The sequence below is a fragment of the Lepeophtheirus salmonis genome, chromosome 5 (assembly GCF_016086655.4).
Source record: "Lepeophtheirus salmonis chromosome 5, UVic_Lsal_1.4, whole genome shotgun sequence".
Taxonomy (NCBI): Eukaryota; Metazoa; Arthropoda; class Copepoda; order Siphonostomatoida; family Caligidae; genus Lepeophtheirus; species Lepeophtheirus salmonis.
The window spans coordinates 8,475,527-8,705,917 of record NC_052135.2 but is presented as its reverse complement, the minus strand read 5'-3'; the positions used below and the strand labels follow the sequence as shown (position 1 = coordinate 8,705,917).

Below are 230,391 nucleotides of genomic sequence, written 5' to 3'. Positions count from 1 at the left end.
TGGGATCTCGAAGTTAAGTTACTTTTCTTCGGAAATTTGGTCAGTTTTACTTATGTTTTTATATCTTAAACTTATTTTATAATTTATATAGACTGAAAAAGAAAACTGAACTAGAGTAATTCATAATATTGATTAGAAGTTAACACATAATAATAAAAAAATGAGTAGTTTATGGTATATCACTTGTTTACAAAGTTTGACATAACATTAAAATAATTTGTTCATCTTTTTTTAGAATTTGAAATGTCGTCCTTCTCCTCTTGCTGCTACTGTTATCACAATGGCGTCGATAACCCCTTTTTAGGGGTTTAAAGCCCCCAAGTGTTTCTAAATCCCTCCTCCGCCTCCCCCTCATATATCTATTTATAAGTAAACCTATTTATATAAGTAATTATATCGCTGTGTTCATAATTTTTCGAGCTAATCCTTAAATTATGAAAGTTAGCATCACTCCTGATCATACAAATAACATGGGTATTGGGAACCCAACAAACATTATATCTAGGAGGCTAGATAATAAGGAGAAAAATTTACTACTTATGTCTTTGCTTTCGTCATCTTCATTTGTAACCACGACATCCATACAATATTGCTGTAAGTCAAAGCAGCAAATTGCGATAGTTTTGCAGCTACAACTGGAGATGGATAAGTAAAATAAAGCTTAATGAATTAATTAGATTCTTCGGTAAGTCTCTTGCTAGCAGAGATTGGCTGAAAATATTTTAAGCTCCTTGTATCTAGAATGGTTTTTATATCTTCATACCGCTTCTGCATGTTTTCTTGCAATTGATCTGCATCACTTTTATCAAAATAAGCGATATGATACCTGCTTCTAACATCTTGGCAAAAGTTAAATAAGCAAATTGGACCAAGTATTTGACCTTCTAATGGCTGCTACAGACTAGCTCATTTTTGGTAGAGTGATACTCCTGTTTATGAAGAACATTTTCCCGAAATTTCATATTTATATGAGTAGGGTAATTTCTTTTATTGTTGATCAAGTACTTGCTAATGTATTTCAGAGTTTAAAAAAAATCAAAATTGGGATTATAAGAAATTTAAATATTCTAATTTTGACTTCGTTTTTGGAAGTATCACACTTCAAAATAGTTGAGTACCCAATTTCAAGAGGTTAGTTCTTTTGCATAAAAAAATACACAAGAAAAAGAAGCGTAGGGGAAAAAGCCATTAAAGCGACTTTGAAAATTTTGGTCTGAGACGAGTATCTATATCTGAAAACGACTCAGAATTATGTACTGAAATTTGGCACACTTAATCTACTCGTGAATTTAAGCTTGTGTGGTCAAAATCATCCAAATCTAAGAGGTTGGGTGATAATTTTTATTTATTTTCATTGATTTGACATGGAATGACCCGGTAGTCACTTGGTACCAGTTCATTATTCCTCTCCTATTCGAATTTCTTTTTATATGCCCAGCCTTCTGCGAATAGTTCAAAACGGTTTTATGATCGTTGTTCAGTTCTTGGACTATTCTACGAGGTCTACCTCGATATTTTCCATAATTTTATCGACATTTTTTAGGACTAGCCTTCCACTACATTAGAACGAAATCGTTCGAACCACTGTTGTGCAACATGAACCGAAAGAGTATAGGCCCCGTATACGCGTTTTTCTCTTTCAGATAGTAAAAATGTAAAATATGGTAAATTTCTTCCTTTGATACCTTCATACTCAAGGTACGTTAATTCACGACTGAACCGGCCAAGCGCAAGACTGTAAAAAAAAAAAAAAAATTGTAGTATGACGATCAAGTTATGAAACTTCATCTCTAATAATTCAGTGTAGATATTCATCTTTTTAAATCAACCATTTGACGATTACATATACTACAACGTCGAAGTCAATTATACGTAGTATATCTTCATTAAACATTTTGCTAATAAATACTTTCGTAATACCCTCAAAAATCATAATAAAGCAGGCAGATGATAATCACATCAGTATTTTAAACAATGATACCATATGTATTTTTTCCCCCTTCTCCTTGCACGCGTTTTTCTCTACAATATTATCAACTTTAAAAATACCTTTACAGCACTTCATGTGACCAATAATGAGCAATATATAGTTAGTTAAAAAAGGGCGGGAAATACGAAATTATCTTTTCCCCAGCCTATTCTCATGTGTGTGTTTTTTTTTGGTTTGGCCTTGAACGATTTTTTCTATTTTTCTACAGAAGCTCTTTGGTAAAAATTAGTAATCCTCGTACAAATAAACAGACTGGCAAACTTTTCTTTATTAATATAAATATATATATAAGATAAATGTTTTAAAAATATACTATTTCAGTATTTTTATTTAGATAGTGTAGACAATAAATCCACTATTACTACTGTTGGTTTAAGTTTAGAAATTAGAAAAAGAAAAATGGTTGTTGCATGTGCTCTTTTTTTCTTCATTATTTAATAGGTCGCCGGTGTTAACTTCTCCCTCTAAAGTAAGCATTCTCGCTTATCGTTTGTGCAAATTGTTTAAAAAATACATGTTTTCTTGAACTCAATGTGCGTAGGTTTGCAGCTCGGTTGTTCCTAGAAAAGGAAATATACTTAATATATATTTGGAGTTAAAGGACAATTCCTAAGTCAGATAGAGTAATTGTAATACTATAATATTTATATTTTATACTTAATCAGTGTAACTCCATCTGATCAATTGTTTCCATCAAAAAGACAGACTTGTGAGAGACAAATCTATTTAAATAAAAAAAAATATTTGAAAATCAAATAATGATCCTCCATTGATTCTGGTTTAGTAATGATAAAAAGTAGACTGTATAAAAAAAGGGAGCAATTTTTATGTATTTGACAAGCCTTATTATTGAATAAATCTTATCTTGGATTTTTTATCTAATGTAATGACCAGGAAAATAAACTTTGTGTATCATAAAGAAGTACATAAGTAATAATAAATAAAATATTCATTCATTCGTCTAAGTGTCAGTACTCCATGTATTAAGCATTCCTTGGCTTCAAAAATTGAATAAGTATGTTTTTCTTTTTTTCTGATTGCATTTAAAAAAAATATTGGAACAAATACTGTAATTTGGATATTTTGCCAGATATTTAACGGTTTTCCGGTTTCGATCTGATAATTCAGTAGTATGAGAAACGTTGTTATAATTGATAGTCTTAATTTGAAGCCTTTTATGCTTAAAAAAAACAAAAAAAAAAAAAACTGATCAGAAATGCTGCTGTCCTAGGATTAATCCAACACTAAGTATCTGTAATAAATGTCCATTTTGAAAGTTTGTGTCTTTCAGAATAATTTACGTAAAAAAAGTTGACAACTGCCTCATATAATATGTACCAGTAAGCTTATTCCAGTATTATTGTTGTATACTGATGAGTAGGAAAGAGGTTATGTTTAAATTGTTCGAAATATGAAGTCTTAAGGGTCTCAAAATGTTCCTTTTAGTCTATAGATATCCTTATCTAACTTTGAATTTTTTCGAAAACTATTTAGAGATAGTTCAAAGTTTTGAAATTCTACACTTTTTGTAGAAAAAAAATGGTTTTTGTTTTGATATCATTCATAAAGAACACATTATAGCTTTGAGTGCAAAATGACAAATTTAGATATTCAAAATTTCAATCAACAATATTCCATAAATTTTTATGAGAAGTCCTTATTTGCATATCCAAAAAACAATAAGTGTAGTGATATTAATACGCAGCTTTCCACCTATTAGTCTGTTCTTTAGTATAATATCACAGCCATACAATTGAACTGAAACAGACCGAAATTTGCAAATACACATATTGTTTACTTAGATAAACAAAAAGTGGAAACTTGTATGACCTTGAACTTGCTGATCTTTTTTTGAAGAAAAATATCAATATAACTAAATTTATAAAATAAGTCAGAAATCTTAAAAAAATTTTTTTTTGCAAAATAGATTTAACAAAATTTTTTAAACATTAAAACGAAATCTTAGGACCATTTTATAAAAGGTCAAGTTTGGTTGGATCATGAGTTTAAAATCAAATCAAAATCATATCTATAAATTGATTCAAATAAATAATGGTACAACTGGTTTGAGCAAGCAAATAATTAATTAATTTGATAACTGTCCCAGCTGTTTTAAACTCCTAATTTCCTTCTTACTCTTAAAAGCTTTGATTCGAAATTCTGTACGTGTTTTTGCATAGTATTTGAGAATTTCTAGGGAGATATTTGACTCCAATGTTGAAAGTTAGAACTTCGGTTAGTCTCTCCAAAACTCGAGGGTCTTGTCAACTTTTTCCTTGTGCGTGTCACAAAATACATATTCAAACTTAGTGAAATCTTCAAAGAATATATCTGAGGGAGCAATTAAGCCAGCTCGGGAACGAGGAAGTATCCAAGGTGTTTGAGTTGACTATTTATTATTGATCTTGTAAGTGTAAATCCCTAGATGAGGATGGGTTATTTTGAACTTCCAAGCGAAAAAACGGGCAACATAAGCCATTCCTTAGTAGTTGTAATCTCATTTGTCAGAGGAAAAATGATATGAATTTTAATTTTGTGGCAATTCAAAGTTATCAGACGCTTTCTAACTGTCAATCCAGTCCAGGACATCTTGGTCAAAATCCTCCTCCAATTGATTTATGGCTGTAATAGTGTTACTTAGTCCTCTATTTCAAGATCGTCTGAAACTGGGAGGTGTAAGTTGATTCAATTGTTGGTTAGAATTTGATTGATATCATGGAGGAGCAAACCCTTTGATAATTTCTGAGGACACATAGACTGAATCAAAGAAGCTTGAATTATCACTTTTAAGATTTTCCATCTGTACTGACGGGTTTTGAATCAATCGATCATGATGTTGACCAAGGAGTAGAGTTCAGAATCGATGCAATACCTTTATAGAATCAGGATGGATATTGTCTCCTGAATATTAAGAAAAAGAAGTTAAATTGAGTTAAAATCGAAAAATTACTAAAGTATTTCAAATAATTATCAGGAAATCATTATACTAACTAACTTGACATTCCTCTCGATCTTGAAGAGAAGTTATCGAGGCAATCTGTATTCAACCTTGCTGGCAAAATGAACTTCATATTGGTATTGTTTATAAGGTAGTTTTAGAGGTCCTTTATCGAATGAATTGAAACAATTATTCTAAGTTACCAAGGCAGTTTGGCCTTTTTTTTTTGTTGCTCCACAGGTTCCTTTTGTTCATTAAAATTGCAATCATCCACTGTACTTAGAGGTAGAGGTAGATCATCAATTTGCATCGAGTTCATGGAATCCAACATCTCATCCAGGATTGCCAGTTGCTCTTCAAGGTACAAACCAAACCCTCCTCTAAGGGGATTTTTTTTAAAACAACAAGGATTCGTAAATGAATGACGTCAAATCCCCGATTAAACAAGAATTTTCAACTATTTAGCCTCTTCATTTTACATCCTTAAAATGAAATCTTTAGCAGTTGTCTCGGAGAATATATGACAAGCCAGCCTAACCCCTTGGGGAGATATCTCTTTGTACTCAATATGATGTTCAGTTAATTTCCAATAAACTTTCAATTCACCACTATCAAGTTTTATGAGCTTTTCAAAAGTTCTTTTCCGAACCTCATTTTTTTAAATTGGGCTTTTATTTAAATTTAATACAACAATACTAAGATCAAAATAATAATGAAATAAATCAAGAGGGATTGCGATAAAATTAATCATAAATAAATGTTATAGTTTAAAATTAACCCCCTAGATCAAAGTGGAACCCTTGAGTATTAAAAACCTATTTTTTTAACAGACAATATAGAAATATACTAATGTCTATCACTAAAATATAGGTACGTAAAATATGAAAATGATAAAATTAAAACCGACAAACAAACAACAACTCTATCTTTGATTTTCTTGTCCTCATCCTCAGGTATCTACTTATTACCATTGTGGGAAAAAGCTAACAATGTCTGCAGTGTAGTTCCTTTCTCTATCATTGAAACAGGGTATCCTTAAGGAAAAGGCTGCGCATTTTGCTGAGGATACAATGAATATTTTCTTCCCAGAGTGAAAGCTTATTGGACACCCAGAAGTGAGGTATATATGCTTTAGTACCAAAGTGTAGAAGCTTTCCAAAAGGTTCTTTAAGAGCCAAGCCAGGATGGAGATAGGTCAAACAGAAGGGAATTAGATAAATCTGTTTCCATCATAATGTATTGATAGATTTTACAATTGCAAATGGAAGAACGCTATTTTTTTTTCTGGATTACGGGAGAAATAAATTATAATTTTTTTGTATATTTTAGGTAGAACATGATCTAAATTAACTAGCCCTCCCAAGTTGTTTCCTTGGCCTTTGCAGAGCTTAAATATAAGTTCGGTGAAATAACTTATAGCCAACCATGTTCAGCTTCAATCGCCCAATTTTCCAATCTTGGCAAAGTGATAGCTAAATAATACACTGAAAGAATCAACTTTACGTTGTACATGTCGACAGACGTCTGCAAGTTCAATCTCCTCCATTCAGGTATCCTAAGGATTATAAGCATTTCTAAATAGTTTTTTTATTCGTTTTTCGTAAAAAACTCTCATTTCTTTAAATAAAAAAGCCCATTATATTCCAAGAAACATGATTCTATTCTTAAGAATAACATGAGCATCCTTGAATTTTTTTGGAATAAAAACTAGAAAAACTCCTTCTTGCCCAATAGTCATTTATTTCTTACCCCGACTGGGAAAGATTGCTTCGTTTAATTCATTTATTACTTTAGAAACAGTAATCAGCATCACCATTTTTTTTTGCAAATCACTAGACTGAGAAACTTCCTTAACAACAGAAGATTTATTCTATCTTTTTAACTAATTTAAAACACCCTTTTCTTATCTAAACTGGAAAAATAACTTCTAAAATTCCTGGATAGACACATCAATAGTTAAATCATCGGCAGATATGTCTAAAAGATGTTTGTTCTTTCCAAAATTGACTCCAAAAGCCCATATTTTTCCAGTGTAAAAAAATTGCATTTAAATAAACAGCTGACAAATTTCTTGATCACAAGTAATATTGAAATGAAGGGGTGCCATTTCGGACATCCATGTCTGCAGCTCCTTTTAATAAAAATTGGAGCCTTTTCAAGACCATCTAAGGATATTTATTTGGTTTCAGTGATTTCTCCGGTTCTATATTGGTTAAAAATTTTGAAAAAATTCATCAGTAATTGTTTGACATATTATAGGATTTCTCGATGATGAATGGAATCAAACGCTTTACTGATATCAATTGCAATAATAGTGCACCGAATGATTCTATTGAACATTGAATGTTGCGTGATATACCTGAAATCTTCCTGTTTTTCAAGAAGCCTTTATGATGTCCTCCTATCCTTTTGTTAAGAATCGGCTCTATTCGCCTAGCAATAAATGATTCTATATGGTTCGTTTAATATTGTTATCCCTCCAATCATTAATATCAAAATAATTGCCATCCTCATTTCTTCGGATTGGTAGTAAATTATTTTAACCATGAATTGAACACACTTAAATGTTCACAGACTGACTTTTGCAATTCCAATTTTCCGCATTTTCCAACATCATTTTTTCCACTCTTGAGGAGAAACCTTTTCATCCTTGTCCTCAATAAGAACAACAAAAGTTTCTCATTTAAAGTCCCCAGTCATACTTATGCTCTCTTAAACTTTAAGATTATAGTTACCACTTCTTGCAGTGATATGAGAATACTATTTCTTAGCAAGATCATCTGTGGGACGATCAGTAGCGTTTTTCTCCATAGTAAAGCTTTAAACCAAGTAGCGGAACGGAGACCCACATGATCAATAGGGGGAAAATATTTTGGTGCACAGACACTTTTTTTGTCCGCTAGAGGTACTCTTCAGTAAATATTCGTAGATGTATTTAAGGGCTATTATGGTATCCAATATATTATACTTTTTAGAAGATACTTATTTGAGGTCCAGAAGACGGACTTAGCTTTGCTAAGAAGATTTTTATAAGTTGAAGTTTTGTTAACCCACTAAGTTGTTTATTCGAGATCAAAGATGAGGATGTTTATTCTCGTAATTTTTTCATATATCATTTATGTACAAATATATATTTTGTAATTGAGTTGACTAGCAGAGTTGCATGAACTTTCCTTCTCTCTAAATTCTAAAAAGACTCTTGGCATGGTTAAAAAGCTCCCTTGAAGGACAAGTGGGGAAGCTGTCAAAATAGTCCATTCTCGGAAGACTCCGATACATTAATCTTATCATTGGGCATAATTTATAACTAATAGCTAGTAGCTATACTTGTTATTCTCTTGAAGGTAGCAATAATAACAAAATTCCTTCCTCTAGCAGACAAAAAAAGTAAACTTTGACCAAGACATTTATCAGCTATTGATGACGTTGGATCTCGATCCACTACTTGGTTTAATGCTTTACTCCATAAATGAGATCTCAAAGGAAGGTAGAGCAAATACACACTCTCAGCAGGATAAGCTGGAGGAAGAATACAAATGGGAGAATAAAAAATAGGATAATAAAAAAAAAAATGAAGTCTCTATGACAATTAGAATCCTCAAGAATAGATTCTGACGGGGGAAAAAAAGGTTAAGGATATCACTGATAATCCAAAACATTTAATAAAAACACACTTAGTACACTTATAATAACTTATTTTTAAACAAAAATGTAATTAAAATAACTATACACTCAGAAATTTAATTAAAATCAAGAGACAAGGAATGAGCGCTCCTTGACACTTGACATACCTCATCAAACCTCAGTGATTTCCCATTACAATTAGGAATGATATATCCCTTGTCAAGAAGGTCGTTTTGTGTTAGTCTAATCAAATGTGACACATCCAGAAATCCAAAAATTGGCCGTCTTGGATCATGTGGGTCAGAAAACTGACCAAGTTTGAGGAGCCCAAGCTGACTGTGGAAGGTCTTAATTCCGAGATCAAAAATGATGTCAAAGATCTGGATGCCACATACTTCAATTTCATTGATAATCTCGAATAGTCTCTTGAAGGAAACTTTAAATATACAGGCTGTTTCCAAGACTTAAAAAGACCTCGGACAATTGCAGCTTGAACTTTCTTGCAGTCACCATATATGGATTGATTTTTAGTTTCAGTTTCAAGGTGGTTCTTGATATCAACCTCGTCAAAAGAGAGAGAGCTGCAATGTAGCCTTCTTCATTTTTAAAATTAAGACATATTTCGTGAAAAATTCGTAAGCAATCTTTCTGAATTACAGGGACAACATTAAAACCTGCGGTCCACACATCAACAGTTTGGCAACTTGGCCACTGGACAGTTTGAGTTCTTCTCAAGTTCTCAAAAGTTTTACTGTTCATAGTCTTCCGAAATAAAATTTTGTAACATCCTCTCTATCATAATGAAAAGTTTCTTTTGTGGGGTTAGGATTCTTTTGTTTTGAGCTGGCGTTTGAGTCAGAATACATTGGAGGGAATCTTTTTTGTATATTTTAGGTTGCAAACGTTTATCCTTTTGCTTCAGATCTGAAGTCTCCACTTGTGAAAATTTTAGCTCTTCCTGCATTGTGCAAATTTTTCTTTCAGGGCTAGTGTTTCTTCTTTCTTGGAGATCATGTCACATTCAACACCAACAATGACATGAGAGACTTAAACTTGAGGAATTTCTACAACTTGAGGGATATTTCACTCGAATCTAGATGATCCACTGCCAATAAAGGTAGAATAGTTTGATGGATCTCCCTTTTCCAAGATCTTTCTGATCGCTCAGAAGGTATACTTTAGCTTGAAATGCTGGAGGTGTATAAATTTTGCAGATGGAACAGATCCTTGTTTATGTAACATTCATGATGTTAGTTCAAGTAAATCATTAGAGGAAATATTTTTATTAACAGCCTTAGCTGAAATAGTTGCTGTAGATGCTACATGCTTTTTGGATTGAACTTGTCTTTTCCAAGATACTTAGAGACAAGGTATGCCAGCTGGATATCTTGAATGAAGAAGGAATGGTTCATTCGGATTTTTAAGGTGTCAAGAACTTTTAATGGACTTAATACTAATGGCAATTTATTATGAAGTCCAGAAGCATATTAACGTGGAGTCTTTGCAATGAGACTCGTAAGATTTAGATATAACTTTGGTTATTCTCACGTTCACTATGAAGAGTCTTGAGGCAATAACAATCATCATTAATTTAAAGAATATTTTCTAAGATATACATTATCCTCTATGTATAACTCTAGAAGGATTTTGACTTCTCTGCTTATTAATATATCGCATCTGAAATAGGTTGGTATATCTTTGAATCGTAAATAGCTTCTGGGCCACTTCTCTATCCCTAAGTCCATCCCTCCAAAAAGCTCCTTTACTGTTAGCAAATAACAATTGCACTTAATATTCTACAGAGATAATAATAATGTATTTATACTTTTAAAAAAATATGTATTTATATCTTAATAAATTATATTAATGGATAAGAATAATAATAATTTTTACAAATATTGATAATTTTTTTCAATATTTTAAGGATATATAGCATATATTTTTCTTTCAATTTTTCAAAAATTACTGGAGCAATCATGATCACTTTCCTTAATTCACTCTATTTTCTAATTTATGAAATTGTTTGCATACTCTATAAATCAAAAATAGTGACAAAACAATCTCCCTAATCATTTCAAATATTCTAATATTCAAAAAAGTGTTCAAATAAAATTAAGTCAGCTAATTTAAAATTAACTCCAATACATGGATTCTAAAATAAATTACATTATGGGAAAAAATATATAGTGTGTATAAATAAATAGAGCAAGATCAAACTGAAAAGTATTCATTATCTGTAAGGGTGTGTGGCTCACTGTCGCTTGGGATAATATAAGTATGGATTACTTAAGGGTGCTAGTATCGCTTAAGATTACGTCAACTGTTGTGTGTCGCCGATGTATTCTTTAGCTATCAATAAATAATAAGTAATAACTTATAAGATTTATATTTATAGTAATAATAGTTACATTAATATTTCTTATTAATTAATAATATTTCATGTTTACAATTTGCAATATCGCAATATTTGTATGATAGTTATTATTATAATTTATATATATATACCATCTTCTTGTGTTGTCCCTGGGTGATCGAGAGAGGGATCATTTCGATTCCCTTTAAATAAAAAAGAGGATAATGGTTCACACTGGAGGCCATCACCATACTCTGTATTATGTGAAAAACACTTCAAGCCAGAAGATTTCCGAGTGCCAAGGCAAACTCTATCTTCCGTGGGTTGAAAAACATAGCGCCATTTGAAACGAGATGCAATCCCATCTCTTTTTCACAAGTCACAAGTAAGTAAAAATCTAGTTAAGGGAAATTTTTTCGTTGATTAACATTGAAAATGGGAGAAGTTTAAGGTCAATAAATCTTCCTATAGAAATTTAATTTATTTTCCCATACTTTATAAGGTATGGGTATTTTATGTCCAAAACAAAACAAAGTTGACTAATAAGTCCTTTACTAAGGAATAACTTCTTTCGACCTATGTTCTCGCTCCCAAAATTTGTTAATAATCCATCAGGTAAATGAATAATTTATTAAATATCCAGGGATATTGTATAGAAGGATACTAAAGTTGCATTTTAAATCAGCATCTGTGGTTTGTAAAAGAAAAATGGTAAAACTACGAATCTCCAAAAATGGAAATTTATATCCGGAAGCAATTTTATCTTAACGTCTTGAATAAAGACATTTCACCTTGATGATTGAGCCTTCTTCCACAAGTACATCGGGAGATGCAGACAAAAAGGGATATTCTGAATTAATGAAAAATATTTGTTAACAATTTTTTTTTGTTAATTGTGTAAACTTTTTAAAGCAGAAGACTCTTGCGCCTTCCCATGGGAAATAGTAGCAGATACAATTTTTTTTGGCTGATATATTGACTCTGCCAGTTTGGTAAAGTCTCGTCCGTGACATGTCTTACATATGTCACCAAATCTGGAGGCAGTGTATCTCCATTTCTGCTCTGCTTTCCATGCCGTAGACGATACATGTAATCGAGCATTATTCTCAATTCTTATGATATCCTGATCGTATACTTTGACACAGTCCTTCACCTAATAATGAGCCAAATAATCGTGAGCGAGGATGTCTGTTGTCAGACATGCAAACCCAAAGCTATATTTCCATGCAGTATTTAATTGAGAATTCAAGATGGTCATTTTTAACTCATCAACAAATTTAGGTCTGTTGCGGAAACGCTGAGGTTGAGGATCATCGTCATTGTTGACAACTGAAATTTAGTTTTAGTACAGTTACAGTGGTATATACTAACATTTTTCAAACAAAACTCGGCACAACTTTTCAGCCACTACAGGTTCGCCACCATATAATTTTTTTGGACGTTTAAAAGTCTGTAGAGGACTTTGATACATAAAGATTGCCATTAGAAACACAAATTCCTTTTATAAGGAGGCAGAAACCCCATATTTACAGGTCCCATGTGGACTGATTCCTCCCGCACATTCACAATATCTATTAACCACCTCTCCTGATTTTGCAATGACGAACTTTATATTAATTAATTTTTTTCATTTCAGCTTCAACTATACCAAAAAAATATTGTTTCATGTATGTCTTCTCTTGATTCCACGAAGCTCAAAGCCAAGACTAAACCTTTCATTGTTTTCTCTTTGTGCATGGACGCAATATCCAAATTGTGAATATCGTTCCCAACTTGCCGATGTATAACATAATACTCAATGTAAGCCTTTGTTATAAGAGGAATAGACATGAATTTTAAAAGAATCTTACCAGATTGCATTGGAACTATGTCTGGGATCTGAACAACCGGGCCTCTGAAGTCAGCGTTCCGTTGATACGAGATAAGACGATCTTTTGTCTCTTTTTTAATGTTCTTTTAATTGGTTAGATGGAGCTGCACTGAATAAGTATCAGTAAACATTATAGTATTCCATTTTTTCTCAAACGAACCTAGGAATCTTATGTAAAGTCCGTATGCATAAAGTATATTTATTACTCTAGGAATGACCGGGGGGTGCGAACCTACCCACATTGAGTGCAAGAGAATAATTTATCCGGAGCGTGTTGTCCATGAGCTACGTTGATTCCATTTTTGTCTCTTTGATTGACATCAATAGTTGATAATAAAAACATACGATGTAAATTTTCATTTGAGCCGGAAATGGTGTGACATTATGTTACATGTAAAATGAACATACGATTGAAATATAGACTGAACAACTTTATTTTGAAAAGTAGCAATTTATATAAGTTCTAGAAGACAATAAAAATTCCAATTAATTTATATGGAAAAGGATACTCGTTATTTTATAATCGATTATCAACAAATGGTTCACATGTGTTTTAAGAATATTATGAAGCCAATAATTTTAGTAATAATTTATCATTATTTGTTTAAGTCTAAACAACTTAGCTCAATGCACAATTTTTTTTCTTAAAAAACAATATGCAGAGGTTTGATACTCGGTCGTTCCTAGGAAGGAAATGCTGGAAGTGGTAATGTATATAAATAGACTTTAAAGACAATTTCTAGTTCAGATGGAGTAGTTGGAATTAAAAAATAATTAATTAGAGCACTAATATCTTGCAAATTACGTACACATCTATTTTAAATGTACATCCCTAATTATGCGTATAAACTATAAGGTTTAACCAGTAATGTGTTTGCTTATGGATGACGGAGAGTAACACTGAGAGGTAATTAGTGTAATCGTCTCTCCTCCAAAATATTCTTCAAATTCCGAGGGTGTCCACTTTAATTTTCGTGCTTTTTTAACGCACTGGTTAATAGTATTATTTTCCTCCATATTCATTACTCCATTCGTACTCTCAACTTGTACTGCCTTACATATGATTATATCATTCAGATAAGTTTTATATAACTTTATTTGTAAAACACGTATTGTAACAAAATCCAATAATAAGTTTTGTTTTGTAGTAATTTGTTATTTGGCTTTAAATTATTTATTATTTCTTGACAAAAAACATGGCCTATAATTCTTACATCCTCTTATTTTGGGAAGGGAAAAATATTTTTGTGTTATAAATTGAACAGCCAACATATTTTCCAAAATTAATTAGAAATTACCCTAAGACTGGTTATATATTACAATACGTTACTCCTTTAACTTTTTTAATGATAAATATTGGCACTTATCACTTTGTTCTGAAGGCTAATTATGACTTAATTACATCATAGGTACTTTAAATAAAAGCAAAACACGAAGAAAGCACAAAATGTACTAATGTACAACATACAAGATTGGTATAAAACTTTTTCGAATTATCATTTCTAAATATCAATAGGATTTATTTTATAAGAATAAAGTAAAGTTTTTGGAATTAAGGATCTATATATGATGATTCATGAACATTGTGCGTCAATATATTTTGATCAATTTACATATTTATAGTAAATTAACCAAATTTTTTGTAATAACATTCACACACACAGGGACGTGTAGTAAAATTAAAAAAAGAAGAAGATCCCTATGAGAACATCACAGCTGAGTCTCTCTCCCCCCCTTCTCATAAAATATCGAATGGTCCATTAAAAATCTGTATACTTTGATTTTTAAACTCACTTCAACAAGATATAATTTATCAATTAACAGTACAATTTCAACAAAATTATTACTCAAAATAGATGTATGTCTGAGCTTTTTTAATAATTAATATAGCCGTCCTTATAGGCAATAATGGCTTCCAGACGGCAGAAGAAGGCCTCTGGAGATGTAGTCCTATGTAATGGCGTTCTAGTGCTGGCTGACAGTGGCTTTGAGGGCCTCTTTGTTTAGATGAAGGCCACTGCAGGACTTCCCCTCCACATGCTCCCAAAATTGGAGTCGAAGGGTTGACATTAGGGTTGTAGGGGTCCAAAAGTGTGGAAAAGTAGTTTATAAGAACTCAAAAGACTATCTCAAAAACAGTCTAACAACAGTGGAGATGGATTTCTTTCATTGTTGGTGTCAAAAGTGGCCTCTCCCCCTCATAAGGCTCTTTTCACCCACTTTTTTATAGGTCTCTGGAGAATTTGGTGTGAAACCTCAAAAAACATTTCCTGGGCCCTCTTGGACTTGAGACAATTTGCCTGGACTGTTTTCTTTAACTCCTCCGGTTCCAATTTGGCCTTTTTTGATAGAGTTCTTCTTCTGTAAAAAGTTACCGATTTGCTGACGACGTAGACGGTGGTCCTGGAAACGCGCAACTGGTTAGAGTGTGCGAATGGAAATTAGTCAATCAGTTTCAAGGTTCATTTTTTCCACTTGTACGTAAGCTAGAAAGCTCAGTTATTTTTTTGTGACTAATTATTTATGCATTAATATATTGAAATATGAATTGATTTCAATCACTTAACCTTTATTAGTTGTTGAATTAAAAAGTGTTCATATTACAATGGACCGCCCGGTAGGTTAGGTCTAAGAAAATAAAAAAGGCAGTGCTTTAAAACATTAACACTTGTACGACCTTCCGTGACAGACTAATTGTTCTGTCGGACAGGTTAATACAGTGTATATGCTGTCCCAACGGACGGGTGGTTCCTATACATACAAACTAATTTTGTATTGACAGTTGACGATGTTATATTATCGTATAAACATTATTTTTTGTTTTATTGTACAAAATTACATATACAACCATTATTTCCTACTTATAACTCACGTGCATGCGAAAAGCAAAATGAGAAGAAACCAATTGCACACAAACTAAACGTGAACAAATGTGTTCTAAGAACATGAAGTTGGTGCAGATATTGTTATTTTATAATTTTATCAGTTTTGTAAAGGGATCTAGGAAAGGTGTTTTTTTTTTTGCAAAATTTACTTTGGTAAGTTTGCCAAGGGATTTCTCGCCCTCGGAAAATTCGCCTTAGAAAAAGCTCCCCGGGCAGAGGAATTACCTTAAATAAAGGAAAGCAATTTATTTTATCAATTGTAATTCTTAGAAATTTATAGTAAAATTGTATTTTTTAAAACTTATTTTACAAAATATTAAATAATCGGCATAGAAATTAATAGTAGAATAGCATTAGAGTCAGATTTTTTTGGAGTCGTCCCATCACTAGTATTTAAATGCAGTGTTGTGTGCTACAATTTGAACAAAGTTTGACATAATCCAGATCCAGTATGAGTGCATTGCGGTCGATTTTTTCCCTCCACTCACACAAGTGGTTAGATTACAAAAACAAAATAAATTTCCGTTTAGCTGGAGATGTAGAAACAGGATCATTTATCAAGTAGTGTTTGCTAATTTGAAATTTTCTAAATTCATTAATTATTTGAATGTTAATAACTTCACAATTAATTATGCAACAGTGCTAAAATTGGTACCAGTAGATTTCCCGTCAGTCATTTTTCAAAATTGTTACGATTGATCAATTGCAATCAACTCTGGGACGTATATGGAAGATTAAAATTTTTCTTTAGGATGAAAAATGGTTATTATTTTCTTCATAAATTCATATAAATACAAATATTGATATGTAAGAGTTGAAATGGGATAAAATATCATAAATAGCAACGGTTTCAAATGGTACCACTTAAGGCCTAATACATTAAAAAAATCATTAAGCGTCTATTCCTTGAAAAAGTGCAAAACAGAGAAATAAAGAAAAAAAATCTAGGCCAGGTAATGCAAACCTTTTCCCATTCAAAAGATTCGCTAATACTAAAACCATAATTTGACTGTAAAATCAATATTTCCACCTCTATGACCATTTATGCGAGATACATTTTTCATACAAAGTTAGACAATAGTTGAGATTCTAATGAGATGTAAATCATGGATTAAATAAAAAAAGGATATGAACAAGAGAAAGTGTTTGTCTGAGTCCTATACATTAGTCGTCATAACATTATCTTCTTCTTCTAAACTTACTATACATACTTACATACTCCGTTAGTTGTGATATGAATGTATGAGCTAAGATATTATTTTAAAGAGCTGTTTCACTTTTAAAATTGATTAAACTTTGGATTTAATGTTCGTAAGAATGCCAGATTTAAAACAGGTCATCTTGGTTGAAAGAATTGAGAGTATATTATGTTCACATAAGGTACTATCGAATCTATATGAGAGGTATTAATGGAAAAATGTAATTGAAAATATTGGCGCTGATTAGACTTATCTTTCAAATACAATATACCTTAAATGCTGAATTCTGTAAAAATTGTAATAGAGTTATCTTCTAGTGTTGTATCGGTCCTTATTTAGGAACTAATATCGTGGAAGATAACAAACTCTTTTTTTTGTCCTTAAGAAGGTAAAATCGTTCGCTCTTGACGTCTTTAAGGTTTTTTTCTCTTTTTTAATTATTCTTTTATTTGGTAGAATAAACTAAAGGATTCAAGTGGACAGCCAGAAGAAGGAATAACATGTTTTTTCCTTCTCTTTGCTGATTGGTTTAAAATTGTCAGCTGCCATAAGGTCTATTTTAAAAGTCTTGAAGGCAAATAATTTATGTACTGCATTATACGCTTAATTTAATTATTTATCGTAATTAGCTAATACTTATTAATTGCAGTATATTTTTCATACTGGTTTCGTGTAGTGCAGTGTATTGTAATATTAGATCAACTTCGAGTAAAAAGTATGGGCTTATCGCTCATGAAAATGTGTTTAATTTTCCATAAGACGTCAATCGAAGGAAGTTGTGGATCAATGCCATCAAACGTGCAAATTGGAATCCAGCCAAAGACTCAAGAGTAATAGAATCAAGTATTTTTTACTATGTGAGGGATGGGAAAATTAAATTAATTGGTTGTTTTATAAGGATGTCACTGGTCTTCATATTCTAATAATTAATACTTAAATTATTCACTTTAGGCTCAGTTTAAAGAATCCATGTTTCTGCGGAAGTCTTCAAAAGGACGGTAGCGTTTGGTACATAATACAATTCCTACTTTATTTGAATATTCTAAGATATAAAACAAACGAAAGCTCCCGTTTAACAGAAACAGAGACGCAGAGGAACTTCAAAGGAAGCAAAGAATTCTAATGTTAGAACTTTTGTATGCTAAAACTCACGGGTGCATTAAAAAAGAAAGGTTATCCTGATCACGAAGTTCAAAAGCCACTCTCATCTGAATTTTTATCCAAGAAGCCCTTGAGTTTGAAGTTTTAACATACGTACCATTCAAATAATCTTAGTGTAATTGCTAGAAGTCAGATTATGAAGGTAAAGGGATCTTTTATTATCAATATGATGATGGTGATCTAATCTAAATCTAATTGATTTCTTAGATGATTTAAAAGAAGGAAGAAATAAATCTGACGAAGCGGATAAAACATCTTTTCTTCAAGAACTAACTCCTCAGCTACAAGAAGATACTGATTTGTCTGATCAACAAACTGATATTTTATATTATTTTGTTGGTTATATTTTAAACCAAATTAAGACATATCAGCTTTTTGTTTGGACTACCTTAGTTTTGTTATTTTGGACACTAGTAATATTAGTATTCAAAACACCTTGATCTAAAAGGTTATACTGGCCAATCATTATGCCACTGAATCAAGGAAGTCTTCGAAAATATATTCATTACAGCCGAGAAGTCGCAACCTCATTACAACTCAAAAATTTAATAAATATAACCAAAATCCTGCATGATCTAATGGAAAAAGAAACAATACATATATCCCTACCCGATTTTCATGATATGTAGACAAAAGTTATTCGAAAATATTGGCAAGTTCTTATTAACATGGACGTAAAACTTTCTCGAAAGAGACGAACAGAGAAGGGAGGAATAATGTTCGGGATAGTAAAAGTGCAAGTATGCATGAAATTGTGCACATACATGTCTTGATTATTGACCACATTTAATTATAATTAATTATTTGAATGTATTATTTCCTAATAATATTGTTTAAATTTATAGATAAAATTCACTAAAGGAGTTAATTTTAAAAAGTAAATTCGGTTCTTTTTTAACTTTATATTTATTTAAAAAAAAAAAATAATAATAATTGAATTCTTTAATAAAGATAATAAAACAAAGTATTAACAAATATTTTATAAAAAATTACCATTTTTAATCATGAGAGAAAAAAACCCTATATATCCGTCGGTGCAATAGTTGTAGATGAAGAACTTATTTCTTTTCCAAATATTTGTGTTTTTGTTGTTGTATTTTTTTTGTCTGTCCACTCTTTCCCTCGAGTCCTTTAGAATAAACTATATAAATAAGTAAAAATACGAGTTCATTTTATATTTCATTATAAGGAAAATATGAATACTTTTGCCAGATATGCGCAATGTTTTAAAAAAATATATCTTATTTGGGTTAATGAACCATCGGCATTTTTAGGACAAATTCCAAAGACATACAGTGAAGGGCCGGCCCCAATGACTGACCGTATTAAGGATGGTTAGAAACGATCGTAAGACTGTTTTGGACCGAAAAAATAAGGACTGACCCAAAACTTTAGTCTATACATCATCAAAAATGTTCTATATAAAATACAATAATTCCCAGAGCAAATTAAGTAAAACTTAATATTTTAGCAAAAGTCAACTTTATTCATCAACATAATCTACATCAAGCCAGGTATTTTTTTTTTTAAATAATTTTTTTCATTCATTGTGACATGCCGACGCAAGAATTACAATAAATTGCGGCAAAATAGCTCCAAATCACGCTCCGAGTCCTTGACACCTTGGTGGTTTTTGATCGACTGTGAGCAAACACAGAACCCACTTTGAGAATACCTTTTTCATACACTATTTTTCACGCAAAATAGTAAAGACACTGTCAGTTGATATCTTTAGGATATCAACTATCTCGTGTATCTTCATTTTACAATCGAAAAAAAACCATTTAGTCGACTTTTTGCATGTTTTCGGGAAAAACTGCAGAATTTGAGCGACCAGAGCGTTCAGCATCATCAGTTTCTGCAAGGCCACAGTTAAAATCAGTAAACCAACGTTTCACAGTCGCTTTTTTATGGAGCAGAGTTCGGATAACACTTATCAAGCCAAACTTTTGCCTTTACGGTATTATTTCCCATCAAGAAGCAGTGATATATCAACGCACGAAATTAGTTTGAATCTGTTTTTTTACAAACACCAGATGTAGCGTCACTTCCAGCACTGGTTTTTAAAGTGTGGAGGTGTGCATATCTTTAATAGGGTATAAATAATTCGATAAGTGCTTTTAGAGATTGTTTCTCACGTGAAAAGCTATATTTGTGAAATTGTGAAGCTTCTCTGTTTAATTAAAAAATATATATAGTCTGAATCAGGACAAACCAGAATTTTACTCAAAACTACTTTCCCCACTTGTGGACAGCTGTGACTTGACCTTTGCTTGCGTTTTTAACTTGAATCTGAAGAATGAAGACTCCACAGCAAAGAGAAAAGGTAACCATAAGGCGTCAGCTGCACTAAGGGTATGACGTAGAAAAATAAGACTGGGCAGATTTTTCAAATAACAAGGAACATACATTCTCAACCAAAACAAAGAAAATTAAATCATGACATCAAGGCTGGACATTTGCCTCTTTAGGAGAAATGGAGGATGCAAAGCATCAAAGATTGATATACTTCCAAACTTCATCACTGATCATTAATCAATTCTGATTGAATTTGCAACTGCGAATGAAAGGGGACAGAATAAAAGATGAACGCTGAATAGCACAAATCAGAAAGACAATGTATGTAAAGAAAAACAACATGATGTAATTTCCAACACTAAGATTTGAATTATGGAGGAAATAGAGATGGGTATCCTGTATAAGTTGGCCCGCACGTCATACTTTCTCTTTCTATCTAGAAATTGGAGAAAGCGACAGAGGATAGTTGAAAATCAATTATCACAACCTTTCAATAATAAGGAAATAACTTTGGTACATCAAGCGTAGGGACACAAAGTGAAGGGAAGAATATTATTGGCTGAAGAAGGGAAGAGGGGAAGTGAAGCGGAAGGATCTCGACTTTTCAAAGTTGATCGGTTAATTAGCACTTCGAAGGGTCAATTTATAGAGGAAAAAAACATTGCAAACTACCTTGTTTAAATGATATCTCATTCAGGAGTCAGGTAAAAACAATGAGTGTTAAATTAAATATTATGTTTGTAGTCGTCATTGGATGTGGTAAAGTCGGTATTAAATCGCAGAAGCATTTATGTTTCCGCTCCTCAGGCTAGTATGAGCTACGAAAATAATCTCTTTATTCAATCTGAGAGATCGCTCACGTATCGAGTAGTGACGGGAACACTGGAGGTATCAGGATACCTATCAGATAACTCTAATTGGTATCTCTTCAAGAGAGACAGCTTCATACTTTCTGTGGGAGTGCCCAGTTTTAAAAACTGTTTGCTCTACTCTTGGACACCTTGTGAATGAACGCTTCGGAGACTCAGTAAGCAAAAATGATTTTTCACACTAGTTAGAAAATTTTCTAAAAAAAAAAATTCAAATATTAATTTTTTGGAAAACATTTCAAAAATCCACAGCTGTTTACAAAAAATATGATTTGACTCTCAAATATCGGGATTATGCCTATTAACTGCAAATTGAGAATAAAGCAACTTCGCCACCCTAAAATTGATGTTCTGAAAAACACAGTCAATGTGAAATGATGTCCAAAGCATATATCTAGACTCAAGGGCGACCGTATGCTTTTTTTTTTGGGAGGGCCCTTGGCTTTTGGAATTAAAAAAAAAAAAAAAATTTGAATAAAATTTCAAAAATCTATAGCTTTGACAAAAAATTTCAAATATTAAATAACATTTTTTTTAACAGTTGTATTGAAAAAATTGATGCGACTCTCCCCTAGAGCCTGGATATCAACACACAGGATTGTGCCTCTTGACTGCAAATTGAGAATAAAGCCTATGGACTTCGCCACTCCAAAATTAATGCCCTGAAAAACACACTCAATGTGGAATTATGTCGGAAGCATATATACGTACTAAGTGGTGTCTGCAAGATTATATATATACATTTTTTTTTGGGGAGGGCTTGCAATCAATGTATTCATAAGTAGAAATGATACAATAATGAGAAAGCTTCTATGTTGAACAACAGATACCTACAAAATATTTAGATTCGTTATTCAAATGATAAAAAATAGTCATTGGTCATCACATTTATTTCAAACATCACAATATATTTAAAAAAATCAACAAATATATTATATTTTTAGGTTGTTTAAAATTAAATTCCATTAGAGCTCTGGAGTTGAAGTTAGTGATTCTTTCAACATAAGAAATTTTCATCTCTAAAGAAAACTCATCCAAAAAAGTAATGATAGGAGGGATATCCAAGAGCAACGGAAGAATAGTGTAGTCCAGAGTTAAAAAAGTTATCCAGCATTGATCGCAGAGTATAAGGATTGTAGCTTTAGAGGTACTAAAATAAAGATAAAATGAAAATATAGGTAGGTAAGCAGAGGCGTCCACAGGTGATGAGCTGGCAGGCCAGTAGCCCCTCCACAAAATAAATGAACTTTTTCTACTTAATAGATTTTTTTGGCTCAGGATCAAAAAATTCTACTTGAAAATTTTTGTTTTGAGAGATTTATTTTCTTAAAAAAAGTTATTCGGGCAATTATGCAGCAGAACAAAAAACTTAATATTTTAAATTCTTTTCCCCAAATTAAATTTTTATAAACAGCCTTAGATTAAAAAATTTTTTTTGAAATTTTTCCCAAAAAATTAAATTTTGTATAAATAATTATGGATTTTTGTAACTTTTTTTTCAAAAAATGTAATTTTAAATACTTTTGATTGAGACATTAAAAAAAAAAAAGCCAATGACTAAGCCACCTCTCAAAAAATAACAAATATATATAAATCCTGCAGACGCTGTTGAGTTTATATATATGCATGTAATTTTAATATTATGTTCATTTTGGTTGCATCTCAATATCTTTATTAGATTCGTTAATTGTTAATGTATTAGTATTATTTATGGAATAAATAATGATATATCTTAATTAAGACTAAATCTCTTACAATTTAATATACATACTTTTTGTAAGTTTTAAAATGACCAGCTACATATTTGAAGCACAAAAAGTACATAATTGTCTTTAGACAGTTTCCTGATAATTTTGCCTCAGAACATTTCCTCTTAAAGCAATTTTGTATCAAGTATATTTCGCCTTAGTATATAAATAAATGAGATATATACATCATTATTGTCTATTTTATAATAATGATATTAATCCCTTTTCTCATATTATGCTTCTTCATTAATCCTTGAGTCTTTTCTAGTATGGATATTACATCATGTCTAATGGTAATTATTAACAAAGAAGGGATTAACACTTGTTCCATTTGAATCGTTGCCTTGTTTGTTTATTTTTGTTTTTATAATAATTTTATCACCTAATTTCTCTCTGATTCGAATCCATTACACAGTGAGATTTTGTTGATGTATGCAAATGAAATTTTGGGCCATGCTTACATCATTTTCAACAGAAAGCAACCATTTAATAAGTTTTATAGTAATACACATTACATATTCTGATTACAAAATTCAAAGGAACCATTAATTTTAATGGAAAATAAACAATAACGACGTATAAACCTCATGTATTTATATATTAAGGAAAAATATTTCAGGTAAAATAGTTTAATGCAAAATAACTTAGCGCTTCTTAGGCATAAGCTGAGATATCGTATCAAAATGGAAAAACTGATATGTTTGGCAAAATATCTAATATCAGCATTGTATCAGTACCGGAGAAAATTCTTAGAAATTTTATATGATGCAATAAGAAAAAGAAGGAAGGATTGGAATTAAATTATTGTTCAATTTTTGAAATAATTGAAACCTTAATACACAGAGTACTCAAACATAGATGAATGTATGCAAAAGAGTGTGGCACATACTTTCCCTTCGTAGTGTCAAATATATAAGATAAGATTTATTCATAACTAATGATTTGCTAATTTGTCCTGCATTTAAATCTCTCTCTCTCTTTTTTTCCACATATCATGTTTCTAACATTACATACTACACCGGGATCAAATGGATGAATATAAATTTTTATCTTATGAATCAGCTATTTCCATCAAATAAAGCATGAATGAACAAGGAATAAAACAAGATGAATGAGCAACATGTTCTTTAATAATCAAAGCTATGTACATAATGACCAGTTCGATTTCAGAGCCTAATATAAGTCTTGTAACTGAGAAGCTACAAATAAATATTTAGTTTTGATTTTTTGAATATTGTACCATGAGGATAGGAATCTGTTGGCAAGCCAAACAAACCAACTGTGACAAAACAAAACAAAAGAGAGAGAAAAAAATAAAAAAATACGATAAACAAAACATATTAATTCAGGGTACATTTATTAATTTGTAAAATATCTGATCGGATCGGAATATTAAATCGAAAAATAACTTTTTTTTGATCATATTGGGTCGGTATCGGATGAGAAAATATTTTGACATCAGCCCAGTTATAGGCCCTATCTTCAACAACTTTGATGTATTTTCTATAAAACAGAGTCCTATCACGGCATCATCTAACTATTGCAAAAAATTTACAGTACATTTTGTTATCATCTGTCGATTTTTCAACTTCTTTTACCCTAATTAATATTTTGAATTTTGATTGATTTAGTTCAAAATAGTTCTTACTAAGTTATGAACAATTTCTAAGAATTATTGTATATAATTGCATAGTTTGGTAGAGTTAAAATCAAATTCAATTTTAACCCAACTTTTCGGATGCAATATTATTTTTTAAGCACACTGAAAAAAAAAAAAAATCAAGCCTTTTCATGCTTAAAGCAATAGTTATATAACATTTTAAGTTTTAAAAGTTCAGTTTTCATGTCTGAAAAATGGTCACTGGTCATTAAAAAGGTCATTTTTTTCTAAATTTATATTTTGTGTGTGTACCAGGCTGTCCAATTTTTATGGTGACCTGTTAATTCGATTTTCTGTTGTATTTAAGCAAAAACGTAATTTCTAAAGTTTTAATCTTCAAAGGGTGTTTTTTTACTTCTATAACTATCTTGAAAATTACTTTTTTGAACGACATTCTCTATTTGTAAAGAGATTCAGAAGTTTTAATTTTAAAGTTATGTTACTGAATTTCAGAAGTTTTAATTTTAAAGTTATGTTGTTGTTTTTCAATAGCTTCATTTAAGTTCCTTTTCTCAAGTGATACATAAGAATATAATCTTAAAAGGAAGTAACTTTATCTTGATTTGAGAACAATAAATATTTGAGACATCCTAGATATTTCCAAGCCAGCCAGCCAGTCTTTGAATTAATTCAAACATTATTGTTTAAGTAATTGCTCTTCTCAAACTAACCGAATGGATTCCATCGACAGAGAACATGTGTCTTTGGATTTGAAGATTTGGATATGATCAGAAGATTGATCTTATCTTACGAAAAAAAAGTTCAGAAATGTATTAAATGATTTCTTAGACAAAGTAATGAGAACGTCAATAAATACAATTTCAAAGGGACATGATGGTGATCGCCATACGAAGTTGAAACTATAATGAAATGACAACTTTTGTTACGTATTTTTATCTTTCTTCTGGAAATTGAATGATGAATAAAAATCAACTGGAACCAATCAATCATTCTAAATTATACCCAAAGTGTTATATTTTATAAAATTTTTAATATTGAGCGATTTACTTCCAATGGTAAATATAACTTCTTTTAAAAGAAAAGTATGAACTAAATAAGTCAAAATTAATTGTATTGTACTATGAAATGTGGGTTTTGATCGTATTTTATATGTATATTGTACATCTTCACTCATAATTAATCTAGATGCAATTTGGAAAATAAATTTATATATAACTACATCAATCCAAAAATATCCGATATATACATTAGGAATATTAAAATACTCGGTATGGTATTTGCATGGAAGTTTGAAACCCTTCAGCAATATTGAATTATTTTTCTATCACATTATTTTTTTTTCTTCTCTACCTTCATAAACAGTTTCCTTCCCCTATTGTCTGTTGTCCAATTATGTGTACATTTGTTTTTGGCACTCCACTTAACATTAATTTCTATTACTTTAGCCACATACAAATAAAACTTAGGAATGAGCTCTGATTACTCATTTGATTCAATTTGGAGGTCAGTAAAGTGGGTTTGATTGTTTGAGTATACAAAGTATTTCATTGGCTACAATTTTTTTTTCTTCAAAATGAAAAATAAGGATTATATATTCTTATGTATCACTTGAAAAAATGAACTTTAATGAAACTTTTGAAATTCAGGAACATAACTTTTAAATTAAAATTTCTGAATCCCTTTACAAATAGAGAAAATCGTTAAAAAAGTCATTTTCAAGTAGCTATAGAAGTCAAGAAACGCCTTTTGAAGACTATAATTTTAGAAACGTAATTTTTTAATAACAGGAGATCAAATTAAACAGGTCACCCTCAAAATTAAACACCCTAGTACACACATTAAAATAAAAATATAGAATTTATTATGATCTCTGACCTTTTTATGACCTTAAATATGTAGTTTTTGAATTTAAAATGTTATAATCTTCTTATTACTTTGAAAAAAGATTAAAAAAAGGACGCATTTATGGGTCACAAATTAATTTTGGGGTAGGGCAGGTTTGGCCGGAAATTTTTATCATTTTTTTCCAGAGTGCTTAAAATATCATTTTGCATCCGAAAAGTTGTGCTAAAATTTAATTTGCTCATTTTCATGAATTAACACCCCCGGGTATCCTGTATAAGTTGGCCCACACGTCATACTTTCTCTTTCGGTCCCCAAATTGGAGACAGCGACAGAGGATAGTTGAAGTTCAACTCTAGCAACCTTTTAATAATAAGGAAATCAATTTGGTACGACAATCGTAGGATCACGAAGTGAATGGAAAGTTTAATTTAAATTACATTATTAATAGTATATATGTATATTTTTTAGTTATTGCTTATTTAATTTTATTGTAATATTACAGTACAAACTACTATGATTACATAATCCTACCTGTAAACTTATTCCAACAATTAGGATCGATAAAATCATCACAAAATCAAATGATAATTAATTAAGGACCATGATTATTTAAAAATAAATAATTCAATTATGCTTTGAATTAACTCCTATCCAAGTTCATCAATGTCCAAGAAGAAAAAAGCCAGTACAAATTTGCACACTACGACTCCCGTACAAAGTATTCCTCCACTCTCAGTCAAATTAGGAACTCCGAGATAACTCACCCTTCCCCCTCCTCCGAATACTCCATAAGAGCCAAATTCCCAACTTCTTGGACACACTATGAGACCTTCCATCTACTTTCGTGACCCTTCGAAGTGCTAATTAACCGAATAACTCGAAAAAGTTGAGATCCCTTTCGTATGACAATGTATTCTTCACTTCGCGCCTTCTCTTCCTCTTCTAATTCTATTCTTCCCTTCACTTCGTGTCCCTACGCTTGACGTACCAAAGTTATTTAATTATTATTGAAAGGTTGCGAGAATTGATTTTCCAATATCCTCTGTCGTTGTGACCAATTTGGTGATAGAAAGAGAAAGTATGACGGTGTGGGCCAACTTATACAGGATACCCTCATCCCCTATTGGGAGAATTGGGTAACTCCCGTTTGACTTTGGTCATATTTTTGGTTTTTTTATGCAGGAATTTTACAAGGTACATTAAAGGTATCAACATGGCAAGAGCAGAAAGTAAAAATTAATATAAAAAATACATTGTTTTTTTATAGAAAATAACTCTGTGATATAAATACGATATGGATGAAGACAAAATGATGCATTGTTTAGATATTCTTAGTTTAATTATGCATTGAAATATTTTTGTTTCTCTCACTTGTTTTATCAATTCACATTTTCTTAACCAAATAATATGGATATATGTATATGTCGATAATATCAATTTACGATTCATTAAATAGATTTTGCCATTGAATCAATAGAGATTTGTAAATGATAACATTAGTCCCTTTTTCTCTGACATAAAAAAAGGTACAGTCATAAAGTTTACATCACAAATATATGGTATAATGTAGGTTATTGTGAAAAAATAGATCTTGGATACAAACTGTTATTGAAGAGTAAAAATAGTTTTTTTGAGATCATTATTTCTGTAATAATGACGCCAGTTTTTCATTGCTTTTGTTGTGACTGATAATTTAAATTATTCATTACCTTGCTATCGATCAGTATAACTTTATTAAGATTCAGTGATGAGAAAGTTGAGATATTTTAAAGCTCACTCAAAGGGTAGTTTTGCTAATGCAACTTTCCTCGCATTGTTTCGCATTCAACATCATAAAAAGTCAAATGATTTATTTCTCAAAAGATATTACTTTAATTAATTCTTTAAATTTCTAATTTAAATTCGGTATTTTTTTACAGTTTCAATTTTAGAGAGATCCATTAGCAAGCAATTTCTGGAAAAAATATTGACTAGTGTAACGTTTGAGTTGACTAAAACAAAAGCTGACTTATGCTGCGTTAAAATTTGTTAATAATAAGGACTTAAATAAAGTTGAGTGAAGTCATCAACGACCAAACTTTATCAACTGATATGCAGGACTGAACTTAACTGGACCGAGACTAAACTTGACAGGACATCAGTCTTCAGTCCTAAATAAGGATCGACACAAAGTCTTAAACCAGCTCTGAGTAATTGAGCCAAAAACAAATAGTGTTGCAACTGTCAACGGTCTCCCCCTACAATGTATGCATTTATAGATGTAGTAAGGCAAAATATATGTATTTAAGAATATCCATTTCGGAAGTGCCTTTTTCTGAACTAATATTAATCTCTTACTAGAATTAATTTTCATGGAATGACAACAGGAGATTTTTTTAAATATGATTAAAAAAACAAAAAATGTAATCTAATAAATATTGACAAAAACATACACTACTGATATTTGTTCCTAATCCATTCTCAAGCAATGCTTAACTCAAGCTTTAATCAATTTTTCCTGTCTGTTTTTCATAAAAATTATGCAGAAGATATTAGCTGTCACGTATAATGGTAATAAAGTATTTGTGTATTTTTTGGATACCTTTATTCAGTGACTCGTCTTTTTTCTTTATCAGGATCTTTCTATTAGAATTTTTCAAGATAATTATAATTATAACACTCTTGCTATGATAATTACCATGGATCATGAAATTGGCTATACTTTATACTACATATACTATTCTCACTATATCAATCCAGTTAAGTAAGGCAATCCACAAAGTCTAATGATAGCCCCCTCCCGACCCCCCTCAAATACTCATACTATTGGCCCTTGTAACCTTAGTAGAGTCATTATGATTTTTTAAAATCTATTGTGTTATAAAATTCAAATAACATAGCAACATATATGCATAAAAAATTGTATGGTAAAAAATTTATTTTTTATTTTTGTCAAATAATTACCAAAATCGAAATTCGTTAAGTAATTTGCAAAAAACTTATTTGCACAAAATTTGAAAAAAATCGTCAACAGTATTTATTGAAATTGTATAAGAAAAAACAAAACGATCCACATTTTATTCGTATTTCCCAAAATAATTGAAAATACTCTCTTTGCAATATTACAGTCTAAATTTTATGTCCCAAATGCATCGTTTGGAGGCATTTCTTCTAAAAATGGAAAATTGCCGTATTATGAAAACAAAAAGAAAGAAAAGATACAAAAAAATTACTATTTCAATAGATTTCTTTATTTTTCAGTAATTAACTTTTTGGATTTTGAATAAATTTAGAAAACATATTTATTCGTATAGTTTTTTTTGAGACGCCAATCACTTTTTGGTATATAATTCAATCCTCTATCTTGTCTCTTTGAGCTCCAAAAAATGGTTCTTGTGCTTTAAATTTGACATAAGCCCTCCCAATATGACCTTCCCCCCAAAAATCAGTACCCCCGTCTTATCCTGAACTAGTTTGAAAGATGCACCGAAGCAAAATTTCAGCCTCCTAGGTCCAACTGTGTGCGCACGCATAAAGGACACACATACACAAACCCTATTATATATATGTATATACAGGTTAAGGACTATCTGGAATTGCTAGAGCTAAAGAGGGAGACAGAAATCACTTTGTTAATGGTCGAGTTAATAGAGAAAATTAAAAAACTATTCAGAAAATACTTCTATACACTAAAAATTATAATATGAACGTTTTGTTGTTTTCGAAAAAGTTCCTGATAATTATAATTCTCTTAGTATCTTGGAATTTTTTACACTATATCAATCCAGTTCAGTTAAGTAATCTACAAAGTCTCATCATAGTCTCTTATCATTCCCTATTGTAACTTAATTAGTATTATTATGAATATAAAATAACAGTAATGTGCTATAAACTTCAAATAATATATCAAAATATATGCACCTAAAAAAATTGACTAGATGAGAAGTCAAATTTTTATTTAATTCAAAAAATTCCCAAATTGATATTCGCAAGGAAAGTTGCATTTTTTTTCAATAATTTGCCAAAAATAGTATATAATATTTATTGGAATTGTAAAAGAAACACAAACCTAGCAATATTTTTTTCCTACTTGAAAAAACAAAAAGTTATCAAAAATAATAGTGTCGAAAAAATAACCCTCGATAACTGCAAAAATTATGTCCTAAAAAGTTCCAGAAATTGAAAATAATACTATTATTTCAAATAGTTCTAAAATTTTATGTCCAAAACGGATCGTTTCGTGGCATTTCGTTTTAAAAAATTATAATTTGATGTTTGATGAAAGAATGAAAAAAAAAAGAGGAAAAATATTGAAAAATTATTCAGAAAATGACAGATATTTCAGTTAAACGTCAATTTTTAAAAGGCAAATTTATATGCAAACCAATCTCCAGACAAATTTTTTTATTCAATCTACTAATCCCATATTCTAATGGAAGTTAACTTTTTTGCACCTGAAATAAACGAAATTGCAATTTTCACAGATTTTTTTTTACCGATAACTTTTTGGATTTTGAATAAATTTAGAAAAAGTAGTTATTAGTATAGTTGTTTTTGAAACGCCAATCTCTTTCTGAAAAATAACTCAAAAACCCTATTTAGTATCCTTGAGCTGCAAAAAAAGATTTTGTGTTTTAAATAATATGGCATAAGCTCCCCCACCCCCTTAAAAACACCCCCACCTCACCCCAAATAAATATTCCCGTCTTATCCAGTCCAATGCAAAATTTAGGACTCCTAAATTCAACGGTGTGGGAACATATAAAGGACATATAAACACAGACACACTTTCTCTTTTATATACATAAATACAAATTATAATTAAGATCAAGGCTGTTACTAAGGGTTTTTTTTAAAGGCGGAGGAGACTATCAAACGATAAAAATATTCTTTATAATAAAAACAAATCTCAAGTAATGCTTAAATAAAGCTTTAATTAATTTTAGTAGTCTGAATAATTTTCTTTTAAATGAAAATTATGGAGAAAATATTAGCAGTCACATAAAACAGTCTAAAAAAATAATGTATATATTAAAGATACCGTTATTCATGACTTCATCTTTCTCTGCTGTCAATTCAAATAACGATTTCGCCTCTTTCAAAGGCATACCCACTTCATCATCTTTCGATATATCATTTTTTTGACCATTTCTATAATCGAAGCCTTTTCTATTTCAGGTAGTTTATTGTCTTTTATCAACCGCTTAGTCGCAGACTTTTCTTTTTTCGCTGATAACTCGAAAAAGTAACTTGCAACTTTCATAAAGATATTCATTTCCTCATAATCTACATATTGATTGTCATTTTCCTCGGTTTTTACAAATAATGAATTATCTTCTTTCAATACAATATAATTCACCTCATCTTGATTCTCCGCTGTTTTTTCGAAAATGGCATTTGCCTCTTTAAATAGGATATCCATCTCCTCATCTTCTGCTAAATGATTGTCATGTTCTAACTCGTTATTCGTAGCCTCTTTTTTCTCTACTGTTTTTTCGAATAAGGAATTCGCTTCTTTAAATAAGCTATCCATCTCCTTATCTTCTGCAATATGATTGTCTTTTTCTAACTCTTTATTCGTATCCTCTTTTTGTCTGCTGTTTTTCGAATAAGTAATTTGCCACTTTAAAAAAAATATCCATCTCCTTATCTTCTGCTATATGATTGTCCTTTTCTAACTCCTTATCAATAGCCTCTTTTTTCTCTGCGGTTTTTTCAAATAAGGAATTCGCTTCTTTCAATAAGATATCCATCTCCTCACCTTCTGCTAAATGATTGTCTTTTTCTAACTCTTTATTCGTATCCTCTTTTTTGTCTGCTGTTTTTTCGAATAAGGAATTCGCTTCTTTCAATAAGATATCCATCTCCTCACCTTCTGCTAAATGATTGTCTTTTTCAAACTCTTTATTTGTATCCTCTTTTTTCTCTGCGGTTTTTTCGAATAAGGAATTCGCTTCTTTCAATAAGATATCCATCTCCTCACCTTCTGCTAAATGATTGTCTTTTTCTAACTCTTCATTAGTATCCTCTTTTTTGTCTGCTGTTTTTTCGAATAAGTAATTTGCTGCTTTAAAAAGGATATCCATCTCCTTATCTTCTGCTATATGATTGTCCTTTTCCAACTCCTTATCACTAGCCACTTTTTGTTCTGCTGTTTTTTCGAATAAAGAATTCGCTTCTTTCAATAAGATATCCATCTCATCACCTTCTGCTAAATGATTGTCTTTGTCTAACTCTTCATTAATATTCACTTTTTTGTCTGCTGTTTTTTCGAATAAGTAATTTGCCGCTTTAAAAGGATATCCATCTCCTTATCTTCTGCTAAATGATTGTCCTTTTCCAACTCCTTATCAATAACCTCTTTTTTCTCTGCGGTTTTTTCGAATAAGGAATTCGCTTCTTTCAATAAGATATCCATCTCCTCACCTTCTGCTAAATGATTGTCTTTTTCTAACTCTTTATTCGTATCCTCTTTTTTTTCTACTGTTTTTTCGAATAATAAGATATCCATCTCCTCACCTTCTGCTAAATGATTGTCTTTTTTTCAAACTCTTTAATTCGCTTCTTTCAATAAGATATCCATCTCCTCTTCTTCTGCTAAATGATTGTCTTTTTCTAACTCTTTATTCGTATCCTCTTTTTTGTCTGCTGTTTTTTCGAATAAGGAATTTGCTTCTTTCAATAAGATATCCATCTCCTTATCTTCTGCTAAATGATTGTCTTTTCCAAACTCTTTATCACGTAACCTCTTTTTGTTCTGCGGTTTTTTCGAATAAGGAATTTGCTTCTTTCAATAAGATATCCATCTCCTCACCTTCTGCTAAATGATTGTCTTTTTCTAACTCTTTATTTGTATCCTCTTTTTTGTCTCTGCTTTTTTTGAATAAGTAATTTGCCGCTTTAAAAAGGATATCCATCTCCTTATCTTCTGCTATATGATTGTCCTTTTCCAACTCCTTATCACTAACCTCTTTTTGTCTGCGGTTTTTTCGAATAAGGAATTCGCTTCTTTCAATAAGATATCCATCTCCTCACCTTCTGCTAAATGATTGTCTTTTTCTAACTCTTTATTTGTATCCTCTTTTTTCTCTGCTGTTTTTTTGAATAAGTAATTTGCCGCTTTAAAAAGGATATCCATCTCCTTATCTTCTGCTATATTGTCCTTTTCAAACTCCTTTCCAACTCTAACTTTTTTTCTGCGGTTTTTTCGAATAAGGAATTCGCTTCTTTCAATAAGATATCCATCTCCTCACCTTCTGCTAAATGATTGTCTTTTTCAAACTCTTTATTCAATAAATCCTCTTTTTCCATCTCCTTTTTTTTCGTAAGGTTTTTTTTCGAATAAGGAATTCGCTTCTTTCAATAAGATATCCATCTCCTCACCTTCTGCTAAATGATTGTCTTTTTCTAACTCTTTATTCGTATCCTCTTTTTTTCTCTTTAAAAGTTTTTTTCGAATAAGGAATTCGCTTCTTTCAATAAGATATCCATCTCCTCATCTTCTGCTAAATGATTGTCTTTTTCAAACTCTTTATTCGTATCCTCTTTTTTCTCTGCGGTTTTTTCGAATAAGGAATTCGCTTCTTTCAATAAGATATCCATCTCCTCACCTTCTGCTAAATGATTGTCTTTTTCTAACTCTTCATTAGTATCCTCTTTTTTGTCTGCTGTTTTTTCGAATAAGTAATTTGCCGCTTTAAAAAGGATATCCATCTCCTTATCTTCTGCTATATGATTGTCCTTTTCCAACTCCTTATCAATAGCCTTTTTTTCTCTGCGGTTTTTTCAATAAGGAATTTGCTTCTTTCAATAAGATATCCATCTCCTCACCTTCTGCTAAATGATTGTCTTTTTCTAACTCTTTATTCGTATCCTCTTTTTTTGTCTACTGTTTTTTCGAATAAGGAATTCGCTTCTTTCAATAAGATATCCATCTCCTCACCTTCTGCTAAATGATTGTCTTTTTCAAACTCTTTATTTGTATCCTCTTTTTGTCTGCTGTTTTTTTGAATAAGTAATTTGCCGCTTTAAAAAGGATATCCATCTCCTTATCTTCTGCTATATGATTGTCCTTTTCCAACTCCTTATCAATAACCTCTTTTTCTTCTGCGGTTTTTTTTGAATAAGGAATTCGCTTCTTTCAATAAGATATCCATCTCCTCACCTTCTGCTAAATGATTGTCTTTTTCTAACTCTTTATTCTATCCTCTTTTTTGTCTGCTGGTTTTTTCGAATAAGTAATTTGCTTCTTTCAATAAGATATCCATCTCCTCTTCTTCTGCTAAATGATTGTCTTTATCAAACTCTTTATTCGTATCCTCTTTTTCTCTGCGGTTTTTTCGAATAAGGAATTCGCTTCTTTCAATAAGATATCCATCTCCTCACCTTCTGCTAAATGATTGTCTTTTTCTAACTCTTTATTTGTATCCTCTTTTTTCTGCTGTTTTTTTGAATAAGTAATTTGCCGCTTTAAAAAGGATATCCATCTCCTTATCTTCTGCTATATGATTGTCCTTTTCCAACTCCTTATCACTAGCCACTTTTTGTTCTGCGGTTTTTTCGAATAAGGAATTCGCTTCTTTCAATAAGATATCCATCTCCTCACCTTCTGCTAAATGATTGTCTTTTTCTAACTCTTTATTCGTATCCTCTTTTTGTCTGCTGTTTTTTCGAATAAGTAATTTGCCGCTTTAAAAGGATATCCATCTCCTTATCTTCTGCTAATGATTGTCCTTTTCCAGCTCCTTATCAATAACCTCTTTTTTCTCTGCGGTTTTTTCGAATAAGGAATTCGCTTCTTTCAATAAGATATCCATCTCCTCACCTTCTGCTAAATGATTGTCTTTTTCTAACTCTTTATTCGTATCCTCTTTTTTGTCTGCTGTTTTTTCGAATAAGTAATTTGCCGCTTTAAAAAGGATATCCATCTCCTTATCTTCTGCTAAATGATTGTCCTTTTCCAACTCCTTATCAATATCCTCTTTTTCTCTGCGGTTTTTTTTCTCGAATAAGGAATTCGCTTCTTTCAATAAGATATCCATCTCCTCACTTTCTCCTAAATGATTGTCTTTTTCTAACTCTTTATTCGTATCCTCTTTTTTTTCTACTGTTTTTTCGAATAAGGAATTCGCTTCTTTCAATAAGATATCCATCTCCTTATCTTCTGCTATATGATTGTCCTTTTCCAACTCCTTATCAATAGCCACTTTTTTCTCTGCGGTTTTTTCGAATAAGGAATTCGCTTCTTTCAATAAGATATCCATCTCCTCACCTTCTGCTAAATGATTGTCTTTTTCTAACTCTTTATTAGTATCTTCTTTTTTGTCTGCTGTTTTTTCGAATAAGTAATTTGCCGCTTTAAAAAGGATATCCATCTCCTTATCTTCTGCTATATGATTGTCCTTTTCCAACTCCTTATCAATAACCTCTTTTTTTCTGCGGTTTTTTTCGAATAAGGAATTTGCTTCTTTCAATAAGATATCCATCTCCTCACCTTCTGCTAAATGATTGTCTTTTTCTAACTCTTTATTCGTATCCTCTTTTTCTACTGTTTTTTTCGAATAAGAATTCGCTTCTTTCAATAAGATATCCATCTCCTCACCTTCTGCTAAATGATTGTCTTTTTCTAACTCTTTATTTGTATCCTCTTTTTTCTCTTAATTTGCCGCTTTAAAAAGGATATCCATCTCCTTATCTTCTGCTATATGATTGTCCTTTTCAACTCCTTATCAGACTTTTTTCTGCGGTTTTCGAATAAGTAATTTGCTAAATGATTGTCTTTTCAAACTCTTTATTCGCTTTTCTTTCAATAAGATATCCATCTCCTCATCTTCTGCTAAATGATTGTCTTTTTCTAACTCTTTATTTGTATCCTCTTTTTTGTCTGCTCTTTTTTCGAATAAGTAATTTGCCGCTTTCAAAAGATATCCATCTCCTTATCTTCTGCTATATGATTGTCCTTTTCAAACTCCTTATCATTAGTATCCTTTTTTTCTGCGGTTTTTTCGAATAAGGAATTCGCTTCTTTCAATAAGATATCCATCTCCTCACCTTCTGCTAAATGATTTTTTCTAACTCTTTATTTGTATCCTCTTTTTTGTCTGCTGTTTTTTTGAATAAGTAATTTGCCGCTTTAAAAAGGATATCCATCTCCTTATCTTCTGCTATATGATTGTCCTTTTCCAACTCCTTATCAATAACCTCTTTTTTCTCTGCGGTTTTTTCGAATAAGGAATTCGCTTCTTTCAATAAGATATCCATCTCCTCACCTTCTGCTAAATGATTGTCTTTTTTCTAACTCTTTAATCTCTTTTTTTGTCTGCTGTTTTTTGAATAAGTAATTTGCCGCTTGAAAAAGGATATCCATCTCCTTATCTTCTGCTATATGATTGTCCTTTTCCAACTCCTTATCACTAGCCACTTTTTGTTCTGCGGTTTTTTTTTCGAATAAGGAATTCGCTTCTTTCAATAAGATATCCATCTCCTCACCTTCTGCTAAATGATTGTCTTTTTCTAACTCTTTATTCGTATCCTCTTTTTTGTCTGCTGTTTTTTCGAATAAGTATTTTGCCGCTTTAAAAAGGATATCCATCTCCTTATCTTCTGCTATATGATTGTCCTTTTCCAACTCCTTATCAATAACCTCTTTTTCTCTGCGGTTTTTTCTGAATAAGGAATTTGCTTCTTTCAATAAGATATCCATCTCCTCACCTTCTGCTAAATGATTGTCTTTATCAAACTCTTTATTCGTATCCTCTTTTTTCTCTGCGGTTTTTTCGAATAAGGAATTTGCTTCTTTCAATAAGATATCCATCTCCTCACCTTAAAATGATTGTCTTTTCTAACTCTTTATTAGTATCCTCTTTTTTGTCTGCTGTTTTTTCGAATAAGTAATTTGCCGCTCCATCTTATCTTCTGCTAATAAGATTGTTTTTCAATAAGATCCATTATCACCTTCTGCTAAATGAGTGTCTTTTTCTAACTCTTTTTCCTCTACTGTTTTTTCGAATAAGGAATTCGCTTCTTTCAATAAGATATCCATCTCCTCACCTTCTGCTAAATGATTGTCTTTCTAACTCTTTATTTGTATCCTCTTTTTTGTCTGCTGTTTTTTTGAATAAGTAATTTGCCGCTTTAAAAAGGATATCCATCTCCTTATCTTCTGCTATATGATTGTCCTTTTCCAACTCCTTATCAATAACCTCTTTTTTTCTCTGCGGTTTTTTCAAATAAGGAATTTGCTTCTTTCAATAAGATATCCATCTCCTCACCTTCTGCTAAATGATTGTCTTTATCAAACTCTTTATTCTATCCTCTTTTTTTCTCTGCGGTTTTTTTCGAATAAGGAATTCTTCTTTCAATAAGATATCCATCTCCTCACCTTCTGCTAAATGATTGTCTTTTTCTAACTCTTTATTAGTATCCTCTTTTTTGTCTGCTGTTTTTTCGAATAAGTAATTTGCCGCTTTAAAAAGGATATCCATCTCCTTATCTTCTGCTATATGATTGTCCTTTTCCAACTCCTTATCAATAACCACTTTTTGTTCTGCGGTTTTTTTCTTTATCCTCGTTAAGGAATTCGCTTCTTTCAATAAGATATCCATCTCCTCACCTTCTGCTAAATGATTGTCTTTTTCTAACTCTTTATTTGTATCCTCTTTTTTGTCTGCTGTTTTTTTGAATAAGTAATTTGCCGCTTTAAAAAGGATATCCATCTCCTTATCTTCTGCTATATGATTGTCCTTTTCCAACTCCTTATCACTAGCCACTTTTTGTTCTGCGGTTTTTTCGAATAAGGAATTCGCTTCTTTCAATAAGATATCCATCTCCTCACCTTCTGCTAAATGATTGTCTTTTTCTAACTCTTTATTAGTATCCTCTTTTTTGTCTGCTGTTTTTTCGAATAAGTAATTTGCCGCTTTAAAAAGGATATCCATCTCCTTATCTTCTGCTATATGATTGTCCTTTTCCAACTCCTTATCAATAACCTCTTTTTTCTCTGCGGTTTTTTCAAATAAGGAATTTGCTTCTTTCAATAAGATATCCATCTCCTCACCTTCTGCTAAATGATTGTCTTTTTCTAACTCTTTAAACTCTTTTTTGTATCCATCTTTTTCTTCTCTGCGGTTTTTTCGAATAAGGAATTCGCTTCTTTCAATAAGATATCCATCTCCTCACCTTCTGCTAAATGATTGTATCTTTTTTGTAACTCTTTATCTTCTGCTAGTATCCTCTTTTTTGTCTGCTGTTTTTTCAAATAAGGAATTTGCCGCTTTAAAAAGGATATCCATCTCCTTAACTTCTGCTATATGATTGTCCTTTTCCAGCTCCTTATCAATAACCTCTTTTTTCTCTGCGGTTTTTTCGAATAAGGAATTTGCTTTTTCAATAAGATATCCATCTCCTCACCTTCTCCTAAATGATTGTCTTTTTCTAACTCTTTATTGGTATCCTCTTTTTGTCTGCTGTTTTTTCGAATAAGTAATTTGTTGCTTTAAAAAGGATATCCATCTCCTTATCTTCTGTTATATGATTGTCCTTTTCCAACTCCTTATCACTAGCCACTTTTTTCTCTGCGGTTTTTTCGAATAAGGAATTTACCTCTTTAGTTAAGGTATTCATCTCCTCATCTTCTACGATATGATTTTCTTTTTCTAATGCTTCATTCCTTGTCTCTTTTTCCTCTGCTGTTTTTTCGAAAAAGTAATTTGCCTCTTTAAGAAGGTTATCCAGGTCCTTATCTTCTGGTATATGATTGTCCTTTTCCAACTCCTTATTAATAGCCTCTTTTTTCTCTGATGTTTTTTCGAAAAAGTAATTTGCCTCTTTAAGAAGGTTTTTCAAGTCCTTATTTTCTGCTATATGATTGTCCTCTTCTAACTCCTTGTTAATTGTCTTTTTTTTGTCTGCTGTTTTTTTGAATATGGAATTAGTTTCTTTAAATAGGATATCCATTGTGTCATTTTCAGCTATATGATTTTCTTTTACCAACTGGATTATTTCAGAATTTATAGTTTCATGGATTGTTTGTCCCTCTCCTGAGCCTGACTGATTTAGATGTTCATCCCCATTTATAACTTCTACGCCCCATCCATTTTCCTCTAAAAGTGAGAAACGTACACATTAAAAATAGAAATATGCATTTTAATAATATGATGAATAAGAACATTTTTGTTTAGGGTTGGAATAATTTTTTTTTTTAGAAAATAGGAATTTAGCTATCTTTCTTTTTAGAAAGGAAGAAAAAAACAACAACAAAATTGACATCAATATATAAGTTCTCTGTTAATTTCAAATTGCAACATAAAAAATCTCATTTTCAACAACATAAATATACTTTTTCTCATATATGATTCGTCACCGGAATATTTACCCTGGTATGTTTTGCCCTGATAATTTTTGGCTTCATATATGTTTTATAGCATAAATGTATCGATGTGCTAAATTTTTCGGCCTTAAAATGGGCCTTTTTTTTACCTGAAGTCTTATGTAATTCATTTTTTTTTTACATAGAACAACTTAAAATGATTGCATTTTAATTTTATATGGATGTATAGCACTAATATTATGTGAATGTTGTTTTTTATTATGATGAATTCGAACATATTTTTACAGGTGGACTATAGCTTAAAGAAAAGGGGAATAAAGAGAATCAATAAATAAATTTGAATAAACTAATGTAGTGGATGATAAAGACTTTATATTTGACAGAAGTAAGCTGGCCGAGTTTTTATGATGTAACAAATACATTGGCAACGATGGCCTGTAATTGTACTTTACTCCAAGATTACAAGGAATCTAACAGAAAATGTAAGATTTGCTTCTTGTAGAGTGGGCTTAAGAAATTTTAATGAATACAACTCACTAATTTAAAGTGTTCAGATCAATTTATACAGAAGTCATTTAAATATAGTTAGGAGTTTAAAATCATATGTATCTACGAGCTAATTCAAATAAATTATGATACAATCAGTTTGTGTTAGAAATACTTATCGGATTTTGTAAAGTCATTTTACAAACAAGTGTATTATGTTTTTGTTCATGTTTGTGATTGGAGTTCTTGATTAATTTGGTGATGTTCCTAATTGTTTGGAACTTCTAATTTCCTTTTTGCTCTTCAATTCAATGTTCAGACCTTTGATTCGAATTTCTGTACCCGTTTTTGCATAACATTCGACAAGTTCTAAAAAGGGACATTTTATTCTCAACTTAATATTTAGAACTTTGGTTAGTCTCTTCAAAACTAGAAAGTTTTTGCCATTGTGTTCAAAACTAAAGCTTTTTGTATATCTGCTCTATCATTATAAAAACGGTTATTTTGTGGGCTAAGGATTCTTTTGACTTGAGCTGTAGCCTGGGTGAGTTTAAGAAAATATCGGAGGGAATCTTTTTTGTTGTAGTTTTAATACTTTGAACGTTTAACCTCTTTCTTCAGATTTTAAGTCATTTCTTTTGACAATTTTGCGATTTTTTTCCATAAATGTCTTGACTGAAATTGTTACTGCAGATAATAGGAATTTTTGGATTCAACTTGTCTTTTGTCGTGCAGGCCTTCACACAATTTTAAAGCAATACAGTACGCTTTGAATAATTGTGATAGGATGTAACAGCTGGTGATGGACAAGAGGCCACGGAATACGTAGCACCACTATGACGTCGTTTCTTTGACCTTTGTCGCGGTTCTGGTTGTTGTTGAAATTCAACTTCCTGGAAAAAATAACACAAACAATTTACAGTGGAAAGTAATGTTTCAATTCTTATGAATAAATCCTTCTTCCCATTTGTCTAATCAATAATATTTGAAAGGCCTTTTTTTTTGTTAATTAACCCTATGGAATTTGTCCATATTTATCTGAAAATGGAGTTTTACACGAGAAGGAAATCGTAAGAGCAGATGACGGCACGGATGAGGACCTCGATGCAGACAAGACTCTAGAAGCAGGAGAGAGAGTAAAGGAGGTCACAGAAGGGATACAGAAGACACTGCAGCTTCGAGTGCTGATGAATATAATTATGGCCAAATTTGGATTATGACTTTACTCAATTATAAATTATCAACTCACGTTGTTATATTATTGTTTTCATTTCTGAGTGACGAGTATATTTGTGACGTCTCTCACTTCAGCAAATCAGAATGCAGGATCTAAGCAACGCACCTTCCCCTTCCACCACCAAAGAATTTCAAAGTCAGTGCTGATACTTCAACTTATAGGAATTTTGTTACTCTTACTCCGTGTAAAAAGGTGCAACATTCATGTGTGATATTTTATATTTTAAATATATTAAAGTTGAATTAAATGTGTTCATTTTAGACTTATGAATGCAAAAAGTCATTGTCAATGACTTTCAATGGAGGAACACCCATTCTAAACCTTAAATAATATATGACAATATTTTTTTTAGCATACTATATATTATATATGAGGGGAAAGTTTGCAGGGGGGAAAATTCCTGGGGTGAAACGTCCTAGAACAGTTATCAATAATAAAAAAATGATCATTAGTTAATAAATTACTATTGGATGTATGATATAAACAAATTTTTTTAATCACTTGGGTGAATTTATAAACAATTTATCACCCTATGTTGTGTAAGTAAAAGTTTTATTGAATTTGTATTTGTATTTTTTATTATTTATTTAATATTTTGACTTATTTTTCTATTTAAGTCAACTTTAATATGCTCTATATAGCCTTCCTTCAGAAGTACATCATTTGATAAAAAAGAAATTGGGTTGAGTGGGATTTTGCGAAGTTTACATGATTTTTTTTTTGTTAAAACTTAAGTGAAATTAATTGGAGATGAGATATATAAGGAAATATTTGGGTAACAATAATACGTCTGATCAAAGATGTGTTTGGTGGAACGCCACCAAATAATCATGATTGAAGCATTTTTCACCCAGGAACTACTTCTTTCGAGATTACAAGACAGGTAATAGCAACCATGGTAACAATGTCAAAAGAAAAATGGGAGCATAGGAAGCTCTAGCAAGAAGCCTAAATTGGACCCCAATTATGTGGAGGTAGCTGTCACTGCCGGCCCACTGAAGAGTATACGTAGTATGGACCCATGCAAATAGCGTCAATGTTTCAAAAATAACAATGTCTGGAACCATAGAAGAACAGATGGGAGGTCATACAGCTGGATGGTGAACCTCCTAATACTCCAAAGGAAGCCCATAATTTCTTGAAGGACAACCTTCCTTTTTGGGATCATCAAACAGATGACTCCCCTACAACCCGGATTCTAACCTTCTGGTTTAGGACTTCTGGCTAAAAAAAAAGTTTGTAGACTTCGCCACCCCAAAATTAATGCCCTAAAAAACAATGTTAATGATAAATTATGTCGAAATAGCATTTTGCCGACACATGATATTTAATATCGTTATGATATATATACGATTAAATATTATTTAAAATGATAGTTTGAAAAATAGGTATTGTTCGTTGGCTATATATGTCATATAGGTCAATTATTTGCAAACTAATATATTATTTAAATCAATGGCATTTAAATAATATATTAAATATAAAAATAAAAAACGAAAAAGACTCACGGATAAACGAAAAAGCAATATATCAGATAAGTGTAATGATTTCCACTTGGTTGTGATCCATGATGTTTCATAAGAAGAGGCGGTTGACTGTGGTACTACAAGCCACTAAGGCACTTTAAGGTCGGGTATTAGGAGATCACGAGTAAATAAGAGACGTAGGTGAGAAAAGCTGTAAATGTGGAGCAATTTGGAATCATACAAGAACGATAAAAATGATGGCATTGGTCTCTTTTATTTCTTGTCAGAAGAATTAGAAACAGGCTGCATTACTTAGTTACTGGAGTAACTCGAATCCTTGGACTTGTATATCTCAGACTATAAATATATACCTCCAAGGGATCTAAAACCAAGTTATGAGAAACATAACAAGGTTCCTTCAATAGATTTTTAAGTCTATTTTTCTTGTAAGTAATATTTCACAACTGTTGTGTCTCAACAAATAAATTATAAAGGATGTCAGAGAAAAGGGATTTGATTTTAAGGATGTACGATAAAATGATTGGCTCTAAGGGTTTAAACTAGTTTGATTAATGTAAATAAAATAAATTTCTTTAATGAAATATAAATATAGTTAACAGCTTTAACTATGTAAATGTAATAAGTAACGTATTATTTATTTTGTAAAGAGTTGAATAATAAAAAAATATATGTATAAAAAGGTGACATTTGAGAGGTTGTTTGATTTTTAAAATGATTAGTATAATATTGAAATGTTCAAAAGCAATGGACATCATTGAAGAAACACTCTTAACCCTCCATTAATTTTCCTCAGATCACAACTACTATCATGGGGTATTTAGTAGTGTGAAATTTGCTCTACCTACGCAGACATTTTTATCTGTACTATTTAAGTGGAATCGAATGCATCTGTAAAAACTTTTTTATATGTTTATGATCTATTACAAATTAACATATAAAAGTTTGAGTGAAATTAAAAAAAGAAATGTTTCATTTTTTTTTAGTTCAAAATATTGACCTTGTGACATTAGGTTTGAAATCTCATTTTATAGCCCTATACAATAAAATACAAAAAAAAAAAAAAATATATACAAAAATTTATCTTTGAAATGGGTTGAAAGTAAGTCAATATCTTCAAAGAAATTCAAAATAAAGTAATTTAAAAATGGGGTAGGTGGTGTCGAGGAAAAAACTTTAGAATTCTCTAAATCCCGAACCGGAGGAAAAAAAGCCCTAAAATGTGAGCTTTTTGAGTTTTGAACTAATGTTAAAATATGTGCCAAATAGGCCAAAAATCAAAGATGGTACTGTTTTCGAGTGATTGATTTGGCTATGGAGGATCCTATAGTCAAAATATAATACGTAGAAGATATAACACGTATATTTAAGTCTGTGGGGTGGATAAACACCCCGGGGAAGCAACAAAGGGTTAATGATTGATCTAAGATCCATGTATTTATTAGTCGAAATGATATGATAATGAAAAAGCTTCTTTGTTGAAGAACAGATACCTACATAATATTTAAATTCATCATTCAAATGATGAAAAATAGTCATTGCATTTATTTCGAATATCACAATGTATGTATTTATAAAATCACCAAATATATTATTATACATTTTTTCTAAACATAAATAAATTTGGAATTAAATTGATGTACGTGATTCTCTCCACATAACAAATCATCATCTCTACGGAAAACCAATTTAAAAAAGTAATGATAGGAGGGATATCCAAGAAAAGTGGAGGAATAGTGTAGTCCAGAGTTGAAAAAGTAATCCAGGTCTGCTTGCAGAGGATGATAATTCTAGCTTTAGAGGTACTAAAAGAAATGTAAGATGAAAATATAGGTAGGTAAGTTTGTATACATGCATGTACAATATTTTGTACCTTTTCGATGCATCTCAATCTCTTTATAAAATTTCATTAATTGTTAATTTATTATACTGATCTACAAAAATAAAAAATCTACCATCAAATTTAAGAACAATTTTTGACTAATTAAATGGCACTGAATTCAAACCTGATATTTTACCTATTTATCTATCACATCACGTTTTTGAGCAATACATATACCTATACTGGTTGGTCCATTGAAAGCTGGATACTTACTTATTCAATAATTAATGAAGGTTGATTGATTGAAATTAATTCAAATTTCAATATATTAAGGCATAAACAATTACTTACAAAACAATTTAAATCAGAACTCTCTGGCTTACGAACAAGTCTAGAAAATAACACTTGAACTTAATCGACGAATTTACTTCCATTCGCACACTCCAAGCAGTTAAGCGTCTCCATCCTATCTACATCGCCAGCTAGTCCAAAACTTTGGGGAAGAAGAAAAGTCCTGAGTTAAAGAAAATATCACAGGCCAATCCCCTCAAGTCCATGAAGTCTCATGCAAGAGATCACAGAATTTCACAATAGAATGTCCAGAGAGCTATCAAAAAAGTAGGTGGAAAGAGCCTTGTGATGGTGGAGAGACCACTTTTGATACCAGCAATGAAAGAAACCAATCTCCTCCGTTGCAAGACTCTTTTAATGAGTCTTTTGAGTTCTTTAGAACTCTTTTTTGGCACTTTAGGCCCACCTACTTCCCCTATGCCAACCCTTTCGGCTACACCTTTTTAGGTGCATGCCAAGGGAATGTCTGCAATCCAAACACCAAGTCTCGCAAAGCTATTTTTAGCCAGCGCTGGGACGCAGATGACTACAACTGCAGCGGGTGCCAGGCCTTCCGCCGTCTGAAAGCCATTATTACTGTTAAGGGGGCTACATTAATGATTAAGAGAGCCCAGACTTACATATATTTATAGTATTACTTTATGTTGTTGGAATTCTATTGTTAATTAATGAACTATATCTTGTTGAAGACTAAAATTCAAAGTGTTCAGATTTTAATGGAGCACTTGGTATTCCATTTGCATGAATTTCAAGGAATTTTTTTCTTCTTTTGAGTAGTATAGCTTAAGGACTGGATGATATATTTTTTCTTGTAGGTTATTCTCCCAAAAAAACGAAAAAATAACTCTCATATAATTATCAGCTCTCTGAGAAAGATTGTGACAAACCAAATATTTCTACTCAGTCATCTTTGAATTATTAGATATCTCTATTTACCAAAGGAGTCTGCTAAAATGCTGTCTTCCAAGACTGTAAGATAATCGGATCCTCAGCCGGGTATAAGTGTCTCATTTTATCGTAACACTACAGTGTAGCAGAACGGTGTAATTACTTTCATTAAGATGGGCAGGATGTCTATTTTATTCAGTCGGAAGGGCACCTTCTTTAAATGAGATTATTAAGCTTGCAATTAGATGAGTCCATTTTTCTAGGTAATGAATAAATGTTTCTCGCTTATGTTTGTTTTAGTATTTATCATGAAATTTCTTAGAAAATATATTTGTAAGAAATCTTATAAAATAGGAGGTATTTCATATTATTGATTATTTATTCTAAGAGAAAAACACCCCACTTGATAACATTCTTGCGGTTCAATAGACGGTGCACCATCCATGTAAGATCATCGTCGATGCTTCATCACTTTCTTGGAAAGCCGTAGCAGTGCTTTGTGTATGAGGGCAGAGGAGATTTCATCTTCTTAAGTAAAGCACTAGAACTTTTTCTTGTATCTACCATGAATCATTATAGTATAATTATAGGATGAATGTAATTGGTATCAATGGAGAGGAACTTCTATGTCATCAAATCCAATAATTTTTGTAATGGAAAATAACTATAAACATACATAAATAGAAATTCACAGAACAAACTCTTTTGGTTCTTTAAACCTACGTGGAAACATATTCAAGCAATTATGATCGATTGAGTAGATAGTCTTTTATTCCTATTCCATTAATACATCTTCATTTCGTAGCTGTTTTATTACTGTTACAAGGTTACAATAATTAATTTTAGTATATCCGCTGACATTGTCTCCCATTTGGAGATAAAAAGAGAAAGTATGATGTGCGCCAAATTTTTATGGTACAATGTACCCGAGAATGAATGACTAATTCCGAAGTTCAAGATATTGGTTACAAAAAAAAAGTGCAATGAAATATGGTGAAAATATATTTTGTTGCTCCTTCAGCATCATTTTTGGACGAGATGCCCTTCATTGAAATTATATTGCCTTTTTTCAATCAAATGAACAAGCTTAGAATTACCAAATGAGAGAATCTACGTGTTCTTTTTAGTAAGTTTAAACATGATATGAAGGAATACCAATACTATTATCTCTAAACTAATTCCATTATTTTTATTCTGGAGGGAAAATTTTAACGTGCTTATGAAGGGGGAGTTCTACAAGTTTATATTGCAACCAAGAGGGCGCCCACCTGAAACAGTTTGGGAAACCCTTCCTTATTGTAATTCCTCCCTTGTACATAAAACTGGCTTAGTGAAAGAGTTCGTCAAAGCTCACAGTAGAGAATGCTCCAGCTATATATTTTTTACTTTTTCTTGTCTTAGTTTAGAAAAGAAAAATGCAGGGATATTTGAGGGACCTGAAATAAGATCACTAATATGAGATCCAACTTTTATTACATCAATGAATACGACAGAAGAAATAGCTCAGAATGCATTTGGTAATGTGGTGAAGAACTTTCTGAGGAACAAGAAAGCAGACAACCATGAAGAGAGGTATCAAGGGCCGTGGGATGGCTGATTATTGCTCGAGCTTGATGAAAGCCAATCTAGAAGCTGGTCTTCTGAGATCAGAGAAGAAAAAAAATCACTTATCTGGTATTTATGAATTTTTAAATTTTCTATATTGATTCTGCCACCATATTTGATTGTAATTCCTTGATTAAGAATATACAAAACATAGTAATAAAAATCACGTGTTTTTATGTTGTTCTTCAATTTTTTATAGGCTGATGAGTAATTTTCATCAAAAGTTAAAAAATACTCTATCTCAAAATCTTGATGTGATAGACCTAAAGGGAATTCATATTTGTAATTAATAGTCCAAATTTAGTTAAGTTTATTCTTAAACCTTTTGCCAGAAATATTTTGTTCATCAGTGTTATCTATAGAATAAAAACAGCAACATATTAATTAAAAATAAATATCTTACAGATTAATTTAGTTTTGTAAGTTGTTAAGTGAATATTTACATAATTGAAGCCATAAAAATTATACAATGTCCCTATCTCTAAAATATAAACAACTCCTTTGTATTTTTTTCTATTTATCTTGTTTTGAATGTTGATTGTTTCAACTCTAAATAGTTGTAATTAAGCTTTTAATGATTCACTACTGTTAAATAAAGAAAACTCCTTTCACGGCGTTACCTCACTAATACACAAAAAACAAAACAAAAAACTGTGTATTTTGTTCTCACCTGTCGATCTTACAACTTTTTTACCCTTATCAGTGTTGATAATGCTGATTGGTTGAGGGTTAAAATATAAAAACTATAAAAAATTTACAAGAATGATTGTATAATAATTATATAGTTTGGGAGAAGTGGCTAATTACAAACTGTCTTTGAGTTTTTTTATTGTTTTTTGAAGGAAAGGTTGTAAGATACAATAAAAATAACAACGTGCCAAGAGCAAGTACTTCAACAATTGATAAAAATACATAGGAATTGTTGTTTTGAAGAGACTTTCTTTTTTTATGTTCCTTTTATTGGTCAGATGAAGTTGTACTGATTAAGGATAATTAAACGTTACAGTATTACAATGAATTCATCTGGCCTAGAAATTGTATTTGAATTCTTTATATATGTTTACTTTTCTAGGAGCGACTCTCAATCGAACCTATCTAAAAAAACCTTTACGATTTAAATACAATACGGATGAAGATAAAAGGATACCTAATTTAGATTTTCTTCGTTTACTCATGCATTGAATTATTTGTTTTCTCTCTCATTTGCTTCATCAATTGAAATTTTCTTATACAGATAATATGCATATATATCTCGATAACATCAATTTACGACTCATTAAATAAATTTGCTTATGTAATCAATAAAGATTAGTAGAGGGAACCGAAATTCTAACATTCCCTTCTTCTCTAACATCAAAAAATTGTCAGACATAAAAAGTTTTATCACTATTATATAATTTTATGCAAATGATTGTGAAATAAAAATCAATGTGTTTTTGAAAATCAATATTTTTCTAAAAATATCAGTTTTTCATTGTTTTTCTTATGACTAATACAGTTTAAATTATTGGATACTTTGCTATCAATAGATATATATAACTTTATTATAATTTAAAGCTTCATCTGTGATAAGAAAGTTGCTATGCTCAGATCAAAGGTCACAGTTGCAACACGTGCTGCAATTTTTTCAGATTCAATAATATAAAAAGTTAAGTTATTTATTTATAAAAAAATATTACTTAGTCTAATTTTTTAAATTTCCAACTTAAATCAAACATTTTTTAATAAAGCCTGGTACAGGGACAGTTGCATTATTGGACAAGCTGCATTGGAATGTAATTTGTGGGAAAAATATTGACTAATATAACCTTTAAATTGACTAAAACAATAGAAGACAAATGCGGTATGCTACTTTCGTCGATTCTTAATTGATGTTAATTGATAAAACTGATTTAAAAAAGAATAGATAAAGTTGAGTGACGTCATCAAGGAACGAACTTTATCAATTTTTGGACTCATATACAGCATTGAACTTAACTAATAGTTTGTCAACGGTCTACCCTACAATGTAAGGCACAATATATGAATATTTTTAAGAAAATCAATTTTGGAAGTGCCTTTTTCTGAATTAAAGATGAATCCCTGACTAGAATTAATTTTCATGCAATGACAACAACAGAGTTTTTTTAAATATGATTAAAAAACAAAATAACAAAAATGTAATCTAATAAATATTGACAAAAACATACAATTACTGATATTTGTACCTATTCCATTCTCAAGCAATGCTTAACGCAAGGTTTAATCAATTTTTGTTAGTCTGTTTTTAATTAAAAAGAATGAAGAATATATTAGTTGTCAATTAAAATGGTAAAGTAAATGTATATTTTTTTACATACCTTTATTCGTCGGCTCTTTTTTCATCGCTGTTTCTTCCAAAAGGGAATTCTCCTCTTTCAATAGGACAATCATTTCTTCATCTTCCGCTATATCAGTGTCCTTTACTAACTCCTTATTCGTAGTTTCTTGTTTCTTTTCTGTTTGTTCGAAAAGGGAATTCTCCTCTCTTAATAGAATTTCTTTATTTCCCACAATTTGGTTGTCTTGTACAGTCACCTTATCTGTAGCGTCTTCTTTCTTGTCTGATGGTTCCAAAGTGGAATTCTCTTCTTTCAATAGGATATCTATGTGCTCATCTTCCAATATATAATTGTCTTTTACCAACTCCCTATTCGTAGTCTCTTGTTCCTCCGCTGTTTGTTCGGATAAGGAATTCGTCTCATTGAATACTTTATGCATTTCATCCTCCATCTCATTGAGTTTTACCGACTCGATTATTTCTGAATCAAACCCCTCAGGGAGAATTAGTACCTCTTTTGAGCCTGAGCCCGACACTTCTTGGTCTTCATCCCCACTCATATCCTCCACACCCGATCCGTTTTCTCCTAAAAAGAGCAAACTTGCATGTTAAAAATAGAGATTATACAGATTATGATGATTAAAGACAGGGCAGGGCGTAACTATGATTTTTCTTAAAGGAGAAGGGGACGATTAAAACTTTGACAATTTTAGGATTTAAAAATAAAAAGGGACAAATAAAAAAATATACTTAAATTCTAATGGTGACAAAAAACCAAATTTTTGCCTGCAGAGATAATATAAGAAGAGACATGTCTTGGGAAAATAAGATGGCTGGCGACCCGACATGCCTGTTATTCCCCCACTTAAAATTTTTGGGACTGGGAAAGGATTTTTTAACCTTTTAATTGCATTTTCTCTGGATCGGATGATCGCGAATCATGTAAAAGTACATATTTGAAATTAACATAAATTTTGCAAAACGAATCTGAATTGTAACAATTATTGATTATTTTCATATTCAATAGAATGCTCAAGCTTTTAAAAAGGTTAAAGATATTCAGAAATTTCAAATCGAAAATTCTCGAAAAACATATTTTTAACGAAAAATAACGAAATAAAAGATGGGTTATCAGCTATTCCAGTCCTACTATAATAAATAAAATAATGTTGGCTTGTGTAATTATGTTTAAATTTTTGGTTTGAGGTCAGTCAAGGTGCTCCAAATCCTGCACCGTCCGGATTATGAGAGTCTGTCAATATCACAATATTGAATTTAAAAATGTTGAGTGTCTACTTTGGTTTTTCATTTCCTGAGAAACTGTGGGTAATAAGAGGTGTTATTTTGATATTCAAAGAAAAATGTAATTTTTTGAGACAAATGATCGGATGTTTATTTCAATGTAAAGAGAAATATTTGCCGTTAATAATGGAAAACAATCCTCAAACAAATGGCTGCCACAGCTACACTTACAGCACCGTATCCTTTTTATGAAATTTTTCATCGCCAAATTGCAAAGTGACTTTTGTACATCCTCAATAGCTTCACGAATTATATCTGTGATGTCTTGAATCGACGCTGGGCTGTTGGTGTTAGACCTTACCTTTCACGCGGCCCCAAAGCAGGAAGTTGCAAGTTGTTAAATCATAAGATATCGGTGGCCAATGGCAATGACCTCTTCGAGAGATAACACGGTCTGGAACCTTTTTTCGTAAAAGAACTATGATTTCGTAACTTGTGTGGCTCGTAGCGCCATTTTTTTTGAAAGTTAAAGTTGTCCATATCACTAATTTCATCAAACCAAGTTTGGGTTAAAAACTGTTTTTAACCAAGTAACATATAATTTCATAAAAAGGATACGGATACATAGCTGTGGCGGCCATTTGGATGATACTTGAAGAATATATTAACACCCCATTTTGCTTTTTTGAAAGATAAACAAAAAAATTATTGATAACTCTGACCTTATCATTAAAAGGTTGGGGTAATTTTATTTCAATTTTCCACTCCCGCCGTCTCCGATTTCAAGATAGAAAGAGAAAGTATGATGTTCGAACAAACTTAGAATAATCCACAAAAGTTCTTTCATTTCTTAAAACATTCTTTATACGATTCTCTCTTTCATTTACTAATATTTCACTATTAGTCAAATATAAAAAATAGCCCTTAGTAAGTCGTACCGAAAAAAAAGGAAACAAACGTACATTCCGCGTTGAGAGAACTATATATTCTAAGACGTTGTTTTAGTTCTCCTCAAGAATCAGTTCCGAAAAATAAATTATAAAAAAATCACGAATGACGATAAAGCAATAGTTGCAGCAAAAAATGCGATGAAACAGTGTTAATAAGGAATTTAAAGTCCTAAAAGTGATACTCGTATGTACATATAGTCCAATTTTTGAGATGCATAATATTATGCAGGAGACAAATCCATACTTTTCATAAACTTTTCTTCGTAGATATTGGATAAAAATGAAAAGAAATAAATAAATGTATAAACACGTACTAAAGTCTTCGAATAACAATTTACTAAAATAATTTAAACAACATTTATCTCCTTTTTTAAAAGTTTTTAGCCCTCCTTATTTTCAAATATAATATATTTTATAAAATTATTTTTTTTTAGAGAAACAAAATAGTTTAATCTAACTATCTAACTTAAAGGTAACTTATGCAATTAAATATTGTTAAGAACATGATACTTCCTAAATAAAATTTTATACCACGTAATTTTTTCTAAAGTTATATTTTTTCAAAGGATTGGCTAAGCAAAACAATTTTTTTCACAGAGATAAAATGTTTTATACATATGTATAAGTATTTAATATTAACTACACAACCAATATATTTTTTATCGTACTTCAAAAAGTCCCCAAAAGTATTGATTGTATAAATACCCATAATATAAGATATGAGTATTTTTTTTTGCTAAGGATCTTTTTAATTCATGTGTGGTATTAGTTATTGTTCTCAAAAGTTATCAAGATCAAAAAATTAATCTTCCATATTAATACAACAAAGTTTGTCTGCCTTTAAAAGATTCATTTTTGAGTGTGTGCATAATATTTTGAAACTTTAAAAGCTTCATTATCAAATCCAGATATAATACAAAAACAACTATAGTCAACGTTTAATGCATAAAATACTTCTTATAGGAGAGCCATGAAGTAAAATCTTCCCTTTTTTGATATCAACTTTATGTGGATTCTTGAGAATGAAGAATTCGTATGAGGATTTTCCCTTTTTATATTTAGAAATATTAAAATAACGCCAACGCTTTTTTGTATGTTTATTTTTAAATTCATTTCACATTGCTTTTCAATCAATACAGATACATATTATGAGTTTCCTCGAAAAACGCTTACGCGGAAATAAAATCTAGAAATCCTCAATGATCAGTAAAAAACAGGATTTAATCAAATCCTAGTTGTCTGTAAATGTAAGATTTCAAAATTACTTATATATAAGTATCTAAAAATATATACTTAATCATATACAATAACTTAAAGCAGCAATGCCGGGTCTCCTATTTATAATACTATCTGCTTAAATAAATATACTTAATGACATGTTCATGATAAATATGCATGGTGTGTGCAATGTGCATTAGTGGTGGTGGACCTTATAATCCGTATTTTCTCTCCTAGGACTAACAAAATTAATTAGAACTGAACTGAGAGGACTGCAGGCTTAATAGTTTTTAAAACATATCAATCAAACACTAATATACATTTTGTATCTAAGTATGCATGTATAGAATGTCCCATTATTTAATAACAAAGTGGTTAAAAGAAACAAATAACGTACTAGCAGCGTTTGATAAGTACAAAACATTTTTATCTACTTGAAGATAAAAGTAAAATCAACTATGCATACAAAAAAGACAGTTGAAGGTCGGCGATTATTTTATTGCGTTTCAAATCTTTTAAACTAGAAAAAGTATTTAGATAATGGGACATGTTTTCTTGATGACCAACTTGACATGATTATATAAAATCAATTCTTTTCATCTAAAAAAACAAACAATTAAAAACGCAAATTGTACCAAAAATACAACAATAACAGGGAATTGAAGTAAAAGTCGAAAAAGGAACAACACAATCACTATGTTAAGGAGTAGCAATGTATTTAATATTTTTGCAAAGGCTTTTGTGAGCTTAATACCATTTTTTACTCTTGTTTTGAATATTTTAGGTAAAAGTGTATAATGTACATATTGAGATTATCTTATATCTTATAAATAAAGCAAATTTTTTCACTATGAGTGTAGGAAAAAGTCTCTAGGGTCACTCTAAATAGTGCTCCCTGATGTATATTCTAAACATATTTTTATCTAAGAAATAACAATGTAGTCGTAGTAATTAAATTTACAGGGTGAGGACTAAAAACATAGACCACTCTTTGAGGATGTCTAGCCTCTGTTCTAAAAGTTTGAAATTTTTTTACTTGGTCCCATTCAAAAGAACAGGTAAAAAGCTAGAAATTTGATTTTTGTTTTGCTTTTGTGCGAACAAAAATGTCTGAGCAACAACCTAAACGGCAGAGGTTGTGCGATCTCCTCTGTGCACAAGTCCATCTCCAGCAAAGAAGATTTTCACTACTTAGACGCTGTTCTCAACAGGAGGAATGATTGCTTTTTGGCTAAATCAAGAGCTCAGGTTGAGGGAATCATCAGAACCAAACATCCAGCTAAGGTTATGATCCTCGGTGTTGTGGTGTCTGATGGCAGCAAGATTCGTTATTACTTGTTCAAGGTGAACGAGAAAGTCAACACAGAGGTCTACTACAAGGTCCTCAGGTTAAAAGTCTTGCTATGGTTGAAGAGCACGTTCATCAGGAACAATTATGTGTTTACCGAAGACGATGCCTTAGTACACACATCCAAGAAGATGAAGCATTTCTGCAGAGGAGAACATGTCTGCCTTCTTGCCAGCAGACTTCTGGACTTCGTCCTCAGCCGACGTGAGCCTCTGGACTTTCTTGTTTGATGCATCTTGGAAAGCAAAACGAACAAGACTCCTCAACCGAATGTCGATGCCCTGAAGGTCATGATCACAGAGGAGTAGAAAAACTTTTACTAGGACTTCATCAAGGCCAGCTGTGCTTCTGTTCGTCCCCGTATTGAACCCATCATTCAGAATGGAGGGGAATATATTGAATAAAAAGTGTAGAAAATTGTTGAATTACCAACTTTTGGTTCAAAAGTTTGCCATAAAAATGGCACAAAATAGAAATTGTAGAAGTGAAAGCTGCTTTTAAAATTTAATACCTGGTGCTTTCTTTATTTTTTGTGTTTCTTTTTAAATAAATTTTCAAGTTAAGAGTTATAAGAGGGCTAATAATTCTATACCAAAGATGCAAAATTAAATTGACAACAAATTTAATTGCGAAGTTATAGATGATTAGGTGCTTAAATAATTATGTATTTCAAAGGTGTTAAAAAAAAATTTCTGGAATAAATATGTTTCACATGACTTGATTTGGACAAATCTCAACAATTTAGAATTTTTACATTACATTCAATTTGTTCAAACCAATTTTAATTTTCTAACATTCGTCGAGTTATTTGCGTTCAAAGAATTTTGCAAATTTGGAACTATCATTTTTTTTTGTATATTAGAAATGGAAGAAATTAACTAATTCCATATATTATGTCAAACCATTTTTTGGAGATATTTTTATTTGATGGTATAAGTAAGCTCCTCACTACTCCAACATAAGATAGCGACTGACTGTGTTTTCAAGAAAAACTTTAGAATATCGATTTTGGAATAAAACTACAAGCACCCTACAAAAAGAAGTTATTTTGCCGCACCCTGTATTTCGACTCATGTTTTTTTCATTCTGTATAAAAATCCTTTGCCAAACATTGCCTACATTTGACGAATAAAATCTCTGATCAAAACATTATTTTTGGTAATTTATTTGTAACTGACTTGTAGAAAAATGTCAAAGGTTATATCTGTAGCAATTCCAGGTTGAACACTTACTGGGCGGAATTTTTTTAAAATCAAAAACTGTTTTATTTTATTTCAAAAATATTGTGTTCGTGGAAGAGATTTTAATTGCAGCACATTACTTCATATAGAATCTCTGATGTTGATGCTATAAACAGGGAGTAATATAGTACAAAGTGAATTAGGTTTTTCCATTTGATTTTTAAGCATAAAATACACATCTGCCTACATGAGGTTAAGTGATTGACCCTTGGTTCACTCCAGGTATTAGTAAACTTATTGAACATACCTTCTTCATCTCCAGACGCATCCTCTTTTTCAAATGTGTAAACGTAATCCAATTGAACCTTTTGACCCACTTCAGGTAACTCAAGAGAGCACCAAATATTCATATCTTCTTCTGAATCAATTTCTATTTGATAAAATATTTCCACATCAAATGCACCCTGGACCTTTTCATTTGGAAAGACATTGCTGCTCGTACCTCCAGTCAATGAGCCCGAATTGTTCCTATTGGAGAAGGGATTCATTCTTTTTACTTTTGAAAACTAAACTCTTAAATTACTTACCTTGATGCCCACTCCAGGGATATGATAGGTTTGGGGAAAACACGTAAGAATTGACATTCCACGTCCAAGTAATAGGAGTCAATTTCATCTATAGAAGCATTGAGATATTGTCTTTCAGGAAGTCCTAGAATTATACAAACAATAGGTACAATTATGCAAATTTTGTAAATTTGAATTAAACGTCTGCTTCAATATTGACAATTATTAGGGTTAATTAATCACCCATTACTGGTAATTCAAATCAATAAAGTTATTCTCTAAGCACTTAAACTCTATGGAATATTAACAGAAATTAAAGAGAATATTAGTAAAGATGTAGTAAAAAGAAATAGTTTATTTTTAATGATTTTTCCCCCATTAGTGTTTATCTCCTTAGCAATCAAAACAGTGCTATCATGACTGTCAACCTCGACGATTTCCATTATTTTATCCACATTTCCGACAATTGGCCTTCCATAGCGTGCTGCATCTTTGACATAAAAATTAATGAAGCGGAATTAACGAAACCCTGATTGACTGTTACAGTATCAAAACCATAAACAATATTCACATTTTCAGTCGTTTTCTCCTTGTTCAAAGAAATACTGTAAATTATGGCGTATTTTCTTTTTGCTGCTGCCCCTCTTTGACGTACACTAACGATCACAAAACTGTCCCAATAGTTTTTTCTAGTACGAAGTCTAATCTTTGTAACACAACCTACTGTACACTAATTGTATTTACATATACAACGCGAGATATACATTACTAAAACCATCTATTGGAAAAATTACTTCTTTTTACTACACCTATTATCTATTAACAAAAGCTAAATCTACATCATCTACCTTGATCATTAATAGAGATGAGAAAATAGTCGACGATTCTTCTCAAAAAACCTTAAGGGTTTGTTTTTTGTGGTAATATTTTCAAATTGAAATTTGAAATTGATACATACTGTGACTATCTATAATAATAAAGCAAAGTTTGCTATTCATTTCTGTATGAATTTATGAATATATAAAAACAAGTCACCCAGTGTACTGTATATTGTGCTCCATTATGTATATCATAAACAATTTTTGATCTAAGTAACAATCATATAGTCGTAGTAATAAAATATTACAGACGTGTGCATAATAACAAGAGCACCGTCTCTGTTTGTTTTGTAATTGGTTTATTATGTTTATCATAACTCATTTGCATTTTCAGTATAGGTTAAGATTTGAATTAAATAATTAGTGCGGTATGTTAAGATGAATTTTGTTTGTTTTTATGAATGAGCGCTCATAATACCAAAGTACTCATGACCCACCCCAACATATTGATTTTTTTTCACAAACTTTTATTATTATTATTCTTTTTTTCTTGAGGTGAGAACGCGTAACATAAATTGATATCAGCAAAGTTGAAAATCCAGTGTTGAATAAGCATGTAAAATAAAAAAAAACTCAAAATTATCATTGTAACCCTAACAATTTGAAGAATGTTTTAAAGGTGAGAAAGAATAATGAACCTTCATTAGATCAGGTACAATCAGCTGTGACAAGAGAGGAAGAAATAAAAAAAGATACAAACAATGACATTTGCTTGTATTACTTCAATGTCAATCTCCAATTATACTTTGAGTCCAACAAGGACTTACACGTATATCTCCACAACAAATCCAGAGGGTTACGCTCTGTCTTTTATGAGCACACCTCAATGTTTAATCAGGTTTTGAATATAATTGAATCTATTCCGGAATTGAATAATAATGACAACTGCTACGGAAAAGAAAATTCATTTTTCAGATTACCAATTCCAAAAAAAATACACCGGATTATCATCACTGAGTATACCTATAGGGTGGTCTTTATTTAGACTCCCATTAAATTTAAAATATTTAAATTATTGTATTGTCCGTAGAGATTTCGTAATAAAAATAAGAAATATTGCGATGACAGGATTGGCCCTTGTCTCTGGCGCCGAAAAAATAGGGGTTATTCCCCCCTTTGTAGCATTTTTTTTCTCAAATTTCGCATTTTGAGCAGGACATACTGTAAAAGGGTTAATACTGTCCTTAATAATATTTTGTACGGCCTAAGGGCAAGGAATAAGCAAGGTTAATAGGAATACAAGGTTATATCATAACGCATCTACAACTAATGTTTGACTTCCACCACGCTTTTAATATTGACGTCATAGTAGATGAGTGGTTGGGTGTTTTGTCAAAATCTGTCTTTCCTAACCAGCAGTCGGTAAGATATATTCAATTGAAAATTCTAGCAATAGTCACTTCATAGACTATGAGTGGTTGTGTCTTTTGTCAAAATCTGCCTGTCTTGCCCAGTAGTCGGTACAATACATCAAATTGAAAATTCCAGCTAGCCCGATTTACATGATGGTCTAACCTTGCATTTCTAATAACCTTGGGAAAAAGAAATAAATTTTAAGAGTTTTAAACATTATAAAGCTGTACTCGAGTGTTTTAATATAATTATAATAGTACTTTTTATATGATTTTCATTATGGCAGAAGGATAATTGTTCCTTTATTATTATGATCCTTTAACTGTTCAGAAGGAGTTCCACATATTAAGTATAAGTAAACATTATAGCATTACAATTACTTCATCTGACCTACAAATTGTCTTTGTAGTCCAAATACATAAAGTATATTTACTTCTCTAAATCAATTTTTTTGGGGGAAATCATGTCGCAACCCCCACTTTGAGTAACACTGATGTAGATTATGGTCGAGGGGAGAGGAGTCATGAATGATATATTAGTCAATTGGTTGACAATAGTACACCTGGAAAACTATATTAGTAATAAATATTCTACTACAAACCAAAATTCTTGATTAAGTTAATTTTTTTGATAAAACTTAGAACCACAGTGTGTTTTTACATCATATCTTCAAAATTAAAAGTTGGTAGATGCGTATTGGGTTTAATATACACTTGTCATCAATACTATTCATACCCTTCTTTTTTTTTTTTTTTGGTGGTTTTTATATTTTTGTGATGAAACTAATGCAATTAGAGGAATCTGGACATACCATCACGACAATTACCCTTAACATACCGCTAAAGTAGTCAATAAATGGTTCAAGGACAATAATGTCAACATTCTGAAATAGCCAAGTCAAAGTCCTGACCTAAATCCAATCAATAACTTGTGGCTAAACTTGAAGACCATAGCTTGAGGTCATTACCAGGGCAAAGTGGGAAAACATTTCATAGGAGATATCCAGGAAGTTGATGGACATAGGGCACGTACCAGAATTTTCAACAAGGACTATTGACTCTTAAACTATGAGTATATTCTATTTTTGGCAATTAAAACTATTAAATAGTATGGGGATAGAATATGAATAATTTTGAACATAGAGCATTTTTTAGTTATCCTTCAATAAAATAGCCATGCATTTAAGAGATTCTTGAATTTGAGTAATGTTGTCATTTTATACAAAAAAGGCAAAGGGTAGCGCATCTTAGATCTCCTTAGATGCTGAACTTGAGTTGGTGAGGATTATGAACATTGTGAAGTGATCCAGGAGCCTGAATTTCAAGGTGACCAAGATGAATAATGATAGTGAAGACCTTTTCATGAAAGCAGGAAGTGGAGGGCGAAATTTATTGAGGGATCTGGAGTTACTGTCCAGCTTGGAGAAGAAGATGAAGGAGGATCCCAGAAAATCGATGAATCGCCTCGCCAACGACTTATCCGTGGCTGCTAAGACTATCAGGAGGGCTGTGATGGGCGATTTGGGATTGTCTTCATACGTGAGGATCCCACACCACCTTCGGACAGAGTTCACGATGGCTGATAGGCTCGAGAGTTCACAATCTTGTGTTCAACCCTGTAAGTATAATTGGACTTTCTTTCAATTAATGTATGTTGAAGTAAGTGATAATTGGACTTTATCCCTAAGTTATGCAATAACTTTATTACTGTTACATCATTTGTTAAATAATTATATTCAAGGATATATGTATATCTCATTTAGCATCTCACGTATTTTGTATATAACAACTCTGTCTACATTTTATTCTACATACATACATGATAAAATTAAAACCAAAAAAATGGAAATAAAAGTCATTTCAGATATAGCTTCCTTTTTGTTCATCTAATTATAATCAAATGTTTGCGCACATAAATAATATTACTATCCAAATAGAAAGTTACTTGACATCCTTATAAAGTTTATATGTTCTTATCAAACAAAAACACTCTTACTTTTCTCAATTAGTTGGGCTTTACAACTCTGTTTTTATTTTTTAATACATTTAGCAAATATAAAAAAAAAATGTCAGAAACAAACAATATTATTTGTAGTTTTATTTTTATAATATATTATATATAATGATAAAAAATGAAAGCAGTTATGGAAAAAGGGATATTTATTACCTAGAAGACATTTTTCGACATGTTTCTGTATCTTGCAATATCTTAATATTTATAGTTAGTAGGGTTGTCAAAAAGTATTGATATTATAAGATATTGTAGTACATATCAATACATGTAGTTATTGATGCTAATTGAGAATATCAATACAGATTATAACTGGCTATTATTGAAAATAAGTGACGACATAGACATTTTTATGTGACGTCATTATTTATGAGCCAGCTAACTCTGATGACGCTTATTACAAGAATAAATGAAAATAAACTCCGATTGCATTTATCAAGGAAATTCTAAATGTATATCATTTACGTTAATGAAATACTAAGTGTGTTTACTGTTTACAAATCGTAGGTCTAAGGGATCCATAGTTCCAAAATGGGGGAATTATTCATTTCACATATGATCTACTCTTTGTATTTTATATTCATGATAACATTCCCCTTGATGGAAACTCTATGGACACTCCATCATTGACTGGAATTAAAGATCCAAATGAGATACTCAAACTTGACCAGTTGTAATCAGGGAAGAAGCAATATTTATGAAATAACCCAAGAAGAATTGAATGTAACAAAGGATCATCAAATAACCTATTTCCATTTGAATATTAATTTTTGAAAGTTCTATGGGCTAATTTTGTAAATTGATCAAATTTTTCAACTCATTTAAGAACAGGAGGGAGTTTTTTTATTGATGTCTTGATACATATACATGAAACTTAATTAATTATTTGTAAATATTCATTTTTAAGCACTAAAGAGAAAATATGTAAATCCCTTCATATAGCATGTATGATAGTTCCCCTTTCATGTGTACAAGTAACGTTATATCCGTGATGAAGACTGAAAGGATTAAGAACGAATAATCTTTTTCATGTAATAAGAGTTCTCCAATATGAGACAAACTATTCATCTCTAGAAATTTTAATACATCTCCAGGAATGCAGACGAACAGGAAAGGGGAAAAGTTACTCATCCCATTATTACCAATATATCTACTTCGTAATATTATATATTTAGTATAAATTATATCACATCAATGTTACAGTTGACCATTCGTACTACTTTTTATCAAAGTAGATATTTTCCTGTTATACATGGGGTTATCATTTTTCATTAGCTCAGTGCATGGTTACACAGAATCGGTAAAATAAAATATTGCATCGCAAAGAATAGTATAAGGGATCAGAAGCATGATAAATCGGACTCTATAAAAACCTTAGAAGTGTCTCATACTTTGAAAGATTCTGGTGCAAAATGTGGAGAATGAGTTTTTCACTTTTTTTATTTTCTATTTTATTCTCAATGAAGAAATTATTTAGTTTTTCATCATTTTTAATCAATTTTTATATATATCTTACTTAATAATATAATAATTTAGTTTCTTCTGTTCAAATTTATTAGCTTTAATATATAATATAATTTATCATTATTATGGTTGCTTTTAATATTTTTAGAATCTAATACATCGAGTATTATTAGGTTTTTATTGATACTTTGTGTGTACAAATGTATTATCTATACAAAGTCTATCAATGGATGACTATAATGGATATATTTTTTATCCACATCCGTTTTCCATGAGCTCGGTAAATGATTACTCGGAATTGGTAAAATGCAAACCCGTCTCGGACAGAATAGTATAAGGATTGGACTTAGAGTAATGAGAAATCGGACTCAATTAAAACCTTATAACTGTCTCACATCTTGAAACATTTTACACCTTTTGCAGTAGAGTTGACATTATTTATTTATTGTCTTTTTTAAATATAGCCGAATGAATCTGATGGATTAAAAAATAATATAACAGAGAACTTATAAATATGGAATTTAATGTTATAATTTATTTATTATTTGTCTATTCAATATTCCTGTGGAGATACTAGATCTTTATTAGTTCTAATGTTATAATATGGCGACAAACAATTTAGTTATTTAGATGATGATTCATAACACATTAAGTTCTAGAATTGGGCATATCTATAAATAAATATTAAATATTTGTGAAACAATGCTTGTGAATGAAACGCAAAATTGAAATGGATCTCATGGAAAATGTGTTCTATGAACGGAATGGAATTTTTTAGAAAGCTGAATGTTGAACGCTGATAAAATTTTAGCGTTTCCTTCCAATAAAATTTCCGATATCAAAGTTATTTTTCATTTTATTTTTCAAATATGATTTGAAGGGCGGATAAAGCAAAGACGAACGCTTGGAATACCTATTTTGTGGAAGTGACACTGGGGAGAGGGGAGGAGGAATGATGAGGTGGCTCTTTCTGAAGGCTCTTATCGAACATGAAAGTTCCTAGCACTCTACATTAACTTGAACATATGAACTTGATCAGCTAAATCATTTTGAATTATGGAGCCGAGGCTCATCATTTGGCATTGAATGATAGCAAATTGGTCACTAAAAATAATAAATTCTGCTCTTGTGTGTTGCGAGGACCACAGTATCGTTTCCCACTAATTATTGTTTATTCAAATAAACTTCCGTGAAAACTATCAAACTTTTCATCAGGATGAGATGCAATCTGCTCACTGGTCGTAAAATCAAATATCCCTATTCATCTCTTGCGACTGGCTGCTCAGAAAATATGTTTCAAGTATCTGTCTTGTGAGTGACAGCTTGACCTAGGGTAAATTCTCTGTATATATATACATGGACCGTCTTTTCTCTATCGTCAAAGAAGAAAACAAGGAGGTAACTGATATCAAAGTTTTCTCCGATGGCTCAGCTGCACAGCTCAAGAATAAGTATCTGCTGCCTAATCTTTTTTGGTTTAAAACCCATTATGATCTAAAAAACTGAGTAGAACTATTTTGGGTTGAAGCGTTTTGTGAGGAGGTGTTTCTTGAGCATAATAGTAGTTGTTTCCAATGCAAAAAAAGAAAGACAACTCAAATTAGTTAAATGTATAATTGTGATGAATATTACAGAACCTTGATAAAAAATTATTGACGATAATAATTTTTCAAGCTTTTATCAAACAATATAATTGAAATAGTCCTGATGCTTCAAATTTTATGTCAGATATGAACAACAAGATGTATGTATATCTTCTACAATGTCTCACTCCATATTACCAGCCATCCTAATCTTGTAAAATTTATGGAACATTATACTGGCAAAGCCATTCCTTTTCACTTCACATCACAAAGTAAATATGGAGTCCATAAATAAAAAAAGTGTTGTCAAAGGTTAAGAAAGAACATGTAGGAAATGATAGTCTTCCTATCTTGTACGGAACTATGATCAATGACTGCAGTATTGATAAGTCCTCTGCATGGCCATTATTAGGTTTCCTTTATTTAATGAATTTGGGAGATGTTAAGAAGGTTGACAATAAGTCTTAACAATATTTTTGGCTCAGATTTCTGTGGCAAGAGACTAAAGGTTTCTTTATCGATGGCACAGCTTATTTTATAAAAATTTCCAAATTATGTTGAATGTCAATAGATTCTTTCATGTTCTGAACAGAATAGCAACGCTATCTCCGATTTACTTAAGAAATACCAAGTAAAGTAAAATGTTTATTTCTTAATTCAGTTGATCAAAAACGATTGATTACTAAGCCGAGCACTTCAACTCAGTCTCAATGGTAAGGAAAAGAACAGTGAAAAATAAATCAAGATCAATAACGTTATCCATTCATGGAATATAATACCTTTGTTATAGTGACATTCTACACACAACTTTAATATGTACTCATGAATGAGACTGCTACAATTTTCGTCGAGGTTATCATCAACAATATAACCTATGTACATAGTACAATCAATATAAGAAACCAAATATTAACATACATTTTTAATATTATACTCGTATCTACTCAAATTTATAATAGTCATTAATTATTTTTCATCTTCATTATAGATCCACTTCATTTTCCATCAATAATTATTAATTACTCATTTTTAATAGTAAATGCTAAATATCATTAAAAAAAGAGTCAGGCTCCAATATTCAGAGCTTTATTGAGTCCATCTTCTCAGTGTTTTGATCAAGTTTGCGTCCTATTAAAAACAAGAAAACTAAAAAAGATATAGTTCCATAAATCTTTGTACTCGAAACACCCCTTAATCTTGCGAAAGGTGAAATACGAATTGGAATTCTGATGTAAGATACAGTAAATAGTTGGAATTATTAAATGTACAAATGTACACTTTTCACTCCTCGAATCAACTCAACAATTTGTCAAATATCTGCTTAAGATTGTTTTTAGAGGAAAAGCTTACTTTATATCCTTATCAAAGTCATAAAAACCGTTAAAGTTTTCCGTATATTGTGAGGTCAAATAAAATTAAGATTGTTGATGCAATTTATATATCAAGTTACTATACTTTGTTTCTTAGCTTGTCTCCAAATCATGCCAAAGATCAAAGATTTATTTATAGAAGGCTTTCCCACAGTAAAAACGAGGTTGTGGGATTTCCATCTCCGTCCTTCATTCTCTTTGTTATATCCCAGTATAATATTATCATTCAGGGAGTTGTATTATTTTTCCGCAAGGGGCGCCACTCTCTGTCGCTTTGTTTAAAAATGAATATATATGTAAACAGTGCGCATGTATAATTAAATATCTTAAAAATTTCAAACATACTCCACGTACATACTTGATTGTCTATTGAGCAACAGAACCCATCATGAATCATTTCAGATTTTGTCTAATTTCGTAGACCTCCTACCTTCTCTAGACGTCATATGGATATGCCAGCCAGGAATAATCTATAGATTGATTTGTACTCCTTTTTTACCTTTCTTTTGTTTTGACCAAGTAAAGACTATTTTTTCTATTTTAACATCAATTTGGGAGACTTGATCGGAAAATGATATTTATACATTAATATACGCGATGACATATTTTAATTCAATTTAAAATTATATAACATGAATAGATTGAATAAATATTATTCCTCTATATTATATACTAAATAGGTAAATTAATTAGTGTTCTTTTGCGGATTAATATTTTTTTAATTAATTATATTCATTAATGATCAGTAACGAATATAATTAATAGTTATTGTACAAACGTTAGAGTGTGAGGTAAATAAATTCCTATTAATTTCCTTCCCAGTAAATCTAGTAAATTCATTTCCAGATGGGACATTTAATTCCCACTATAAAGAGGGATATTAAGTGACATAATCTTCAAATTAGCCTAAATCGACTTTGATAATGGCCTTAATATGCCACTGGAAGCTTTGACAGGTAATAATGATAAAGATGCCGTGGTACAATAAAGATAACAACGTGGGGGTATAAAAACACATAGATTGTGAGCTAATGGGAATAAATTATCAATTTATCTTCTTTGTTTTTCATATTCCTCTCTTTTATAAGTGTTCAAATTTTAAATTTTAACTATGGATCCGGTATATCAATATATTGAATATCGTTATTTGCCAAATATCCTAAATTGTCCTCCAGCGAATAGTCTTAAAACTGGAAATTGCCCTTATTTTGACAAACTACAGATGATAAATAAAAAATAAAAATAATGCATATTCTATCTATACAGGGCTCGAAAATGAAACCTAGGCCCTCTTTCGGTCGTCTTGGAACCGAATGTTGTCGCCCTATCACTTTTTTAAAAAATCCTGTGTAATGTACAGAAAAAACAAATTCATTCAATCTAATTTCGTTACAATTGAAGAACTATACTCGGAGCTGCCGTAGATTCAGTTATCAAAGAAGGCACGGAGATATGCCGTATTTATTTGTACCCCAATATCTACCTGCAAGGGGTGGAGTAGACTATGACCCCCTAGATCACCCAGGCGGCCAAGAGCCACCTCTGGGTGGGGCAGCAGGACTCTTCAAACCCGCCATGCGTCCAAAAGTATTTTTCCTGGTTTGAGGAGAACTGCTACGACCTCGTGACTAAGCACTGTTGGCGCCCAGTGGCCCGATATTAATCCAATGGACTGTGACTACATTGAGGCACACACTAATAGACGTCCCCACACAAATAAAGGCAAGTCTTGTGGCTGCCATCAAAGAGCACTTCTCATCCATCCCCAGAGACCTTCTCATTTAGGCTTTCTCCCACTTTAAAGGCTATATAAAGGCTGAGGGCAATCATATCGATTAAGCCAGAAGACACATGACCTACAATGACTATGTTTTTTATTTGATATAAAAATATTCAAAATGCCGGATTTTATGTTGTTTTCTTGTAAATAAGTAAAAGGGTGGAGATTTCATCTTTGAGCCCTATAGAGTATTCCCTCACCTATTTATGATCCCTAACGCCGTTTCAAATGTGCAAAAATGATAAATTTGTTGTATTGGTTATCTAATAACTCCAATTCGCCTTGTAAAAAAAAAAAAATTGAACATACGAGTACGACAAATATGTAATTACCAATTATTTTTTTTTTGAGGGGAGGAGGGATTTTTGTGTGTAACTTTGTGTAAAACTTCTCTGGTGTTGTACTTCTTCCTAACTATAAATAGATATATCCCAGTAGTATATGAGTATCTCTAGGTTAGTCTTATGCATTCGAGTATGAAATTAACTGTGTTAAAAAAAACCATTATATTTAAATAAGTAAAAAAACGTGATTGTTTTAGGTAATTAGGTTTAGAAAGATACTCAGATACAATGTCTATATAATATGTATCTTTATATGATTGGTTATTTGTATTAACAATATACATTCAATTTTTTGTGAGGTTAAATACTTTTAGACTTAAGTTTTATAAATAAAACAAATAACACAAGTTTGATTACTACATACCAGTGATTCGTAACTGTTTCACCCCTGTATAACCTCTAAGCATTTAGCATAAGCTAATTTATCCGAAATGTTGATTTTTTTAATGAGCATAAATGTTTTAGAAAATACATTTGTTGGGAATGTTTGGTGACCTTTTTTAGGAAATATATTTTTTTATAACCTTGATAACATTACAGAACCCTAAACGATGCACTCCAGAGCCCTGGTCAAGAATAACTGCAATAAGTATTAGGCATGCTAAGGAATACTCTATACGTGGAACAAACACTCCTTTTTCCTACTTTTTTGACCAACTAGAGGCTTTCACTTCATAGCTATTCTATTAACAGAAAAAATGTTACCCGGTATTTTCGCCTTAAACTATGTTGCTTCAAGGGTATTTTGTCTTAGTATATAAATTAATGAGGTTTATAAGTTGTTATTGATTATTTTTGGTTCTCATTGATATTAATTTTAAATTTTTAAATCAAAAAATTTAATATTGATTACTATGAAACCCATTAAATGGTTCTTTTCTTTTGGAAAAAGGATGGAAGGATGCTCTTGCCTGATATTATGCTTCTTTGTCAATCCATGAATTGTTTATAATATGAATAATCCATTATTTCTAATGAGTATTGATAACGGAGAAGTGATTAACTCTCCTTCCTTTCGAATCCTTGTTGTGTTTGTTTATCTAAATATTTTCAAATAATATTAACTTTATTACTATTTTGTCTCTGGTTTTAAATTCATTCCATTTTGATTGTTTGTATATATTTTGGGACATAAATTCAATGGGTTTTATAGTAATAAGAAATACCTAATTTAATTAAAAACCAAGCATCACCTTCTAATCAACTAAACAATCACGACGCAAAAACTTCATTTATTTATATTTTAAGGTGAAATATTTTATATGCAAAATGGCTTTGAGCCAAAATAGTTTAAAGCAAAAGTACCTAGCCCCATTTTTTCTCTCATTAGAATACCTATGAAATGAAAGAATAAATACAAAAATATCTTCAGGAATTAAGAAAAATTTATTTATTCATTAATATTCGAAGGATATTCACTAAATATATTAAACCAATAAACATTCATTAACCGATTTATTTATTAAATTTCTTCATTCATCACTAATAGGTTAAAAAGTTGCTCTTATTTTGAGCAACTATGGGAAAAAGGGGGGAGGTACAAACAAACAAGTTTTAAATCAATGAAACACTTTTTTCATTAATAATGTTTAGCAAAATAGTCATCAATTGCATGCCAAAAAGGGATCAACAAATAAATGGACTTCAACCTTACTCTCAATAAAAAACTAAAAGTTCCATTGTCTTGTTTTATTATATACATGACCATGAATGTATTAAAAGTTATTACATCGTTACACAATCTGATTTCCACATTGTAGATACAAATTAACTATTATAATGGAAAAAATAAGGTATTTTTCTCGAACTATCCTACTTTTCTTGTCGTAATTGATCCCCCCCCCAAAAAAAAAAGAATGTACAACTCCAAACATTTTAAAGGATTTTAGTAAATATTATTTTGATATAATTCCAATGTAAGTGTTGCTCATTGGCAACAAGTATTATTCAATCCAGATAGTAAGTATTTTTTTCCACTATAAAACTATTTGATGGAGTTTAACGTAGATTTATTGTACATTTGTACACTTTACGTAGTAAAAATATAAACTCTGAGTTCCCTAGATGGTGTATACCTAAATTGTTAAACAATTTATGACGTCAGTGAAGAAGTTTTTTTCCATGTATATAATATTCCTTGGAAATATCTATTTGTTACCTTACAAACCACAAGGTATTATATATTTTTTAATATGTACCTTCAACGACTCATCCTCATCATTTTTTAAAGTTGTAATTTCCAAATGTCAGACGACAAACCCACTCTCAATGTACATCTGTATCAATAAACATTCATATGATCTTCATAAATGCATTCTCTTACATCATTTTAGTAAAGCATTAAATTAAAAAATGTCTTGGAATGACATTTAAGATAATAATATGTAATTTTGTTGTATGAAAAGGAAGAAAGAAGATTATATTATATTCTTTTTTTAATTTTTTTTGCAATATTCATGTTTTTTCCATGCATCTGCCATAGCAATCCTATTTATAGGTAATTGTAGCTCATAACCTTTATTCCAAAAGAGAAAGAAAAATGTTTTTAAACTAACCGGGAATAACTATATAATGAGTTAATGTCGCCATTCTCCTCAACTGTTTCTTCATGTAGTATTATAAATATGTTTGCCACTTAACAATAAATAACTCGATTTATGTTGATCAAAATTTAAAACACTGATCATGACTCGCTTTTTGAAACTTATTTCAAATAATTTAACATGACTAACACAGCTGAATCTACGTATCATGAACTTTCAAAATGGTATTAGTATTACATTGGATTTTAATTTATATATTAGATAATATAAATAAATTACCTTTGTCTAGAATTGATTTCATTTCATAATCAGTCATTGATTTTTATACAAACAAAATTATCAATTCAATACATATTTATATTCATACAGGGTGTCCACGATAAATTGGAACTTTCTTAAAATTCAACCTGCTTGATAAAAATGGAATTTGGAGTGTATTTGTTAATATAAAAAAGTTAGACATGAAATTAAACAATAAATTTATTCAACATGTCCTCCCTCAGCAGCCACCATCTTCTCCATCCTGCCCCTAAAGGATTTGCATGCCCTGATGACTTCCGCGGAATCGACAGCATTCCACTCCATCGTAATGGATCTCTTTAGGGCCGCGATGCTCTTGTGCAGGCGCTGAGCCTTGTTGGAATATGAGCTCCCTCCCAGCAGCCGTATCCTTCATCCAGGGGATGACGAACTCCTCCATGACTTCGCAGTACCTTATCGCGTTAACCCTTTCCTTGGGATTGAAGAAGAAAGGAGGCATCACCTCACCGGTGCTGCAGATAACACCCAGGGTGATCACGGAGGCCGGGAACTTTGTGGTGAAGACCGCAGGGACCTCTTCTCTCTCCTTGGCAAGCCACCTGTCATTCTGGACGTTGTAGCTTCTGTCGACAGTCCAGTTCTTCTCGTCGGAGAAGAAAATGATTCTTCCACCATGGCTCTTCAGGTCATTGAGGAGACGCTTACCGTTGGTGAGCCTGGTGGCCTTCATGGATGCCGTGAGGATGTGTTGTTTGGCCATTCGGTATGACCTGTACCCGAGGTCCTCATTCACAGCCTTGGAGACCAGCTGCTTGCTCACTCCACGGTTCTTGGCCAACCTGGACAAGGAAGTCCCCGGGGAAGCCTTTATGGACTTCCGGAGGCCTTCAAGGAAGCGTGGAGTGCGGATTCGGTCACTTTTCATGTTGTGGGCCTTGTGGTAGACCTTCCACTCAACCTCCCAGGCATTGAAGACCCGGTACACCGTGGGCTTGGGGTAGTTAAGAAGCTTGTAGATAGCAGAGGGCTTGTGTCCCGCGCGAGCCAATTCGAGGATGGCGTCTCTCCTTGCTTGTTCCATGATGACTATTGTTTTGTTGTCAAAACAATTGTGGTGGAAGTTATAGTGTATTGTTCACGCAACTTTTTATATTAGTATGATTTAACCCCGAGTATCCACATGATGGATCTGGATGAAGTTTAAAGTAGTTCCAATTTATTGTGGACAACCTGTATAGCAAAGTTTATCTGTATTTATGAATATATGTTTGCAAACAAGGCATTTTTGATCTAAGAAATATCAATGTAGCTATATTCATGAAGGTTTGAAGGCGTTTTGCATGTAGCGTGTAGATAGAGTGCATTGTATATAATGCTCTATGAAGGATATCATATACCAATACAGTATTAATAAATAAAAAAAGGCAATACAATATACAGGGAGCACTGTATAAAATGAATTAAACCTCACAGGCGTTTAGTTCAATTCATATAAAAGAAAAAAAAATGGGTATATACTTGATTTAAAATTTATAAAAATATATGAATGTGACTTTAAATGAGTTAAAGCAACGAGATAAAGTACTATCTACCTCTTAAAATCATACTTAAAAAAAAAAAATCAAGCTGGTATTATTTTTTTTTATCTTGAGGATAAATTGATAAAGTATCTAGTGAATATCATGTTGCTCGCGAAAGACGGATAGTAACATCGAGGATTTGTTGGGAAGTTATCTTCTATATTATTACAACGGACATTGTTGGTTTGTCAACTCCTAATAACCAATAGCGAGTACTACCGCTAGTATAATAACAGGTAGCCCATTTAGTGGTTGCATTTTAAACTACCACTTTTTGACGTCTGACAGCTGTAGTAACATTCTCATGGTGTCTAATATTTTGTATAAGGTCTCCAGTTTACGAAATGGTTAAGTTTACGCTCAAAGAAAATTGGGAAATACTGAAGACTTACTTCCAAAATGGAGAGTCTTCAAACGAAACTGCAAGAAAATTACGTCGGTCGAAATAAATCGCCTTCCAGGCAGTTTGTGGATAAATTTGTGAAGTGTGTGCGCGAAACTGGTTCGTTTAATGGATAAAACCACGCGTTCCCGTGTTCGTCCAGTGCGCTCAATCGAAAACATTGCTGCTGTTGCCGAAAGTGAAAAAACGAGAAACCGAGCAAGGAGCTCCCGTTACGGTTAATGGTGAGCGCTATCAGGCCATGTTGGAAGATTTTTTGTTTCCCCAGATGGAAAAGGAAGACATCGACGACATTTGGTTCCAACAGGATGGCGCTACATGCCACACATCCACGTTGCAGTGGATCTTTTGCGCACTGTCTTCGATAATCGCATCATAAGCCGTAACGGCAACGTCAACTGGCCACCTCGTAGCTGCGATTTGACTCTTTTGGACTATTTTTTTGTGGGGAACCGTCAAGGATAAATGTTACGCCAACCATCCAGAGACGATTGCCGATTTGAAACATGAAATTGGAGTCGCCATTGCAGCTATTGAAGCTCAAACAATCGAAAATGTATTGAAAAATTGGGTCGACTATGCAGTATGGCTACTGTAAGGGCAGTCACAGCGGCCATATAAATGAAATGGTATTCCATCATTAACCAGTATGTTGAGGCTTTCAAATAAAAAAAAATTATTGAAAAATATCCATCTGTCTTTTTTTTATAGCGATATCAAAAAGAAAAAGTTTCGTGGGCCACTCTTTAATTGACCAAAAAAAAAAAAAAAAAAAAAAGCAGCTCCTTTAGGCTTAAAAAAAATATAAAAAAGAGGAGTCAACAACTGACAACAAACACACACATACAGTCTTCTACTTACCGTACACAATCATGGATGCAGATGATGAGTCCTCATCCACAAAGGTAGATACTTTACACGTATATTCCCCACTATGTCTCTCATCCGGATGGATAATCTTGATAGCTCTATGCTCATTATACTTATGTATTTCTTTTCCATCTAAATGTGAGGCTCCAGACACAAGAGACATAGCAAAAGGAACCCCTCCACGAGTTTGAGGCTTATAACCAGGTATCCACATGTAAATGGGCACTGGACGATCATTAAAGTACCATTTAATGTCCAATTGAGAATAGAGGCTTTCTTCTACCTCATAAATACAATCCAGTATCACCTCATCACTTTCGTCAACGCTGAAGGTGGAAGGAACTTTGAGTTCTGTTATTTTCACACCTAAAAAAACACAGCAGAATAAATAGTTATGAAAAGAGTAACATAAATTACATATAATAATGATCACTCTTCAAGGGCAAAAAAAAAGAAAGAAAGATGTACACCCTACACGTTATATTTAACCTTTAAGTAGTTGTTGACATAATGCATAATTTACGAGTAACATGATAAACAATGAAAAAAAAAATACCAAAATGCATTATGTTGTATGTTTTTTGCAATTAACCTATTACCTGACTTCATCATGACCTTAAGTAATGCTTTGAGGTGGAAATTTAAAATGAAGACAGGTATTTTTCCTTGTTTGATCTAAAATCACTTTAACTTATTCTCTCTGGATTTAATTAATACGACATCCTAAATAAAATTGTCTTGGTTTTAGTATTTATATATTCTTCAGTTAGAAACTGAGTGGCCCATTAAAATATGAATGCCTTGAATTTAAAATTCAACAGGGTATAATTTATTAATTAAGGATAAAATTTCGACGAAGCTACTACTGTAAATAGATGTGTTGATCTGATGTCTCTTAATCATTAATATAGCCGTCCTAAGAGGCAATGATGGCTTCCAGGGGGTGGTGGAAGGCCTGGCAACCGCTACGGAAGTATTCCTTTATAATGGCGTACCAGTGCTGGCTGAGGGGGGCATTGAGGGCCTCGGTGTATGGATAACAGACACTGCAGGCCTTCTCCTCAACATGCACTCAAAAGGTGTGATGAGGGAGTTTGCATAAGTGCCATAGGGGGCAAAAGTGTCAAACAAGAGTTCAAAAGAACCCATTCAAAACTCATGCAAAAGAGCCTTGCAACGGACGAGATTGGCTTCTTCCATTATTGGTGTCAAAAGTGGCCTTTCCCCCATCACAAGGCTCTTTTCACCCTCTTTTTTGATAGCTCGCCACATCAGTCTGGTGTGAATCGCTGAGATCTCTGACATGTGCCCACATGGACTTGAGGGTATTGGCCTGAGCTGTTTTCTTTAACACCTCCAGTTCCAGTGTGGCCTTTTTGAGAGAGCCCTTCTAACTCTGCAACGTTTCGGAATTGCTGACGGCGTAGACAGTGGTCCTGGAGACCCCCCCATTTCTTGGAGTTCGCGAATGGAAATTTGTCGATCACGTTCAAGTGTGATTTGACTTGTACGTAAGCAAGAGAGATCAGATTTGTCTTGTTTTGTAACTAATTCTTTATGATTAATATATCGAAATATGAATTCATTTTAATCACTCAACCAAAAATAATAGAGAGGTTTATTTTATTAAAGCGCATGGAACATGATAAATTATAAATATATAATGAAGAATATTCTTAGATGATCCTTTCACCTTGGAGAACTTGGCCATTTTGGCAAAAACAGTATGTATATGGGGTAAAGGGGCACCTTGAGCAATGTTCATCCCATCCAAAATTTTATACAACTCCTCGTCATTACAAATTGTCAATTGAAGATGACTAGGAATGATCCTGCTTTTCTTGTTATCACGTACAGCATTACTCGTCTATTGCAAGATCTCAGCGCCTATGTACTCTAATAAAGCCTCTATGTACACAGGGGCTCCTGAACCTAATCGTTCTATGTAATTGTCCTTACGAACCAACCGATGAATATATACTGCAAGGAATTGAAGAGCCGTTCTGGATGAACAAGACATGGACTTACCCTTAGCTTTACCACCTTTTCCACCGCTGCTGATTTTGTTAGACCTCCTTCTCAAACCCTAAAGACTTTAATCTTTATCTTTAGAGGATACAAGTTATTTTTATCATAAATCATTTACCTAGATATTATAACTGGTTCTAGAACTATTCGCCAAAAGAAGATTTGCTCCAGGAAATTTGGCCAAAAAAGGATATTTAGTTTATTGATAGATGCTATTCCAGATTTTAATTCAATCTCAAATGATATTTACATAGATAAAAAGTTAATGCTCATATGGTATATACGAGGGTGGTCTGAAAAGTTTCCTACATAACAGAGATACAAGAGATTTTTTCTAAATTTTTATCTTGTTTTTCATTACAGTCTACTTGTATACTTCTCCCATAGATTCTCCCATCTCTGTAACCCCTCCAAATATTACTTGGCGATTTTCTCTGCAGAATAATTATTCACGAAGTATTGCCTCTACATTTGATGAAAATCTTACCAGTTCATTGATTGGATTGCTTTTTTGTTTCGGGATCACAATGGTGTATCTAAATTTCATCTATAGTAATTAATTGGCGCCAAATCTTGAACTTATTGAACCTAAACTGCACCAAAGGAGTGATACTCGATTTTGTCGATTTCCGTCAAAACACTAACATTAACTCTCTCAAACGACTGTTATATAAGAACTGCGAATCCAAATTGCCTGAAACTTTGGGGTGAATAACTGTAAACAAGATGCCAGATACATGTGACTAATTTTTATTTACAAGTGCGTGCTGCTATCTTCACGTTGAGGTCAGAAACTTTTGAGTTTCAACACGACCTCAAAGAGAGTTGTATATTAATGGTGTATTTGTTATCTAATTGACTGGATATAAATTGCTTTAATCACGAATGGCTTTGTAAATTTTTCCTATTTTATCATTTTGAATTAAAAAAATTATTCAGGAATAATCAAATATGATTATTGAAGAAATATATAGGGAAAAGCATGTTTGGGAGATACCTCTTCTCCCAAGCTTCTATACATTAAAGGATTCCAAAAAAGGTACAAACGACACTCATGAGCATGGAATTGTAAGTTGGGAAATAGCATGTCACACTGTGGATAAACCACATTAAGTTATCAATTTTGCCAACGAATACCTTCAACGGATTCTTCTAAGAGATGACTATAACGAATTTTGGGAATTTCTTGGTAGTAATACAAACTGTGAAAAATTCCAATTTATTTTTGTACTTCATATGCTGGTATGTACATACAGGTCAACATGACATAGACATATTTGAGTCGATTATGTGATTATGTTCAAATTTTATGGGATACGTTTGGACAACCAAGAGTTTTAGCTATAGTTTGGAACTTATATTTGATTTAAGAGACTTATATTGTTTCCGCTATGGTCTTTTAAATACAATCTCTTAAGTTCACATTCTTTTATTGTAACGATCAATTTTAGCTACTTTAAGTGCCTCCACAAGGTTAACAAGAATATCTTTTTAATATAAATTGACTATAATTTGTCGAAGAATACAAATATAATTCACACATACTTTTGACAAAAAAAAATCATCTTTCTTTTGTATTGACGGACAATATATTCTAATGGAAAGCCTTCATTTATTTTAATTTGAGGAGGAAGGAAGCTTTAGTGAATTTGACGAAATACATTTGTCTTTTTATAGTTATTCAAACGAGTATATTATATTCAGTCAACTCCGGATATAATAAAAGTACTATGATAGTCAACGTTCCCTCACATAAAAATTGTTTACTTCATAAATTACTTCACATAGAAGAAACATAAAGTAAAAAAAAAAGTAAACCTTTTCTTCCTTGGCTGGAAACAACCATATAAGAATTCATGAAATGAAGAATTACGATGAGGATTTCACTTTTTTATACGTCCAAATCGTAAGCTGGTACAAACATTTTTGTTCTGTATGTTTACCTCAACCAACGAAGCACTTGTTTGTTTGTTAGTCAGCAGGATTACGGATAAAGTCACGGATCAATTTTTATCATCTTGCTACGAAGGTGATATAGAATATAGAACCGCAATATAGTCAGGCTCATTGGTCAAAATGTACAATATGCATAATTGACCTTAACTTTAGATCATATTGAGAGACATAACTTTTTAGGTAGAGGCTTTACACTCTGCCAATTAAAGTTCTATTTAAATTCATTTCACATTGCTTTTCAATAAAATCGGAAACAAATAATTAGTACCCCCGAAAAAAACCCGTTCACTTATAGATAAATATTACTTAATAATCCTGGATGATCTGTAAAAATAGGATCTAATCAAAACATTGGTTTCCTCAAAATTAGGATTTTCAAAATTACAAAAGTATCCAAAAACAATGATTTTTCTAATATACTTCGTGTATTAGAAAAATCCAAATATAGTCAACTTTTCATCTCAAAAATATCAGTTTACTTTCTCCGGATTTGATTATACATATATTATTATTGAGATGGTAAACAAAATTGACGGTACGGCACACATACATAGCTATGTATAAAAGTATATATTTAGAATTTGGCAGTTATTAATGCCCTTCTTTTACGCAATACTCGTAAATATGATTATTTAAAGGTATTTATGTTTAGTAATTAGATATCAGTATGTATGTATATTAGTCGTAGACCTATTAAAGAATTATGGCACACAAGTAATATATATGGCTTTCGATAAATGGTATACATTTTGATACTCTCAAAAGATTTATTTATTCTCTGGGAATGAAATATAGCATAAATTAAAAGAAAAAAAAATATTCATAGCCAAAAAAGTTGTATAAATTTTAGTTAGGAGTTTAAAAGGAACATTAATTCCTCTAAAAGTAGTTGGTTTTAATCGTTAAATATTGCTCCTTTTGTATAGCACAAGTGCTGAAGAGTCCCAGGCTTAACAAAGAACATACGTTTTTTTATGTTCAAAATTGATTTTTTTGTAGTTATTATCATTATTTTTTTTTCACTTTATGGAGCAGAGTGCCCAGAAAACTTTTCAAAACATTACTTAGCTTGAAAGGTATTTTTTCCATCAAGAAGCAGTGTAAAATTAAAATACAAAATTGTTTTTGATCCATTGTTTTGGAAATAATTAAAATAGCGTCACACTTCACACAATAACTCACAAACTTAAGAACAAATTCTCATGAAATTTTGACAGCTGTCTTTTGAAGGTTGTTACTTCACGAAAATGAGGTGAATAAATAAAAAAAAAGTGCCATCTACAGGGTGAGGACTCAAAAATTAGCCTCAGCTCTAAAAGTCTAACTATTTTGTACTAGCGCCTTTCGAAAAAGCTAGCAAAAAGCTACAATTTGATATTTTTTTGCTTTTGTGCGATCAAAAATGTCCGAGCAACAACCTAAACGGCAGAGGGTGTGCGATCTCCTCTGAGCAAAAGTCATTCTCCGACAAAGAAGATTTCCACAACTTAGACGGAGGAATGATCGCTTCTTGGCTAAATTAAGGGCACAGGTCGAGGGAACCTTCAGAACCAAACATTCAGCTTAGGTCAGGGTCCTCGGTGCCGTGGCGTCCGACGGTAGTAAGATACTTCCCTACTTCTTCCCGGTCAACGAGAAAGTCAACACGGACGTCTACTACAAGGTCATCAGGTACCATATCGTGCCATGGTTTACCCAAGACAGTGTCACGGTACACACGTCTAAGAAGGTACAGCATTTCTACAGGGAGAACATGGCTGCCTTATGGGCGGCAGACTTTTGTATTTCATTCTCACCAGACCTGAACACTCTGTACTTCACTGTTTGGTGCATCTTGGAGGCCAAGACAAACAAGACTTCTCCCCGGATGTTGAAGCCCTGAAGTCCAGGATCACAGAGGAGTGGAAAAACTTGTCAAACGCTTTCTATACAGCTGCAAAAGTTCATTCACAGCTGCATAGAAAGCGTTTGTGCTACCCGTTTGTGATTTGTAAACGAGGAATAGTGTCTTCTCTGACGGGGTTTTTGATAAAGAGTATTCCCTGTAGTTATATGGATCTCCATGGATTGTATTAAATACGTTAGATCCTGCAAGGACTGTAAAAAAATCTATAATATCACTCTTTATGAGTTTGTTAATTGTCTCGTCATATCCATCAAGCTAATGGTATTAATGAATGGGGAAGAAAAATTCGGCTAAGGTTTGGTTCTTTTTAGAATTTCAAAAAAGAATAATGGAACTTCTGCAGTAAGAAGGAACCCGGACTTTGCAATTCTTAATTGAAAAACACTCAAGGCTAACTACCTATCAACGATAAGATGAGCTGAGATATACCATTTTGTCAGCTTCCGCTCGTTTTGTCTCTTTTGCGATGGAAATTTACAAATCACGATGTCAGTCATAGAATTTTCCTGGAAAGAAAATCCGGTACCTCCCATCGACTTAACGCAATCAAATAAGTATTTTAAAAGGGTTGTTAGAAATTTTAATAAATAATAGGCGCAGTAAAAAGAAATCCATTATTTGTCCAATATATGGTTAATTTAAGTACTTAAAATAATCTCGCTATCCAGGGTTTTCGCTTCTGTTAATATCATCCATTGCAACTTGCTCTAATCTTTTTGAAGGGACTCGTAGTTCATTGATATAGATTGAATAAATGAGTAGCTCAATTCAGGTCTGGTGGATTAGATAAGACAATTTGTGGTATGTTTCAATAAGCTAAGTTATATTGTCTTATATACGCTCTAAAATCCCACTTATATTCCCACTATTTACAGATGTAATATTTTTCCAGGTATCATAATTATTAATTAATTCTTTTTATATGGCTTTTGCAGAGCCCTCTTCACATTTTAAGACTAAGATCGACTTTCGAATCATCCGACCAAGATTTGAAAGTCTATCAGCCATTGGAATATGAATGTCCGTTTTTAGCTTCTAAAAAGGAAGAAGTACTTTAGTTAATACGCCGTCATGGTACCTATTACAAATATTATAACAAAATGATTTTAAAATCTTCAGAAAATGATATTATTTATGACATCTGCAAGTAATTGTATCCCGAAATTTCCGGGGTTTCATTTGCTTAATCTAATAACTCTCATATACATATTAAGGAATAGATACAGTGTATAATACGAAGGTAAGGTGATAAGCTCTCGGACAGATAGCGGTGGGCTAAGACTTTAAGTTAAAAACGCCGAAAAAATTATTTGGATCCCTGTTGAATCGGTCCAAAGATTGCTATGGATATAGTTTGCGTATTTGCATTTAATCTGCAAATGTGGGACCCATCTTGCACAGAGCTTTCACATTTATAATTCTTCGTGTAAGATCTTTTGCGCCCTATCTTCCTATATCCCCACAGCCTCAGTTATCTCACTCGTCTATTGTAAAATACGATATTAGGCACTTTATCCATGGTTGCTTTTTTTGGGCGCCTTCACGTGGGTCATCTTCAAGGGATGTTTAACCATGTTTAAATTAAGCTTTAACAGTTGCCATCGAAGGAACAAAGTCCCTGCTAACTTTTTCAACTTTGGATGAATTTATTTAGGGGCTCTTCCATCCAAAACAAAGAATTTTATAACAGCACGACATTCATTTTATCCAGAAACACAAGGGAGGTTGACTAAAATGTTATTGTAAACACAGTTATTGAGCTAACCCGTCGAAACTAGTCATAGAAAGGTATATCCCAGCAGGAAACAAGATTTTTTACCAATTGCAGCAGCATGAACTTGTCTCCTTTCTCTAGCATATAAACCAAAATGGAATTATAAAAAAATAACATAAAAAGGAGAGAAGGCTTTCGAAAGGTTCATTTACTGCTTTCTAAAATCTACATAGTGTATCCAATATATACAAAGCAAATAGATCATATACAAGACATGTATGTAAATTATACGTTATATTCTCTTACATATGCATTTAAAATTGAATGCCATTCCAGTTTAGCCTTAATTCTAACTTCTCATGCAAAACAGTGTTCAAAAGAGTCTTGCGACGGAGGAGATGATGGGTTTATTTCATTACTGGTGTTAAAAATGGCCTTCCACCCTCACTAAGCCCTTTCCACCCACTTTTTGATAGCTCTCTGGACAGTCTGGGTATGAAGTACTGAGATCTCTTGCATGGGCTCTTATGGACTTGAAGGGATTGGCCGGAGCTGTTTTATTTAAAACATCCGGTTCCAGTTTAGCCTTTTGACAGGGCCCTTCTTCCTTTCCAACGTTTCAGACTTGCAGATGGCGTAGACGGTAGTCTTGGAGATGCCAATTACTTGGAGAGTACCGAATGGAATTTTTTTGCCCACATTCAAGCATAATTTTCTCAACTTGTACGTAAGCGTACGTACGTACTTCTCAACTCACTCAATCAAACTTTATAATTTACAAAGAAACATGAATAGACAATAATTTTTTTCGGCTCGTTCTATCACTACATTAATCAAACAGTAATATTGCCGAATGGTTATGATTAAAAATATGTGGTATTATTGGACAGAGTATCATTCTTAATTTAATATTTGCACTAGTTTATTAAAAAGCTCATATGTAAAAAAAGAATTTTTTACCATAACCATAATATGTATTTGTACATTTATGCAAAACTTCTCTTAAAGCGACACTTAAACACATAAGCTTTATTGACATATGACAGTAAATAACACCCAAAAAAATTATCAATACCAATATGTGAAGTAATTATTAGAATACAAGATCTATACTGTACATAAAAATTTAAAACATTTTTCAATTAATAAATAAATTGAAGTTCAATCATGGATACACATTCTATTAACCCTCTGTTAGTGAACTGGGATAGTATACACATCATAACACTTCCTCGGAATCTATATTTTATTGTCAATACCTTTCAGTTTGCTCCTGAAACATTAAATCTGACTATGTACAGTTATTTATAGTTTAAGATGTATTCTTATATTTATCAATTTATAACAGAGGTTTGGTGAATTTCATTAACTGATTTGCTTTAAAGTCGTTCCTTCGTTTTCCCTTTTGATTTCTTGTACTCTTCTTATTTTCAACGTCAGAAATTTGGCATACAACGATAGCTACATAATTGTTAGATTGTAGCTAATATTTATACAATAAACGCAACTTCATCAAAAACTGAAAGGATAACAAGTTTTGGAAAATGTGTTTACTGCAAGTTTTTTGTTAATTAATTGTCAATCCTCTATTGCTGAACTAGGATATTACACATCCCAAGATTTAAAAAAAGCTTCTTATTCCTTTGAATCTACATTTTATCGCCAATTCTTTTGAATAAACAGTATGCCCAAAAATTGATGGTGTTTTTTTTTTTTTTTAAATCATGAAATAACCTAAACAAGTGATTTTTTTTTTGAGAAAAACTTTATTTACTTCAGAATATGACGACCTTTAAGCTTAATACATTTTTTTATACGTTTTGGTATCTCTTCATACAGATTATTCAAAGTATCTGGGGAAATTTTTCCCCAGAACTTGTCAGTTTTTTTTAATTCATCCTCTGAAGTTGCTGGCGGATTTTTATTGAGTTCCCTCCAGACCACGGCTCACAAATTTTCAATCGGAGTGAGTTCCACATCTCCCTTATCTCTTTCCCATATCCAATCTGTTTGGAAATTTGGGATATAAAATAGCTCAAATGGGCTTTCATCACTGATGAGGATACATTTCCAGTCATCTCCAGTCCAGTGTTTCCGCTCACGACAGAATTGAAGCCAGACTCTCCTTTGGGTTTCTGAAAGTTTGGGGTGCAGATGAGGTCAGTTAGTTGTGGACAAATGACTTGGATATTGGATAGTCCTTTGAAGTCAATCTTGCTGCAAGTTTCCTTGTGGATTGCCTCTTTTTGGTCAAAGATTTTGAAATCCCCAGTTTGGGAACTTTGCTCATTTCTTTCTTCCTTGCTCGACCCTTCTGCTTTGCAAGGTTTTGTTCATCCTTCCTTTTCTTACACCAATTCATAATGGTCCTGAGAGGAATCTTTACCCTTTTGAGCAACGTCTCTCTGGCTTGATCCACCCTCTAACATGCCAACAGCCTTGGCCCTGGTCTCCAAAGAGTGCTCTCTCACCATTTCCGATGTTGAATTTCAACTAATATCCTGTGGTGTTTTCTGAGCCCTTTTATACTGATGTATGATGCAATCATCGAAAATTATTGCACCAGAAAAATTTAATATTGCTTGATGATTGTATCTGCCAAATTTCATTTTACTCCGAACAAAAATAATTTTTTTAAGTTATAAAACTTATATTTTTAATACAACCATCAACTTTTGGACATACTGTACTCCTGAAACATAAAATAAGATTATATGCAATTCTATATTTATCTTGATAATGCCTTGTTGAAGATTTATTAGTATATTTATCAATTTTTAATCGAGATTTAGTGAATTTAATTAAGTATTTTGCTTAAAAGTGATTATTTCATTTTTCCATTTGATTTCTTGGTTTCTTTCTATTTTCAATGTGAGGAATGAGCAATGGTAGCTGCAAAATTATGATTGGGTAGCTATATTGTTATAAAATACAGACAACTTAATCAAAAACTAAAGGGTATTAGTTTTATTCCAAAAATTTAGATAAAGTAATTAGTATTTTATTGATGTTTTTACCGAAACATAAATTTATTGTTTTTAAAAGACAAATAACAAGTTAAATCTTATTTATCGACGTGACGAATTTATTCTCTGGAAAATCCAAACTGGTTGGGAATGCTTCTTAAAGAACGAGCTGTGGTTCAAAGTGTTTCAATACGGGAAATTTAGAGCCAAGTTCCTATCAAATTACAGGGAGCCATTGGAATAATTAATAACTTTTAGAGAAGAACATCCACAATACTGAGGGAAAGGTCTTCAAAGATAATTAAACCAATGGGTTTGTAGGAACCTTTTATTAATAATCAACAACTTTGTGTCAGAGATATGAATTATGTTGGTGAGATTTTTGAATGAAAACCTTAATTCGACCTATCTCCAAGAAGGATATACTAAGAGAATTCATAAAATCATTTAAGTACGTAGATAGGAGATTGGACCGATGAATATTTTTTTTAAATTTCATAAGGAGAATGTGAAATCTACAGCTTCAGAAATTACAAGTAATTGAATCTACGAAAACAGAATATGTGAAATCAATTAACAACAAGTAGGAAAGGCTTATGTTAGGGGAACATTACATGTCATAATTTGTAAAAGACTGGACTTTTCCATGAATTGGTTCATTTACAGAATTATAATAAATACTTTGCTCTTTGGAAACACATACAGAAAAAAACCAGAGTAGAAACAATGTTTTTTTTTCTGAAAAATTAAAAAAAAAGAACCTCGAACATTTTTTCTCTAAACGTATAATTACATTTCAGAGATACTGAATTAGATTAAATATAAATCATTTTGGGTTATTATTTGGGATATTAATTATATCATTATAAAAAAAAAATCATGCATGCTTTATAAATTCAGAAGTATGCGGACTCCCTTACCAAAGGCCATTTTCGATTTTGTATAAAATATTTTTGAAATATAATAAAAATACAGTTGCATGATAAAAAAAATAATATATATATATATAGTGTGAGAAGTAAGTTATATATTGTCTAATTAGGAAAATTTAAAATAGAATAAAGTTGTAACTTGCTACAAAAAACAAAAAAGTTATATCTTATTGAAACCCAAAACTCATGCTGTTAATATTATTCAAAAACTAGTGGCAGTACACGTCATTGACCGGAAGTGTCGTCTTAAAGATAAATTTTGCTTCAATAATATAGAAGATAACAACCTAATTTTGCTTAGTGTATATTTCATGAGCACTCTCAAACCTAACTACTTCATGCTTATATCAATTCATATAACATTTTTTGTCCTCAAGAATAAAAAAAGAAAAATAAGAGTTGATAAAAAAAAAAAATATAATGGAATGACTGATGAGTACTAGGGTAAAGCAACTACCCAATATTATCAGAATCAGCCAGCCCTAATTTCAGTAATAAGTAACTTGGTAAGTAGTACGCAAATACAAAATATTCGAAAATTTGATCAACGTTTGCCTCTTGGACAATTGTAGTTTTGAAACGCGTATGAAGCAAAATTTTTTTTTATGAAATGTTTTAAAAACAAGAAAAAAAAATTTATATGATAAAACAAACATATTTTTGTTTTATAATTTTTTTTGTCGCTCAACTTTCTTTGATCGTAGCCAAAGACATCTTTTACTACAGGTCTTGAACGGTAAAACGAGCGTGTGTATTTTACAAGAACTTCTAGCTATTCATTTTCATTAAGACAATTTTGTTTGGATTAATTTAATATTAATTTTATTATCGTCAAATTCTCAATTAGTATCTTTATAATATGCTGATAATATTCGCTTAGAATCAAACAAACAATATCAATATTATCCTCACAAACTTTCTTAGAATGGTTTTTATAGATAAGTTTTTGTAAACAAATTTTAACAAATAAATAGAGAAGAGTCATTCGGAGAATTTAGGTACCATGTATTATACTTGTAGTATCGGTTACATCGAAACTCATAAATTAAATTACAGTCAATATGATTATTACTTAATAATATTTATTGTATCTATCCAGAGTTACACGTAATAAATTTATTAGTATAATAGCATGTGTTTGTTATGTTAGTATGGCACGAGGTTGTACCGCAGTTCTGTGCTGTACGTTTTTACTTTTTGACAGAAGCTTCTGTGCAGTATGTAAAAATATATATTCTCACAACCTACAAAATGATAAAATAGATCCCAGTTAACGAATACCCAGTGTTATGATGGAGTTACAATTCAAATAAATTTCCTTATGTTTTCAAGTTAGTTTCACGATACCTCGCACCTACAAAAGTACATTTGTGTCAAGCGAAATAATTTTTTCGACAGCTGATAAATAACAGAAAATAAATTATTAAAGAATAAAATATCGAATAACTTGAGAAATTAAATTAATTCTAGTTAAATAAAAAATATTTTACTATTATACACTCTATATTCGATACTATATGTACACACCTCCAATATTTCATTAATATGACTACATTGTTATTTCTTAGACCAAAACATTTCTGTTATATACATCTGGGAGCAATATATACAGTTCACTCTCTAACTGTTTTTCATACATTCCGACAAACAAGCTTTGCATTTATAAAAGTATATAAGATAATTTTTTTTTGTATCGATGTGTTATATTCATCAAAATACTTTTAGAAATGTAATTAATATTTATGAATGCAAAATGGATGGTATATTTACAAAATGATACAAAATTTCAATGACGTAATTATCATAATTGTTCAAATGCAATTAAATACGTGTACTAACCATGCTATAAAATGGATATTCACTAAGAAAGGGTTAATCTACTGCCTTCGTTATTTTGAATCTATTTTTTAACTACATAGGTTGTCCATTTTGTACTCGTAAATATCAATTTAAATACTAAAAATGCCTCAACGAATATAAGACATCGACGCATTTTTTTCTTCCTTCTTTCAAAATACTCGTTACTTGATGATAATTTTTGTAAATAAAATGAGTGCCCATAAGATTTTATTGGGGTTGAATGTATTATATAAAATATTACCAACACTATCATAATTTTGTAGTTACTTTTGTACAACTCAGTCGACACATTGAAAAAAATGAATCTAAGCAATCAAAAAGCAATAAAACTTTTATAGCTAAACAGTTAATTAAATTCACTAAGCCTCCATTCAAAATTGCTAAATATACGAATATATCTTAAATTATTATTAAGATAAAATAACAATTGAATATAACCTACTTAAATGTTTCATGAGCATACTGGTATTTGCGATAAAATGTCGATTCAAAAGAATTAGGAGCATTTTTGATATAAATCTTGGGGTATATAATATCCCACTTCACTAACAGATGGTTAAAAGTTTTTTTCCCCACAAGATTATCAATAGATGCATATATATTTGCCATGAAGATAGACCTTAACAATAATGTGCAACATAAATTCTCAAAAGCTATCTGAAAGGAATTATAATTGAAAAGTTTGAGGAGTACTGCTTCATAAAGAAAAAAATTAACAATCAAGAAAAAAATATGATATTAATTGTACAATCGATGCGTATATCTAAGCAAAACAAAATACACATATTACCAATAAATATTATATGATTAAAGTTGTATTAAGTATAAGAAAACAGAAAATTTATGCTTTCCTTTCTTTTCCTGGGCTTTAATTATATAACATATACCTATCTACATTTATATTTATTTATTAATTATTTTTTTTTGCATTCATATTTAATACTGCTATCATAAAATATAAATATGATCAAAACCTTACTCCACGATCATAATGAATCTCCTAACATTAATGTAGGCTAATAATATTTAATATTTCCAGTGTAGAATAGGGTGAAACAAATCTATTAAAAGTGACCCCGTGATCAGTAATTGTACAATGTAGAGGTCTATGGAACATCTTTATTCATCACTAGAGGCAAGGAAGATTACTCTAAATATAGCAACGCAACATCCATGAATTCATCCTCTAATTGAACTACCCAGTGCTATATTGAAATAAAAAAATTAATAGTTTTAAATTTAACAATATATATTTCCGTAGCCACTAGACTTGATAAAAAAATATTTGTCGTTAACAATGTTCTCAAGAGACCTCCTGAAGGCTTGGATCGTCTTTCTTATGCATTCTTTGTGTACATATGGTACAAGTTTTGTTTACCAGTCCAGAACATCTCCCCTACCTCAGTTCTTGGGTTCTTCTCTACTTTGGTTTTGATATTTTGTAACAACCTTTCAGAACTAAAAGATTTGTGTCGTCCGAAGTATTTAGTTTATATATATATAAAAGATTTTTTTGGAGTTATTTCAATTAGTTAAGAACTAAATCCTCTTTTTTTTTTTTTTAATTCACACCGGTAATATGTGAAACTTGAAACTTTTGATTCAAAATAAACAGATTTAATAAAATCGAATAATAAATTTAAAATCCACAACTAAAATTGTACCTATATTGAGTACAAAAGAAGGACGAATATTGATGTTAGAGTGGTTCTTAAGAAATTGTTTTTTAAGAAAAGTACTGGCCCTAAAGTTACAAAATATTCATTTTAATAAAAAAAATAGGTACTACAAAATTTGAGCATAATAAATGAATATTTAAAGTTTGCAGAACAACTCTATTCGATATTCCATATTTATAGATTTTTACAAAAAACTGAGATATTTCCTTTTAAATAGGCAAAAAGCCGGGTGGTCTATTGAAATCTGAACAATTACTAATTCAATAATGAATGACTTGAGTTATTGAAATTAATTAATATTATATATTAAAACATAAACAATTTGTAACAAACAAAAACAAACAAACACCAGAGCTCTATAGCTTACGTACAAGTTACAGAGAATGACAATTGAAAGTGATCGATGAATTTTCTTTTGTGCACTCCCTGCAGTTGGGGGTCTCCAGGCCACTTTTTACGCTGTCAGAAATTCCGAAACATTGTCCAGAGAGCTATCAAAAAATTGGGTGGAAGGGTCCTTGTGATGGTGGAAAGGCTACGTTTGCCACCATCAATGAAAAAAAACACATCTCCTCAGTTGCAAGGCTCTTTTGAGTTATTTTGAACTCTTTTTTTACACTTTTGCCACCCCTACAGCCCTAATGCCAACCCTCTTGACAAAACCTCATCAGTGTATTTTAAAGAAAAGGCCGGTTATGTTCGTCATCCAAACACCGAGACCATCAAACCCATTGCCATCCCGCACTGGGACTCCATGACAGAGGACGACTTCCACAGAGGTTGGCAGGCCTCCTGGAGGATATCATTGCCATTAAGGGCGGCTACATGAATGATTAATAGAACTCAGGCCCACATCTATTTATAACATTTTTTTTTTTGAAATTCTATTGTTAATTCATCAATTACATCTTGTTGAAGTATAAAATTCAAAGTGCTCAGATTTTAATGGACCACTCGGTATTATGAATCTCTAAACTTTATTGATTAGTAGAAGCATAATTTCAATAATAACTTCATCGAAAATTGCCATAAATAGCTGAGATGAAACATTGTTTAAGTGTTTTAAGGTGTAATGAAACTTAATTTTGAATGGCATATCTGAATAAGAAGCTGATCTTGAATATTAAACCCATATTGTTGGTGCAAAGGACATCTTCCTTGGTCTTACTCTTCAAATAGGAATGTAATACAAACGTCCGGAGGAAATAAACCATATAAAAAAGGAGGACCAAAGGTATATACTAATTGCAAATATGGATGTTCAGAGGACAGTTTGAGCTGATAAAAACAGATTGATGGAAATATTCGTATCAAAGATTTAATAAAATATTATATTGAGGCAACAATTCCCATATCAACTCCAAGAAATGATATATGTCAACTCAGCAATTTAAATGCATATAACAATTCTGAGAAAGAAATATCAGAATCTATTTTTTCTTTAAATCAGTTCTAAATAATTTGTAATAAAAATGGCATTTTTTGGAAAAATTGATCGCTCTAACAACAAAAAAAAAAAAAACATAACTATTAAAGCCATGAATAAAAGGGACTCTTTATAATAAAATAAAATAATATATATGTGTAACCTATAAAATTTTACAACCAAAAGGACTATATCTTTTTAATAGAATAAAATTCCAACATTGTTTCTATTTGAATCTCCAAACATGTAGAGTAGCAGAAAAAAAACCCGTTAAAGATTGTAAAAAGCATTGAGGTAACCAATGACAGGCTAAAGAGGCTATATCCATTCATTCTACAAATTGTAAAAGAAAACAGGGATATTTATCTAGATGTCCGTAAAAATGCGTTAAAGCTTTTTCAAAGTTAAGTACTTGAATTAAGAGACTAAAAAATAATTTTTTGTTTTATTATCAACAAATAAATGTCAAAAAAGGTACATGCTATAAACAGTACACGAAAAATGTTCATATAACTTGTGTATTGTTTTCAGGTAGTGAATGGTATATTTAGGGGGATAATTGTAAATATATTTTTTTAGATCAAGTCCTTATCTAAAATATTTATTTGCTTGTAAATGCTTATTTAAAAGGAAATATTATATCTTTTACAAAAATTAGTAAATTTGGACACTTAAGGGTCGACTTGTAACTTCTAAATGTACATTGATTCTGCTTAAATTTTGTAGTTCACATTTTTTTTGTACCTTTGTTCTTGTGCATCTAAATTTATATAAAGGAACTTGTACTCTTGCAGTTATGCAATTAATTTCCACTTGATATAGGCACACAAGTTACAACTAAAAATTGAAAAAAAAAAACAAAAAAACACTCAATAACTTGGTCCATTATATTAATTATATGCGTACAATCGAATAAAAAATGTGGGGATGTCTCAAATGATTGTTTACAGAAGAAACACGTTCTGTCTTCCGTTGTTTTACCACATAAACTACTCAAGGTTAGTAACTTGGTAACTACTCTGTACTTCATTTAAAATAATGAACAGTCTGTCATCCTATCAACGCCCTCTGATTATCTCCCAGGCCGAGGCTTTAAATCCAACCCTATCTTTCTTTTTCTTTATTTGATTTAAAAATTGATTTTGTATTGATTTGCCCACTGAAAGTATTCGTAGCCTATTGTTTCCTATCCTTTTCATAAAATTAAAAAAACTATCCTTATGGGAATTTCTCTTCCCTTTTTAAAATTATTTCTCGTTCCAAAATCTCATTTAACGTAGATTCACAATTTTTATTAAAAAACTCTCCCAAATACGATATATTCCTTTTGATTGACGTATCTGATATATATGGAAATCTCCTATTTTCTAAAACTTGTTCCTGCCATTCCATTCGTTCTAAGACTTTTTCCGTCAATTCCCCATGAATTGCTTAATTTTTTTCCCAGAATGGGATTATATCATTAGTTATCCGTATAATTTTGCATGATCCGTTACTTTTTCTCCCTCTAATGCAGTGCCCATTGTTTCAAGGAACGTTTGTTTCATTATTTTATTCCATACGGAATCCTAAGGAAAAATTCGTCTGAACCAAGTAAAGATTTTCCAAACATCTTTAAATCTTGGTAAATCAAGCCCGCCTTACATCTTGAGAAAATTAATACGAGTCCAAGATATCACTCTGCTTTTTCCTTCCGGTGAAAAAAAATATCACGTATTTTGTAAATTTTATGGCATAAAATACCCGAAAAAGGTGTCAGTTTCAAAATAAAGAGTTATTTTAGATAAAATAAGTGAAATCCATATTTGAATTCTTGCAACTATATTCTTGTTTACAAAAACTGCATACTTCGAGATTGTTTTTTGAATCTTTTGCTCAATAATTTTCATGTTTTCAAAGAAATCACTTCCAAAAGATGAGATCTGGAAGAAAACATCAACACCCCAGCCCTTGGTACTTTATAATGAAGGTTTGCAATTAGATCTATTGGTGACTTGGCTAATAAGGATAAGGGAATTCTTATGTTGAGTAGTGGAAGGGAGTAAATGCACTTCACATTACCAGATTTCTATAGGTTGTCTCTTTCTCAATCGTCCTTGAAAAGACTGTGTGAAGCTCTTTAATAGTGTTCAGCATTCATTCGTCGAGTGCCCATTAGTGGGAATGTTTTAACTCTCTTGTGTTCTTTATTTTTTATTCACACTCGTTGTCTTAAGGGTCAAAATAATCCGCTCTCAAAAATATCCCATATGCAAAGTTTATATTTAAAGTTGGAGATTAATTATATAATATGAATGTAAAATTTATATAAAAATAACTGATATAAATCTAAGTCACATGAACAAATACATATATACTTCTATAATATATGCAGAGTTGGTCATATCTAGTCGTACACATTTTATTTTTTTCAGTTTTTCAAGAGTAACATTTAAACAAGAGGTTTTGTGCGGACATTTGTTTTCCATAATCATATGAAAATAGTGATTGGCGCAAATTTTATTTTATATGCGAGCCCTTAGCTCTAATAATTATATCAATACGAAGCTTAAATCCCTGACAGTCCTTGGCTATGTAGTCAGACACAATCTTGGCCCACTCCTTCTTGATGAAAGCGTCTAGAGACTGGAGGCTCTTGTGAGGAGTAGCACTCACACCCTCCTCAAGAGGGACCTAGATATAGTGTTCAATGGGATCCACGTCGTGAGAGGAGGACGGACACATGTTGAAGTTCCAAAAGTCCGAAAAATTGTCTCTCAGGAAGGCCTGGGTCGAAGTGGTACGCTGACACGGAGCTCTCTCTTGAGTGAAAACAAGGTTGTCCCCAAACTTTCCTCAGGTACAACGTAGCACTTTCTTATCCAGAAATTCGATGTAAGCATTTGCATTGAGCCGCTTCTTCCTCTCCACAAAAATGGAGGGTAAATTCCACAACGCCCAAGAAAATGGCTGGATTTTTTGTTTTGATCTTCGTTGAATTTTTGACCACTGAATTATTCTTTATCATGGATATTTGAGCAAGTTACTTTTGAATTCAATTTGTTACCTATATAACTTATTATTCATTCCTTTTCTCCTCACCAAAACATGTCTTCATTTCTTTGTCCCAATATTTTACTTCTTTTGAAATTATGTGGCTTTATAATAATGCATATGCTTGTTTTTGTCTTTGTTAGATAAATAATTTTGGGTAACGTTTATGTAAAGCGTTTAATACATCTTTTTAGTTCTAAATCTGTAGGTATTTCCATTACTGTGCTCTTATTCTGGATCTATTTCCACATAAAATGTTCATATTTAGTTTGCAAGAGAATATCTATAAATATATTTTATAAGGTTAACATAAAATAATATCCTTTATAATAACTGGGTGACCCGTTAGACAATTTTTGTACAAAAGTCAGTTTTAACAAAATCCCTACAGTTGAGGTATATTTATGAAAAGTGAAGACTTTTCAAGTCTGAAAAATATTGATTAGATGTATTTTTTTGTAGTTTAAAGTTGAAAAGGAGTCAATTTGACCCGGTTGTCGACACAAGGGTTAGGGACTATCCGTAGAAAATTAAATAATTTTTTAAACACTAGCCTCACCCTAGTGTACGTATATAGAGGACTTGTATATATCATTGAACATATGCATGTTTGTAGTAACTACAGCTTAGTAACAAAAAATATATTATAGCATTGGCAAATATATCATATTATATCTGAAAAATGTTTAGTAGTACTTATTTATGTATTTGATATAACGCCATGTTGTATGTACATATATTATGTACTTATACCTATTGAAAGAGTAGACAAATATACTGAGCCATTGCTTATATTAATATATATGTAGATACTAGGGCTTCTCTTCCGGGATTCCGTTTTCCCCGGATTTCACACCCATGGGGAATCCCGCTGAGTTGTATAAAATATTTCCTGCCGGTATGTAGAAATAGAATCAACAAAAAATGAACTTATTTATATATTTATACTTGGATGTTCCCTTCTCAAGAATGAAATAATAATCACTTACCTATACATAATAAAGGGTTTTTCAATAGGGACACTTACACTTTACGTTAATAGGTTTTGAAAACGACGTCATATTTGTTATTGTTTCTTTGACAGCTGTGCTCAGAAATAATTGAAGTTTTATCATGGAACAGTAAACACTCGAGCAACACTTGCAAATTATTAAAATTTAGTACAAAAGGGGTGAGTATTTATCCAAACTTTAAGAGCGTTAACACCAATTTATGGTCAACCTAATCGACCTGCAAAATCAACAATTCAACGTTTGGTGAAAAAACTTGAGTCTGCATACATGCTACATAATATTCCTGTGCCAGTGAGATAAAGAAATGCACGAAGTGTAAAAAATATTGCTGCCGCAAGCGCATCAATTAAAGATGCCCAAATTTGTCTCTTACGCGCCGTTCTCAATCGTTGGGCATCTCTGTGACATCGTTGTGGCAAATTTTGCGAAAAGATCTTGGCCTACACCCGTATAAGATCAAGTTGACACAATAACTAAAGCCGCTTGACCACTTCAAACGTCGGGAATTCGTAAAATGGGCTGAAGGAAAATTCGACAATGATCCTGATTTTCAACGTAAAATCATCTTCAGCAATGAGGCTCATTTTTGGCTCAATGGCTTTGTTAACAAGCAAAATATGCGCTATTGGCCGGAAAAAACCCACACGTGATTCATGAGGCGCTATTACATCCTCAAAAAATTACTGTTTGGTGTGGATTGCATGCTGGCGGTGTCATTGGGCCGTACTTTTTCGTCGACGATGACAATCGCCACGTTACTGTGAATGGAAATCGTTACCGCGCCATGATAACCGATTTTTTTTGGACTGAATTGGAAGATATAAACTTGAACGATATGTGGTTTCAACAAGACGGTGCCACTTCACACACAGCAAATGTTACAATCGATTTATTGAAGAGTAAGTTTGGTGAGCGTCTTATCTCCAGAAATGGACCAGTCAGTTGGCCGCCTCGCTCGTACGATTTAACGCCTCTAGACTATTTTCTTTGGGGTCACGTGAAAGCCCTGGTCTACACCAATAATCCGTCGACGTTAGAAGAGCTCAGAACAAATATTCAACGCGAAATTGCTGCAGTTTCAGCCAATTTATGCGGAAAAGTAGTAGAAAATTGGGTTCAACGATTGGACTTTTTAAAACGTGCACGTGGTGGTCATTCAAACGACATCGAATTTTATTCATAAATTAACTTGAATGTATTTTAACGGCAAATAAAGAAATCGTCGATATCTCAAACAGTTTTCGTTTTATTTAAAAAAAAATGTGAGCGCTGTTAATGAAAAACCCTTATATACCCCACAAGTATGAAAAAGTAAGAGAAACGGAAAATCAACTCCTGCCATTATTATACAATGCTTGAAGATAGAATGTCTAATTATAATGTAATAACTAGTGCATGTGCTCATGAAAGACGCAAAGTAATGATGAGGTTTTGGTTGGAGTTACAGGTGTAAGTTGCATACTATTTCGTTCAAGGATACTTTTCAATCTAATAATGTCCACCAAAAAATCTTGTTTAGAGTGGATATTTCTTGGTATGTTAAAGGTAGACTAATGCTACTGAATTTTAAAATAGTATCTAACAAGTTTGATAACCCTATAAGGGCTCTGCTTGGTCCCATCTCGGAACTGAGATGTGAAATATTATAAGATGGCAATCCTAGTTTGTTGATGGCGATTTCAGTCATATCGTAGTTCATAATTTTATTGTACTCAGTGATGGAACTATCGCAATTCCTTATTTTAAAACGAACAAAAGACCAATTACCTTTCTTTTCGGTTCAAGTTTCGTCTATGGTGTCATCCTCCTCGAAAGTTTGTGGTAGGGTATACTTATGTTCAGTGTAGCAATTTCCTACGTTTGGAGGCTCAGATTGTCCTCCTAAGATGGACATGCCTCCTAAGAGGGTTGATGATTTCGTATTCAATATATTTAGTTATTTTCCTTTGCATTATTAGTAATTAGCTACAAACTGTGTTAATTAATAATTAAACTCAAAGAGCAAAACACGAGTACTTAGTTGAATTTTTTTTAAATTAACAACCTCAAAATGTTCCCGATTGGCATCACTGCTAATAAACACTGAAGTTAATAAAAAAAAACTTCGTTAGAGATCACCTCACCTACTTCTTGCACTCCTTCTCTATAAGAATAATTACAATTTGAATTTTAACCCATTCAAATAAAGGAAATTTTTTAATTCTTATTTTAGCGAATAAGACAACACAATACACTTTTCAAGAATTAAACGTTATTTCTAAGCGGTATAAATTCATTTAATAAAGCTACCCTTAATCTGAGAATGCGTAAAATTAAATACAAAATTTAATTCAAAAAACTAAACCCTCCTATCTCATTTATACAACTTCAATTGCATTCAAAAACAGGAGTGTAATCCCTTAAATGACACTTTATTATGACCTTTACGGGCTGGGGAATAGCCAGCAATCTTTTGTTCTAATTAGGTGAAGAAAGCCAAATTTACCGCATCGATAATACATGATACCTAAAGAAGGAGAACTCACAGGATCTAAAAAGAATTATGCGCACTACTAGCTATAATAGTAAGCATGCGAATGGATAATATACCTATGGTTCATTCCGACTAGCTGAAAATGTATTCTTTTTTCTTAAAGTATAAAAAAACAATACTTAAAGTCATTATTTGTCCGGCATCCTAAAATTAAAAAAAATATCTTCCCAATCAACGTCAATTTTCCGGGAAATGAGGAATCCATTATCAATATACTAGCTTTAGGTAAAGATGAAAAAATGATGATTTACTTATAATTCTCAAAAAATAACATGATCATTATTATTTGACATTTGCAATCGTTTGCACAAAATATTATGTGTCATATGGATATATATGTATGTATGATATATATACCTCTTTTTAGATAATGCTTTGAAGTGATCAATAAATATAATGGAGGTATATATGTGGAATTTCATCTTTAGATAGTTTTTATTTTTACCGCATTATTAATAGTATTTGTATTTTTTATACTCCAAATGGTTGTAATAGTTTATAGTCAAATCAGAGTATGTACGATGTATAAGAATCGGAAAAAGTCTTGATACCATTTCTAATCGCATTTTTTGATAAGTTTAGTGAATTAGATGGAAAAGTTCTTTTCCAGCTTTTATTTGATATATAGAGCATAAAAAAAAAAAAAAAACGATGGAAGGAAAAAGAGATTATATTGCCGTTATTATCTGAATATAAAGTAAATTTGTGTTATTTGAAAACATCTCAGACCCAAACTAGGTTTAGATACTCGAACATTTACGGATCATAAAAAAGATCTAAGGTATTTTCCGTATCTTAAAAAGCTTATAGTATTGTTTAATAGTTCTACTTTGCCCGTTGTTCCAAAAAAAATCGACCTATTACCTATATCGAAAGTAGCATTTCTATTAATGTTGATTAGTGCTGGGAGCAACATCTACATAAACAGTTGCATTATGCGGTTATTTCAAATGGCGTTAACTCATTAACAAAAAAATAAAAAATGTACAGCGTATTTGGTTGTCAGCTGTCTGTCTTTTTAAGATTCGTACAAGTTCGAGTAGCCAAAGCCAGTTCGGGTCTCAGATCTTTTCGCTTAATAACAGTTTACTTATACTATGGAGACTAGATTTATCTCTGATAATGTCACGCGAACCGCTGAGAAGGCTCGTGAGTAAAGTAAATAATAAAGTTACATTTCTACTATTCACTCTTATGTTCATGTTGTCCCTTTGAATTTTACAAATTCTTAATAATGCAATTTGTGACCCTGAAAGCTATTTAAAAAAGTGACCGTAGCAAAGGTTGATACATTTTTTATGTGCTATAGAAAACGCCTTATTCTACCGGGTATATCTCATTAAATATTTTAATGAAACGGCCTGTAAATTTAAGGTGTGGCCCATAAACACTTTTGTATGTAATAATGTAAAAGAATAAACAAATTAAATAATTGGAAATTGAATTAAAAATCTGCCGAACTTTCTAATAAGTTGTAAAAAAGGAAGGAAATGAGAAATTGGAGAATCTTTCACTTTTGATGATGATAACATCTTAGGTTTTCTTTTGAATGGTCATACTTATGTTATATGTAACTTTATTGAATGTTTCTATATATAGAGAGGTATGTATTAAGAGATATAAAAGACAAACTTTACCTGTCGACATTCTTCCTGATAGTATAATGAAAAGAATAAAACTTGTCAGAAACATAGTTTTTATATTTTTGTTCTGGCTGTTTCTCTACTTCACATTCACACTCTTTAAAATCTCGGTAATAAACAAAGTTAAAGTCAAAGAATCACTTAACACAAAAAAAATAATCGTTTCTCTACAATTATATTTATTCTACTTGATTTACATTTTATTCGCAGTAAATGTTAATATTTGTGGATTTTCTAATTGCATACTCAAATACTCTGTGGACAATTCTTTGATCAGAGAAGCATCATGGCGATTTGCCATACAATAAAGTTGACGAGAAAGTGAAAGAAGAGAACAAAAAAATAATAGGGTTGCTCATGATATTGCATTCATACAGCTTTTTCGTTCGGCGGATTTCCAAAATCCCAAGTGCAATTAGTAGCGAAGACACTCAATATATGTAGATATTACATACCCCGGTATTTGAAAGTGAAGAATAATAAATATATATTCATACATATATTTGATACTTGTATGCTTTTATATCATTCAAATTAAGTATGTCAAGGTGGCTTCAAAGTTATATACTTCTATACGTATTCAAGGAAAAAAAAGACACTCTTGCATATTTAATATAACGTTTGCTGTAATATACTTCCAAACATATTGATTAAAATCATTTCTCCAAAATAATGATATAAATCTTGTAATGTTATATCACTACTCTGAAACTTTTCAGTAGAAAAAATACTTTCCTCTAAATTTCAATTATACGTGTACCGGGTACAATATATTAATTGCAACACTTTTTTATTTTATTTTATTATATTTCGACTCAGTCGTGTAATTTTCTGCTGGAAATTTCTAAGAATCTTTGTAAAAAAATATTCAGTCTTAATCATCAATGCAGCCTTCGTCGACCTTAATGACAACATCCAGGTCCTACAGCTATTGATGATCTTATCTTCAGTCATTTTGACCTTGTGCTCCTCGATAAAAGCCTTAAAGAAGGCAATCAAGTCTCATTTTCTGAACTTGTACATAAGCTAGAAAAGTCAGGTTTGTTTTTTATATAACAAAATATGATTTAATTTCGATCTTTCAACTTTTATTAATGAATGAATTAGTAAGGGTTTAAATTTCAATAGAACGCCCGGTATAAGACCTTAAACGTATTTGAAAAACATTCTAAAATCGAAAAATACATATTTTCCCCAAAAAATATTATTTTATCAGTAAAATGGATATTAGTACTTCTTACAGTATACGATTATTATAGGTAACTTAACTCTTAATAATATAAAAGATATGAGGTTATTACAGGTTATTTTAATTATATTTCTGTATTTTTTAGGCCTATTCCACCAAGACTAATACAAAACTTTGAATTAAATCTAAGTAAACCTATTTAAATTTTTTTTTTTTTACATGAAAGTATTTTTTTCACGTAAAAAACGTTTCATAACAGTAATTTAACGAAGAATAAAAATGATTTTTCGATTATTTTTTTGAAATTTTGTTTAAGATGTAAAAAAAGTTCCAATTGGACACAATTTCGTTAAATAATATAGAAAGGGAAGTTTCTTGGCTATGTTGTATGTGTGCAACAAAAACCATTTAAGTATTCAATAGACTGAAAAAATGTATTGTTGATTGTAATTACTTTTAATTTAATTTTTTTTTATAAAAATGATACAATTTTAACCACCTCCAACACTCAATATAACAGATTTATATAAAATTAGAGCCACAGTTAGATATGCATCTAATTAGCTTAAGTTTTAGATTTAAGGGCTTAAATTGATCTATGTATAGTAAGAGTATTTGAAATGCATCTCTGATTTTATGTTAAACATTTATCTCAAAGTGCGTCCCGATTTGACAAAGACTTTACTCCTGAACAAGATTAAATATTATAAAATTAAATATTCAATATTCCTCCCAGATTAAATATTATAATAGTTTATTCACATCAATCAAGATATATGGGTATGAGTTAGCTTTATTTTGATAAAATCGTCTTAGACTCATATATTTAATAATAAGCTAAACCTGATCCGAATATTGATCTCTTTATTTAAATGTTGATAGCAATAGTCTCCTTGGGTCTAAAATTTGTTTTAAGGTATCATTAGAAAGTAGAGTTTATAGATTTTTTTACATATTCTTTTTTTCCAAGAAGGATCACATTTAAAAACAAAATGATAATTTTTATCTTCATTGGATATTCTTTTACAGTCGATTTCATGTTCCTGCAGAAAAAATTATGTCAGATAAAGTATTAAAGATTTTGAAGAAAATATATCCAAGATATTTCTATTTAAGCTATGATAATTGACGGAGTCTAGGCCCTTGTTATTTAGTATCTCATTTAAAAGTCTTATGGATCGATAAATCTTGTAATTCTTATCTATATCGGATTTTTCTAAAAAATCTTCATGATACTCTTAAGAAAATGATTCTTTAATCAAACTTTCTTTGTAAAAAAGAAATGTAGCTAATTTAAGGCCAATGTCTCAAATAAAAGCTAAAGTAAAATGTTGAATGAATTTCAAAAATGATGTATTTATTGGTAAAACCCATTTTTTATCTTTTGGTTTAAACCGGATAGTATAAATCGGAGATGATATGAGTTGTTTAAAAAAGCCTTGCTCGTTCGTCATTACTCATTTATATACTTATATAATATATTGTTAGATTTAGATTGAATATTGAATGTCCAGATCTCAAAATATAATTTAACTTTTTTCTAGTGATAAAATGAAAGACAATCTTTCACCTTAGCCATCACTTTTTGGATGGTAATTTAAATTATAAATAAAACCATCAAGAAAATGTATCAGCCATTATGATATAGTATGAATAGCTCATGGTCGATTCTTGATAAGTTATAGACTGATAAATTGAATTAATATCTTCAGTGAAATGTTGTTGATAAATTTTATTGATTTCAAAAACTTTTTTAATCTTACTTTATTGCATTTTCCCATTCAATTTATTGTAATTTAATACTTAATATTAAAGAGGTTGTGGAATATTATTTAAAATTTTCCTAAAAAATATGAGTAATGAAAAATCGTCTTAGACTCATATATTGAGTAATAACCTAAACCTGATCCGAATATTGATCTCTCTATTTAAATGTTGATAGCAATCGTTTCCTTGGGGCATTACTCATATGATCATTTGACATTTAAAATACTAATTCTTTCATTTACACAAAAACTACTCATAAAAATCATGTAGATTAGTCTATAAACTATATCTTTCAATGACACCTTACACCAATCTTTATACCCAGGTTGACTATTGCTATGAACGTTTAAATAAAGGGATAGATTATGTGGATTAGGTTAACCCTATTACTTAATATATGATTCTCACACGATTTGTTGAAAATGAATATAATCATATAATAACTCTTACATATTTTGATTCTAATAGACGAATTACACTATCCAACAAAATCATATTTTTAAGCACTAAGAAGCGCTTGTTTTTGAAAATAGGGATAATTCATTTGAATATATTTGAGACACTAATGTTAAAAAATTATAAAACGGTTTTTAAAATGTATCATGCTTATAACTCGAGTTATCTTTGTCTATAGTTGAAAATAGATGCTTTTTATTTTAAGGCTCATAGCTTCCAGACCAATATATTTAAAAATATCTGATTTGATAGCTGAAATTCTTAACTTTAATCGATAAAAAAGAACCTCCCCAAAAACTTTCTATACCATTTTCAATTTAAGATAAGGCCACGGGAATATTTCAAGGATAAAACTAATTTTGAAATTGGTGTCATAGGAAAAGTCAATTTATTTTAATGTCATATATGACAATCACAGGCATCGTTCTGATGCTCATAATGTTGATATTATGAACACCACACATAACCTCATCAAGGAGGGCACTGACCGGTCCATCAGGTCAATCTCCAGGGAGTTGGAGGTGTATCACATCTTAATGAATAAGATTGTGTCCAGGAAGAGAAGAAAAAATGAGGACTGTAGAACTCAAAAAGTGTTAAATGAAATTTCTCTAGTGAGTACGATCCCGAATTCGAGATGGTAGTACAACAATAGAGAAGACTTTATGTGTGGAAAGTAATCCTTGACAGTGAAATTCCAGCTGAACTACCACTGACCACTATGAATTGATTTTGTGAGGGTTTACACCGTGGACTTCCCTTGAAACTTAAGTCAACGTCAATGTCATGGATGTCTAGATGAGAGATGCTCATGGTCAAGAATAAAAACTTAATTATTCTTTGGAATCTTCATTCCATGATTTCCTTAAAATACTTTATTTATTTTGATGCATCACCAGAGTCTTAGATATTGATTAATATATTTTTAAACAATGACAAAAGTGGTAATGGTAGAATATTTCCTGCTATTGAGTTAGTAATCTGTTTATTATACGTCATAGATTTATAAAAATTGTAATTTGTATGTAATTGTTTCATTGAAAATAAAGATATATTATCGAATTTATTATTTAATTAAGCATCATGTCTCAATCTGTATATGTTTATAAATCCTGATCAAAGCAACTCTTTGGTGTCAGCGAAAATGTTGCTCTAATCCAGAATCAGCTCTTTTCCAAAGTCTATTGAAAATTTTATTTTTCAGAAACCTACATTATAAAATAAGTCAATTTCTTATTGGTTTTAAGCCTCTATATTTTTTAAAGTTTTGTCTATATAGATTGTTTTAATACATTTGTTAATTAATTTCATCAAGAGTTTGATTGTTGAATCTAATGTATTGTATGAATTTAGTCTCTTGTGATAAGGAATTGGATATTTGTGTTTGTGGAACGTTCATATTAACACAGTTCAGTTATCTCTGAGATGGATATAGTGAAAAATAAACATACTACTAAACTTACTCATGAGCACTTCGATCAAATTAGGGAGATTTCCACAATTAGTCGTGATACTAACTTTAAAAAGACAGCTCAGAAATAATTTGTAAAAATATTCAAACTTATCACGTTTACATTATTTACTTTCCAATTAAATTAAAGCCAATTATTAAGGCCCACGAGATTATCTCTTAATCTCATTTTGGCTAACACCCAAAGACTTTTAAGAAACCTGGTATTGCCATTACTGTCTATCAATAATACATTTCTCTATTGCCTAGTTTTGTTATTATAAATATGTAATTACATCGATATACAGGGTCGAAACGCTATTGACGCCCGTTTTTAAAAGTGCAGTATCTATCCATAAATAAGGCCAGACTGGCTAACTATGTTAATCAGCTGATAGTCGGTTTACAGAACCTGCATAATCAAAACAAACAAAAGACTCAACTATGAACGGGAATCTGAAGTAAGTGATTCGTGGAGCCATGGTGTGGATTTTGCGCACAATGGACCAACGAGGAGATAGCCCAGTTCAACAACTTGTTCTATATCACTTTAAAGAACTTCAGGCGCATTTATAATGAATATTGTGAGAAGGAGGGGACCCCAAAGAGTTTGGATTAAAAAGAAACAATCACAGGCATCGTTTTGATGCTCATAATGTTGATATTATGAACGCCACACATAACTTCATCAAGGAGGGCACTGACCGGTCCATCAGGTCAATTCCAGGGAATTGGAGGTGTCTCACACCTTAATGAATAAGATTGTGGAGAAAGGCATAAGATACAAGTCATATGCACTACGGAGAGGCCAGTTCATGAACACTCCAATCAAACGGAGGCAATTTGATATCAAGAAGCCCCTAGCAGCCCCGAGCTCAACCCCTTGGAATTTGATGTGTGGGGAGTGGCTGAAAGGGATATCAATTGTTATCCTCTCAACACCAAGGCATCTTGCAACACCTCTATCATCGAGGTATTCAGCCATATTCCTAGGAAGAACATCGTCAAGGCATATTTTCGCGTGTGGCCCCGCCTGGAGTATATTCAAACATCAGTGTTTATCTTTGGCATCAAGTAGTATTCAATGTAAGTGCTCAGTATTCTTTCATTCATGTAGTTTCATCAAGACTTATTATAAATATATCCATTTAATGCATACAAATATCAAGTTTGAGCCCCCAAAATGGTGTCTCCTTCAACTTTAATCACATATATGATGTCTTTGAAGAGGTTCTACAGAAGTTGATAACGAAGTGGATATTCCAATTTTCTACACTTTGTATGTAAGAGACGTTAACCAGAAATATTGTTATCACGTATCAAGGATTCATTCCTCAAGATGTTTAGATGCCTCCACATTGAGCAGGTAAATAAGAGTCTGTTACAACTTCAGCATCAACCTCCATCCATAAACAGCAATCCAAGATTAAACACGGAAAAGAGATTTATCATTTTCATTTACTCTAAAATTCACAAGTTTGAGATATACCGCACATTCATCCTTATTTCAAGCTCCACAGACACAAGATGACTCATTCCTGAGCAATAGTGAGAGAGGGTTACAAAAGACGGAAATTCAAGGGAGTTCTCGGAGATATTCCTAACAAAAATGAAATCCTACTGGTCGGAATTTCGTTGCCAGAGAGACATTCACTCTTCTTCTTTTGTAGTTTTTGTGATCTCGCAATTAGGACCTGTGTTCATCCTAATTGCGAGATCCTACTCTCAGGAAGGATTTCATATAACAATTTTTAAGTTCTACGGCCTCCATTGTTTCTCTTTCTTTCTCTCTTTTTCTACAACTTTTATTTTCTTCCTACCTAGCTATGGTATGAAAATATTTGGTCAGGGGGAAATAATTTCGTATTTTTTACTTTATTTCATTGCTTTATAAGAAGTGTATCAATCATCCAATTTAAAGCAACTATGTCCCGCTCTGTTTGATAACTTGTTGCCAAGGAGAATCGAACTTGATAATATCCTCCTCGTAGAAGCTCTTGTCCCTATTGGCAAAAATAGGACAACACTTTTTCACAGGCCTATATTGTGACCAATTTGTATCCCCAATTCCATTGCCAATATATAGGAACAGATAGTAGTCACTTGGTATCAGGTCCGGACTGTAGGATGGATACATACGAACTTCCCATCCAAGCTCATGGAGCTTGTTGTGCGTCATCACAGATATGTGCTACCGGTTATTGTCTGGATGAAACACGATTCCTCTTCTATTCGAGTTTCTTTTAGTACCCATCCTTCTGTTTTATGAACGATGTCCTGAGGGATGTGACAACTGCTAACATGACAGTCTACCTCGATAATTTCTATAATTTTTTGGCGACATTTTCGATAACAGGCCTACCAGCGTGTTGTGCATCATTCACCTCCGCGACACCAAAATGAAATTGCTTGAACCACTAATCGAAAAAGTATCGGGCACATAAACATCAAAAATATTATTGGTAGCTTTCAAACTGTCATTCCCTTTCAAGTAGTAAAAAGTAAAATATGGCGAATTTCTTCCTTTGAGACCTCTATTCTCGACGCTCGATAATTTATGACTGAAATTTCCAAGCACAATGCTGTGCAAAAAAACACACCTTTGCAAAGTTTTATCGAGTTTGTGACCAATAATGTATACATATTTAAAAAAGGGAGGAGAAATTACTTTTTAAACAAACTGGTATACGCACTTTTTTTAATGAGGTCAGTTCAAAAATTAGTTCTATCCTTGAAAAATTTCTATGGCCTTATCTCAAATGAACAACGATATAGAACATTTGTCTCCTGTCTCATATATTCTTCTTATTATGTGTTGTATAATATTTTAACAACCTTGTTAATTTTTGAGTATATTCTAATGTCAAAATTATATTCGACAGACTATAAAATAATTCTTCTGTTCTATCAACATCTGTTATTTTTTTTACAACAAAAATCAATTCAGAATTAAAAAAATCGACACTTCTTCTTTAATACTTTGTCCTATTACTATTTTTTTACTGTGTCCAGTTCAAGTCATCCGAAAATAAAGAATACTTTAAAGAGTACTCTATATCCAGTGAAATAATTGAAATAACTTTCTTGTCCAAGTAAAGGCTTCTGAGTCCAAGTCAAGTTATGAGTTTTTAATTGTGTATCAAGTAGAGTCGCAATTCTTCAAAATATGGACTCAAGTCCAAGTTGATTTGCCAATCTAATGTCTTAAGTCCCACATTTTGTTATTACACATAGTTTCATAAGTCAGAAACAAGGACATACAAAGTGGCCCATTAAAATCTGAACACTTTGAATTTTAAACTTCAACAAGATATAACTTATTAATTAACAATAGAATTTCAAGAAAATTAATACTCTCAATAGATGTGTGATTTTTATTTGTTTATTTAAATTTTAAATTAACAAATTCAATTTATTAATATATTTCAAATGATATCTTCCACAATAGAAAAAAATTGTATTGTTTTTTAGTTATTTAAACCAAGCAAGCCGTGTTATAGTCTCCAAACTATAAAAAACTGACCTGAGGATGATGTTATACCCTTTCTTTTTAGAAAAGTTATATCCTTACAGAAAAAATGAAGGCCATCCAGGCTCCCATAGAATAAAATTGCTGAAGGATTTGAAGTCCAATAGTAACCGAATTATCTTTTTATTCGGATGAGAAACAATGGACTGTTGACAGGTCCTACAACATCCATGACGAGAGATGGTTTGCCATCTAATTCCTCCCACGTCTTTAAAACCAAGTTTTCGGCCTACATAATGACCCTTGGTTTATTGGGAGAAACGGTAGTGTCATGCCCCCATCTTCTTTGAGCCAAAAGAGAGGATGGATGCTGACAGATACTGTGAACTTCTGTGGGACAAAGTGATACCTTGGCTGAAAGCTTAGGCCAATATTGTCTACTTCCTGTCTCAACAAGACTTGACCCACTCTCACAAAGTGCACAAGACGTTTTATTTGAAGAATAGAAGGTGTAATTTTGACACCTCCAACCCTGGCCCTCGAACTCCCACCTCATCTCATGAATTACTTCTTTCAGGAGGAGTTAAAGAGGCAAGTATCTTCCATTTACACAACAGTATCGACTCCTTGAAGGTATCCATCTCTAAGTACTCGAATAAAGTCTTCGCCACAGACATGGTTAAGGCCTGCAAATCCTTTAGCCTCGTATCGAGCGAATGATTGGAGAAAATAGCAAACACATTCAAAGATTTTTTCTTTTGTATTATTAGAACTTCTATATAAAATTTCAAAGCTGAACTTGTTTTCCATATTGATTATGACAAAGTTAAAGGTAGTCCAGATTTACCTGAACGGCCCTGTATGCTATGATCTTCACTTTCTTTTATTGGTTGACCATTTTAAATAATAAAATTACATTTTTTTTTAGCTTACTAATGTGTATTTGTAAGGAAGTATTTCATATCTTCAGAGGAATCAACATTATTGTGTCGATTCCGATACTTCAAAGAAGGCCTATTATTGCCATTTCCGATGCATTGGTGCAGCTCTGTCATTTACAACAAATAAATCATCTTTTTATGATTGAATCAATTTTCTTCGATTTTACCTATGATAAATCTTATCTTAGTTATATCAAATCATGAAATACATTAATGTTAAAGACTAACAAGTTTTGGAGTTATAAATGTACAAATATACCACTGGGTAAAAATAATAAATATAATATACAATCATTCCTCAATCCATTATGAGTAATACCATAGAAGTGATTTATAATGTGTATGCCATATTATAAGTACTTATGTAATAGGTATACATACACCATTAAGTAAATGTGTTGACCATTGGCTCCAAGTTTTTTCTTTATTAATTTCCTTTAACAAATTACATATGGGTAGAACAAATATATAGGGTGGGGATTTGAAATATGAAAATTTAAGGATAATGTATATTAAAATTTATTCAATCAATAGCTATTCACAAACGGTTTAATTTTTTGAAAAAAAATGTGAAAAGCTTAATTTTCTGTAAATATCTTTGATTTAAAAAATATTTTTAAAAATTTATATTTGTAATTTTTGTGAATAACTATGGACTTTTGAAATTATTTATAAAAAAAAAATCAAAAAACAATATATCATATATATATATATAATCATGCAAACGCCCCTGACTAATCTTTATTTGCACTTTTTACAGAGAGTCAATTGAAAAATTTCTCTAATAATAGGTCTAGTAAAGGGAAATCCATTATTTTTCTGATAGTTATCTTTACTAATCTGGATATTGCGTTGTATAATTCCTATGGGGTTAAGCGAAATGGCATTATAACAATAAGATTTTGTATTAAAAGTTCTTCTTACATAACTTAATATTGCTTAACTCAGTATTGTTCAATCGAACATTGAAGATGGAGACAGGCAAAGAGAAAATCCATTATATTTTATAGTTTTTCTTTAATAAAGGCAAAAACGCAAGCAAGGCGGATAAAAAGTAAATATTATTTATGGTCCATATATTGTAACATCCAATCCTGCACAATTTTAGTTTTGTAGATTCTATTCCAGTAATTTTTATGTCAAAGTTGCACCACGCTCTGGACGACCAATAATCGAAAACATAGATAAAATTATGCAAATAGTCGAAGCAGACCATCATATAAGCACTGTTTCAATTGCCCAAGAGCTAAACTTTGTACAAAAAACTGTTTGGAGCCACTTAAATAAGGTTGGATTTGAAAAGAAGCTCGATGTATGGGTGCCACACGAATTAACTTAAAAAACCTCATGGACCGAATTTCCATCTGCGACTACCTGCTTAATCGTCTTCAAATTCGATCCATTTCTGAATTGGATGGTTACACGTGATGAAAAGATGGTCACTTACGACAACATGAAGCAAAAACGATCGTGGTCCAAGAACGGTGAGCCGACGAAAACGGTGGCTAAGCCTGGATTAACGTCCATAAAGATTTTACTGTGTGTTTGGTGGTATTAGCAGGGAATCATCTACTATGAGCTGCTCCCCCTATGGTCAAACTCTGAATTTGTAGTCAACAATTGGACCGTCTGAATGACGCCATCACGCAAAAGCGCCCATCTGGAGGGAAATTATTTTCCATCAGGACAACGCCAGGCCTCACACATTGATATTGACTCAGCGGAAGCTCTGGGAGCTTGGTTGGGAGGTTCTTATGCATACACCTTATAGTCCAGACCTAGAACCAAGTTATTACACCCTGTTCTTCTCCACGGCAAATTATTTTTTTGGTAAAAAATTTGTGTAAATCGACTGTCCAAGTTGTTAGCCAATAGGGACGACTGTTTCTATGAAAGAGGCATAATAAAAAGGATATCAAAATGGCAACAAGTTATACAACAACCAGTGCCTATTTTACCTAAATTGGCTAATTTTTACTATGCTGAATATAAAATTGAAATTAAAGGGAAAACCATGGATTTCTTTTTTTACCAAACCTTATACATATATATTGTAGAACAATAAGCGAAGTTATCTTAACTTTAACAAAAACAATTGTATATTTACGTTTAGTTTTCAACCTACCTAGGTATATATATTATACTGGAATCAGTTTATGAGTTCAAATCCCAGTTTCTCCTAGAGAAGTAAATATACATATATTTATCAGTGATGTATAATATATGTCCGCTGAAACAGAAAACCAACTTGCTCACCCTTGGTACTCCACATATAGTAAAGACCAATCGTGGAAAACTGCCAGAAGAAAATTGCCTATGGAAGATTGCCCTGTAGAAAATTGCAATGGAGGAAAATTGCCAGCTAGTAAAATTACCCCGTAAAATTTTCAAACTTCATGATGAAGAATAACCCAATTTAAATTCCTTAATACTATTATTAAAAAGCTAATTTTGGCAGCAAGATATACCATAAATGAGTCAGACGAAAACCAGCTAATTTTGAGGATTTTGATTAATTTTATTTTAAATTGATCAAGGATGAGGCAGAAATTTATGCTTGCGATCAGAAGATTGTTTGGCTATTTTGGTCACATGATGAGTAAGGGATGATGATGTTCGCCAAAAACTTTTAGACAACACTAAACAACTTTATTTACCTTTTGTAGAACATTGAAACTGTAAAGAGTAATAAAGAAAGTTTAATGATTTAGTATTAGAGGTTATTAATAGAATTTCAAAGGGTGATAATAATAAAAGTGGATTTGAAAGAAGAAGAAGAAGTAAGAGTCAAGAAAAACCATGGATAATGGAAAAATAGGGTTAACAATAAATCTTACTTAATTAAATTATCAAGTAAACAGATTAGTTCACCCATGAAGATACCTAAAAATGTCGTTATGGGAAAATAACCCCAAATCAAGACACTTTGCAAATTGATGTAGTAAATGGATATTGATAAATGCCTCTGGATGAGAGAGGTCAGAAGCTAACAACATTTATAACACCATATGTTAGATTTTATTTTTTCTACTGGTAATTGTAGATGCGATCAGGTTTTGAAAGAATTCATAATGCTTTTATAGTTGTTGATGACGTCCTTGTGGATGATGGAAATTTTGAATGACATGTTAAAATTGAAAATATTAGTAAGATGCAGAGAATATTGTATTACACTAAGAGAGATTTCAATTGCACGTGAAGAAATGTTTTTTTTTTGGCTATACATTTGTAAAGATGGGAAAGAAGTTAAAGGCCATCCATGAATTCCCAATATCTACAAATAGAACAGACCTTAGATAATTTATTGGTTTAGCAAATCAACATTCTTGCTAAACTATATTTGTTGCATCAAGGAATGACTAAAACCAAAAAAAGAGCGAGAGAGTCAATTTTCTGGCTTGGAATAAACATTGAAATTGACATGATTATTGAAAACTGTGAAATTTGTCAAAGAAAAGCACCTTCACAATACCAAGAGAGTTTGATACCTACTGATATACCACAACTAATACTTGAATCCATTTCTACAGATTTGTTTATGGAAAATGGAAAATCTTACCTATTATGTTTGCAGTGTCTTAGAATAGGAGATTATGGACATTCTAAAGCTGAAACGTCTGCTGATTCAGTAAATATATCTATAAAAACCCTACTTTAAAAAAAAAAAAAAATTAATAGAAGTCATTGTTTATTAAAAAGAATAATTTTTCCGTGAAATTCCCCGCTTGTGCTGCTTTTGGATGCCGGAATAAGCATTTTCCATCGAATCGAATATATCAATTTTTTTTTTCCAAAAGATTTACACCAAAATAATACTTGTTACGTGTTCTAAGATGGAAGAACTACGAACCAAAAGGCTTGCATGTTTTATGATATGCTCACTTAAAAAGAGGAAGATATTTTTCATTCAATAAATCGAAAACGGAGGGATTTAAGACCTGGTACAATCCCATGCAAATTTTCCTACTCTAAAGAAGCAAAACAAAGAAAACACTTAATTCCATGAAGTAACATGATCAATCGCTGTTTAGCTCAGATAAAGCCTCAGTATCCACCTACAATTTATCTCGAGTCGGAGAAGTTTGAGATATTTCATATGAAAATGACACAGAACCAGGACGTTGTATACTCCTTGAACACTCCTAAGCCAATTCAAAAGGTATTGTATTTACATCATAAGATGTTATAAAATGTATGAATTGTTTATATAAATTTAATTTGTATATTTGTATCACTAACACTGAATTTTATTTTTAGTAGTTGAACCAGTTTCCAAAATGGGAGCTCCTCAAACTATTGAATTCAAGCCTGATGTACGAGAGTGTTCCACACAAACTGACCAATTCCATCCTAATTCAGGGGAGTATGTCACATCGATTGTTCATTCTTTAGGTAGAATATACACAAATTGTTTTTTGGTCATAGCTGTACATAAGACCTGTTTAAATTTTAACTTTTTTTCAAATCTTTCAATATTTAATTTATCCCGTTCCCCAAAGTCTATAGAAACTAATTATTTGTATTCTTTTGACTATTGCTTCGCAATGGCTAATCGTATAACATTGATATGGGTATCGAATCAAAGCCAATAAGCAGTGCTTTAATTTGTATACTTATATTATTAACTCTTTATTTGTGTCCATGGGACATTTTACCTCAAACATTAAAAAATGCTTGTTTTTTATATTTTTCCCGGTCTTTTTATGTATTCTCTTTAGTTATTATTATCTTGACGTATATGTATACAAATATAGAATGAAATAGAATAAACTTCATTTTTTCCTTGTCAAAGCTAATAACTCTATACAAAAAAACAACAATACAATTTAAACCACAAGAAATACATGGTTTTTTAATGGATTAAATTAGATTTCTTGAAACTGATTTATTTATTTCTGTGTGTTATTTATGTTGCAAAGTCACGCATGAGTTTTTTGCCTCTTTCAGCAACATCATTGGTTACTTTTACTGACTTCACAAACTCCCATGCTGCTATATAGTTTTCCTTTTTTCTCCCCTGTGTAATAAGCCAGTCAATTTTCAATCCGAGAGCACCATAAAGAAAATGTGACTCATGTCCTGCCAAGTCTGTGGGAGAAGTAGCTTGAGTGATGACTGAGAAAAAACTGGCTTGCGTTTTTAATAAAACCCCAGCTATTCGGGTTTTTATAGGCTCTCATGTGAACAGAATATGGTGAATGTTACTAATTCCTGAGTCATATACCAACCATGATTTCTCATTTTCTTCATAACAGAGATTACTAGTTTATTATCAATATGTTGATAGAGAAGCATGTTTTTAATCAATTGAAAATCGTGGATAGGAGCATCAGCGACCAATTTTGCTGTTATCCAGTGCCTTGTATTTATTTATTCTCCTAGTTTAATGCTGTTGTCCTTTGCGTATTTTAGTGAATATAAAAATATTAACTTTTTCATAGCATATGTATTCTTTGCAATCCGCCAGTCTCGGTGAATTGCATCGGTCTTGGTCCAATGAATACTTTGACTAGGTTTCTTACCGATAATAATGAGGCACAGCTTCACTTTTTATCTGAAGTCTGCCCTTGGAGATGTCTTCTATAAAAATTGTTTATGGTATTACTTGATTTTTTCTTCATGGGGTCCAAATCATTTTCAACATTAGCTAAAATTCTTAGATTGTCCTTATCTAAACTGGACCAAACTTCATTTAATTAACCAAACATTGTTTTGTCTGGACACTGACTCTTGCCAAACATAGCCTCTCCTACTCCTCCAATTATCCCCTCTGATATATGATCTTTGCAAGTGTAGTAGAAATGGTTTCACCCAAGTTTGTCTTCAATCAGTTTTGCTCTACCGTTGTTGATGCCATTATTGCTAGATATGGTGTCAAATCCTAGACCAACAATGTTGTTTTTCAGGTTCCATGTTTCCAATAGGTCCAATATATTCTTTTATTGTAGAAGTTAGATGGAAGTTGTTAGGAAAAACACACCTCGTACTATTAAGTACTATAGAGCACCTGAGACGAGTAACGTGGGAGTATTAACTATTACGTTTTATAGTATATTAATTGTATGGTATTTTATTCTATTTTGGTATACATATACGTCATGATAATAATAACTAAAGAAAATACCTAAAAAGACAGGGGAAAAAATATAAAAAACAAGCATTTTTTAATATATGGGGTATAATTTCCCATGGGTACAAATAAAGAGTTAATAACATAAGTATACAAATTAAAGCACTGTTTACTGGCTTTGATTCGATACCCATATCAATGTTATACGATTAGCCATTGCGAAGCAATAGTCAAAAGAATACAAATAATCACGTTTTTTAGGCTTATTTTTAGAGCCCCCAACAATAAATTTTCAAGACCCATGCGGCAGGCATAGCCATGGTCTAAAATCCAAATGAATGGTATATTTAGTTTCTATAGACCTTGGGAAACGGGAGAAAATTAAATATTAATAGTTTGAGAAAAAAGTTAAAATTTGAACAGGTCTACTATATGTACATACAAATCTACATATTACATATATGATTGAAGCAATTCATTGTATATTTAATGATCTCCTTGCACCATAAAAAAAGCAATGCAGCTACGAATTACTTGTGGAACCATAGGATACGAGATGCTACTTCGACAATAATTTCCTTTACCAAATCTAAGTACATTGAGAGGACGGTTGGAAGTTTTAGACTTCATTCCTTTTGTTTAGAGGATGTAATTACTTTGTTGAAATAGTTTTAAATTTAATATATAATATATTTAGTTGACAGTCTTTTTATATATCTTAAAGTGAAAGCTCAAAGTTTTGCTACTAATGAAAACCATTGTTCTTTATAACAATCAGCACTTATAGAAGACGCACTGTATTCATTTAATGTCAAAATATAAAGAGAACAAGGATTTCCTTTGTTCTGTCCGAAATCTTTTTGAGAACTTACACCTTCATGGAAGAGATAAAAATATATAATTTGTAGGTGGCTCAAATGTCTAAGTGGTAAGAAATGCGAGCAAAAGATTAAAAAGGAGACAAATTGTTTCTTCATTCGTGAATCCTTCATTTATTTGTATTTTATTTTCAATGAATATATTTAATTGTTAAATAATTAAGTAAACTGAAACAGTTTTACTTTATTCATTTATATAAGCTGAGGGTTTTACGTTATTAGTTTATATTGTTCTCTTTAGATGGCGCAAATGATGACCAAACTCTCATTTTCTAAGGCACTGTATGTTTGGAGGCATTATCAGGATACACTGTAGTTGAAGAATATAAAAAAGACCCAAGGACGGAGAAAATTATTGAGACACTTTCAAAATGGTTTGTTAACTTTGGATTTTCTAAGAATCTGAGATAAGATCAAGGCACAACAGTCTTCTCGTCCCATATGTTTAAAGAATTTTTGAACAAGAATGACATCATTTGGTTTTCATCAAGTCCTTATAATCCTCAAAGCAACAAAATGGCAGAGGGGGCCGTAAAAAATATGAATAACCTTCTTAACAAATGTGGAACCAAAAAAATTGATTCGATAGAATTTCGAGACGTGCTATTAAAATACTGAAATATACCCCGCAAGTACAGATACTCTCCCAATTACATAGTCACATGGACAAACCTAAGATCAAAAATCCCATCACATAGTAGTATACCAAAGAAAATAGTTTATGACGTCCCAAATAAATTATACAACATCTGTAATACATCCAAATTTTATTACGACACCCGTACTAGGGATTTATGCATATTGGATATTGGAAATCAAGTTCGGATACAGAACCCTGCAACAAAAGTATGGGATTAGGTTGGAAGAATTATAAAAAGAGAAAATCGAACTTACCAAATACGCCTGGAAAATGGTAGTGTTTGATGTGAAGAATACGAAATTACTATAAATCGCAAATATACCTGAGACATTGTCAAATACCATCAAATCCTAGAGGAAAAGAAGACTCCTAAAAAGAGAGTTAAAAAAATATACTTAATTATTTTATTAAATTTTTGAAATCTTTAGTTTATATTAATATTGTGAATGGAATTGATGCGTATGAAGAAAAAAAAAAGAGGAGGGGGGGACGATAGTGTATTGTACATACTGATAATTTAATATTTAGTTTGTAATTTGTAGGCAAGGAGATTACAGTATGTATACATGTTTATTGTTATTATTTAAAATACGTCTTACCGGTTTAGAATATGAAATATATGTGTGATACGCGTGTACTGATATAGAAGTCTCCCATTATTATTCTAGGAGTATGTCCGTAATAGAAAAAACCGTTCCCACTTTCTGTAAAAAATCTTATACATCTCTACATGTAATCTAAATGAATACATGTTATTTTTTAAGTCAAATAGACTCATTGCAGTACTATAATGTTACTTGTATCCAATCCGTGCAAATTCCAACTCTGTTGAGAACATTGTAAAAAATATATCTATTTATTACGTCTAATTAGTAAAAACAAACAAAAAACAAAAAAATCAGTATTACATGATTTTATCTATTACATACTCAAGGGCGTGTTTTCATTTAAATTATATCTAATTAGAATTGTTCTATTCTTACTTTATCATTCTGAACTTAGTGGTATTGTTTTATACCAAGTTAAAGTTGTATCTAAATAAATGGTGGTTTATAAATATAATTATTTTAATTCAAACTAATTAAAAAGCACTATGAAAAACATGATGTGAAAAAAGAATAATATAAAGTTCATCTCAATTATTCTGGATTAGAATATGTATAGATCTACAAGGTTATACCCTTAGATGTCTTGCAGTTCCGGTTCTTGAACCTCTAGATATTATATTACTTCTCTGTCTCGATTCTTGTTCTTTTGTTCTTATATATGTAAAATGAATAAGTAAAATTAAATGCATATTATAAAAAATAAATTAGCTTCAATAAATAAGTCAATTTGTTGACTTTGTTTTCTGCAATTGCAGCGTTTTCCAATGATTTTTTGACGTCGCCAGAGTGATACAATTGTATCTGAGTTCCCAATAGCCAAGTGATTCTTATGGAACTGGAAAAATGGTTTTAGGCACCAGACAATGTAAATACAAATGGAAAGGGGTGTAATAGATTAAGAATCCAGGTCTAAGCATGGCGGGTCCTTATAATATGATAACTTTAATATTTCTTAAGCTAAGGTTTCCTAAACTTCACTATGCTGAGCTCCTCTACACTTATACATTTTAAACTAAGGCCCCATTTATACGAGTTTTCGGGGCTCATGTTGGAACTTAGGGTTATACAAACTATGTGCATAAGAAGGCTACAGCCCAGTTTGTATTTAATATAATTTCCCGGGTCCAAATTTTCTAGAGATGCTCCTTTTTTAAGTGCCTGTTACCAAACTCAGTTTATATAAAAAAGAACCCAGAAAGAAGACGGGAACCAAAACCAATAAAGCTGAACTGAGATCGAAACCATTGAAATGAAGGAACCGGGACCGATAGAACCGCTGAACCTGAAGCAAGCACAAGCTTGTATACATATAAGAAACGAATATCGCTATCTCTCATTTTGGTGATTCATTGTTATCAAAGAAATATATCTTCTTTTCTACAAATGCACAAGATAACTTATTTATATAGAGCTAAAAGATAAAGAACTGAAACCATGATGTTTTTCAAACATTGGACTCCAGACGGTTTGAAAATAAACCAGGAAGTTTATTTCGAATTTTGAAAACAATTGGACTTATATCTGTCCTTAAAGCTATTGCAAACCAAAAGGTTTGCTTCTAATAGAATAAGGTCCTACTCTACAGTTTTGAAAGTTGTATCTTGTTGCTAAAAACAAAATTAACCGATTAGAGGAGTTAGTTTAATAATTAACCACTACAAATATACATGTTATTCAATCTATATGAATATTTATTAATTATTTTATGTTTATCTACCACCCGTAATACTTTCCATAGTAATTATTATAAAGTAAGAAAAATTACTGGGACGCTGCAGTACTCAAGAGTCTTGCTCGAATTGAGATGGTTATTTAATTCCAAATTATGTCTTCCTGCAAAAGAGATCGTTAAGTATATGATAAACATATTGAACTTCGAACAGAATTGTTTTTGTGATCTTTGATGTTGCTTAGGATAACTTTTTAATCATTTCCGTTTATTTTTTCCATTTATATTTCATTTTAAAATTAGATGGTTAAAAATTTAACTTTTTGCGAGTTGGGTAAGCCCTTATTATTTGAGATAGAGTATTATGTAGGAAACCACTGACTTTTAACAAAATTTTAGAGAGAGTTTCAAGGATATTTCAATTTCTAAGGCAAAAATATATAATAGAGTTGAAAACAAGTATACAACTCATGATAGCGTTTTTAAATAATACAAGGCATCTCTTGGATGCAATAATAGCTTTCGATGGAGAGATAATCTGATGAAAAAAAGAGCTTATATTTAACTGGTCATTTTTTCCTGCTGTTCAAGCCTGGCGGCTCATGAAAGCTAAAATAAATGTACCTTTACTTACATCATATAAATTCTACTAATACTGGCGATAGATTAATTAATTATCCGTCATATATCGGGATCCCCATGATCTTTGGAGATTCTTTATTAACTTATTTTAATCAGAAATAGATAAACTATACGCCTGAATGTTTTCCAATTTCACCTATAATTATCACTTATAATGGGTTAGATGTTTTATTGGGAAATAATTTCTTTTCTGTACAAATAAATTATTCTCAAAAATACTTAATTTCTCTAAAAAACAAAGGTGGATATAAAATATACACTGGTTATAATATATAATAGAATCATTCATGAGTTTATAATTTTTTTGCAAAAAAAAAGAGATTGCCTGCATTTTTTAGTAATCTACAAGACCGATTAACAGTCACAATATCCTTATCTATCGAAAAAATTATTTTGCTTGATACATATATACCTGTAGTTGCAAAGTATCGTGAAGCTAACATTGAAACGTTGAGAAATTTAATTAAACTATCCCTCAACCACACCACTGGTTTTTCGTAAAATAAGATGTATTGTATCATTTTTAAAGTCATTTTCACTTTTTTTGTATAAATAACTAAATTACCTACATTAATTATTTCTTATATAAAAGGATGCGTATGGATTAAAATCTTAGTTCACTATCTAAATCTTTTAATTTAAAAAAATAAAATAATATAACCAAAAATATCAAATATTAAAATATTTGATATTTGAATATATAGACGTATCGCACCTAGGTTAAAACGTACCAAACCATAAGGATAGTACCGAACCGAATTGCGGTACAGTTCCAAAACGTAATAGCTATACTTTAAATATTTTCCGTTGCAAATAAATAAATCTTTCAAAAAAATTATATAATATATACTAAACATTTATCCTGCATATATATATTTGGAGGTGTATAAAATATGTTCTAGAAAGTAGAGCGACATTGTACACAAAGTTGCAGCCCAAACATGATTTTATATTTTGTAAAGCTATTATAATATATTTTTTATTATTATTGAGGAAGGGAACGTCTAATTGATAGAGTAGTAATTAGGGCATCTTTTCTTGAAAGATGGAGGGTCAACATACTCCAAAGTATTTTATCAAACTCATAAGCTTGAAGAATATGAAGTGGGAATTATGCAAAAAATTATTATATAAACCAATAAGGTCTATAAATATAGTGGTAAACGTAAAAACAATGAATGATATACTGCAACCCTTCAATCTTAATCAATTTATTTCCAATAAGAAGAAGAATTTATTTGGCTTCTATTTATTGGAAGTAAAATGCTTAGGGTTGAAAGAAGTCTCATTGGTAAGAAGTGTTCTTACTGAACAGAAAGGGGGTACAATCTCATGGCCTGTATGACTAAGAAGAAAAGGTCCTCTAGGGATTTTCGTCAGGAATACTTTGAAAATCCATTATGAATATTAGGAAAAATAGGTTGCAAATTTTGTTCAGAAGTGGTCGTTTGACCTTGTCAAACTTTTTGGAGGAAAAAAAAGAGGAAGCAAACGAAGAAGCTTTTCTCCAGGAGAGGAACAAAGATGAGGAATTTATGGTCATTGCAGACAAATTGGGGATTTTTTAAGAAGGCACAACACAATATCCATGAGTAAGTGAAAAGACAACAAATATTTAAACTTCATTTAGTTTGTTTTACTTGTTTTTGTTTTTGATAATATTTTTATCTATTTCTATTATTTGAACAGTATGTGAATTTGAAATAAAGGAATAAATAATAATTATAATGAAATATCCAAGTTCAAAATTATTTGCAACTATTTATCTATTAATAGCTGATTTTTATAAATCTAAATACTTTAACTAATATGAATATAGGTGTATTAAAAGGGAAACCATTATTTTTCCAACAGTTGTCTCTAGTAATATGTGTCTTGTGTTGCATACGTTAGATCCATTTATAGTATTTATTTTATCTACAATAGTGCGTATTATTTACGCTAGAGGGCGTTAGATACATGAAATTTCGTACTTAGAAACTTTTACGTCACTTTTGTGATTGTTTGACTAAGTATTGTTTGAGTGTGCGTCAAAGATGGCCACCAGCCTTGACCCACACTCAAACAATACTTAGTCAAGCAATCACAAAAGTGTCGTAAAAGTTTTTGGAATCAATTCGACGTTTTGCCGGTTTAAAAGGCGCTGGTTTGAGCCGATGTGTGATATAGTCATGGTGAACAATGATACGTCTTCTCTTGTTCTTTTTTTCGAATTTCTCCGAAGACTTCAGGCAAAGAAATTGTGATGTGCCACTCAGAATTGAACGCCCTACAATACTCAAGTGGAACAGTCGCCAAATGAACCATTTTGCCGAAGAAACATGCGACCATTTGCTTCGAAGTGCTTCTTCCACGAACAACTTTTCTAGATTTGGCTCGTCTTCGAAGACCCACACTCTCGATTGTTTTTTGTTTTGAGCTCATACACATTGATCCAAGATTCGTCACCTGCGACGATCTTATATACGTCTTTTGAAGTACCGCAAGCGTATTTTTTTCAACATTTATTTGCACAAATCGGCATGCGCCTTCTTTTGAGCGATTGTCAAATTGTGCAGGATCCAACGAGAACAAACTTTTTTTTTAACGGCTAGGTTTACGTGCAATATCGAATGAATGCTGGCGGAAGAAAGCCCAAGTATTCCTCTATCTCACGATATGTCTCATGACAATCTTGCATTATCACTTCACGTAAGACATCAATGTTATCTGGCATACCTGCCATTTTTGGCCGACCTTCACGGGGTTTTTCTTTGAGCCAGTGCCGGCCACGATTGAATTCATTAAACCCAATTTTTTACAGTGCGATAGGATGGTGCTTCATCGCCATATAAAGATTTAAGTACATCAATGCACTCTTGTCGTGATAATCCACGTCCAAAGTTGTGAAAAATGATCGCGCGTAAATGTTCACAACTTAATCCCCATTTTTTTGGCAAGTTATTTTTTCAAGTCACTGTAAACAACACAAATGACGTCCAAAAATTTCGAGTACGCTTATGCTACAAAATTGTCAAACTTACCAAAGGAAATGTGAAATTGCACCTGGCAACACTTAGTGTAGTTTAGGCCAGAAATATATAAATCAACCTAGGTATTTCATGTTCAATGCTTGTAGCTCTTAACAAGCTGAATATGAATAAGTGAATGGTTTTTTTTGTGTTAAATATGGTTTTTGAGGATTTTATGTCTAAATTTTTTGAGTTTTTAACCTTTATATGCCAACTTTTGATTTTGAAAAAATTAATAATTCAAAGTAAAGTTAGTTATTTTTTTTCCCCTAATTTTATGTCAATTTTAATATTCAAATATTTCAAAATGCACGTATATGAAGCACCAATGTTTTTGTTTTGACTGTGAAGTGGGGTGCTTTTCTGATGTAAAAATAACTCAAAATGTAAACGAAACATGTTTTCAACCTCCTTGGTCTGTTTCCAAGCTCGATTTTTTATTTATTTAGAGTGTGGCTAATTAGTCACATATAGGCGTAAAAGGTTAAAAAGCTAATTACGAATCTAAAATTAGTTTTTTTTGTATCAAATCTCGTTTTCAGAATTTTTAATTTGAAACATTTAAGTATTTTAACCTTTTTATAGGCTTGAGCCCACTTTTGACTTTGAAAATTTAATCAACAATTCACAATAAAGTTAGTTTTCTTTTTCCCAAATTTTATATCAATTTCAAATATGTATTTATTTTTGATCATTCAATTTGGAGAAAATGTAATCCAACGGTTAAAAAACCGACATATTGTAGGGTTTTTGTACTGAAAATTAATAACGTCTTGACTTTTAAATTGTTTTTACGCCAAAGTAACTGTTTTGAAGAGCAAATAACCAGGGTTTAATTAACATAAGATTATTTACTTTCAAAAGATTTAGTTCGAATGCATAATCGATTTGAGTTTTTATATTATTAAGGAAATAATCAATAAAGCTTTCACAAAATAGTGCTTTAAAGCTCAATTGTTTATCTATTTAAATTTATTTACTATTTTGGGAAAAAGTAATTTCGGTTTTTTCACATTATTTCAATCCATCATATGAAAAGTTACAATCATCCGATTCAGTTGATAACTTGTTTCCAAGGAAAATCTATCTTCATAATGCCCTTTTCGTAGAAGTCCTTGAAACTCGGACAACCAATTTTTACACCCCTCGGTTGTTGCCAAATTTTACAACCAAGCGCGTTAGGCATAGACAGGAACAGGTGGTCGTCACTTGGTGCCAGGTATTACAGAGTGGATGATTAAGATTTTCCAATTCGAGCTCACTGAGCATCATCAAAAAATTTGTGCGGTCTGGCATTGTCTTGATGAAACACAGTTTCACTTCCATTCGAGTTTCTCTTTGTATCCAGCCTTCTGCAAATGGTTCAAAAGGGTTTTATGATCAATATTCAGCTTCTGGGCGATACTACCACTGCTAACATGACGGTCTATCTCGAAATTTTCCATGATTTAATTTACAAATTCGACGACCAGCCTAACAGTGCGTGGTGCATCATTCACTTTCACTACACCAGAACAAAATCGCTTGAACCACGTGTAAAATCGTGTAATACGAACTGTAACAATATCGACCCGTATATATTTCAAATTTTCTTGGTCGCTTTCGAACTGTTAGTCCCTTTCGGGTAGTAAAAAGAAGAAATATGAGGAATTTCTTCCTTTGATACCTCCATACTCGACCCACAAGAATTCACGACTGAACCGGCCAACCCCAATACTGTCAAAAAGGGTTTGTAGTATAAACATACACACACCTTTACTATGATTTATCGCATTATCCGACATGATCAATAATGAACAAGATATACTTAGTTACGAAAAGAGTGGTAAATGCAGAATTACTTTTTCGCCAACCTATTATATATTTTCCTCCTTATTTTACAATATAATGCATTATCATGGAATTTTAAACTATCCACACCCTAACATGGATATTTGAAAAACTAAAAAAAAAAAAATCCGCTTTCAAAAAATAAAGGAATACAAATCAATATTGCAGTATTAAATACTCTTTTGTAAGTTAAAAGACTAATTAATAGTTTAAGCTTCAGAAAAGTTCCTTTGATGTAAAAAAACAATTGAAAACCGAGGCGTCATTCTTTTTCAAACCATACCCCTAGAATAAGATGGGATTTTTAACCTTTAAACTTCATTTTTAGAGAATGTGATTAATGCATATAAAATATATCCGCATATTCAGAACGAACATCAAATTTTGAAAAAAGAAAACTATAATTACTATGAATGATTATTATTATTTTTATTTTTTATCCATCACTTTATATAGACAAATATGTACCAAACATATATAACATTATGTTAAAATAAAATTTTTAGAGGGAATGGTAAAATAAAATCATAAATAAAAACTCTAGTTTAAAATTATCCCCCACAATGAAAGCCCCAAGATCCAATTTGTATTCATTTGAAACATAAAACACTGGAAAACAATTTTTACAAAAAATTGCAAACATCGAAGGAGCTAAAATAAACACGCTATAATCATTATCTAAAATATACATACAACCGACTAACATACACAAATCAAGGAATTTCCTTTGAAGTAAATCAACTTGCTATAATAAATTAGAACATAGTAATGCCTAATTTATTGCACAGATTTCAGTAAAAATACTCAAAAATTTACAATCCAAAATTTGCGAAAAAAATATTTGATAGGGAAAAAATAATTTTGATTTTTAATTGTCTTTCAACCCCTTTCAACAAATTAAAAAAAATCCCAAACCAACGTCAACGGGTTCTTGATTTGATCCACACACAATAGTGAAATTGGGAGATTACCAACATTATAAAAATAAATAACCGTTCAGCCGCATGATGGGTGATAGATGACAAAAAGCTATTTTCAGTCGAATGAAAGGTGATACTAAGCTTCGTACATTGTCCAGGGGTCATCTTAGAGGATCCAAATATCTTTGATGGGATGAAGTTTGTATGTTTCAACGACAAAAAATTTACAAATTAATATAAGATATTAAGACTTTTAAAAAAGCACACATCACAAAATAAAGTAATGTGAAAAAAAAAATGTTGGGAGATTACCAACATTATAAAAATAAATATCGTTCAATATGTCAAAGACCGTTTTTTAGGCATGATTCAAAATCCGTCATTTACATCTTCTTATTTTGAAAAAAACTTTTTTACCCGTGATAGATGACAAACAGTCACTGTTCTTCACCAAAACCTTAACCCTAACATTAAACAGTGGTTCTCTACAGCATCAGAATAGCTAAAATCCGGCGCAGACTAAACGAGCCACTTCTTGCCATTTTTTCTCCATTTCGTTAATCCTAGAGACTTGTTAAATAACGTGGTGTAAAGGTAAATAATCAGCTGTTCTTTTTTTTGTTAACGCAACTTTTATATAAATTAACCAATACCTCTCGAAATACAATTAAAGTCATGTTTAAAAACTTCTTGACAGCCAGGGTATATTCAGACTTAATATTTTAATAAGTGAACAGCATCATTGCAAATTGCCATACATTAATTTTCTCTGTACATATGTATCTAAATATACAGGGTGAACACAAAATACTTTTGTGATATATAATCACATATAACTTTTGTATATCTATACTTAGTAACCTAAACTTTTGCAAGAGTACTACTGAATATCATATAATAATAGGCAAAAAAAAAAGAAAAAAAAAGAGTTTAAGTGTCGCCTTTTCCAGAAACTACAGGCTTGAGTATGTTAGGCAAGAGATTACAGTAGCCATTGCGGCTATCTCCACGAGAATGTTGCCCCATTACCAAATTACTCAGACTTTCAGTACATCAAAATTAGGATGGACTTCTTGAAAACCTTGTCTTCCAACATTAACTAGATGAAAATAATCCATTGAATTCAAATTTGGGCTGAATGGAGGCTAAAACTTGTTGCTCCACAAGATCCGGAAATGAGTCTCATTCCAATTTTGTATCATATTTGACATGAGATAGTGAGTAATATCCTTAGGTAAGGCATAAATATCTTAGCTAGAGGGGGAATTCCCACACAAGTGGACACTTTTCCAAAAGATGGTCGCACGAACTAAATACTATTAATTTTGTCCCCAAAAGATAAGGTGTACCTTACTGGACGACTGATAGCCACCTATACCAACACTAACTCTAGCTTTTGCATTCCTTAGATACGTCATAGTGAATCAGACCTTTATTGACCAAAATCCGATGATTTTGTGAGGTTCAATAGAACTACAATAAAATAAAACTTTAGCATCACTAAAATAATGTTAGGAGGCATGCCAGACTTCAATAAATTAAGAAATTTCTTACATCTATTTACTTTCTTTTCTCTGTAAAATGAGCAACCAATGTTTTAAGAAAACTTTGTTGATAATTAATTAATAATTTTTCACGAAATTTTTTACAATGATATCTCTAAATTTCTAATTGACATATTAGTTTAATTTGATGTTATTTTTTAAGAGTATTGACGCTCCGTCCTGTACATAGTACACAATATGTTGATCTTCAATTATTTAATTAAAGGGCGTTTATTAAAAAATAAATTTATAAATAAAAGAAATCGTCTATTTTCTAATCGATTTTTTAAAATTTTCTTTTTCTTTTAAACTTCTTTAAGCAATATGTGTTGTATTAAGAGAAAACTAACCTTTAGTCATTCTTTTGGAAGAGAGAAGGCTTATTAAATTTTATAAATAGAAATAATTATGTAATTAAAATAGTTCGACCTAGCCCTTCTTTCTCTCCAACGTTTTTGGACTTGATGACAGCGTAGACGGTGCTCCTGGAGAGCCCAACTGCTTGGTGTGCACGAATGGAAATTCGTCAATCATATTATAAATTTATTTTCTTGACTTGTACGTAAGCTAGAGAGCTCAGATGTATTTTATTTTTCTAACTAATAACTAATAGTATCACACTGCTAATGAAGTGCAAAAACGGTGCAAATATAATTTTGCACTTTTAGCCTCAATCTTCCCCTGATCTTCATCCCCTTTGATAACATAATGTAGGGTATGTTCTAGGGGAGGTCTATTCAATTCCAGACTCTCTAATGACTCCTGGAATAAGCCATGGAAGCTGTACTGGTTAAAACTCCGGAAGACTTTTGCATACGAGCTGCAAGTCAGTGAGGAAGTGGCTCAAGTGTCTGAACAAGGGGACACACATGTTTCAATTGTAGGACTATATTGAGCATGTAAAAACACATTCATTCATATGCTAATACAAACAATAATTATCTGTGAATGTTTTTTTTAATTGGACAATAATTATAAACCACCCTGTATATCTAGTTTGTTAAGAGCCTAATAAGAAGTTAATAATATATGACAGGTTTGTTGATACAAGGAACGAACGTCGATATTGTATTAAGAATATAATTATTAATATTGGGAGTAGAGTAATAGGTTTTAGATATATACGGAGTATTTAACAAGTATTACTTTTGTAGTAGTTGTTAAATACATTAGAAACGGAATTTCAAGCAATTTCATATTTAAGCATTATATAACATTTCAAAGAACATAAACCTTGAGAACTTTAGTATGCTTAGATACAATTAATTCTGCATATATTTGTTGAATCAAAAAAGGGCTTACTCAGAAGCTCTGGATGTACCTCACAAAATTGAAATCCAATCTTTCTGAATATTACCTCATCAATCTATATTATCAATATTCTGTATTCCAAAAAGGAAAACAAATTGAATTTATATTCTTTTTAAAATAACATTCATTTTGAATTACATAAGTACTTACTGTATTTATTTCCATCAAATATTTATTACCTTCGTAACTAATAAATTTATTTTTAGATTGTATAGAGTCCAACGGAAATTTTAATTTAACTAATTAGAAAAAAAGAAACATAAACTATTTAACTTATAATTCTGAAATAAAAAATATCAATACTCAAATTTTCGATATGCTAGCATCCCTATTGAACCTGTGTGCTCTCCCGAATTTCTAGCTAATATATTTACCAATGCAAAACTGTAAGGAGAGTAATACGGGGGGTTTCTTTGGAAGTTATTTTTTATATTTGTTTAAGAAAAAATTGTCAATTAGTAGACACTAATTGCTCCGGGAAATTCCGTGTACTAGGGCTAGTTTTTGATAAGAAAGTGTCATCCCTTTAGCTTTTATAAACATTCACTCAGCACTAGGAAACCTGTATTATGTTTGTTATTTGACTTGTTGTCATCACCATTGCTCTGGACTGATAAATATATAATGTACTTACATAATATTTATATAACTTTAAAAAAGAAAATTATTCTATTCACTGCAGATCCCACTTTGTAAATTATATTAGTACCGTTTTAAATATCTAACAGAGATCTACGTCATAATTGGATTGTCCCATGCACTTATCTTGCGTAATAGATGTACTTCCGTTATTTAAAGATGTGTGCTCAGCTGATGTATTTTATTTCAAGAGTGTTTTTTTCTGACATAATCAACATTGTAACCCTGACAATTTGAAGAATGTTTTGGAGGTTTCATTTGATCAGCTAATATGAGTTGTGACAAAGGAGGAAGGAGAAAATGATATAAACATAGACATTTGATGGAATTACTCTGATGTCGATCCCTGATGCTACTCTAAGTCCAACAAGGGCATACTATCATAACTCTGCAATAAATCATCAGGGTTACGCTCCGTCTTATATGAGCACACACGAATGTTCAATCATATAATTGAATGTAGTAGGAAATGAAGTTCACTCCTCAGGAATAAAATAATAATTACAACAGCTGAGGAAAAGAAAGTTAATTCTGTAATTTTTTCAAAATAAAAATAAACGTGCCGGCTAAAAAATACACACGATTTACTCCTACATCATTACTAATTATGCTCGCTACTCTTATGTGATAATAAATCTAGTATGTTGTTGAGCCAGCGCAAGAACATACTATCTTGACAAAAGCTTGAACTGAGATATTTAATTTTCAATTTTTGGTTAACTATACTTCACCAATATTGAAGGTAGGAGATTCAAGTTTTTTCAAGTATATTGTCAATTTGTCTTATTATTTATAGCTATTATAAATATTAAATTTACCAGATAACACATTTTTTAGGCAAAATATCTATTATTCAGTGCTAAACTGTACTATCTGGGCTGGATCGTAAAATAAAATATAAAAAATTTGAATTTTAAACTTCAACAAGATATAATTTATTAACTGGAAATATAATTTCAACAAAATTAAAACTATACATAGATGTGTGTCTGATCTCTCTTAATAATTAATGTGGTCGCCCTTAGCGGCAATTATGGGTTCCAGACGGTGGAAGGCCTGTCACTCTCTGCAGATGTAGTCCTCTGCCATGGCGTCCCTGTGCCGGATGACAGTGGATTTGAGAGCCTTTGGTATTTTGATGACGACGGACAATACAACCCTTGACATGCAGTAAAAAGGTGTAGCCGAAAAGTTGGGATCTGGGATGTAGGGGGGAAAAGTGTCAAAAAAGACTTTCAATAGCACTCAAAAGACTACTTCAAAATATTTTTGCAACGGAGAGGATAGGTTTCTTTCATTGCTAGTTTCAAAATTGGTCTCTCCACCCTGACAAGGCTCTTTACACCCACTTTTTGATAGCTCTCTGGACAGTCTGGTATGAAATCCCAAGTCTAGTTTGGCAATTTTGATAGAACCCTTCTTCCTCTCCAACGTTTCAGACTTGCTGGTGGCATAGACGGTGGTCTTGGAGACGACAAACTGCTTGGAGTACACGAAAAGAAATTCGTCAATCACATTTATGTGTCATTTTATCGATTTGTACATAAGCGAGAGACTCAAATTTATTTTGTTTTGTAACTAATTGCTTATGTTTTAATATATCAAAATATGAATTAATTTCAATCACTCAACCTTAATTAATTATTGAATTAGTAAGGATTCAGATTTCTATGGGCCCCCAGTAATGTATACTTCCTTCTAGGTATAGGAGCTGCCGAGTATCGACCCTATACATATTGAATTTAAGAGAACAATTTCTCCTGAGCGTGTTGTCCACTCTAAACTCCTCCGCTTTAAAAAATTTGTTCAACTTTATTTACAACTTTTTATAATTTGACGTCCTTTAAATCATTTATTTAGTTATGCTCATTGTTTATAAAAAAATAATATTTATTTTGATAATATTTTCATTTTGTTTTCATACAAGTGTTTTGAATCATTCCACATTTAAGCCATATCTTTTTATGACATATACTTTTTTTATTGTTAAAAGTTTCTATTTGGACCCTGTTCTACTATATAAAAAATAATATATATATATACGTCGAGGCTTTCGCCTCGACGTAGTTGAGAGAAGGGAGTAATATTCATTTATAGAATCCTGTTATAAAAGGTATAACATTCAGTTGCTTTTTTTCTCAAGATGCTTGTAGAAGACGATGAAATCAAAAAAATTGAAGAGGAGGAAAAAGAAGAAGAAACGGAGATAAAGAAGGCGGGAGAAGAAGCTCAGGAGAAGAAAAACAAAAAATCGCCTGAGATAAAAGAGAATGATTCTGAGGTGTACAAAAGTAGTTTGAAGGAACCAAAGGAAGTCGAATCCTCCAATCTTTCAACTTCCTCCTCCAATCCTGGAGATGGATCTACGAATAAGGATGGCAAGGGGACGAAAATTTATCGAAAGTCATCAAATGATGGAAATTTGATTCTCTTCTTACCTCAAAGGCATTTATTTGTGTCAGAAAAGTTTGTGGAGCCCATAATTGGCGTTGCTCTCATTCATCAGAGCCTTGTTTCGAAAAATCTAAAAGTCTTTGCTCAAGTCATTCTCTTATTCAGGTACGTGATATTTCATTTCTACTTTTAAAAAAATAAAAAAATTGATGGTTCTTGAATAGAAGAATAAAATACATAATATTTTGAATAAGTTGCATATTGTGATAAGGGTTGAAAATAAAATTATATATATTTTTTCCCTTTATGCATATTTTCGTAGAAATTTGTATGTGATGTTATTATTTAAAAATATATATATTAAGCATGATTGAATTAATTTCACTTCATATAAGGAAGGAACAAATATGTTTTCATACATAGGTTGGGAAACTATTCGACCATCTAAGGAGAAAGGACTCAAAACTTGCAGCATGACCTAATTAGGAAAAAAATGATTTTTATCTAAAAAAGAAAAAAAACAACTCAAAACCAAGGAGTGATATGTTTTTAATATTATTTTTAGGATTACTTTTTATTCTTAATGTCCTTCTTTACAAGCAATAACAGCTTCGATATTCCACCGAACAGATTGGAAGGTATCGACGATGAAGGCCGTGTCCATGATGACAGCTTGGAGCGAATCCAATTTTAGATGAGAGATACGCTAGATATTTTTCTTCTATACACCCTAAACTATTGAGTACAGGCAGTTGAGGTCAGGTCTTAAATTGAGCTATATGTAGGAAGGTTGGAAGTCAGCCAAATTATTAGCGTGTAAGTTTTGATTGATTTTTTGTAATGATCCTTGTATTGGTCAGATAGAGTTGCACTGATTAAGTCTGTCATAAGTCAACATTGAGTTCTAGAGAGTAATGGGCATTGCAAATTGAGCTTCGTCGTTCCATTTTGATTGTTCTAAGTTGTATAGGACTGTAGTGGACTTATTGATATTATATGTAGTCCGGATTAGATTCCAAGGATCTCTGCATCAATCAATGGAACCGGCGCCGAGGAAATCACAGACAATTTACCTTTTTTGTTGTTGATCCGACATTTCTACACTTACAGACATGTGACTATAAGCAAAACGGATTTATTATTTTATTTCAGCTTTAGTTTGGTTGTTTAAGGAAACCTTGTAATTAAAAATAACCGGGGTAAAATTTTATAAAACGCGACTTCATGTTTTGTTTCCTCACTCTGTATATCATTTATCATAGTATGAATATTATATTGAATTATTTCCATGTCTATATATACTTTTTTAAATTTATGCGTATGACAAAATATAATGCCTTATGTGCAATTTTCAAAATATTTTTTTAAGGTGTTTTAAATGTAATTATTATGAAATCTCTTGATAAATAATTTTTTGTAGTACAAGTTTATTATTTAAAAGCATTACTATTTATATATTCTGATGATTATTAATTTACAACATACTACAATTATACGTAAATTTTAACTTGACCAATATACAAATAATCTTTTATTCAGTACCAATTAGGTATACAGTGACTTTGTACATCAATTTAAAATGAAGCATCTTAGAGTTTTAAACAGAAAAGAGTCCATTACTTTTCAACGAATAATAATAATATTATTTCATAAAATCTATATTCAATCAACTAAAAAAAATCAATTTTAAATTAGTGAGTATATTCATATTATTAACAAGCTGCAGTACGCGGCATTTGTAGTTTTATTAGGCGTCGTCCAATAGACACAGTTTGCTTAAAAATATAAAAGATAATTACTCAAGATATTCTCAGTGTTACTCATTGTTTTATGATCACAAGAACACTTTATACGTAGATACCTTGGGAAACGTAAAGCAGCACAGGTTAATTTGCAAAAAAATCAAACAAATCTAGCCCTTGTTTTACGTATATTTTTCTTCAACTCAAATCATTACTTCAGATTTGAAAAAGATCCCTTCCCAGCGAACATCAATTATTGAAAAATCATATTTGTTGGTAAGCTGAATTATACTTAGTTTATTTACCTATTTTAATGCCGTCTTTATTCTTTCTTAATTCTCATACAGTATACATTAAATATATTTAAACATTTTATTTCAAAGAAATATGCCATGAAATTCTCATTCTATAGGGCTTGATTTCTTACTATCTTCTAGTACATAGATAAATGTATGCTAAAAAGAATAAAATAAAAGCATCTTAGGTATGAAAGAGGAAAACTATATCAGTTTCTCTTTCATTCCTTCGCTTCTTTAAGCTTATTCAGCTGACATGATACTAATCAAGGTTAACATATTTTTTACTAGCGATAGTACCCGGCATTGCCCAGAGTTTTTAGGGGGCGTCGAACGGACAAACTTGGCTTGCCAAATATAGAAGATAATTACCAAAAAAATCAGATAGGTTACTCTCCGTTTTCCATAAGCACACTCATACATAGCTACTCACTCAATACTTTGATGTTTTCTCCTCAAGAATAAAAACAACTTTAGAAAAAAAAATGATTTGATGAATTGAACCAAGTAATACTTTAAGACGTTGCTAATTCTCATGTAAAGTCACTTTATTTATTTTTTTAAATTTTAAATAAAGTAAACGCCTTCCAGATAAAATTCTTTTTATAAAGTGCTCCTTGTATATTGTACTCCTTTTTTTCTTTATGGTGCATTGGTATACATCAGTATTATAAACATGCTATACATGCTGGATTTTAAATGCTAAATGACTGGAGATCCACATTGACTATATTGTTATGTCTTTGATCAAAAATGCCGTCATTTGGTTCAAAGATCCATAAATACCTGTTGGACCATTAAAATCTGAAAAATTACTATTTCAATAATTAATTAAGATTGAGTGATTGAAATTAATTAAATCATATTAGGATAAAATAAAGTATGAACAATTAGTTACTAGAAAAAGAAAACTTGAGCTCTCCAGCTTAGGTACAAGACGAGGAATTGACAATTGGACGTGATCGACGATTTTCCTTTAGCTCAGTCCAAGCATTTCGGTGTCTTCACGAAAACCGTCTACGCCGTCTATAAGTCCGAAATTTTGGAGAGAAGAAGGGATCTGAAAGAAACCCATCTCCTCTGTTACAAGTCTATTTTGAATGATTTATTTTGAACTCTTTTTTGACACTTCTGGCACCCCTACACCCCTGATGCCCCCCCCCCCTAATAGGCATTTGGGTGTTTTTCGAGGGAACGCCTGTAGTATCCGTTATCCAAACACTGAGGCCCTCAAATCTACTGTCAGCTAGCACTGAGGTGCAATGCCAGAGGAAAAAATCTGCAGCGGGTGCCTGGCATCCCGCCCTGACTGAAAGCCATAAAAGACGGCTACATTAATGATTAAGGGACCTCAGACACACATCTATTTACATATAATATTAATTTTGTTGAAATTCTATTGTAAAATTAATAAATTATATATTGTTGAAGTTTAAAATTCAAAGTGTTAAAATTTAAATGGATCACTTGGTAAACAGATAAACATTGCTTGTTTTACAAGAAATATCACTATTTCAATCATCTTTCATCATGGATGCTGGGTACAAGATAATTTTTTGAATTTAAGTTAAAAAATACCAAAAAGTATAAAATTAGGATACGACCACAGGTAATAATAGCTAAGAATACCATTATGCATTGATCAAAATTACGATGTATTGTTAGATGCCCCGTTTTTTTGGAATTAGTAATCTAAAGGATAAATTTTATTTTCCTGAGCAGTTTCAATATTATGTAACTCCTGAGTATTGAACTTTCTTTCCAAAATAGAATCAATTATCCGGATTGAACATTCGTGAGTGGTCATAAAAGTCGGACTGTAGCCCAGAAAATACTTTGGGAAGTCATAATTTTATGTCCTTGTGGGAATCAGAGTAGAATTAGGGATCGACATCAGAGTAATTCTATCAAATGCCTATGTTTATATCATTTTCTCCTTCCTCCCTTGTCACAGCTGATTGTAGGATATCAAATGAAACATTTTGAGTATTATATTTTTTCCCTCCAAAACATTCTTCAAATGGACAAGGATGCCATCTTGATTTTCAGTTTCTTTATTTTTAGCATGTCCATTCCACACTGAATTTTTATCACTGTTAATACGATAGAAATAATAAATAAACACATGACACATTCAGATATTTTTTTTTGTAGAAAAATATAATTATTATGTAAAAAAAATCATTATAAAAGGGACCTTGAAAGAGTAGTTACATATATGTATTTAGGGTGTCCCTGTTTAGAAAATGAATGTACTAGTCTTACAAAGAGTTGTTCTTTTACATATAACTATAATTAATGGACTTAGGATTGCCAAATCGCTCGAAAAATTGTTCATTTGCCCGTTTTTGTATGGGCATTGGTCATTTTTCTAACTTGTATGAAATAAATAGAGAAAATTTGGATTCTAGTTCGATGAAACAACAGCTTTTGGTTAAACTTATTGAGGGAAAATTCACTTTCAACAGCTTTCCTTCATTAGGTTCTCTTTTCGGAAGTGAAAATATGATGCATTCATGGTTATGATTTCATGGTCGGATATGTAAATGAGCCACATTCTGACAACAGGCAATTAGAGGAAATTTGTCCTCAATTGACTGTTGAATATTCACCACCCTTGAATCTTCCTACAAAGAGAAATACTATTTGCATCAAATCTTCATTTGTCGATATATTTAAAAAAAAAAAATATCAATAAGTTATGATATATATAAAACAACACTAATTACTTTTTTTTCTTCTTTTAATACAAATTACTCAATTTTGATATTTAGAGGGTGTTCCTTTTTCAAAAGTTTAGGGCTCTTTTTTTTCTCATTTTGTACAAAAGAAATCTTAAGTCTAATAATTAAATTTGTAAATAATATTTTATTTATCCTCGCCTTGTCAAGAAAAATAAAAAGAAGTGTAAAAAGATGATAAAAAGTTTTATATTATGTTTGTTTTTCACCCGTGGTTGCTATAAATTAACTAGAGTACAATACTTTAATTAGTTATATGTATGTAGAGTGACGCAGTATAAATTGTTCATAATGAAAGAAAAAATGTGTATTTTGCTGTCGAAAAGCAGTTCCTAATACATTCCCCATGTTCCTTGTACTCATCAAATTAGGATTCATGTTTAATGTTGTGAATTAAAGTTATGTCACTTTTACTACTAAGCTGTTATATACGGAGTGCGTCAGGGAAATTTTCCAAGATCAAGAAGCAAAACCAAAATTTGTATAACTTTTTATTAGAAAAGTTTAATGAACAATGTTATGGAAAAAACTTTTAGTCCTATTCTCCTTGGCGACCTTAATGTTCCAGACTGTCCTCATTTTTTATTCATTTTTTTGTCCGATTTTAATCAAATCTAAATAATGGGCAAGAAAAACGACACATGTATTGGAACATTGCTTAAGATGTTACCTGAAACCTTAATTAGTGCGTAATAAAATTAATGACGCAGAACATTTCCCTGTTACACTCTGTAAAGCAAGAGTATTCACATATGGGAGGCGAGTCGCTGAAAGATAGTATGATTAATGTTAAAAATCGTATGTATTTTGGTCATATTAAAAAAAGTAACGGATAAACAACATGGCAACTCTGACAATCTGAAGAATGTTTTGGAGGAGAGCATTGAGCTGTCATAATGTTTCATTAGATTAGCTACAAGCAGCTGTTACAAGGGAGAAGGAAATTAGCAAGGATAATGGCAAGATTTATTCCGACGTCAATCCTAAATTACATTTTGATGCCAACAAGGTCATATAATTATAACTCGGTAAAAAAATCTCAGTGTGTTACTCTTCGTCTTTTATGAGTACTCACAAATGTTCAATCAAGTTTTCGAATATAGTAGGAAATGAAGTTCACTACTCAGGAGTTAAATAATAATGGCAATAGCTAGGAAAAAGATAATTCATTCGTTAGATTACCAATTAGAAAAACAAAGGGTCAGCTAATAAATACACACGATTTACATCAGTAAGTATGATTATATTCAGTAATGCATAAGATATGCCTTGCCGATAAGTACAAATCCAAGTAATATAAAATGAACCTGATTACCCTTATAATTCGAAGAATGTTTTGGAGCTGCAACAACCCCTAAGAGGAAGCGAATTCGAACGAATATAGCAAGGACATATATGCTCGAATTACTCCTTTGTCGATCTTAAATTCTACTCAGAATCCATGAAGGACTTACAAAGCAAACCGCCACCGTTATTCTCCTTTTTTCATATGCAAACACATTAGTGATTACATTATACTAAATGCACCCTATTCTAGAATTGAATAATAATGATTGCAGCTCCAGAAAATAAAAATAAAACCGGTTCAGATTTCCAACTAAGTAAAGCCGCTTCCCTTTCTAGCACATATTTTATGCACCTTTAATCATGTTGCATGTAAATAAATCGTTACATATATACTGACTATATATTTCTTCACACTTTTCTCTCTCACATTCTGATTTGATTTCATAATATGTTGTTCTTATCTGCAATGTCATGTGAGGTTTAAAAGAGTAGCAGATGAAGAAGTCGGCATGGAGGATAATGTTTGAGTAAATAATCTATGACTTATGAGCCTACCAATGCATTAGTTATTTTGTAAAGATTTAGCTAAACTACTACAGGGTAATGAATTATTTGTTCTATATTGAATAGAGTAATAGTAGATGCAGTGGTGGGGGTGGTTCAAGAGTTAATCGACCCATCAGTATCCTATGCATAGTATTACAACATAATAATCATTTTGTCATATTTTTGTGGGAGTTCTGAATTATATATATAATTGTTATATAATTTTTTTTAATGTCATTCTTTATTTGGTTAATATATTATAGAGAACAGTCGATGGGTGGTGCAGATTTCCTCTCCTGCAAAATTCCATGACTCATATTCTGATTCAGGAATTTTTATTGCAAGATACACGTAGCAATAAAAATTCCTGAATCAGAATATGAGTCATGGAATTCAGCTTCCGGCAAAGATGATAAATATAAAATAATCCTTTCAAATTGGTTGATATGAAGTTTGTTGCTGTACAATTATGAATTGCAAAGTTAACGTAGAAATTCCATTATTCTTTTTTGAATTTCCAAAAAGAACCTGACCTGTTATGAATTTTTCTTCCCTATTCGACAATTCTTTTAGGTTGATGGATAAAAAATGGCAGGACAGTCTACCAACTTATTAAAAGTGTTATTATAGAGTTTTCCACAGTCTTAGTAGGGTTTAATGGATTCTTAAGCTTCTAGAAATTTCGTGACCCAGTAAATGAATTTTATTAATTTCAGTTTGTTTTTATATGGAAATCTTTTATTATCATTTTTTAAAGTTATTTTTGCATCATTTCATTTTTCAGCAAAAATTAATAATAGTTATTTTTTATTAATATGCCTATACTATTCTTCGTTTCATAGTAATTTAGAATGATTTATTCGAGTACAGGTGATCGAGTATGTAGTACAATACTAACAAGAAGGGGAGAATTAGTTTGCAAATTGACAGCTGAAAAAGAAATACTTAATTTTCATGTTACTGAAACAATGCTATACTTATGACAGTGATATCACAAATATTGTGCCTTATTAGTAATTGTTAGTGTTGGACTCGAGTTCGGCACATTTTGAATTATGTGTGGACTTTCAAATCTGTGTTAGAGCAATTTACCCATTTTGAATTGGGTAGAGTTCGAGTATGTAGTAATTTATTCTTTCTTTCGAGTGATCCTAGAAATTAGACAAAGGTTTTGATAATTATTGCAGACATTCGATTAAAGCGTGATCTGCAATTTAGCCTCGAACATTTTGCCTGGAGGAAATTTTGCCGCATGACATATTCGCCACTTTCTTATGTTTTTATATTATCAATTTGAATGTTACAGTTGTATCTCCATCCGATTAATTGCATAACTAAGAAATGGAAAAAAAAAGGAAAATAACGATTAAATAATAAATAAAAAGGAATAGTCAATGAGTTTTATCCATAGAGAAAGAAATACATAAAGGCGACAAAGGATTTTTATGGGCAGTTGGGTAATGCAAGGCAGTAGTAGATTAAAATTGTCAGTTCACAGAAATGAACTGTAGCTCGATGAGAGAGTATGTTATGATTAACGTCAGCTGAAAGGAAGAAGTTGATTGCTCAACTTTTTAATACGTGATCAGATTTGAATATACTTTCCAGAGTTGGGATTACAGATCTCAATCGACGAACTTCATATTCTGCATTTGTTCATAAATTATCGATATATACTTTCATTAAAATGTTAAAATATTTTGCTGTTTGTGTTTGCTCCAATTTGGGAAAGGGTTCGTCATCTGGACTTAGTTTCCATAGGACCCAGGCAAAGCATAGATTGAATTATAACCTCCAATTCAATTTCAAGTTTCGTTTTCTTGAATAGTAATAGTCAATAGAGGTTGGGATGAATGGATAAAAGCTGTTCATCGTAAAGACTTCACATTGTCCTTTTGACAATGTGATTATGGTCTTATCACTGTGCTAAAGGGCCATTTAAACGCCCATTAAACATTGTTAATGTTAAGGAAATTCCAATACGATGATGATGTTTTCTTAATTTTATTGGATTTAGAAAAAATTAAGAATATTGTTTTTTACTTTTCTGGTAATAATTATTGTTCAATTTTGTAGGAAATTAAAGACTTCAATTATAACAATCTTTTATAGCAAGATAAGTGTGTTGAGCTTAATGACGAATTACGGATCAGAAAATGATCAACGTGGCAAAAGACGAATAAATTAATTGTCCGAATAAACTCATGAGTAAATAGTTGATATTTTTAAAATATTTAAGTTTTACTGTTATAGAATATGATGAAAAAATATATACACATTTCATTAATAGTTTATTGCTTGATCTTTTTAGTTCCATACTCTTCCTAACTCAACTTGTGTTATTCATTAATATAAACACTAAAGTATTTCTGAGAATACAACGAGAGTTGCGAAAATAATGATCTTCTTTTTTTCTCTTTTTTTAAGACTTTATTAATTAAGAGAAGTTACATATAAATTAATTATAAATAAACTATCTAGTTTAAAATTAATTCCCTAAACCAAAGTCGAACATTTTGAAAAATTGTATATAAGGTTAGTAATCAATCCATTTTCAACGAAAATGATTTCCATAATTCCATAAAATTCCATAAAATTGGACTATAAATAAATAAACAAAACAAAGCCTCAAAATAGCTATAAATTTCATAAAAAAGAATGAAAAATCTTCTAGGAAGGAGTTTATTTATTGCTCACAAAATCTCCCCTTATTTTGTATACTCTCAATTCCAGTTTGAATACTTCTTGAAATGTCGGAAATCCTCCTCCTATTCGGGAATCCATTCTGCGCCAGACCAAGCTTATAATTTAAAATTGGCTCCATTTTGAGCCAGAATACCAGAAAGGATTCCATAGCTTTCATTAAGAACAGTAATTGGTCTCCAGTTAATGACATCCGTAGGCGAACCTTTATTGGGAATCAAGGCTATCTTTCCCCTCATCAACAACTTTGGAAGATGCCCATATATTTCCATGGACTTCCCTTAGGACCGATCCATTCACAGATCAAAGATTCATGTGTCTTTAATTTCGTCATTTTCTTCTCTTACAACAGATTACAGATGATTAATCACACCACCTCCCACCTCCCTCTCCAACTATTCAAATATCTACAGCTGATATGCTGTGTCTGAGGAATCAGGGGATAGCTTATTCCTTTGATATTATCGTAGTTATTTCAGTTATCGTATAGTATTTTGTTTTCCGCAAGAATTTGTCTTGGATTTAAAAAATAGATAAATCCGTTAAGGGATTTCAAGAAAAGCTAAAACCCAATTACTTTTTTACAGCATATATTTTGGTCAATTATAGTAGGTTTTGTGTTGACATTTGAAATATTCAAGATTTGGCCACAATATAACTTTTCAAACACAATTCATCATTGTTTCTCTTTTCATTATACTATTCCAAGTTTTTCTACTTTAAGTGGTGTAATTTTTCAGTGCCTCAAAAGGAATAATCAGTCATTTTTTATTTAAATGGAAGATAACTATCAATTTCATTCATTTGACTTCTGTTTTAGGTTTGATAACTATAAATAAAATGTCACATCACTGTATTAATTGAGTCACTTCATTTTAAGTAGTGACACAATTATATGATCTCAGTAATAACAATGGTATTAATAAAATATGAAAATATAACGGGTGGTCAATTGAAATCTGAAGACATATTATTTCAATAATTAATTAAGGTTGATTAATTCATATTTTGTTAAATAAAAGCATAAGCAATTTGTTACAAAATATAACAAACCTGAGCTCTGAAGGCTCTGTCAAAAAGGCTAAACTAGATGAGTTAAAAAACACCAAAGGCCAATCCTTTCAAGTCCATGAGGTTCATGCAAGAGATCCTGGAGTTTCACACTAGACTGTCCAGAGAAATATTAGAAAAGTGGGTGGAAAAAGCTATATACGGATGGAAAGGCCACTTTTGACAATAGAAATAAAAGAACCCCATCTCCTTTGTTGCAAGACTCTTATGAATCAGTATTTTGAAGGGTTTTTTAAACTCTATTTTAACACTTTTGGCCACCCTACGCCCATGATTCAAACCCCCTCGATACACTTTTCGGGCGTATGTAAAGGGGAAGGCCTACAGTGTCCATCATCCTAACACAGAGGTCCTCAAAGCCACAGTTAGCCAGTACTGGGACACCATGATAGAGGACTACATCTGGAGCAGTTACCAGGCATTTCACCGTCGCACAGTCCTTTATTTCCCCCAAAAAGCGGCCAAAACTACAAAAATTGATATTATATTGATTTTTACCATTCCAGTTGTAATTTAAGTTTTATATAGCTTAATAGTCAAAAATATATTAGCTTCAACAGATTTAATATAATTTTTAAAGCATTTATCTTTATTTTTATGAAAATAATTTAAATATAATTTATTTGCTTATATAGGGCAAATAAAAAAAAACATAAATTTAATCCATCTCATCAGATTCAACGTTTACTTTATCATTATATATATTGACTAAATTTCTGTTAATAGCTTTTTTTTATCTCCTTTAGTATTATATTTTCGTATTGAAGATATTAAGGGATCACTACTTATCATACAATGGCCAATATGATCTGTCTGAATGTTAATACTTGATGATTTTCTTGTCTGATTAAGTCCTGCATTTCTAACTTTTTTATTTAATGCTTCTCCAGCTTCTTCAGAATATAGCCCAATTGGAAAAACAGATGACTCAATTACTTGTTTTTCATTTATAAATACTTTTTTGTTAGATGGAGGCGGGTTAATAATTCTATAGAAAATATTGGTTGACTGACTAGCGGAGGGGAACATGTTTATTCTAGAGGGTATCGTCCCGAAATAAAAATGAGAGAGTAAAGATTTAAAATGACGAGAGTTGCGTCAAATTGCATCTTGGCAATAGAACTGAACATGGATACATATTTTTTTGTGGGAGTTACTTTTTATATCAAACAGAACGAGCGCAAGCCTTTATTGCTTCTTGAACCCTTGGTAAATCTCTAGATATTTTTTTAAATACAAGAAAATATTCATTATATCATTTTATTATACATCTATTTTTTATAGTATAAAATGCATGGTAATTTGAAAAATTCAAGCTTAATAGTGAATGAATTATTGTATCATTCACTAGGGTTTTACGTAAAAGAATTTCAAAAGTATAAACCAGTCGTTCTCAAACTTTTTTAAACTGTCACTGACCCACAGGGAATTTTGAAGTTCTTTCATTTATACTTCCAAAAGATTGAGAGGGGGGGGGTGAAAGATCTAATCTTCCTTGTTCTACTATAGGAAAATATTCAATTTTCACGATAAATGTTTTATCAAAATACATAAAAAAAAACATTTTAAGGATGGAAAAGCTTTTCACCAAATGTGTAGATAAGGCTATTCCCTATTTAGTTGAACTGGGAAGTCTATGGAAATTCGTGCAAGGCTCCACAATTGAAGGGCGGATAGTTATAATCCCTAAAAAGGGGCTAGCTACGTGTATCAACAATGAAAGACAACCACAGTGCTCAATGAGAGCTATTGCATTCTTTCGGGTGTTCTTGCTCGTAAAGTAGAACCAATTTTGAGCTACAAACAAGACAAAGAACAAAAAAGCTTCCTAAAGGACAGGAAGATTTTAGAAATTTTAAGAAATCTACAGTCTGTTGTTGAAATTGTACGTTAAAAGGGAACTTTTGGTACAATTATAGATTCTTAGACTTCATCTAATAATTTGATTCTGTCATACACAGTCATATTTTGAAAGTAGTTGAAAGATGTCTTCCAAAAGAATACTCTTTATCCCATTAGAGCTCTTCTCGTCAATGGCACATCAACTATTTGATGGGGGTATTGAAAAGCGACCCAATTACTTTAAGAAAGAGTTGCGGTCAAGTATGTCCTTCAGTTCCCTATTATTTTTCACTCCACTAAAAGATCTTGGAAATTCGATTATAAAGAATTTCAATGGGTTTGGAGTGGATTTTGGGACCTTGAGACATATAATTGATATGTATGCCGACAACGTCACATAGATGTGTGAAGCTAAGTCTGAGGTTCATTTAAGTAAAGTAATTGAAATAACTTTAATTTACTTCAAGAAATATGAAATGAGGTCCAGTTTGTAAATCAAGTATAAAAAGACTGTTGTTCTTCCTATATGTAAATGGAGCCCAAGTAAGGATATTCAAATTGCCAGCTGTTCAATTAAAGATACAGTGGAAATATCGGGAATTATATGGGATACCAAAAATTACTCTTATTCAAACTGGACACTCTTAAAAAGTATGTGTTTTCTTTTATTTACCAATGGAGAAGTTTCAATCTTCTAAAGAGGGTTAAACTCTATAATTTCCTAATATTCGATATAGGGGAACAGTTATTACCTGGCTCACTGAGAGGACAATTGAAGTCCTGGCTTATTAAGTTATTTCATAGGATTTATTTGCCTTCAATCAAATAACCAAGATCTTTGCGGGAGGAGAACTATCTCTGATCTCAATAATAATGACCAAACTCTATCAAAAAGTGATAATGGACCTTTCAAAGCATCTGTAGACTTAATAGCGAGCTACTATTTCCTCACACCCAGTAGGGGGGTGGTGGGCAAAAGTGTCAAAAAAGAGTTCAAAAGAGACTGTTTTTTGATAGCTCTCAAAGACTGTAGAAAATTGTTTAACACAGTTATTCATGCCTTGGCGGACTGCGATTTAGTACTGTGATTAACTACTACAGAGTATTTCTATTATATTTTGACTCATCTTGCTAATTAACAGTTGTATTGACTTTTGTTTAGGGATTTAGTTCTAAACTAATATGTTTATTTGTGTATGCTTTTATATATGTAACTTCTCCAAACAAATAAAGTCTTTATGTGGAAAAAAGAAAAAAAAACTTTACTGTTCATTAAAATGTTTTTTAATGCATGTACTCACCAAATATAGACACATTTTTATGATATGTAAGCAAAAAAGAAAAATATATATATATAATATTGATATTTATGGTTTTGGCATTTTTTCTGTTAAATGAAGCACTGTGCTTTGTCTGGAAACCATTATTGCCACTAAAGACGGTTAATTTAAAGATTAAGAGAGCTTAGACATACATCTATTTAGCGTATTAATTTTTTTTGTTGAAATAATATTGTTCATTAATAAATTATATCTGGTTAAAGTTTAAAATTCAAAGTGTTCAAAGTTAATGGACTACTACTCGGTACTGCGTGGCGAAGTAGGATTAAGAAAAATTATGTATTCTGAGAATTTGTGGGATTATTTTGTTATTTAATTCCTATTTTAATAATTCTACAAATTTTCCTAAGAATTTTTAATTTTTCTTAATCCTAATCTATCAAGCCTCTTTATTAGAAGATTGGAAAAGGATGTCATTAGCTCGTAATGTCTATAGCGAGTCATAGTGAAATGAGTAGTAAGGTTACAAGTATCCCCAAAAAAGATTATTGTATTCTAGCTAATTAAGCTGTTTATTAGCATGGAAACAGTGAGGTTGACTCTAAATTAAATAAATGCAACAACCTCATAGAGGAGTGTGCAGAATGGGAGAATATTTCAACATAAGAGATTATAGAATCTTAAAATTACAAAAAGTGTGATGAATAAGAAAAATCAATTTGCATTCATCGTATAATATTCTTCGAGTAAAATCATACAGTTAAAATTGGACGAATGATTTTCAACATATTACTTCAGAGTGGAGTAGAAGAACCCGAATAGATGTTTCATGAAAACCAGAACCTCTAGAAGTCAACGACAGTCCTATGGAATTGAAAAACTGGATAAAATCATTTAGGAGATTTTATTCTCCGAATTTAATGTCCAACTTACTGTTCGAAAAACATTGAGGATATGTAGATAACTGGCTTTATTCGTCTTGTCGGGGAAATCTCGTACAGTTTTGAGATATGGGAGACATTAAAAGTATTGATGATTGTTTAGATGTGTTGAATAAGTATTATCATGAAAAATACTCCGTCTTGAATTGGAGAGTTGACTTCAATAAATGTAAATAGTCGAGAGAATTTTTTTAAATTTATTTTTAACCGAGAAAAAGCACTAACACAGGAATGAGAGCTCTAAAATTACAGTTTGGAAGATCATTTGAGAATTTGTCTAGTAGTAGGACCACAGGACAAGATCCTTCAAAAGAAATTCTTAAATTAAAGGAACCTACTCTACAGGATATCGGTGAGAAGTATTTATCATAGGAAAGTGCTAATTTTAAACAAAAACTTTTGAACCCTGAAAGTAATTTCAATGCAAAAAAGGCAAATAATCATAATCAAAAAATATATATTTCAACATCAACACAAAGATATCAAAGATTTGGAGATCAGAGACATAGCCAAAATGACTGCCAGCGAAGAATAAAGAATGTTTCTCCTACAAGAAAACATATATTTTGGATCCCAATGTCGATATAGAAGAATTTAAGGAATATAAAAATCAGATTTCAAAATATAAAAGGACTGAGATTGTCAGAATACAAATCATTGGAGTTATGCAAACAAGATTCAGGAATCTGACTCCAATGGTTAATGTAAAAAAAAATCCAATAGAAAACACCGTGAGTCAGGAATTTATTATTTTACCACAAGACGACACCATTCTCTGTAGTTTTGTTTACAAACGAATATAAACAAACAACGCTCATACCCCATTCACAAATCTTTTGTTCCTACATTTATGGACCATAGTGAAGTACATTACTCAAACCAACTACCTAAAGCTTCAACAACACCATTCAAAAAAATTCTAGTATTAAAACCGAATCTTTTAACATCAATTTAAGCTCTCTATCATCATTATCTATTTGCGTCCTTGGGCGTGCACCCGGTACAGAGACACACAATAGTAGCCGCACCTCTTTTGCATTTAGAGGACATCACAATAACTTTGTATGTTTTCTTTTACAATTCTGCCAGTTAAATCTGCTGAGCATACTTTCATAAACGTAGATCTCAGGGTTGTGAAGATATTGAGGTCTAACGTGTGTCAGATTTAAAATATCCAACTTGTATGTAAAATATTAAATAAATTAAGAAAACTGTATACAAATGTTTACATATTCGAAAAAAGTTTATTTGTCTATTCTAAATTATTTGAAAAAGATTTAAATGAATGGTGAATCAAAGAGGTGTATCTTGTACATATACAGACATTTGAATGATTAATTAATTGTATCTAGCTAAGAATGAAGTATATACAGTACTCACTTAATTAACATTGAGTTCATTGATAGAGGATTGGTAAAGTCAAGTGTCACAAACATGACTTCAAGCACCAAACCATAAAAAGAGGGATTTCTAATGAAGGGAAATCGGGAAATAATTAAGATCGAAACCCCTTTCAGAGTGAAAGGAGTGGATTATAATTCATCCATTAAACTTAGCAATTAATATTTGTATTATTATACAAACATACTTAATGCATTATGTATATGTATTCTTATGCCTCATGCTTCATTGTTATATTGATATACGTCATGTAGAACAATGATGAGATGGAGGGAAACATTTGTTTCATACATTCAAATTTGTATAAATAATATAAGTACGAACTACTTATTACATCAATGTATTTTGTACCTAAAACCAATCCATCATTCATTTCTTAGAACCTTCTTTCTCCATAAAAAAGAAAAGAGATATGACTCCACCCTGATACAAACCTTGGTCTTCTCCTCACTACTTAGACACGATCAGTGTTGCCCGATTTTTATAAGCAGGGATCGACGATAATTAAAATTAGCCACTAGCCAACAGGTTTAGTTATTTTTTTGTTTTTGTTAGCCCTGTTAAAAATTTATTGGCACTTAAGAGATAATTTTCCCTAAACCTCTGTTCTTGAAAGTGTGGAGTTTTTGGTTTTTTTTAGATATCTATATTATTTAATTTTTAAATTTCTGATATCGCTAAAAATCAGACAAAAATCTTCTAATCTATTGTACGAACCAGCTAAGATTTCCTGCGAAAGGAAAGGATATTTTTTAATATCTAAATCAGTCAAAAATAAGCTAGATCTTACCGAAACAATGGTCACGATCTGTTCTTTATTGTAACTACCTTCCTAGGATACTTTATTCTTGTGATGAAAATCGTATGTATTTTGGGCATGTTAGAAAGAAGAAGCCGAAAATCAACATGGACACCCTGACAATTTAAGAAGGTTTTCGAGAAGAGCAACTTAGCTGTCATGACGTTTATTAGATCAGCTACAAGCAACTGTGACGAGGAGAGGTGGAGGAGGGAAAAATAAGGACATACACAAGAATGACTTCGATTTCGATGTTCAATTCTTCTTATAATGAATTTTTTTCATTAAATAGTTCTTTAGAGTATTCCCTGGATAAAGGCATTACTTTAAACATTAAAAGAGAAAATGATAATTAAAAATGTATGGACAGTGTCTGTTACATGCCACCATACAACAATTAATAACGTCATTAAACAACATATCTATAACGCATAATACATTGGAAATAATTGAGTTTTTTAGGAGAGTGTTTTTCTTGCCCTTTATTTGTGGCATTCGTTTAACCTAAAAAATATATCAGAACACGACAATATCAAAAGGAAATCCATATACAGGCATTTAAAAAATATAACAAAAGCTCCAAAGTTAAGGTATGATAAAATAACTCATAAAATAATTTCAAATAAAATACCGCTAAATACTCTATAAAACACAAATATAATGTTTATCCTTATTCAATAATCCATTTTTCTTAATTTTCTTCGTTTATTGTCATCCTATATAACAAATACTTAGTTATGAAAATCATATGTGTTTTTTGGGCAATTAAAAAAAAAGAAACCGACAAAAAATTGTAACCCTGAAGAAAGTTTTGGAGGAGAGCAGCTACAATCAGCTGTGCAGGAGGAGGAGAAGGAAATAAACAAGGAAATCGGCAAGGATTACTCTGATGTCTATCTCCAATTCTTTTCGGATTCCAACAAGAACTTACAATCATAACTCCTAATTATTGTTCTAATTATGAATCATTTATTTGGGGACGTTCACAATAATTTACACCTACAAATATCCCTTTATAGTCTTAGATAGTTCTTAAATTGATCCAAAATTAGAGTTTATGTGCGCTTTCTAAATAAGGACACCACCACCACCATTGAAATACTCACTCTGAAGGTAAAAATTGGGTGCAGGACCCTATTTTCCCCCACAGAAAATAGAAAAATAAGAGCATAAGAAATTCATATAATAAGAGTCGAGGATATTGCAATGTACGAATCTTTTGTATTTCATTTTTAGTTAAATTTCATTTGTGTTTATATTGCCAATATTTAAGTATATTTTTACAGATATATTTAAGCTCTTTTTATTGTGTGTGTGTGTATTCATTTCTTACTTTGTGTATTGTACATGCAAACCAAATATTTTACGAGGTAATAAATTTCAATTACAAATTCATTATATATATTTGTATGTTTATCATATACAAATATACAGTTTACACGGCCCACAAATATGTTGTTGGTCATAGCCATAAGTCATAATTACATTCAAATTTACCCTGGATGACTGTATTTTTTTAAATTCAATTTATTAGATATGAATCACACAACCTTCATCCTTGTTACTCTTTAAAGCAGTTTTTTTAATGTGCTGTTGAGCCACTCACGAGACATCATCAACCAGAATATTGCCATCATTTTGCTTCGTTTGGAAGAAAAGAGCTTTAGGGCCAAGGCCCTGAAAGACCTCAACTTACCCAATTCATCGATCCACTACACGATCGTGTGGTACAAAGAAGACAAGAGTGTCGATGACAGGTCTAGGAGTTGGCACCCGAGGCCTATGAGATCAACCAGGTTGATTGAGGTAACAAGGTCGAAGATCAAATGCAAAAAGTAGCGCTCTTTGAGTAATATGGCTTATGAGGCTGGTGTGCTATGGATTTTTGATATATAAGGTATAATAGTAATTCCACGTGTACGAGTCCGTAACTAATAATTAATTCGAAGGAATAGATGAGATCCAGGTTATAAAAATATTAATTGATTTATTATCACGAACGAAAAATGTGGTTCTTCTTTGAACGAAAGGAAAAAGGAAGTCTCGATAAAAATAACAAAAAGGAATAAATAGGGGTTGGTCACTGAACGCCACAAGAGTTCCCCCCTAAAATTACGGAGTAATAAGTACAATAATTACAATTAACACATATTATTATATTGAGCAAATTTAACCCTACGACCAGATCTTGTTGTGATCGTTGGAACCTTATTTTGATCTTTGGTATTGGATTCTGTTCTTCTGGGTATCGATGGTTTCGTTCTTTTATACTTTTTAGTAGATGAATTGTTGAATATGGATGGATCTGGAGCATATTTTGCTGGCTTAAGTCTTTCTATGGATACTACGTCTTGTTTTCCAGATAAATATTCAACTCTGAACGTATGACTATTTCTGGATATGACTTTCGCTGGACCGGTGTAAGGGGCTTCTAAGGGACCTTTGACACGATCTACACGAATCCATACATATTCGGTAGTTAGAATATCTTTTGGAACATATGATAACTTTGAGGAATGATTTGTACCACCTGAAAGAATTCCAAAATCCAAATTATTAAAATACACTTTTAAATTTGTTATATATTCATGGTCCACAATATTAGGTAAACTTTTTTATCATCAACGAAATTACTAGGTATCATAATTTCCGAACCAGTCAAAGCAGTAAACGGTGGTATTGAATTTGCTGAAGGGATCATCCTGAGACCAAGAATCACAATAGGCAAAGCAAAATACCATTTAGTGTTTTTAGCTTTCAATGCAGACTTTATGACCCTATGCACTCTTTCTATCATTCCATTAGTTTGGGGATGGTACGACGTCGTACGTAGTCTATGAAAACCAACCATAAGTGATAGTTGATGGAACAATTCAGACTCAAACTGTTTACCACGATCAGTAATTACATATAATGGTACTCCAAATCGAGAAATCCATACGTATATAAAAGCATTTGCAATAGCAGAGGCAGTTATATCAGTCAATGGACAAACTTCAATCCATCGAGAAGCTCTGTCAATACATGTTAGTATGTACCTATACGGTAAAAGCGAAGATTGTCCCGGAATTTCTACAGGTGGTAGAGGACCCACAATATCCAAATGAATAGTTTGAAATCTACCACCGGCATAAAATGGTTGAATATCAGTCTTTATATGACGACCCACTTTCGACTTTTGACAATTCACACAATCCGCCGCCCATGCTTTTATTTCCTTATCCATAGATGGCCAAAAATAACGCGACTTAATAATCAATGCTGTTGATTTTCCACTTGGATGTGATAAATTGTGAAACCAACCAAAAATATCCTTATGAAGCGAAGCTGGAACATAAGGACGAGGAGAGGGAGTTGATATTTCGCAAATTAATTCCATCCCATCTGAAATTTTTATTTTTTTAAATTGATGTTTAAACTCATCATAATATTTTACAAACTCTTCTTCTTCTGATAAAGCGATGGTTTGAGCATTTGAAATTCTAGGTAAATCAATAGATACAGGAATTTGTTCTACACTTGCGATTGGACGTGATAAATAGTCAGCGACTATATTGTCTTTACCTCTGATATATTGAATGTCCTGGACGAATTCGGTAATTAATGACAAATAACGTTGTTGACGATCTGACTTGGCTAATTTTTGGCTTTTAAATGCTGATTCAAGAGGTTTATGGTCAGTAAAAATTGTCACATTTTGACCTTCAATTAAGTACTTGAAATGTAATACAGATAAATAGGCTCCTAATAACTCGCGATCGAAGGTTGAATATTTAAGTTGAGCTTGACTTATCTTCTTAGAGAAAAATCCAATGGGAGATGGCTTGTCATCTACAATTTGATGAAGAACGGCTCCCACTGCATGATTTGAAGCGTCTGTAATTAAATGAAATATATTACACTTTGGGTTTAGAAAAGGTAAACAACAAATATTATCCAAAGTGTTTTTCATATCCTCAAACGATGATATTTCTTTCTGAGTCCAAACTAAATCCATTTTAACATCTGATAAACGTATTAATTCTGTTAAAGGTAAAACTAAATTAGCAAAATTGGGTATAAGATGCCTATAAAATCCAATCATTCCTAAGAATCGCCTCAATTCTGAAGGGGATACTGGTTTCTTGAATGCTTTGATAACTGACAACTTATTTTTACATGGTATAATTCCATCTGGAGTTATTGTGACTCCAAGAAAATCAATATTTTCTTTTAAAAATTCACATTTATCTTCCGAAACACGCAGTTTAAATTGATTTAAAGTCTTGAGGACAGTTTCTACATGTTGTAAATGTTCTTCTTTAGTTGTACTAAATATCAAAATATCATCTAAATAAGTGAATGTAAATGTGAATTTGCCCAAAATTTTATTCATAAATCTTTGAAACGAAGATCCTGCATTTCTCAAACCAAAAGGCATATAATTAAATTCATACAAACCAAAAGGAGTTGTAATAGCCGTTTTGAGTTTATCTTCTTCATTGACAGGAATATTGTAATAGGCTTGACAAAGGTCGATTTTACTGAATATTTTTGAGCCATGAAGACGAGTAGCAATATCATTCATATGAGGAAGTGGATATTTATCAGGAATTGTTTTAGCATTTAAAGCTCGGTAATCTCCGACCATTCTCCACTCTCCTGGTTGTTTCTTCTTCACAAAATGTAAAGGTGTTGCCCAAGACGAACTAGAGGGTCGAATAATTCCAGCTTCAAGAAGAGAGTTTAATTTCTCCTGACAAATCCTTGTCTTTTCAGGAGAAAGACGACGAAATTTGAATGTACATGAAGGAGAACTTCCAGTATCTATCCGATGATGTACGTCCGGAGGAATATCGATCGGGGCGTTATTAGGACGAGATACTGTTAAATAAGGATATTTCATAAAAATATTTTTAATACAAGACTCAGATGTTTCAAACGTTTGATTGATAGCAAATATGCCATTCTTTGATAAGAGAATACCTGCAGTTAAGTTACCAGTTTTAGGGTCGGACAAAGTTCCATTTTTGCAGTCAATCACAAATTCGTAATGGTGAAGAAAATCAATTCCTATTATAGGATTAGTTACATCAGCTACAACAAAAGTCCATGGATAATTCCTGCGTAATGTTTTAATTCCAATTACACAAGTTAACTCTCCAAATACTTGAATTATTTTTCCATTAGCCGCGACAAGCTTTACAGGTGACGGATTGAGAGAAGTAATCAAAACTTTTGAAATTGGTAATAGTGATATTGTAGCCCCTGTATCGATTAAAATTTCCACCTTTACCAAATTATTGATTTGAGCTGCGACTTTGATAAAGGGCAAGGAGTTCGCCGCTAAACTCACTTGCCTTTCCTGTTTTCCGAACGAATAGGAGAAGAAGGGCGTGATGAAGGCTCTATATTTAAATTCGATCTTGATTTTGGAAATATGCACCATTTCTTACAAGAGCGTGCAGCATGTCCATAAAAGAGATGTGCTCTACATACTTTAGGACGTTGATCTGGATAATATGGAGTCAGAGTCAAAGATTTGAATTCTCGATTATGATCTCTATCTGAAGTAGGTGATGAGTGTGAAATCACCCGGTTAACTGATTTAATATTAATCATTTCATGCAATTGATCAGCCAATTTGCCTAACTGTTCCAAAGAATCTTCAGATCTTGAGACCAAAACAGGCAAAATTTCTGGATGAGCGGCGTTTAAAAATTTATGCTTTACCATATCTTCAGGAATAGAAATCTTCTGAGCTGTTTCGCTTAGAGATTTAAGATATTCTGACGGTTTTCCAATCATCATCGTGCTTCCAATTAATTCGTCGAAAAGTTGACTTTTAGACTTTTCAAAAATGTCAAGAATTTCGGTTTTCAACTTGTCATAGGAGTTGGATGTTCTTGTTTCTTTCCCGACTTTTCGTGCCACGCTGTGAGGGAGTCCTGTTATTGCGTATAAAAATTTTGTCGAGTCAACAGTGATATTATTTAATATAAATTGAGATTCCAAGATGTCGAAAAAAAGAAGGATCCTCGATACTAAAATCGGGAGTCCTGATAGCGACTTTAGAAATTGAATTATCTCCACGCTTTTCCTCTGTTACTTCCTTCATAATAATATAATTTTTACAACCTGTTTTCCGCTGCCACCAATATGGATTTTTGAGTATATAAAGTATAATAGTAATTCCACGTGTACGAGTCCGTAACTAATAATTAATTCGAAGGAATAGATGAGATCCAGGTTATAAAAATATTAATTGATTTATTATCACGAACGAAAAATGTGGTTCTTCTTTGAACGAAAGGAAAAAGGAAGTCTCGATAAAAATAACAAAAAGGAATAAATAGGGGTTGGTCACTGAACGCCACAGTACCCTTCTTCCCCAGATGCCAACGTAATGGACATATCCATATAGTCCATTCTGAAGAGGTATGTTAGTGTGACTTCCAATCTCAGCATTGATGACTTGAATGCTGCTATATTGTCCATATGGGACAACTTGTTGAAGGAGACCATCAGTACAGTGCATAAAGCAGTTCCAAAGCGTATAAGAGCTGTATTTGCCGTAAATGTTGGCCATGTAGAATGAACTGGCTCTCATTTTGAAGGAATTTTTACGCTGATTGAAATGCTTTTACAAGATGTTTTGAGAAATATGTATTAATGTACTTTCTTGTCTGTTGAATTTGTCCAGAGACTTATGGGTAATCCTGTTTGGTAACAACATACCATACATTTTGATGTTATTAAGATGTGAGTGTTTACTATAAACTCTTTTTTGACTGTATTGCGCATGGTCGGGTTAGTTGTAATTATCCTGCGTCGAGTATGGAGGTCTCTAGGGAAGAAAGTTGCCATATTTTCCATTTTTACTATGTGAATGGGAAAGACGCCTCAAAAGTAAGCAAGAAAATTTGAGGTGAATACAGAGCCGATACTATTTCGGTTTGTGTTGTACAGCAGTGGTTCGAGCAAATTTTTCTTCCACATAAGTCTGCCCTCTACTATGAACAACTCGACCGATTGAAGCTAGAAATCGAACAGAAGTGGGCAACATTGGGGAATAAGAGACAACAAGAAATCATCAAGACAACCCCAGGCCGCACAAATCTTTGATGATACCCCAGAAATCCTGGAGCTCAAATGGGAAGTTCTTATGGATCTTCTCTACTGCAAACCTAGCACCAAGTGACTACCACCAATTCATGTATATTGCCAACGCACTTGGGGGTACAAATTTGACCTCAATAGAGGCCTCTGAAAATTTGTTGTTCGAGCTTTTTGCCCAAGGGGCAAAGGCATTATGAAGTTGGATTCTCGTTGACAATAAGTTATGAAACAGAACAGGGCATATTTTGATTAAATCGGACGATTGTAATACTTCTTATAAAGCATTGAAAGAAAGCCAAATATACGAAAGTACTTTTATCCCAACCTATTAAATGCATTAATACTAATATTAATTAATTCAAATTTCACATCGAAGTATTTATAGAAACATCAACTTGTGCTTTCTTCAATCAAAAGATATGTTTTATTAAGGGAATTGGGGCATTTCAGAATGTGACCACGAAATTTTCAATATTTCAAATAAAAAACCGAGGTATTTTAGATCATTTGTCTTTCGGTTTACTCATTGTTATTGCCATCAGCCTCAATCACGACCTCTGAAGCAGGAGCAAGCCCTATTGATAAGGTACCTTAGTATGGATGTGCATGGATTTGTGCACTCAAAGCAGTTGGGCATCTCCAAAATTACCGTTTACGCCGTCAGCAAGTCCGAAACATTGGACAGGAAGATGGGCTATGTTATAAATGCCAAACTTGACCCGGATGAGTTAAAACAAACAGTCCAGGGCAATCCCATCAAGTCTATGAGGGTCCATGCAAGATATCTCGGGATTTCATACCAGACTCTGCAAAGAGCTTTCATAAATCTTCTGAATTAGTCTTTTGAGTTCTTCCGAACTCTTTATTGATACTTTGGTCCCCCTTACAACCTTGAATCCCACCCCCTCGACTATACTATTTGTGTGCATGTCGGGGGGAAGACCTGCTTTGTTTGTCATTCAAACATCGAGGCCATCAATGCCACTGTCAGCCAGCACTCGGATGTCATGACAGAGGACTACATCCGCAGCGGTTGTCAGGCCTTGACGTCACCGCCTGGAAGCCAACGTATCCCCTAAGGGTGTCTACATTAATGATTAAGAGAGCTCAAACACACATCTCTTTACAGTATTAATTTTGTTGAAATCTTATTGTTAATTAATAAATTATATCTTGTTGAATTTAAAATTCAAAGTGTTAAAATTTAAATGGATCACTCGGTATGCATTCTATATACAATATTGATGTAGATACATAATATTATATCTTCAAAAAGATAATTTTTATGCAAAATATCTTAAATGGGAATTGGACTCGGTCCAAATGTATCAACATTATCATTATTGTTGTTTTATATCATGCCACATTTTAAAATATGAAAATATAACTCATAAGTTTGTTCTTTAGTTATATACATTTATATATTTTTTATTCATTGACAACTTCAAGGCCTCATCATTTCTACACCATGTGTATTGTACATATACACATATTTGTACTATATGATTTAAAAAAACAGAAAATTTTGCTAACTTTTTAATATTTTTTTATGCGTAAATCTAAGGGGTTTAAGAGTTTTTGAGAAGTTTGATAGTTTATGTACAATTTTTCCTCTTATTTTATTGCCTCAAAAAAAAATTGTCTTAATTGAGTTTAACGTCAAATCAAAGTTTTCAAGACGGTTACTTACTCTCTCTCTGAATGATGAATTCTTGACTACTTTTGGTAACCCCCTCTCTCCCATCATATAACAAGCAGTTGTTGTTAACAAGATTAAAAGTGTAGTACTGTCTTATTAATAAATGAGGCTTTAGTGATAAAAAAAATATTTAGAAGTGTAAATTTTATAAAGATTTTTGTACCGGGCCGTGCAGAATTATTTACCGATTCTTGTTCGGAACATATCGCGGACAATAATGACATTTCGAATGACTTGAGAAACAATTTATTCATACATTTTTAGAATAATAAAATAGTTTGTGATCAAATTTAATCAATGTAGCCAACATTTGACTCAATGACATTGGTCAGGCGACGTCTGAAGCTGCCACAGACTTGCTAGATGTAATCGGCGTTCATGGAGGCCCAGGCCTTGTTGACAGCAGCCTTTAAGGCATTTATGTTCTTGTGTCGTTTTTTGCAGGCCTTGGTCTCCACGTGCGCCTAGATAGAGAAGTCTAGTGTTTCAGATCTGGGCTCTGAGGGGACCAGTAGTCCTTGGGCCAAAAGTTCATGTTGTCCTTTAGCCACTCCTGAGCTTTCTTGGAAGCGTGGGAGGGTGCTCTATCTTGTTGAAACCCCCAAGGAGAGTTGCCGACTATGGACTTGATCCACGGAAGGACCTTGGACGCCAGAATCTTCACATAATCCTCCGCTGTTAATCTGTAGCCAGTGGGGAACCATACCTGCTTCATGGCCTTACCGTTGGAGGCCATGAGACCCAACATCATCACCGAAGCAGGGTGCTTTGTTGTTGCCACATAGCGGTGCTTATCTTGCACATCTCCAAAGCTCACAACACGGTCATTTTGCCCGTAAAAGTTTTCTCATCTGAAAAAATGATGATGCGTCCAGATGAGCTCTTGATATCATTCAAGATTTTCTTGGCACGCTCAAGTCTGTCTTCTCGCTGACGTTCAGTTAGCAGAGGGAGTTCAGTACGCCTCAAGGACTTTCCTCCAGCCCTTTTCAATGCCCTTGAAACAGTAGATCTCGACGTTCCCATCCTTCTGGCCATATCGGCAATGGACCTGTTGGGAATCCTCTTGAAAAATGCCTTTACTTGCCTTGTTGAGACAGTGGGCTTCCTTCCAGTCCCAGGGGAATGCTTGAGATCACCTCCAGCCTCCAAGCGCTTGGAAACGTTGTAAATTGTCTCCAACGAGGCCCCAATCTGTTCCTTAATGTTGTTATGAGGCACTCCCGCTCGGAGGAGGGCTGCAATTTCGATCCTCTTTGTTACCTGATTGGACATGGTCTCACATGTGGAAGTTGTTAGGCTCTCACAGGAAGGATTTTTGTTTATTTTAACAGTAAAAATACGAAACAATCAGATTGGTTGCCACAAAACCTCTTAAAAAGTATATTTACATCATTGGTAAATAATTTTGCACGGTCCGGTATGTCGGAATTTTCTAGTTAAAATTAGCTATTTTTGTAAAAATGTAAATATGAAATCAAACGGACTTTTTCAATAATAAACTTTGTAGAATTACGCAAACATGTCATAATGATTTTCTATGATATCCCTCAAAAATTGTTTCTTTATATTTTATATATAAAGAAAATGTATTTTAACAAAATTAAATAATTTAACATAAAAAATACATTTTAACAAAATTAAATAATTTAACCTAAAAAATACATACAATACCAACAATACAAGAATGGTGCAAAGGAAATTTTGAGGAATTTTGGCCTTTCTTTTCACCTTATCTTAATCTCTTAGACTTTATAATGTAATGCATGGTCAAATACGATGCCAATGCAGTTTCCAGACTCAGGAAAGACATCATTACATCAGCCATTGAGCCAGTTTGAGCAAAATCCCGTTGTTCGTACTAGATGCAAGTGTTCTCCGCCAAGTTATTCAGAACAAATGCATGCACCTTGAATGAAATATTGCCAGGTCTATTGTAGGACAAATTAATGTCTGTAAAAAACTATTAATACCTATTATTATAATACAAGCCATAACCTGGTGGTAGTATTGTATTGGTCTAACAAAAAAGCTAAAAAGACTACAGTTGTATCACTCCGGCTGTAAATCATTTTTGTTAGTCCTAGTATCGGTCCTTATTCGTCTTTTATGGCAACTACAACAGTTGAGATACATAACGTAGTCACTTATTACAAGAACCCATAATAATTTGAATACTATTCGTTCCAGCTTTAATGAATTTTTTCTTTCTTTTCTTTCTTGAATCTTAGATTGGAGTGAGGAAATTAAAAGAAGTATAGCTTGAAACTGTCGGACTAAAAGAACGACTAATCGTCCCTTAGGACTGTTGAATGGTAAACAGATCAGACTGATTAGTAAAAAGACTGAAAGGAATGATGTAGCTCAATGGACAACGTACTGGAGAGAAATTTATTCTCTTGAACTCAATGTGCGTTAGATTGCGTCCCAGTTGTTCCTAGAGAAGAAGATATGAATAAAATATATGGACTTTAAAGAATATTTCTTAGTCCGATAGTGTAAATTTAATTCTATAATATTTATTTATATTTAATTATTGCAACTCCAACTGACAAATTAAATGAACATACAAAAAATAATGAAAGGGGAAGAAAAATAGACTGATCAGGAGTAGTCCTAGGACCAATCCAACATTTCCTGTATGTAACTTTTTTATGGGTCTTTAATTTAAGACCACTCTATTTATTCTGATCTTGCTTTCCATTTTCTTATTCTTTAAAAAAATCTTATATACAACTCAAATATAAATTATGCGCTTAGTTACCTTTCTATGCACCTGATTTAATGTACTTTTTCTGCATGTATGTATGTGCATATATTGTATACAACATTTTATTGTTATTCTATAATTAACATACTGTGCAATTAGGTATTTCATTATTAAATCATGTGATGAGTTGGCTACCTACCTATAAACATACAAGTATACATCATTGAATGAATTCAAGAAAAAACAATTCATTAGAAGACTATTTTGATAGGAAAAGTGGGCTTTTTATTTTTGATTTCTATATAAAGAGATTTAAAAATACATCCATCAAGACAGCATAAACGAAGGTAATTCCTTTACATCATTATGCAGGTAGCTAAATAGTACCAACATACGAGTATTAGAAATAGTGTACTGTCATTAGATATCAATCAGTTTTTCATTATGAGTAGATGATATATTCAATAATAATATATTAATATCAGTATTTATCCTTGATTATATAGAAAAAGATAAGAAAATATATGACCTAGGGATTTAACAACGATGTACTCTATAATTGAACTTTTTGTTCTGTATTTATGTACATTTAGGTCGTTTGTATTTAAACTTTTTTTAATAAAGACTAGTTCAGAAAAGCGGTGACGCCGTTGCTGGAAAAAAGCTTAAACTGAAATATTTAACTTCAAATATTTGGGTGACTATATCTTCACAGATATCGAGGCAATCGATGTCGCTAGATGGTGTTAAAAAGATAATATTATGTATTAAAAGCTTCTGAATATTTTTGTGATTACTTGACTCAGTATCGTTTGAGCTGTCGTCAAAGATGGTAACAAAGACAAACAAAGAAAAAATACGCTATATTATACAGTTTTTCTTCGAACAATGGAAAAAAGTAAGGCAGATGGCTGAAAATGTGAATAGTGTTGTTAGTCCTGATATAGTAACATGACAAGTCCCCCCAATTATGGTTTCGTCGATTCGGTTCCGGTAATTTGTATGTCAAATATGCACCACGCTCTGGAAGGCCAACTATCCAAAAATGTGGATATAATAATGGAAATCCTCGAGTCTAACTGTAATGTAAGCTCTGTTTTGATTACCAAGAAGGTAAAAAAAATTATATTTTTTTAAAATCCATTACAAATAATGGATTTCTTTTTACTACGTATTATTATAATATTTTTGGAAAATCCCTTTTTCTCTTCTATTTATGTATAATCATAATCGTTTTATCGATTGATTTCTATTTACGTATTCAACAATATTAAATTGTATATATGCTTATATTTATTGAATTATTGAAAAAAAATACTTTCAACTGCAAATAATATTTGTACAGTGTATATTCAATGTATACCGAGTGGTCCATATAAATCTGAACACTTTGAATTTCAAACTTCAACAAGATATAATTTATTAATTAACAATAGAATGTCAACAAAATTAATACTATAAATGGATGTGTGTCTGAGCTCTCTTAATGATTAATATAGCAGCATTTAGCGGCAATGATAGCTTCCAGGCAGTGTTGCAGCACTCGCTGTGGGTATAGTACTCTTTCATAGTGCTTTGAGGACATCTGTGAACATTTTTAGTCTTTGCCTCGAAATGCACCCAAAAGGTGTAGTCGAGGGGTTTGGCATCAGAACTGTAGGGGGGGGGGGGCCAACAGTGTCAAAAAAGAGTTCAAAAGAATCTTCCCACGGAAGAGATGGGTTTCTTTCTTTGTTGGTGTCAAATGTGGTTTCTCCGTCCTCACAAGGTTCTTTACACTACCTTTTTTATAGTTCTCCTGACGATTTGGTGTAAAATTCAAAGATATCTTGCAATAGAAATCATGGACTTGAGGGAATTGCCCTGGGTCGTTTTCTATTGTTCCTCCGGATCCAGTTTGGTCTTTTTGACAGAGTCTTTCTTCTTCTCAACGTTTCAGATTTCCTAACGGCGTAAACATTGGCCCTGGAGACACCCAACTGCTAGGAATGTGTGTATGGAAATTTGTCAATCACGTTCAAGAGTCATTTTCTCGACTTGTACGTAAGCTATACCTAGAGTAGAGGTTTTATATGTTTTGTAACTAATTTTTATCGAAATATGAATTAATTTCAATCGCTGATCTTCATTAATTATTGAATTAGTAAGTGTTTAGATTTCAATGGGCCACCTAGTACTTCAAGAAAATGAACAGTTGGAAAAAGCTGTAAATTCAAGGAAATGAACAATAATTATGAAACACGTCAACAGAAGAGCAAAATAGAATTTTTTTTTATCAAAATTGAGTCAGGTTTACATTTATACTACTCCAACAAATAATTTTCAATTTATATTTACAAGTTATTGTTATTGACATTTTGCATGTGCAGCAAATAACACTCTAATTAGGCAAATTAATAGTCACAATAAATAATGATAAATCAACAGATTTTAGAGTTAAGAGGGGTCATATCAGGGCCAATATAAGTGTCCTAAATCAAATAAAGGCTCTGAACTATAGGAAAAAATATTGAATATCTTAACTCATTCCACAAATTTGAATACAACCCCTGTTATTGTCTTAAATATGTCGATAAAATATTTGGCTGTATGTCAAATGAAATAAAAAAAAATTAATAGGGACTTTCTCCTTTTCTTGATTTGAGTTTAATATTGTTTTTATTATGACTAACCATATACTGGAAAGCATGTGGTATCATATAACCGATGGGACATCATTAGCCAACTTATAAAACATTCATATCCAAAAGATGGCCCAGATATTCGGATTCTAGCTAATAAATAAAACCCATTTAATAGAGCGACAAAGTATTTCTTGAAGAAGTTTTTATCGCATAAGTACATGTCAGATGTTGCTTTTTTTGTCGTTGTTGTTTTTTTGGGGGGAAGGGGGTTTATAATATATATATGTATTTCTCTTTTATCTTCTCCTTTTTTAATTCCAAGTTTTAATATATAATATCAGTAGTACCCGCCATTGTCCAGAGTTATTACGCATCATCCAACAGTCAAACATTGCCTAATAAATGTTAAATTGTTACTCACCGTTTTTCATAAGCACACTCACCCGTAGTGTTGTGTCAGGCCTTATTTATTTGGTACAGTCCACTCCAGTGATTGGAGTGTTGAGACTGGCCCTTAATACCGTCATTCCTTCGGACTGTCAGTACAATATGGATTTAAAAAATAAAAAAACGTTGAGAGACGATATCAAGGACTGAACTTTATCAGTTTTACCGACTGGCATTCAGAACAGAACTGAACCGGGCCGATACTGAACTGACTGGAACTGTAGTCTTCAGTCCTAAATAAGGATCGACAAAACATTACTCTTACGTAGTTATTCAATATTTAGATGAAAGATATCCTTTCCTCAAGAATGACAGAATAACTATAATAGTAGCTTGAGAAACAAAAAATAATATGGCATTATGACTGATGATCAAGGGAGTTCTTTTGTCTCAAAAGACCTACGTGGGAAAATTTTATTAGTATCCCTAAATTGTTTTTTTCTTAGATAAACAGTTTGAATACGATGTACAGGGTTAGGCAGAAGTATCCAGACATATTCTTAATTCCTTTTTTTTTTAATTTAGTGCGTTTATATTGCCAAGTTTGTACTTTACCTGAACGTACTGACGATAGAAAACAATTTTTCTTTTTATACTTTATTTCTTCAATTTCCCCATGAAGCAGCAAGATGAGAAACGTAAAGTTATTGCAGAATTGTTTGAGGCTCAGACAGTAATAAGTTCACATATATGCCAGGAGCACTGTTTATGACGTCAGAAACCGACTCAAGGCGTTTTCCAATTTATCATGTAGTTCCCACAAGGCCCAAAAGCGGACTGGCCACTTCCTGGCTTGCCTCAAGAGGTCCACAAAGCAAATACTGGCATTTCAATGACTGTTCATGCTTGGAGGAGGTCTTTGAGTAGGCCTGCAACTATCTAAAACATTAACTTAGAAGAGGAATAATGGCCTCATAGCTTGTTTTACGAGAAAAAAGTATAAATCCAATATAGGTGGTAGAAAAGCCCGACTATCTCATAGTATCCCGAAAATTCATGTGGATCATTCAAGAAATACAGATGTAGAATGGAGAAGAACTATAACGAACCGTGAGCTGTACTTTTGGCTTATGATGGGGACTAATGTGACCAACAAAATTGTTTCTTCTCTCTCACCAATATGGGCCTTAGTTCACAAAATAATTTGAATGTGTCCCCCTGCTTCTTTTTCTAAGATTGATATAGTTCAATAAAATATACATAAAAAGCTATTCTTTTGAAATTGAAAGGATCCCTTAATTTTATAAGAGCATGAAATCATTTAGTATTTTTAACGAGAGAACATAAAAGTTTAAGTAATCAATAGTGTACAAAAGACAAAAAGTAACACTGATGATTTGTTGCAGAGTTATAAGTGAAAGTTCTTGTTGGACCAGAAGTAAAACTGAGGATGGATATCTGAGTCATTCCTGCCTATACCATTACGAGACACAGATTGGCCTTAGTGCTTATTTTCTTCATCTTATAGCTACTGACAGCTATTTTAATGAAACAAGCTGCTCTTTTCTCAAACATTTTTCAAATTGTCAGGGTGACCATGTTAATTTTATGTTTATTTTTTTAAGGATACTAGCAGATCACATTATTTTCAATTATGTCAATGGATTATAACTTAGTGAGCCCGTATCCTTAATAAGTAAAAATGTAGGAAGTTTAGAGGCAAACTTTGCCCTCGGGCCGCCTATTGAGAACCCTTATCTCTCAGCTACAACCACGCATTCAGCTTTATGTGACTTAGTACTTTGCCTTTGGAATGTAATAAATTTATTTTCAAGAAACAAGGGATTATTGTAATTTAGGATCTAACCATGACATACATTTTCAACAGACCATTTTTGTATTTACATAATAACAAAATCCTTGATTTATGATGATGAAAAGCCGATACAAAGTACGTATTTATTTTGACTCCATTCAATTACAAATAAAAAACACTTAATTAACGGATCTAAATGTTTATTTTTAGACATGACGTTAATTTATATGAGGAAAATCAATTATCACAAATCAACGAGAAATAAACAAAACTACTTTCTTTATTCAATAAATTGGATAAAGAAAGTTCCAAGGAAAACAAAAAATAAATGAAGTAATGATGTTTATGACAAAAACTTTTTTTATTATAAGAAAATGAATTAATTTAATCTTTGACATACGTGGATATATTTGGAACGAGAGAAACAGATGCGTTTTATTTTATTTATTTATCCTACTTGTAAAATAAAATTAATTAAATCTACGATTTACCAATGGCAAAAGTCCTTGAATTATTGCTTCAAAATAAACCTTATTTGAATAAATATTAGTAATGTTGTGACAATCCATACTGATGGAGTCCAGTCTTAGAACCGTTCCAAAGTACTGGTCCTTAAGACTGACGGTTCTTAGGACTGTGAGTACTATAACTGATTTTAAAAAAATAAAAAATAAGTTGAGTAATGTCCTCAAGTTCCGAACTTTTTAAGTTTTTAGAACTCTATATACAGGACTGAACTGGACTAGATCGAGAGTGATCTGGGTGGGACTGCAGTCTTCAATCTTAAATAAGAACTGACACAACATACATCTAATGTTCATAATGGTATAACCTTACTTTTTCCCATGAATAAAGAATATGATTCGCTTTCTTTTCTAATTGTTGACATTGACTTAACCTGATGACTCAAGGATGCTCTTACTGACTTTTGAAAGGGGGGGGGAGGCAAATATCAGTCGAAAAAATGGTATATTAGACGAAAAGTTTGATTTAATGTAAAGAAACTTTGTAATGTTTGTTTCAAAAGATAGCAAAAAAATTATTATGTAGAAAAAGGTCATCCAAAAAATGTGTCTTTTATTTAAAAAAAAAAAAAGTTATCCCCAAAAGAATTAAACGTTGAAACACATATACATATACATACAGGGTACTATAATTAACTTCTAGCTTAGTCTAGCATTTCCATCCACAGGTTCTTGCCACTTCATAATTGATAAATTTTTTTTGAAATTTTGCAATTAATTCCATAATTTCCCTACAAAAAGTACTTTACGACTTGGAGTAACTTAGATGGATCTTTGCCTTTCATTATCTCTAAGCTTTTTCTAGTCTTCTCCTCCAGTTTCATCTTCAGTAACTCTGACCATACAGAGCCCTCCTCAAAAATTCGTCCAATCCAAGAAAATACAAGAGTCTTCCAAAAATCTCTGAAGGATATCATCTCAGACCCCTGAATTTCTTGATACAATATTTCTTCTCCAAAAAATCAGCTTGTTTGGTCCTTTAAGAAATTTTAAATGTTGGCCTATTGCCACTTTATTTGCTAATCGTTCAGAAAACCCTCTAATCCTCAACTTTAGGTAGTATGAATGTGTTCCAGATAAAAATTCTGGAGGGAACATCCCTAATGGTAAAAGTATCGTACTTAGACATTGTGTTGACAATTACGTTTTCAATCTTCTATCGATTTTCATACCCATCCCTTCTTTCTAGTGCAACAAACGATTTTAGTATTTTAATTACTTCTACAGGTTTTAACTTTTGAATGTCTATTCTATTTGAGCAGTTTGTCATAAGTTTTGACTTCTGAAAATTAATCTCTAATTAAGAAATGTATTGAATTTTGCAAAGATATTGTCTGTAAAGTTAAGGGATTTTTAATTTTTTTTTTTCCATCTCCTCAGTAAAGTTTAGTCAGGTTGTCTGCAAAAGCTTCTACTTTCTTTTTTAAGCTTCCTACTTTAATCTCTTTGATGATAGAACAATTTTCAATTTCCATTATTAGAGGGTTCAATACAATTATGAAAGGACAAGGTTAAGTTAGGTCGATTTGGTGACACCCCTTACTGACTAAGAATCTATGATAAATATCTACCATCTTGGAAAAAAAATTCCAAAACCATTTTTCCTGAGACATTAATTGATATGATATATCAAAAATTAATATGTTTATTCTTTGAAAGCTATCGATATCTCTCTTATTAGTATTCATAACGCCGATTTCTTGAAATCTAATCAAATTTTGTGAAGCTGTGAACAATTCCCTACTATGAATAATAGTCAAACAGTTGAGAAGAATTGGAAACTGATTTGGGGCCTCATTTTCATTTTAGGGGAAGGTTAATATATATGGTGTAATAAAATGAAATCCATTATTTTTAATGGATTAAAATAATCCATTAATATTTATCTTCTTGCTAACCAAAATTGTGCTTACACAATGATCAGACTCGACGATTATCCATATAATTTTGACAATTCGCCTACCAGAATTAGATGCATCTTAACATCAAACCCAAGGATATTGTATATGGATGCTACAAACCCTGTTTCTAAACATGCCCTCCTTTTTCAAAGACAGGCAAAATAGTGCTGAGCAAAGCATCTCTCTCTTCGACTCAGATCTTAAAAGAATAAGAAAATATTATGAATAAAATTCATGCATTCAAAATGGCCTATAATATTTCTTCGATATCAGAACTAAATATATTTATATGTATATTTCAACTTTTCATGTGCAGGAATAAGGAACTTTCATTTCAACTACAGAAACACATCATTGACAATAATCATATTAATAAGTCTGATATTTTATTGAAATACTGGCTTATTTGAATTCCTTGTCTACTTCCGATATTGTTTCTGAAAATTGAAATGAAACCAATGTTGAAAATGAACTCTTTGACTCAGTTCATGTTATGAAGAACTTTTTTAACAACTTCTTGTCCCGAACTCATTTCGTTCACCCCAACTTCAGAGGAAAATAACGGAAGGAAAAGTTTCACATATTCTAGATCTTTACAATAATGAAGTAGGAAACCCTTTAAAATTGCCAACAACTAACGGAGAGGGCATAGAAACTACGGTCAATAGAAAAAATACCTAAATGTGAAGCCTACAGATAGTTTGTTTCATGAGTCAACGATCCCTGTGCTTAGACAATACGGGGAAAGAAATGACAAAAAGTTTTGATTGCCACGGTGGACTTATTTGAAGTAATTTGGACGTGGGGGATGATTGTAAATACACGATCCCCACTAATTGAAAGTTAAAAGATAAATGGAGGGAAAACCAATTACTAAAGACAGCTCTCTGCTTCACTTTTTTAATATTGGCTTGATGAATGGGAAATCTCAGAGACAATTCAACAAGTCTCACCAAGCATACGTTTTTAGCAGATAACAAACATCAACTGGACTATATTTGATGTCTCAAGAATTACTGGATGAGGTCGATATCAACCATATTTGATGGACTTACCCGTCCATCATATCTTGTATTTCTAAATTGTTATGTTTTTCAAACTTTTCCTAATTTAAAAGATAAGCGGACAATAATCAATCAAATAACTTCATCTAAAAATCTCAACAAATATTTAGAAAACTATTTTCAAATATTTCTGAGCATGATCCTTATGCTTCAGGCATTGCCGAAGCATAATCTCTGAGGTAAATGATAAAATTCATGGGAACAAAAAATAATAGGATGTTAATAAAATAAATTAAGAGTTAAAAAACTACAGAGTGAGTAAGGTCGAAGCCTTTATGTTCAGAATATCTTGAATGCTCCAAATCATTTGTATTGTTTGTTTATGTTTAAACGCAATAAAAAATAATTTGTTTTAATAAAAAAGGTATTTATAATCTGAAGCAAAAAGTTCATTTATTTATTTGAGTAAGTAAATATAATCTACAGGAAGGGTAGGCAACTCTTCATCGACCTGGAGGAATAATTAGTCCGCTAAGTGTAGGATGATTTATAGTCAAATCAAGTCCAAAAGGAGTCCTCATGGCACTAAGTAAATGATAAGTTATCGTAGCAGATAACTTAGGAAAAGGGTTCATAGTATAGAGTTCATGATAAGTTATCCTAACCTCAAGTCCAAGAAGAGCCCGCATGGCACCAAGTTTATGAGTTTTCGTAGTACACAATTGAGGAAGAGTTATCTAATGACGTACAAGCGATTTCACTGTATCAAATTGGTATAGGTACTGGACTTGATGTCTATCAGAAGTTCTATCGATATGAATCATTCTAGTTCCAATGATTTCTATTGCAGAATGATAATATTCAAGGATATTTCCACTCACTTCATAAAAATATGGAAGTACATATTTCTCTTCACTTGTTAATTGTTTTCTCCTAGTTCGTAGATTGACTACTAAAGCTTCCTTTCCTTATCCAAGAATTCGTTGGTTATACCAATTTGACATCACAATAGTATTCCCAAACATCCAGAGCTGTTGTTTTTTGGCAGTGTTTGTAACGTTAGCATGAAGCAGTCAGTTCTACTATTTTAATTGAAATATGTAGATGTAAAAAAGTCAATCATTCGGGGGGGATAATGACCTAATTGGCTAACTTCCATATATATCATTTCAGGTCTTTCTGTATATTTCTCAATCTTGAAGGAAATGTTAAGAGATATAATAAGGATTGTTATTTGATTTCAGATCAATCTAATCAATAACGATTTTGATTGTCTCTTCCTTACCCCCGAATGTATGGAAGTATACACATTAATTGAACTAACTATATTCCTAGAGGCTACATGACTTTCCTTTACAGCAAAATAAACATAATATCATAATTCAGAATACTTTCTGTTTTTTTAACAAAATAATTAATTTCTGTTATTAAAATGTATATACCTTTTAATTTACTTTTATTTTCTTATTGCAAAGTTCTCAGGAAAATAAATTACATTTACTTCATGGAATAAATAAGAAATGCAATTTGTTGCCTCTTAAATCAACATAATAAGTAATTGGGTAATTTTTAATTGAATTCGTTGACTGAGTTCTTTATATCTTCACCTATAAGATCATTAAAGTATTTACATCATCTACATATCCACAAGGGGAGGATTTTAAATCCAGTACAAGAATATACTTCAATATCTTGGCAACCCTGGGATCTATGTTTATCAAAGTTAACTCATCACATTCAATTGGCAAACTTGTATTAAAAAAGATAAAGCAACTGTGAGATATCCTCCAAATACGAGCGCCGTGCGGCCATTATTGTGTACATCTATACCGGGCACAACCCCATGGAGATGATTGAGTTGGCAAAGCTCCCAAAATCCATGAGGACAAGGCTTTCAAGAAGTCTGAGGGGTGATGAACACATGCAACCATGATTAATCAGGGGTATCCGCAGGATTATTTTCAGGGTGCTTAATTTTCGGAATTTAAAAAAAAAAAAAAAAAAATTAGAATTTCTTGGAAGAAAATTTGAAAAATATAATTTTTCTATAAAAGTCAAATTTTTAAGAAAAAAATGTCGAAAATACAGAGCTGTTCACAAAAATTATATTTTTTGAAAAGAAATATTTTAAATATAAAATTTTTGGGACAAAAAATTTAATTATCATATTTTTTAGAGAAAAATTTCAAAAACCCATAGCTATTCACAAAATATTAAATTTCTAAAAAAAATCAAAAATCTATCGCTATTCCCAAAAAATTAAACTTTTTAATTTAATATTTGAAATCCCATAGCTTCACAAAAAAAAAAATTTTTTTTTAATTCTAAAATTAGATTTTAGATGTAGAATTTTTTTTTTCTACTTTCAAATATAAATTTTTCGTAAAGAATTTCAAAAATTATTTTGCTAAAATTAAATAAATTTTCTGGAAAAAAAAGTGAAAAATTTAATTAAATTTGAAATTTTTTGGGGATTTTTTTACAGCCCATTCAGCTCTCCTTTTGCAGACACCCCTGCTCATGATCGTGTTTGGGCTAATAAATGTTAATAAACTAATGGAATACACGATTAAAATGAATGGACATGTGACCTCTTTACTCTGAACCCCTTTATGTATACATTTGAAATCTTATACTTTTTAATTTTCGTCAATTTATATTACCAAATATTCGGAGGAGCACTTAAAAAGCAAGAACTTATTGCCACAATACTAGAATTATAAGTTGATGCATACTATTTGGAGGACCATATCGGGGCTCAACGAAGTTTTATAAATTAAATGAGGGGCTTTAAACTATAGTTGACATTCTAACGTATGGCAATTTATATCCGAAGCTTGAATGCAATGTCTATCATTGACCTAAATATGTTGATAATGGTATACTATATAGGGTAAAAAGTATTCAATCGGACATTTTCCCCTTTCTTGATATTTGTTCAAGATTGTTTTTGTGTCTACTCATCAGGTATGGATATGTAATATCTGACACATTTATTTGTCTGTATATGTTTATTTTTAGCATTACTTCCATATAAGTAAACAGTAAGTTAAAATGTGTTTTTTTTCTTGTTTTTAAATTGTGTATGGATCACATTTGTATTCTTTGACGAATTATTGTCAATTTGAATGTGTCGCTAATTGCACTTAAAGAAGTCAAAATAAAAAAAATTAGAAATTGACATATTTTATGGTCGACATTTATAGGGGTAAATATAAGCCTCTTAAATTATATAAAGCTTCTAAAATGTAGCTGCAATACTATATGAGTGTCTTAACTCATCACATAAATTTGAGTACAATGCGTATAATTGACTCAAATATGCCTTTGACGTTTAAGCCTATACTGGGGGTATCAAAAATATTTCTCAATCACTTAAATTGCTAATAACTCGAGGTTGTATTGACTTGTTTTAAAACTTCTGACATGTGATGATAGCTAAGATTCTCAGCTATAGATATTTCTTGTTGTCTTTTGTTTTGTTATTTATCAACTATAGAGCATTGGAATTGCATAAGAGTTGCCAATTTGCAAAAAAAGGAAATTGTCAAGCATACTTGTGTAGACCCAATATCGCTTACAGCATCAAAAAACGTCTAAAAACTGAAAAATCATTAAACGGGAACCCTGGTAGTTGCTCCATAAAAAAATCCTTATCTGTGATTAAAGTGGCTGTCATTGCTGTACCAAGGAAGTCCATGAGATAAAAAGCTAAGGACCTGGATGTTTCAAAAGACACAGTCAAAAGAGTCATCAAAAAGGAAGTCTTCGGTGGTAAAAAAAGAGTCCCTTCTTACAAATGTCCTCAACCCCAACCATCTTCTTTGTTGTCAAAAAATTATACAACAATCTGAAGTTAGCGTTAGTCAAACGAGTCATCATCTTTTCCGATGAGAAGGCCAGTATATAATCATTATTATGGTCGATATATTACATTAATGGATCTTCTTGAGGGTGCTAATGTCATCTCAAATACAAAGTACCTTGTCCCGTCATAAGTCTGGGATTAGTTGCATCAACTGGCCTCAAAATGCCCTTAATTTAGTTCTGATTACATTATCCAATTAAGTTCCGAGTTAAACCCATGGGTCAAGCTTCCCCAAGAACAATGTAGTTCTCCAATAGGAGTGAGTACCCACACATACTCCCGAAAAGACCCAGCCCTTTCTCCAGATGAACATGGCTTTTTGGACAAGACAATTTGGTTACAATAATCACCAGATGTGAACTTATTAGACTTTGTCTTCTGAGTACATGTAGCGAATATGGCCTGTGGCAAACGCCATCCCAACACTGAGGCTCTGAAAGGCTCTATCGATGAGATATTGGAAAATACGTTCAAGGAATTGGTCAGAACAGCTTAGAGGTCATCGTTATGATTAATGGAGTTAATATTGAGTTTTAATCAACTTAAACTGTATTTAGAAAAGGACTGAAATAAAATAAGGTAGTCCAATATTAAACTGGTGAAGCATATAGTTCTTGATTAAATTTGGGGCTCAGAATCGGGAAATAGTTTGGATACACCCAGGAGGTTAAATTGTCTTCTTTTCTCGATTTTTATTCAAGATTGTTTTTATGTTGACGCAACATATATATTTATTTGTTACATGTATTTTGATGTTGAATTGTATTCACTTTAAGTAGGTAAAACAAATATATTTCAAAATCTAGCTGTAATAAAAAAGATATTCATTGATACATTCATTATTTCTCCCGAAAATAAATAAATTGATAAATTGATCACCCTTACTCAATAAAAGAGACTTTATTTTTAAAAAGAAATTTTAAGATAAAACTAAAAATTCCTTTTATAAGTATATACCAAGGTTTGTAATCTGATATTACATTGATATGTTTATTAATACAAAATTTATTAATAATAGATGAACTAAATAATAAACGTGATACTACTCAAAGTAGTTTAAACATAGTATTTTCTTCGAATTTCAAGGGATTCTGTCGATTCAATTTTATTAAAAGGTCTTCTTATAGAATTTCAGATTTTTATTAGTTTTGTTTGTTATATTTTTAAAACCTACATTGATTAGAAGATGTCATTTTTTGGGTACAAGGAAAATTGTCCTAGTAGGGGTATTGTCACCAAAAAGCCTAATTTTTAAAAATTGTAAAGTTTTGTCTTACAGAGACTTTAGTTTTGAAAAATGTATTTCCTTCGTTATCATAATAAGGCTTAATTTACGATATTAAGCTTCTAATTGCATTATTTTTTGGGTCTTTTGAATAGTGTTTGATTGAAATTATAGGAAAATAGTTAGAGTTCATATTTATCTTTAACTTCCTACAAAAACAACTTCATATTTATTTTTATTCACAAGTTCATATTGGGAACAAATTTCACCATTATATTTTGGATTCTTAACAAAAATTCGTAAAATTAAAAAAACTAAGCTGTGTCTCAATTTTTATTTTATTCCAAAGCCCTTCTTGGTTAAAATTCTATGTGTTCCACCTTGACCATTCTTCCTTCTCGCACTAATTTTTCCCTCGGTCAATTTTCCTTGTCACACAAATTTCCCCCTCGGTCAATTTTCTTATAACCCAATTTTAGAACTGGAACTGAAACATACAATTTTTTTATTTTTTTTTTGAACAACCACCAGCATTTTTTTTCATTAGTAAAGGGTGCAACAACAAAACGTCCTTTTTACACAAGGCAATAAAACAAGTTTTACAAATCAGATTTTTTTTATTTTTGCTCCACTATGATAGTACAACTTTAAAGTTTTCTTTTACACCGTTTTTGAAAATCAGATCAAAGAGGTATTGTTATACACTGAATAAACTGAACTTCCGTTATTTCATTTAAATTTTAAAATGAATAATTATTTTATACAAAATTTCATTGTAAACATATTTTAATTCATAGCTGTGGATGATTCGTTGATTAAGTAATTATTTTAGACTATTTCGCAAAAGTTTTAAAATGTTGTACTTCCGGAAAACTGCTTCAATTTAGAATCCATCAGAAAAACACATTTTTTGCCAACAATTTCATCCTTCTGCCATTATTATCCGTAGAATTACTTGCATTAAAATAATTGTGCAAATTTCAAATCATGAAAATAAATTGAATAAACTTTTTTATGTATATTCGAAATTGAAGAGACTTATTGAGATAAGCAGACTCGCTAATTGATACACAACCTTGTTTTCATAAATCTTGCTACTTTTTACTGAAATTTCATCAAGTATTTCAGTTATTTTCTTATCATGACCTTGAGCACTCTCACAGTCTTTCAACTGACAAGCAACCATATATTTTCATTTGAAACGTGGTTTGCAGTTGACTCCAAACCAAGAGGGATCTATTGCTTCTCCAACTATTTATTCTAGAGATGTATCCATTGATAATACTATAATAGGGCTTTACGAATTCTAAAGTCTCTGTTTCCTATCACAAGACAATTTTCCAAAGATTCTCCTTCATCAGTGTTATTTTCCACGCGGAGTAGTTAGATCCTTTAAGGGGAACAATGGACATTATATCTACAGACATATCAAAACAAATAAACTTCAATACTCAATTCAAGCACAACAGAAAGGTATAAAAGCCCATAAATAAATGATATTACTGAAACTTTCTATCATCAACTAAAATAAAAGAGTTATAATATATACCAGGGAGCACTATATACATGGTAGCAACACGACATTTATTATAAACACGGACCGATAAATATAAGGACAACTACATATATAAAACTCTAAATATATACAGATCAGTATTGACATAATAGTGTAATAATATTCATATTCATCTCAAAATCAATCATCAACCACAAGCAGTTGATGTCGCGACCCTATTTTGGTCGACACCCACAGACCACTGCCTTATGGTATGATAAGTGATGTAAATCGTGTTTATTTTTTAGCTGACCTGGTTTTTTTTTATTGGTAGTCTGAAGAATTAATTTTCCGTAGTTTTTCTCATTATTGTCTAACTCCTAAGTAGTGAACTTCATTTAACTATATTCAAAGCCTGATTGAACATTCGTGTTTGCTCATAAAAGACGGAGAGTAACCTCGAGGATTTGTTGCGGAGTAATAATTATTGAACTTTGAGTAGAATTTAGGATTGACATCGTAGTAATTCTTGCCAATGTCCTTGTTTATTTCATTCTCTCGGACTCCTTCATTGTCACAGCTGATTGTAGGTGATCTAATAAAATGGTATGAATGCTAAGCTCCTTTTTTTCTAAATCATTCTTCAAATTGTAAGGGTTACCCTATTGATTTTCGGTTCCTTCTTTTTTAACATGCCCAAAATACACAAGATTTTAATCATTGGTTATGATGTCTCACTCAAATGCACAATTAATAAATTTATTATCAATATTTAATCATTTTTTTCAATAAAATTAATGCACTTTACAAAAGGAACTTTTTTTACCATTACTTATCTATAGAGAATTCAACAAAAGTGTTTTGGTATACGTACTGCAAAACCAGGTCTACATATTAAAAGGTAATTTTGTATAATGTATTAATGAATTGGCTGTATTCGAGCAAAAGTACCTTGTACACATTTACGAATTTTAAAAGAGGTTCTTGGTTACAAAAATGAAAAAAAAAAGAATAATACTCCAAAGTAGTTTCATTCAGTAATCTCGCAAATAAAATGACAGATGTATAAAAAATAATATCAAAGTAACATATGGGGTGAAAAGTATTATCCATTTTTTTGAAAATAACAAAAGTAGCGTCATACATAGCACAATAACTCACAAACTGAAAAAGAGATTAAAAAATATAAAAAAAAAGTGTTATCTATGTATGAAGCCCAGTACTTTTCATTCCATGCATTATAATAATAACAAAAAGAAAAACAAAAAAACACGACAACTGTTCCAATGGAAGAAATACTAATCCATTCTCCGATATCAATTATCAATAGACATGATTGATTATTAGTATTGGAATATACTTATGGATTGACAAACATGCAGAATATGGAGCAAGAAAATAATTGTATAATTACTCCAACAAAAAACGACCATTTAATGCATTTTATAGTAATAAATATTACATATTTTGATTAAAAAATTCAAAGGAAACATCAATCAATTCCATAGAGGAAAAAAAATATAAGATTTTTTGGTTGAAGCATAAGTGAGTTGACCATAACAATGGAAAATAGGGTTTTTATACAATTACTTTACATCTAGACACTTTTTTTACTTTTAAAATTGTGCAACCTTTCTAATAATATCATATTATTGTAATTCCATTATTTAACAAACATATAATATTTCCCCTATTCTATGTAGTTACGTAGACATATACTTCAAATATACGTATCTTACTAATACATTCTCTTCTTTAAGAGAGAAAAAGCACATTATAAAACTAATGGAACTAATAAAAAAACTCGCAGTCCAAAATTAATGCTGAATAACCTGATACAAATACCATATTTTGTTTCCTTTAAAGACTACATACCTTCGTTTATACAATACATATCATTAAACTCAATTTAATCCACTAGACATCAGAATGTACCATGTAGCTTCAGTTTGACCTATGACAAAGACAGTGATTGTTCATCAATTCATTTTTTTATAGCGATGATAATAACATCATCATTAAGAGACTCAAAATATGTAAAACTATGAAGGAATTAAATGTTCAATATCACTGAAAGACATAAAACAGATAGTTTATAAAATATTTTTATTTTCTTCATTGAAACTTTTGTTCTATTAAGTTTACTTTATATTCAGCCATATACAGGACATTTAAGATTAAATGATATATCCAAAAGGAATACAATGAAATTTGAATACAAAAACTAACTTTTAAATTTTAAAAATTGTCTTTGGAGCATAATAAAAATTAAATCTTCACATAAAACTAAAGGTAATCTTTTACTAAAGTTAATGATTAAAATATTAAATTCTTCTTTAAATTAAATTAAGTCTTTAGATTTTTGTTATTTCTTAGATCAAAAGCTACGATTTTTATTTCAACATACTCTCATAGGGCAAAACTTTGCACTATTAATAAATAAATTTACAAAGTGATAATGTGGAGGTTGCGTCCCACTTGTCTATGATGTATAATAATTCATAATCAATTTCTCCAGATCTTGTATAGAATCCTCCTATACTTCCACAAAAACTGAAAAGTTTCATACGGAAAAATATCATCACTCTATATTTTTTACCACAACCAACGTAGTTGATTTTATATTATGTGTTTCCTTTTTTTGTTTGCTTGATTTACAGCATGAAAGAAAAAGGTTAAATAACTTTTATTTGTAAAAGAGATTTAAACTTTGAATGACCCAAAGAAACAAGACCAAGACTTTCACATACTACATAATATAGTGAATGAATTAAAAAGTAATAAAAAGGAAATGTATCGAAGCATGCATTAACATATAAAACTCATTTTTCAATGCGTGTTGGTAGATGTCCTAATTTAATTCATTCATTCCATTAATACATGCATACAGATTACATAATGACTCAAACCAATTAAGCACCGTCCATAAAGTATGTGTATAAAAATATACTATTATCTAGAAATAGCTTCATCATTTATTAAAAAATATATACATTTTAAAGCCTCCTTGCAAATCCTCTTTACGCGTGGCTCCAGGAAAGGAATAAGAGTTCAATTGATGCACTTCAGTTTAACTATTTCTTATTCAGTAGTAGGGATATTTAAAGCTGAAATAGAGACAATTCCCGTTAAATGAATCAACTATTAGAGCACGAGTCAAAAGAAAATAATTAAGGAGCAAAAGTATAGAAGTCAACACCTCACAATTTAAATAAATCTGACTTTTAATTGGGTCTTTTATAATTATTAAAGCTAAATTTATGAAATGTCTCTAAACTTTTCAAAGAGTATTTTATGTAGATTGTAGATATTTAGAATAAATATAATATTAAATCAGATGTTCCTATATTGTCAAATAACTTTGGTTTTCATGTAAGAACGTCGTACATGCATGCATTTCTAAATCTAATAGCATAGTCACCTTCATTTGAATTAATTTATTATTCATATGATAATGCTTCCATTTTGTATTTTTTTAGTTGCATGTATGTATACATATTTACTAGATTAGAAGGAAATGAATAGTAGGTACTTTTATTTTACTTACTATGGAAATATCGTATCCAGAAGAGCCTTACATAAATGTAAAACATACTAAAATTGTTTCAGCTTTGTAATTTTGAATAAAGCCTCAATATATTAATATATAACGTACCTAAAATTTAATTACTCTTATTTCAGATATGGAAGAGAGGACGAGGAAATGATGGGGATCCGATTCTGCAATGAAATCGTCATGGTGTCGGAGCAAATATATCCTTCTCTCAAGTCCGAACCAGATCCCAATTCAATTGAGTTCAAAATAAGCAAAACCGGCTTCGTCACTGTACCCATAAAACTTCAGCTCAATAGCTCTGCACCCCCGAGTATTCGCCTCCATCCTTGTCGTCCTTACTCTGGTTCACCCATTGGTACCAACTATGAAGTGCAAGTATTTGCATCCGCAGGTCCAGACATTGTTCCAAAGCCTCAAAAAATGATTTGTATGAGTGTGCAAGTCCATGAATCCGTTGAAGAAACCCAAGAGTCTCCATCCATTTCCTCTCCGAATGTCAGTCTTGAGAAACATTTCCTCCTCAGTGATAACAATGTCAAATTGAACATTTCCCTAAATAAAAACAACTATGTTCAAACAGAGCAGATTAAAATCAATGTACATTTGCATCGTTCTAAAGGAGGTCACTCCGTCAAGAGACTTAAGTTTGTCATCGTACAGCAAGTAGATGTTGCTATGTTCTCAAATGGAAGCTTTAAAAATTACTTAGGAGCTCTAAATGTGGATGATCTCAATTCCAACGAGAAATCCTTTTCCTCTACCTACGAGATGGAGTTTCTCCTTCAAAAAGAGTACTCATGGCTTGCAGTACAGGAAAAATATCCCCATAAAACACGCCTACAAAACTTTGCACCCTCAGTCGTTATGGCTAAAAGCTCCATTTTTGTCATAAAAGTGCATTATTTTGTACAAGTCACCGTAAGCTTTGGTCTTCTTAAGAGAGACGTTCATATAAAGATCCCTTTTATTCTTAAGGGTCTGGATCATGTAAATCCTCCAGAGTCTGAAACACAATAATAAAATCCTCCAAAGATCTCTCGAAGCATCCAAACATTTGTGCAATGTACCAAACATACATATATTCTCATATGTAAATATCACCAAATTATTTTTAAATGTAATATGACTTTAACACATATCAAAAAAGTTAATTATAACCACAGCAACGTTTATTGTCCTAATAAATTATTTAGTTGTATCTTTTCAAGTATCAAGCATGAAGTTTTTTTTTTTGGGGGTTGTTTTTTTTAGAATAACAAATGAAAATACTCTTGACATTGAAGACAATATATTCTATATACAAACTTAAAGAAAAGTAATGGGAGTAATAATTAAATGGAAAAAGAAAGCTAAAGCCTTTCATGCAAAAATTATGCCAACAATCTAAAGATAAAGAATAGATAAATAAAATCCTTTCATATAGACAATCAACAGATCAATGGAAGTTTATGTATCACTGAAAAACCAACAAAATCATATATTAAGAAAGAATAATTATGAAGACTTCTACTTCTTTAATTACCTATTACTTACTTATAAGACTTTCTATATTTGGCATCATGGGAGAACAAATATTTTTGATAAGCACAATTCTAATATACATACAATGATACCTTTTAAAATCTGGTTTTAAATAAATAAATCATTCAGATATTAATTTTTGCATAAAATATTTTGCTTATGCTAAATATTTTTTTGTGAGCTATTATTAGCTTGAATAACCGTATATAAAATATTTTATCATTCTGGGGTTTGGTTCATTAATGATGGTTCGGGGTGTATTTTATTATTTAGACGTTTTCATATTTATGGGAAGGTTGCTCAATTTGGGATATTTCCCTTCTACTTGTGAAGTTTAGATTTTGTGTTAAATAATTTATCTTCCCATTTTGAAAAGCCTTAAACTAAAATTTAGCTAAGATTCTTGATATTTGAACCAAATAACAAGTGAGCCCCCACCCCCCAAAAAAAAAAAAAATCTTATAAATATTTATAAGTTTGTCTCTCGCCTCTTTTCTTCTCCCTTTGTATCTTGTATCTACAACCTCCTTCTCTCTGTCCTTTTCTTATTCCACCTTCATTCTTTGTTTCTATTCCCCTCTATTAAGCCCTGTAACGCCACCACCCTAGGCTAATATATATATAACTTATTATCTATATAAGTAATTATTTAACAGCGTTGATAATTTTTTTTTTTGGGCTAAGCTCTCCCCAAATGATAAAAGCTAACATTACCCCTGAGTGAAGGTAGAGTTGCAATGACAATCAGCTACTACTTTCTCGCCCCCCTCCCCCTTCTGTTACATCATATAAATTTGAATCTACACTCCTTAATAAATCCAAATATGTTATGAAATATTGAAGAGTTGGAAAAAAAAAATGTTCTTGATTGTTATTCGAAATTGCTTAGGGGGTGATGCTAGTTACCTATGAAATAAATCCACGTTTATAAATGATACATTACGTCATGCTTGTGATATCTTCAAGTATGTACACTGAAACCATTCATCATCTTTTTTTTTTAATGAGAAAATGAAATGATGTATAATGGGATACGCAGTATATCAGCATCTCTTGTGGAAATAAAATGTTTATTAACTGAGTATGCTTTCCTTTAAAGGAAAATAGATGTTTTTCCATATAAAATGAATATTTAAATAAGATGATACTTTGATCAAAGTGACATGGTAAAAAAAATGTCAATTGTTATATATATCTTCAGGCAAAACACAGTTACGGAGAATTTTTTTCAATTCTTTTTTTTATATGAGACTCTCTGATACTCAAAATGCCTTGTATAAATTTGAATACAATCATCATATCAAATAATTGTTTTTTTAGTCAGACAAAACACACATACTCCATATCTTATCTTGAATATTCAGTGAAATACAGCCCTCACCCTGATTACTAAATAACTGAAAATGATGATGTATCAATAATAGTTAATGTGCTCATTAACCATTATAGAAGTATCCTCCTTTTGGTTTGAGCAGGGCAGGTGATAATAATCCCTAAAATCTATTTTATCACGATACAAGGTGAAGTAACATAACTTCATTTTTTCAAAAGGTAATAAAACAAGTTTGTAAATTAGAAAATTTTTATTTGTGTTTCATAATAATAGTGCACTGTAGTAGTTACTTAATTTTAGACAGTTTTGAAAATCATATCAGATACATGATGTCCCCCATTTTCCATACACTAGATAAACTAATCTTTTGTATTTCAATACTTGGTCCTTTTTTTGATAGTGTTGTTTATCTTTAAATAATGATTCATTTAGAGGCTGTAGAGGGATAATTATTTGATTGATAAAACAAAAAATTACCAATATACCTTATTTTATAATTGTATACAATTTGTGGATCAGGTAACTCGTTATTGGTGATTAGGAAATAGTCTTTAAAATGTTAGTTTTTCCAAATTAATACGGTTCCAATGAACTCATTTAAACAAACTGTACTCATTTAGAAACCTTGAATGACACCGGATCTGTTGGCATCAATTTTGTTTGATTTGTTCATTATTTTGTTTAACTTTAAATAACTTTTAATTCAAAGGTTTTAGAGGGATAGTTATTTGCTATTAAATGATGCAGAATTGACTATGTAATAAGTGATTGGTGATTCTGAAAAAGTCTAAAATGTTGGTTTTTCCGATATAAATAATATATTGATTACTCAATTTGAACATTGAAACAAAACTTGCATAACAAAAAATATGATGGCAGTAATTTTAGCTCTCTAGCATCGTTATTTGTTGCGTAATTTGTGTTCAAAGAATTCTTTTGCAAATTTCAAATAATGAAAATGAATTGAAAAAAAGGTTTTTCATACATTTGAAATGGAAGGAATTAACTGATTTTCGTAAATCGCACCTGTAAATATTCGAAAGTTACATTTCAATTAGTTTAATTAAATAAAATATTCTGTCAAACCATTTTTTGGCAATATTTATTTTCGAAGCAAATGTACGTTTCTCTCTACTCCAACACATGATTGCGACTGATTGTATTTCCATGGTAACTTTAGAATATCGTTTCTCGAATGAAACCACACTCAGCCTCCCCTCTCCCTTCAATTACTTCTACCCTGGTTGTCATGTATTATAAAATTTTATTGTATATATGTATGCCAAGGGCCTTGTCTTAAATGAGCTTAAATTTATTTTGGGATAACCTTTTTTTAATATAAAAAGCACATTTTTTGATGATCTTTTTATATATAGTAATAATTTTTTTCCCCTGTTTTAGAAACTAATATTACAAAATTGTTGTTTTTCAAATCAAACTTGTGTCTTTCAAGTTAACAGTATATATATATATATATTTAATATATGCTCAAGAGGATTTCGACCATTTTCACACCCTACCTATAATAGAGGGTTGATCTTATCTAGAGGTATCCATTTTATTATTTTCAATCCGGAATGAAAATTGCGTAAATTCACGGAGGAGGAGAATAAGACATCTTATCTCTGGACACAGCAAGATGAGATGGCTGGAAAGAGCAAAAAAGATTCTAAATTTTCTATAGGCCAACAAAAAAAACCATGAATAAGCAAAAAAGCCGCTCCATGACAACCGAATATCCCGACAATGTTTCATCTTCAGACCAAAAAATCTGACAGGAACAATGATCTTGGGCGTTGTAGAGTCTGATACATAGTCAAGGTAGGTAAGGGATTTAGGCCTAGTTTTGAAGCAATTATTAGAGTTGAGGGATCACATATTGGATAAAAGTGTTACGGAGCACTATTTTCAGATAATTTTGTTAAATAAATGTCCTCACAAAACCTTTCGTTTTAACTCTTGAAAAATTGAAAAAAATGAAATGTGTATCACTAAATAAGATCAACCTTCTATATGAGAAAATGGGAGCTAGTGTGATAGGCCTGAATAGGGCAGTATTCATATCTACGTCGTAGTATAAATTTTGTAAATTAATTAATTAATTATGCACGTAACATGGATGTAGTTTTAAAGATCTACATAAGTCCAAATTATGTAAATACACAAGAGTAATTTAGTCAATTTACACGTTGTTATGTAACAATAAAATTATATTTTTATCTCTCCTTATTTAAAAAATGATTTGTAACAACTTTTGTAGAGTATTTTTTTCTTTACTTCCTTCTTCCCCCTTCAATTCAAAAGTTCTGCTCTAATTTAATCATATTGATTGATTTTCCCTTTGTACATATCTATAATCATGTAATTCAATCATCCAAAATGTCAAAAAATTGAAATACCCTTATATTCTTTCATAGATACTTAAAGCCTTTTGATGGCTGTATCTATCAGAGAAGTGTTAAGTCTAAAAATAAGCATACAAATGATACATACAAAACAAATAGGTCTGTTCTACTTTATTTTTTTAATATAGAAAAAAAACATATCAATCAATGGTACTCATTTTGAATAAAATATGTAGTCGATGTTTGCATTAATGCCAATCAAAGCAAAAACTGGGACCTAGGTACACTTTGAATCTTCTTCATCATCTATACTAATAAAGCAAAGTTTCTCTGTAAATATGAATGTCTGAAAGTCTCACATGGTGCACTGTATATAGTGTAGGGATTGACAATCATTAAAATTAGCTACTACCAAGCAGAGCTATTCATTTTTTTTTTTTTTTTTTTTTTTTTGGAAGACCTGTGAAAAATATTTAGAAGCCCACAAAATATACCAACTACATATGTAATATACACAGTTATTTCATTGGCTTAAATTCAAAGGGAAACCCGTATACAGTACCCTTCCCCCCCCCAAAAAAAAAAAAAATATTTTTTTTTTTTTATATGTGTTGGTACTCCTTTGACGTCACCATTATATAATTTGTAAATTTGTAACCCACACTACCAAACATTCTAGCGGCGGTGACTCTAAAACAGATTTTTCAAACTATGATTCTCGAACACGGTGGGTTGATTTGGTGGTGAAGGCGGGAGGAAATAACTCACTAGACTAAAATTTTGTTAAACAATAGATAAGCTTGTCAAAAAATAAGAAATATGTAAGAAATACGTCTCTTATAAAAGAAAATCATCCCAAATATTTTTTTTTTTTTTTCTTCATAAAGAAAAGATCTCCGGATTTTTTTTTTAAATGCAGATACTAGGTAATATTTTCTTCTGTGATACACAGTCTCAATTTTTTTTTAAAGCACTGCCCTAAGAGATTAAGCAGAAACACAAAGAATATCAATGAACTTGCTTAAAAACGAAGACAATAACACATAAACAGAAAAGAGGCTCCAAGATCATTACTAAATACTTAGAGTTTCGGGGCCACGTAATAGATGGTATGGCCCACTTGCTTTTTTGGAATGAACAATTATCATATATTTTCATTACATTTAAGTTATTAGTTCATTTGCACCTCCACTTTCAAAAATGGTATGCAGTGCATGCAATTAGAATCCCTTGAAATAAATCTACTTATGTAATTGTTGAAAGATAGGTCTAAGAAAATAATTGACTTTTTTAAGATCCTATGCATATTATGTGTACATTATTGCTGGGAAACCCATTAGAGTATTTTAGTTGGAAGGAACTCAAATGCATAAAAATATTTATTCTATATGTATAATTCCTCTCTAAAAAGAGAAATTACGTAATTAATTGATTAGTTCTTATGTTCTGTTTGTGTGTGTCCTGAAAGTTGTTTTGTTAAAATCAAATTATTTCTCCCTGAACTGAAAATATCCCTAACGTAGTTAACTTTATTGCATCTTGTAGCCTCTTTCCCCCAAAAAACAACAACTAAAAACGGTCCAAAATCATTTGGTAATAATTGGCTAATTCTTCACAACAATGAAATTAATATTAATCAATAATTATTTAGAAGAGCACATTCTAATTCAACCAATCAACTTTCATAACACTAATTAAGGGATAAGGAGCAGAAGCCTTGACAGCTGACAAAAAAATATACTGTAAATGGAACAATGCAGCTCAATGGGCATTGCACTTGGAAGAAATAATAGTCTGTGTCCCGATCGTTCCTAGAGAAGTACATATATATACATCATGAATATGGACTTCAAAAAAGATTTATATGTCAGGAGAAGTAAATTTAACTCTGACTCTGATATAATTTTGTATAGAATTGCAAAAAATCGTGAGTGGACTACGAGGGTCGTTTGAAAAGTACATGCAAAGTCTGAGCAATGGCCTTATTGAGGTTATGTTGAGTTAGTAGCATCTCTTGGAAGAACACAAACCAACTTTGAGCCATATCGGTATATTTCTTTCAAACCTCGATACACACCAGTAGTGTCATCTCTCGGACTTTGAACGGACTTTAAAAACGACCCTCGTATTTGTTAAAGGACAATTTCCCAAACTGGCATTTCTCCACAGGAGAATTCCCAACATTTGCCAAAAAATTTGAAATATTAATATATACAGTTGCATATTTTAATTAAATTTAGATATTATGATCAAAATATTTTATTCTTTGTTGGAAAATAAATTAGTGTTATTTAATAGAATAATATTTCATTTTCAATTATATACATTATTGATAATAAACACAACACATTAAGCATAAAGCCAAGGACTGTCACTCTTCATTTTCTGATTTGCTCCTTAGTATGGCCTATAATTTTGATATCTAATATCAAGGAACGAGCACTGTTCTTAAAAATGGAGAGTCACGTAATTGGAAAGTTACTTGGGTTGCCTTGGAGATAAAGTAACATATTATTTAACGCATTTAAAGTAATATTACGGTAAGAGACTTGAATACAATTCAAGTCTTAGTTATTAATTCATTGTTATTTCTATATATTGATTATTAATAAATAAATATTATTCTGCAAAAGAACATTCATTAATTTATCTATATGACATGCAACAAATTTATTGATCTATATTAATTTGGTAAAGATAAGAGAGTAAAAACAGGTCCTATTTATCAAACTATCATTTAAAATTGAATTTATAATATGCCTTCTCATATATTAATAAATTCGTTTTAATTTTTTGGACAAACTTCCAAATGTACGTTTTGCAAATAGTCTATGGGTAAAAAGTATCACCTGTCAGGATGGTAAAAGAAATATATTTATTTATATTTTGTCTATGTATGACATAGACAATTTGAATAATAATTAACATTTCATTAGATAAACTACAAACAGCTACATTTTAGGACTGTTCAGATGGGAAACTATTCAAACGCAAGTAAAAACATATTTTTACAATTCTAATTATCATATTACTTCTAGAAAAACTTAAAAAGAATTGGTTTTAAAAGAATTAATGATTTCAATATTTTTCGCCTCCTTTAACTAATGCAATGTTCTTTTGATTTTTGCTTTGTTTGAAAACTGAACAGCCATTTTCTTTTATACCAAAATATTTACTTTTTGTGTATGTTGTAGATTGATACAGCATAAAAATTGTCGTTTGAATTTGTATACTCACAGATTTAGTAGTACCTTTTTCACGACATTGTGATTATTCTTAGGTATAGCGAGTGGGAATCCATAACTTTCAATAGGATTTTAATGGCCATTTTATACTTGTTATTTTTAATTATGAGGTTTCATAACCCTACTAAACGACAACTGATGCAAAAATAAACAAGTTTTGTTTTTATCGCATGTTTCAAAGTGTAGAAGTGCTAAAGCGACAACAAAAAGGGCAACGCGTGCGTAATCTCCTCTGCGTCGGTGTAAGTGCCGAGAAGGCTGCAGAAACCCTAGGCGTCTATATTCGGGCTGCTTAGAACATCAATAAGTCCATTACAGACTTATACAGCCAATAAAAGAACCAAAACTTCTACAATATGGATGACTTCTTACCTACCTCTGTGTCGCTCTCATCTAGCCCTGACTTCAACTCCCTGGACTTGACAGTTCGGGGTGTCATGGAGAAAAATGTCTGCCACACTTCTCATAAAATATTGGAATCGCTCCAAACCGTTGTCATGACAGAGGGCTAGTCCTTTTTTTTTTTTTTGCTAACCCTGTCAAAAACTTACAAGCCCAGAGTACCAAAAATATTGGATGAATTTTAGACGAGTGCACCACTGGTATAGACCACCTTTTGGTTAACAATCAAGTCAGTTTGTAATTTATCCATATCTAACTATTTAAAAACTTTAAAATACTACTGTATTTATTGAAAATGTACCTTGTGTAACCATATATGGAGATATTAGATTGGGCGAGATTCAAAGAGAACACCCTATACAATACAATTTTGTCAGATCAGAAACAAGGAAACAAAGCACTTTACGGAATACATGTTACACGGTTAGGAATGTCAGTTTTATTAAAAAACATTTCTGGACCATACAGGGAAATTTGTCTTTTAAAAATATATATTACTTACAAATCACCACTACTATTTTTTTTTTTTAATGTATATTCAACGAGTGAGACGTGACACAAGGTAATACTTATGATTATTTGATCCCAAATTGTATTTGTATATGTAGTTTTTAAGGTATTACGCAGCCAAACGAGCTAGATGCAGACACCCTGCACTATTACGATTGATTTTTTTACCGGTCACTATCTAGTCTAGCTGTTGAGTCCTTTTTATGATTGAGGACATATTGAATCAAAAATAAAGTTAAATATAATGTTTAAGCATCCCGGAAATTGTATGGAGTACTCTTGTTTTGATTCCATAAAAATCGCGTTTTTCATAATTTAGGCATGCTACTGCAAGTTTGGGATCCCACTCTGTAGATAAGTATATAATATGAATTGTAGGGCTAGGTATGTGGGTACATTGAACGAAGTATTAATGTAATTTTCAATCAAAAACCTACTATAAATATATGCATCCATATAATATATATATATGTTATGCATATTTTATTTAAACGTAAATTATGTATATACATATCATTTGTATGTATGTATTTCATTTTGATTGTATTGAAGTCAATATTAGTTTGATTTGTACATTGAAATATGTATGTACCAATATATTATTGTGCGTTTGGTCAAGTATATAAGGTTGTTGTTTTTTTAAATCAAGTTATTCAATTTTATAAAGGAGAGTACAGTATTTGTTTATTGGAAAGTAAAACCCTTTATTGGAAGATTAGCTATTTTATTTTGTATCATAGGGATTAGTGTAAGAAGATTAAGATTAGAAATAAAACTATTTACTCAATTAGTTAAAAGTTAGTCAAGTTATCACAAATGAGGAGAGAAAAAAAAACCATGCATATCTTTCTACTCCTTTTTTCATGTCAAATCTAATACCTTAAACTACTAAAACCAAAAGGCAAAACGCACCTGTTAGCTTGGGTAGATTAAGTGTTGTACTGATATCTTTTTCTCATTTTGGCTTCCTTTTTCTTTCTTTCCTAGAATTTACCATGTTAATTCAGTGAAAAATGTGAATTCATAGAGGGTATATAGTTAGTTATGCAGTCATATTTAAGTGTGCTCAACAAACCGCAAGCAAACAAAAAGTATCGCAAAGAACACTATCTTATACAAATATTGATGACGGTGTTTTCTATGAAAGAGGTATTCTAAATTTTTTTTTCAAAATGGCAACAACTTATAGAACAAAATGGTGAATATTTAATTTAAATGGAATAATTCTTACTCTAGTAAATAAAATATTGAAATTAAAGAAAAAATAATGGATTTCTTTTTACTAGACTTTCAATCATGTTCAATCATATTCAACAAATTTATCTTTTCGAAAAAAAGTCATTAAAAAAACATTCAATCAAAAATTTGTCAAAAGCCCCTCTAAAAAAATAGATTTTAATACAATCATGTTCTTTATAGCTAATTTGTTAAAACCATACAACATCTCATCTGTTGTTGAATTTTGACTTAGAATTAATTTGAATCTTTCATCCGTCGATTCCCAGATCTATATCAGTCGCAGCACTTTTCTTATCTTTTTCTTCAGAATAGGACATCTTTCCATTCTCGGTTTCGGATTTACTAATTAAAAACTATATATTTCCTTATATTATTACATCCCAAACTTTTTAACGCATTCTATAAGGGCTGTGAAACAACTATAGAGATAACACGAAATATTTTCAACTTGTATCCTTTAAAAAATACTGTTTATCATTACAATTTACACTTTAAGAGTCAATAATGGATACTCTAAATAAATATTTGTTAGATTCGTAACTCCTCCAATTACCTATTACCTTCAATGTGAATCCTTTTCTTCTTGTAGTCTTTAAATACATTTAACAAGTGAAACAAGATATTAATACATTCTGTTACATTCATGATATCCCTAAATTAATATTAAATTTAAATTATGTTAGTGCAAAACTTGATAGACAGATAAAGATTATGGTCTAATAAATTTACAAAAAGTTACTTTTTTTATCTTGAAGAAAATTGTATTTAATCAAATAATTGAGTAGTTAATTAAATTAATTATATAATTCAATGAACATTTTTTATTCTTCTTCATCATTTCAAAGAAATGAATTTTATGAAAACAATTGTACTTAACATAAAGTTAACCATGAGCGGACTATTAGCCAAAAGAGAGTCCATTATTCATGGATCATTATTAAGGACAATTGTCCTTTTTTAGACTATGATATATCATTTTTATATGTGCAGTTATCTTTGTAAGTATAACAAAACTTTTCATCAATGAAAATGGTTTTCTTTTTTGGAATATTAAGGCTCTCTGTACCATTTTTTAAAGAGGAGAGACAAATATACCATTAAATGAAAATTGACAGACGTATTTACCTTTTTTGCATCATGCTATCTTTCCTCAAAAAGAAACAGAAAAGAAGAACGAAATCATCTGGTAGTAGGTCAAATATGTCAATCACATCAACTTCTAGTTGTCTCTTAACTCCTCCCTGACCATCATTGTCACTTCTGCAAAAATTTTAAAGTGAATTACATAGTATTTTATTCGAATATATTTAATTTGTGAATGACTTTTACTTATCAAAAGTTGTTCCTAGGTATAAAAAAATGGTCCACACTTAATTTTGAGAAAAATATTGCTAAGTAATATTTTATAAAAAGTGTACCTATACAATTTTATTTGTATTTATTAGCCAAAAATTATTCATCGAAATAATAAGATGACCAATATCTTTATATACCGGGTACGGCAAAAAAATCTTTAAACTTTGAATCTAGTGTAAAGATCACGATGTATTTCAGCAACCAGTTATAATAGAGTATGTCAATAAAGTAAGAATAACTAATATGATATCTTGGCTACCACAATCATCGATGTAATCCCTTTGGTGGCAATGATGGCTTCCAGGTGTCCACGGAAGTTCTTTGCATCCATTACGGATATAGTCCTCAGACATGGCATCCCAGTGCTGGTTGACGATGTCTTTGAGGTGTTTGATATTTAGGTGACGGACGGTGCAGGCCTTGAACTCAAAATGCACCCAATCGGCGAATTCCAACAGGTTGGTGGGTAGGGGGCCACATTTTCTTTGGCTAGAAAGGCAAATTGTCCTCTAAACACTTCTGGGTCTTTTTGGAAGTGTGTAGATGCACCATTCAGCTGGAACACCTCGTTCATGTTGGAGATCCTCAGCTGTTTTTCAATCTCCGTTGGTTACTTGCCAGCGTCCAAAAGTGCGTGGACCGAAACTCTTTGGCCATGTTCAGATGGCATTTTCTCGGGAACTAAGACACATGGGAAGATCTAGTTTTTTCTTGTTTATTTTTAGTATTCAACCGGAACAATTTTATCGCATTCACAAAAACCTTGATTTATATAGCAAAAACGAAGTGTAAAGATTTTTTCGTCGCCCCCGGTAAATGAACAGTGATTTAAATCGTGTGAATTTTTAGCTGGCCCGTTTTTTTGGAATTGGTAATCTTTTCCTTCAAAGTCGTCATTATTATGTCATTCCTGAGTAGTGAACATCCTTTCCTATATAGATCCCATAGGGCACCAGCAAACTAAAATTATATATTATCCCCAAGGTAGTGTGACTCACAGTTGCTTTGGCTAATATATGTATTGATTGTTTGAGGATGCTAGTGTTTACGTCAACTGTTGTGTGCTTGAGTTATTAATTATTATAATATAAGATTTATAGTCAATAGTTATACTTATATTTATTAATGATATTTCATATTCGCAACTATCAATATTGTGATATTTGTAACTAAATGATCCTAATTTATAAATATGGCATCGTCTTGTGTTGTTTCTGGCGTCTCGATAGGAGGATCATTGCGATTCGCTTCAAATTAAATTACATGTATTAAATGATATATTACTCTGAGATGAGAAGACGTTAATGGTTTCCGAGTGGCAAGAGAAACTCTAGCTTACTCACACATCAAAAGGAAGTAAAAATTCAACTTAAGGAAATCATGTTTGTCATTAAATCTTCCTAAGAAATTTTAATTTATAAACCCATACTTTTTTATAGAATGGTAATATAATTATTATAGATGACAAAAGCATGATCTTGACTCCTGATCAAGACTTGATTTGTCAATGGAGGAAGTACTGATTGAGAACATCAACGAGGGTATTTTAACTCAAACACAAGACGAAGTTGACCAATCAGATCTGTTGACCACAAAGGATCAATATGTTTAAACTACCTTTACCAAAGAAGACCTCCTTCGACCTATGCTCTCGATCCAAAACTTTGTTAATAATCAAAAATGGTCCTATCCATTTCTAATCAAGTATTTAAGAGCTTTTGTAATCTGCATCATCCATTTCCTAATTCACTTCATCTTTCTAAATTATGAAATTGTATGTATGCAAAATGTGGAAATCTCTATTTTTTTCTAACATTACACCTAATATTCAAACAAGAGATAAAATAAGGTTAAATGAACTAATTTGAAATTATCCACAACTAATAGATTATTTGCATTTCTACTCCTAACTTAGTAAATTTAATTATAAAATCACTAATAAATAAAATGAAATTGATTTCGAATAAAAAATAGATTTAAAAGAACCATCTGGATATCCTCATGTTTTTATTAAATATTAATATAAAAAAGAAAAAAACAGAAAACTCAAATTCATAAGTATGAGATCAGAGTTCCTAATTCAAAAATGCTAGACAATTTACAACAAAAAAATATTAAAAAATAGTTATTTCTTCCCCTTGCACAACAGATCAGAGGGATCCAATAAACATAGTATTTAGATTTCTATAAATTATGTAAAGATATATTCTTTATAGATGTTGACTGTAGTTGTTGTCTTTACTTAAAGGAGCTAGAATGTAATCATTTCCCAATAAAAATGATCTTGACTTTTGTAAGAAGAAATATTGGTCACTTTCCTCAACTACGTCTGAATTATTAATTCGTGAATGAACTATATTCAGATAATCTTTAAAGATCCAATGTGTCTTATTATCAAAGTTATCTTCGTGAGTCAGTCCTTGGTGACTAAAGAAACTTATTTGACATTACTATCAATATGAGGATGAGGCAAGCTAGTCCATACTCTTTTAGAAACTCTGTCCGAAAAAACTTTTAAACTGAGGCAAGTAAACGAATAAAAGTGATTCGTTTTAATGAATTTAAATCCAAATCGTTATTTTAATTTAAGGACTACTGCCGAGAAGGACTTTAGTTGTTTTTATTTCTTCAAAAGAGTCGATTCTTGAAATTAACTTCTTGGTTATCAAATTCAATTTCGTATGAAGTCCTTCTCTCGATATTAATCCTTGGCTTGATAATGATAATTATTATTCAGGGAGTTTAACTATTTTTCTGCAAGACGGTCCTACTCCCTGTCGCCTTATTTACAAACTAATATAAATAAACAACACTCATACCCTATTATATTCAAACCTGATTAAACATTCGTATATGATCATAAAAGACCCTGAGAATTTGATGCAGAGTTATAATTTTAAATCCTAGTTGAACTCAGAGTAGAATTGAGGATCGACATCAGAATAAATCTTCCCAATGACCGTATTTATCTCCTTCTCCCCTCTTCCTTGACATGATTAATGTAGCTGATCTCCTTAAAACATTCCTCGAATTATCAGAGTTATCATATTGATTTTTGGTTTATTTTTTAAGAGGCCCATTATATACAGGATTTTCCTAACTATATATAAATGTACGAAAACTAAGAGGAATCAAAAAGAAATTGTATTCCTGTCGAATATAAGTAGGTATGTTAAAGAAGTTGTAGGGAGCGCTCATTTGGTTCTCTGGAGAGGAAAAGATAATTTATAAGTGATAAGTATAACGGGTGGTCCATTGAAATCTTAACACTTTCCAATTAAGTAATTAATTAAGGTTGAGTTATTGGAATTAATTCGATATTTTAAGCATAAACAATTTTTACAAAAAAAAAAAAAAAAATTAACTCTCTAGCTGACGTACAAGTCGAGAAAATGAAACTTGGACGTGATCGATAAAAAATTACATTCGCACACTCCAAGCAGTTGCGCGTCTCCAGCACCACAATCTTCGCCGTCAGCAAGCCCCAAACGATGGAGAGGCAGAAGGGCTAAATCAAAAAGGTCAAACTAAATCTTACGTATTTCCTATCAGTTTTTTTTTCTTTTTTTTCCACTATTTTTCCTCTATAAGAAAAAAAAAATATATCCTTTTTTTTAACTTACGACACAGGTTAGCGATAGTTCAATTTACAGCAACATCAGTCACACGGTATCTGGCCAAAACTCTTTTAGAAAAAGCTGAAAATATCTGATAGTCGCCAGTATACCACTTGGTATAGGAAATAACAATACAATCGAACGCGAGCATCATATTAAAAAGAAAAGAGTATTTGTATAGAAACGTATAAAACGCTATGTAAAAATGAATGGAATATTACAGGCCTTTAGGCCAACTCATATTTAAAATCTAAAAATGGAAGTTTTTGATATAAATAAAAAAAATGAATGTGACATTACATGAGATTTAGCGACGATTGAGTAGATAACATCTAAGTATTGAGTAACTAGGTGTGAGTGTGTTCATAAAAAACAGAGAGTAACACAAAGGATTTGTTGGGGAATTATCATTTATATTATTAAAGCAAGTATGTATAATCGTTGACGTCGAAAAAGACCGGGCAATGCAGAGTACTACTTTTAGTATCATGTATGTAGATTAAAACTATTCAAATAAACTTTTCACATGCCATTGGGTGTCAAGAGTATGAATATTGATGTTATATAATGGGAAGTTTATATCCCAATACGTAAGAAGGATATAATCCAACAGTCTTTAAATTAGTCTGAAATGCATTATTAATTAATGAAAAATGTAAATAAATAGGTTTTTTTTATTTACAAAACCAAATCAGCATATACTGTTATTATTTATATCAGTTCAAGTTTTAATTTGATCTTGGTTTTCTCACATAATCATTTCAAAGAACACTTATTTTATTCAAAACTATAGAACAATGTTCAAAAATAGGCATTTTCACATGTTTAGGGCTAATGGTGCACCGTTTCTAAAAGTCTCAAAGCACAAATAAAATTTTGTATTCATACTTTTGACAGTCAATAGCATGGGAAAAAGTACCGGGGCATAAGAATATTTAAAAAAAGGTTTCTTTGAACAGGTCTAAGATATAATAGGTATAGTAAAAGAAATTCATTATTATTTATTGATTTTTTTCTATTCTTTTTCCATAAATGTACATCTTCATGGGTATCAAAACAGTACATACATAAAAGTGGGACTCAACAATTTCCATTATTTTACACCCATTTTCGACAATTGACATTTTCTCTGGTTATTAAGAAATGCATGAAAGATTTAAAAGATTAAAAGATATATCAGAGTTTTAAAGCCCATTGAGTCTATATATCTTAAGATATTTTGGATTCATACTTGCAGGAAGAGGAGTCCTTTTTGATCTGCATGCATAAATTATTATGAGAGTCTTTTCTATTATATCCTCCACTTTAAAGTCATTTTCTACTCTCATTGTACGAGCAATGACCTAATCTGACGCCTTGACACTTATTCCAAACCTATCGGTACCTAATTATACAGGGTGCGTCGACAAAATCTTTAAAGACAATATTACTCCATCAGATGATGTCTGATCCGTCTGTTTTTGGTGTTAAAATTTGTTCCGGGTTATAGGCTTCAGTTATTGTTTTCCACATGTAGCGATAGCATCATTTCAAGTGCCCAAGAAAAGTCATGATGTTCAATGAGAGAGATCGTAGGTGCGCTGCTATTCAGATTATGCTTAGTGATCACATAAAATTAAGCAATGCTGACATCTCTGGACTTCTGTCAATGCCAGTTAGAACGGTCAGAAGTCTCAGGAAGCAGCTGGAGGAGTCATCGGACCCGATGGACGTTGTTGACAGGAAGAAGAAGGAGGAGAAGAGCACCAGGATTGTCCGGGACGTCCCCAGGGTCATGAAGACCAAGTTTCCGGCCACTGTCATGGTCTTTGGGGTCGTAAAAAGTGGGAGTCATGTCATGCCGCCCCACATCTTCGAGACAGGCTGTGGATGTGGCAGCAGGACTCGGCTTCGGCTCACAAAGCTAAGCGTACGCAAGAATGGCTGAAAAGCAATGCTTTTTGAGTTCGTAGCCATCTCCTCTTGGACTCCCTCATCACTGGATTTGAACCCGTTGGGCTACTTTGTCTGGTCCTACGTAGAGAACATGATCAAGCGCTTCTCCCATAACACCAAGCAGTCTCTCATCACCTGCATCAAGGAGAAATTCAGTGAGATAGAAGCAGCGCAGATCCAAAATGCCTGTTCTCGGTTTCGTAGCCGCATTGAGCGGGTTTTGACCGTAAACGGCGGCTACATTGAATAGATAGCTGCTCTATATCCTAATAAAAATATTTGTGTTTATTTTATCAATAAATATTATAAAATAAGCTTGTAGTTGTTGTTTTTTGAAGCGACAGATTTTGTCCATACACCCTGTACTCTCTACCCTACATAATAGAAGTCTCACTCGATCACAAAAATAAAATAAATTGAACGAAGATTCAACTGCTTCATTGCAGAAAAAAGAATAGCTCTCTGTTTTATTCGACTTGCTAGTATATATCGAGGATGTCAACAACCCGTACCGAAACCACTTCTGTGGTCATGTATTAAAGGGGTTTGAGTGAATTATTCTTCGGTTGATTGATTTTTCTTCCATATTAATGTTCTTCCAGTGCTTTTCCACCAACAAACATAGTGTTGATATTTTTTCCTCTTTCCACTGAACCCATTCCTATAAAGAAGGATTTTAGGAAGCCTTGTAGTATGACATTAGCATCACGCGTCAAGGAAGTGACACCTCATGAAGAATTCAATCAACAATGTTTCCTGCGCATCTTTTTGGTTTGCCTGTTGATGTTAGGGCATGTTCTTCAATGTACTGATCGACAGTTCTAAGGCGTGGGTTAAAGTTAAGTCGTTCATCAGGGCCTAAATGAATGAGAGTACCAAGAAATGAACTGTCCAAAGTAACCACCATTCTATACCAATAATTACCCAAGGTCTTTATTACTTTAAAAACTTCGTTCGGTGCAGAAAATACTCGGTCTGAGAAGGTATATCTATTTGATCTTTCGAACACATATTTCTTTATTTTTGCCCAAACCTTTCGCTTTTAATGAGTCTTTTTATCCAACTAAGGTTCATATTTTCCCAACATACCTCTGTGTCGACTTGGTTCCAGCTATTGAGTGAGGTAATAAGTATCAACACTATCCACATTTTCAGCCTCCTGGCTTGCGTTTTTGCCTTGTTCGATGAAAAACTGTAAAATATGACATATTTTCTCTTTACTGGTATCCATATCTGAAGTGTGCTCAAACAATCACAAAACTTATCTTTCATACGCCATCTAAACCGATCACACTTATGTAGCGTGTGATATAACACTATTAAAGTCATCTATAATAATGTATAATGGATTTCTTTTAACTAAGTATACCTATTAATTATACAAAACATAAAATGAATAAAATATGAATTACTAGGGGGAGTTTTGTTAAAGAAATGTAAATAATTTTTTGCTAGAAAATCAAAATAATATTTTATTAAGAACAAAGAAAGTTTTTTTTTTTTTTTCTCATGATATGATCTTTAATTTACAGACCTTTATATAGTTTTATTTATTTTTTTGTATACCTTTATATACACAAAATACATGTATATATACATTCTAGAAGATTAAAGACTGATTGAGACATCCCTACGCCTATTCCTTGACTGAATCTTAGTCTATAACATTATTAACCTAATAACTAGGATATTTTACACCCCAAGATCGATTAAAATATTGCTTATTTCTTTGAATCTACATTTTCTGACAAGTACTTTTCAGAATGTTCCAAAAATATTACATCAGATTTTAAAACAATCCGTATTTATCTTGATAATCCCCTATGTATGATTTATTTGTATATTAGCAAAGGTAAATTTCAACTTAATATTTAAACCCTTTCGGTGCAGGCAAAATGTGTGTTATAAATTTCAAATAACATACCAATACATACACAGAATATTTGTCTTCATGAGAAGTCTATCTTTTTTTGTCAAAAAATTTTCAATTCGATATTTGCGAAGAAAATTGTAAAAAAATGTTTTGCACTTTTTTGGAAAAAAATTATTGGCATTGTGAAGAGAAACACAGATCTACAAATATTTTTTCGTACTTACAAAAACAAAAAAGTTATGAAGACTAATGTCGTCTAAAAAAATTATTTTTGTATTGTGATGTTGTTTATAAATAATTGCGGTAGTACTCTGCATTGTCTGGAGTTATTAGGCGGCGTTGAACAGAAAAAAGTCTCCTAAAAACTATAAAGAATAATTACCTAATAAATCATCAGTGTTACTTGCCGTTTTTCATGAGCACACTCACACATTTCTACTCACTGAATACTTAGACGTTCTATCCCCAAGAATGAAAGAATAAATGGAACAATGTAGCTTAATGGACAACACATTTGGGAAAAAATTATTCTCTTGAATTCAATGTGTGTAGGTTTGCGTTTCGGTCATTCCTAGAAGAAAAAATATAATTTACGTTTATGGACTTCAAAAACCATTTTTATTCAGATGGAGTAAATTTAATACTATGTTCATTCATATATAATCAGTACAACACCATCTAAACAATTAAAATAACATTTTTTTTTAACGATAATAATAATAGCTTGAGAAAAAAAAAATGTCATGACTAAAGCTGAGCAAAAAGTTTTAATAAACAACTTTTTTGAGATTATAAAAGGAAAAACGGTTGTTGCATGTGTATTCTTTATTTATGTACTATCACAAATATACGTTAAAATACTTTAATTAACTAGTAATCTACTAACCCAGCTAAAGTAATAATCATTATTTTTTGATTTTTCATCGTATAAAATATAATATTTGCAACTTTAAGGGAAAAAATGGAAAATATCTTAATGTTAATAGATCTGTTATATATAAATATGTAAGCTATTCCCTTTCAATGAGAGCTCCGTCATAACCAGGGCTGCGAATCAGAGTCAGAGCTTTTCTTGTCAGAGCGAGGAGTGCAAAAATTTGTACCTACTCCAGTTACGAAAATTATTATAATTTATGCAAATAAAACTTATGGAAAATCTAAGGATAACATTGGGTGCTCATAAAATATTTTTTTTTCTAAATGGTTATAAATTATAGGTATAAATTTAATATGTAATTTTTATTAAACTTGAAAATTTAATATCATAATATATGTATAAGTTTACTTCACAATTTGCAAATGTGTTCTATACGCAATTGCAACATCAATAAATTCTAAATTACTATGTTGCGTCCAGCATAGTCCCGACCCATGGTCGTTAGTTCATCAATTAGTCTAGTGAATAGTCAATGTGTAACGTTGTAGTGAGGGGTTATGTGAATTGCCGTTCCTCAGTTAAGAATGTATAAATTATCTTCAGAAACTTATAAATGAACTATCAATATATATAGGTCATCATATAAATTTTTATCTATTTCATTTGTTGTTCATCATGTTAAATATTTTATATTCCAAGTACATCCTTTATACCAGATATTAGTATTTAAATATATAGCTAATAACTACCTATAGCAAGTGTTGTGTGAGTCCTTATTCAAGACCGAAGACAGTAGTACCAAACAATTCAGTCTCGTTCTGGTCCAGTTTCGGTCCAGTTCCATCCTGCATATCGGCCCTAAAACATATCAATTTTAGGCCTTGATGACTTTATTCAACTTCATATCGTCTTTTTTTTTAAATAAGGTGTAGCACTTACATTCCGAAGGAACTACAGTCTTAAGGAACAGCCCCAAGAACTTATAGGGTCGGTTCTAAGAATGGAATAAATTGTGACTTGCACAACACTTCTTATAACTATAAATTAAATCTATATTCATAGTCATTACAATCCAAAGACTCAAGAATACTTATATATGCTATAAAATGTAGTAACATAAAACTGTGCGTGGGAATCAGAGACGGACATTTTATGTACCGACTTATGTAGACTTTTAATTGTTATAATCATATAATATGATAATAAAAAATGCGCAAAACTTCCAATTAGGTAGGGTGGTATATTAGGAATGTATGAAACATTGGATTCAAATAGGAGGATTCATGAAGGTAGGATGATAATCCCATTATTATTAAGTATATCTAAATGTTTTGTCGTTATCAGTCCTTATTCATTCGATCTATTCCATATATTCCTAAAAACGTTAGTAATTTAACTACTTTACGGTCATACAGATAGATAGACAAACTTTTCATTTTTATATACATGACAAAGATATCTTCCCAGAAGATATTTTTATTGAGGATTGAATTAAAGAAATCCCTGTAGCAATATTTTAACTTTTTTTTAGCTTATTATGTAAGATAGCAATTTATTTTTATTGAATTTACATATTCTAACAATATTTTATAGAGGATAAAGACACATTCAAAGCATTTGTTAACTGTAAATAAAGAATAATCTCGAATGTATATATTTAGTTTAATAAAATAGAAAATCCGTAGTTTTTACTATAATATTAAACTTGCGATGATTTGTGTACATATAAAAACAGAAATATTCAAACAATTAAGCTAATTCAAAGGATTTAACCAGGTCTCTGATATATTGTCCAAAAAAACCTTGTTGGATGTCATAAAAATAATGTACTGCCCTTTTATGTCACAATTAAAATAATTCATTCTTGTCAGTCATTTTTTTTTTTACACAAGATCATTAAAGAACGCAAAAGGAAAATTGACAAAAACCACAATTCTCGGAAGCACCTTCTCCCATAAAGCCAAAAAGGACCAAAGCTTTTTTTAGCAACAATATGGCTGACTTCTAGCCTACATCCATGTGTCACTTTTCCAGCCCTGACCTCATCTCCCTGGACTTTACAGTTTGTTACGGCTTAGAAACAATGTCTACCCCACTTCTCTTCCAAATTTGGATTCGAGGTGAGGTGGTATCAGTACAGTGTGGTACACGATGGGCATACCCTTTATCGTCAAGAGTTGGCAATCTGTTTGTCAGGGTATGTAGGCTTTTATTTCTTGTGAAGGAGGATATACTATTTAAAAATATCACTCATCGGTTTTTAGTTGTATTTTCTTGATTCCATACAAATCCTGTTTTTCTTAATTTTGTATTTTTACTGCAAGTTTTGAGTTTCCACTTGGTCGTACTATCGTCAGCTGTCAATTTGTTTACTTTACCCCATTATTGGTGTATTGAATGTTGATCTACGCAACGAAAATTATTTTTTTGCTGAGTATTGAACCTTCTTCTACTGTAAAAAGAGAAATAGTCCAAAATTTGGAAAAAATGACGACGTAATTGGTTAATTATCTTTTAATTTTGGATCCTTCACTCTTCTCTTTTTAAAAGAATGGTTGAGAGATGCTATGAAGATTGCATTATGTTGACCATCCTTACTTAAAATAATTTCCTTATCCATAAACTAATTTTAATCTATTTTAATAAATATGTTATAGAACTAAAAAAAAAAGATTATTATTCATGAAGTTCAAAAAAACCCCTCGTTATTTCTGTGATATAAAATAAAAGACTGATAAGGAAAAACGAAGAGCCGTAGTATATAAAAATACAAATACTGTTTAATAAATATATCAAATATGATCATGTAGTTTTTCAAAGATTTCCATACAATTAGAGAAAGGCACTCTAAAGCAAAAATATTTCGGAAATGGGAAAAATTCCTACCTGGAAGGGTAGAAAGGCTAGAGAAGAGGAGACATAGACGAAATATTAATAATGTATAGGAACATTTTTTACTTAAGTGTCATCATTTGACAACGTATAAACTTATGTTATCCCATTTGACATGATATGTTTTTCGTTTTTGTTTAATAATGAACAAACAATAAACATAGAGATGAATACAATTTATTATGCATTCTAAGCTAGAATAGTAGCTAGTTTTGCCTGAAGTTATTAGGCGTTGACAGACAGACACAATTTGCTTCAAAATTATAGAAGATAACACCCCAACGAAATGCATAGTCTTACTTTCTATTTTTAAGATCACACTCAAACGTAGTTACTCAATATTTAGATGATATCTTGCCAAGAATAGATAAAATAACAGCTTGATATTTTTTTTTTCTGTGACATTATGAGCCAGAGAGTACTTTGATCTGGAGAATAAAGTACTTCCTGACTCAACTGTAGATACACACGCTTGTTATTAAAAATTATTCATCGACTTTTGTAGTTAGACATGGGTTTATTGGCATTTATTATAATAGAGGTATAAATAGCATAGAGTTGTATAAAATATTAGATTATCTAAACACCTGCGAAATTTCATTAATTTTTACATACAGGTTGTATACTGTAGGAGTGGGATTTGTATTGATTTCAATCATCTTACTTCTCTATACCTACAGCTCTAATAAAATATCATGACTGGGTAGCTGCTCTTGTGATGTCATTACCTTGATTTTTACCACAAATGATGTTGGATCATTGTTTTGATAACTATTCTACGAGCAGCTGATAGCCACGAGCTGCGTTTTAATTCATTGCTTAGAAATTGTGCTAAAACCAAATGTATCCTATAAATCACTTTCCAATTATCAATATATTGTTAAGAGGTCATTGGATGTATACATGAGGTGTGTAATCAATGATAAACCTCTATTGATTCTCCAACTCTACTTTGATCGCTGAAATCAAATAAAAACTGGTATTAAAATAGCAATTTGTGATTTTGACTTTTTCCTCTCCATTCACATATGAAATATCAATTCTTGACTCTGTTTTGAAGAAGGACTTTAATCTTCCTTATCTATATTTTGAAATCGTAGGGTATTGGTTTTGAAAGTACCTTATTTAGTTGCATTTGTAACACTTTACATTGTTCGGCTATTGCTTCTTCTTTGTTTCCTTGGGTTCGGACGAGAATGTTGATTCCAGAGCTAAAATCAATTGCTTCTTTATCATCCTGTATATGACGAATATTAGACTGTCTTCCTATGTGTCGATTCTATTTATGTTACTATCAATAGAATCGACTAATAGCATAAACGTTTATAAGTCGGTAACTCAACAGGTGTGAAGAATTTTCATTAGAAATATAGCTAAACTTGAGGATTCAGCGTATTGTTATCAAATCAACTTATTTGGCCTTACTTTATGGAATCGATATTTCATTAGATTGGACACCATCTCTATTCGTTTCACATTTCCCTAATCAATGTAAGTAAAAACTCAAGAAGTAAATATAGACAGCATAAAAATAGAAATAAATAATTATAGATTTATTATTTATTTAGCTATTTATATAATTATTTTTTTTAAATAAGAAGATACAAATGGCGAAATCTTTGAAAAATGTGCACATTCTGAAGATTTAGCTCTATTAAATATTCCGTGTGATTCTCAAATCGTTGAAAGATATATAGCATCAACAACAAAGGAATTCTAGAAAACATATAATAAAGAGAAAAGCCAAAAACAATTTACTTGTTACAAATCACTCAAGATCAAAATTGAATAAAAACTTTCAAAAGTCTGCTTTCATGAATTAATTTACTGATTATTCAAAGATTTAAAAACTATGTATATTTATCTCCATTTGTATCTTCTTCTTGGAAAAAGTTAATTATATAAATAGCTAAATAAATTAGAAATGTATAATTATTATTTATATTTTTATGCCGTCAATAGTTACTTCATGAGTTCTTCCTTACAATACCGGCTACATAATAAAGTCAAAAAAGTTACTAACAAATTCAAAAAAATGATTTAATAATTTTTTCTTTTCTTAATGTCCTAACTATAATAAGATAATTTCTTTTTTAATTTGACCTCATTTTGAAGTACTTCCGGAACGCTGGAACTTTGACCGGATGGAGGGTGACAGTTTTTGATGGCACAGAAAAAAAAATAGGAGGTCATTACCAACACCTAAACACATCTCATGATCCATGATAATTTTGAATTTGGTCAACTCTAAAAAATAGCGAACACTCTATTGTGCAGTTACGTCTACATATAAAGGTGACTTGTAACTAGTGACTTCTGATCACGTCAATAATTGTGCCTATACATAAATTCCTTAAGATCTTCCATAGAATCATCGTATACTTTTACATATAAGAACTAAGGAGTTTCATAAAACGACAGAATAAGATACCCAGTGAGGAGCAGAGAGAGTTCTCATCCTCCACCCACAGGACAGGTACTTCTTTGAAATTATTGAAAGTCAACTCTACTTCGTCTCATACTCGAAGAAAACTATTCCATTAATAAGAGTCCTTCAGTGCCCTGGAGTTATATAACGCAGAAAGTACTCATTTTATGTTCAGAAAAAATAATATCCACTTATTTTTAATATATATGTAATTGATTTCTTCGCTATAATGATTGGTTTTTTTTATTATAAAACTATACCTAATATTAAGATAATGGTGGAGATCCCCAATCTAAAGAAAATTGAAAAATATTCACAAATGATTAGATGCAGTTGTTCAAAGTTAAGCAACTAAAAGTAATAGTGTCTACCGTATGATATTCATAAACGTTGATAGATGTTCACCTATTTTTTTATTGTTCATACCTACAAGGGTGTAGTATGAAAATAAAATATAATTCCCCTTTCAAATAGTTCCAGGCCCAGTTCGCAAGTAGCAAATCTTACATTTTGAGTAAGATTCCTTGTAATCATAGAGCAAAATACAAATACAGGCCGTTTTTTCCCGACACACGTTACTTAATTAAAATGGACTTGCTTATTTCTGTCAAATTATAAAAGTCGTAACCTTTATTATCTACCACCTTGATACTTAGCCACTTTCTGGTCTTGAAGCCTGGATAAAATCATTTTTTTTAGCAAATGACCAGGTCGATGTCAAAGATGTATTTAACTACCTTCTAGACATTTGTAGATTGTATTCTACATATATATACCTAAGATGTGTTTATACATGGCCACTTTGTGGTCTTGAAGCCACTTATAAATTTATTTATTTTTAGTTTGTAACTCAGATAGATATTGAGGGTACATACTATTGAAAAAATCACCAGATCTTCTTCTTTTTTTTATTATTGAAGTTTCCAACCATAGTCTGCTCTTTTGTCCCAACCATATTAACCTAGATATCAATCCTGCCCAACGTCCAGACAATAAACTTCTTCCAAGTTTTTTTTATTTTTATCATTTTGTAAGTTATTTTTCTTAAGCCATAATCCCTAACATTGAATTACATAGGGTTGGACGGGAAGGAATGCATACAAATAATACTGAATATATAATTCAGTGACTACAAAGAAAGCTTAAGCAATTTTAAAGCCATTAATCTTAAGAATTGTCCCAAATTACAATGTTGGTTATAAATTGTAAACTTAATTTCATCCTTATTTTTCTTTTCTTTTTGTTAATGATAGTCTATTAATTCATTTTAAGTTTAAGAAACTAGCCTTAAACTAAATGGGTATGAGTATTCTGTCAGTGCTCAGATAAGATTTAAAGAAATTGTCAAAACTTCCAAAAGTTGGTTTACTTTCTTTATTTTGGATTAATAGTGATTAATTATAATAACTACAAAATAGTGTTGTTCGATGTACCGGCACTATATTGGTACCGGAAAATTGGTGCATTTAAAACGGTACCGTACTGCATTGTTATTTGAATTGGTACTTGAAGTGTCATTTTGTGATAACAGAATTGAACCTCCAAATTTCTGAACTAGTTCTTTATAATTAACTAAATTTGATGTAAACGGTCTTTAATTGAAGAAAATATTGACATTAAAGAAATAAGACAGAGCAAAAGTGCGTTCTCAGGCGCCCTGGGAACGCACTTTTGCTTTATATTTTTAGAACAAAAAAAAGTAAAAACTAATAGCATGAAGTATCGTATTATTTTCGTTACCGGAGCCGGTATATTGATATTGTGACCAGGGTTGCGGAGTCAGAGCTTTTTTTAGTGGAGTCGAATTCAGGAGTCTAAATTTTTTTACCGACTCCAGCGACGAAAATTAATGTTAAAAAACTTATTCATAATCTAAGGCTTACATTAAGTATTCATAAAGTTGTTTTTTTCTAAATGGTTATAAATGATAGGTATTATTTGTTAAGTAATATTAATTTAATAAATTTGAAAGTTAAAACTAGTTTATAAGTTGTTTTTTTTTAATAGCAAAAGTTTTCCGTACGTGCTCTATCACAATTCTCAAACACCTATAAAGTTTAAATTATTATATTGCTTAAAGCATAACCACTAGCTATGCCAGTCCATTACTTAGTATTGTGAATAGTCAATGTCATCAGCAGTGATGAATACTATGTGTCCCCCTGGTATGTCAAAAAAAAAGAAACCGACAATTAACCTGGAAACTTTGACAATTTGAAGAATTTGGGGGGGAGCAGCTTATTTGTCATGACGTTTGATTAAAATAGCTGACAAATCCTACTCCATATATAGGAAAAGCATAGGGAAGATTACTCCGATGTATATCTTTACCTAATTCAAATCTGAGTACCACGAGGACTTAAACATATAACTCCCAAATAAATCTGCAGAGTTCCTTAGCTTCTTTTATAAACATACGCAAATGTTCAATCCGACTCCGTGTCTATCAATAGTATATAGGTATGAATGGTTTCACTGTGGCATTAACTATTCATGATTAACCCATTATCTTATTTTTTATTTATCAAGGATGAACATCTTGACAAATGTTTAAATAAGATGAAAATGACCCAGCGTGGATCAATGGTGTTATGTCCTGCAATAGAACAAGGTGAACAAAGTTATGGGGAGAGTTGATCCTATGGATCAGCGAACTACTGTTCATCTATCGAAAACCAAGTCATCGACACGTTTTTATTAAATTATTTATCATTAAAAATGCAAGGGTTCATTGCTTTATCGTAAAATTGTTAAATATTATAAATTATTTTTTCTTAATTGCAATATTGTTATTGCCCAGAATCAGATTCAATATTATGAAGAACACCAAAAATAACTTTGATGATCATCGCCGAGACCAACAAAATTCTAAACATGTTATTTAAATTTATATTCACCATACTGATAATTTATCTAAATATATATTGAATTTAGAAGATTCTTCTAGGTTTTGACAAGGCGTTATTATGATCATGGGATCAAAGTTTTGAATTAGTTTAGAGTAGAAAAGCACATTAAAAACCGAATTCACGAGAGGAACTTGGAACTGTATACAAGTCGCATCGATAGTTCCAATTATGGCATTTCCAATTTTACTACATATATAACCAAGATGCATGTCTCCTGCAATATTCCACTTCATTTCGAAAATTGTCCATATTTTGTGAAGTTCATAGATCTTTAGACTGGAAAAGTGATTTACTCTAGCTTCTCCATTATCGAGTAAACGGATTCTCGAAGTAAAGAAGTGTTATCCAAGATCCATTAAGCATTTGAGGATAAGGATATATTTATTGAATTAGAAGAAACAGCATACTTAATGGTGATCCATGACTTCAGTGTTGGTTTCTCCTTATTATGGTCATTTTTTGTGTCGTCTTTATTTCATTAATTTGGAAAGTGTACAATGGTTAGATGTATTGCTGCAATAAGTGTAAGCAACGTTCTTGCCTTCGATTTCAGTTACAAAATAATAAAGGTTTTCATTACCAATGGAGAAGGGTATTACATTAAAGCATCTGAAAATCTTAAAAAACATTTTCCAATAATGTTGCATATCAGATGTTGCTCTTATAGTCTGAACAGAATATATACGCATTGTCCTTATAACTTCTTAAATATATCACAAACAAACACAATATCACCTTTGAACTGAATATTTTTTTTTTTTTTAAAGAATTCATGTGATATAAAACAATTCCAATATTAAACTAAGGGCATCAATTCAGTCGAAGAGTATATTAATGTTATGGATGAAAAGAAAGATGCAATCTAAAAAGAAAAAGATACTACGAAGAATGATCCACTTTTGTCAACAATAATGTTGATTCAACAAAATTTGAATCCAATCCAGGTAACAGTTAAAGCAATGAAATAAAGATAGCTGCTACTCCTAAGTGTACTTATCGTTGAAAATTTATGCCAAGTTGTTCATGTTGTACCTTTCAAAACTAAGACAAGGGAAAAATTAAATTGAGAGAATAGTCACCAGAAACCATTTATGATGATAATGAGTTTTTAATACAAAAACACTCCTATTGTTAACTTTGATTCCGAAAGGGTTTTCAATGGCATGTCGGACAATAATCTACCAAAAAAGTCCCGTCTGTTCTAAATGTAGTAATATTAATAAATAATTAGAAATGATTACTATAATATTAAATATTAATTACATCTGTCAACGTCTGTAATGACCAAACTTTCATCCATCATCGTAGACAACGGTTCCAAAAGCCAAATTTAAGTACCTATAAATGTAATAAATAATAATAGGAATACTACTTGTATGATTTATTAGACCATTTAACGATCTTCTTAGTAAATCTCCAACGTTTAATAATTCAATGTTCCACTTCAATATCATAATATTTTTGACGTGATTTTCCGTCAAACAGAACCTGTTTGGTACATTTATATCCGACATCATACTGAAAACACTCTTAAAATCACAGCAAAGTATAGGAGTGTTTTTGCATATAAAAAATTCGCTATCGTGATTCACGGTTTCAGGAAACAATTCTCTAAATTAATACTACTAATACTATTACTCTCACTATTCTGTCACGATCTTGAGCTAGACAAGTGGCATTGTAGAATGTTGTTTAAGATTTTTTGCTACTTTAATTCAATATGATGCTTCATCGGTAATGAAAACCTTGAGTCTTTGGCCTCTGAAATCGGAACAAAAACGTCGCTGGTACTTTTTCCAGGAACCCTTCTAATCTTTTTATTGTTGATTTTCATAACTTCCAAATTAATGAAATAAAGACGACCCAAAAATAACCATCTAAAAGACCCACCAGTGCTGCAGTCATGGATTGCTGTCGAGTCTCTGCAATTACGTCCATTGCCAGAAATACACTCATCCCTTCAAGTTCAAGTATAATCTTTCTATATCTTGGATAACACTTCTTAAATTTGAGACTCCATTGACTTTGTGATGAAGAAGCGAGAGGGAATTATTTTTCAAGATTAAATTTCCATAAACTTAACAAAATTTGGATGATTCACGATATGGAGTGGAATATTGCAGAAGATAAGGATCTTGGTTATATCACTAATAAAATTGGAATGTTCAGGATTGGAATTAATTATGTGACTTGTATACAAAACCAAAATCTTCCCGTAAATTTGATGATTAATGTGTTGTTCTAGTTTGAACGTCTTCAGGACTATAGTTCCATAATTACAAAGACGTCGCGCAAAAACTTCTAATCCTTTTCGTAACTCCATATATTTTTAACACTATTATCAGCGATCTAGGATTTAATACCTATAGTCAATAATAATGTATCTCAAACTTTATTACGATACAACTTTACACGTTTCTAAAACTAATTAAAATTATAAATACGTAGTTAGTAATTACAGTTAACTTATTTTTTTATGATTATAAATTCTGATATGTTTCCTCCTCAAGAATGAAAATAATGATGACAGCTTCTATTACTAGTTTCTTGTAATTAAAGGTAGCGGGGATCAAATTGTCGCCAAAATATTTTCCTACTAAAAACAACAAAAAATATACATTTTTTAACTTTTTTATTGAAAATCAAAACTATGACGAGCATATAGGTATAGAGTAGTCATTCATTCGATATAATCACCGTTGGTATCAATGACGGCCTCAATACGGCCTCTGAACCGACTGCAGGCTCTTCTAACCATATCATTGTCCATGTTGCCGAATACCTCCTTGATGGAGTCCATCAGGCTGGCCTTGGTCCTATGGGGATGTCTGGGGCTATGTCTCTCGACATAGCCCCAGACAAAATAGTCCAAAGGATTAAGGTCGGGAGAGTTAGGACGCCACAAATCCTTGGTTACGACGTCATAACAGTTCTCGGTTAACCACTGCATGGAGATTTTGGACACATGGCAGGGTGCTGAGTCCTGTTGCCACACCCAGGGCCTATCTCCGGCCTTCATGGACCTAGTAGGGTCATCCTCAACCATCTTCTTCACCTTGTCGACAAAGTCGGTGTCCCTGACCTTCCTGTCGGCGCCCTCCTCCTTGGGTGCCCTCTTTATGGTGGCATCAATATCCCAGGGGTCCTCTAGCTTTTTACGGATACGCTGAACAGTCCGTAAATTCACTCGTAAGGTTGAAGCAATCGTTGAATTGGAGATTTCCCCTCCATTATTAACCAATTCCATGACTACGGCGGACCTCGAAAGCTCCTCGTTCCAAATATAGCTCTTTATCTCCTCATATGATGACGGCAGGGTGCTAACTGAACTACGTATCTTCAGCTGACAAGAATAGCTTTCCTATTTGGTAACCGGTTTTTTATTTGATAATGTCGTCTTCAAGTTATCAAGGTTTAAAGTAGGCGACAATTTAATCTCCGCTCCCTGTAGGTTTACCAAATGATAAAAGCTGCTCCCCCTTTAAAGGGCATATAATATTCATGTCTGGTCATCAGTGTATGTTAAGTGTAATTTTTGCGTTGAGATGTTGTGTGTATTGTCGTTTCTTGTTTACGCCTTATGTTAAGAAACTTATGAATGAACTAACAATTTTCTTTATACCTGGCTCAAATTGAATAAATATCACTAAAAACTACATAGAGCTATAAATTAAATCTATATTTATAGCCTCTACACTCAAATGACTCAATAATATACTTATATAGGCTATAAAGTATATTTTTGTGAAATTTAGTTGTTATGGATATTAAATGAAATATTATCTAAAAATGAATATCGACAAAAAATGCATAGAAAGAAAAAAAAAGAATATGTTTTTTTAACAGAAGAATATACCTTTGTTCCACATTTTTTCTTATGTTTGAAAGCCTTATTTCGATAGAGTTTTCAGCAATTCCGAAAATGTATTTCTCCATAGTTTGTTTTTTAGCATCTGTATCAATCATTGAGAGTTCCCTTTTTCAACTACTTGGTTTAACATTGGAATCCGTCCAAAACGTTGAGCAATTTCAAATAAATCTATGTATTAATTATATTCATATCATCTTTTTGTAAAAGTACTGCTTTGATTTTTCAAAAAAACTTGCTAAACATTCTTAGGTACTTCAAAGTTCCTTAATAGACTCCAAATTATTCCATAAGGACTTATTATTTTTTAAATAAGTTCGTTTGTATATTCTTAGGAAAAATAAAAATAAAAACTTTCATTATTTTTTTTAAACACAAAGGATTTTCAACTAAGAAGGCTTTGTAACAGAAGAACAATTGAGAAACAGGAATATTCAGCTTAGTTTTTGTTTTGTTTTTCATTCTACGAATTTTTGTTAAGAATACAAAATATAATTGTGAAACTTGTCTTCTATGAAATTATTAAAGCTTAATATTGTATATTAAACCTTTTAATGATAAAAGTAAATGAAGCAACTGCATTTTCAAAAATACTAAACTGTCTTGAAGGCAAAACTTTGTAGATTTCAGTCATATCCATGAGGGACTATGCACTACACCCATTTAGTACATGTCGAGGGGAAGGCCTGCAGTGTTTGTCATCCAAACACTAAGGCCTTCAAAGCCACTTGCAGCCATCACTGGGACGCCATGATAGATGACTACATATGCATTGGGTCCCAGGAATTCGTAACCCCCTGGAATCCATCATTGCCACTAATTAATGATTAAGAGAGCTGAGACACACATCTATTCGTAGTAGTATTTTGTTGAAATTCTATCGTAAATAATAAATTAAATCTTGTTGAAGTTTAAAATTCAAAGTTCGATCTGAAGCAGAGCTTGGACTGATAAAATATACTAGTTACATATTATGTGCAAACAGAATACAGAAGAAAAAAGGAAATTGAGGAGAGATAGAAAAAAGTAAATCCCAGGACAAGTAGTGTTGTATCAGTTCTTACTCACTTGATGCAGTCCAGTTTTTGGACTGGTTTTTAAGACCGTCAGTCCTTCAGACTCTCAGTTGTAGAACGGATTAAAAAAAGAATAGATAAAGTTGATTGATGTGATCAAGGATTGAACTTTTTCAGTTTTAGGACTGATATGCAGGACTGAACTGGACCGAGATTGAACTGGTTTTTGGTACTAAATGAGGACTGACATAACCTTAATTTTTTTTACTTATTAGTAGTAAATTACGGTTCTAGGGTACTTTGTCTAAAAGAAACAATGCCAAATGACCATTTTGCACAGAAAAATAATAATTTATGATGATTCATGCTGCAATACTCAGAAGTAATTATGATTTTCATTCATGTTACTCCAATTGTGTAAGGTAAATTGTTTAAATATTTCACAGGAATTACAATAATCAAGTATTCATTAATTAGTTATCGTATCTGTCACTATAATTCTCAAGATGGGTTTGTCCTTGGGCAAGAAAGTACACTACAAAAAGAGAAAAAGAATATGAACAATATTCACCCCAAAAATCGATAGCGAACCAAATGCAAAATACTCTGAATATATTTTTGTTTTAGAGAGGTAACGTCGTGATTTATTGGAGGATTATCATTATTTTTGTTACATCTGGCATAATAGGTGTTGATGCCAACCGTTGAGGCATTCTCATAATAAAATGAAGCAATAAAGGATTAATTAATGAACACTTAATCATAGCAATTCCTGACATATATTTAGACATTCTATCTTTTTAAATTGGAGTAACATTAAATATAAGCATTAATACAAAATATTGCAGCATGAATCAATTAAAAGTATATTTATTATTTTTTTGACAAAGTGGTCGTTCGGCAATGTGTCCGGGCACGTTAAGTTACATACACCAGGAAAGTGGCAACATCTTCTGTTTATTATTGTTTAATGGTTGTTCATATAAAGTGTTTGCAATAACGTCATAAATTGTTTCATCATATAGGGAAACTCCATCTTTGGGACTCAAAATTGATATTTTATCAACATAAAATGAACAAATTTCCAATAAATCTTGATTAAACTCCATCAAATGGCTTTATGAAAAATAAAAAAAAGATTGAACATCTACATTAAATAGTACATCTTGACAATAATAAAGAGAAATATTTGAATTAAATGAGAGTAATAGGTACTGAAAATTCCTATAAAATGTCTAAATTTGTACAGCTTTCTTTTTATCGATTATGAACAAGAAAAATAGGTTAATTAGGGGAAAATAACTTATTCTTTCCATTGTAATTGTTATTTTTTGTCTATAGTATCAAATTTTTATTGGATAATCATATAATACCACATTTTTATCACATTTTATTATTTTAATGGAGTAATATATTTGTGGTAGAGAGTAAGTTCTTTTATTTCTTGGTCTCATTTTGACATAAAACTGATAATTATTTATTGTTATAAAACTTGTGCTAATATTACATCAAAACGTTCCTTACTTATTTGTGTACTAAGAAATCTTGGTAAGTCCTTGCCATCTAGCGGATATTGATGTTACTATGACTTAAAAATATCGAAATTATTACCAAAGGCAATATAACTCTTCCAACACTTTGATTAAGTAAGGATGAGGTGGCAAAATACAAATTTATTCAATATTAATATTATTTTAATACCATGATTATAATATGGAAATTGGACATATACATACTTAAGTTCTATGCATAATAGTGGAATCCCTCAGCAAATGACTAATTGGAAAGTGGGGTGGTCTTTGTTAGCAACTGTTCCTTATCAATGAAACAATATCTTACACACAGTACATACATACATATGCAATACATTAAAAATTGTCAAAACGTTCATCGATGCCGAAGAAAAATATTTTAATTGATAAAAATCTATTTAAAAAAATTGTATTTCTGACCATCTTCAGAATGAGTACCCAACGCAGGGAGTAGCATGACTAAATTATGAAGAATGTTATTTGTATGAAATCCAGACAAAAGAAGTCAAAACCAATTTGTGATATGTCTTAGTACTATAATAATTAGTTAGGTTTTTTTATTCAATATCTCCTCTATCACAAGCAATACCAGCCTCGACATGCCGATGAAGAGAGTGGCAGCTCTTGGCGATGAAGGCTGTGTCCATGGCGACCCATACTGTCATGATGGGAGCTCAACCCGAATCCAAATTCGGATGGGAAGTGCAGCAGACATTTTCCGTCGAGAAATCCAAACTGCAAAGTGTAGGGGGTTGAGGTCCAGGCTGGACGAGGGTCACATGAAGGCAGGTCAGAAGTCAGCCATATTGTATGGGAATGTAATGGACTTATTGATATTGTAAGCAGTCCGGATAGAGATGCCAAGGGTACCTGCAACCTTTTCAAACGGAGAAGATCGCACACGTGTTGCCTTTCTTGTTAATTCTCAAACATTTTTACGCTTAGAGAATTGGGATATAAACAATAGTTATTTATTTTTGTTTCAAATTTCGTTTGGTTGCATAATGAAACTTCGTAATACAAAATAACAGGTATAAAATCTTAATTAAATTCTATGAATACAAAGTGCCACAATTATCATTATCTGATGAAAAATGATAAAGTTTTAGTAATATTAAAATGAACATATGAGTTCTTGGAGACCTTTGTCTATATTGAATTGGCAAAAAAAGTATTCACAAAATAAATTTATACATGAATCATCAAAAAACGGCTCAGTTGTCGTTGCTCTTTCTCTCTCCTAATGAAGTTTCCCATTACATTACTCAATTAGTCCTAATTAATATTTATTTATATAATATTATAAATATATGAAGGTAAAAGAAATGTAATAGGGAAGCAGTAGAGGGAGAGTTAAAATATAAACTTATGATGAATTAGTTATGTCTATTCCCCTATTACTTGATGAAAAAAGATGAGCTTGAGAGAGAGACTGAGTAATTAGATTCATCTACAGAACACGAATAGTAATGAAATTCATAGGCATAACCAATTAGAAATGCATTTCATATTCTTCATTTTATTTTATAGAGTAAATATCAAGTAAATGGTTATTAAAGCGTTTAGTAATACTGAAAGAGGGGATGTGTATTAAAAAAAAAACTAAGTATAGAAAAACGCTAAATACATGCATGTGCTTTTCCCTTCTTTTTTTTTTCTCTCTCTCTCCCTAAAAGAAAGAAAAGAAGAATTCTCGCCTATCTTTGGTATACATTGATTTAAAATAGCACAATTCTCCTCTTTAAACCAGGAATTCATTTTATATTTCCGAAATCATAAAAAAGGGAACTGATATTAATAAGGGTCTTAATTCAAGCGTACCATACGTCTCGCTCCCGCCTTCTCCTCGTACTCTTACAAAAAAACATATCTAGTAATACTTTTCCCTCGGACTTCTCACAAAAAAGCATATTCCCTCGACCTTTATTAACATTGCATGTAGTGATGTGTATTTGAGAATTAATTAATTGATCCAGGAATGATCTGACTCTACTATCATAGAGGAGAGAGTATGATTAGAGTTGAAATATTTGTAAAGAAAAAGGTACCCTTAAAAATTAGAAAAAGAAAAATGGTTGGTGCGTGAGCTCTTTAATTGGTCCTATGGAGTTACACTGATTAAGTATAAGTAAAGATTAGAGTATTACATTTAAACCATCTGACCTAAGTCTTTGAAGTTCATATCCATGAAGTATATTTCCTTTTCTTGGAACGAACAGGTCCCAAATTTACTCACATTGTGTTCAAAAGAATAATTTATACCAAATGCGTGGTGAATTAAGCTACGTCGTGCTGTGGGCGCAGTGATTGCAGTAGCTGAAGACCGGTCCTTCCCATCTTTGTTAGTAGAGGTATCTTACGTATTGACTTGACATTTTTTTAGTGAAAAATTAAATTTAGAAAACAAAAGACGTATTGTGTGGTTTCTTTCTCCTTTTTTACTCAACTTGACACTATGAAGTAAGTATTCTTCCCTATCTTTGGTATAAACTGATTTAATAATGATTAATCAAATTATTATATATATGAATTTAAATATGATTATAATATTTCCCCGTCACTAATACTATTTTAAATGTAGAAGGTTCTCCTCTTTATAGCAGTAATTCATTTTCTCTCCCCCAAAATCATATAAAAGCAGCTGATATCAAAAAGGGACGTAATTCAGTAGTACCATAAGACAAGCTTCTGCATTCTGCTCACGCTATTTTTCACTCACAAAATTGTCAAATCTAAGTAAGATGGGTAAATAGTACTGTTCTTACACTACAACTTAACAAAATGGGTTACCCTGCTTTTATTTGAATTGTATTGGTGTTGTTGTTTTTATAGGGAAAAAAAGTTTGATATTTTGTGGGGTTTTTTTCTACAAGGAGAGTTTATTTCATTTAGTTGCAATTCAAGATGCTTATCTTCTAAACCGCCTATACTTCATCGATATATTTTCAAATAAATAGACCCCAAATTTTAAATACAATTGAACATTTGTTAAAAAACATGCATTCCTTTTGATTCCTTAGCAACAAGAAATGACAAGGACTTAGGGTGGGTTTGGGGTTATAGTACGGGTCTTGGAACCGGATCTAATGTACCCGGGTACAATATGAATAACCTTATATTATCAAAAAAAATCCAAACTTAAACCATCTTCGGGAACTAAAACATTTACAGATCATAAAAAAGATCTGACGGCAAACCATTAGTGAGAGGAGCATTATGAGAGCCGCTTATCTGTCGTGACGTTTTATTAGCTCTGCTACAACGTAATGTGACGAATAGGGACGGGGTGATGTAAATGAACAATGCACAACGAAGTCGATACTCACTTCTACTCTGGGTCTAACAAGGAGTAACAACTACAATCCTGGAACAAGTCCTCAGGGTTACTCTCCGTCTTTTATGAGCAGCCCCAAATATTCAATCCAGTTTCGTATACATCTATGATAGTTTGTATGTTGTTGAAAAGGAAATTTACTCCTCAGGAATAAAATTATAATGACAACAGCTTAGGAAAAGAAAATTCCCTCTTCAGTTTGTAAACTCCAAAAAAGCGGGAGAGCTATAAAATACACCCAATTTTCATCACTAATCACATAATATTTGGCTCTAACGTCAAATTTGACATGAAACTCACGAATATATCAACCCACCTTAAGACATTTCCATTCATAGAGTTTTTTGAAAAACTCACTTTGTCCAATTGATCGAGAGACACGACAACAAACTAAGGCTTTTATTTGAAAAAAAATGTGCAAGAATAGGATTGTTTGAATCGATGTGGTCAGAAATCAAATATACATTTTAATCCCCTTATTTTAAGCAATTTATATGTACGTATATTTAATTTAATATAGTAATAAAACCGCAATTACTTAATGTAAAACAATTAGTTAAATTATCAAAAGCCATACCTTTTTCAACGGAAGCGGTTTTTGTAATGAAGATTTAGATAGAAAGGTAATTAAATAATTTATCGATTCAATGTTTGCATTTATACTATAGACACTCTCTAATAATATTAAGTTTATTATTACTGTATGAAATCTTACAGATCTTGAAGGTTTTCTCTCTTCAAATTAAAAATATGAACTACCGGATGGTAATTGAAATCTGAATTCTAATAATTTCAATAACTAATGAAGGTTGAGTAATTGAAATTAATTTATATTTCAATATATTAAAGTATAAACAATCAGTTACAAAACAAAACAAATCTTCTAACTTACGTACAAGTCAAAAAGGGATAATTGAACGTGATTGACAAATTTTCATTCGCCCACTCCAAGCAGTTGGGCGTCCCCAGGAACGTCAGCAAGTCCGAACCGTTGAAGAGGAAAAAAGGACTCTGTCTAAATGGACAAAGTAGATCTAGAGGAGTTAAAGAAAACAACCCAGGCCAATCCCCTCAAGTCCATGAGGACCCATATAAGAGATCTCGAGGATTTACACCAGATTGTCAAAGCTATCAAAAACATGTGTGAAATAGCCTTGTTTGGGCGGAAATGACACTTTTGACACCAGCAAATAAAAAAAACCATTTCCTCAGTTGCAAGACTCTTTTGAGTTTGTTTTTTTTTACTCTTTTTTGACACTTTTGGATTCCCTACAGCCCTAATGCCAACCCTCTTGACAAAACCTTTTAAGTGCATATAGAGGGGAAGGACTGCATCTTAACACCGACGCCGAATATCAGCCAACACTGGGACGCCATGAGAGAGGACTACATCCCTTACATGTGCTGGCCTTCTGTCACCGCCCGCCTGTGTGGAAAACATCAGTGCTGCTAAGGACGGTTACATTAATGATTAAGAGAGCTCAGACAAACATCTATGTATAGAATTAATTTTGTAGAAATTTTATTTTTATTTATTTTAAATATCTTGTTGAATTTTAAAATTCTAAGGTGTCAGATTATATTGGACCACTCAATATTTATAACAAGAAATGGATTTACAGTATTAGTCAATGATCAGGGGCACGTAACAGGGGTGCTATGGCCACCCACTTTTTGACAAATTAGCATATATAATGCTGTATTAAACACATCTTAGAAAGCGAGAGTGGCTTTTTCTATTTATTTATCTTCGTAGAGTTTTATTTATTCCAAAGATATATTCATTAGTATTTAATCTTTGAAGACAAAACAAGTATATATAAAATAATAACTATTACGTGATGTCATGCATAGATTACTTAACATCTGGATAAACTTAGTCATGCAACCTCCTTGATAGAGCCTTGAAAATAAATAATAAATAATTCTTCCATTAAGGAACAATTGTAGAAGAAAAGAATTCGTTTGTGTTAAAAAGTGATTAATCATGAACACGGAGAAAAGGACTTGTTCCATCGTCCATTGAAAATCCTAATTTTTTATCTCAGTAATCATTCATGGAATTGTGAGTCGTCTGGTAAATGAACTTTTGAAGGAAAAGTTCATTTTTCTGAAGTGAAACTTGAGAGAGTACTCCAAAGTAAGTACCAAGTATGATTAAATTCTGTCGTAGAAAGAGCTAACTTTTTATACAGAATTTCCTTCTATCCCTTTAAAATTTATATTATAATCGCAGATCTTCTTTATTAGTGAGTATGGAGATTAGACCTCATTTTTTTAAAAGCCCTTATTTATAATTATAACAAAAAACATTATATATAAGTATAATACAATCACTACAGATATATATCTTCACTTTGTTGATTATGGGCTACACTTTAAAAGCCCTAGGAAGATTCGGAACAGTGGCCACTACCCAATCAGTTTTTGAGATCGAGACTTGTAGATTTTCTTTCATTTTTAGTTCACACATTCCTACCGAATGACTTATCTCATTAAACTCGTATATCCAGGACATAGTAATGAGATTGTCAGTTCCTTCGCAGTTCATTATATTTATCTTGTATTGGAGAAGAGCGTCTCTTGATGAACCTATTTTCATCTATAGATGACTTTACATTAAGTAATTCGTGCCTCACCTCTTGTAAAGTTGATTAGGTTTCCCTTTTTATTAATTAAAAGTGTTAAAAATTATGTTTCTGATTTAATTTCCAAGATGGATATATGCTTGTGGTGTAGTTTGAAGAATACATTATCAGAATGTCTCGTCCTCCCATGCATATATATATATATATATGGAGGATATCCGCTTGACTATCTGCCTTTGACATCAATAATTTTGAAATTATATTATGAAGGAAGATTTTAATAAAATTTCTAAACATGTTAAGCATGAATTAGTACATCTTTTGCAATCTATTGTAATGCAACTAACCGTTATTATTCCCACTACTCCAACTGAAAACACGGCACATTGCGAAGTCGGGATTGATATTTAATTCATAATAAATTTATTGAGATTAGTTATTTTGACAGCAAGTTCAACTTTTACTTCCTGATATTTATTTATTATATTATATTTAAATATAACTGCTATGAATTTTCTTCAATTGGAACACCTCATGATTATATTAATCACTCGATGTAGACTAATTCACTTAGAAAATAATAATAGACTTGCAATTAGTTTTTTTAATTCTGTAAATATTATTATGATTTGAAAATCCTACCATGGATTACTCAAGAGCAGTATTAAGTATTCCATGAGCATAATTGTTATAAATATTGATACTTACTGGTAAATTAGTTTATAAATTTTAAATTCATTATTTTTCGCTTTACTTATTTTTTTCATTTTGTGCTACCACAAATTTTTTCAACATGATATGGAAAAGTTTATTGGACAAAAAAGAAGAAAAAAAAATGACATGATTTACAGGCATTGAAAATATTTGCTAAGATGTATAGCAAAACATAATAACTGAATGAAGAGTTACAAAAAAGGTCATGGGTACCTTAATAATGTTTTGAATGCACGATATTTTTCCTCAATTATATCATTCTGGAGCTTAATACAAGCTTCATCTTTCAGACAATCTTCTCTTATTTTTGTAGGTATACTTATTTTTGTTTGAGCTCCGACAAATTTAAAAATTACTCTTCTCTTAAAAACTTTTTCCACCTCAATCATATTTCATCACTTTTCAATTTAAGACTCATATCAACCTAAATTGATACTTTTGCTTTGTTTAATTGTCACTTCTGTTTTTAATCCTAAAGAGGATCCTCGGAACTCCTCAAAACTTGGGATCATTTTTTTTCTTTTTCGATCCCTTTATAACATGAAAATCTTACTAGACTTCCTTTATTTGAGAAATTAGAAGTCATGTTTTCCCACAGCTAGAAAACTCTTCTGCAATGTGTACTCGTAATCTCAGTTCGTTTTAAAAATAATCTTTAATTGATTTTTTTACAACTAGCAGTAGTACTTGACATTTATTGGAATTACTTAGCCGCCTACTTTTTCTATATATTATAATTAAAATGCATTCATAATAATAAGTATCATTGCCTCTAAAATAATATTTGTAACAAGATATAAACAGACTGCATATAGTAAAATATTGATTTATTGACTATGTATACTGTTAAACTACGCTTATAGCCACAATTTAAATAGGTTAAACTAATTTTTAGACTAATCTGTGGAACATAAATTACGAAAACAATTTTGTATGGGCATCAGTACCTTATATTAAATGGATTATAGTCCTTCTTATATATACATAGTATTAGTATTATTATAGGATCCTTTATATGTACACATATAATATATTCAATTACAAATACAGGGTCCTCTAGAGAACTAAATAAATTTTTAAATGACAAATTTCAATAATTCACTAAAAAATATGATTTTTTGACTGACGAGTTTTTTAGAGAGCAAAAAGTAGAAACATGAGTATGGAGTGTTCAGGCAAATAACGAGTAACAAGTAAAGCTCGTAATTTCTCGAGTATTCTTTTTAGAAACTCGAAATTACTCATGTAATAAAATTCAGATCCCTGCACATCACTAACGGAGAGTAAGAGATGGGTTTCTTTCATTGCTGGTAGGGGCCTCTTCACCCTCTTCTACAAACTTTTTGCATAGCTCTATTGACAGTCTGGTGTGAAACCATGAATGAGATATCTTGGATGGGCCACATGGACTTAAGGGGATTGGTCTGTGCTGCTTTCTTTAAGTTTTGCCTTTTGACAGAGTCCTTCTTCCTGTCCAACGTTTTGGATTTGCTAACGGCGTAGACAGTGGCTCTGGAGACACCCAACTGCTTGTATTGCACGAAAGAAAATTTGTCCATCACTTTCAAGTGTGTCTTGACTCAGGTTTGTTTTGTTTTGTAACTAATTGTTTATGTTTTAATATATCAAAATATGAATTAATTTCAATCACTCAACCTTCATTAATTATTGAATTTGTAAGTGATTAGATTTATATGGACCACCCGGTATATTGCCTTGCTATGTACGGAGCGGGATTTGTGTTCATTTCCTTCTTCTTATGACTGCTTGGTGCTGATCTAATAAAACACCATTGTAGCTAAGCTCTACTCCAAACATTCTTCAAATATTTATTAGTAGTTTTTCAGTGACAAGATATCTCTTGCTAATTCGTGAACGAGAAGTTTATTTGAATTCAAAATATTTTATCTATAAAGATGGGATTCATCATTTTGGCTTAGCAATATTTGCTAGATAACCAGTTTTTTTTTTTAAAGCAATTTTTATGGAAGGCAAACTTCATAAGTCATTACAAATTTATTTATTCATTCATCTAAGTGTGAGTAATCAGTTTATTAAGCATTCCCTGCTACAAAAATTGAACAAATTTTCTATGAGGGTGATGAAAGAGGAACAAGAGTGGCTTAAAAAGCTTTTTCACCAATGCTATTTGACACCTATAAAAAGAAACTTGTCTTAACTTGCCTCAGATTATATCCAGAATATAATTTCCATAGAATAAAGGAACTGTCCGAACTCGCTGGATGAAACCTGTCTCCTCCATTCAATGTCCCGTTTCCTGGCCATATCGATAAAAATCTTAATATATATTTTCGGAATTATATTAACTGGATGTGCAATTCTGCCTCCCATCTTAACACTCCAAAGAAATTAGAGAAAGAAGCCCTGGATTTTTTTTAAACCTTTCATGACCTTAAGGCGCAAACCCCCTTGGTCATTTTTACTTCCCTTTAAAAAGAGCGACAAAAGATTTTATTGTTCCTAGACCCTGGGATCTTAAAATGACTTTAATTAAACCAACAGACGAAGCTGATTTTATTTGTGATTACTATTTAAATTTTTTAGGACTTCGAGAAAATTAGAAAAAAAGAATTATATCTTCCCTTATGGTAGAAAATTCACTAAACAATTTCAGATCTCTGCCAATTGTATCAAATTTTATAAGCCATGCAAAGATTGTGGGAAAAATTTTAATAATATACTGCATACCTTTGTGGATTGCAGTGCTATCAAAATTCTTCAAAGATAACATCACGGGCTTGGAAAATGGACCTTTGAATTTAATCAAACCTTGTATATTCCTCGGATTATTTCAAAGGAAGAAGAATTCTCCACAGAAGTCTAACACCATTGATTTTGCTTTATTAGACTCTAAAGCATTAATTGCTAGTATACTTATATGAGCCAATATACCCTTACGAGCTTAGAGCAATTTTTATGGCATCCCCTGCTACATATACCACCTTTTCCTTGAAAATCCCCATTGCTGATGAAACATCCTGGATCCCGGTGGCAAAAGAAATGAACTTCTATCCATCGGTATCATTCCAACATAAGAAGCTACTAAAGTCAATCTTCAGAAGTTTTAGGATTTCTAAACCGGACTCTTGATTGCTATTGTTTATTTTGGTTTTAATTATTTTTATATAGTAACAATTATGGATGTGATTTATTAATGATTATTTTCATTATTACTATTATTGATGTGCTTCATTTTTTTTAAATTTTAAATCAATGACACTAAACTTCCCCACTAGAATACACCGCTTGCATGAAATAGACTATTGCATGGTTTTATTTTTTAACTGGATTCTTCGATAGAAATTTTTGAAAGTTTTTATATGAAGCAATAAGTTTAAACTATAATGTTTATTTATGTACATTCATTTACGTAATTGCTTTGTACAAATAAAAAAGAACGGTGAATTAAAATAATAAATAAAAAAAAATTCAATCCCTCCTATTTTCTGATTATATCATCTATATTAATAGATGCAAAATAAATTATTATGTAATAATGTATGTTGATATGTTGGAATATAAACGAGTCATTTTGATACCTAAAGGAAATTAAAAAAATTGAAAATAACTCAAAATAAGTTTGAGGACTGAAACTGGACTGATAAGAATATTCAACGACTGGAACTGGACTAGTTGAAAATATTCAAGGACTTGGGCTAGACTTGGACTGGTAAGCAAAGACTTTAGACTCGACATGGACTTGCAAGATAAGGTATTTTTTCCACATAGCTGTAAAATGATAAAGTATACATGCAATATGTACGCAAAATAAGTTGTGGTATTCCTTTTTTATATTCCTTCAAAAGTATTGAGAAAAGATAGAGTAGAAAAATTATAAAATTCGGATTTTACAAGGAATAACCATGAATACTTCGAATATTTTTGAGAGATACGAAATATTTGTGGATATAAGATAATATTAACTGACCAAGATGACATTAACAAAGGATTTCCTTGTACTTTTTTCCTCAATTGTTAGAAGGAATTATTATTTAAACGGGATGTTACTTCTATTTATTCATACAATTTGAATCTTGTTTAACTTTATTAGTGAATATAACCTATCAAAGTGTTGATTTAATTAGTGTTTAACAAATCCTAAATAATTTCATTTAAGTGCAATAATAGGTAAATTAACACAAGTCAACAAAATGCATAGATGAATTAGTTTCTGAATAAAACGGAGTGCCCAAGTCTCCCTTCCCTCTTCTACAAGGTCGTTCAGGTAAGTTCAAGCCCTCTTTAACTACATCTTAATCCATAAGTAAAGCATTTAAATCGGTTAGTTTAATTTTAAAGTGAGAGGTTGAGCCTTAGCTTTAATAAAGTTGGCAACTTTTAATTCAAAATAAGTATTTACGATGGTGGATACCCGGATGAACACCATCATTGAATTAGCTTGCGTGGGACACAGCCCAGCGTACATCAAGAACATACTCGGGTTTCCAAAGAACACAACCTTTGCTGGAAGGAGGAGGGGGTATATTAGAAAAAGGCCCTCAAGTTCTGCAGTGATAAAAAACTTACTCCCATATTCCTCATAGGGCAGAAACGGTAAGTGAAAGCATATTCTGGGACTCTGATAAACTTTCTTGCCAAGTAAGCCGTCCATTAATACTGAACAGAGGATGAATGCATACCACCTCTATAAACGACATATATTTAGAGACCAAATAGAGGCCACCCGGGATCCCCACGGAAGAAAATTGCAGGATGATTTTTGAAGCCCCATGGTAATGAGAAACAATGGAAGGTTGAGAGATCCCACAACACCCAGAATGAGGGATGGGTGTCCATGTTCCCCACGTCTTTAAATCCAAGTTTCCAGCCAGTATCATGACCCTTGAGGTCATTGAATGTAACGGCAGTGTCATTTCCCAATCTTTAATAAACCCAAGGAAAGTTTGGGTGCCCACATGTACTATGAACTCTTGTCTGACCAATTAAAGCCTTGGATGACAGCTGAGGCCAATGGTGTCGAATTCCTGTAACAACAAGACTCGAACCCTCTCACAAGGCCCGTAAGAACCAAAAAGAGAAGAGAATATGCTTTATAGGTACCCCCGGGCATGCCCCTCTAACTCCTCCGATATTAATCTAATGGATTACTTCTTTTAGTGAGAATTAGAAAGGAAGGTATCTGCTAATTTACACAACAGCTTCAAATTTTTGAAAACTTGCATCATCAAATACTGTCACAAAGTATCCCCTGCGGACGTTGTCAATGCTTGCGAATCCTTTCGTTCGTATCGAGCGAATGATTGGCCAAAATGGCAGACACATTGAATGATTTTTTTTTCTTTCGTATTTTTAGAACTTGTAAATAAAATTTCAAACCTCTACTTGCTTCCTCCATTGATCAAGAGGCAGTTAAATGTGGTTCGGATTTACTTGAACGACGACCCTACATGTATTCTGTAGAAGACAATTTTTACCAGAACCAAAGAATGACCCTATACTAGCAAATAGAAATAGTTTTGGGGATTCTATTCCGGTAATTTTGATGTTAAGGATGAACCACGCTCTGGAAGGTCAACTGTCGAAACTATGGATAAAATAATGAAAATCGTTGAGTCCGACCGTCATTTAAATATTGCATTGATTACCAAGGAGATAAGCATTAATCGATTTCCTTTTACTACACGTAATTAACACTATTACGTAAACAATTTCTTTTTTAAATAGATTTAAAAAAATAAGGATTTGCCTTTTGGTCCCTTAAATTTGCAAGTGCCTTATTCATTTTTTAAGCCGACATATGTCTAACTTAAATTATTGTAATTGAAAAACACGAATCTTAATATGTTTACTCTTTATTTTTTTTATTTTTTTTTATTAAAAAAGTGATTTATTAATAGAAAAAAATGTATTGATAAAATAATAATTTGGATTTACTAGTTGGTTGTCGCTAAGAAATTGGAAAAATATAAATACAGTGGTTAATAAGGAAAGGAAATATATCAATGAAAAAGATCTTACTAATTTGAATAGTACACGTGATATCTCATGCATTTGAGATTTTAAATTGTTTAGGGTATTTTTTAGACATTAAGTGTACAGCCTGAATGCCCAGTTAAAATCTGAACACTTTAAAAAGGAGTGGAATTAAAAAAAAACATGGAAGGAATTAATCATTTTTCTCCTCATCTGACAAACTGTGTATATTGATAACCCAAAAAAGTTAACAAAATCAATCGAAAAATGACCTCACAAGAGGACAAAAGAATCAAGAACTTGACCTAGACAAGTAGGCATCATTTACAACCTGAAAAAGGCCATAAATGACGGTATTGGTATAGAAACGAGGTTCAACAAGAAGGTGCACCTGTAGTAAAGGTTACATAGTCCTTTTTGGAGAGCAGCATTCCTTAATGGCTGCCAACCATCCTCGCTATATGCCATCTGCTTGAATTTTCCTTCTGTCCACATGTAGAGGTCACCTACCAGATTTTCAATTACGTACTGGGTATTTTCAATTTTTTTTAAAGACGAATAGGCCATTCTTAATTATGGCAAGAACAAAAAATATATCTTGAATAACGAATCAAAAATTAAATTTTATAAAATACAACTACTAAACATATCTGACAAGGTTAAAGAACAAAATAGAGAAATAAGACCAAAAAACACGATTTTTTTCTCTCTCTCTCAGTCCCCCCTCCCCCCACCCCTTTTATAATTTAAGGTTGAATCATACATAATTAAATTGCACATAAAACTAAACAATGTTGATTTTGCTACATTTCTCTGTCCCATATCACCTGTTAGCTAATTACAATTCAATTATTTAAAAGTCCGAGTTTAAGACCATTGTTGTTGGTTTTCTGTAGCATCTGCTTGAATAAATTATTTCCTGTATTTTGCTGATAATTGTCTCTACCGTAAGAGCCCTACAAAAGTTTGGATCCGTGATCACTACCCGATCTGTTTTGGTTCCATGACCACTATTTGATCTGTTTTTAAGGTACTGAATTGTGGATTGTCTTATAGTAAAGAATGTGTACAGACATTTCTAGTTTCTCACTACAAAAGGTGCTATTTACACTCTTATCTTAATGATTCAGCTTGTCATTTTAAATGGATGAGGTAGCAATTATGTAAATGAGCTATTTTTACTTAGAGGAAGTAAATGGATTTTTGAATTGATGTCAGACCTCGGACAGACCTTTGGTTAAGTCTTTCGTCTCCCCGGCCTAACCGTTTTTTTAATTGAATCGTTAAAAAAGGACTAAGTTTTTTCGGTTTTGAGTTTAATATATAAATTAATGAGGTTTATACTCCCAAAATATGTAATGTGTATTACAATAAAACGTATTAAATATTTGTTTTCTGTTGGAAAGTTCTTTCCTTATTTGCATACACGAACAAAATTTCACCAATATAATTAATTCAAACCAGAGACAAATAGGAAATACTCTTTGTATAATAAGAAAAAAAAATTAAATAAACATGGCAACAATTCGAAACAACGATTTCTAATCAATTGTTTGTTAGTAATTATCATTAAATATGATGGATTATTCATATCAGAAAAGACTCATGGATTGATCAACAAGCATAATATGAGGCAATAGTATAATTCGTCCTTAAAACAAGCATTTTATATTAATAAATATTGCATATTTTGATTTCATCCACAATAATGACGTATAAACTTAATTTATTTATATATTAATGGGAAATGTCCTGAGGCAAAATACGAGTATTTTAAGGGAAAATTTCCATAACAAAGAGTTAGTGATCAAAACACATAGTATTTGTGTGCTTCATCACAAGTGAAATATTCCTCAGGTGGGTTATAATGTTTGGGAGCCTTACTAATTGTGTATTCTAAAGCCTGTGTTCTCTAACGGTGGTAACATCAAAGTTTCAAGTGAACTGAATTGTGCATACTTTCCTTCAAAGAAGTTTGAAAATCTTTTATGTATTGAACTATATTTTTTGTTTTCTTTTAAAGGTTTATGAATACTTTGAAGGATTCATAGTTTGAATTATTCTGCATCAAATCGCAAAAAAAAATTCATTAATTTATATAAATGATTATTATAAATATAATATATATTTTGAAGTCCTTTATTTTTACAATTTTAGAAAAAAAAAACTGCTAGTAAAGCAAATTTAAGTTAGTGATATCAACTGAACCTGTCATTCAATTTCAACCCGCAAAGTATTTTGAAATGTATAAATAACTTGAAACGTTTTGGATCCAATTTTATTTTTTTAAATTAAATATACATTTTTGTTCTGAATATCACTTACAAGATATGTAAATAAAGAGAGGATAAAAAGTATATTCTATAGATATTTCTCATTCAAATAGAATATCTTTAAAACAAAACAAAAATAACCTTTCTTTATTTGTAGATGACATTTAGAGCTAAAAAAAAAGAATTCAATTGTTCCATAAAGTAAGTGTTAATACCATGGTCCAAAAACCAGATAATATATGAACAATTTTGAAATGAAAAAAAATCAAGAAATTATTTTTATTGGACATTTGATGTGCACCACAGTTTTTCTCACCGGATCTTGTTTTTGTTTTTGTGGTGAGGATGCGATTGAACGACAAACTAACCGAATCCCACGCAACAACAAAGACGAACTTATCAATCAGATGCAGAAGGAGTTCCAAGAAGATTTACCAAAGTACCAAATGGCGAAGGCCTATTCACGCTTTTGGCCCCTTATAGACACAGTATTTGAGGGTGGAGGTGATTTTATTTAATAAAATAAATCATAATCCATCTTGTTTTCAGTGCATGCTTTTATTTTTTAATCTGCAAACATGTTGAAGAGAAATGTGTGTTTAGAAAAATTAGCCTTTTAGCGACACATATAGCTTGCGCACCCTGCATATAATTTTTGGAAAGCCCTCCTAAATCGGAGAAGGAGAAAGTCAGAGCTAAATAACTCTGTATATAACTATTTTGAAAAGATCAAAGACGTGATGATAACATTTACATGATTATGCATTCATAACCATTGGTTGATCAAAACCTTTCCTTTTTCATATTTTTCCTCTTCTTCCTCTTTAAAACTCCTTCATTTGATATCTTCAAAGTCAAATCCATTAATGAGTGCAAAAAGAAATAAACTTCAACGTTTATTATTTGAGTTGTAACACATCTTATCTTGCCTCTTTTTCTCTTTCTTCAGTTTCCCCACGATGCATTCATCCATAAAAGGCCAGTAGTTAAATTATCGTTAAAATAATGCATACTGTTGAAACATTTGAATGAAAGTATTTATATATATATATGTATTGTTAATTTAACGTAAATGCATAACTCACTTTAGGGTTGTTGTTTGTTTCCTTTTCAAAATCATTATCTGTATTAGAGAATAAATATTTGAAATATCTACACACATATGTAGTGATGAAAATTCTGTGCATTTTGGGTATGTTAATAAAAAAAATAAACCAAAAATCAATATATTAACCCTGACAATTTAAATAATGTTTTGGAGGAGAGTATCTTAGCTGTCATGACGTTTCATTACATCAGCTGTGACAAGAGAGAAGGAAATAAACAAGGACATTGGCAAGAGTTACTCCTATGTCGATCCTCAATTCTACTTTGAGTTCTACATGGACTTATAATTGTAACTCCGCAATTTATCCTCAAAATTACTTTCCGTCTTTATGACCACTTGCGAATGTTCAATTTGGTATGAATATAGATGAATGTATTAGAAAAGGAAGTTCACTACTCATTAGTTAAATAATAATGACAACAGCTAAGGAAATGAAAATTCGTTCTTCAATTACCAATTTCAAATAAATAGGCTAGCTAAACAATACACAAAATTTACATCACTACAACTAGGTATGAAAAATATAACAAGCCCTAGGATATAATGTATACTATTGCCCGTATGTCATACATGTTCTTTCCATCTCAAAATTGGATACAGCGACATGGGAATGTTGAAATTCATTTCTTGCAACCTTTTAACAATAAGGAAATAACATCACCAAGCAAAGAATATATTATGAGAGTGATTTTTTTTTAGATATTCGGACAATTGGCATTTTGGAAGATCATGAAAGTAGATGGAAGGTCTATTAACATTGAGATTTGTTAAATTTCTTCCCTGAAAGTCGATAATATGATATGTCATGCAATGAGTAATCAAAAACTTATGATTATCATTTTACCCGTAGTAGTAGATTATTAATAAATTGATAAGTTAAAGTATTATAACGTATATCTGTGATATTAAGTTAAAAATGTATTCGTAAAATGAAACGGAAAAAACGATTAACTAGTACAAAAAATATTAATTAGAAATTTCAATACATGTTATAAATAGAAAATTAAACACATCAATGATAACAAACGATACAACATAGAAGTTATTAAAATTAAATATGGATAAAACAAATTATTAGCAACAAACGTAAATTATAAATATACAAAAAATAATGATACTCTTTTGCCCATAAATAAATATACTCATTAATAATAGCAATAAAATCAGTCTCCATCTTTCATTTTAATTAGAAAAAAATGTACCTTCAAGCAGAATAGAATATGCATTAACAATGCATACAGAACTATCTAGAAAAGTGAGGCACATAATCTTTAAGAGTCTATGTAGAATTATCTCCCATTCTTTTTCCAATGAAAAAAGAGGCACACAGGATAATTAATTATCCATATAGATTATACATCACAAGCTCTTCCTTATAAATGGAATTGTGATAGATATAAGTTTTATACATCAAGGAAACTGAAGGACACTTATCAATTAAATATCAAATATTTTTCTTAGAGTAAGAGACGAAGCAGAGTTGACTTAAGAAGAAAAATACTTCAGAATTTCATTTAAGATGCAATGGATAGAGGATGAGAACTCTTTATATTCCTCACTTGAGCTTTTTGTCGATTATTCTGTCTTTTATGGAACTCATTAGTTCAAGATTTGGAGGAATTTATAAATTTTTGAACCTTCACAATTCTTCACGAGGTCAAAAGGGACCATCACAAACCTTGATGGGGAGGGGCATTTTCACAATAAACAATCCTTGCATTAAAGAAGACGAGATCCACCGAGTAAGACACAGAGAGACGAAATCACTCAACAGACCTTGAAAGGAGGCGTGTGGCTTTGATACCCAAATTAACATTAACATGCACTTATAGAAAAGTCTGCAGGATTTTTGTTTTAGGTAGAGCTAGTTCTCAAATCTAAAGACTTAACTTTCATTTTTTCAAATAAATAGTACATTTTTTAAAAGGGGAGTCTATATCATACATCATGGGCGGATTAACTTTTGTATAGAGTAATGATACTGAAAGTATTAAACCTAATACCAAATGCTATAACACAACTTTTTTCTCTTGTTTATATATTAGAAGATATTATTAATTAATATTTTTAATACAAAGAAGCATTTTTAAGTAATTAATGCTTACTTCTTTGCACAGACAACTGCCAAAACCTAAATTTATACATAATACATTAATATTAACATTTTCTATAAATTTTCAAATACTACAGTTCATTATAGTTAAATACACTCAACCACAATTAAATTGAATTAATTTTCTATTTCAGCACGAATGCTTAAAGAAAGCTGGACTTAATATATACGGATATGGATCAATTTTTTGACTCTTTTGAATTAGGGCATTTAAAAAGTATGTACGAGTACAATATATTGTTCATGGCAACAAAAACATAGAAAATTCGATTGTAGAAAATTTTATCGTGAAGGAAAAATAATATTTGGGATTTTTTCAAGCATAAATTTTCATTACTGTTAGCTTTCTTTTATATGAATGGAATGACAGAGAACTTTCCACGTGTGATAAAATTATAAAGGAGTAAGAAAGAACTGGATGTACATACTCGAACACTTATAAACTACAAATTCAGACTTGAAACAGATACGAAGTAAAAAGATTCAGACTTTTCCTGACTCTAGGCTTGAAACGGTAAGTACAGGAAAAAGGGAGCCAAGTGAGCATTGACTGACAAACCTTTTGAAAAACAATAACAATGAAAAGTAATTATACTTGAAATTGAATAAAGATATGAGTAAATATTTTTCTTTCTTTAATTCAAAAATTTATGCTCAGCTTGAACGACGCTTTCAGAACACATGTGAGGTAACACTCTTACAATAATATTGCAAAAAAACTAAATAGTGCTTTCTGTATTAATGTTCAGATTATATATAAGGTATATTTGTACAAACAAAGAAACAGTGACGTTTCACAGACCATTTTCTGCATAAATCATTAAAATTAATTACTCAAATCTTTAGGAGAAGAGCTTTCTTTGCTTCAATGATGACTTGATATCCTAGATACTCTATGAATCGATATTTCACGTTTATTAGTCAATAAATATTTTGGAAGATTTAGAAGTAGACTGGAAACAGTCGAAACCTTTATAACACATCACTCAATAAATCCCCAGTATGACACACACATGCCAATTTGTAGACAGACTTACATAATTTCTAGATAGTACTAATCTTCAAATAGTACGTGTCAAAATTTCATTTCATTCAGACCGTTAGTTCAGAGGTTAAATTTATATTATAACTAGTACATAGAATATTATACAATAAAAAGTTAGTACATAATATCTACATTTTAAAAGCAAAGTTAATCGATGTTTAAAAAACTCCACCCAATGCAGGGTACTTCCTCGAGTAAAAATTATATTGACTTTCCTGGTTTTATTGCCGTGTTGTGGGAATATTAGTTTATACCGTTCCCAAAAAAAAAAAACGAACGAATGAACTGAAAAATGAAGGAATTAACGGGAAAAAGTAAACAAATGAACGACAAACGGAAAAATTTACAGAAAATCAACGAAAAAACTGAATAAGGGTGAACGGGTCCCCCGGTGACTTGTTGTCATATATTTTACAATAAAGACAGACAAACATTCCTTTATTAATATAAATATGGGGCATTCCATAAGAAATTTTTGCGAAAATTTTCATTTTACTCAAAATTGGTACGCAGTATTATTGACCAGAACCAAAATTAGTTGGTAGTTAGCCAATTCATCCCAATTATGGAACTAATATATAATAATTGTTCACAAGGTGGGACAACATAACTTCCTTTTTCCAAAAGAGAATAAAACAAGTTTTATAAATCAAACAAGTTTGTTTTTGTTTTATAATGATTTAAAGTTTTGTTTCACGTAGTTTTGAAAATCATAATTAACAACATATCTTATTTATATTTGTGGATAATTAGTTGATTCAATAATTAGTTATTGGAGATTATGCAAAGGTCTTAAAAACAGAACCAATTTTGAATTAGAATCTTGCATCACTATCCATAGAGTTATTTGCGCTAAAGGACTTTTTG

The 230,391-nt window shown here is 31.4% G+C and overlaps 3 protein-coding genes across 5 annotated transcripts; 1 reads left to right on the top strand and 2 right to left on the bottom strand.

The window, feature by feature from the left end:
• Positions 1–22,059: 22,059 nt before the first annotated feature.
• Positions 22,060–37,363, bottom strand: LOC121118309 (uncharacterized). Its single transcript, XM_040712886.2, has 4 exons — positions 37,334–37,363; positions 35,137–37,201; positions 31,422–35,028; positions 22,060–22,337 (listed from the first exon to the last, which is right to left on the bottom strand). The coding sequence occupies exons 2-3, from the start codon at positions 35,971–35,973 to the stop codon at positions 34,798–34,800; spliced, it is 1,068 nt and encodes a 355-aa protein (XP_040568820.2). The 5' UTR covers positions 35,974–37,201; positions 37,334–37,363; the 3' UTR covers positions 22,060–22,337; positions 31,422–34,797.
• A 318-nt stretch (positions 37,364–37,681) lies between these two features.
• On the bottom strand, positions 37,682–97,787 carry LOC121119126 (uncharacterized). 3 transcript variants are annotated; one of them, XR_011779969.1, is made up of 7 exons: positions 97,507–97,777; positions 72,815–73,189; positions 56,406–56,529; positions 56,126–56,346; positions 49,920–50,465; positions 49,770–49,840; positions 44,592–44,719 (listed from the first exon to the last, which is right to left on the bottom strand). XR_011779969.1 is itself a non-coding variant. In XM_040713763.2 (6 exons), the coding sequence occupies exons 1-6, from the start codon at positions 97,559–97,561 to the stop codon at positions 38,813–38,815; spliced, it is 1,989 nt and encodes a 662-aa protein (XP_040569697.2). In that variant the 5' UTR covers positions 97,562–97,787; the 3' UTR covers positions 37,682–38,812. The 3 variants fall into 3 exon arrangements, 2 of the variants coding, with proteins under 2 accessions (XP_040569697.2, XP_071744313.1); XM_040713763.2 differs by lacking the exons at positions 44,592–44,719; positions 49,770–49,840 and adding an exon at positions 37,682–39,480 and having other exon boundaries at positions 97,507–97,787; XM_071888212.1 differs by lacking the exon at positions 49,770–49,840 and having other exon boundaries at positions 44,418–44,719; positions 97,507–97,776.
• A 30,673-nt stretch (positions 97,788–128,460) lies between these two features.
• LOC121117058 (phosrestin-2) lies at positions 128,461–176,706 on the top strand. The gene is made up of 2 exons (XM_040711356.2): positions 128,461–129,105; positions 175,622–176,706. The coding sequence occupies exons 1-2, from the start codon at positions 128,690–128,692 to the stop codon at positions 176,511–176,513; spliced, it is 1,308 nt and encodes a 435-aa protein (XP_040567290.1). The 5' UTR covers positions 128,461–128,689; the 3' UTR covers positions 176,514–176,706.
• The last annotated feature ends 53,685 nt before the right edge of the window (positions 176,707–230,391 follow it).

What these genes read in the sequence shown, in the direction of transcription:
- LOC121118309 (XM_040712886.2), bottom strand. Translation starts at nt 35,973, where the DNA reads ATGGATATCTTATTGAAAGAAGCGAATTCTTATTCGAAAAAAACAGTA. An exon ending in AAACCGCAGAGAAAAAAGAG is followed by an intron (nt 35,029 to 35,136) that starts GTTATTGATAAG and finishes AGACAAAAAGAG; the next exon opens with GATACGAATAAAGAGTTAGA.
- LOC121119126 (XM_040713763.2), bottom strand. Translation starts at nt 97,561, where the DNA reads ATGTTTCTGACAAGTTTTATTCTTTTCATTATACTATCAGGAAGAATG. An exon ending in ATCAGGAAGAATGTCGACAG is followed by an intron (nt 73,190 to 97,506) that starts GTAAAGTTTGTC and finishes GTGTTTTTTTAG; the next exon opens with GTGTGAAAATAACAGAACTC. An exon ending in TGCATCCATGATTGTGTACG is followed by an intron (nt 56,530 to 72,814) that starts GTAAGTAGAAGA and finishes GTATAATTCTAG; the next exon opens with GACTTCCTGAAAGACAATAT.
- LOC121117058 (XM_040711356.2), top strand. Translation starts at nt 128,690, where the DNA reads ATGCTTGTAGAAGACGATGAAATCAAAAAAATTGAAGAGGAGGAAAAA. An exon ending in CAAGTCATTCTCTTATTCAG is followed by an intron (nt 129,106 to 175,621) that starts GTACGTGATATT and finishes CTCTTATTTCAG; the next exon opens with ATATGGAAGAGAGGACGAGG.